The sequence below is a fragment of the Pungitius pungitius genome, chromosome 2, assembly GCF_949316345.1.
Source record: "Pungitius pungitius chromosome 2, fPunPun2.1, whole genome shotgun sequence".
NCBI classification, from domain to species: domain Eukaryota; kingdom Metazoa; phylum Chordata; class Actinopteri; order Perciformes; family Gasterosteidae; genus Pungitius; species Pungitius pungitius.
In genome coordinates, this window is record NC_084901.1 from 8,011,666 (window position 1) to 8,298,743 (window position 287,078).

At 43.8% G+C, this 287,078-nt stretch overlaps 13 protein-coding genes and 1 long non-coding RNA gene across 21 annotated transcripts; 7 read left to right on the top strand and 7 right to left on the bottom strand.

The window, feature by feature from the left end:
* The first annotated feature begins 5,615 nt into the window (after nt 1-5,615).
* Nucleotides 5,616-11,542, top strand: wnt7ba (wingless-type MMTV integration site family, member 7Ba). 2 transcript variants are annotated; one of them, XM_037461945.2, is made up of 4 exons: nt 5,616-5,941; nt 6,946-7,172; nt 9,761-10,032; nt 10,727-11,542. In XM_037461945.2, the coding sequence occupies exons 1-4, from the start codon at nt 5,655-5,657 to the stop codon at nt 11,204-11,206; spliced, it is 1,266 nt and encodes a 421-aa protein (XP_037317842.2). In that variant the 5' UTR covers nt 5,616-5,654; the 3' UTR covers nt 11,207-11,542. The 2 variants fall into 2 exon arrangements, with proteins under 2 accessions (XP_037317842.2, XP_037317843.2); XM_037461946.2 differs by having other exon boundaries at nt 5,616-5,931.
* Nucleotides 11,543-12,918: 1,376 nt separating this feature from the next.
* On the bottom strand, nt 12,919-20,271 carry atxn10 (ataxin 10). 2 transcript variants are annotated; one of them, XM_037461942.2, is made up of 11 exons: nt 20,107-20,271; nt 19,525-19,716; nt 19,188-19,273; nt 18,990-19,086; nt 18,633-18,797; nt 18,422-18,502; nt 18,034-18,190; nt 17,725-17,863; nt 17,229-17,413; nt 15,929-15,992; nt 12,919-14,746 (listed from the first exon to the last, which is right to left on the bottom strand). In XM_037461942.2, exons 1-11 carry the CDS (start codon nt 20,235-20,237, stop codon nt 14,562-14,564), a joined length of 1,482 nt encoding a protein of 493 aa, XP_037317839.2. In that variant the 5' UTR covers nt 20,238-20,271; the 3' UTR covers nt 12,919-14,561. The 2 variants fall into 2 exon arrangements, with proteins under 2 accessions (XP_037317839.2, XP_037317840.2); XM_037461943.2 differs by having other exon boundaries at nt 12,922-14,746; nt 17,725-17,842.
* Nucleotides 20,272-20,613: 342 nt separating this feature from the next.
* Nucleotides 20,614-61,953, bottom strand: LOC119210233 (fibrillin-2-like). Its single transcript, XM_062558477.1, has 42 exons — nt 61,934-61,953; nt 60,167-60,302; nt 59,858-60,011; nt 58,866-58,974; nt 58,420-58,555; nt 58,096-58,246; nt 57,765-57,824; nt 57,186-57,275; nt 55,207-55,315; nt 54,681-54,816; nt 54,367-54,520; nt 51,856-51,964; nt 50,850-50,985; nt 50,515-50,665; nt 50,075-50,183; nt 49,631-49,766; nt 49,310-49,463; nt 48,683-48,791; nt 48,078-48,213; nt 47,744-47,894; nt 47,453-47,512; nt 47,191-47,280; nt 45,584-45,692; nt 45,024-45,159; nt 44,703-44,856; nt 44,073-44,184; nt 42,148-42,283; nt 41,812-41,962; nt 36,868-36,976; nt 35,231-35,366; nt 34,909-35,062; nt 27,767-27,878; nt 26,989-27,124; nt 26,655-26,805; nt 26,359-26,418; nt 26,104-26,193; nt 25,099-25,221; nt 24,808-24,939; nt 24,605-24,728; nt 22,249-22,385; nt 21,594-21,734; nt 20,614-21,473 (listed from the first exon to the last, which is right to left on the bottom strand). Exons 1-42 carry the CDS (start codon nt 61,951-61,953, stop codon nt 21,334-21,336), a joined length of 5,139 nt encoding a protein of 1,712 aa, XP_062414461.1. The 3' UTR covers nt 20,614-21,333.
* Nucleotides 61,954-62,935: 982 nt separating this feature from the next.
* On the bottom strand, nt 62,936-72,233 carry LOC119211604 (fibulin-1-like). Its single transcript, XM_037462636.2, has 16 exons — nt 72,044-72,233; nt 71,689-71,797; nt 70,718-70,853; nt 70,404-70,557; nt 69,928-70,036; nt 69,556-69,691; nt 69,313-69,463; nt 68,953-69,021; nt 68,686-68,775; nt 67,733-67,876; nt 67,486-67,608; nt 66,990-67,121; nt 66,787-66,910; nt 65,249-65,385; nt 63,583-63,723; nt 62,936-63,475 (listed from the first exon to the last, which is right to left on the bottom strand). The coding sequence occupies exons 1-16, from the start codon at nt 72,096-72,098 to the stop codon at nt 63,336-63,338; spliced, it is 1,950 nt and encodes a 649-aa protein (XP_037318533.2). The 5' UTR covers nt 72,099-72,233; the 3' UTR covers nt 62,936-63,335.
* Nucleotides 72,234-75,620: 3,387 nt separating this feature from the next.
* Nucleotides 75,621-81,248, bottom strand: LOC119211605 (fibulin-1-like). Its single transcript, XM_037462637.2, has 10 exons — nt 81,138-81,248; nt 80,829-80,937; nt 80,042-80,171; nt 79,751-79,892; nt 78,812-78,940; nt 78,334-78,465; nt 78,131-78,254; nt 76,588-76,724; nt 76,126-76,266; nt 75,621-76,007 (listed from the first exon to the last, which is right to left on the bottom strand). The coding sequence occupies exons 1-10, from the start codon at nt 81,187-81,189 to the stop codon at nt 75,868-75,870; spliced, it is 1,236 nt and encodes a 411-aa protein (XP_037318534.2). The 5' UTR covers nt 81,190-81,248; the 3' UTR covers nt 75,621-75,867.
* A 2,048-nt stretch (nt 81,249-83,296) lies between these two features.
* trim24 (tripartite motif containing 24) lies at nt 83,297-94,858 on the bottom strand. Its single transcript, XM_037460532.2, has 19 exons — nt 93,661-94,858; nt 93,189-93,307; nt 92,923-93,070; nt 92,516-92,648; nt 92,255-92,371; nt 91,963-92,077; nt 91,595-91,741; nt 90,511-90,625; nt 89,709-89,854; nt 89,342-89,587; nt 88,761-88,883; nt 88,521-88,665; nt 88,376-88,433; nt 87,897-88,014; nt 87,309-87,625; nt 86,336-86,447; nt 86,070-86,144; nt 85,547-85,708; nt 83,297-85,297 (listed from the first exon to the last, which is right to left on the bottom strand). Exons 1-19 carry the CDS (start codon nt 93,929-93,931, stop codon nt 84,695-84,697), a joined length of 3,270 nt encoding a protein of 1,089 aa, XP_037316429.2. The 5' UTR covers nt 93,932-94,858; the 3' UTR covers nt 83,297-84,694.
* Nucleotides 94,859-94,971: 113 nt separating this feature from the next.
* Nucleotides 94,972-98,118, top strand: LOC119210485 (aldo-keto reductase family 1 member D1-like). Its single transcript, XM_037460542.2, has 9 exons — nt 94,972-95,287; nt 95,420-95,587; nt 95,732-95,848; nt 95,983-96,060; nt 96,479-96,601; nt 96,789-96,898; nt 97,060-97,225; nt 97,336-97,418; nt 97,484-98,118. Exons 1-9 carry the CDS (start codon nt 95,195-95,197, stop codon nt 97,524-97,526), a joined length of 981 nt encoding a protein of 326 aa, XP_037316439.2. The 5' UTR covers nt 94,972-95,194; the 3' UTR covers nt 97,527-98,118.
* Nucleotides 98,119-98,180: 62 nt separating this feature from the next.
* kdm5a (lysine demethylase 5A) lies at nt 98,181-111,991 on the top strand. The gene is made up of 29 exons (XM_037460531.2): nt 98,181-99,517; nt 100,214-100,291; nt 100,612-100,734; nt 100,873-101,043; nt 101,187-101,366; nt 101,643-101,721; nt 101,846-101,937; nt 102,058-102,216; nt 102,475-102,594; nt 102,764-102,922; nt 103,213-103,394; nt 103,578-103,740; nt 103,851-103,970; nt 104,068-104,262; nt 104,420-104,601; nt 104,697-104,821; nt 104,919-105,069; nt 105,171-105,291; nt 105,495-105,671; nt 105,750-105,928; nt 106,032-106,170; nt 106,300-106,479; nt 106,698-107,258; nt 107,372-107,530; nt 107,878-108,006; nt 108,108-108,255; nt 108,434-108,654; nt 108,803-109,279; nt 110,967-111,991. Exons 1-29 carry the CDS (start codon nt 99,371-99,373, stop codon nt 111,336-111,338), a joined length of 5,289 nt encoding a protein of 1,762 aa, XP_037316428.2. The 5' UTR covers nt 98,181-99,370; the 3' UTR covers nt 111,339-111,991.
* A 778-nt stretch (nt 111,992-112,769) lies between these two features.
* Nucleotides 112,770-122,113, top strand: LOC119210484 (sodium- and chloride-dependent GABA transporter 2-like). Its single transcript, XM_037460540.2, has 15 exons — nt 112,770-113,382; nt 113,893-114,084; nt 115,188-115,322; nt 115,520-115,660; nt 115,755-115,842; nt 115,931-116,063; nt 116,245-116,379; nt 118,369-118,472; nt 118,684-118,808; nt 118,902-119,014; nt 119,250-119,387; nt 120,226-120,328; nt 120,448-120,548; nt 120,689-120,859; nt 121,028-122,113. The coding sequence occupies exons 1-15, from the start codon at nt 113,376-113,378 to the stop codon at nt 121,175-121,177; spliced, it is 1,836 nt and encodes a 611-aa protein (XP_037316437.1). The 5' UTR covers nt 112,770-113,375; the 3' UTR covers nt 121,178-122,113.
* Nucleotides 122,114-122,560: 447 nt separating this feature from the next.
* Nucleotides 122,561-139,670, top strand: LOC119210482 (ubiquitin carboxyl-terminal hydrolase 15-like). 6 transcript variants are annotated; one of them, XM_037460533.2, is made up of 22 exons: nt 122,561-122,688; nt 123,603-123,730; nt 124,089-124,219; nt 126,109-126,235; nt 126,567-126,712; nt 127,598-127,659; nt 128,168-128,254; nt 131,157-131,304; nt 131,525-131,698; nt 132,010-132,168; nt 132,949-133,173; nt 133,258-133,341; nt 133,463-133,557; nt 133,828-134,016; nt 134,124-134,236; nt 134,339-134,614; nt 134,860-134,930; nt 135,240-135,355; nt 135,433-135,582; nt 136,109-136,212; nt 136,655-136,743; nt 137,058-139,670. In XM_037460533.2, exons 1-22 carry the CDS (start codon nt 122,600-122,602, stop codon nt 137,397-137,399), a joined length of 3,105 nt encoding a protein of 1,034 aa, XP_037316430.1. In that variant the 5' UTR covers nt 122,561-122,599; the 3' UTR covers nt 137,400-139,670. The 6 variants fall into 6 exon arrangements, with proteins under 6 accessions (XP_037316430.1, XP_037316431.1, XP_037316432.1 ...); XM_037460534.2 differs by having other exon boundaries at nt 131,202-131,304; XM_037460535.2 differs by lacking the exon at nt 128,168-128,254.
* A 3,013-nt stretch (nt 139,671-142,683) lies between these two features.
* On the bottom strand, nt 142,684-158,435 carry LOC119211051 (protein phosphatase 1H-like). The gene is made up of 10 exons (XM_037461680.2): nt 156,748-158,435; nt 152,942-153,131; nt 151,373-151,744; nt 150,374-150,486; nt 150,153-150,237; nt 149,133-149,251; nt 147,464-147,527; nt 146,887-146,994; nt 146,087-146,238; nt 142,684-145,829 (listed from the first exon to the last, which is right to left on the bottom strand). The coding sequence occupies exons 1-10, from the start codon at nt 156,981-156,983 to the stop codon at nt 145,682-145,684; spliced, it is 1,587 nt and encodes a 528-aa protein (XP_037317577.2). The 5' UTR covers nt 156,984-158,435; the 3' UTR covers nt 142,684-145,681.
* A 1,852-nt stretch (nt 158,436-160,287) lies between these two features.
* il17rel (interleukin 17 receptor E-like) lies at nt 160,288-168,600 on the top strand. The gene is made up of 18 exons (XM_037461444.2): nt 160,288-160,767; nt 161,804-161,831; nt 162,015-162,164; nt 163,156-163,262; nt 163,668-163,782; nt 163,992-164,036; nt 164,326-164,465; nt 164,781-164,852; nt 164,949-165,003; nt 165,121-165,284; nt 165,927-165,971; nt 166,366-166,423; nt 166,536-166,681; nt 167,139-167,198; nt 167,297-167,354; nt 167,788-167,919; nt 168,125-168,181; nt 168,261-168,600. The coding sequence occupies exons 1-18, from the start codon at nt 160,654-160,656 to the stop codon at nt 168,377-168,379; spliced, it is 1,665 nt and encodes a 554-aa protein (XP_037317341.2). The 5' UTR covers nt 160,288-160,653; the 3' UTR covers nt 168,380-168,600.
* Nucleotides 168,601-233,214: 64,614 nt separating this feature from the next.
* On the bottom strand, nt 233,215-235,668 carry LOC119211093 (uncharacterized). Its single transcript, XR_005119729.2, has 3 exons — nt 235,263-235,668; nt 235,038-235,173; nt 233,215-234,094 (listed from the first exon to the last, which is right to left on the bottom strand). It is a non-coding gene; the product is annotated as an uncharacterized LOC119211093 (long non-coding RNA).
* Nucleotides 235,669-270,586: 34,918 nt separating this feature from the next.
* On the top strand, nt 270,587-275,105 carry pim3 (Pim-3 proto-oncogene, serine/threonine kinase). The gene is made up of 6 exons (XM_037461950.2): nt 270,587-271,341; nt 271,536-271,645; nt 271,880-271,930; nt 272,051-272,414; nt 273,162-273,338; nt 273,559-275,105. Exons 1-6 carry the CDS (start codon nt 271,254-271,256, stop codon nt 273,759-273,761), a joined length of 993 nt encoding a protein of 330 aa, XP_037317847.2. The 5' UTR covers nt 270,587-271,253; the 3' UTR covers nt 273,762-275,105.
* Nucleotides 275,106-287,078: the final 11,973 nt, after the last annotated feature.

The following is a 287,078-nucleotide window of genomic DNA, read 5'->3' on the forward strand; positions in this document are numbered from 1 at the left end:
CCTAACAGATCAAATCAAGTTGTACTGGATCAAACCGGCTGGAGTGGAGTAATCTTCATTGATCTAAATGAACAAATTCAATTTATTCTACAATTAACAAAATTTCCTTAAATAAAAGAATACTGGTATATGCTTTCTGTCACAAAAAGGGGTTTGAAATCTGCTCCGAGGCGCTTTCGAAGAATTTTTTTTCCTCATTACCAAACATTCTGCAAATACAATACTAAGTCATGTAGTATTTTTCATTAATTTTTGCAGGCATGAGTCTGGGTTATGGGTTATGGGTCTGGGTTAAAGTACTTTGTACTAATGGCCATCTTTGTTATGGGAACAGCATATTGCTCAAAATGGGGCACTTTCTGTTAATAATAAGCACATTATCTACATGTGTTCTTGTGAGTGTGCACACGGAAGAAGATCGGATGGCCTTTGAATATATTTATCAAATACTCAAACATCTGGCTGTCATGTCTCTACGTTTTGATAAACCTTACAAGTGAAGATTATGTCGCAAACATTCATCATATTGCACTAATTCCAAAGCAACAAGTCAATGAAGGAATGAAAGAACGTGTAGAAAAATATCTTTTTGATCTGCAGATAAAACTCACTCAAAGCATAGCGATTCTAACAGAACATTTCCAGTATCTCATGTTTTTTCGACGGTAGGAACCAAGATGGTGGAACTGTCGGGTGGTGGGAAGGACAGGCTGCTGAACAGCCTCCTGTACTTTGAAACACAGGAGTAAGGAGCCCCCTTGAGGATCTCGAAAAATGACTCACCCCACTCCCTGGTGCCCCCTGAAATAACGCGACGCCATAATGCCAAAGGCACCCTCAGGAATAACACTGGATATCTGCACTCAATCTGAAATGAAAGTCAAAGAAGCAAAGCGGATTTTCTGTAGTTTGAACATGACTCACTGAATTTCCGTCCAAATTTAATACTTAATAGAGAGAAAATAGAACTGTGATATTGGAACCTCTAGCATATAGATAATGCAATGCTGCTGTCTGTTGTAATAAAGCGTAGAATAGCTTCGATGCTAATGTCAAAAAAGACAACATGCTGGTGGAAAGGGAATCAAACCAGAGAGGACTGAAGTGAACAAGGACTTTCTCTGGTGCTTTGTCTCCCTCTGCTGTCACAACTCACACAAACAGACAGCGAAAGGCCAAAGGTTTTGCTAAAAGAGGTGGGAAAAAATAGCAAAACAGTTTTTATTGCTATTAATCCCTTTGGGTGATTATTTAATGTGCTGGTACTATATTTATGTTTTGGGGCCAGGGTTGCGCATAGTTAAAAAATCTCCAAATTGAGCACTTCTTAAGACTTCCCTAAAACAACCATGTTTAACTAAAATATCCTAGAGATAAGCAGCCGTTTTGACCTGCTTGTCTGAATGTGCCGTATATCTGTGTCCAAGATCATTCAAACGAAGTCATTTTTACTCTTTGTTCTTCTCTTTTTAGTTGCTCACTTAGTTGAAACCATCTCTGCACTGGAGCCATATTTTCCCCATCTGCAACATGTTTACAACCCCCAAATCTGTATTTCCACACAATAAAAAGATAAGTCCTGTTTATTTAATTTAACGTTTTTTTTAAAAGGAGTCATTTCTGCAGACTTTTATGTCCCTCGTGGCATCGTTCATCCGCTCTCAAAAAGGTTCAAGATGCTTCAAGGACAATAGTTGCTCAAAAGTGGAATTATTGTTCCTCAGCATGGAAACAATTTCCCGCCGTCAGCTTTGTCGGGTCCCATGAATGCTCAAAAGGGTTTGAATTAGATTTTTTGTATACAAAGTATTTGCTTTAAGCGGTGTCATAAATACTGTTAATCACTAGAGTAGTTTTGCTTTTTATCTGTCACACTCCTCACAGTTCAGGGGGGTGATATTCAACCACAGTCATATTTCATGCACATTCCAGCATGCGTTTTAACCCATCGCACATATACGCACCATGTGTTTGTCTTGCGACGTTACAGTCTTCACAATGAGTCTGACATTGCGGTAAAGCTTGAAAGCCACTGGAATGGTATGTAGAATCGTGCTAAAATTGCACTTGTCTGAGCTAAACGGATGAAACCCGTCAGGGCGTCTTGGTGAATCCGAGGCACACTATGTATTAGACCAGAGGCCTTTGATGCATGTCTCCTCCCATCTAGTCCAAAGCTTAATGCTGGTGTTATTCTATATTTTCCTTTTTGTCAACAGTCTCTGTAGCGTCTGGCGCTCAGCCCATATGCCCTTCAGTTTCTATGCATGTCTTCAAAAAAGGGCCACACCCATATCGTACGCTCTTGAAAAAGTAAAGTAACTTCCCAAAACAGGAGTAAACAGTGTGGTGGGTGCTGGCGTTCATAGCACTGACAGCCTTTTACATTGACTTCCATGGGAGGGAAGTCAATGTAAAAGTGTGAATACATAAGCCATAGATTATTGCAATTGAGGAAAATAGGATTTTTTTTGTTGACAATCGCAACTTCTTTTCAGTTATTTATTTGTTTTAGAGGTTATAATGCAGCACATTGCGTGAGGTGTCTCTCTTTAGCAGGCAGGGCCCTGGGAGTGTCTTCAGATGGTCTACGTAGTCATGACAACATTACACATTACTGCATTAGGTATTCCTTTATTTATTCATCTTTGACCACTGAACAATGAATTGACTTCCAGTGACATTAAAAACCTTCTGCTGTTCACGACATGATACCAGTTCTACTGTTTGAGATTTGCTGAGGGGGATTGTGATATACGGTGTTATTGGATTTTGTGTACTTTTGTCCACAGGTTTGTCACTTTGTTCAAGTCTGTTCCACCGTTTTCTTACTTTGCTTTACAAATAAAAAGCGCGATCACGAGGACATTAAAGCATCGTCCAAACAAACTGGTTGTGGACGGGTTTAGGACAGTTTAGTCACTTACATCACAGAGCTGAGCATTTTACAGTTCAAAGTGTCAAAGGAGCCACTTTATGCTTGCAGGAATGCGTGTGGCAGTTATCAGTGGTATCCAGTAATTGTGAATCATGAATGAAGTTTTTCCTGAACTAACTATGCCCCATTTATTCATACGAGGCTAATGTGCATTCTCCAGTAGAGGTAGAAATGGTATGTTTGGACACCCAAAATATCTCATCACTAAGATGTTATTTTTGGCCTTGCACGGAGGGACTAACGTTAGCTTTCCACTTCCAACTGTGTGCGGCTGGGATTGTTATGTCTAACACTCCTGCCTATGAGCCCTGCTATTCGGCAGAAGAATATCACTTTTATCAGATTTTTACTATTACCATCAACAACCCTGTTTCCTCGACAACCGCTCAGGGAGCCGGTTAAGGGTTTCTTGGCTGGAGGACGGGATGGGCTCAAAGGCCCCACAGAGTCATGAGAAACCACTATTATTAATCTGGACCTTTTAGGCCTGCGTCCAGCTCGGGGCTCCCCCGCTCCGTCTCAAGCCCCGCCAATCATCGTCAGGATTCACTCTGACACTCCGACGGCTGTCCCAAAAAGGTAATAAACAACGGCCGCGTTAGCTTTCACAGCCACTTTCATCGCTGGCCTTGCATCTCTTTCAGCAGCAACAGGAAGAACAAAAATGCTTCCTGCGCGGCACCAAACTTCCAAAGTCTCCCATGTTCCTCCTCGCCTCCTGAGCGAAAATATGAAAAGAAACAGATATCCTAGTGGGAGCGCCAGGACGGTGAGTGCACGCCGCTTAAGTGCTATCTTGGCTTTGGATATCGCGGTTTAGGAGGATTATTTGGAAAGAAAGAGAGAGGTAGAGGGAGTGAAAGGGAGAGGCATATGACATATACACACACATTTATACAGAGGGTTCTGCCTCTGCTGACCACGAGACATTATCTGTGAGTTGTCCACTGAAATAGCTGTTGATTGAGTTCCTGTGAAGAGGTTTCAGCGGCCAACATGGGCCCAATTTAAATGGCGAGGCTGCCTCTCGTCCTTGACAGTGCTGCGCATATCTAACTGCAGCTATAGTTACACACAGTTTGAGTGGGCATGACGATCAAGCCAATCTCATAAAAGCCAAAGTATGACAATTTGATCTATTATTTTGCACCACATCACTGCATTTTCTCTCAAAACGCTTGGTCGGCAGCAAGAGAGAATTCTATTGACAAAATGGTTCATTTCCGCAAAGTGCCCTCAATCATTTTCTAAGCCTGGGTCTCACATTTGCTCAGATCGATATCTCTCTGTGGAACAAATTCCATTAATATTATCTCCCTGTGGTTATTTGCTCTGCTTAAAGTAAAGTAAATCTAGGAATGTCTACAATGTTGGTCTTCAAACTGTCAACAACAAGCAAAGATGATATGTACTTTGTCCCCTGTCCACTTTCCCAGACCTATAAAACCCCTCGTGCTTTGAAGGTGCCGCGGAACTGAACCGGATGACCCCGCCCATTGTACTTTAAAAGGAACATCTTTAAAAGGACGGATCCGAATAAATTCCCTTTGTGCTGTCCTTGTTGGCTTTTTCATCTGCTCACACCTCGACACTTCCCTTCAAAGAGCGTGGATTTAACAAGAAAAGTCAAACAAAATATCACGTCTAGATGTCACACAGCGCTTCAACTACAAAGGAAACTTCTCCTCCTTACAATTCAATACAACTCCATAAACTGCAGCTTACTGATGCTCTGCTGTGCACTCTAGCAACAACCACGGGGGAGGGAGGGGGGAGGGAAGGTTGTTTTGGGTGGAGTACACTTCCTTCATGCTGCCACGTGGGGGCGTAGTGTTGGTGATGTGCCAGCAGAACACATGACCTGAAAGGCCACGGAGTCAATGCCTGAAGCATTCCAGCAAACTCAGACTCCAGCAGGACAATACAACACCCCCCCTGCGAAGTGCAAAAAAGAGCACATTATCAAAGCCCAACAATCCACATGCGCGCGCGCACACACACGCACGCACACACACGCACACGCACACACACGCACACACACGCACACACATAATCTGCAATCATTTACGAAAAAGACAAGCAAATCAAAGGATCACATATAGTCACAATATTTCATACATGCTGAAACCCTTTCAGTTTAAACTCTAGTTTTGTTTCTCTGGTTTTCTGGACCACTTTCCAACATCAACATACTAGTTGATAACTTGAATAAACATGAATTGATGTTTATTATAACACACGCCACAGTATCCAGGAGCTAGATATAATAAGATACTGCAAGTCATGTGCGGTTACTTTGGAAAGTGCCATTGTCCCGTTGTTATTCTGAACCACACCTGTATATATAAATTAATTTCCCTTTCATTATTAATTCCACGTGTAAATGAATTTTGAGGGCTACGGGGGGGAAGGTTTCCCGCAACTTTACAGCATCGTGAGATTGGCCAAGAGAGAGAAAGAGAGATGGAGAAAGGGAGACAGACGGGTGGATGGGGGGTAGGAGGTGGGCTACGGGGTGGAGACGCATCCAGGAGAGGCCACTGTCCCACACTCTTCCAAAGTCACAATAGTCTCACTTTTTAGAGACTTCCGGAACCCCCCCCCCACCCCCACGCTTTATCTTCCTTTCCCTCTCTCTCTCTCCAACCCAGTCCTCTATCGGTCCAGGTGGCAGAGCGCACTTCGGCCGTGGGATGCAGCCCCTCATCTCCAGCACATGGACAGCGGAGCGTGGAGCTGCCGCAGCGCGCCACTGCTCCACGCGGTGAAGACAGCACGTCTCCAACAGCGAAAAGAAGAGGCGACGCACGCGCGTTTCACTTTTGGACTGAGAATTGAAACGGACATACTTCTACCCAGCACCCTTTCTCTCATTTCCACACCGCAAGAGAGCAGAGCCAGCTGGGTTCAATGCGCCACCATGCTCATCATCTCGTCCCGCAGTGCGCTGCTGTCCGTCTACTACCCGCAGATCTTCCTCATCCTCACCAGCGGTAGCTACCTGTAGGTTTCTTATCCACGCACTTTGTCGACCTTAAACACACGTTGGTTTGCCGGCGGGTAGTAGTGCCTTACGCGCAAATTTAACACTTACGCACGGGGGGGGGGGGGGGGGGGGGGGGGGGTGTTATCGCACCAGGAGGTTGTTGCAGGTGTTTAATTAAAATGTATTTGTGAAGCGGCTACATGTTGTTCTGCTATTGCACATTTAAAAAAAAACATTGGTAGGAAAGGAATTGACTCGTTTAATTTTTTTCCGTTAATTCCGTCATGGAGTCCCACGCTACCACATCCCCCTATAGAACAGTTACGTCATTTTACTTCAGATATTTTCTCACAAAAAAAAACTCTTTATTAAGAGTCAACGAAGTATTAGCTGCACGAAGCCAATGTTTAATCCACCTGATTCTTTGGTGTAAGCTGATGAGATAACCTGCTCTTGTGGATTCCCACATTGCACCAGGGCAACTCTGTCGTTGAAGCACCTCGTCAGACAAGAGAGCGTAATTGGAAAGCAGCATGTGGGAAAGAGACGTATTGCTCTGCCTGTAGGCGCCGGCGATGGAAGGAGATCTTTGTGAAGGCATTAAAATACGCAGGCCCTCACAGAGAGAATGATCGCTGCACCATACATTCAGAACAAGGGCAGGCCTAGAAACTTCAAATAGCTGTGGTGGCTCATGTTTTCTGTTACCCAGAGAGAACGAGAGGCAGACAGAAATGAACTGGATCCGGACTCCAAATTAACTCTAGTTCTCTTTCATGTCTCTATGAAGGTCCATTAGGTCGTGCATGATGCAGTTCTGCTCTCATCTTCTGATTTGGTCTTCATGATTTGTAGACAGGCAGCTGTAATGAAAACTTTAGCTCGTTGGAAACAAATCCCGGGTCCTTTTCAACGAGGGGCCTAGAACTCAAACGATATGCCGCATATGTGTTCACGTACGTTTTCTGCTATCGACTCTCCGTTTGCTTTCTCACTAATCCCCGGCTTCTCTCCGGCCCAGCACGCTGTCCTCCGTGGTAGCTCTAGGTGCCAACATCATCTGCAATAAGATACCGGGACTGGCCCCGCGCCAGAGGGCCCTCTGTCAGAGCCGCCCCGACGCCATCATCATCATCGGCGAAGGGGCTCAGCTGGGCATCGACGAGTGTCAGTACCAGTTCCGCTACGGCCGGTGGAACTGCTCGGCCCTGGGGCAGAGGACCGTCTTCGGACAAGAGCTGAGAGTAGGTCAGTCTATTTGAAAGTCTTATATATGTATTATAATATATGGCTCCAAAGGCATTTCTGGGACAAAAGTGTACGCTTTAGGCCCTTCTGAGTCGTTATTGGAGCTTTGGATGGATTAACAACAAGAAATGGAGGAAGAGGGATTGAAAACAAATGTCCTCGGCTGGAAAAACTCCAGAGAGAGCCAAAAGGTTCAAGGTCGGCGCCGGGGACGAAAGCGTTTGTAGACGTGAACGTCGAAGGGTGTGGATTAGCCAAACCAAGCGGCCTCTTTTGTTTCCCTTCACTGGACAGAAACGCCCGTGCTACGTGTGCGGATCAGCGAGGCTCATCAACGCGTCTTCCCCCCCCCCTCGTATTGCCCTTGAACCTCCTGTACACGTTGTCCGTAGCGCGAGAGCTTTCTACGGCGTCGCTCAACTAATTAAACTAGACCTCGACCAAAAGCATTTCTCTTTGGAATACCGCACGCAGCGAAACCACAACAGATTCTCTACCTCTTCCAAACAGAAAAAAAAAAATCCCTAGAAAATCTGTAGCTTGGGTTTGGGACACATATTGCCACAGCGGGGTCAATTCGTGAATGGAATGTGAAGACCTTCTGTGCCATCTCCTGAACGCATTCACACGTCAAACCTACCCAATCCACAACCACACAAGTCCACACGCCGTACTGCTCCGAGTCCACATTCTTCCCAGTTTTGTTTCTCACAGAAGCCTGTTTGCTCCTAATGTGAACCTCTTATATAAATTGTATTTCAGTCAGAGATGTTTTGTTGCGGTCGCGCTGTGGGTTTGGATCCATGTTTAATCTAGCAGCCCTGGGAGCAATCACTTTCTTCTACACGGGACAAAGGCAGACGGACGTCTGGATCCCTCTATTTCTTTGTCAGAGGAAACGTCTCTTTTCACTTGTGGTGCGTAGACGAGCTCAAAGAGACGTTTGGACCCGGCTTGGGCCCTCGTGTGCTCTCCTCGCAAACACTTGAACCGGACCAGTGATTTCTTTGACGACTAAATCCTGCTACATCTGTTAACCCCCCCCCCCCCCCACAGAAAACAGTCAGATGTCCTTTCATCTTTGTGGATTCTCAGCAGGATTATTTCTCTCTTTGCCATCTCCGTGTCCCATTCTAGCTATTTCCATAAAACAGAAGATGCATGCCAGAGCTGTACCAGCCCCCCCCCCCCCCCCCCCCCCACCGACCGTTGTGTCACTGACATACCATCCCCCATTTGATTGACCTGGCGGGCCTGTGGACTCATTAAGCATTGAGAAAGCGCAGAGAGATTCATGCTAACCACTAATTGAAGTCAGCTCCAGCAGCTGGATGGCAACAATGGAGCCCGGCATGCACTGCCGTACAATCAAAACAAATCACAGCGCAAGGAGATGGCTGTTTGGCCATCGCATGCGCCGGATACCTTGAGAAATGCTCGCCATACAATACATCTGAACGGGTTGCGGATTAAGCCTGATGAGAGACGACTTGAGGGTTTGTTGTGAGTTATGGACCGGGGGGGACCACAGGCCCAAATGGTTCTGTCAGGTTGGAGGGGAGCCATTGGAATCGCCCCTACCAGAGACGCCATGCATTAATGCTCTGGGCTGTTGGGAAGAACGGAGGGCCAGCATTACCCTGATTGGAGAGGGAGGATATCCTGTAACAGACCGTTGTGCCAGAAAATTAATTTTTCCCTTCCATGCAATACACATGAATGTGTTTATAGTTCAAATGGTGACACGCAAAAGTTGGGAAATAGCTGGGCACATCTTATTGAAGCCCGACCACAGATTATTTCAACATGCAACACGGCGGTATCATTTGTCATAATAGTGCCGACCGCCTAAGACAGAAACATAGAACAACACTTAAGCCGTGTGGGAACCATTATTGATGAATAACAATAAGACACAGCAAGGCTGCGAGTGGCGATCCGGAGAAAAAGCTCCTCTAGTCAGCCAGTAGATGTCACTTGTGTTGTCTCCACTGTGCGGATTAGTGTTCTGATACAGTGAAATCAGCCCTCCGTTGAATGACAAATAAGTTCATCGCACAAGTGTAAAGAGCTTTAAAAAAACCCCATTAAAGACCATTTGAAAATAAAGCCGGAATGTCCCTTTATGGAGAGGTTTAGAGGGTAGAGGGGGGGGGGGGATCTTTAGTGTGACAATACGTGCGACAATGTTGCTCAAGAAAGGATCGGAATGGCCTCCATGAAATCGAGACCCAAATACCTTTGTTTTGTTTTGAAACTGCACAATCGGCATCTCTCTATACCTCCCACTGGCTTTGTTGCAGGGTGATTGAGTGAAGGATTTAGGATTTAAGCCTTCAGCAACTTTGTTCAAGTGACCCCGATGACCTCATCAGCGGTGTTCTTTTAATTTAACACATTCTTTGTAATGAGTCAAGGTCAAAAAAAGCCTAAATCTTCCTGCCGGTGCCACAGCAGCGTGATGGGCTGGAAATTATCGTCCGTTCAAAACCACAAAGAAGTACACAAAAAGCCCACTCTAAGTACTTGAAGAGAGTATGATATCACTCCTTTCCATATTCACTCAGATTTTGCACGTTTCTCTTTAGGCAGCAGGGAGGCGGCGTTCACCTACGCCATCACCGCCGCCGGAGTGGCCCACGCGGTGACCACAGCTTGCAGCCAAGGCAACCTCAGCCAGTGCGGCTGCGACCGCGAGAAGCAGGGCTACCACGACCAGGAGGAGGGCTGGAAGTGGGGCGGCTGCTCGGCCGACGTCAAGTACGGCGTGGAGTTCTCGCGCCGCTTCGTGGACGCCCGCGAGATGAAGAAAAACTCCCGGCGGCTGATGAACCTGCACAACAACCAGGCGGGGCGAAAGGTAGCGCCATTTGCCCAGTTAAATCTTTGTGATATGCCAAACACCTTATACCTATACGCTTAAAGGATTGTGTATTTATGCAAACTACAATACTTACCATAATGGAGTTGAGTCACCGCCTTGCTGTCCATATAGGATATTATCTTATGTCTCTCTCTCTCTCTCTCTCTCTCGCTTCCGCACGCTAAAGCGGCCAAGGTCAGAGGACAAATGTTCCCACAATGTGACCAGCGCTCTGGACAAACATTTACTAATGGCCCAATAATCACACGTCCTATCATGAAAATGTGATGGTTATCGTTTTCCCAATAAGATCGAGCTCGGTCACAGGGGCAAACAGTCATCTGTCAATTTTGTCAGCTAAAATATTTGCATGGTTATTATAATGTTAATCTGGCTCAAACCACAATGTAATTCTATACCTGTATGGTCACACAGCAGCTCGGGTCACTTTCCTCGTGCTGTCACGCCATCATGTGGTCTGAAGAAAGGTAGAGTTAAAAATAGAGACTGCAGTCTTGGTTCATTCTTTTCGACACAAAGTTGGCATACTGGTCGGAGTGCTGAAAGCCGATGGCTGTTTTCAAAGCCGAGGTCCGGACGTGTGTAAAATGACCATTCATGTACTAACCGCACAGAACATACTTTCCGCTCACAACCATCTCCTTAAATTCACATGGACCTAATTCTCCAGATCCTGGAGGAGGGGATGAAGCTGGAGTGCAAGTGTCACGGCGTGTCCGGATCCTGCACCACCAAGACCTGCTGGGTCACCCTGCCCAAGTTCAGAGAGATCGGCCACCTGCTGATGGAACGCTACAGCGGAGCCGTCCAGGTGGAGCCCGTGCGCGCCTCGCGCCTCCGCCAGCCCTCCTTCCTACGAGTCAAGGAGGCCCGGGGCTACCAGAAGCCCGCGGACCGGGACCTGGTGTACCTGGAGCGCTCGCCCAACTACTGCGAGGAGGACGCGGCCACGGGGAGCACGGGGACGCGGGGCAGGCGGTGCAACGGCACCTCCACCCACACGGACGGGTGCAGCCTGATGTGCTGTGGGCGCGGCCACGACACGCACCACTACACGCGCGTCTGGCAGTGCCACTGCAAGTTCCACTGGTGCTGTTTCGTCAAGTGCAGCACCTGCAGCGAGAGGTCAGAGGTCCTCACCTGCAAGTAGGGGATGGGGGGGGGAGGCTGGTGAAAATGGACAACGGTTGAAGATAAGAGGGTTCGGGGTATTTATTCAACAATTTGCACATTTTTACATCCCTTTTTTTTGGATTTCTTTTAAAAAAAAAAAAAAAAAAAAAAAAAAAAGACAGACTTGACGATGAGAGAGTATCAACAAAAACCAAAACTGTGAGATGATGCAAACAGGTTGCGTTGAGAGGATTTTCTCTTTTTGCATCCAAGCAAAAATCTCTGGAAGACAACGTCTCACAAAGATGAGGGAGAAAAAAAAACAAAGACTATTAATGGATCTTGAGAAGACGTTTTACCCCAATTGGAAAAGGCCGGTACAGCAAAGCGCGGCAGGCGGCCGCCACGAGGGCCGAGAAGTTGAAAGCGGGCAGAGGAATACTTTTAATTGTACGCTCACACTGTATTCTGTTGGAACACTGAAAATAAAAAGACATTATTTATGCAAACCGTAGCCTTAAAGGATGGATCAACATACTCCATTGCTTTCTAACATTCCACATCTTTCATGATCTTAAATAGCCACTGACACATTTCAAGCTGGGAGTCGCCGAATTTGCTCCGATGTGGATTTGTGCGTTTTACAGCCACTACGCACCCGAAATCGCTGCCATTTCCTTTCTGTTCATCGACCAGTTGTCTGCGCCGGATCTTGCTTTTGATTATTATTATTTTTTCTTTTGCACTCACACACTTCTTTTTTCCTGGATCATCGGTTAGTTGAGCGCTTTGCCGACACCCCTCTCATGGACAATCGCCCTCTCTCAGCAAACAGACCCTTCGTTACCACCAGAGCCGCAGAGGCAGACGGTCCGTCTTAAGCATTTAACTTTGAGCGGTTTGAACGGCACTTTCCATCCTGACCCTGCGCATTGTTGTGTTTTTCGGAGGCCTCTAGACTCCAGACGGGGAAAAGCACGCAAGCCTTGATGGAACTCGGCAGAGGGGCAATCAGGGCCCAGATACATCCGACATTCCCATCAGCGACAGAGACGTGGCATTCCTCTGCTCACACAAGGCCTTCCAGCGCGGTTTAGGTCGGCCTGGTGGATCTCATGTGACACAACCACACGGAAGGATCAAAGGCCTCAAAGCTATTTTTGGACGTCTCGCTTAACGTATGCAGAAATGTTTATTTAGGCTTTATGTAACTTACTAAACAATTTGAAGAGTTTATTTTTATATGAGGAACGTGGCACTTTAATTCATTTATAGATGGAGCGGAAAGTCACTATTTACAATTGTTTTCAAATGTCATGATTGTATTCAGATTTAAGGGGTGTAACTTATTTGGGTTTTACATTTTTGCTAAACTGTAAATATGTGTTTAACCACGATTAATCTTGACAATCCTTCACAATTCAGTGTAGGTCCCAGAAGCTTCATCAAGTGTTGGAAGGTCAAGGACAGTCTGTGGAAACCACTGCTCACTATTTGAGTAGATGCATAGAACTGTGATTAGATAATACATGGGAAGCATTACTAGTTATGCATCTTTAGAGCTAATCGTTACGACTAGTCTGTATCGCTTACAAACATTTGTATTTTCTCTTTTTTACCAATAAAATTGAAGCATCCTGTAATCGGCTCTTAAGTTTCACGTCTGGCCTTTGTTGGCCTTCTTTAAATTATTACGAAAAAAAATCTGTTTGTCAAACACACACAATATTTTATTAAGCATTATACAATCATTGTTTGACCAAAGCATCGATAATACTTAACACCCCGACAAAGCGTTTTTTGTTTTGTCAAAGCACATATCCAACCAGAAGGCACCATTACAATACAGTAGAGGCCTGCGGTATAAAACGCTGATATGGGAAACAAGAACTTCTGGCCTCGACTGACGTGAGCTCATGTGTTGGGAGGCGAGCGGGCGGCCCTGCCACCTCATTCAGGCCGGCTGACTCGCACAGCCTCCTTCCTGTGGGGCTGAAAGGCATTGCAGCCGGCCAGTCGAGCGCAAGTAACCGCTGTTTTGTTAGCCGTCTGAAATCCCGGGGACCGGAATCGCATAAGCTCTCCTTACTATGCCGGCGGATTGAGGGGGGGACAGTCCAGCCGATTGTTTCAATACATTTTGTCATAAAAAAAAAAAATCAGAGGCAGAGCAAACAGGGTGGAGCAGGGCGTGAGCGGGCCAGCAAAGCGCGCCATTGTTGAGGTGTCAGGACCGTTCAGCTTATCCAGCAACGGGAGGCGCAGCGAGCGATGTCATTCACTGACCCCCTCAATGATCTCGCTTGTTGTCCACTGAGCCCCGGACCGCTCCATCACGTCAAAAGAAGAAGAACGCAAACAAACGCGGCTACAGGGAGTACAGTAATCACTAAGTCTTTGCCAAAGTCGAATACAGCTTGCTCAGGGTGAGAGGATGAGCCCTTATCTCTGGTTCAACTAGTATATTTCAATAGCATGGAAATAAGAGATTATGAATAAAACAAGTAATAAGATGAAATTAACTGGACTATCAGTATGAAAACCATTCGTTCTATAGCTTCAATACAAGGCGAGAAAGTGACATGCTGTATACTGATTGCTTTTAAATGCAAAACATGCATAGCATCAGTTATTAGTTTATGTATTGCATTTTTCACTCAAGACATTAGACTATAATATGAATGTCACGCCTGTTCAAATAAATAGTTGTAAACCTTTGGAAGTCACTGTGGCAACGAAACCACTATTTAAGTAGCTAAGGCAGTGAGGGGGTTGATTACATCATGTTTTGGTCATCTTCGGTTCTTGGGGTCCCTGCAGAAGTCACTCTGGGCCTGGGATTAAACCCCTACCCCTGCTGGTAACATCAGTGTCTGGGACAAGTGAAAAGTCTGGACACTGTGAGGCTCTTTGTCTTTGGATTAAACCACAAAGCATGAGCCCGGCCAAAAGGAGCCAGCGTGTGCTCGCCTCTCCCAATCTCTTCATTTCCCAGACTCGGCTCAAGACAAAACCACAGCTCCTGAGGTCTTGACCTCTGCTTTCACACCAGGGGGACCCCAGGGGTCTTTTTCTGTATTAAGAATACCTCACACCCCATCTTGCAAAAGAGTGGAAGCGTTACTAAAAAAAATGTAGGGTAAGTAATTTATGCATACTTCTCTGATGAGAAGAGTTGTTCTTAATCTGCCCGCAGGGTTACTGTCAGTTATTCTGGACAGGAATGTTGTTCCTGAGAGGTAAACCACTCGCAGAGGTTCAAGTATTAGGTAATATTAGGCTAGTAGCAAAACAAGAGTACAGTACTGTATTCTTTCATAAACAAATACTACACATGAAAACCTGCTCGTGGGTGGAGAGCCTTCTCTCGCCTGGCCGCTCCTCGGAGGCCTTCAAGAGTCTTTTCTGACAGTTTTGAGCAGCAGGCTTCCATCTCGCTCCTCCACTAGGAAACCCAACTCCCTGAGTGCGGAGTAGTCGGCGGTGCCCCGCCTTTCCAGCCTGGCGATCTGCTCCTGGTTCTGCGTGTTGTGTTCCAGGAGGTTCCTGATGGCAAAGATGGCCCACTGGCTGATGACTAAGAGGACCAGTGGTTAAGGAAGCCAACGTCTCACAGGATCAATAGTTTGTTCCGGCACTTTCTTCAGCACAAGCTTTCTGTTCATTTAGAAACGCGCTAACATAGCGGAGGTTCACAACACATGAACTTGTTGCTATGTCTCAATTTAGGTAATTGAATATGAGAAAAAAAATTGGACCTGACCTTTTTAATATACAAAATAAAATAGTTAATAATAGACAAGCGCATGTGGAAACAAACGTTTTTAATGTCTAACTCTTTGACTCTTGAGTGCCTGGTATTTGCTTCAGATTGCCAAGTACGCAGACAGCCCAACAAATTAAAGAGTTAAGCAGACAAGTTAAGTTTTGTGATACAAAACATTCTCAGCTCACCCCTCTCAAGTTTCCTGCATAAATCTATAAACATTGTTTTTCTTGAGTCTTTCAATGAACAGAAAGAAACGCAGACCTCTACATATAAAAAGCTGCACAATGTGCGTGTATATGTGGAAAAAGGGGCACAGGGACAAAAAGATGAGCTCAAATTATTGCCCTGATTAAATGACAATCCGACCCGAAGCCTCAGCTTTACCAACTAGTAGCAGGATGTCCAGCAAGAGCTGGAGATGACGACTCAGTAAAACAGAGTTTGCTTTGTTCTTAAGGAGTGTTGTGAAAAAGGGCAATTAAAGCACATATACACACACACACTGCCTCCCTTTTAGCGTGGACCTTCAACTTGCAGTACAAGTGAATCAGAGTCCATGTTAGTGATGCAGTTGTATTGTTGAAACTCACCTCCCTGGTCAATGCAAACGGGGACAAGCTAAACTTTGAAAACACATCAAAATGCAATCTAATTCAAAAGCCAAAATGAGGTCTTAATAGTAACCATAGAACCACCGACTTAACTTCCTGATCAGTGACACTTGTATAGTTGCACCTCTAAACAAATGGTTGCTTTCATAAGCAGCCCAACAGCGCGCGCACACACGCACACACGCACACACCTTGTTTGGTTGAAACTCATCCGCCTGCAAGCATGCACATTCTTGAAGTGCCAGAAAAAGCCAGATTAGGGAGAAAAAAAAACAACCTTCTAGACATACATATAAACAGTGTTTGAAATATACTGCACGAACACAAACACAGATGGCTCACTATTTGCAGAGCATCAACTCTTTAACACAAAGGATACATGGGTTGTTGCTGTCTATGTTGCAGTTGTCCAGGATGAGGGGAATGCCTTCCAGTTCTCGGACCTGAAGAAAAAATATTTAATTTAAAATGTTTAAATGAATGTGCTTATGATTTGCTGACCCTGTGGGCAAACTATAAAAACCTGTAATTCAATCTATGAAAAACAAAATGTGGGATTTCACAGTTCACCATGGCACTGCCAAATGAATCAGTAATCTAAATAATATTTATGGCACCAGTAGGTGTCATCCTCCATACTTACTGGATGGAGCTCCACAACAACATAAAGTGCTGCGTTTCAGAAATGCAATTTTCACAGTCGCTTACCAATTGCCAGCACGCAGGTTGGATTTTCCCACTTTGCAGATTTATGGTCTGATGCCGCTTACGTGACGTCCAAACCCATACAGAGATGAATAACAAGCGACTGGGCCCTGACTTTTGTCCGGTACACTCCGTAAAACGCTTTGCATGCATCTTAAATTACAACCTCTCCCAAAGGTGAACAGAATGACATTTGGTTTACTGGAAAAGATCTTACTGAAAACAGATATGGGGTGATTTCAGACCACTGACAGACCACAGATCAGCATCCATAAATAATTTGGAGAGGCCAACTGGGGGTGGCCATCCCACAAGCATTCCTCTAATCTGTTTCTATTAAGTAGAACCTAGTTTGTAATGTGCCACAGATCGAGGCCAACTCCTCCCCACCCGCTTTATTATTTGTCCGTGCTTTATTTTAATAGTGAGATGATGACAGATGGCGATGGAGGGACACTGATAACATCACCAAAGCGAGGAAGGAAATGTTTCTTATTTCAGTTCAAAAATCAAGTAGTTGTGTTGAAGGAACTCGTAAGCCTGCAGCCATCAGCCTGCAGTAAGACTACGGGGGGAGGAGGGGGATGCATACACCTCACTCATTCTGACCTATGATCCCATTGGGTTAGGACTTTAGAAAAAGATTTTAGAAAAATAGAATCCTAGGAATCTCATTTCAGGCACTCAATATGTCATTTTCAGAAGGAAGATATCCTTACTGGATATGACATTCATTTCAGTATGGTATATTGTACATCAAGAAACTGGGCTTTCCAACACCAGCCGCTTTGCAACAAGTGAAAGGTCTGTGAGATGCATGTTTGTATACCAAAGAACAACTGAAAACCTTGTAAAAACTTCAGTGCATTTTTTATACAGGCCGTTTAACATTAAGTACAATGCCCAAATATCCATATGTCCCCATATCCAAACACACTCAACCAACTATTTACAGCCATCTACCGATATCAAACCTTGTTCTGGTTGTCGGTGTTGCTGTAACAGAGGTTTCCTATCAGCCTGATGAGATGGGCCTTGAAGCTGATGACAGGAGATTGGGCGGTAGGGTTGTCATCGCCACTTAAGGAGGAGAAGTTCTGGGCAGCACTAAAAATGTTCTTACTGGCCCTCCCTATAACATGTACTTGCCGCAGGAGCTCTGCAGAGAAAATATAAAAAGTCAAAGGCGAGCGATGACAAAATTGTTGCAAATCACGATTCAATGAAATTTATAAATTTGAAAGACAGGATGTTGAAGTAATAAATAACGTTTTTATTTGCTGTTTTTTTAGTGCTCGGCAGCATTTGGCTAGGTTGTGCGTTGTGTGGTTTAAGTGGAGGATTTGATGAGGGATCTGGATCTTTCACTAGTGTAAGGAGTGTCTACGTTGTACAGACATATTTACTCAATGTTTACAAAAATGGATTCACGGTTCAGCTCAGGTTGTGTGAATATAGGTTTTCATTTACCAACAATAGTCACTAGAAGGTCAGGATGGTCTTGGAGAAACATGAACTGCCTGTGATCCGAGGTCATCTCACACAGCACGTCCAGCAGACTAATCACGGTCAGGGCTTCATGCAGGACCTGCAGGGGATTGCAAACAAGCTGTTGGTCACATGGGGAAAGGAAATTGGATGGCAGATTTAGTTAGGGTGGGGACTTTTCTGTTTAAAATCTAAAACTAAATAAAGCTCTCTGAACACTACACATGTTTCACGCACTTGGTGAGGCATTTCTTTTCGTTTGGATGCCTCGGTCAGGTTCATTATCCGTACCTCATCACTGGACGCAGAACCAGTGGCGAGTGTCAGCACAGCCCCACAACCTTTCTGGAAGGAGGTGGCCAGGAAGCGAGCCACATTGGGAGGTATGCCACACTCCTCTGAGGCCTCCTCTTGGAGCTGGGCAGAGAGCAGCTCCAACAGAGTAACTCTGAAACACAGATGTATCAATCTATATGAAGCACCGATTTAACTTTCGGTATTAGATATTAGCATTTTAAATGAGTAGTAAGTAGTATTAGTTTTCATCAACTTAGTAGTATCAAAATTGTATTATATTAAAGGTTTCATGAGGCTGTGTTTATTATTAGATTAGTTTCTGTGTGATAAGGGAGGTTTATAGGGAAATGTATTGCCAGTCACAATGTCAAGCAAAGTATACCTTTCATGGTGTGACATGCCAGAGTACATGCTCTCCACCAGGGTTGAAGATTTGAGGAAATGCTGGGTCGCAATGAGAACCCTGTAAATGAATTAATCAATAAAATCTTTACCAACAAGCAGCAAAGTAAATAGTTGGTAATTTTTGACATAACACAAACACTTTGGCCACAAAACTAACAATTGCACTACCAACACCAACAGACACTCACGTCCAGTCCAGATCAGGTTGGGTCCTACAGAGCTCCATCACCCTGAGTGCCAGCTGGATGTTCTGAGGCTCAGAAAGTTCTTCCACCTTGGCTTCATCCAGACACGTGTGGAGTACCATAGAGGCGTAGTGTACTGCCTTGTCATCATCAACACTGAGCAGCTGCCTATTCGAATTGACTCAATGTGAGAACAACAAAAAAATTCCCGCTATTTCCTATTTATGTAATGATATTAAGAATGAGACAGATATGTGGATATGTATCAAGTCAAGGCCAGATATGAACCATATAGATATGAAATTCTATGTGACGGTGTGGTTTAGTGTGGTTAAAACTACTGGGGCGAACATAACATACAGGAGAAGATTCGGAAAGCTCCGCTGCCAAATGTCATCTTTACATGTTTGGTTTCCAACCGACATGTTACCGAGGAACTGGATTCCAATACGAAGAGCTGGGCCATGGAAACAAATTGTGTTTTGGTTAAGTACAGTATTAAAAAGGATTGCCGAATAAATATTTGTTTATATTAAAATAACTGTTCTTTAGACTCACATTCAAATATGCCATCTCTGCTCTCCACACGTGTGGTCTGAAGGAAGCTCAGGAGTTTAATGGTTACGTTGATGAAACCAAGCTCCCTGGAGGAAAAGGACTATTATAATCAGTATGTGCTTGCTGTATATTTAGGTTTGTACCTACAGGTTTATTTAATTGTGAAAGATACAGATGAACACATATAGTATGATGCAATCTGATAACTTAGAACACGTACAAATCTGCATTATACAAAGTATAATTATGGTTGAGACTGAAGAGGTGTTGATTCATCAATGCAGTTTGTGATGTCCCTTTATTTGACCCATACTTTGCAAGGTACTAATCCCTCTACCTGAGCAGACTCTGGTTGCGAGTACTCTGTACACAGGCGTTCCTCTGAGCCCTGAAGCACTCAGCGGTCAACTGCAGCTGCAGGCCGACAGACTGCAGATCCACATCCTCACAGCTGACAGCCAGAAGGTCATCACACAGTCGGGACAAGACCTTCAGCAGGCTGGAGAACGTCTCCTCGCCCACAGCATCTCTGGGTGCAGAAGGTTGACCAACAAAGAGGGAGCGACAGTTGCTTTATTGTAGTGGTACCTGGTCTGCAGACGTCGTCACAGGCCTGTGTTACAATAACATTAGCTGTCGCTGGTTGCAATGTGTAAATGTCAAGCCGGCATAAGTAATTAGTTACACATGTGCTTTATCGTAGAAAAAAATCGGAATAAAAATCTGTTTTTGCGATGTAAAGTGCTTCCAAGTACCCTTTAAACGAATCGATTGTATATTATTAATGAACCGCCGCCTGAGGACAGGCCTGAGTAATTGTAGCACTACTACTTTATTAACATCACGTCAGGCTAGCTTAGCCGGTAAGCTAAACCCCTGCACCTTCTGTCAAAAAGGCAGAAAATAACTTTGTCCAAACCTGTATTCTTTGTCACGTAGCACAGCCGTGAATTTTTTTAAAACTTGCAAGTGGTCTGTGCAGTGTTCTTCCGTCAAAAGACCAGCGATAGAGGCTGAGATGTCCAAGTTGCTGTCGGCGGAGGCTGCCATGTTTCCCCGTCTGCCTTACGTTAATTCATTTGGGCGACACTTCCGGGATAGATTTCTACCCGCTATTGGTTGAATACCGAGAAAGGGGCGGAGTCAGAGCATGTGCTGCTGTTTTCACACACAAGCAGCCTGGAGCCATGCATTTCATTTGTCTGCGTCAAAACAAATAATAAATACATTAAAATCTCTCTCAGTATTGGAGTTATAGTAATGTATTTAAAATAAAAGACGTGACGGTCGCTTTTGCTTCCTCCATAGATCTATAACTTCTAATTCATGATAATACCAGAAGAATAAGGTATCCTCTGACTTCTTTTGTAGGCTTTCATTGACCTTGTCAACTTTAATTTTCTTGACAGGAAATTATTTGTGTGGATATAAAAACAGTACACATTCATGTAAAGGCATCCTGCAAAGGTTTATGAATACTAACTAATAGCCTTGTTATAAGTTGAAGACTGTCAGATAGATGATAACAATCGATTTGGCTGGTGACATTTATCCTCAACCATCACAGAAGCTTTTTAGGTCTCTCTGGAAAAAAAGGAATTTATATTATGGTCTATTCCATGTATGTATCCCCCATAATTCTTTACAGGCTCTCAGCTGCTCCTGCTGCACCCACATATGAAATCCATTCAAATAGAGCAAATATTGATGGTCAGAGGATCAATTCATTGAGCCAGACACGTTTTGAGACAATGCAGCAAAACAACTGTACAAGCCTTTGGGGAATTCCATGTAAAGCAGCAATTTATTTTTAATAGTAAGTATTCCAAGATGCAAACATTCCCAGTATTACCTGGTTGAGGCAAAGTCTTTGGGATTTTATGGTTGATGGGACACAATCAATCCTCAATCAATGTAGATAACATGTCCATAGATGAAGCCTTTTATTATCAACTGAAGCATCTCAAATCTGGTCTCTCATTGAAGATGATATTGATCAAAAATGGTTACACAGGCCAGCCAGTGGTCATAATTAAAAAAGTCTGAATTCAAGTCAAACTGGTACAGTAAATTCATGTTAGTTGGCATCAAATGGAGTGAAAGAAATGTTGTGTATAACTAATGTAGTATCTCTCAATTGCTTACTTCAAAAGCAGAACTCAGAGATGAAGAAATGGATGATGACAATGTTGCGATAAGAAACAACCCCTGACTTGACATAGGTCAAAGACACCTGGAACACAACGTTTTTGGGACCACGGAGAGGTTTCACCTGACGAACCACACCTGAGGAATAAAAATGACAGGGGAAATACATTTGAGGAGACTTAGGAGCAAATGCAATATTTCTATATATAACTTGATAAGGCTTTCAAAAAAGATTGACTGCCTAGTCTTTAAACTTACCAACAAACATGCCCTCGTAGGAACGCTTTATCACATCAAAAGAGGATTGGTCGTCTGAAACCAGGATGTTAAAAAAAACATCTGTGCCACCAGGTAGATGAGCATAGTTAGCCACTGCAGTAGTCTGCAAGAAAGTTATTTCTGTTGGAAGAATTGGTTTAAAGTTTGTATTAGTCTGGTTGTAGTGAACCACAGAGTGCATTTGGTCCTGTAAATACAACTACACTGAAATAATCAAAAAATTGTTCTCTGGGTTGAAACAACTCATTTTGTGTGGTGGCAGGTTATGGAAAAAATATGTCTAGGCCCAAAAATGTGATCCAAATAAACAAATATTTTATGTAAAAAACTATTTGGGATCATGGTGGACTTTAAAAGAACTGGGAAGGTCTCAATGTGGTAGCTCATTCCAGAAACAGCTAACTAACTAATAATGTTAAATCTGCCAGATGCTCACATTTATGCTCAAGGTACCTTTTACTCAATTACTGTAACTAATTAAAAGTTCTTCTACAATAAGGACTTTGGGAATCCACCAAATCATTTGATACAGGGTGGTACGACATTTTTATGCACCACAGCCCATCATGTGCAGTTTAAACCAATCAAGATTGCACACATACCAAGACTATGCTGCACGTCCACCTTGTCTTACCTTTTGGTTCACTCATTACTCGGACAGTTGGCAAGGAGACGGAGATGTAGCTGATAAAGTTGATGGAATAGTAATAGCAGCCAACATCCTGAGGGTGGGAGACCTTAAAACAATTCCAACTGGCCGAAGAAAATTTTCTGGATATGAAAAGGATAAACAGGAGTTATTATAAGTTGGTTGGATGGAAATATTGCAAAAATGGGGTGGAAATAGAGATTTATTACATAGTGGCAAGGTTAGATAAAAACAAAAGGAAAAAGTGTGTGTTTGTCACTATTGTAACCTTCACAGGAGCGATACAGTATTTATATCAAAACGTCCACCACAGATCCACAGTTGAGTTGAGCAAGAAGAACCTGGCCACACCTGAATAGCTACCATTGACCTCAATGGGTAAACAACAAAAGGGTGCATTTGCAATAGGCCAAACGCTGATTCCTCAACCTATTACCAAATTTTTGGTTCTCCTCAATCCGTCCAATACGAACTCAAACATGGAGAAGGGAGCAAAGCCGTGTAATTAGCAGCAAGCAGATGTAGTCAAAGTGGTTCGCCCAAAGCCACAGAGATGATTGTGTGGGATTCTTTTCATATAAAAATTCATGGGAGGGTATGTAAGACCGAGTGTCATTTGATGTGATCGATGACCTTTCACTCAAGAGCATGGTGGATAAAAATCACAGAATCAGCAGCAGAAAAAGAATGATTGCATATCCAACGACTTACGACTGCATAAAATAGATACACATACTTTTATTATTACCTACAGCATTGACCTAATCCTATACATTACATTGTCAACTTACCACTTAGAAAGTGTGTTGTATATTATTCAAAGATTTGAGAAATCTACTTCATATATCCGTTTTCAATCAGCGCAAAGCCTTAAGCCCCCCGAACCACCAGGAGGACATTTGAATAGTGAAAATACCGTCTGGCTGTATTTATCCATCTGACCAACACAACTACTGGCCCTTTGGTATCGTTTACAGCAAATCAACTAACCACCCAATAGCAACACTAAAATCACTATCCATTATGTGAGCTGTAATGCTGCTCCACCACTAATTGAGCCCCCATGCTGGCTAAGCCCCAGGTGACCATGAATAAATGCCACGCTTATTTTTCCTTCTATTCGCTGAGGAGAGGCCTGTTTGATCCTATGGTGAGGCCGCTTGGAATAGATGATAGAAAAACATTAGAAATTACCGCAGCGGAGGAAGAGCCGGGTGGTAGTGGCAGAAGCTATTGCCAGTGTGAGTTTGCACATTAATATTTTAATTCCAAACACATGAAGGGAAGCTGCGGCACAGAAGCAAGGTAGAGGAGACTCCATGATGCACACGAACCTTCCTTTCAGTAGAGAGATCCTCAAAAGCTAATGAGCCCCATCTAGTGGTCCAATGTCCTAACATTCTACTGTTACATCAAATGCTAGAATAATTAAAGATATTGAGTGTTTTGAAGAAATTCATCCCAAAAGTTTTTGGTTGAGCCCCCTTATGATGATATAGAAACATTGAAGGGTCTCTGCACCCCCACCCCAAATGGGTGGTACCTTCTTTATTTTGAATAATTGCACTACTATATGTAAACTCTGTAAAATAGTTTCTCTTTCTAAAAATAAGTACATTTTTCCTCACTTTTCCACTTTCCACTGAAAATAGAATAGCAATCAGTCTAATATTGTTCCTAAAGAAGCTGCGCCCACATATAGTTCTAATGCTCCCCACTGAACCACCACTTTAAAGAAATTATTTTAGGCCTCTTGAGGAAAATTCATCAAAACCTACAGTACACTCTCAGATAGTTGATGAGTGAGTTTTCAAATATTTTAAATGTTCTTGAGGGCTGGATGGGCTGATGGTGTGTGACAAATACAGCAACCGTGGCCAGATACAGATGTGCTGTCCTGTAGCAAAAAAGCCTCATCTCCAAACTCAGAAAGAAGTCTTGCGACTGAGATTATAACAATAAGAAGGTCCCATCCAGAAAACCTCAGCGGGAGGGAGCGAGCTAATGTCGTAGAAGGTGAGAGTCAGTGGGAGCAAGAGACATGGCGAAGAGTCGCGAGATACTCTTTAACAAAGGCTGAGAGGGAAAAATCATCAGATAGAGGGCACAGACAACTGCAAAGATGGGTATGAAACGAGGGAATAAGTGGCAGTAAGCGACGGAAGCAAAACTGCTGCAAATGTCAATGTTGCCCAAATTTGCATGAAAGGACATGTGTGCAAAATAAGGACGGAATCTTAATACTAAACTATAGAGGAATAAGAGGCATCAAGCTCATCTGGGTACAATCAGCTGTTTAATTCTAACAGCTTGTCATTAACAATCAGCCATCAGCACTCACCCCTGCCCTGCTAGCTGGAAGTATTGAGGACATGCCAAGGACAGACATCGAAACCCTCCCAGGATGTTGAAGCAGCTTCCAGGGAGAGAACAGGTATGTGTCCCTGCTGCACATTCATCAATGTCTAAAAACACAGGGGAGATGTCAGTCATTTACTATTCAGTTCATTTCATGTCAATGGTACTCAAGGTTCCTCTCCTGACCTTGGCATGTGCGTCCATTCTGTGCCAGCATGTAGCCTGTGGATGGGCAGGTACAACGGAAACTTCCTGGGACGTTGGAGCAACTGTAGGAACACTGATGACCTCCAGCAGGCCAAGCACACTCATCAATATCTGAGAGCAACAGACAGTAAAAGATAAGTGGATTGTCTAAAAGTAAGAACTGACTTCCACTTTCTTTGTCAGTTCTTTCTCTTCTACTCACATTCATTAACCTAAATTAAAAAAGCCAAAAGAATATTGGCAAATCATTGTGATGAGTTTGTACTGCACCTTCGCACTGTCTGGTTAAACTGTTAAACATGAAGCCAATTCTGCATTCACAGCGGTACGTGCCCACCAGGTTGACACAGCCATGGTTGCCGCATACATTCCCTGTACGACACTCATCCACATCTGTAAACACAAAGGGTGTAAGATTTCTAAAAAAATGTAAGTTAGAGTGAATTATATTGATGCAGCAAATACAGTACAATACTTTAAACACAGGAAATGATTGATTGTGACAGTATGTACCTTCGCCTTGTCCACAGGATAATGTTTTCATCAGACAAATGTAGGAACCCACCATGTTGACACAAGTCTGTTCAGGCAGACATACATACTGGTATCGGCCACACACTCACACTACGCTAACCAATACACATGCCAAGGCTATTTTACTTAGACACAGATGTGGTGTGTAGGCTCGGCCTCCTAGTGACACCGCAATATGCCCTAGCATTGACCTTAATAGTATTTTCGGCGGTTATATTTGAATGAGAAGTTTTCTGTGATTACTTTGTGCATGTGAAGTGGGATAACAGCTCTTGTACATGGTCTATTCTCAAAATGTAACATTCTAATGTGTGATTGTACTTTGACTATGGATATATTGATTGAACATCAATTATGAAACTCAACAATGCTCAGGGTGTCCATTTAGTGGCATTTGGCCAGTGGTGCTGCACAGCTGCTGAAGTTCCCATGCTAACATAATCACAATGATATTGCCAACATGCTCCCTTCAAGAAAGTATGATGTACACCATGTCCACCATGTGAGTTTAGCATGTTAGCTAACATTTACAGTTGGTTAAGGGATTAGTTTTCCAGGTATTTTGTACTAAACTTAATTCTCAACCTAAAGCACCAAAAGAAAAAATGAAGGCTCCATATTCCATTCTGAAACGGGAATATGATTGAAGAATTTCACAATAATCCACCCAACAGTTTTCTAGATATTTGAGTCCGGGCCGACCAACAGTCTGGTACACCGACATTGCCGCCCATTACTCACCTTGACAATTCACTCCATCGCTTTGCAGTTCATAACCAGCAAGACACGCACAGGCACCGTTCCCTTTACACAACTGGGAGCAGTTTAAGTCTAAAAGCAGCAGAGACACACGGGAAGGAGACATTAATGTATACAGTGTGAATCAGAGGAATCATTTCACTGGGTAAGGTAACACCAACAAGAGGCTGGTGTCTAAACCTATTAAAGCATTTCTTAAAACCATAGAGATCACATAATGAAACAAAGGTGACAAACCTTTACAGGAGTCCACTTTATCACGAGACAAGGTGAAATTAAGGCTTCCTGTCACTGGTGCTGTGGAAAAAATGCCTCAATAAAATGAAATTCCCTGAATAGCAAGCATAGGGTGAATCACATACAGCACCTCATCACATTGGAACTCCAAAAAGCTACTTTGGTTAGGGTTATTTGAAAATGGCAGGGAATGCTGATTGTTTTGAGTTTCACAGACAGACAGACGTTATTCTGCCTAAATAAGACATAGTGGAGCCAATCAAGACACAACAGATTGAAAGTACAACATTGTTTACCATTTGTAGTCGGTTTGATTACTGCTGTGTATTTCTCACAGCAGGCTTTAGCTGTGTCCAAACACTGTCTCCCAGGTAACAAACCCTGGAAATCACAGTTGGAATTCTGGCTTGCTGTCATCAGGCCGAGCAAACAGCAGTCACAGCACATCTGAACAGGAGACAGGGAGGGTGAGACAGCAGAAGAGATGCAGCTGAAAGTGAAGGAATCATATCTCTAATGTTATAATGTCAGAAACACAATAGCTGTTGATTTATTTGTTGTCTTGCTTTCTTGTGTAATAAATAAGTGAGGTGTGAAGGCTGTGAACATTGACATTTGGGAAAAACTAACCTTAGATATTTGGAATTCCCAGTGCTCTGGTTTGGACGAGAGTCCTTGACAGGTCCCTTTCCCCTTCGCCAGCTCAATACCATTTTTGCAGAACCATTCTCCAACTACTGCTGAACAGCACTGCTCCCTGGTGATACTGTAAGTAAACAGCAGACATTTAGCAGCTTATCTCATATTTAATAACCTTTTGATGAATATTTTCTCCTGATCGAAAAGCCTCCTTAAATTAGTAAGATATCGTTTTATACATGCATATTTACTTGCACGATTTCTCAAAGGGCAAAAAGTCTCTCTCCCCTTGCTGGTCTTTTGCAAATGTTCTGCCACTGTCCTCCAAGTGTTGCTCTCAATCATAAACCCCAGCCTGCATATTCCTACAATTCGACGAGGTGTTGAATTAGTATGAGGCAATCCTCTTCTGTAGCCGAATGGATGAAACACACAGCTGGAAACGCCAGCTTACAGGCACACATTTGCCAGGAGGAAATTGCACACACTTATTTAAATAGTACAATATGATATATTTTGTACACAGGTTTTTACAGTGGGTGAAATAAGTATTGAATACGTCTCCATTTTTCTCAGTAAATATATTTCCAAAGGAGCTATTGACATGGAAATTTCACCAGATGTTGGTAACAAGTAATACTTACATACAAAGAAACCAAAAGAAGTTCAGAACTAAAGTTATGTGTAATAATGTGAAATGACACAGGGATCTTGGGTCCCTAGGTGGCATTCTAAGACCCTGTTCTTTCTTTAATCAGATGGTGGTTACCTGCAACTGTCTGAGGAGGAGAAGAAGGAGGAGAGGGTTGTACAGTGTTGTCCTGAATAGGCCCGATCCCTTCCATCCTGACAGCAACTCTGTACAGCCCGGAGCTCAATCTCTGTGGAGTAAACACACAGCAGAGACATGATGTTCAATGGATACTAATAAAATTGGCGGTACCACTTTTGAATAAGGTACCCTTATCACTAAAGAAGAGAACTTGTTGAATATCCTTGGGAAATGTTGGAGAAAACTATAGTATGTAAAGCGTGTATAAAATCAATTATGGCCGACTGGAAACTTGATGAATCACCTCAGATCATCACTCGATAGTTACTCTAGTGGAAATCTCTTGGAAATTTATGTTTTTAATGTTTTTAATTCTGGAGATAGGAGACATCACATCTGAGCAAAGGCGTAACCATGGTTTAGACTTTGGGGGGGGGGGGGGGGGGGTCCAAATGAATATCATTCCTCATAAAAAATGTTAAGGGGGTATTGGGCTGGTATGGGCAGGTGTGGTGTAACAGTGATCCAGCATGTTCTCCTCTCTGGTTGGGCATTTAATAAACTGTTTGTACTTAGGAAGTTCATGGCTGAGGTTTCCTTTGATAAAGTTCCCAAGGACAATAACCAAGGAGTTACGCGTTGGTCCGCTTCACACGCCGTATCTGTTCGGCGAGTGTCCGCTGGGCCTCCAGCACTTTTCCCGGTGGCGGCGGCATGTAAACACCGACCAGGATGAATGAAGCGAACTCACAGGGGGGAGTAAAAAGGTTTACAATTAATGATAAAGGATTCCATATCAGGAGACCAGTGTTGTTAGATCACTGTTACGTCGTTGCACCAGCTGGTGTTGGAGTAGAAGAAGTTTCCTCCACCCTTCGTCTTGCCGGAGAGCTCGGTGTCGCGGCCCGCTCTGAGCAACTGGAATCCTGCCAGCTGGAGCGTGGAGTCCGGTATCGATCCACAGAGCCAGGTTTCCGTGAAGCACAACACGGACGAGGACGAAGAAAAGTTTGTTGCTCACTGAGCGCACGTTGGAGAGAAAGATGCTCGGGGGGGGGGAGGGAGGGGACACGACCCCCGCAAAGAATGCGTGGTAAATCACAATTTGGTCCACCAAGTTTTTCATAAACTTCTTTGAAAAATGTTTTTATTTTCTATTTAGAAATACTGCAGTTATAGATCTCAGGAATCAAATGAATAGTCATGAGCTTCCAAAAAGCCTTCATTAGGTCATTGGGTAGATACTTACATTTTCCCTTTATTGTATGCCAGTCCCTTTTCTACAAAAGAAAACAATATATCATTATATTTTAGATTGGGACAGAGAAGCTCACAACTTATTTACAAATCAGTAGCAGTGAGCTCGACAGATAAAATATGACTTATTCAGCTAAACGGAGTCATTCTCGATTCTTTTGATAGACTGCAACGTGGATCCATTTAAATAAAGCTATAAAAACAACTGCAAATCCAGACGATGGTTGGATCGATTCACGGCGTGTGAACTGGTTGATGTTCGCGTGTCTCCAAACGCTGGCTTCCGTCGCCAGAAAACGGAGCATCCAGCAAGCGTAAAATAGTCGTCACGGTCCGTATCGCTGCTCAAGAACCACCGCGGCCACAGTGACCGAGTGAATGACGTCATCGTAACAGTTTAATAACCGCAGTACGTTGCCCGTGTCTGTTGGGGGTTGACGTTGGTCACGTGATGAGTGACATCATTGTTTTGAATTGCTCTGATCACTCATTCCGAGTTAACACGTCACCTGTCACGTGTGCTCACGCGTTTTTGGTTGCTTAGTAACGTTAATTCTTGCTTTGAAGTTGGTCACGAGATGGGCAGGTGACGTCAGTTTGTTGTTGAGAATATCCCAGAGTCGTCGTGGCTTTTGGTCTTACATACAGAACTGCAATTCACACACATTGCGAGTGGAATTAACTGTGAAATTGAACCAGGCATAGAGATAAAATGGATATTCTGACACAATACAACATCAGTGAAGAGGAAGTCCAAGAGCTAATTTCCGAAGCTTTTGAAAGGGCGATTAATGGTATTAATGAACTGAACCAGAAAATTGCAGCGTGGACGGAAGAAAAAGCCTCAAGACCAGAGGACGACACCTTGCCCACCGTTGAAGAAAATATTAAGATATATTTGCGGCATTACTACAACCGACGGATAATGTTTGCAGAGGGAGGTGCCGGACTGGACAATGACCAAGATCCAATAGACGATCTGCCATCCGACCAGCCCAGCACTTCATGTCCACAAGAATCAAGGGATGACTCCATAATGAAGTTACCTTTTCATTCTGTTCAACCTCGGGGGAGAAAATCTCGAGGAAAACAAATTCTTCCCCCAATCGTCGGTCTGCAGTCAGATGCTGATCTGGTGCAAGACTTTAGATGCACGGTGGAAGTAAGCCAATCACAATTGAACACAGAGGTGAAACTCAGGATTATGGATTATATTACAAAGAAGGTCAATATGTATCCAAAAGAACACGGGAAGAGCTCAGTTGACCAAAGCGTCCATCCATTCGCGCCAGCAAGTCTATTCGAAGCCCCCACATGTATTTCCAGCCCAGTCAGGAATATATCTCCTTCCTCAACCCTGAGTCCCTGGCGGGTAGCAACAGAAGCCGGGGTACCTCAGCCCGAATTGGACGCAGAGGTGAAACTCAGGATTCTGGATTATATTGCAAGGAAGGTTGATGAGTACACAAAAGTATATGTGGAGAGCTCAGTTGACGAAAGCGTCCCTTCATTCGAGTCCGTCCCAGAAAAGGAATATAAGAAGATATCTTCTTTCTCGAGACCCTGCAGGGTGGCAAAGCAGGCCGGGCTAACTCAGGCCGAAGTGAACGTAGACGTGAAACTCAGGATTCTGGATTTTATTTCAAAGACTGTTGATGAGTATTCAAAAGTATATGTGAAGAGCTCAGTTGACCAAAGCGTCCCTCCGAGGGGCAGGTCCACTCTGCACGAGACACCAGCACAGAGGAAAACAGTTAGGAATATAGCTCTTTCCTCAACCCCGAGACCGTGCTGGGTGGCAAAGGAGGCCGGGGAAACTCGGCCCGAAACAAAGCCACAGGAACAATCTCCTTCCTCCACCGAGAAGCTCTTCATGGTGAAGAAAAAGGTCAAGGTCACTCTGCCCAAGAAAACACCACGAGATAAGAAACAATCTCCTTCCTCCACTGAGAAGCTCTTCATGGTGAAGAAAAAGGTCGAAGTCACTTTGCCTGAAACACTGCCACGGGTGAAAAATGTTAAGAAACCTTCAATTCTAAAAAGGATCTGGAGATGCTTAACTTGTACAAGTAAATAAGTTAACATTTTTATTTTATTTTTTCTATATTTGTCTCGTATTATTGAGACAATGTATATATGAGACAAACAAATATATACAACATATACATATATATATATATATATATATATATATATATATATATATATATACATACATATATATAAATATCATACATAAACACATATATATATATATATATATATATATATATACACACAAAAAACATACATAAAGACCCACGCCCCCGGCCCCAAGACCCACGCCCCCAGCTCCACGACCCCAAACCCGGCCCCAAGACCCACGCCCCCAGCTCCACGACCCCAAACCCGGCCCCAAGACCCACGCCCCCAGCTCCACGACCCCAAACCCGGCCCCAAGACCCACGCCCCCGGCCCCAAGACCCATGCCCCCGGCTCCAAGACCCTCGTTCCCAGTCCCAATCGTGACCCCTCCCTCCCGCCCTCTTGGGACCGCCTGGAAGTCGGTCCTTGAAGGGGGGGCTGGGGTCAGGGGTTGGGCCGGAGCCGCAGAGGACGGCGCCCCTCGCCACGACGCCGGAGACGACGCAACATACATAAACACATATATATATATATACAAATAATATACATAAACACACATATATATATATATATGTGTATATATATATGTATGTATATATGTCAGAACGCGGGGTGCAAGGGCAAGGAGGGAGGACTCAGACGCGGAGTATGCAAAAATAAAAGGACTTTAATAGTAAAAAAAACTCTAAATCAAAATCACTCCATCCAAAAAAGACAGGAAGGAGGCAAAAAAAACCCCGACAAAGTACAAACAAGTGGCTCCAAGACCCACGACCCCGAACCCGGCTCCAAGACCCACGACCCCGAACCCGGCTCCAAGACCCGCGTTCCCAGTCCCGATCGTGACCTCTCCCTCCCGCCCTCTTGGGACCGCCTGGAAGTCGGTCCTTGAAGGGGGGGTGGGGTCAGGGGTTGGGCCGGAGCCGCAGAGGACGGCGCCCCTCGCCACGACGCCGGAGACGACGCAACATACATAAACACACAAATAATATACATAAACACATATATATATATACAAATAATATACATAAACACATATATATATGTGTATACAAATAATATACATAAACACATACATATATACATATATATATATGTATATATGTCAGAACGCGGGGTGCAAGGGCAAAGAGGGAGGACTCAGACGCGGAGTATGAAAAAATAAAAGGACTTTAATAGTAAAAAAAACTCTAAATCAAAATCACTCCATCCAAAAAAGACAGGAAGGAGGCAAAAAAAAAAACGACAAAGTACAAACAAGCGGCTCCAAGACCCACGGTCTAAATATAGCCTGAAACACTGCCACGGGTGAAAAATGTTAAGAAACCTTCAATTCTAAAAAGGATCTGGAGATGCTTAACTTGTACAAGTAAATAAGTTAACATTTTTATTTTATTTTTTCTATATTTGTCTCGTATTATTGAGACAATGTATATATGAGACAAACAAATATATACAACATATACATATATATATATATATATATATATATATATATATATATATATACATACATATATATAAATATCATACATAAACACATATATATATATATATATATATATATATATACACACAAAAAACATACATAAAGACCCACGCCCCCGGCCCCAAGACCCACGCCCCCAGCTCCACGACCCCAAACCCGGCCCCAAGACCCACGCCCCCAGCTCCACGACCCCAAACCCGGCCCCAAGACCCACGCCCCCAGCTCCACGACCCCAAACCCGGCCCCAAGACCCACGCCCCCGGCCCCAAGACCCATGCCCCCGGCTCCAAGACCCTCGTTCCCAGTCCCAATCGTGACCCCTCCCTCCCGCCCTCTTGGGACCGCCTGGAAGTCGGTCCTTGAAGGGGGGGCTGGGGTCAGGGGTTGGGCCGGAGCCGCAGAGGACGGCGCCCCTCGCCACGACGCCGGAGACGACGCAACATACATAAACACATATATATATATATACAAATAATATACATAAACACACATATATATATATATATGTGTATATATATATGTATGTATATATGTCAGAACGCGGGGTGCAAGGGCAAGGAGGGAGGACTCAGACGCGGAGTATGCAAAAATAAAAGGACTTTAATAGTAAAAAAAACTCTAAATCAAAATCACTCCATCCAAAAAAGACAGGAAGGAGGCAAAAAAAACCCCGACAAAGTACAAACAAGTGGCTCCAAGACCCACGACCCCGAACCCGGCTCCAAGACCCACGACCCCGAACCCGGCTCCAAGACCCGCGTTCCCAGTCCCGATCGTGACCTCTCCCTCCCGCCCTCTTGGGACCGCCTGGAAGTCGGTCCTTGAAGGGGGGGTGGGGTCAGGGGTTGGGCCGGAGCCGCAGAGGACGGCGCCCCTCGCCACGACGCCGGAGACGACGCAACATACATAAACACACAAATAATATACATAAACACATATATATATATACAAATAATATACATAAACACATATATATATGTGTATACAAATAATATACATAAACACATACATATATACATATATATATATGTATATATGTCAGAACGCGGGGTGCAAGGGCAAAGAGGGAGGACTCAGACGCGGAGTATGAAAAAATAAAAGGACTTTAATAGTAAAAAAAACTCTAAATCAAAATCACTCCATCCAAAAAAGACAGGAAGGAGGCAAAAAAAAAAACGACAAAGTACAAACAAGCGGCTCCAAGACCCACGACCCCGCATGTATCTCCAGCCCGAATATATCTCTTTCCTCAACCCCGAGACCGTGCTGGGTGGCATTACACCATGTGTCTACCACTAAAAAACAAGACTGTCAATATTTGAATAATTTCTGTCGTAGGAATTGAACGTACTGTACATCTTTAAGTTGTTCTTTCTGTACACACCTACTCCTCCACTGTTCACCCTTAAGTGTGATGTGCCGATGTGATGGTTTTGGGACAGGATGCTGCATGTTTACAGACTGTAAAGCTCCTTCAGGCTAATTTTTCATTTTGGGTTGAACAAAATAAAATGAATTGAATTGAATTAACTTGTTGACTAGAGGCATCTGCAACTGAGGGGTGTTCTGCGCATTCTGAGTCATTGAAGTGATGATGAGGGAGACGGAGCTGATTTCAGGTATACGATCCAGATTCAAGTGACTCAGAGCAAGATCTTGTTACAGAATCTCCTTGTTAAGGGCTGTTGACAATGATGATTGACAACTGTCAACAGCTGATTGTGTGTAACTTGTACTTTTCCAGCGAGCAATTTTGCCATTGAAAAGACGTTTAAAAGACATCTATGGCCTAACGTTGAAAATTGGTTTAAAAGTAAAAGTTGTTTCAACGTCTATTCGTAGACGTTGAAAAGACGTCTACGTTTAGACCCGTCTTCAACGGGATTTTTAATATCGGTGGTAAACGCACAAATGTGGACGTGATTTCTTTTTACACCTTGATCACGTTGATATGCGGTCTAAATATAGACATCTTTTCAACGTCTACGAATAGACGTTGAAACAACTTTCACTTTTAAACCATTTTACAACGTATTTTCAACGTCGGGCATAGACGTTGATTCAACGTCTTTTCAACCAAAAAATGTTCACTGGGATAGTTGATAAGACAAGTCAATCGTGGCAACAAATCTGCAAGTAATATATGAAATTGGATAAGTACATACTGGTTGTTTGGAGTGTCACAGTCATCCAGTTGTCATTCTGTCTAGATTAAACATAGTGAAGCTAATCAAGACAGTAAAAGCAAAACATGGTTTGTATACCCTACCATTTTGCGTTGGTTTGTTTTCTTCTTTTGAACGTTTTTCACAGCAGGCTCTGGCTGTGAACAAACACGTTTCCAGCAGCAACAAACCCTGGAAGTTGCAGCTGGAACTTCTGCTCGCTGTCATCAGGCCGAGCATACAGCAGTCACAGCACGTCTGAACAGAGATAGGGAGGATGAAACAGGAAGCGATGCCACCAAAAAAGAAGGAAGTCCTACCTACAATGTGATATCGTCAGAAACACTAGTTCAGTGGTTTTCTTGTTTGTAAATACAAGAATGAATTGCAATAGATTGAAGATATGGACATTAAAGAGAAGATAACCTTAGAGATTTGGATTTCCCAGGGTTTTCCTTGGAAGAACGGTGTCTCACAGGCCCCTTGCCACTCGGCCATCTTGATGCCTTTGTCACAGAGTCCGTCTCTTGCTGCTGCTGAGCAGCACTGCTCCTTGGTGATGCTGTAAGTACACGGCAGACATGCAGCTCAATCAGAAGAGAAACTGCAGACATTGTAAGTAACTGGCTGTAACTTAAAATAATTTGTAATAGTCAGCAACAACCTTAATTCTTTCAAATTAACATTGTGTCTCATGAGGTCAAGTTGGGGTTTTGTCTTGCATCCATGTTTTGTCTTGTCATTTCCTGCTTTAATTTGAAAGATTAACCTTCCTCTCATTTCAGGTCACTTTCCTGATGTGTCAGCAGTCTTCCCTGATTCCTGATTGTGTCCACCTGTTTCCCATTGCCCTCATGTGTCTTATAGTCTGCGTCTCCCTTTGTCTTGTGCCCGAGTGTTTCAATCTTTTGTTCACAATGAATAATTTCACCGATTCCTTTTACTTCTTTACGAGTGATTTTCTGTTAGTAAGTTTTCATAGATTAGTCTAGAGTTTTCAAGCCATTTTCCTTGGACAGTAAATTTCTGTTTTTCTTACAACTTGTCTTGAGTTTTACATAGCATTTTTAGTTTTCCTCCTAAGGGAGTGATTTTGAGTTTATAGTTTATAGGTACTCCACTGTGAAGAGTGATTTTCTGTTTAAAGATTTCTTTCTGATTTTGTTAATCTTTATAGATTATATAGAATTTTCAAAGCTGCTTATTTTGTCACTCAGTGTGAGAGATCCTATTAAAGACGGCTTAACACGTTCATCCTTCTGCAGCTGAGTCCTCTTTAAAGTCCAGGTCTGACACATTGTTAAATATCTTTAACCCAGGCTGGAATATTGCAACGCACTCTATTCTGACATTAGCCAGCGGAACATTCACAGACTATAAATGATACAGAATGCTACTGCCAGGCTTTAAACCCTTACAAAGAGAAGTGACCACATCACACCAGTCCATGCTGCTCGGCACTGGCTTCCTGTGAGCTTTAGAATTCATTTTAAGATTTTAATGCTTGTTGCTCTGAACAATGTCACTCCTGCCTGAACAATGAACTCTTGAGCCTGAGTTCTGCCTGAGATCTTCAGACGGGGCCTTGTTAACTGTCCCAAGCTCTAAATTGGTCACTAAAAGTGACCGGGCTTTTGCAGTCAGGGCCCCTTAACTGTGGATCTCCCTAACCTGCAAACTGAGACAGGGAAATTCAGTGTCTTCTTTTAAATCTCTTCTAAAGACTCACTTCTACCAGCTGGCTTATTTATATATTCAATGTATTTTATCATATTTATTATAAACTGCTAGATTGTATTTTGTAAAACATGTATGCGTATTGTTCTTTGTAACTTGGTTTTGAAAGGTGAAATAAAAGTTATTATTATATTGCAGGGACACTGGAGCACTTTTAACAGAGCTCCGTATATTACATTACAGGTCATATAGCTGATGCTTTTATCCAAAGCGACTTACATTGCATTATAACCCATGCATTACATTTTTAACTGGGAAGCATTTAGGGGTAGGGTCCTCAGGGACCCTTTACCCTTTACCTCATTGTGAAATCAGGTGTTTCTTACTTGCATGTGTTGGAAGATGAGATGGGCAGGGTGGCTGTACAGTGTTGTCCTGCAAGGGCCAGATCCCTTCCATCCTGACAGCACCTCTGTACAGTAGAAAGCTCGATCTCTTTGGATTAAATACAAAGAAGAGGTAAGATGGTTAGATAATGGGGCTGCCCCCACGTGCTAGTGACTGTATAAGATTTAACTCATTTGGGCTTACACTTTTGGATAGAAGGACAGTATTGGACAAAATGACCAAGCATCTCAAAGGAGGATTATATATGTCCCCAACATGGATACTGTATTAAAGCTGTTCAAAGTTGTTCAAACCCCTAATAAATGCTCAAATTTAATTTTATTGACAGAATTTAGCAGTGCATTTTAAATGGTCGATTCAGAACTCTCTATGAAGAAAAGTGCCATCACACTGACTTTAAGATGTTTACCTCTTTGATAGTCTCCCAAGTAGCCAAAATTACTTGGCCCGGATCCGGCTTGAGCTCGCACGCCGGAAAATACACGTGGAGCCGAGTCCGTTTGCAGACTCAGCTGAGACTCGTTATGAATGACGCCACCGAATCGTGCCGAATACACTGAACAAAATCCGGCGTACGACACTGCCATCATCGGGCCATAATCCAAGAAAAACTGGGCCTGCATCGGCAAGAGCCTGGGGCTACAAAAAAAACACAATGGCCCGGGTCCGGTTGCCGACTCAGCTGAGACTCGGTTTGAATGGCGCCACAGAATCGGGTTGAATATATTCTTCATGACACAAAAACACACTTCTTTTACTTCAAGCCAGTCGAGATCACATTGTTTGGCGTTCATTTTTATGTCAAGAAAAGATATTGTGTGAAAACCATAAGCCAAAAAAAGGAAGGTTGGCTACATATCGTTTTTATTTTCTGCAAAAACAAACATTCTTTTTCAACCACAAAGAAACAAATGCCAAATAAGATGAAATAACATAATATATTCTATATTCTATATTATAATAATATAATATATGTTATATATTATTAAAATAAGACAGACCAAAATGTTACAGTGAATTTGTAGAAGGCTCACTGTTAAAAGGGTCAAATTATATTAAATTAAAATAATTCAAACTCGTACTGCCAAACAAGACCACTGGTAAGCAACCTGTGACTCCGGCCAAAATCCAGAGGTTGCAGCCTGGTAGAAACAGAGACAAGAAAGAGTTGTGAGGTCTCACTATTTACAAAACGAAAATGGTAAATCTATCAATAGTATTACAAACCTTTCTCACTCCTTATGCCAACTACTGTCTGCTAGGTGGTACTCTCCAGACTGTCTACAGCGCGGGGTAGCTAGCTTAGCATTGCAACTAGTTTAGCCTCAGTGCGTAATGTGGTCCGTTTGCCTCTGATCCCGCTCTGTTTGACACGTGGAGGGATTCCTCTGAACAATTCTCGACTGTATGTCGCACCTCTGTTTGTTTTCCTTCCAATGCAAAAAGCTCTCTCCCTCTTCGGCAGTTTAGCGGCCGTTTTGTTTCCGGGGTCATTGTTTACTTCAGTCCTACAAATAAATACGAAATACTCACCAAAATGGTGGACATTGGTTGGAGAAAGAAAAGAAAGTGCGAGTACGAGGTCTGTTCCTATTTATACAAGACCCAAGTGGTGGCTATTTCTTTTTAAAACATTCACGAAGCCAGTTTACAATACTTTTTTATTGTGTTCGTTTACATTAGAACTACACCTTTGAGGGATGTTATTACAAATATTTAATGTAATAAAATAAACCTCATTCAAATGGAGATGGGCTTTGAGTTGTGCAGCGACAACACGTTGCAGTTTCTTTGACAAGAAGGCAAGATTGAGACGGGCCACAGGCAGGCGGATTTTAAATGAACACGGCTGCCTCAACCGGTCTCAACCGGAATTGGCCCAATTCTACAATGCCAGATTCGGTACAGGTTCGGCAGCTGTCAATGGGCCAGAACCGGTTTCAGTGCTGGTTGCCGATAAACCCAGCTGCCATGTCTCAGCTTAAATAGGGCAGTTTCTATGAAGCCAGATTGGGCCCAGATTCTGCAGCCATCAACGAGCCGGAGCCTGTTTCAGTGCTGGTTGCCAATAAACACGTCTGCCATGACTCAACCAGTTTAGGCCCGTTGCTATAATGCCAGATTCAGCCCAGGTCTGGAAGCCATCAACGGGCCAGAACCTGTTTTAGTGCTGGTTGGTGATAAAACTGATGGGCAAAATAGAGCCATGTCTGTAACAGCTACTGGGCCATATCGGCCATACCATATCTGGGCCAGATATAATGGTAAAAATAGGCCAAAGCTGGTTCACATCTGGCCGCATCGAGCCGGGAAAACACAGCTGAGCTAGCCGACACTCCGCTGGCTACCTGGGCTGGCACAGTTCATATAAATTATTGGGGGAATCAGCAGCTTAATGGCAGTGGTGGTTGGTGTGTGTGTGTGTGTGTGTGTGTGTGTGTGTGTGTGTGTGTGTGTGTGTCTTTAGTTTCTGACAACGGCAGGCCACTGATCGCATAGGGATCATCTGTCAGTCTGCTTCAATAGCTGGAGAGACTTTTGACTGAGTTTATTTGTGCACACAGGATCACAGAGTACATAGTTTTCCTCTGTTTTCCTTGTTACCTGAATTAAAACGTTTCTTAACAAACTACAACAAACTCCCATATCTACCTAACATTTATCAACACTATACAACTGATTATTTAAAAAAGTAGGTAATATATACTCAGAGGTGGAAAGAGTAACAAAATGTTGTGCTCAAGTAAAAGTAAAAAGTAGCTCATTAAAAGTCTACTCAGAGTAAAAGTTACTGAGTTACTTTTTTAACAGCTGGTTGGTGTGCAGGATTCTAGTGTAGTTTAAAAAAGACAAGGGAAAATAAATCTCAATCTAGTTGTTTTTAATTGAATGAAGACCTTTACAAATTAAAGTGTAATAGCAAAAATAATAAAATAAAAATAAAAGAGATAGCTGATTTTAGTGCAGATCATCCAATAAAACATTTTAAACATTACTACAACCACTAAATATGGCATGAACTGTGGATTCAGTAAAGCAGGGGTGTCAAACTCATTTCAGGTTTGGGCCAGATCGAACGCAGGCCACTGACGATCGGCACGAACGGCTGATGGGGGGGGGGGCGCACTGACGGGGGGGCGCTGACGTCGGGACGTATGCACTCCAGTGGCGGACCGTTTACTCTGCGATCTCCTTAAACTGTCTCTGCTCTGCTCACTGAAGCAAAAAAATACGTGGACAACAAATATCAGAGCCAAGAGCAGCGAGTGTAGTCACCTACTGCTGCTAACACATCCCGTCAGACCAGGATTATTTATTTAAATCCGTTAATGAACTTTTCTCCTCTTGTTACCCTGGTACGTACTTCCGGTTTAGCGGCTACGCTTCGTATTTTCATTCGATTTCAGCTGGGTTTGCATCTGTTTTGTCCGTCTCCATCACTCTTGTTTAGCACGTTCGTTCTCCCGCTCATTACTTAATCAGTGCAGTAACCATTACTTAATCAGGGAAGGAGAAAATGTAACTTTTTGTTATTGCAGAGTACAGGTACTGAGACAACGAAATGCACTATTCTCAGCATTCAACCCATCCCACTCAGTGAAACCTTCTTTCACTTCGTTGGCGAGCAGCTGGTCGACTGATTCTGGTTCTTTCAAGGCTGACTGAAGATTTTTGCATTTGAAATGGGTGGACGGTTGAGTAGCGAGTACCGGGTGGTCCATCGAAAAGGAACTGCACAAGATGTACGCCAGCATCCAAGTGCCATGAGCCTTGCCTACGGCTTGCCTTACGTTGCTGCCTCGTTGCATCCTTGACAGCATTGTATCCTTGACATTGTTAGGTTGCCTTTGTCTGACGTTGATTTTACATTATGTAAATACTGAAAATGAACGTTAGCTGTGAACTTGTAGCCATGAATGGTGCGACTGGGAGGCGTAAAGCTCCGGCATCCCACTCCTGGAAGTTACACCGGACTGGTGGAGGGTGGTGAGGTGGGCTAGCATTATGTGCTGCGTTGTTTGCAGTTGGGGTAGCTTGGATGGGGTGGTGGGGGGGGGGGGGGGGGGGCTGGCATCTCTGTGCCGTGAGCCTTGGCTACGGCTTGCGTTACTAAGTTGAGATAAGCTGAGAGCTGACATACCGGTGCTTCTAGCTCCAACTCTTGGCCATAAATGGTGTGACTGGGAGGCGTGAAGGTCCGGCATCTCGGTGCCAGAGGTTACGCCGAGCAGTTGGGGTGGCTTGGAGAGGGGGTGGGGGGTGCGGCGTCTCGGTGCAGTGAGCCGTGAGTTACTGAGTTACGTTCCTGGGATATGTTGCTGAGTTGTCATGCTATCCCGGTGCTTCTAGGTCCAACTCTTGGCCACGGATAGTGCAACTACGAGGCATGAAGGCGTGGCATCCCGGTGCCGAGGGTTACGCCGAGCCGTAGCGTGGTGCTGAAGCTTCCGGTTAACGTTACGTGTTGTGAGCCCAGAATAGCTGGGGGAGGTTGGCTTACTCTACTCGGTTGCTTCTCTGGTGTGAAAAGTGGACAATGCGATGGCATCTCGGTGCCAAAAGTTAGATGTCGTAACGTAGGTAAGGTGGTTTAAAGTAACGTGCTAACTTTCGACCGTGTGGTACCTGACCTCAGTCATGTTTTGAATGTGTACTGGAGATCAAGAAGAGTGGGTTGAGCTGTATTTATGGGAATACCGAAAGAGGCGTACTGGAGGCGTGGTCCTGCTCCCAAAATTGGCTTAAACTAAAAGACTACTTGGGTTAGGGTTACTTTTGCTTTAAATCACCTACTATGTGCAAAAGGCAGAGAATGCTGATAGTTTTGAGTGTCACAGACAGACAGACGTCATTCTGTCTAAATAAGACCAAATGGAGCAAATCAAGACACCAAAGAGCAAAACATTGTTTACATCTCTTACCATTTGAAGTAGGTTTGATTTCTGTTGTGTTTCTTCCACAGCAGGCTTTAGCTGTGTCCAAACACTGTCTCCCAGGTAACAAACCCTGGAAATCACAGCTGGAATTCTGGCTTGCTGTCATCAGGCCGAGCAAACAGCAGTCACAGCACATCTGAACAGGAGACAGGGAGGGTGAGACAGCAGAAGAGATGCAGCTGAAAGTGAAGGAATCATATCTCTAATGTTATAATGTCAGAAACACTATAGCTGTTGATTTATTTGTTGTCTTGCTTGTGTGAAGTTTGTTGTCAAGTGATGTGTGAAGGCTGTGAACATTGACATTTGGGAAGAGATAACCTTAGATTTTTGGAATTCCCAGTGCTCTGGCTTAGATGACAGCCCATGACAGGTCCCTTTCTTCTTGGCCAGCTCAATGCCATTGTTGCAGAACCATTCTCCAACTACTGCTGAACAGCACTGCTCCTTGGTGATACTGTAAGTAGAGAGCAGACATTTAGCTCTCCAGAAGACTCACACTTCAGAATTCTCTCTCTTGGTGAGACAGCACTGAGATCTGATTGGTTAAGCCAGAGACACCACAGCTCCCAGCCACCTGCTGTGGACTGGGAGCTCCACCTCTGCAAACATCCTTTTCAAACTGACTTTAGGGGGCATGCTTCTGTGTCTGGGTCTACAACTGTGTCTGCGTCTTGTGTGGACGGACTATTCATGGTTCCAAAAGGCTTGCATGTTGCATGTTGCAAAGCAATTCACCGCCAGAACAGTAGGTGGAACATTGTTTTTTGTTGAAGACGACCTAAAGAGTGACGTCTTTGTGTGCGGAAGCCGTTTGTTTATTTATTTATCAAATACTTTTTTGCCCCCTGCATCGCCACTGCTGCTTTTGATCGCCATTTTTTCGCGGACATATTTGTCCCATATGGTCTTCTACAACTTCGTACACCCCTCAACCAGCAAAACGACGTTTGGGGAGATCTGCCTCCATGAATTGGACGCCATCTGCACGTCCTTATAGTCCGCTAATGACGGGTTGTATCAGTGGTCATATTTACGGATTTTCTCCGACAAAAACTCTTCAAACTGATTCAATCTCTCGTTAATATTCTTTGTTTTAATAATGTTGGAATTATGCTATGAAACAGGAAATGTGAGACTCCGGAAAAGATGTAGTTAGCAGACCAATCACAGCCTTGCGGGCCGCGGGAGCTTGCATAGCTTTTGATTCAAGTCTAGGAAAATTGGTTGACAAACTTAAACACGAAAAGGCACGCAAGGTGCACGCAAGGGGCTCTTGCATCTGTGTGATTGCCTTTCAAAGAAGCATGAACTAGGCTTAAGGATGAAATGACAGAGCCTCTTCAAATCCCTTTCCGGACTGGCCTCAGGGTTAAGGATTCAGGCCTCTCCAACCCAAACAATTTTCTAGCTGCTCCAGTGAAGTCTGGCTACCCCAGCCCTCACTTCCGGCCTAAGCAGCTCACCAAGAATGAAAACATCTTTTACCCCCTTGGATAAAACTTGCGTGTTACAAGAGCACAGTCCTCAAAATCCCCAATCAATCCCAGCTACAAAGGACTGAGTGGACACAGAGTTAAACAAGACTCCCAAAGACACTGTGAACGCTATCAACGCACAGTAAGGCCAACTCTGGGCAGAAGTTTGATTGGCATGTTTTTGTTATTTGTGTTTGATGTTCCCTGTAGCGAGAGAGTTTGTATGTCTATGAATTGCGTGACGTGATGAAGTTAACCGCTATCGTGCATCACTGTTCCGCATAAAACCTGTTTTGCTTTAAGTTTTTCCTTCTTTCTTTTGAAATTTTAAAATTTACTAACCAATACACCTGCCCCTCAGCACATATAGAGTTATCTACAGAGGTCCAACTATGTGAGGAACACACATGGTGTACAAACACAGCCTGCTAGCAACATGGCTTAATAAATCGTTTCATACTTAAAGGAGCAGTTTTCTGTGATTTCTTTTTCCATATGTGTAGTGTAATGCTAGCTGGCTAGCCAGTGTACAAACTCAAACTTTCAATTCATTGCTCTTAATGAGTAAATATCAATTATGAGACTTGAATTATAGTTTGGTTATTAGTCCCGTTTTAGGGTGGTGCCTCATTATTTATTTATTTTGTGAATTATCTTAGTGATTATTACTAATTCTATTGATGTCAAGGATTTCATTTCACACTAGCTATTAACCAACACATGCCGTGCCCAACAAGATGGTGCCAAGTGTAAGACCATTACAGTTACCTGCAACTGTATGAGGAGGAGAAGATGGAGTAGAGGGGTGTACAGTGTTGTCCTGAATAGGCCTGATCCCTTCCATCCTGACAGCAACTCTGTACAGCCCGGAGCTCAACCTCTGTGGAGTAAACACACAGCAGAGGCATGATGGATAAACAGAATGGCTGCCCGCAAGTTCAATGGATACTAATAAAATCTGCTGTACCCTCTTTGAATAAGGTACCCTTAGACAGAACTGGTTACTAAAGAAGAGAACTTTAGATGTTGGAGAAAACTAGTGTATGTAAAGTGTGTTTAAAAACGCTTGGGTCTCTGGAGGGAACGACTGGAAACCTGATGAATCAGCTCAGATGATGTTTTTTATTTTCTATTTTTTTAATACCGAAGTTATAGATCTCGCAAACCAAATTAATAGTCATGAGCTCCCAACGAGCCTTCATGAAGTCTATAGTTGATAAGAAAAGTAAATCATTTGACTTTGGTCGAGATACTGTGCAGCCTATTTTTTAAAAATAAATAGAGAAGTATACTGGTTGTTTTTATTGTCACAGTCATACAGTATTCATTCTCTATGAATAAAGAATAGTGAAGCTAAGCAAGACAGGAAAGACTGACAGCAAAACACTGTATTCGTACCATTTTCAGTTGGTTTGTTTTCTTCTTTTGAACGTTTTTCACAGCAGGCTCTGGCTGTGAACAAACACGTTTCCAGCAGCAACAAACCCTGGAAGTTGCAGCTGGAACTTCTGCTCGCTGTCATCAGGCCGAGCATACAGCAGTCACAGCACGTCTGAACAGAGATAGAGAGGATGAAACAGGAAGAGATGCCACCAAAAAAGAAGGAGTCCTACCTACAATGTGATATCGTCAGAAACACTAGTTCAGTGGTTTTCTTGTTTGTAAATACAAGAATGAATTGCAATAGATTGAAGATATGGACATTAAAGAGAAGATAACCTTAGAGATTTGGATTTCCCAGGGTTTTCCTTGGAAGAACGGCGTCTCACAGGCCCCTTGCCACTCGGCCATCTTGATGCCTTTGTCACAGAGTCCGTCTCTTGCTGCTGCTGAGCAGCACTGCTCCTTGGTGATGCTGTAAGTACACGGCAGAGATGCAGCTCAATCAGAAGAAAAACTGCAGACTTTGTGTTTAACTGGCTGTAACTTAAATCAGTTACATAGCAACCTATTCTTAATTATTTCATAATAACATTGTTAAATATCTCCTGAATAAGCAAAAAGTCTCTCTCTCCCAAACGTTCCTCTGGTTTTCCCCAAAATTTGCTGACTACACCACAAACAGTGTGTAAATGGTGGAGGAGAGGAGGACAATGGAGAAATGATCCTCCATATTAAATAACCCAGACACACTCCTCCAGCTCCGTAATTTGCTTCACACAAACTGAACTGCTTGTTCCAAATGCACATAATCTCACCCCCCCCCCGCCCCCCAGTCAAGGCCAGGCAACATGCCTTTACGGTTTGTCCCCTGTTTTGTAAAATCAGGTGTTTCTTACTTGCAGGTGTTGGAAGATGAGATGGGAGGGGTGGCTGTACAGTGTTGTCCTGTAAGGGCCAGATCCCTTCCATCCCGACAGCACCTCTGTACAGGAGAAAGCTCAATCTCTGAGAATTAAATACAAAGAAGAGGCAAGATGGATGAATAGCGTGGCTGCCCCCATATGCTAGTGACTGAATAAAATTTGACTTAATTGGGCTCACACTCTCAGATAAAAGGGCAGTAACAAACAATATTACCAAGCAGTATCTCACAGGAGGATTCAAAATGTCCTCTTCGATAGTCTGTCGCTGTTAATATAATTTACTGAGGGAATCCGTGGCTTAACAGCAGTAGTGGATTGTTTGTGTGTGTCTCTAGTTTCTGACAACGGCAGCACTGATCACATCAGGATCATCTGTCAGTCTACTTCCACAGCAAAAGAGACTACAACAACCCAAGGAAGAAAGTTCAGCAAAGTGACGGCTGCACCTGATGGATGTGCGCTTTACGCTGGTATATCCAGCAGAACTATGCTTCATATGGAGAGGAGAAAGATTAAGGTTTGAGGATCATCGAGAGGCAATGGACTTTCTTGAGAAAGAGGAGGCATCGAAGCGGAATGAACTACAAGTTTATACCTGAACTCAGGCACCGAATGCCAGCAACAGCTGCAGGATTTGAGTCGCTGTTTATATATGATATAAACTTTTTATCTAATTTTTCTACAACTCTAAGGTGAAGCGTTTAACAGTGAGTAGATGAAGTCAAGCCCTCTAGCGGTTTAGGGCATCTCGTCCTTGGGTTTGCGACTACAGGATACCTGTATCTTGGCTCCTTGCTCTGGTTTATGTTTTTCTTCACCTCCCAAACTTAGTAATTATCACAACATGCAATATAAGAGTGCAGGAGTAGTATTGTGAGTTAGAGAAACAGCCTTTGAAAAAGCTAGAACGTACAACGCTGCAAGGAGAGAATAGCTCTCTAATGGGTCTGGAGGGGAGGGGGAGGTGGGGGTGGGGGGTCTGATGGTGACCTCTTCAGTGTGCCTCATGGTCCGTTTTTAGTGGGGAAACTCTTCTGTGTGAGAACAGGAGTGGGGCGAGAGTAGGGTCTTGTTTTGGGTGTATTGTATGTTTTGAAAATTCAACTGGGTGGCACCTTTTAGTAAAGAAAGTAAAACCACACGGTTAAAAAATAGCAAGTGGTCTAAGAATAATGGCATGGAATGTAAATTGGCTACATAATCCTACAAAAGGAAAAAATGTCTGCTATACCTGAAATCCAAACAAGCTGACGTGGCTTTCATACAAGAGACCCACTTGATTAACTCTGAGAAGGCCTAATTAAAAAGAAATTGTTTCGGGCAAGTATACTCGAGTTACTATTATTTTCTCTTGTTTTTTTGTTTTACTATTCTGTCCTTATTTTGTTTATATGTTCAAGTGGGTGTGAATTTATGTCTACGTATGGGCATGTGTGTATATGTGTATGTATAGTGATGATACTGGATGGTTGATTTTCAATGCATATCTGAAAATCCATTAAAAAAAAATGTTGATCACAAAAAATAATTACTAATATAAAGTATGCTAATATAACTACACTTTTATTTACATTACTCACCTTGACAATTCACTCCATCGCTTTGCAGTTCATAACCAGCAAGGCACGCACAGGTACCATTCCCTTTACACAACTGGGAGCAGTTTAAGTCTAAAAGCAGCAGAGACACACGGGAAGGAGACATTAATGTATACAGTGTGAGTCCTACATCAGAGGAATCATTTCACTGGCTGATGCAACGCCAACAAGAGGCTGGTGTCTAAACCTATTAAAGCATTTCTTAAAACCATAGAGATCACATAATGAAACAAAGGTGACAAACCTCTACAGGAGTCCACTTTATCAGGAGACAAGGTGAAATTAAGGCTTCCTGTCACTGGTGCTGTGGAGAAAATGCTTCAATAAAATGAAATTCCCTGAATAGCAAGCATAGGGTAAAACACTTCAGCACCTCATTACACATTGGAACACAAAAAAGCTAGTTTGCTTAAGATTACTTTTGCTTTAAATACCCCACCGCGTGCAAATGGCAGAGAATGCTCAACGTTTCGGGTTTCACAGACAGACAGAAGTCACTCTGTCTAAAAAGCACAACATTGTTTACATCTCTTACCATTTGTAGTCGGTTTGATTACTGCTGTGTATTTTTCACAGCAGGCTTTAGCTGTGTCCAAACACTGTCTCCCAGGTAACAAACCCTGGAAATCACAGCTGGAATTCTGGCTTGCTGTCATCAGGCCGAGCAAACAGCAGTCACAGCACATCTGAACAGGAGACAGGGAGGGTGAGACAGCAGAAAGGATGCAGCTGAAAGTGAAGTTAACTGATTGCTGATGTGATATTGTCAGAAACGCTGTAGCTGTTGATTTATTTGTTGTCTTGCTTTTTTTTGGAGTAAATGAGTGACGTCTGAAGGCTGCCAACAGAAACATTCAGGATGAGATAACCTTAGCTATTTGGGTTTCCCAGGGCTCTCCTTTGGGTAAGAGTCCATGACAGGTGCCTTTCTCCTTGGCCAGCTCAGTGCCGTTTTTGCAGAACCATTCTCCAACTGCTGCTGAACAGCACTGCTCTCTGGTGATACTGTAAGTAAAGAGCAGACATTTAGCAGCATGTCATCTCAGCTTGCACCAGACGTGACCCTGCATCACCAAAGAAACCTCCAACCAAGTCCTGCTCATCATAGGATTGCAGCAACTTTATTGATCACCACTGCCAGTGTGGCCTCCAAGGGGAAAAAGCCTTATCCGATCATGAATAATCCCACGGCAGGATGGAGATAAAGCCCCGAAGACTAAATATTTTTAATACTTTTTTATCTTTAAAAACCTTTTAATAAATAGTTTCTCCTCGTTGAAAAGCTCATAATAAGAGGAAGATACAGTCCAACTGTCAACTGAATGATTTCATACCTGCATGTCTACTTGCAACATTACATACCATTCATAGCTACTTTAGGTATTTAAAACTGGTGCATTCCCTCTGTACTGCAACATATTTGGTCCCTAGGTGGCATTCTAAGACCCTGTTCTTTGTTTAACCAGATGGTTACCTGCAACTGTATGAGGAGGAGAAGGAGGAGAGGGTTGAACAGCGTTGTCCTATATAGGCCCGATCCCTTCCATCCTGACAGCAACTCTGTACAGCCCGGAGCTCAACCTCTGTGGAGTAAACACACAGCAGAGGCATGATGGATAAACAGAATGGCTGCCCGCAAGTTCAATGGATACTAATAAAATCTGCTGTACCCTCTTTGAATAAGGTACCCTTAGACAGAACTGGTTACTAAAGAAGAGAACTTTAGATGTTGGAGAAAACTAGTGTATGTAAAGTGTGTTTAAAAACGCTTGGGTCTCTGGAGGGAACGACTGGAAACCTGATGAATCAGCTCAGATGATGTTTTTTATTTTCTATTTTTTTAATACCGAAGTTATAGATCTCGCAAACCAAATTAATAGTCATGAGCTCCCAACGAGCCTTCATGAAGTCTATAGTTGATAAGAAAAGTAAATCATTTGACTTTGGTCGAGATACTGTGCAGCCTATTTTTTAAAAATAAATAGATAAGTATACTGGTTGTTTTTATTGTCACAGTCATACAGTATTCATTCTCTATGAATAAAGAATAGTGAAGCTAAGCAAGACAGGAAAGACTGACAGCAAAACACTGTATTCGTACCATTTTCAGTTGGTTTGTTTTCTTCTTTTGAACGTTTTTCACAGCAGGCTCTGGCTGTGAACAAACACGTTTCCAGCAGCAACAAACCCTGGAAGTTGCAGCTGGAACTTCTGCTCGCTGTCATCAGGCCGAGCATACAGCAGTCACAGCACGTCTGAACAGAGATAGAGAGGATGAAACAGGAAGAGATGCCACCAAAAAAGAAGGAGTCCTACCTACAATGTGATATCGTCAGAAACACTAGTTCAGTGGTTTTCTTGTTTGTAAATACAAGAATGAATTGCAATAGATTGAAGATATGGACATTAAAGAGAAGATAACCTTAGAGATTTGGATTTCCCAGGGTTTTCCTTGGAAGAACGGCGTCTCACAGGCCCCTTGCCACTCGGCCATCTTGATGCCTTTGTCACAGAGTCCGTCTCTTGCTGCTGCTGAGCAGCACTGCTCCTTGGTGATGCTGTAAGTACACGGCAGACATTCAGCTCAATAAGAAGAGAAACTGCAGACTTTGTGTTTATCTGGCTGTAACTTAAAATAGTTACATAGCAACCTATTCTTAATTCTTTCATAATAACATGTTAAATATCTCCTGAATAAGCAAAATGTCTCCATTTCCTAAACGTTCCTCTGCAATATTTTCCCAAACAATCTCTGGCTCTACCACAAACAGTGTGTAAATGCAGATAATCTCATTCCCCCCAGTCAAGGCCAGGCAACATGCCTTTACTGTTTGTCCCCTGATTTGTGAAATCAGGTAATTCTTACTTGCAGGTGTTGGAAGATGAGATGGGTGGGGTGGCTGTACAGTGTTGTCCTGCAAGGGCCAGATCCCTTCCATCCCGACAGCACCTCTGTACAGGAGAAAGCTCAATCTCTGAGGATTAAATACAACGAAGAAGCGAGATGGATGAATAGCATGGCTGGCCCCACATGCTAGTGACTGAATAAGATTTAACTTAATCTGGCTCACACTCTCAGATAAAAAAACTTCAGCACCTCATCACACATTGGAACTCCAAAAAGCTATTTTGGTTAAGGTTACTTTTGTTTTAAATGTCTTATTGTATGCAAATGGAAGAGAATGCTGATCGTTTTGAGTTTCACAGATAGAAGTCATTCTGTCTAGATAACAGAATCATAACAGACATAATGGAGCCAATCAAGACACCAAAGACTGAAAGCACAACATTGTTTACATCTCTTACCATTTGTAGTCGGTTTGATTACTGCTGTGTATTTCTCACAGCAGGCTTTAGCTGTGTCCAAACACTGTCTCCCAGGTAACAAACCCTGGAAATCACAGCTGGAATTCTGGCTTGCTGTCATCAGGCCGAGCAAACAGCAGTCACAGCACATCTGAACAGGAGACAGGGAGGGTGAGACAGCAGAAAGGATGCAGCTGAAAGTGAAGTTAATCGTATTGCTGATGTGATATTGTCAGAAACACTGTAGCTGTTGATTTATTTGTTGTCTTGCTTTCTTTTGGAGTAAATGAATGAGGTCTGAAGGCTGCCAACATAAACATTCAAGAAGAGATAACCTTAGCTATTTGGGTTTCCCAGGGCTCTCCTTTGGGTAAGAGTCCATGACAGGTGCCTTTCTCCTTGGCCAGCTCAGTGCCGTTTTTGCAGAACCATTCTCCAACTGCTGCTGAACAGCACTGCTCCTTAGTGATACTGTACGTAGAGAGCAGACATTTAGCTCTCCAGAAATGAAACTGCATCCCCTGCTTAGTGAGGACTCAGATGAATAAGGAACATGTGTCATTACATGTTGTAGCCAGATGGATGAAACATAGTTGACATTGATAGCTTACAAGACACACACATTTGAAAAATCAACATTTTACACACTCATTTAAAGAGTCCAATCAGTTTTTGATTTTGATAAAAGAACACAAAGAAATTGCATTTCTTGTTGGTCTTATTCTGTACATTACATGTCATTTAACTGATACTTTAATCCAAAGCAACTTAATGTCACGGTTTGGGTCCATGTCTTGTTTTATTTTTTAGTGTCATGTCTCTCGTGTCCCTGGGGTAACTTTACTTCCTGTACTTGTCCTGTCTTCCCCCGGTGATTGTTTGCTGTGTCGATGATTGTTCCTACCTGTGTCCAATCATCTTTACCTCCCCTGTGTATTTAAGCCATGTCAATCTCTTGTCCCTTGTCGCGTCATTACATGTTGTTGGTGTCTGAATGCCCGAGCGTCGTGTCTTTGGCTTTTTCCCTTGACGGTTTTCTGATTTCTTGGATTTTTGATTCATTAAAAAGTTACTTTTCACCTCGAACTCTGCATCTGAGTCCTGCCTCTGTCTGCACCCGCCAGCCCTGACACTTACATTGCATTTTAACCCATGGCTTACATTTTGCCTGGGGAGCAATTAGGGGTTATGTGTCTTGCTCTGGTACACTTCGACATAATACATGACGCAGGCCAGGAATCTAAACGGCAAGCTTATGGATCCCAGCGCACCACGCTACTCCATGCGCCACTGTTGCCCTTTCTTAAGTTCTTTTTCTTTGTGCAACCAGATGTCGGTTACCTGCAAGTGAAGGACGAGGAGAAGAAGGATAGGGTTGTACAGTGTTGTCCTAAAAGGGCCCGATCTCTCCCATCCTTACAGCACCTTTGTGTGACACGAAGCTCAACCTCTGAGGATTAAAACAACAGCAGAGGGATGATGGGTGAAGAACATGGCTGAAACCAAGTACCATTGGGTGAATAAGATTAACTTCAGTCAGGCTCACACTCTCAGATAGACAGACAGTATTAGACAACATTACCAATTAGCATCTTGGTAAAGATATATATACTAACTAAACAGAGTAGTCTACTAAAGTTTTTAAAAGCCACCAGTAAAGACTCAAATTCTGCATTTATATATAAAAATGTAGCAGTATGACTTCCATGTGCATGCAGAACCCTTTATAAAGTCCACAGAGCAAAGGCACTTTCAGATCTGATCTCTCCGATCATCTAAATGTCTAAATTATTCTAAATTACCGGGAGGATTGGCTGCTAAACGTCAGCAATGGATGATGTGTGTTTGTGTATGTGTCTCCTCTGCTAAAGCTTTCCTTGAAGAAGGGGAACATCTCTGGCAGAGTGGAGGAGGAGAGGAGAATAAGGCCTCAAATTTGAGGTGTTTTTTTCATGTATGAGTCATAGAATGCAAAACTCAGTCAGTCTATTATCTAACATTGGGGGAAAAACGGGGTACAACCATTCCCTCTCACATTCACACACTTGTAACGATGTGGTTTCATGTCCTGTTTTATTTTGTAGTTTCCTCTTGTGTCTCTGGGTTAACTTCAGTAGCCTTGTGTTTTTTTGTGATTGTCTGCTTTGTCCCTAAATGTTTCCTAATGTGTCCAACCACCTGCACCTGCCCAATGTATTTAAACCATGTCTGTCCCTTTTCTCTTTGTCTATTTGTTAGTCATTTTTGGTAAGTCTTTTGTCTGTTGTGTTGTCCTGGTCCCTGTTTGCCCCAAAGCATTTGGTTATTTCTAGGGCTATGAACATAAATTATTTAATCTATGCATTTAATGTGGCCAAGATTAATGCAACACAATATTTTCACATGGATAACGGACGTTTGTTCACTTCCGCTATGCTAAGCTCGTTGCTATGCTAAGCTAGCTGCAAGGCTACTTCCATCTCAAAATCGAACCCTAGGCGGCACACAGCCGTAAATTCTCTGCAGAGGACCACCACTGTGTCCCTAAAAGACCTTGGTTTGAAAAAGTTCTGGCTAAATGTGGGGAGATTGTTGGGACTTCAAACACAGCCGTTAAATTATGGAGAGTTCAGAGCAAATTGCACCAGGACAGCAGGAAGAGTCGCTAGATGAACATTCTGCCTTCCATGATGATCAAATGTGTGTAGTTTTGTGACTAAAATACATGCTTTCTAAAGTGATTACTCATTCATTTTAAGATTTAATCTTTATAAGAAAAACAAAAATTCATTAAAAACAACATTGATACAACAACATTAATTGCCATTAATCGAGATTAATACATTTTCAAATGTGAGCTTAATTAGTTCATTTTTAGAATGTAATTAACATTTTTAATTTTAATCACTTAATGTTTTGTTTTATAAAGTCTGTGCTTGAGTCTCTCTTGTCTCCTGTTCCTCGACACCTACGGGAAATTCCGACTCACCAATTGACCTAAACCCCAGAGCATGTGTTTGGACAGTGGGAGGAGGACGGCTACCCGGAAAGAATCAACTAGACACAGGGAGAAGATGCAAACTCCACACAGAAGGGAAACAGGGTGGGATCAAACCCCCAGGACCTTTTTGCGGTGAGGCAACAGTGTTAACCACCATGTCACCCACAATGAAAAAATATCAAACAATTTTATGATATTAAAAACAATTTAACAGTCTTTCTGCATCTCTGTTAGGGCTCTGTTCCATAACTGACATATGAAGAACATTTGTCCAGTTTACGGGGTTGATGTCTCTTATCAACTGTTAAGCTGCCTGGATTGATGTAACAAACTCCTTCTGAGAATTGTCTCATTTTACCGGAATAAATCCCACAGTGTCATGATTTGGCTCACAGGGCTAATACAATCAGAGCTAACCCTTTCAAATAAAGTACTCTTAGACAGGGCCGGTCACCAAAGGAGAAAACTCCAAGTGTTGGAGAGAACTACTGCATGAGTGAAAATGTCTAGGAAAGCTTTGGGAGCACCAGAAAGACCGACTGGAAACCTGATGACTGTCACACAGGTAAACATCCCTTGGGAATTTATGTTTGAATTTGTTTTTAATTCAGGGGGTACAACGAATGGCATCTCAGTATCCACACGGCCTGTTTTTTGGTTAAGGTCATTTCAGTCCACCAGGTTTCTTCAATGTTTATTATTTCTATTGAGCAATACTGCAGTTATAAATGTTGGCATTCAAATAAAGAGCCATGAGCTCCCAAATTTAACAGAAGAACCTTCATAAAATCTGACAGGTAAATCCTTTAAAGCATAGTTAAGATAATCAAGACACTAAAGACTGAAAGAAGAACACAGTTTGTATACCCTACCATTTTCAGTTGGTATATTTTCTGCTGTTGAACTTTTTTCACAGCAGGCTCTGGCTGTGTACAAACATGTTTCCAGCAGCAACAAACCCTGAAAGTTGCAGCTGGAACTTTGGCTCGCTGTCATCAGGCCAAGGATACAGCAGTCACAGCACGTCTGAACAGGAGATAGGGAGGATGAAACAGGAAGAGATGCAGCCAAAACAGAAGGAATCCTATCTCTAATGTGATATCGTCAGAAACACTAGTTCATTAATTGTCTTGTTTATGCGTACAAGAATGAAGGTTGAAGATATGGACATTAAAGAGAAGATAACCTTAGAGATTTGGATTTCCCAGGGTTTTCCTTGGAAGAACGGAGTCTCACAGGCCCCTTGCCACTCGGCCATCTTGATGCCTTTGTCACAGAGTCCGTCTCTTGCTGCTGCTGAGCAGCACTGCTCCTTGGTGATGCTGTAAGTACACGGCAGAGATGCAGCTCAATCAGAAGAGAAACTGCAGACTGTAAGTAAAAGTAATTCTTAACTCTTTTACAATAACATTGTTATTTTTCTTATAAATAAAACCTACCCTGTTCCTTAAAAGATGGCTGGCTACACCACAAACAGTGTGTAAAAGGTGGAAGAGAGGAGGACACTGAAGAAATTATTGTGCATATTAAATAACCCGGACCACCTTTACAGTAGAGCACTTTCACCAGACACACTCCTCCAGCTCTGTATACAGCTTCACATAAACTGATTTGCTTGTTCCAAATGCACATAATCTCATCCCCCCCAGTCAAGGCCAGGCAACATGCCTTTACTGTTTGTCTCCTGTTTTTTGAAATCAGGTGTTTCTTACTTGCAGGTGTTGGAAGATGAGATGGGCAGGGTGGCTGTACAGTGTTGTCCTGCAAGGGCCAGATCCCTTCCATCCCGACAGCACCTCTGTACAGTAGAAAGCTCAATCTCTGAGGATTAAATACAACGAAGAGACAAGATGGATGAATAATGTGGCTGCCCCAACGTGCTAGTGACTGAATAAGATTTAATTCAATTGGGTTCACTCTCTGTCAGATAAAAGGGCAGTAACAGACAATATTACCAAGCAGTATCTCACAGGAGGATTCAATGTGTCCCCACTATGGATACTGTATTAAAGGTGTTAAAAGTTGTTCAAACTATTCATAAACTCTCAAAATCTGCATTTCACTGACAGAATTTAGCAGTTTTAAATTGTCTATCTGTATAAAGGAAAGAGCTTTCAAATGTGCTATTACAAGTTACTGGGGGAATCATTCTCCTAATGGCAGTAGTGGATGCTATGTGTCTTTAGTTTCCAAGAGGACTAAATATTTACAGAGGAATTGCAATGTCTCAATTCACCAACAGGAGCGAGGAAATGACAAATATTTGGAATGTACTCTGTTTTTAACCATCGGTGAAACTCAGCAAGAGAGAAAGCACTGAGGTCTAATTGGACAAGGCCAATGGATACCCCGAGGGTCACTGTGCTCTGGCCTAAGATCATGAAAACCAGTGCTAAACATTCCTGTCACGTTTTATTTTGCATATTTCCAGGTGCTGGCTGTGTTAAATTATGTGAAGTAACTACCGTGTAATTGTGTTTTAATCTGTTGTTATTACAAATATGGATTCATATATAGGGTGAACGCTGCAGCTGCTGCTAGTGTGGAGTGAATGGACAGCAACATTAAAGCAACAAAGGGGAAATGCTGTCCCCTCAATGCTAATGTAACCCTGGTTGGATAAGGATTCAAAATTGGATATGAAGATTATATCTGATGCATAGCTTCAGTGTTAAAACTGATAAAATAATAGCTTGCAGCAACATATGGAAAAAAAGAACTCAACTAGTTCATTTTTTAGAACTGTGAACTTAGTTCAAATATTTTGAAGTTTGAACTATGAACTGAACTAGTTCATTTTAAAATGTGTGAACTGAACTTTGAACTAGTTAATGTAGAAAGCGAACTTTCCCAACACTGATAAACAAGGCAATTAGAGGTCTTCTGTGGCTTTGAGGCTCCGTCTATTTCACACACTCAAACTCTCTCTCACACACAGATTGTCTCTTTCTTTCCACGTGAATGTTTGTGGCTGTTTAGAGATCAGATTTGTCATTGTACACTAATTGTTGTAAATTTCACCTGATCAGTATTTTTGGAAAGTAATACATTTGTGTTACGTTTTAAAGAGCAGTTTTCTGTGATTACTTTGTGCAGGTGTAGTGGTATAACAGCTGTTATACATTATCTGTAGTCAAACTTAAAACCTTTACCTGTTGCCTATTGCTTATTGCGGAATGTAATATGACTGTGGACATATTGAGTAAACATCAATCATGAGACTTAATATATGGTTTGGTTTTTGGTACATGATCCGAGGCTGGTGCTTGGTTATTATTATTACTTGTGAGGGATCTTGTTGACATTAATAATTATGTTGATATTAATAATTTAGTTTCTTACAAGCTAATAACCAAACACGCTCCTTGCCTTGCAAAACAAGACATATTGGAAGGCAAGATGTCCACCATGTGAGTTTAGAATGTTAGCAGGTTAACAAGTACAGTGGGTAAAGGGAACTGTTTTAGTTTTGCAGGTTTGTCAAAGTACTGAACCAATATTATTCCTACCGGCACTAAATGAAAAATAAAGTGATAACGTTCCATCCTTAATGTAAAATTTCACAAAAAAACACCAAAATGTTATTTTGATATTTCAATCAAGGGTGTCAAACAGTACACTGACATTGCCATCCATAACAACTTGTTAAGAAGTATGCTATTACAACTACACTTTTATTTCTATTACTCACCTTGACAATTCACTCCATCGCTTTGCAGTTCATAACCAGCAAGACACGCACAGGTACCATTCCCTTTACACAACTGGGAGCAGTTTAAGTCTAAAAGCAGCAGAGACACACGGGAAGGAGACATTAATGTATACGGTGTGAGTCCTACATCAGAGGAATCATTTCACTGGCTGATGCAACGCCAACAAGAGGCTGGTGTCTAAAACGAACATCAATTATGAGACCCAATATATTGTTTGGTTATTGGTCCTTGGTCTCAGGGTGATGCCCCGTTATTAGTATTACTTATGCACAATCTTGACATTAATAAATCTGTTGATATTATTAATTTAGTCTCATACAAGTTAATAACCAAACACGGTCCCTGCCATCTAAAACAAGACGTATTGGAAAGCAAAGCGTATGCTAATGTTGCTCCTTGCTAACATTCCTTTTAGAAGGTAAGTTGTTTACCATGTTAACCATGTGAGCTCATGTTATATTTAAGCATGCTAACATTCAAAGTGGGTAAAGGGAACTTTATTATTTTTGCAAGAACCTTTTAACCTTTTTTATAAAAAAAAAATGAAGGTGACAAACCTCTACAGAGGTCGACGTTATCCTCAAACAAGATGAAATTAAGGCTTTCTGTCACTGGTGCTGTGGAGAAAATGTCTCATTACAATGAAATCCCCTGCATAGCAAGCATGGGGTAAAACACTTCAGCACCTCATCACACATTGCAACTCCAAAAAGCTACTTAGGTTAGGGTTACTTTTGCTTTAAATGTCTTATTGTGTGCAAATGGCAGAGAATGCTGATCATTTTGAGTTTCACAGACACAGACAGAAGTTATTCTGTCTAAATAAGACATAGTGGAGCCAATAAAGACACCAAAGACTGAAAGCACAACATTGTTTACATCTCTTACCATTTGTAGTCGGTTTGATTACTGCTGTGTATTTTTCACAGCAGGCTTTAGCTGTGTCCAAACACTGTCTCCCAAGTAACAAACCCTCAAAATCACAGATGGAATTCTGGCTTGCTGTCATCAGGCCGAGCAAACAGCAGTCACAGCACATCTGAACAGGAGACAGGGAGGGTGAGACAGCAGAAGAGATGCAGCTGAAAAGGAAGGGATCTTATCACCAAAGTGTTTATGCCAAAGACACTGTTGATTTATTACTCTGCGCACAAGAAAGAAGAGACATAAGAAGAGACACAAGAATGATTTAGACATTCAGGAAGAGATAACCTTAGACATTTGGGTTTCCCAGTGTTCTGCTTTGGAAAAAAGTCTCTGACAGGTTCCTTTCTCCTTCGCCATCTTAATGCCATTGTTGCAGAACCATTCTCCAACTGCTGCTGAACAGCACTGCCCCTTGGTGATACTGTAAGTAGAGAGCAGACATTTAGCTCTCCAGAAGAGAAACTGCGTCCCCTGCTTAGTGAGGACTCAGCTGAATAAAGAGCATGTGGCAAAACACTTTTTGTAGCCAGATGGATGAAACATACAGTTGAAATTGCTAGTTTACAAGACACACACATTTGAAATATGACAATGTCACGCTCATTTAAAGAGTCCACTTTTTTTTTGATGGAAGAACACAAAGACTTCTGGATTCCTTCTGTACTGCCCAACATTGATCACTGGTTCTTATTCTTAAGTCCCCTTTCTTAGTGCAACCAGACGTCGGTTACCTGCAAGTGTAGGATGGTGAGAAGAAGGATAGGGTTGTACAGTATTGTCCTAAAAGGGCCCGATCTCTCCCATCCTCACAGCACCTTTGTGTGACACGAAGCTCAACCTCTGAGGATTAAAACAACAGCAGAGGGATGATGGGTGAAGAACATGGCTGAAACCAAGTACCATTGAGTGAATCAGATTAACTTCAGTCAGGCTCACCACTCTCAGATAGAGAGACAGTATTAGACAACATTACCAATTAGTATCTCACAAATATATATATATATATATATATATACAACTAAATTGAATAGTGTATTAAAGTTGTTAAAACCTCTAACAAAGACTCAAATTCTGCATTTAGATATGTTAGGAATTTAAGCAGAAGACCGCACGCCTATTATTATTATTATAATAGAATTATTGTAATAAGTATATATTCCTTATTAACTTGTGTTCCTTATAAACCTCCAGGACCTCCTGGACTTCTTCTGCGATATGAGTCAACATCTCTTGGGAATTTCTTTATGTTGTCATTTTTTTTTTATTCAAGGGTATGGCGTATCACATCTTAGTGTCCAAACGTTCTGTTTTTAGGTTAATGAAATTTAAGTCCACCAGTTTTCATAATTTTTATTGCAATACTGTAGTTATAAATGTCGGCATTCAAATAAAAAGTCATGAGCGCCCAAATCTAGAACCTTCATGAAATCTGTAGCTGATAAAATAGGTAAATCTTTTGATTTTGGTCTGGATCCTCTGCATCCTATTTTTTAGAAATGAATGAATGGTCAAAATGAGATTTTTCATCCTACTGATGCACAGATTGTTTCAATTCATGTCTTATATTTTTTCTTCTGGTATTAAGGTATCACTTATGAAAAGAACGATTATACTGGTTGTTTTCATCGTCACAACCATCCAGCAGCCAACTTTGTCTAGATAAAACATTGAAGCTAATTAAATCACTTGAGACCAAAAGCAAAACATAGTTTGTGAATATTACCATTTTCAGTCGGTTTGTTTGCTGCTGTTGAACTTTTATCACAGCAGGCTTTGGCTGTTTGCAAACACGTTTCCAGCAGCAACAAACCCTGGAAGTTGCAGCTGGAACCCTGGCTCGCTGTTATAAGGCCGAGTGCACAGCAGTCACAGCACATCTGAAAAGGTCAAAACAGGGAGGGGGAAACAGGAAAAGATGCAGCCGATTGTTAAATTGTCAGAAACACTAGTTCAGTAGTAGTAGTAGTCTTGTTTGTAAATACAAGAATAAATGGCAATAGATTGAAGAAATTTGCATTAAAGAGAAGATAACCTTAGAGATTTGGATTTCCCAAGGTTTTCCTTGGAAGAACGGCGTCTCACAGGCCCCTTGCCACACGGCCATCTTGATGCCTTTGTCACAGAGTCCGTCTCTTGCTGCTGCTGAGCAGCACTGCTCCTTGGTGATGCTGTAAGTACACGGCAGACATTCAGCTCAATCAGAAGAGAAACTGGAACAAGAACGGATGGAGGAGATCATTTTTTTGCTGAGTATATTGCTTTACACAAACTGCTTTATCCAACAGCACATTATCTAGTCCCCTCGGTCAAGTCCAGGTAAAATGCCTTTCCTGCTTGACTGCATGTACACGATGTTCAAAATGACGATAAAAGATACATCTAAGAAAACAACACTAATACATTTCCAAATTATTTAGTGGCAATCTTTTGGCTCACAGAGGAAATTGCAAACACTTATTTAAGTCCAATGTTATCTTTGGTCCCGGGGTTGCATTCTTAAATCCCCTTCTTTGTGAAATCAGGTGTTTCTTACTTGCAGGTGTTGGAAGATGAGATGGGTGGGGTGGCTATACAGTGTTGTCCTGCAAGGGCCAGATGCCTTCCATCCTGACAGCACCTCTGTACAGGAGAAAGCTCAATCTCTGAGGATTAAATACACAGAACACGCAAGATGGATAAATAATGTGGCTGCCCCCACATGCCAGTGACTGAATAAAATGTAATTCAAATGGGCTTACACTCTTGGATCGAATGACAGTATTGAACAATATTACTAAGCAGTATCTCACAGGAGGATTCAATATGTCCCCAACATGGATACAGTATTAAAGGCGTTTAAAAAAAATCCACATTTCAATGACATAATTTAGCGGTGAGTTTATAGAGTCACATTCTATGATAGACAGACAGTATTCTTTGATATAACCAAGCAGTATCTCACAAATTCAGCAATCCCAGAATTTAGCAGTGCGACTTACCTTGGCCATTCAGAACTCTGCATAGGGAAAACAAAAGTATTGTCCACCGTGGCATTACACTGACTTTTAGATGCTTTCTAAACTATTCTAAATTAGCGAGATGATAAGCAGCTGAACATCAGCAGTGGACGTTGTGTGTTATAATGTCTCTTCAAGAAGGAGAACTGTTTAGTCAAAGCAACAGAAGGAGGCCTTGGAGACATGTGGGGATGAGATAGTAGTGCGGTGAGGGCGGAGCTGCCGTTGGTACATCCCATGGGTCCGGGTTTTCCTGCACCCTGCGAGGAGAGAGGAAACGAAGATGTTTGATGAGAAAAGGGATGTCCCTTATTCAGTGTCCGGTTGTGGAGCCATGTCAGTCTGGAGAGACTAAGGCTAAATTTTCGTATGCAAAAGTGGTCATGCTGCAGAAGGGCAAAGAAACACATTAAAGAACATTAGGTAACCATCATGTCTCCAAATTATCTGTGAGTGCTAACCGTAATATCTAAAGAATTCTTGTCCTGAAACCAAGGCTATTTTTTGATAAAACATTGTTGAGATTATGACCTTCCATTTACATCAACAAGACACGTTTCTTCTTATCTCATATCAACTGTTTTTGCTTCTCTGTCCTTACCAACGTGTTGGAATTTTTCACTAGGAGCCAGCTAAGCGACAAAAGCTACAAGACACAACACAATGTCCAAAGGCTTGATGGGCCAAGCCACCCCAGTTAACTAAACCCCACTAGCAGGGATTTATTAGCCTCTTGTGTCACATTATAACCTAGGGACAGTTACAGACCCCATACAGCCCCTGACCCCGATTGTCCCCCTCACCTGAACTCCACCTGGTCCATGTACTGCTTTTGAACATCAACGTACCAACACACATTTATAACAAACACCAAACGGCAGCTCGTCTGACCACACCCGCCAAAAGTTATTAGTGAAAGGTTACTTTAATGCCTTTAATGTCATACTTTAGAGGCTGACTAACATCTTACTATGGTTGAGATGTTAGAGAAGATTATCTTCCCGATCCTCTCAACTCACAGCCAGAAGTTCATCACACAGTTGGGACAAGACCTTCAGCCGGGTGCAGAAGGTTGACCAACAAAAAGAGAGAGACATTTAGTGTAGAGGTACCCAAGTGGGGGGAGTGTATTGTGAAAGCTGCCTGTGTTGTGCCATTATCATAAATAGTTAGCTTTATTCTTCTCAAATTCAGTCAAACATATAAGGCCTTCAGTCATTCTGCAGCTCCAAAGCACAAACAGAAAGTGTCCTCTTTATTTCACGGTTGAGGGAGTCCTCCCTTCTTACAAGTGTTCCTCGTGCCCTCCTTCTCGGGGAATCGGAGGTTGACCAGCTGGATGTGCTGTGAGGCGTTCTGGGGGCTGTAGTGTGTGGACCGGAGGCCGTTTTGGCGTGGGACAGCGGATCCTGTGTGGGAATGTAGCAGCCTTCTACCACTTGTCGCCTTGTGATGCCCGAGTATGTTTTAGTTTGTGCTAAAGTTTATGTAATCCCCTTTTCTTGGATTCAGAGTTTTGTTATTTTTTTATTTCAGCACAGGAATTCATGACTATGAATTTAACAAATAACAGGTTAGTAAGAATATAAAAACAGTAAACTTTTCTATCAAGGCACCCGGCATAAAGGGTTTATGAATACTAACTAATAGTTTTAATATAAGTTTAAATCAATTTGGCTGGTGATATTTATCCTCAAGCATCACAGAAGCTTTATAGGTCTTTCTGGCAAAAAATAAATTCATTTTATGGTCTGTTCCATGTATGTATCCACCATTACTCTAAGATGAAGTGTTTGAGAATTTTATTTTGGCATTTGGGCAGAGCACATTACATATATTAGTGTGAACATATTCTTAGACATACCCACAAAATAACATTCAAATATTTCTGACAAAAATTCAGTATAGGCCATTGATGAAGCCTTTTATTATCAACTGAAGCATGTCAAATCTGGTCTCTCATTGTAGATGAAATTGATCCAAAATTCAACGGTTACGCAGGTCCGTCAGTGGTCATAAGGGAAAAATCTAAAAAAAGAAGTCTAAATTCAAGTTAAACTGGTACATTGAATCAGGAGATCAAAGCCCACGGTCAATAATGTTAAATTCCTGCAATGTTGGTTGGTCCGTCCACCATCTACAAGCATTAAACAGACTGAAAATAATTTGGTATATAACTAATGTAGTAACTCTCAATTCCTTAGGTCAGAACCAGAACTCAGAGATGAAGAAATGGATGATGACAATGTTGCGATGAGAAACAACCCCTAACTGGACATAATTCACAGCCACCTGGAACACAAAATCTTTGGGACCACGGAGAGGTTTCAACTGACGAACCACACCTGAGGGATAACAAAGACAGAGGAAATACATTTGTGGAGACTTATGCGCAAATGCAATATTGGTATATACTATTTGATAAGTTTGACTGCCTAGTCTTTAAACTTACCAACAAACATGCCCCCGTAGGAACGCTTTATCACATCAAAAGAGGATTGGTCGTCTGCAACCAGGATGTTAAAGAAAACATCTGTGCCACCAGGTAGATGAGCGTAGTTAGCCACTGAAGCTAATTGCAAGAAAGCTATTTCTGTGGAAAGAATTGGTTTAAAGTTTGTAATAGTGAACCACATTGCATTTAGTCTTTCAAATAATATTTCACTTATATTCATTATATAATTGGACAATTGTGAGTTGAATCAACTTCTTGAATCTTTTGCACTGTGGCAAGTTATGGAAAACCGATATTAATGCCAAACAACTCCTCATAAACATTGAAAATGAATACCGTGAAAGAAACCCCCACCAGTCAGGCTTCAAGGCGGGCTATTCCACACAAACTGCTCTCCTTGCTGTCTCAGAGCAACTCCACGCTGCTAGAGCTGCCTCTCTCACCTCTGTCCTCATCGTTCTGGACCTTTCTGCAGCATTTGACACAGTAAACCACCAGATCCTTATCTCCTCCCTTCAGGAACTTGGTGTCACAGGTTCTGCTCTCTCCCTTCTCTCAACCTACCTTGATTGCTGCGTAACTTGGAGAGGATCTGTGTCGGAACCTGATCCTCTTACTACTAGAGTTCCTCAGGGCTCCGCCCTGGGTCTCCTCCTCTTCTCCATCTACACCAAATCTCTCGGCTCAGTCATTCGCTCACATGGTTTCTCCTACCACAGCTACGCCGATGACACCCAACTAATTCTCTCCTTCCCTCACTCGGACACTCGGATACTCACGTGGCGGCACGGATCTCTGCCTGTCTGACTGACATCTCTCAGTGGATGTCCGCTCACCTCCTGAAGATCAACCCCGACAAGACTGAACTACTTCTCTTTCCCGGAAAAAACTCTCCCACACAGGACCTGACTGTTACCTTCGGGGACTCCGTGTTAACGCCCACTCTGACTGCTAGGAACCTCGGTGTGATACTTGACTCCCAACTCTCCCTGACTGCCAAAATCACAGCGACAACACGATCCTGTAGGTACACGCTCTACGACATCAGGAGAATACGACCCCTTCTCACTCAGAAGGCGGCGCAGGTACTGATTCAGGCTCTTGTCATCTCCCGCCTTGACTACTGTAACTCTCTGCTGGCGGGTCTGCATGCTACCGCCATTCAACCTCTGCAGCTCATCTAGAATGCAGCAGCTTGACTGGTCTTCAACCTTCCGAAATTCTCCCAGACCACACCACTTCTCTGTTCTCTTCACTGGTTACAAGTGGCTGCCCGCATCCAGTTCAAAACATTGGTTCTCACATACCATGCTGTGAATGGATCGGGTCCACTCTACATCCAGGACATTGTCATACCCTACATCCCGACCCGCACAGTCGGCTCTGCATCTGCCAAGCTGCTTGTTCCTCCCTCTCTGAGAGAAAAGCACTCTGCGAGATTGCGACTCTTCGCTGCCCTGGCTCCCAGGTGGTGGAATGAGCTCTCTGATGACATCAGGACTGCAGAGAGCCTTTACATCTTCTGCCGAAAACTCAAGACACATCTCTTTAGACTATACTTTGACTAAAACACTCAACCACACATCAACTAAATAATTGTGATTCAGAATACTACAACATACTTACCATATAGATCACCAACAGACACCCCATAATGTCTTACCTTTTGGTTCACTGATCACTTGGAGGGTTGGCACGGAGAGGGAGATGTAGCGGATTAAGTCAATGGAATAGTGATAGCAGCCAAGATCCAGAGGGTGACAGACCTTAAAACAATTCCAACTGGCTGAAGTATCTTTTCTGGATGTAAAAAGGATAAACAGAAGTTATTATAAGTCGGCTGGATGGAAAGATGGCAAAAATGGTGTGGAAATGGAAATGTATTACATATTTGCAAAGTATAGGTGGAATAAAAACAAAAGGAGTATTTGACACTATTGTAACCTTCACAGGAGAGAAACTGTATTTATAACAAAACGTCCACCACAGATCCACAGTCGAGTTGAGCAAGAAGAACCTGGCCACACCTGAATAGCTACCATTGACCTCCATGGGTAAACAACAAAAGGGTGCATTTGCAATAGGCCAAACGCTGATTCCTCAACCTGTTCTCGAGTCTTTGGCTCTCCTCTACCCTTCCAATATGAACTCAAACATGGAGAAGGGAGCAAAGCCATGTAATTTAGCAGTAAGCAGGTGAGTCAAAGTGGTTCGCCCAAAGCCACAGAGATGATTGTGTGGGATTCTTCTCATTAAGGAAATAAAGGATTATAAAATATCATGGGTGGGTACGTAGGACCAAATGTCATTTGATGTGATCAATAGCATTTCACGAGCATGGTGGATAAAAATCCCAAAACTTTGACATAATCAGCAGCAGAATCAGCACAACCACACACCCTAACGATGTCTAAAATGGATACAGATACTGTAATTATTACAGTAGTGTCAAAATACTGTATATCTGCTCAGTGTTGAAACAAACATTATTTAGCTGATGCTTTTATCAAAAGCAACTTATGTGGATTTTTAACACATTTTAGCCCAGGGAGCGATTCAGGGTTAGGTGTATTGCTCAGGGACACTTTGACATGGGTAAGCCAGGGTTTGAACCAACAAACCTGGGGTTCCTGGAGCACCCTCACCAATCCATGCGCCAAATTACATAGAGTTAAGCCTGATACCAAGAAGTTTGACACTGTACAGTTACATTTCAATCCTATCAAAGTGTTAATTTAACTCTACTAAGTGTTGCAAATGAATCTGATCTTGACACTGGATAATGACTACAGCTCTTTTGTACAATTGACTCTGTTAGAGTTTAATCTTTTTGCAGTGTGATTTTAACTCTGCACTTCAACACTTTTGCTTAACACTGGAAAATTAACTCTAAGGATTTTGGTGTGTATAGACTCCAGACCCCCCCATAACCCTGTATGGAGAATGGCGTCTTTGAACATCAAGAGAAATCTACTGAAAACTTTTAGATGGTCAGTTTTCCAATATTTTAATGTTCTTTGGGGCTGGATGGACTGATGGTGTATGACAAACACAGCAGCCTTGGCCAGATACAGATGTGCTGTCCTGAAGCTGACCAGCCTCATCTCCAAATGACTCCAAGGTCTTGCAACATGCTCAGCTATGGAATATCAACCCTTTATTCTAACAGCTTGTCATTAACAAGCAGCCATCAGCACTCACCCCTGCCCTGCTAGCTGGAAGTATTGAGGACATGCCATGGACAGACATCGAAATCCTCCCAGGATGTTGAAGCAGCTTCCAGGGAGAGAACAGGTGTGTGTCCCTGCTGCACATTCATCAATGTCTAAAAACACAGGGGAGATGTCAGTCATTTACTATTCAGTTCATTTCATGTCAATGGTACTCAAGGTTCCTCTCCTGACCTTGGCATGTGCGCCCATTCTGTGCCAGCGTGTAGCCTGTGGATGGACAGGTACAGTAGAAATTTCCTGGGACGTTGGAGCAATTGTAGGAACACTGATGACCTCCAGCAGGCCAAGCACACTCATCAATGTCTGAAAGCAAAAGACAGTAAAAAGTAGTTAAAAATACTCTGGTGTTTTTACGTAACAAGTGATCACATCTGCGTCAGTAGCACTGGAGGAGCCACAGACTTTTGCAAGGGTTGGCTTCCAAGTCTGCAGTTTCTTCACAGGTCTTCCATCATGGACCCCTCTGCATTTTCACATATGTGTATGCAAAATTGTTCATGATAATGCCTGCACACCGTGATGGCTCAAAAACACAAGGGATTGTTTACGAATCTAAAAGTTGAAATTACTTCCATTGCCATTTTTTTCTCTTTTACTCACATTAATTTACCTAAGTTAAAAAACAAAAAGAATTTTAGCAAATAATTGTGATGAATTTGTACTGCACCTTCGCACTGTCTGGTTAAACTGTTAAACATGAAGCCAATTCTGCATTCACAGCGGTACGTGCCCACCAAGTTAACACAGCCATGGTTGCCGCATACATTCCCTGTACGACACTCATCCACATCTGTAAACACAAAGGGTGTAAGATTTCTAAAAAAATGTAAGTTAGAGTGACTTATGTATATTGATGCAGCAAATACCGTACAATACTTTAAAGACAGGAAATGATTGATTGTGACAGTATGTACCTTCACAAGACGTGCCATCCGGATTTAGATGGTAGCCTTGTCCACAGGATAATGTCTTCTTCAGACAAATGTAGGAACCCACCATGTTGACACAAGTCTGTCCAGGCAGACATGTACTGGTATCAGCCACACACTCATTCAAATCTAATGAGGAAACACATTAAGCAAAGCGAGCTTCACATTTACCCGGGGATTATTTTTACTTGTGTGTGACACTACACTACACAAATACACATGCCAAGGCTTAACTTTACTTGGACAGACATGATGTAAAGACATGGCCTCCTAGTGACACCTCCGCCAATTTGCGTGGTTTTGCACGAGGTTCTATTATTATTATTGTAGTATTCTTAAATTTCAACTCTTTTTCTCACACACACACACACACACACTTTTCTCCCCAAATGAATGTTTGTTGTTCGAGAATAGGTTTGTGGTTGTATACAAATTGTTGTTAATTTCAAATAGTATTTACTTGATTATTATTATTGGTCGGTAATAAATTCTTGTTATATTAGAAACAGCAGTTTACAGTGCATATGCTATTGTTTGCATTTAAATATGCTCATAATGATATTGCCAACATGCTTTATTTTTTCATACACGGTGGACATATTCACCATGTCAGCCATGTGAGTTTAGCATATTAACATCTAAAGTAGGTGAACTTAGTTGTTTTGTTTAGTAGTTTGCAGGTATTTTTTTAACCCTAACCCTAACCTAACCCTAAGTGCTAAACTAAGTTGATTCTTAGCAAAAACTACTGGCACTAAATGAAAAATTAAGGGATCACCTTCTATCCTAAAGGGGGCAATGAATGAGGGATTTCACGACAATCCATCTAGTTATTTAGATAGTTTACTCTGGTACACCGACATTGCCATTCATAACAACAAGAAGGGCTTTTTTAAGAAATATGCCATTTCAACTACACTTTTATTTACATTACTCACCTTCACAATTCACTCCATCGCTTTGCAGTTCATAACCAGCAAGGCACGCACAGGCACCGTTCCCTTTACACAACTGGGAGCAGTTTAAGTCTAAAAGCAGCAGAGACACACAGGAAGAAGGAGACATTAATGTATACAGTGTGGGGTCTACATCAGAGGAATCATTTCACTGGCTGATGCAAGGCAACGCCAACAAGAGGCTGGTGTCTAAAGCTCCTAAAACTCTTATAACAATGGAGATTACATTATGAAATGATGGTGACAAACCTCTACAGGGGTCTAACCCCTCCTGAGACTCGGTGGTACTGCTGACCTGAGGGCTTTCTGTCACTAGTGCTGTGGAAAAGAAAAGTCTCGTTGAAATGAAATTCCCTGGGTAGCAAGCCTAGGGTAAAACACTTCAGCACCGCATCACACAATGGAACCACAAAAGGCTCTTTGGCCTTCCCATTGACTTGCTCTAATTGCTTTGGCTTTCAATTCACATCAGTAAGAGACTTTTGCTTTGAATGTCTTATTGTGTGCAAATGGCAGAGAATGCTGATTGTTTTGAGACAGACAGAAATAATTATGTCTAGATAAGACATAGTGGAGCCAATCAAGACACTAAAGATTTGCATTTCTTACCATTTGTAGTCAGTTTGATTACTGTTGTGTTTTTTCCACAGCAGGCTTTAGCTGTGTCCAAACACTGTCTCCCAGGTAACAAACCCTGGAAATCACAGCTGGAATTCTGGCTTGCTGTCATCAGGCCGAGCAAACAGCAGTCACAGCACATCTGAACAGGAGACAGGGAGGGTGAGACAGCAGAAAGGATGCAATCAGCAAACAATCGGCATTTGAAGGTTGAATATATTAACAAAAGATAACCTTAGACATTTCGGTCTCCCAGTGCTCTCCCTGAAACAAGAGTCTCTGACAGGTCCCTTTCCCCTTGGCTAGTGCAATGCCATTGTTGCAGAACCATTCTCCAACAGCTGCTGAACAGCACTGCCCCTTGGTGATACTGTAAGTAAACTGCTGACATTTAGTCTACCACAAGAGAAACTGTATCCTTCTACTTTACAGGACACACACATTTGACAGATAAAGATTTCACATGCTCATTTGAAGAGTCCAATTTGTTTTAGGTTTTGATGGATGAACACAAAAAAACTGGTGCATTTCCTGTGTACTTCCCAATTTTTTGTCCATGGGTGGTATTCTAAGACCCGGTTCTTTTTTTAAACAGATGTCTGTTACCTGCAAGTGTAGGATGGTGAGACGAAGGATAGCATTGTACAGTCTTGTCCTAAAAGGGCCCGATCCCTTCCACGTTGACAGCACCTCTGTACATAAAGATGCTCAATCTCTGTGGAGTAATTACAAAGCAGAGGCATGATGGATACAAATCTGTGGTACCCCTTTTGAAAAAGGTACCCTTAGACAGGGCTGGTCAATAAAAAAGAACTTCAGATGTTGGAGAAAACTACTGTATTCGAAGCGTGTATAAAAGCGTTTCGGTCTCCAGAGGGACCAACTTGTAATGTCACACAAGTTTAAATCTCTTGGAAATGAATGTTAAATAAATGTTTTTAATTCTGGGGATGCGACGTATCACACCTGAGCTTCCATCCGATCTGCCGGTGGTTAATCACATTTCTGTCCACCAATTTCTGTCTCATCAAATTTCATTGGATAAGGTTTTCATTTCTAAAAACGTGATTCATGTATCTTACCATTTTCAGTTGGTTCAAATTGTGCTGTTGAACTTCTTTCACAGCAGGCTTTGGCTGTTTGCAAACACGTTTCCAGCAGCAACAAACCCTGGAAATCGCAGTTGGAACCTTGGCTCGCTGTCATCAGGCCGAGCATACAGCAGTCACAGCACGTCTGAACAGGAGATATGAAACAAGACGAGATGCCACCAAAACTAACAAACCTTATCTCTAATGTGACACCGTCAGGAACGTTTATTAGTTGTCTTGTTTGTACGTACAATAATGAATGGACATTTGAAGGTTGAAAATATTGAGATTAAAGAGAAGATAACCTTAGAGATTTGGATTTCCCAGGGTTTTCCTTGGAAGAACGGAGTCTCACAGGCCCCTTGCCACTTGGCCATCTTGATGCCTTTGTCACAGAGTCCGTCTCTTGCTGCTGCTGAGCAGCACTGCTCCTTGGTGATGCTGTAAGTACACGGCAGACATTCAGCTCAATCAGAAGAGAAACTGCAGACTAAGTAACTGGCAGTAACTTAAAATATTAAAAAAGCAACTTTTTCTTATTTCCATATAATAAGAATGTTACATTATTTGAAGGGCAAAAAGTCTCTCTCCTTATACTTTTACTATGAAAACGTTCCCTCCACTGACCTCCATGTTGTCAACCAACGTTGGTTAACGTATGGAGAAGGCCTGGTAAGAACGCTGTCTACACCATTGGCATGAAACTGGACAATGTGGAAAAGGTGGTGGAGAGGTGGACACTGAAGAAAAAGTGTTCCATATTACATAACCAGGACCAGGGTGGTCCTGGTTATGTAACTGTCCCTTCACATACTGCAGGGACAGTTGAGCGCTTTTTCCAACACTCATCCTGCTCTGCTGGAACACAGATGGATGGAGGAGATCACAAGTTTTCACACAAACTAAACTGCTTGTTCCAATTGCACATTTTCTCGTCTCCCTAGTCAAGGCCAGGTAACATGCCTTTACTGTTTGTGTGCATGCAAACAATATTCAGAGTAAAACAGAAAGTTACATCCAAGAACAACATGCAGGATGAATTGCCAATACATACTGTGTTAATCCTTTCCTTTGGTTTACAGGACCCACACATATCCCACAGGAAAATTACCAACATGTAATTCACGTATTGTAGTCCAATACATTTAGTTTGTCCCTCCAGGATGACAAACAAATTTTTGAAAATATTCATGCATTCCCACTGTGACTGTGCCCAGTCTATGTTCCCTGGGTTGCATTCTGAGACCCCTTTTTTCTGAAATCAGGTGTTTCTTACTTGCAGGTGTTGGAAGATGAGATGGGCGGGGTGGCTGTACAGTGTTGTCCTGCAAGGGCCAGATCCCTTCCATCCTGACAGCACCTCTCTACAGTAGAAAGCTCGATCTCTGAGGATTAAATACACAGAACAGGCAAGATGGATAAATAATGTGGCTTCCCCCAACCCCACGTGCTAGTGAATGAATGAGCCGTTTCTTAAATTGGGCTCACACTCTCAGATAGACAGATAGTATTGGTTAATGTTACCAATGCAGTGTCTTACATACGGATACAGTATGCCCCCTAATATACACACTCTATTAAAAGGTGTTCAAATTGTTCAAACCTTAGATAAAGACAGTAGTGCGTCTTACCTTGTCCATTCAGAACTATGCATAAGGAAAACAAAAGTATTGTCCACCTTGCCATCACACTGACTTTTAGATGTTTCCTTCTGCGATCGTCTCAACTTTTCGTCTCTGTTATTCTAAACTACCGAGATGATAAGCAGCAGCTGAACATCAGCAGTAGACGGTGTGTGTGAAAATGTCTCTTCAAGGAGGATAACTTCTCGGTCAGAGAAGCAGGAAAAGACTCGGGCCTCGACAAGTGGGGATGAGATATCAGTGCCGTGAGGGCGGACCTGTTGTTGGTACATCCCAAATATCTAAGGCCCAATCCCATGCGTCCAGATTTCCCTGCACCATGCGAGGAGAGATGATACGAAGATGTATTTTTTAAGAGAAATAAGACGTCCTTTCCTCAGCCACATCTGGATCATTGGTCAGTCTGCTTCAACAGCTGGAAAGACTTTAAGGCTTTATTGTGTATGCAAAAGTGGTCATGCTGCAGAAGGACAGCATAAGAGAACACAATGGTGTCAAAGCGTGATGATTAGGTGACAAGCATGTCTCTAGATTATCTAAGTGTCATGGCTCGGCTGTGACTCTGGTCTTCTTGTTCTTGTTTATTTGTTGAAACCTGCCAGTGACGTATTTTCCCTGTGACCGGGACTCCCGAGTCGAAATCGTAGCCCAGCAAACCAGCACTTACGCCGCCTCACCTCCATACTTGCGTTTACCTCCACAAGTTTCCAATTACAACCCATTCCTTTACCGACTCTGCCATCTCAGTGTCAGCGCTTGGGTTCTGTTCAACCTATACCCTAACACTGAGAGTGCAACCAGTGAGGTCTAAACCAAGGCTACATTTTTGAGATTGCAAGACACTTCTATCTGATATCAACTGTTTTTGCTGTTCTGTCCTTACCAACATGTTCTGATTTGTCACTTGGAGCCAGCTAAGCGACAAAAGCTCCCACGCCATGGGATGTACAAGTTGTTTCACATTAAAAAGCAAACAATTTCTACTACAAAAGTTGTGTGTCTCTGAACAGACTACCTTCTCTGCACAAAGGGCGGAAAGCCTTCCTCAATGCTAAAGCGTACATACAACTACTCTGATCCAGGCCCTAATTAGGGACTAATTAGCCTCAAGTGACGCATTATAGCATAGGGACAGTTAGAGGGCGCCCCAATAAGCTTCCTGCCTTGATTCTCTGTCCACCAAACATAACCAACTGGTTGCGATGGTGAAGCCCCTTCCTGATCCAGACTCAGATCCAAAACCACGTCCATTTTGAGGAACTTTCCATTTGTTTGCCCCAAAACACCCTGAACAACAACTTAAAACTCCACCGTACATGAGACGAGTATGCTACCGAACAGGGGACCCACCAAGCCCATTTTCCTCCAAATCCCCAAACTTAGGAGGGAAACAAAATTATGGCATTTTGACCATTTCAATCAGTAGAGACTTTTGAACTTTTAACAATTATTTTAATAAACAAGCGTATTTAAAGTGCAAACTTGTTGGGGCTTGGACTCCATCCTGCTGTAGGATAGACCAGGGGCCGGGAGGCCGAGATGAGAGGAGGCATATGGCGAATCAGTTGCTCCAAACCTCAGATTTTCCTGGTGATTGGAGGTGAAAGGGGTGAAGGAGGGTTGACTGGTTCTTGCTGAAATGAGTACTAACCGTAAAAGATAGGAAAAACGTTTTTAACCTTAGACAGTGCAGACGCAATTGGTTTGTGGAAACGGGGAGCAAAGAGGCCCCCATGGCCATAGCTCTCCAGTCTTCCCAACTGAATTTACGCCTGAGCTTCATTTAGAAAGCGTTCCTTGGTTTACACCTCTAAAGGGTCAGAATTCAGTCTGTTTGGTCATCCCAGCCACACCAAACACAATTTTCACTAGCTAAGCTTTCTTATAGTGATCTGCCCACATGTTGCCTGGATGTTGTACCAGACACTAGCCTCTGTGAACCATATGAACTTTTTAAACTAAAAGGACTGTTTAAACAACTATTTTGTTCACCTTTTTTTTCATGATATGTTTTTAACAAATATAGGAATAATTAGATATGCCTTCTTATAATACGGGTAGATGAAATCCAGCATTCTGATTGGTTGAGAGTGAGTCACGGGGCGTGCATTCAGCGATAATGTACAGTTTCTGTTCACATTGACCAGAGCGATCCATATCACTCCGCACTCAAAGTAACAGGTTAGATTTTGCACGACCTTTAAAAAAAACGGAAAATTCCACAAATGATTGTTTTCAGGCAATGCAAGCCTTCACAACCGGACAATTAAGATGGACGTGTCAGAACGCAGGTGCGAGGGCAAGGAGGGAGGACTCAGACGCGGAGTACGGAAAAAATAAAAGGACTTTAATAGTCAAAAACTCAAAATCTAAATCACTCCAACCAAAAAAGGACCAGAAGGAGGCGAAAACAAAACAGATAAAAAAAAAAAACAGGGACCTTGACTTGAAAACACAAACAGACTTAGTTGACATGACACAGAACGTCGAAATGTAATGACGCCACCCAAGACAAGAGACTCACAGGGCTTAAATACACAAGGGAGGTGCAGGTGATTGGACACAGGTGGAAACGATCAGGCACGGCAGACAATTACAAGGGAAGACAGGACAAGGCAGGAAGTGAAGTTACCCAGGGACACAAGAGACATTGAACTACAAAATAAAACAAGACAAGACCCCAAACCGTGACAGGACGTCATGAACGATGTGAATGAATGAGATGGCGTGGGACCCAATGCTGTTCATGTCAGCGGCCAACAACGCCACCTAGGTAAGAGCCAAGAGCCCTAGGAACTCAAATAACTAACTAAAACCAGGTTCTTTCTATTTGGGGGAGAGCAGTGACACAATGACCCAAGAGGAGACAGGGGAGGGAAATACTAATAAAAAGTTATTTATTTTAATTCAATGATTAAAATATATATAAAAAGCTAAAATAGTCCATCCAGGTTCATTACCGCAGCTGTTGTTGTTGTTGTTGCCACTTCTGCTGCTGCTGCTGCCAACTCCAGCTCCAGCTCCAGTGTCAGATTGAGAAAATGGTTGCAGCAAAACCACTGTACAAGGCTTTAAGAATTCCCTGATTTATTATTAAGGATTTACCTCAGCATGGTTGTCCCCTGTGTTTTCACAGCTCAGATTCAGTACAACAGTTGTGAATAGAAAATCAAAGAGGGTTGATATTAGATAGTGACAGCGATTCACCCTTAAATAATGGGTTAGCTTTAAGATTCATTATTTGAAGATCCAATTTTTCCAAGTGGTATATTTCATTAAAAATGTATTCTTCCAAGTTGAATAACTGTAAAATGCCCTCACAAACTGGAAGAAGAACGGTATGATAGGAAATAAAACCATACCAGAGTTTAATTACAGGAAAAAAAGACATGTCATTTGTTGTCAGTGTGGAAGACGTTGATTATACAAAGTAACTGGATGGTTGGTTTTAATCAATATGATTAACAGCACTAATGTTAATACAGGAGTATTATTCACATATATTACCATAGTCTGATGGTGCACAATCAATGTTGATAGAAATTCCATTGTCCAAGTCTTTTATTATCAATTGAAGCATTTTACATGTGGTCTTTCAATGTAGATGAAATTGATCTATTAAACAGTTACACATAATAACAACTAAGTCTGAATTCAAGTCAAATTCGTACAGTGGTTAAGGAGATAAAAACACCTGATCCTTTTATAACTACGAATTTCTGTCATCTTTGTTGGTTGGTCCACCGTCAACAACCATCAAATGAACTCACGAAAATGTGGTATATAAATATAGTATCTCTTAATGGCTTTCCTCAGAACAAGAACTCAGAGAGGAAGATGTGAATGATGACAATGTTGCGGTAGGAAACAACCCCTAACTTGACGTAATTCATTGCCACCTGCAACACAAGATCCCTGGGACCACGGAGAGGTTTCACCTGACGAACCACACCTGAGGGATGACAAAGACAGGAAATACATTTGAGGAGACTTATGAGCAAATGCAATATTGGTATATACTATTTGATAAGGCTTTCAAAAGAGTTTGACTGCCTAGTCTTTAAACTTACCAACAAACATGCCCTCGTAGGGACGCTTTATCACATCAAAAGAGGATTGGTCGTCTGCAACCAGGATGTTGAAGGCCACATCGGTTGCACCAGGTAGATGAGCATAGTTAGCTGCCGCAGTAGACTGCAAGAAAACGATTTCTGTTGGAAGAATTGTTTGAAGATTAGTCTGATGGTAGTGAACCACAGAGTGCATTTGGTTCTTCAAATAACCTTGCATTGTATTTATGATTCATTTGAACAGTCGTTTTTTGTGAGATGAAATAAGGAAATTGAATCTGCTGTACTATGTTAAAGAAAATATGATACAAATAAACACTGAAAATGAATACATTTTATGTAAAGATTCATGGTGGATTTCTGTAAAATCAGGAAATTATGTTTCCAAACTATTACTTGACTGTTACTGTTATTCCGTAACGCATAGACACATACTAAGACCATGCGTCCACCTGGTTTTACCTTTTGGGTTACTGATTTCTAGAACGGTTTCCAAAGAGAGGGAGATGTAGCGGATTAAGTCAATGGGATAGCTGTTGCAGCGGACGTCGTATGGATGACAGGTCTTTTGACAACTCCAACTGGCTGAAGTATCTTTTCTGGATATGAAAAGAATAAACAGAAGGTGAAAATAGGGAGAAAATGGATATGTATTACATGTGTGTCAAGGCTAGATAAGTAAAAACAAAAGGACAAGTGTGTGTTTGACACTATTGTAACCTTCACAGGAAGGAAATATGGGATTTTAAAAACCATAGCAGTGTACGTAAAACCAAATGTGATTTGATGTGATCAATAACATCACACTCAAGGGTGGATAGATATCTGAAAGAATCATCAGCAGAATAAGCATAATTACATATCCTAACGATTGCACAGAATAGTTACATATACTTTAAATCACTATCCATTATGGGAGCTGTAATGCTGCTCCACCACCAATTGAGCTCCCATTAGAAATTACCAGAGCGGAGGAAGCGCAGAGTAGTGGCAGAAACTATTGCCAGTGTGTATTTAGCATTCATGTATTTATTTGAACACATAGGAGTTACACATGAAGAGAAGGTAGAAGAGACTTCCATGATGCACACAAACCATCCTTTCGGTATTGGATACATCTCAAAAGCTAATGAGCCTCGTCTAGTGGTCCAATGTCGTTTTGTATACCGCTGCATTAAAAGCTATAATTAATAACTAATGAAAGATATTTAGAGTTTGAAACAGCAGAAAAGGGCAATGTTTTAAAGAAATGCATCCTCAAGACAACCTAGCATATTACAAATGTAAATCAATTAATAACTTCATCTTATTGCTTTGGTATACAATAGTTCAATTCAGTCCATTTTAGGGGTGAATTTGTTGATTATTTGTTGAAAGGAGGTAAATAAAAAGCTGGAGCTCTAAAAATGGATGGAAGTAAACTCCTATTTACTTATCAACATACAGTATTTACTATATGACTTAAAACACTTTCACTTAAAACATTCCCTTAACATCCAATATGACATATTCTACAAGGGAAATGTTGTTGGGGGCTGGATGGGCTGATGGTGTGTGACAAACACAGCAACCTTGGCCAGCTACAGATGTGCTGTCCTGTAGGAAAAAAAGCCTCATCCCCAAATTCAATAAGAAGTCTTACGAGTGAGATTATAACTATAAGAGTGAAACATCACAAAACATCAGCATGGACAGGAGTGTTGGTTGAAAAGCTGATGTAGCAGGAGATGCTCAGTGGGGGCAAGAGACACAACAGAGGATCCCAAAGTGACCTTACTAACTCGCCAACGGCTGAGTGAGAAAAAAAGAGTATGTAACTGTAAACTGCGGCAGATGTCAACAGCAGCCCAACCCTGCATGACGGGAAATATGTGCAAAATAAGAAGGACTAATACTAATACTTAATACTAAACTACTGAGAAATAAGAGGCATCATGCTCATCTGGGTACAATCAGCTGTTTAATTCTAACAGCTTGTCATTAACAATCAGCCATCAGCACTCACCCCTGCCCTGCTAGCTGGAAGTATTGAGGACATGCCAAGGACAGACATCGAAACCCTCCCAGGATGTTGAAGCAGCTTCCAGGGAGAGAACAGGTGTGTGTCCCTGCTGCACATTCATCAATGTCTAAAAACACAGGGGAGATGTCAGTCATTTACTATTCAGTTCATTTCATGTCAATGGTACTCAAGGTTCCTCTCCTGACCTTGGCATGTGCGTCCATTCTGTGCCAGCGTGTAGCCTGTGGATGGGCAGGTACAGCGGAAACTTCCTGGGACGTTGGAGCAATTGTAGGAACACTGATGACCTCGATTAAGCCAGGCACACTCATCAATGTCTGACAGCAGCAGAGGGAAAAATGTAGTTAGAAACACATGTGATCATAGGCGTGTCGGTGGCAATGGAGGAGCCACAGACTTTCTGTAAGGGTTGGCTTCACACTCATTGACATCTGTCAAGACCTGAAAAATATCTCACAAAAGGAATCAAAGAAAAGCGAGCATACAATACAATGAGAGTTACATGAAGCTCATGTTCATCCACAACATGATGAAAAGGGATCGCACACTCGTGACTGGGTCGCCCGGGATAAGGCCTGCACTCATTGATATCCTAAAAACACGGGACGGACAAGATCTCTGCACATGATACTGTAAAGTATAATAAAATCACAGTAGTGTTACCTTGGCAAATGTTGTCGTTCAGTTCAAACCCAATGGCACAATCTTTCTGACAGATGAAGGAACCCACTGTGTTAATGCAAACTTGGTCAGACTTGCAGGTGTGAACCCCGGACAGGCACTCGTCAACATCTGAGGAGAGAAACCTCCGATCAAAAGTAAGAAAAGTAGTTCATCCGTACAGTAAAGCATTGTGTGGGATCAGATGGGATCTGGCAGAAGAATCTCGTATTTGTATAATCTCTGCATTTGACATCTTATATATTAGGATTCTAATAACTTTGCCTAACCATGATACCGTAGTAACTAGTGTGTTTGATACAAATTTAGGATTCCCCAATAAATGTCAAAGGCACTAGCCAGTCATAAAAACATTTAATGCATGATATCGGCTGCACAGTATACCAAAAAAAACACAATATCCCAATGCATCCAATCTCATTTTGCAGTGTGTCAGCCAGTATGCTTTGAGGGTCAAAAATCAAGGTCTAAATGCTTACTGCATGAAACATATATACTTTCCAAGAGCAGCAGTTGTGTGCACTACAACTAGACTCCTAACTCCTAACCACCGAATTTTGGTCGTGGTCGTAGATCGTGGTGCTGTTGACCTGAGGGCTTTCTTTCACTTGTGCTATGGAAAGTAAGGCCTCATTAAAATGAAATTCCCTGAATAGAAATTATAGAGAAAATTGCAGCACCTCATCACAGATTGGGACTCCAAAAAGCTCTTTGGTCTTCCCATCGACTTGCTCGTATTGCTTTGGCCTTCAATGCACATCAGCAAGTCACTTTTGCTTCAAATCTCTAACTGTGTACAAACGGCAAAGATTGCTGACTGTTTTGAGCGTCACACACCAAGTCGTTCTGCTATAGATAAGAGAGAGTGGAGTGAATGAAGACACCAAAGACCGAAAGAACAGCATTGTTTACACCTCCTACCATTCGGAGTCCGCTCGGTTACTGTTGAGTTTTTCACACAGCAGCCAATAGCTGTGTCCAAACACATGTCCTCCACAAATAAACCACGGAATCCGCATCTCGGTGCTTGGCTCAGGCCGAACTTACAGCAGTCACAGCATAACTGAAGAGGGGACAGGGGAGGTGATACAAGAGATGCAGCGGATGAAAGAACAAGAAACACTAAAGCGGTTGATTCATTAGTTGCATCAGCATTGCACGATTGCAGAGACGTGTGAAAGTTGAAGATATTGCCATTAAAGAGGAGAGAACCTTAGACAGTGAGCCTTGCGCAGGTCCCAATGAGAGTGCGTTGCAGTTCCCCCCCTTCTCGGCCGTCTCGATGCCATTCTTACAGATTTGGTATGTTAGTGCTCCTGAGCAGCACTTCTCCTTGACGAAACTGTGAATGAACGGCAGACGTAAATAAAAAATAAACTGATAAACGGCACACTTTGTAAGACCTTAAAATACATTGTAACAATCAGCAGCCTCTTTGAAACAGAATAGAACATCTTTCATAATAGAAATGTTACATTATTCCTAAATGGTCAATAATCCTCTCTGCCCCTGCCTTTCCCTCCACTAACCACCAAGTGCTCTTCTACGTTATCAATCAAGCCTCCATGTTCTGAAAGATAAATGATTTCGTGTTAAAAATGCTCCAGTGTGCAGCCATCTAGAATAATGCGGCTGAATTTCCTCATGGTCAAACAATAAAGTCAAAGTTTTTGTTGAGTATACAGCTTCACACAAACTGAGCGGCTTCCTCCAAGAGCACATTATCTCGTCCCCCCCAGCCAAGCCCAGAATCGTGACTTTACAGTAAGCGATGGAATTAAAAAAAGATATATACTGACAACATTATGTTCCTTCTTTGGCTTAAAGGAATACACGCCCTTCCCCCAGAAAACAAAGAATCCAATGTAACATATTTTGAACCCCACAGAAAGTTTTTGATGAACACAGAAAAGTCATGCATCCCCTCTGTAGTGCCCCGTCTTTTGTCCCCGTGTTGCATTCTGAGACCCCCTCCTTAGTGAAATAAGGTGCTGCTTACCCGCACACGTCAGAAGAAGAGACGCGATGGTCAAGTGTACAGTTTGGCCTTGAAAGGGCCAACACCCTTCCAGCCTTACAGCAATCCATTAAACTTTCATAATTCAGCGCTGAGGATAAAATACACAGCAGAGTTATGATGGATAAATAACATGGCTGCCCCGCAAGTGCCAGTGAGCGAATCCGATTTCAGATCAGACTACACACACATACACAGACACACACAATGCAGCATCTCTCATGAGGATACAGGGCCCAAACATGCATACGGTATTGAAGGTGTTCAAAAGGTTCTGTAAGTGCGTCTTACCTTGTGCATTCACAGCGCTGCAAACAAACAAAAGCATCATCCACCGTGCCATCACACTGACTTTCAGATGAAGATCATATAAACATCAACAAAATTCGAAATGAACGAGATGATGAGCAGCTAAACGTCAGCAGTGGACGCTCTGTGTGTGTCCCCTGTGTGAAAATGTCTCTTCAAGGAGGAGAGCTTCTCAGTCAGAGCAGCAGGAGGAGACTCAGGCCTCAACTTGTGGGGGTGAGATATCAGTGCGGTGAGGGCGGACCTGTCGTTGGAACATCCAAAATCTCCAAGGGTGCGTCCAGGTTTCCCTGCACCCTTCGAGGAGAGAGGAAACAAGGACATATGATTGTAGGGAAATGGTACGTCCTTTCCTCGGTTTCTGACGACAACGGGCCGCTGATCACACCTGGATCAACAGCTGGAAGGACTTGTCTGCACACAAGATCATCATTGTACTACAGCTGTAGTCCATACCAGAGTACAGGGTTTTCTATGTGGCCTGTCACCTGTTAACAAACTGCATTGTGTATCTGTATACACTTCTGTATCCTACTAACATTGTCTTATCTATTAATTACTTATGACTATTAATTACTTAAGATTCATTAAGTTCAAAAGGCTGAAGGGAGAAGATTTCTATGACATAAGAATTATCATGTCCACTTCTTTTTTCATTCTGTCACCTTGTGGACCTTCAGGGTAATCTTGCGACCAGTGTTTTACAACATCAGCTTCTTTCATGTCTCTTTATTATCTGCTATCAGTAAAGCCGGAAGAACTATTGTCCTGATTAAAACCAACAAGGCTACTTTATGACAAAAGATTGTTGACATTAGGCCTTCCATTTACATCAGAAAGACACTTTTGCATAGAACTCATCGCCCTGTCCTTGAAAACATGTTTGATTTTCACATGACCAGCTAAGCAACAAAAGCTAAACAATACAACACGAGGTGTCCCTAATTCAACAATTGTGTACAGAAGAGTAAAAGTACAGAAAAAGCCAATTTAACTTGCCTCTCAAGGGCGTCCAGAATAAAATCATTAAAAATACTACTAAAGAGCAGCTGCAGTGTGTAAAAAAACTCAAAGAGAAAAAAGAGAGTGATTTAGAAAGTGGCTTAGATCTTTTGCTTTATTGAATTGTAGGTTCGACAGGGAGGGCAACGAACAAATTTATCTATTTCTGGAATACTTTTTGCGATGCAACAATTTTCCAACAAAAAACAATTTGATAGTTTAAGTCTCCAGACAAAATGTTACAAAACAAAGATGAATTTAAGAATCAAATGGAAAGAACAGAACACTCATCCTGACCAGTAGGTCATCATAAACCACCTAGCGGCCTTGCTGAAGATAGAGGGTTACTATAACAAAACAATAATCAGTAACAAATATTTTCTTTTCATTTTTTTGCCCATTTTTCATTATTTGAGAATCGCACCACTGTTTGAGAATGTCAGCTTTTCTTAAGGGTGCAGCATCATTACATAAATAATAAAATACAAATCACAGAATAAAGACAGTGGTAATGACTTTGTTTGCAGCGTTCATTTACACCTCCTGGATATCCTTATTAAATTATTAAAGTGTTGGACAGATGTAATGATACTGATGTTGAAGTTGAAGGCTTTATGTGAGTTCTAGAAAGGGTCAGATAACTTACATCTATTTGCTTTGTGGGTCTAATTGCACACTTCCAGCTAAACCAACAAAGCTTTGGATAAATCTTACATGTAAAAGTAATCATGCTGCAGAAGGGCAAAGACACGATTTGGAGAACATACACTGTCGTCAGAGTGCGATAATTAGGTGATAATCATGTAAAGAGTACAAAACAATAATGTTTGAAGAATAATTGTCCTGATAAAAAACAACAAAACGGCTACTCATGATAAACCTAGTCACACTACTTGGCGTTGGGTTTAACTCTTACGTACTGTGGCACATGGGCTGGAGATGGTGTGACGGGAACCACAAGATTGGCAGATAGAACCCTGGCTTCCCCATGTCAAAGTGTCCCTGAGCAAGACACCTCACCCCTAACTGCTCCCTAGGCTAAAATGTAAAAAAGCATCAGCTAAATGACATGTAATGTCTTTAACACTGAGCAGATTTGTTAAGTTTGTTAACGATTTACCCCCATCAGGTTGGGCCCTGTGTTTTTCCCTGACCAGGCTCGTGTTCATGGAACCAGTTTGAGATTATATCAGCTTGAGATAAATATGAGAATAAATCTGATCTCAAACGTGATTGCGAAAACACAAATATACCACAAAAGAATGTCACACACTCATTTAAACATTTTGAACTCCTATGAAGGTTTTTGATACAGAAAAAGTCAGGCATTCCCTCTGTTGTGCACCGTCTTTCGTCCCCGGGTCGCATAAGTCATTTGGTTACAGTTACGGGATGTAAAATTACCAGGTAAGTTATGAAGATAAAAAGCTGAATGGATATTATAACAAAACAATTATCACGTAGTATATTTTAGAGGTTTTCTTTCCTTTTTTCATTCTGTTAGTCAGCTCGTGCCCCATCAGATCACCGTTAGCGAACGTCAGCTTCATTCCGGGGGGCAGGGTTCTTAATACGGATAATGTATCTCACAGAATAAAATATAAATGACAGCCAATGGGAGCTAAGAACAAACATAATTATATTCAATCCTGTTTATTACAAATATTGCAAATACAGGTAATAACATTGTTTGCAGAGTTAATTTACACCTCATGTGTATCCTTAATAAATAAAGTGTTATGTGTTAATGTTGAACAGACAGAGTCAGTGATGAAACAGCTACACCAACAAAGCTGGGGAGAAATCTTACATGTAAAAGTAATCATGCTGCAGAAGGACAAAGACAATGTGCACATTTCAAACTGTTTTCAGTTTCTGGATAGTTATATTATTTTATAGAGTCCTAACAGTAAATTATGAAGAATTATTGTGTAAAAACACAACAAGAATGCTTTAGGATAAAACAGATTGGAAAGGAAAAAAAAGTGTTTTAAAATAACCAGCCAGCTTAATTAAAAAAGAAAACGCAATTTTTTTTACAGATAGCTGTACTTCAATACAAACCCATCAAAATAAAAAATAAAATACTATGGTAATAAAACATAATTTGTTCATGAGCCCAGTAGCTATTGTAGGAGAGTCTATAAACACAAAAATGGAGGCATTCATATTTACATCAAGACATCTTGCATGCAACTAAAATCCTTTTTCTCTTTCCATATTTTTATGTTCTTCCAAATGATCTCATGATTAACAAATAACCTTTTGGGGCTTTTCAGTTATGTCATTGCAGAAAATACCAAAAGTGAAATTCAAACCACCGTTGAGTGGGAAAAAAGATAATTTACTCCCTCCATTGTGCATCTACTGCATGACTGCCACTAAAGAAGTCTATTTAGCATAGCAAAAACCTTTTTTCATATTGCAAATATAACATAACGCACTAAAAAACAAACACCGGTCCCCACTGGGGCCACTTCTGTGGAAGACTGAAATCATCCATCTGGTCTACAGTGTCTCTCCCTGCTGGAATCCCTCTATCCCTCCTGCTCCTCCTCCTCCTCCTTGTTGGCTTCGTCTGCGGGAGCCGACTTCTCCCGGCCTTCAGGCCGATGCACGTCCGTGTCCGTGGGGAGCTGCGGCTCCTCCTCTTTTGGGGATTTGGGAGATTCCTCCTCTTTTGTCTCGGCCTCAACAGCCAGGGAGCATTCCGTCTCCTCGGCAGGAATCTCCTCGTCCTCCTTTGCCTCCTCTGCAGGAGGTGGATCCACCGCAGCAGATGGCACCGCCACCACCTCCTCCTCCTCCTCATCCTCCGTCCCCTTTTTGCTTGCGTCGCTCACCTTCTCCTCCGTCTCTGACCTTGCTTCCTCGGCGAGTGCCGTTCCTTCTTCCAGAGGAGGCAGGTCTTCTTCCACAGGCGGAATTCCCTTATCTGCCGGACTTTGTGGTTTGTCGTCTTTTACGGGGGCCGCGCCCTCCGCCACCATCTCTTCCTCTTCATCTATCTCCTCTTCCAGGGGAGGAATCATCTGTTCTTCCCTCCCTCCGGCGAACATCGTATCGGGGAAGACTAGTTTCAACTGCTCCTCGAAGTAGTCCTCCAAGTACAAGCCTGCACTCCCCACCTCCGAGGTCGCCTGAACGGTGAGAGTACAAACAGAAGTGGAAACGAATGAGTACATACTACTTATCTTCAATGGTATTTAATGAAGCACCTGCAAATTATTAAAAGTCACAGTGAGATCACAAAATTATCCCTTCCAATCATAGCTTATGACCCACAAGAACGTCCCTGGTAATTCAGATTTTGGCATTAGACATTATGATTCTGCAAACATTTAGCAGATAACCGATTACTCCCATGTTTCCTGTAAAGTGATGTTCACCTTGTAGTACTTTGCACAGTTGAAAAATATGAGCCGGATGTCTGCAACGCACTCCTCCGGGCCGCTGTAACCTTCCCCTTCTGCTGACTTTGACTCCAGCTTCTTCTTCACAATTGACAAATCCATCGGGGTCTTGATCAGCTCTTTGTACCGTCTCGTCTCCTACAATAAAGACGAGATGAAAGTGAAATCTACATTCAGACACATTCCTTATCCTAAAAAAACCCAACAACTCAATTTCACAAAGAAATGGGACTCTGGAAACATTTAACCCTTTCAATAACGATTTCAAAAGATGAAAAGGAAAACGATTACATTATCATTATCCATTTTACATTTACGTCACTATTGTTGAAATCATATCAAAAAGAGTACACATTAACTCTTGTTAACAATTTTCTTAATTTGGTAAAATGACATCCATTAATGTTTTCCCTCTCAAATAGTGAGAAGTGTTTACTTTTTCCATACATCCGAACCCAAAAGTAGGTCCCAGTACAGAATTTGTGCCAAAATGACTTACTGATGGAGCAGCGGGCTGCTGGAAGTCGGTGCTGAAGTCATTGCAGAACAGACGGAGCAGCAGCCTCTCGCACTTCTGCATATTAGAAAAAGAGGAAGCATTAGATCAAACATGGAAGTGATCATGTTGTTTTAAGAAGATTTTCTCCCCTGCAGAGGTTGAAAGTGGAATTTGAAAGTGGAGGAAGACTACAAAAGCAGCAGAACAACATGGCTCGAGCAATGAAAGTATATCAATGGTGAGGAACTAGAGCTGAGGGAGCACACCCTTCTTCCGTGAGGAGGGAACCCCTCAGAGACGGGGTCGTCCTTGCTGTCGCAGACGTACTCCATCTCGGGAGAGGCGAGGTCTCGGCAGAGCGAACAGAACCATTCCCCGCTGGAGAGACAATGGGACAAAAGCCTTTTCTGTTAATAACTAGCATCATAAAACCTGGAGTCACAAACCTTCAATGTCACAAACTAATATTGCAGATTTAAAAAAACATTTTTCAATAGGGCCCAAACAAAATTTGTTTTTGTTTTTATTCAAAGCTGACATTTAAGTTCTTAGAAAGACGCTGAATGTTTTGTGAGGTCGTCACTGAAAGAATACACTGCCAATAGAATACCTTGTGCAAGTCTCCCTTTCAGTGGAGCATCTATGAATCCAACCGGAATATTTTGACACAATGCGCTGTGAATTTTGGAAATTACTTTCTTCCCTCAATATTTTTTGACTTTTGGACTAAACAATAGTTTTTAGAAATGTTTGGATCAAACAAGTTGACAACAATCCTAGGCCACAAACACAGGAAAAATTCAAATATAATATCTTTATTTGCAACTTTACAGAAATACCTGGCTTTAACAGAACACGACAACAACAAAGATTGTGTTAAGATCAAATGCCAGCCTTAGACATTATGGCCATATAATAATTACGGATAACTAGTAGCACCGCAGCATCTCTGATTTTCCTGTAGTTTAAAGTATAAGCTAATTATATAATTCCAGCATTCATTGTAGAGATTATAGTGATGGTAGTCTTCTGGGTTCATTCTCCCTTTGCCTTGAACTTTTTGGATCCTGACCTTAAATGTGAACTATTTGTCTTCATTGTTCAGAATGTGCCGTTACTTTTTTATCGAAGAAGAAGTGTGTCCGCTAATCAGTTAGCTATTCAGTTATTTTGTATCAAATACAACGATCATCCTATAATTTACGCAACCATAGCACTCAGAGAAAAGCTGTCCCTCACCTGGGGGACTCATTCAGTGCGGGAATGTGGCAGGCCAGGTGGAAGACTTTGGGACACTTATCGCAACAGAGCAGCTCGCCCCCGTTCTGACAGACCGCGCACCAGTCCTCGTTGGGATCCTCCTCCGGCACCGGCATCTTCTCCGACTCGGGCTGTGCCGCGGGCTGCCCACGTGGCTCTTGGACTGCGCCGCTCGACTCCGCTCCGGACTCCGCCTCGGGCGCCGTGGCCGGAGTGGGGGCCTTTGGCTGCTGGCGAGGCTTCGACTGGGCGCCGGTGCTGCTGTCCGGCAGGCTGGAGCCAACACTGGACTGCACCTGCAGGCCAATCAAAGTGTAGGACACATGCAGTGAAGATACGACTTGCACGCTGAAAAAAGTGTTCGCCAGCAGCCTGCGTGCGGGGACCCAAACTAAAAAGTACTAAAATAAAAGTACTAAAAGTTTCCGCTTGTTTTGACATGACCCCTGCCGTTATAAAGTTTTTAATAGAATCCTTGCTTCATAATTTAATGACTCGGACTGTAGTACAGTCAGCTTTCGGTTTTTCAATTCTAGACATTCTGGACTAATGCAGTAATTGTCTCACAAATCGAACATCATCCTCGTCCTCTGGTTCGTCCTTGATGACAATGACGGGCCCAGGGGACGACCTTCTTCGCCGCTTGGCCGACGGAGGCTCGGAGCTCTGCCTCCAGGAAGTCGTCCTTTAACAGAGCGAGCGGGCGAGAGGAGAGAAGTGAGAATTGCTCCCATGATTTAGTCAAAACAAAAGACGCACCGGCCTTTGCTTACAAGAATTGGTTTGGCCGGTCAGAGAATGTTCATAAATTGTTCTCTGAATCGCTTGAATGCCATGTGGTACATATTAGAAGGCTTAGTGAAAACATACAAGTGATGACAGAGGGATGAACTGTACATATAGGTTGTAAATTGTAAATACATGTCCAGTGAAACTGCAAACTAGAACAAGAAGTGGTGTACAGCTGAAGGTGGATTACATTTTAATTTTGAGAAGATCGGGAGGAAATGTGATGAGAATGACAGATGTTTACGATCTTTTCTTACCCTGTGGCCCTGTCTGAGGAAGATGGTTTGGCCATTGGCGAGTTTTGCCTTGCTTGAACTTGAGAACAGAGGAAAACACATTTCTTGAGGGATATTTTTCACACAGGATTAGGTCTTTAGGGGCAGTAGTTAAATCACAGCTGACCTGCCGTGTTAAATGCACTGGTTTTATCCGTAGTTGCGGAAGCGAGATTTGGAGCAAAGCTGGGTTTGGGAATAGAGATGGTGATGGATGGCACGGATCCCCCAGCCTCACTCCTCTTCAGGAAGGAGGACTCCGTTAGGCCCCGCTTTAAGGAACAAAAACAGGTTGTTATTACGGCTTTGGAAAAGCGTAAATAGTCTTTTTTTCCTTGGACCAGGCTCTCTCCATTCCTTTACCTACCTGTTGTAGTGACATCTGTGCAGCTGCTCCTGCAGAAAGAGGCTGTGGGTAGCGGGATGTACCCTGCAACACATCCATTGGTTTGGGAGGGAAGCTGGAGCTATGGATCAGATCTCTCAAAGACTGAGGGCAAAAAATAATTTTAAGAGTTGAAGGGAATAGTGTAAAGGTTGGAATAGTGTAAAAGTTTATAGAGTTCATTTTAAAGGCCATGCTTAATTGAAGATTGTAACAGTAGAGGCTAAAATACTGGAAAGACACACACATTAACAGCAATCCGGATGCACTCCAGATGGTTCAGCCCCATTGCAAATTTGGTTTATTGGCAACATTTACAAACTTCCAGTCTTTTTCAAGATTAACAAACTGGATTCAGCCCCGTTATGAGGCAAAAGATAAAAGTTGTATCAAACCTGTTTTGGCAACGTTCACAACCATGAAACGCATGTGATTACAAAACATCAAGTCAACACCAGTGTGGGTGCTTTGTGCTTTACGCATCCCTCCTGCCATTCTAAACGCGGACCGTTCACCACAGAACCACGTGACACACAATACAGGTGTTTGGCATTGTGGCCTACCTGAGCAGGTGGGAATCCTGTGTTGTGAAGCATGGACGACGTGGGGCTTCTCGGGTTGGCGTAGGAGCTTCCGTATCTGCGTCCCGGCTGTCCCAAGGTTGGAGGGCCTTGAGACGGGGAGGACCCACCATGGCTGGGTCTGGTTGGGGGTGGATGCCCCGGGTGCCCTGGGACCCGGGCATTTTGGTACCAGGACCAGTGGTTCGGGGGGGGTTGTCTGGTAGGCTGCTGGGCAAGCTTATCCACCTTGTACAGAGGGAGTAACATTCAAGTCAATTCTATTCAGTGGAGTAGATTAAGAAATTAAGACATAATTATTAGTATGCGACAGTGGCGAGTGTTTGACTAAAACAAGTATAATATATACATGCATCTGCAGCTGAGCCAATGTGCTCTGTCGCACTATCTGCTGAGCTGAAGCGGAAAGTCCTCCAGTGGGCGCTTCTGCTCTGGGACCTGCCGGGTGGTTGGTGATGGGGGTCCGGCTCTGGCCCCTTTCTACAACCAAAGAACCTGGAGAAGACAAAGCAAACACTCAAAAAGAAGATAGACCGCATATGAGATCATGAACCCATGTTGTTTTTGTCCTTTTGTCTCAGCTCGGCGAGTCCAGAACGTCAAAGTGCCAATGGGCAAGAGGCCCAAGTTCAAACTTGTGGACGACATTCAAGTGGACATTAGGGTGAAATTTAAAGAATTTCCCCCCAAAAAGTGATTAAAACCGAGAAAGGAGAATGAATTAACTCATTCAGAGATTTGGGTGTGCTCATGCTAGAAGTGGCTACAGTCCCAAGATGCTGCGACGGGGATAAGGGACAAGCTACAGAGGTCTTTAAACTTCTATAAACTCTATAACCCCAGAAAATCTTCAGTTTTTCAAATTGAAGGTTTTCAGCGCCAACCAACAAATCACTGAGCCTCTCGTGAACTCAATTCTGAAGTCACTATGAAGCTTTTTTTTTTCACACTGAGCGGCAATAATTATGAAGTATGAATATATAAATGAACAGAACACCTGTGCCGTTAGTCATTATTTCCTCACTAGACGTTTTTTTTCCCCGACACATTACGCCTTCTATAAATCAGTGTAAAGCGTGTTAATTATAGAAATAGTTTCCCATCAACCATTGGTGGTGCTTGGCTCCTAATAAAGTAAGTGAAAGTCTTACCGAGGTCTACATTGGTGGCCCAGAAGCCAGAGCGACACTGAAAGCGAACAGAACTCTGAGGGACGATGGAGGGATTACAGCTTGCTCTCATCAGGTAATGAATCTGGAAAAGTATCTGGAAGACCAAAAAAAACATTTAAAGGTTATAAACAAGGTTGGAGATTTGTCAAATTACAGTTGAAAAATGTATATATGTATCAATTGATATTTTTTTTACTGCAACAGAAAATGCATGAAACAATGACGCCGCAACTCTTTTAGGACTCGTTGCACTAAGGATGGGCGGTATGGCTGAAAAAAATATTTTCACCTGTGTTTTGTATGATTCTAGCAGTATCACCGTAGACGACAGTATTTTTTCCCAAGATGAACACATTCATTGACGCCGAAAAGAACCACCAACTCATTGGCTTGTTGTGGCTGCTAGTGTTGCCACCAGAGACAATACCAGCGGCTTGACAAACTTTGCAATAAATTGTTTTCCGATCAAACCCAAAACACCACAAAGCTCCTCTCTTGGGCATACGTTGTGTATCTTGTGCCTCTCTGGTCCCTCATCGTTCCTTCTGTATTGCTCTTATCCGTTTTCATGTAGACAGTTTCTTCTTGTTGTGCTAGCGGGCGAGCTGTACCCAGCATGCAGCTTGGCGGTGTAATTTCATCATTAATTCTCCAAATGATTGAATATTATTGTGTCACAAACTGTTCAATTCATCCTGTTGTGTGTTATTAATTGTTGTTGTAAAGTTATAACCATGAATCTTAACAAGTAAGACAAGAAGCTCCAACCGCTGCGGCCTCGGCGATGAGAGGTGGGAGTCGATTTTGCTGCCTGCCAATGAGCGACAGTCGTTACGGCCATTGCATTGTATGAAAAATTTGATACCAGAAATAGTGCAATGCCCAGCCATAGTGTCGACGTTACAGTTTAAAACTATTTGATGCATTATTATACGTGTTTGTATTATATCTCTTATGAGACAGGATTATCGGGTTAGACCTGGCTTCTTTTCCCAAAAAGGTGACACGCGAGTCCAACGGGATAAAGTAAGTCAAATGGCTGTGTGATGTTAAAGTCAGTCACCAGTCTCTTGCAGTACAGCAGGGCCGTCCCGCTGTGGCTGGCTGTGGCCCATTTAGTGAAGCTGATGACGTGGTCGAGGTGCCTGCTCAGGGAGTTGACGTCATCTTGCTGCTTTTTCAAACCCAGCTCGTGGTCTTTAGTCAGAGCCTAAGAGCAAATGGTGGCATTTGATCAACATCTCCAATTACAAATTTGCCTTAAAGGGCTTTACAGTATGTACACATGCAACATCCCGTCCCGAAACCCCCACATCGGCAAAGGAAAAACTCCCCCAAAAATGAAAACCCCTTCGGTGGTGAGAAAAAAAAAATGGAAGAAACCAGAAAATAAAATGTCATAACGGCCTTTCAAATTACATTGAATTATACCTCAAGCTGGTTAACCAGAATCTTTCCCTTCCTGTTGATTTCCATGATCAAGTTACAGATGGACTTTTTTATTTCATTGGTGACGGCCTTCCGGTTTTCCTCGACATGCTGGAGTCTGTGAGTCACATTAATCAAGCATCAATTTCAATATGCACGATAGTGAAAGTGTTTTGGTAATATTATAGCTTGTAACTATTCCATGTCAAAATAATAATGCAAACAACTGTGCTTATATCTGAAGAAGAAAGAAACCAGCCTCTGCTTAAGTTCCTGCTGTAGAAGAGAACTTTACCCAGAGCTGATACAGCTGGACACGTCCTCGATGGCCTTTCTTTTCTCTTGCAACTGCTGTGTCATGTTCTCCAGATGCTGCTTGTGGTTCCGGTATGCATCATCCAAAAACTGGTAGCTGGCCAAAAACAATATGTGCGTTAATCATTGGCACAATTTATTTATTTTTTACTGTTCTTATATCGCCAATCATCATTCATATATGACGCTATAACTTGTTTGGATACTTTGAGGGTTTTCTAAAAATGTAAAATCAGCTTACTTGTGATCCTTGTGCTTAAGCAGCTGACAGTCCCGACATGTGAGCCGGTCACACGTCTCACAAAACAGCTTCAGGGGCTCCTGCTTGTGGATGTCACAAAACACAGGCTTCTGTGTGGACACACCTAATGCTTCTGGGATACGTACATGGAGGGGGAGGATTGGGGAGTAGAACATAGAGAAATATAAAGTCACCTTTTGGGAAATTAAATGTTCACTCAGTTTTTGAAAATAACTACAATTACATCTTGCCAGAAACGTTTGCCGACATCAACAAAAGGCACCTTGTTGCAACCTTAAACGTCTGAATGTACCATGCATCATCACTGAAGTATAAAATGCCATATTTAAAATGTAATAGATTCATCTAATTACAGACGGAGGGTTCTGGCGGGTACCACAAACTACCTGGAGACATCTCCTCCTTCTGGCGTATGGTGTGATCCCTGGTGAACTTGACCCTTTGGTGCGCCTCAATACACGTCACACACAGAAACTCCACACACTCCACGCAGTAACCCGTCGCCTCTGTGTTGTCTTCGCAGCTGATGCACAACTATGGAAGACAAAAGTGAAGAGCCAATGAGAGGAAGATGTGAAGAATCATCAATCTAGTCTCCAGAGAAGGGTGTAAAAGAAGAAAACGGGTTCGGGACGAATGTCTGAGGGCCGACCTGGCTGCTTTTCTCCATGGTGCTGCTCGGGACTTCAGCGGAGTCCTTCACGAAGAAATTATCCAACATGTCCATCTCCCAGCATTCCTGCCTGCATACTGGACATCGCACGGCGCCCACTGGAGCAGGAGAGACAAAATCCACGATATAAAAAGGAGACAGCGCAAGTCACGATCGACATGAGACCAGGACTTTACAATAATTAAATACATGCACAGAGATGGGTTATAGAAAAGTAAGGAAGTGGTTATTTGGAGACCGGGGGTGGCACGATAACTTTGTTATTTAAATACATGCACAGAGATGGGTTATAGAAAAGTAAAGATGTGGTTATTTGTAGCCTGGGGGTGGCATAATAACTTTACGTGAATTAAACACATGCACAGAGATAAGTAATAGAAACGTAAGGATGTAGTTATTTGGAGACTGGGGGTGGCCTGAGGAGTTCAGTTATGACGTGGGCGTTTCTCACATGATTTGCTGTCCACTTGACCCTGGGAGTCCCGCCTCGGGTCGGCACTTCTAAAGGGGACAGGGAGACACCTCTTGCAGAAGGAGTGAAGACACGGCAGGAGTTTGGGCTCTCTGTTGTGGAAGCTCAACTTGCAGATGGGACAGGTGTCCATGAGCCCGAAGGCGCCTTGCGGTTTCAGCCTGTCGTCCTCTGCTGGCAAACTTTCCGCCTCGTTTTCGACAATGATGACAATGTCGTCGTTGTCAACATTTTCAATACTTTCATCCATTTTGTTTTTTCCTGCAGCTTCTCAACGCTTTCCTGTCCGCCGATCAATACAGCGTTACGATAGGAAACAAAGGGTAGCCTCTTCCTGATTTAACACGCCAGACAGCGAATATACATTTTAACATTACGCATCGCGGCCCTGAAAACAGACATTTCATCCTAGAAAGAGGTTTATTACACGTTGCGGTAACAGATTAAGTCAAAGTGCAACAAAAGCTAAATTAGCAACGTAGCTTTTTTTAACAGTACGTTATAAACATAAGCTATTAAGAATGAAGTCCTTCGTTAAAGGCGTTTCCGACTTAAACACAACGCAGAAAACCGCGCATAGTAGCTTCTGACTTAAATGTACACTACAAACATCGAATTTTGAAGCTCTTATGTCCAAAGGAAAAGCGACAATCTGCACACTCTTTGCAGGAGGCAAACACACAAACCACATATTACCCAGGAAGCACTACGGTACTGTGCAGCTACAGTGCCCGGTTGGGTCCAAACTACATCCCATGGAAACGCAACTTGAAAAATTTGATTTTCTTGCAATGGTCCTCAATGTGTAAAAGATTAAGCTCCATATTAATTTGATATAGTTATCATTTAACCTCGTTTTGCATGTTGCATGCGTTCAGTTTATTTCTTGTTTTTGCGGTGTGAATAAGTTGTCATTTAGCGTGGGAGGATCCTTTGGGTAGGATGTGTTGTGCATTATTTGCAAATAGCTTTAATAACTTCTCTATATTTTAAACGTTACAATGCATCTATCTAATATTTACAAGTTGCATTGATTCGGGACGCAGCCTGAAGGTGGTTAGCGTGACCAGGGCAACAAGTGGTCTTAGCCCATATTAGCCATATCAGTTATTGTTTTACTAATAGAACGCTGATAACTAACAATACTGGCACTCTTAAAGACCGCATTGAATTGGCATACATTGGCGAATTATGAAGAAAAAAAAAGTCACATATGTGGCAAAACAAACGAACTGTCGAGGCACCACTCCCGCAAAGTCGATGCAGCTGTTGCAGAATCGTGACAGGTGCCGCGGGTCGAGGCAGTTGCACCTGCAACCGGAAGTGCCTCAGCGGGTTGCCACCATATCGTTGCCACTGCCACGATTTGCGCTTGCTCCTCTTGGGTCAAAGTGCATAAAGATAGGTCTAACATAATGCGAGACATTGGGCCTCTTTAACATTTAAAGAACGCACACAATACAAATAGTGGTTGGGGTAAGGTTTGGCTTAAACGACCCACACTTTGAAGAGCATGGACTTGACAGTTGAGAATCTCTCCATTTCTCTGAGTGACGGAAACCGCATACCATTAATTGGGCTGGGAACATATGGGGATCCACGCAAGGTAATCCACACTATTTCACCAGATTGTTTGTAGGAAATTAATTAATAACTTGCATGTAAGTCACATAGTTTTTAATTTAATGTAAATTATATAAGATATAATACACTCATGAGAATTTTGTCTTTTTGATAGACTCCTAAAGGAACTACTTATCAATCAGTCAAATTGGCAATTGAAAAAGGCTACAGACACTTTGATGGGGCTTTGGTCTATTACAATGAGCACGAGGTGGGACAAGCAATACGGGACACGATTGCAGATGGGACTGTGAAGAGAGAGGACATCTTCTACTGCGGGAAGGTTTGCAGTTTGCTGTTTGAAAAGTGTTTCCAAGTGCATTGGCTTGACCACTGAACTTTTGCCAAAAACAGATGGCACGGCTGCAAATTACTTGCTGTACTTTTGCAACAACTAATGCATTTTCCGTCTGCATTGGTTATGCAGCTGTGGAACACATTCCATCCCCCAGAATTGGTTCGACCTGCTTTAGAGAAAACTTTAAAGACATTACAGCTGGATTATGTCGACCTGTACATTATAGAAATGCCCACAGCCTTCAAGGTATGCATGCATTAAATGTCACAATGCAAAAAGATTCCTATTCAATTGTGAACAGTTTTACAATTTTTTTTTTCTTTCTTGATAACAATCTCACTCATTTCCACTGACTGAACATCTTTTTTTATTTTCTAAAGCCAGGAGATACATTTTACCCCAAAGATGACAAAGGGAACTGCATTTATCACAAAACAGATCTCTGTGCAACATGGGAGGTGAGACTTGTAAATAATCTACAGAGAACACTGACTATAGTTTAATGAATAAATATGGCCAGCATTCCTGGAAGATACGCTACTGGTATCGATTGCTAAAAAGTATAACGAGAACACAGCCCAGATGGCGTTGAGGTTCAATGTTCAGTGAGGACTACCGGTCACCCCAAAGAGCTTCAACCCTTCTCGCATTGAGGAAAACACTCAGGTTTGTTTGCATTGCATCAGTTTTGACATCCCACGTGCTGGTTAGAGCCTGCTACCCAAACGACATTAACAAGACTATCAGATCCTGACCTCCCCAGTTCAATGACACATAAAGACATTAGAAATGTGCAGCAGGTCATTCTCGTGTGTTTTCTACCTATTTCTGTTCAAAGTCTGACTGTGCGTGTTTGTTTTAATACAATGTGGACAGGCTTTGGAGGCCTGCAAAGAGGCTGGGCTGGTAAAGTCTCTTGGAGTATCCAACTTCAACAGGAGACAACTGGAGTTGATCCTGAACAAACCTGGGCTGAAACACAAGCCTGTGTCAAACCAGGTAGAAAGACAGGAAAATACAACACTGCGATATGGAGATATAGCATATAAACACATTCAGCATTGGATTATAAAAAGAAAAGAAAGCTCAGACCAACGATTCTTAATAAATATGAAACGTTAGCGGTGTCAAAACAACTTCCTTGGCTCATACACACACTGACTAAAATCATTTGTTCTTTATACAGGTTGAATGCAATCCCTATTTCACTCAGCCAAAGTTGCTTGACTACTGCAAGCAGAAAGATATTGTCATTGTGGGATACAGCCCTCTGGGGACATCTAGAGATGCATCATGGTATGGGAGACAAAGGCACTTACCACACTCAGTTAATGTGTAACCTATAAAGACTAGTGTATTCTAGGAAAAAACTGGCATGACCATGCACTTAAAGTATAGAATTAAAGAAATAGTTATCTCCGATGTCTTCATAAAATGAATGAACTCAATTTTAACAGGGTAAACCTCAAATGCCCCCCATTGCTGGAAGATGACCTACTGGTATCCATTGCTAAAAAGTACAACAAGAACACAGCCCAGGTGGCGTTGAGGTTCAATGTTCAGCGAGGAGTAGTGGTCATCCCAAAGAGCTTCAACCCTTCTCGCATTGAGGAAAACATTCAGGTTTGTTTGCATTGCATCAGTTTTGACATCCCACGTGCTGGGTAGAGCCTGCTACCGATCTTGTAGAAAAACAGAAAATATATGAAATGCGTTGTTTTTAAATGCTACAGATATTCGACTTTTCTCTCTCTGATGCCGAGATGAAGGCAGTTGAGGGCTTGAACAAGAATATTCGTTTTGTGGAGCTTCTCATGTGAGTATATACACTGAGTTCTGTTCCAAATAAATACATATTAATTATTTTCATTGACTCAACAGGTGGTCCGATCACCCAGAGTATCCATTCCACGATGACTACTAGTTCCCAAAGATGCCAAGACTTCATTTAAATTAGTTGAAAAGCAAACTGTGTTTGTTAGCTTTTTACATGCTCTTACATGTTGCACTGTTTTTACGTGGAAAAAATAACAGTACACCTTTTATGGTGCATTTAATTCACTTTATTGATATCATAATGGTCTGTATTATCACTTCAAATCCTTTGTGAATGATTTAAGACAAATGGTAAACAGAAACTTGATTATTTCCCTTGAGACGGATATAGAGTATAGCTCCTGCTGATTGTAAGCTGTTCTAGAAAGTGCATTCTCTCATTGTTTTATCTTTCTACATCTATGTATGAATGCAAAATTTTACAATCTTTAGTGCGAATTAATGCCATATAAATAATGCTGCCATCAGGTACCGTAGGAAATGTTCATGTTATGCAAATATGTACAATTGGCTGTCAAAATATTTTTAAGGGTATACAGTTGCTCAACATCTGGCATGCAAATAGTAGTATGTAAGCTTGTAACAACTAATGTAATGACATGTAATCCTAATAATAGAGCAAATTGTAGCACTTAAATTGTACTTATAATGTCACTTATCTATAACATGTTTGATGAAAATTGTACTTTCTTGTTACTTGTTCTTCTGAGTTTGTATCTCTACGGTGGAAATGCACTTATTGTAAGTCGTTTTTGGATAAAAGCGTCAGCTAAATGACATGTAATGTAATGTAACCTGCGAACTCGGAAGTAGTATATCGTTTCCGAGTGTTGTTGAATGCACCATAACAGCTATCCAACCTTGCTAGTTGTAGCTAGCACGTTGGCTAATGCGGATACAGTACCCATAGACGACGTTATATTCTCGGAAAGGGACAACCGGCAGACCAAACAAAGGGATTGTAGCCTTCTTTCTATGCGATTCCGATTAACTTGCCCAAGTAATGGCGGACTGTCCTCCTCAACTGACTTTCTCAGCTAAAGCCGATGTTAGCTGCGCAATGAGCAGCAGCAGCTAAGCGATTAGCCGAGCAAATTACCTGTATGCTATTTTTTTTCATTGCCTCAGATGCTTCAATGAATGAGGGCTGTCGCACGGACTGAAGGCGTCAGTAAACAATGTACGCGGACTACTAGCCTCCTCCTTGTTGTGGTCCAGCTCGGCTGGTTTTAAGCAATAGGATCATTAGAGAAGTAGAATATTCCAGACTATAGATTATTACCACAAGAGCGACGGTGAGTTCCGTTTGCTAATGGACATTAGCCGCTAGCCAACTAATCCAACCGTGAATAACTTGGTTGGAAATGCATCATAGCGAAGAAATCCTGCGTTACCCAGGTACATAATTAGACTTAGCAATAGCAATCCTAGCTTGCGCTACGAGATTACGTAGCCATCATTGCAACGACAGAGCCGGGGATCTTTTGTTTCCAAACTTGTTTAGTGATCGCCCCTTACTCGAGTCCTCGCCGTACAGGGGATTTTTGCGTCACGTTACCTGCCCTTTGCGGGAATGGTGGCGTTTGGGACTAACGCTACCCTCGGTCCCAGGTAGGGGAGTGGTGGTGAAGACTCACTGGCCTGGCTCGTCCCGGGCCTGTGTTTACGGATGACGACAAGACATGGATCATTAGCAGCTCTGTTGTTGTGCTGATTTATTCACCTTCAAAACAGATTGCGAATCGCGACTCGGATGCCATGCCATTAAAGTGAAGAGCTATCCGAGATATTTGAAGAATCATGATGGACACGGAGGAAGTTCCCCAGGACGAGAATTATTGGAAATGATCATGGACTGTTGAGCTCAACTGGCTGCATTTTTTAAAATCAAAAAACATTTTTTTAAGTGTGTTTCACTGGCACCGAATCGACATGTCCTCCTTTGCTGAGTTCGTCCCCCCTCCAGAATGCCCGGTTTTTGAGCCGAGTTGGGAGGATTTCTCAGATCCTTTAGGATACATCAACAAGATCCGACCCATTGCAGAGAAAACGGGCATCTGCAAGATCCGACCCCCCGAGGTATTAAACTCTTCTCTCATTTTAACACCTTTTCAATGAAAAGTGAACCGAAGTGTTCGGTGCCCGTTGAAGCCAGTGCGCACACTGAGGAGCTTTAACGCGGCCTGCGTGAATTTCTGCGATAGGCGACGACGTCGATTGCTCCCAGCACTCCCATTAGAGGTCAAATAATGCTTCATTGATTCTTATTCCACGGCACACGTTTTGAACTTCGCTGAGCTTTTGCTCTGCATTTAATATGCAGAAAAGTTTTAGGCAGGCGAAGTGTATTTTAAAAGTTTCGGCAGACGATTGGCTTTGGTTTCTGTTGTCTTCGTTGCTAGCTCAGTTCCAGCGCAGTGATTTGTCACGTTAGCTGCGAAGATGCGACATCGAGCTAATCCTGTCAGAATATAAACCAATATTTATGTTATGGAGACTAGCAAGCAATTAATACAGTACATTTGCATGTTCCAGCACCTTTTCTTTAAGTGTTGAGGTGTCACTGTGGCCACTTAAGCTCCTTTAACCTCTTTCAGAATAAACAGAATAACTGAAAACAAAAGCCTGAATTTCTCATTTTGATTGTGTAATGACTAGTGAGAACTTATTAGGCCGCACTCATGTTCTTTCTCTCGAGAATGTCCGACTTGTTCCATGTGGCCGTGTTGCTGCTCTCGTTTCCTCATTGATTCGTGTTGATTTCTCGTCCATCAGGACTGGCAGCCTCCCTTTGCCTGTGATGTACGCAACTTCCACTTCACGCCTCGGGTGCAGAGGCTGAATGAGCTTGAGGTAAGTTTGCTAAGAAGCTGGAACGCGACAGCAACAATACTCAAGTGACGCTGCTTTCTTTCTGAATAACATTCAGAGTGATGTGTATTTGGTATTATTTAAGCTGCGATCCATTTTGATTGAAACACTTGGGAGGAACCAAGACACTCTGCTTCCAAGAGTTTGTGAACACACGCCACAGATTCCTTTTAGTCGAACTATGCAGACTCCACCCACGATGTCTTCTGTGTTACACCTGTCGATGCTATTCACGTGTCGTTATTTGCCAGAGGGGTCTCCTGTGCATTCAGAGTCCTCTGTCCTCTCTCCCGCCTGTGCAGGCCCTCACTCGGGTTAAGCTCAACTTTCTGGATCAAATCGCTAAGTTCTGGGAGCTGCAGGGATCCAAGACTCGATTTCCTCACGTGGAGAGAAAAGTGCTGGACCTCTATCAGCTCAGCAAGGTCATTTTAGATCAATTTCTTCTTTTTTTTGTTTTTGTTGTATACGAATAATACGAATATACTTTTGCACTTTGCTGTTACGTGTTTTTTCTGTCTTTAACGCTAGTAAAAAATGCTCATATCATACGTGTGTTACAGATCGTGTCCTCAGAGGGTGGTTTTGAGACCGCATGTAAAGAGAAGAGGTGGTCCAAGGTGGCCAGCAGGATGGGCTTCCCCGCTGGGAAAGGCACCGGCTCACTGCTGCGCTCCCACTATGAGAGGATCCTTTATCCATATGAACTCTTCCAGTCTGGGGCCACGCTGACTGTGAGTGCTGCTCATTAAACAGAAGCCGTGTGGGGCACTTTTCATTTTTATTGTACTGGTCATATTCTTTTATGGCACAGTGTTGTTGTTCTTCATTTTCAAAAACCCAACTGCTCTTCACTTGTCTTTTTTCCTCCAACCAGGGCATCCAGCGGCTATACGACGAAGGCGACGATGAAGATGAGGTGGATGAGGGAGTCGGCGAGGAGGCGGATGATGAAGAGGAGCAGGATGAGGAGGAGGAAAAAGATGGCGAGGGTGATACCATGCAGACTAAAGAGCAACTTCTGCCTGAGAGACGCTCCAGGCGCCTCAAGTCTGAGGTAAAAGGGGGAAATCAATATTTGTATTTTTTATGTATAATGTATATATATATATATATACACAATGTGTGTGTGTACCAAATTGATCTCAAAAGTATAACAAACACATTTGCTGAAAATAAGTCCCGGTAGTTTACAAAGAATGCTATTTATTTAACACTTAGTCCTTTTGATTTGTCTCGAGTGTGCAGGCGCGCTGCCCAGGGAGCGTTTAACGTTTGGCCTGTTAGCGGGATGGCTTTGTTTCCCTGATGTGCTGATCTTGTGTTTCTCTAGAGGGAAAACAAAGAGCCAAAAGGCCTCAAGATCTTTGGAACAAGTCCCAAGATGGTTGGCATGGAGATCGTATCGGCTGGTAGGCGTCACTTCTGGTTGACCTGTATTTTTATTTTATTTTTTACACACGGCACTGAGTGCAAAGTCAGCAGCCTCCCGGCAAGCGCTCCTGTCCTCACGCCGCCGCTTTTCCCTTTCTGTAGACGATGGATTCAACAAGAAGCAGCGGCACCTCAAAGCCCAGGCCTTTGCCATCAAAATGAGGCCGCGCAAGGAGACCCTCGAGGTCAACTTTGTGAGTGCCAGTTCATTCCGTGCTGGCGGTCGATGTCCATTCATTCATTCATCTGTGAGGAACTCTGGTCGTGACCCCCTTTGTGTATTCTGTGGCATTCCCCCCCCCCCCCTTCCTTAGATCGACCTGTACCTCTGCCTGGTGTGTGGACGGGGCGACGAGGAGGACCGGCTCCTGCTTTGTGACGGCTGTGATGACAGCTACCACACCTTTTGCCTCATCCCGCCTCTGCAGGACGTCCCCAAAGGGGACTGGCGCTGCCCTAAGTGTGTCGCCGAGGTGAGCTGTGAACGCTGTCTGGCCCATTAAAATCCCTCAGGAAAGATGAAATAAATTAATTGATCGTTTTTCAGAGTGCAGCACATGTGAAAATCCTGTTTACAATCAATCCTTCAATGTGTTGCCTGTATGGAAGATTATATTCGTCTAACAAATGATAACAGTTGTAATTTATGTCCTCTTTTCCCTTACATATTCAATCCTCGTATGCATAATGAAAACCATGTCATTTCTATTACAATTAATCTTCCTCCGTAGGAGTGCAGTAAACCCAGGGAGGCGTTTGGCTTTGAGCAGGCAGTGAGGGAATACAGTCTGCAGAGCTTCGGAGAAATGGCGGACCACTTCAAGTCGGACTACTTCAACATGCCTGTTCACGTATGTAAAATCCACCCGGCGAGCTTGAGTGTGTGCACGCGGTTACGTTGGTGTTCTTCCATCATCTGGCTGTCACACATTCCTCTACTGATAGGAGGTGAAGCGTGTTGATCACTGCCGGCTTTTCCCTGTTGAGAGAAGACGCCTCATTTCCGCCTTGTGCTTCCAGATGGTCCCCACGGAGCTGGTGGAGAAAGAGTTCTGGCGCCTGGTCAGCAGCATCGAGGAGGATGTCATTGTGGAGTACGGAGCTGACATCAGCTCCAAGGAAGTGGGAAGCGGCTTTCCTGTGCGGGACGGGAAAAGAAGGCTGCTGGGAGATGAGGAGGTGAGCAGGTTGATACTTTATGTGTCCGTAAAGTATTTGTTTGGGTTTCTAAGAACTTGTTGTATTTACTTTTAGAGTTAACTGGTTCATATCACGTTGTCCACCACATTGTTTACTTGGGTACTTGAGATGGGGATTGCCCTGGATGCTTAAGGCATTACCCGGGTCCTTTTATCCATCAGACCTCCATTTCAGGGATCCCCTCAAAGCTTTTTTTTTTTTTCTTTTAACTTAATGGTGGTGAATTATCCCTGCAGTTAAAGAAAGCAAATTGTTTCTTCTCCCATTAGGAGTATGCCAACTCAGGCTGGAACCTGAATAACATGCCAGTGCTGGAGCAGTCGGTGCTCACCCACATCAATGTGGACATCTCTGGTATGAAGGTGCCCTGGCTCTATGTGGGCATGTGTTTCTCCTCATTCTGCTGGCACATCGAGGATCACTGGAGTTACTCCATCAACTTCCTGCACTGGTGAGACAATTCTGACCCGCTTATGGTTGGCTACAAGTACACCCCAAAACAAAAGAATACTGCGGCCATTTGAAAAAGTAAAACTTGTGTATTATTGACTGCCTTTGAAAATAAAATGAATGTGTCTCTCTGGAATCAGCTAAATACATTTATTGTGAATGCATTCCTTGTTTCCTCCCCTAGGGGTGAACCAAAGACTTGGTACGGAGTGCCGGCCTCTGCAGCAGAAAAGCTGGAGGCCGTCATGAAAAAGTTGGCCCCCGAGCTGTTTGACTCCCAGCCTGACCTCCTCCATCAACTGGTCACCATCATGAATCCCAATGTCCTCATGGAGCACGGAGTCCCCGTATGTAGTCTGAGGCGGGATGGTTTTGTGTAGACTGGATCCCATTTAGATATGATTGTGTGGATCAAATTGGTTGTTAGGGAGTCACGTGTGCATGTATCCTCCCTCAGGTGTACAGGACCAATCAGTGCGCAGGGGAGTTTGTGGTCACCTTTCCCAGGGCCTATCACAGCGGCTTCAACCAGGGCTACAACTTCGCAGAGGCCGTGAACTTCTGCACCGCTGACTGGGTGAGGAAAAGGCCACAACGTCATTACTGCATTGGCATTTCTTTCTGCTTTTTTGACGATTGTGTGCGCTCATCTTTCACACGTTCCCCTTTGTCAGTTACCCATGGGTCGTCAGTGCGTGGCCCATTACCGACGCCTCCACCGCTACTGCGTCTTTTCCCACGAGGAGCTGCTGTGCAAGATGGCCGCCGATCCAGAGAGTCTAGACGTCGAGCTGGCTGCCGCAGTCGTCAAGGAAATGGGAGAAATGATGGAAGAGGAGACAAAACTCAGACAGGCTGTCCAGGAAAAAGTAAACTTCTCGGCCAATCACCCAGAACCTTTACATGCACAAATTAAAGGGAGGGAGGAGACAGTCACCTGCTTGAAATGTAGTTTAACGTAAGGGCTGAACATAGTTATTGTGACCGCACGTTTTGAAATGACGTCATCCTCCTCCTCCTCTGCAGGGCGTACTGTCGTCGGAGCAGGAGGTTTTTGAACTGTTGCCTGACGATGAGCGCCAGTGTCACAAGTGCAAGACGACCTGCTTCCTGTCTGCACTGACCTGTTCCTGCAGCCCCGACCGACTGGTCTGTCTCAGCCACGCAGCAGACCTCTGTGACTGCCCACTCGGCAACAAGTGTCTTCGGTAAGAGACCTGACGTGTCCGGGCAGTAATGGCCTCCACGTGGACCTGACCCACATTCATAACCGTATCCGCATATCCGCGTGATTTTATTTCAGGTATCGCTATGATCTGGAGGAGTTTCCGTCTATGCTGCATGGAGTCAAGACCCGGGCGCAGTCTTACGACACCTGGGCAAAGAGGGTCACGGAGGCCTTGGCTGCCGATCAGAAAAACAAAAAAGGTTTCACAAACTACAACGAGATATGCACACATCTCTCTGTGCCATTGCGTGACAATATTTTTCTTCCCTCTATTTTTTTTTTTTTTTTGTCTCATAGATCTCATTGAACTCAAAGTTTTGCTAGAGGACGCGGAGGATAGGAAGTATCCTGAGAAAGCTTTGTTCCGACAGCTGAGGGTGATGGTCAAAGAGGCGGAGACGTGCTCCTCTGTGGCTCAGCTGCTGCTCAGCCGCAAGCAACGGCACAGGTCAGTGGACGCAGACACACAAGGCCTCAAGCAACTTAACGACAACCCTGCAAATCAATGCTGTATCTGCTCGCGTTCAAACTAAAACCCTCTGTCTGCAGCGCCCGTCTACGTTCCGATATCAGCCGTAACCGTACCAAGCTGACAGTGGATGAGCTCAAGGCCTTCGTGGACCAGCTCTACAGGCTCCCCTGCATCATCAGCCAGGCCAGACAAGTCAAAGTGAGTACCTTCAGCATGTGTGCAGGCTTTGGCACTTGGGCACCAATGAAACACAGTTTACACCTTGATCCAGTTCCTTTTTATTCTTTTCCCTATCACACCCCCCCCCCTAACATCCATAAACACTGAATACTATTGAATTACTGCCAAAACGTCTACCATCTTCTACTTCACTCACAATGTGTCACATCTCGTGTCTCCAGGAGTTACTGGAGAATGTGGAGGACTTCCACGAGCGAGCCCAGGTGGCCCTCTCGGACGAGATGCCGGATTCCTCCAAGCTGCAGGCGCTGTTGGACCTGGGCAGTGGCCTGGACGTGGAGCTTCCCGAGCTGCCGCGACTCAAGCAGGAGCTCCAGCAGGCCCGCTGGCTTGACGAGGTGGGCATCGTGCGGTCTGGCCTGCTTGGCGTTGATTGCGTCCTCGCGTAACACTGTGCTGTCCTCGCCGCGTCCCAGGTGCGCGTCACCCTCGCCGAGCCGCACCGCGTCACCCTGGAGCTGATGAAGAGGCTGATAGACTCTGGGGTGGGCCTGGCCCCCCACCACGCCGTGGAGAAGGCCATGGCCGAGCTGCAGGAGATCCTCACCGTCTCGGAGAGGTGGGAGGATAAGGCCCGCGCCTGCCTGCAGGCCAGGTGAGGTTTCACGCATGCGAGAGCACGCAACGGACATGATTGTGAAGACTCCAGGAGGGAGGTTGGCACTCTCCTAATGGATCCCTTCCTCCAATAACCCTAGGCCTCGACACAGTATGGCGACCTTGGAGAGCATCGTGCTAGAAGCTAGGAACATTCCAGCATACCTACCTAATATCTTGGCCCTCCGAGAGGCCCTACTGAAGGCCAAGGACTGGACATCTAAGGTGGAAGCCATTCAGGTACGGGCTATTTAGATGTCATTCTAATCCGTACCTAAATCAATGTCTCCCTTTTAGGATCTTTGATAGTGTCAACTCACTGCATCGGCTCAAAATGTCTCTTCCTCCTCCCCATCCACTCTGATCTAGAGCGGCAGCAGCTATGCTTACCTGGAGCAGCTGGAGAGCCTGCTGGCCAGGGGTCGCTCCATCCCCGTCCGGCTGGACCCACTGGTCCAGGTGGAGTCTCAGGTGGCTTCGGCTCGAGCCTGGAGGGAGAGGACCGGTCGCACCTTCCTCAAGAAGAACTCCACGTACACACTGCTCCAGGTGGGCTACCGGGGGGCGCGGGGGAGCCTCAGATGTATATTGTATACTGCATACTTTTTTGGGTTACTTAAAGGTGAATAAATGCAGTGGGAGGGATGTTAAGTCACAAGATGACAAATTTCTTTGTACCATTAATGTTTTTCGAGTGCACTTTAGCTACTGGAAGCCAAAAAATCCTATGCCTATTTAGTTTCTGTTGTCCACGCCTCATCTCTTAGGTCCTCAGCCCTCGCGTGGACATTGGCATTTACGGCAACAGCAAGAGCAAGAGGAAACGCGTCAAGGAGCTCATGGAGAAGGAGCGGGTGGGCTTTGACCCCGACGCCCTGAGCGATCTGGAGGAGAGTCTCGAAGATGTGCGAGACCCTTCCACCGTCGTGTCTGCCTTCAAATCCAAAGAGCAAAAGGAAGTGGAGGCCATCCACTCCCTTCGCGCCACCAACTTAGCCAAGATGGCCATGGCCGACCGCATCGAAGAGGTCAAGTTCTGCCTGTGTCGAAAGACGGCCAGTGGCTTCATGCTGCAGTGCGATCTCTGCAAGGACTGGTTCCACGGAGCGTGCGTGCCTCTGCCCAAGACAGGAACTCAGAAGAAGGCTGGCGTGGGCTGGCAGAGCAATAGCAAAGACTCCAAATTCCTGTGTCCGCTGTGTCAGCGGTCCAGGAGGCCGAGGTTAGAGACCATCTTGTCGCTGTTGGTCTCGCTGCAGAAGCTGCCGTTGCGTCTTCCAGAAGGAGAAGCCCTACAGTGTTTGACGGAGAGGGCGATGAGCTGGCAGGTACGGAACCATTTTTCTCTGTAATGCTCTACGTTGATCACTTACATTTTGGTGTTGTCTCTCAATCACTATCCCGCACGGTCGTCCTCTCACTGCTCTCACTGTCCCACCAGGACCGAGCGCGTCAATCTCTGGCCACGGAGGAGCTGTCCTCGGCCCTGGCGAAGCTGTCTGTGTTGAGCCAGCGCATGGTGGAGCAGGCGGCGAGGGAGAAAACCGAGAAGATCATCAACGCCGAGCTGCAGAAGGCTGCCGCCAACCCGGACCTGCAGGTATCACCATCGATGATTTTACATTGTTCTTATGTATGTGAGACAATCTTGTGTCACTTGTGTCAAGTGTGGATCGCAATTATTGTGGTTTCGTCTGGGGCTCTGTATGTAAGAATGGAATTCACCAGAAGAGGGCACTAATGTGAAAACGCCAGAAGAGTTCTCTCGTGTGAATAAATTCATAAATGCAGGGAATTACAGACGCCAGGTGGTTTGAACCATTGAAGTTGGGTAAATCCTAAACGAACTACACTGAACACAGACCCTAAACCGGCCCGACATTCGCATTTTATGTCTATGTGTCATCATATACAACAAAACATGTGGTGTGTGTACTTCGTCCTCAGGGCCACATTCAGACCTTCCAGCAGTCCGGCTTCAGCAGAGCCGCATCACCTCGCCAATCCGTGGACTATGATGACGAGGAGACCGACTCAGACGAGGACATCAGGGAGACGTACGGTTATGACATAAAGGTATGTGTGGCAAGCGTCGTTGTTCAATCCGCCTGTGAGCAGCAGTTTTTTTTCTTTTTCTTTTCCTAAATACTCCCTGTTGCCTGTTGTTTTTGCTGCAGGACCCGGGCGAAGTGAAGCCCTACCTGTTCTGTGATGAGGAGATTCCTGTGAAGTCTGAGGAGGTGGTCAGTCACATGTGGCCAGTCGCCACGCCCTCCTTCTGCGCCGAACACGCCTACTCCTCTGCCTCCAAGTCCTGTGTGCAAAGTGAGGCCCCTTTAACTGACTGGGATTACTTCTATATGATCCCCTTGCAACAAAAATCAGCTTATGTAACAAATCCTTAACAACCCTCCTCTGGGACATTCCAGTTTTGTATGGTGACTGGGGATTAGTGGCAAATGCCGGCTGTGATCACGTCACACTCTCAATATTGACATTTCAGACATGAGCACGCCCAGGAAGCAGCCCAGGAAGACCCCTCTGGTGCCTCGCAGCCTGGAGCCGCCGGTGCTTGAGCTTTCCCCGCAGGCTAAGGCCCAGCTGGAGGAGCTGATGATGCTGGGAGATCTGCTGGAGGTGTCCCTGGATGAGACCCAGCACATCTGGAGGATCCTGCAGGCCACTCACCCCCCCTCTGAGGAGAGATTCCTGCAGGTCATGGAGGTAGGGAGATCATCCGTTACGCAACCCGTTGCTGCACCTGGCCTCCAGGGCAAATGCCCTTCAGTGACTAAAAATTGGCTTTTAGTTTAAATCAGCTAAACAATTAGAATTGACGATTTCATTGTCTTCATTGTTCCTTTTTCTACAGCCTGATGAGTCCCTGATGGAGAAGCCTCTGAAGCTCAAGCTTAAAGACTCCGAGAAGAAGAGGAAGCGGAAGCTCGAGAGGGCCGAGCAGCACCACATGCTGATGGCCGCCGCCGTCGCCGCCGGCGGAGCGTCTGCGATGGGCGAGATGAGGCCGGCCAAGTCCAAAGAGCTGAAAAGGGTCGGCCTGGAGCTGGGCCTCGGGGGCAAACCCAAGAAGAAGAAGCTCAAGCTCAACCTCGACAAGAACCGGGAGATGAAGCAGCTGGCCAAACGGCTGGTCAAGGAGGAGAAGGAGCGGAAGAGAAAGGAGAAGGCCGCGTCCAAGGCAGAGGCCATCAGGGAAGGGCTGGAGAAGAGGAAGGAGAAGAAGATCCTCGACATCCCCTCCAAGTACGATTGGTCCGGGGCCGAGGACTCCAATGACGAGAACGCCGTGTGCGCATCCAAGACCTGCCAGAGGCCCTGTAAAGATAAGGTGAGCGCACTTCAGTGCTTTCCAAAATTAGTCTTCCCAAACGTTGACATTTTGTGATCGGGAGGTCTCAGCGTGCGAGATTGTGTTGTCGGGACGTGGCAGCAAAGGAGTAATCGTAGATGAGTGATTGCTGCAGTTTAGCAATTAACAGAGGTCAAAGGGGACACTGTGACCGTGCACCGTACTAAAACTCTGTATTTTTTTTTAAATCATGTTTAGGATATTCAATCTGGGAACATCTGTGTGATGATTGTCACAATATACAATATTCTACCCAGGTCAGAAAAGGAGTGAAAAAATTGCTATCACAGTTTTTCAAAGCCTGAGCTGATATCTCTAGATGTCATTTTTACGTCATTTTGTTTACAAAAATCAAGTCAATAGACCTTTACACTTGGCAACTGTGGACCAGACATTCTCAATATGAGCCGGTGCACAGGGCGGGACTTTCCCCCCCGGTCGGGTATCAAAACGGCCATAATAGTTTGAGGTGTCTCACCTCTGGGCTATCGAAATGCAATCTTCAAATTTAGTACAATCATACACAAGTGCAGTCAAGTGCAGGCCGAATGAAATCAGGACTTGACGTCTTGTTTAAATGTAGCTACTCTGGCACTCTGCAGTGCACTCGGACGGCGACGATCAGGTCGTTCTTGACTGCAGAAGCATCACCGCCACACCGAGGCGGTACGTTCTGGTTGACCTCTTCCATCCCCGGGTGTTGGCGAGCCCACGAAACGCCCAATTGTCTGATAACGGCCCTGGAACACTTTAAAGAGAGTTACACATAACGTATTAACAGGACACACGCATGTGGTCCATCTCGGAAACGGACCGATCCTCTGCACCGAGTTAACCAGTGGCCAGCCTCTGACACCTGTGCGTCTAACAGGGCAGAGGGGTCGGGGGGCTCATGGCTCAGGGGGCGGAGTAGAGCTGATGAAATTAATATTATCGACTGCACCAAAAGGTAATTTCTCAATCAAAGAGAGTGTGACTCTTAGTATTTCGTTGCGGTGCACTCATGGGGACAGTGTGTTTGCTTTCAATATTGTAGGATGCAGGTTCATACCTTGTTCTTTTATTGAACAAAACTAAATAGCCATATGTTATTTATGTTATGTCATTCTTCTGTGCTCACTGTATCGTACACGCCAGAGTTCCAACCCGATCAACAGCATGCGCACACACACACACACACACACACACACACACACACACACACACATGCAGGCACACACGTGTGGGCACACACATGAGCACACACAAGTGGATGCAGACAGGTGAGCACACTCCCATCAGCGGGTCTGTGTCCGCCCCCTCCAACTCCTCTACTACATCCCCGTCCAAAGTTGTAAAAGTAGGGGAAACATTGGGATCTATAGGGATTATATGTGTGTTTATACATATAAAATGTATATGTATTGTTTTTTACTCTGCAGTATATTGTCTTCCAGATCAACATGTTCAGACCATCAGTTTGTTGCCAGTCATGTTTCAGCTCTGTTCTCCAGTACATTAGATCAATAAAAACAATGACTGACAAAGCTCTGACACATGCTGTTAAACATTACTCAACAAACCACAGCCGCGGGTTTGTTTTCTTCCATCCTCTTGTGTGCTTGTTGTTTGGCATCTTTACCTCACGTGTCTGCATTTGCCCCCCCCCCCCCCTTCCTTCTCCCAGGTGGATTGGGTTCAGTGCGACGGCGGCTGCGACGAATGGTTCCATCAGGTGTGCGTGGGCGTGTCGTGCGAAATGGCCGAGAACGAGGACTACATCTGCGTGGACTGCTCTGGCAAGGCGGCTGGGGGGATGACCATGGAGGACGACGAGGAGGACGACGAGGAAGAAGAGGAGGACGAGGAGGTGGTGGTGGTGGCGGCGGCGGCGGGCGAGGAGGAGAGCGCCGTTGTGCTGTCCACGTCCATGTGCGGCGTGCCGAGTCTGCCGCCGCCCGCTGCGTGGTCTCATGTGGCCTCCGCCTCTCATCTCATCCCAGTAGCTTCACATCATCAACATCACCATCATCATCAGGAGCCTCAGCAGGGCAGTTAGCGCTTAAAGAAGAACGGGGAAAAAACAGCGTCGGACTGTTTGGATACTGTACCTCGCACAATGAGCATAACACAAAACCTAGTACCCAGGCTAGTGTTTCGGCCGCTCAACCTTTTTACAAGCGAGTAAAGGAAGGAGGAGGGACGGGCCGCCTCGATTTATAGAGCACAAGAAAGAAGAGGAAGAAGAGAACGCTTGTGGTTCAAACTTGCGGTCCGTCTAAGATGTGTTGATTAGTACGCACACAAGACTTAGTTCTCCCCCCCCCCCTGAACAAAAGACAGTTTCAGGTCTACAAACATCCACCAGCTACTTCCTGGTCCTCCCCTGGACAAGAACGTGTCATTGGTACACTTCCTTCCATTCAAACACCCACTTACTCCAGCAGTTGTATTCAGTGCAAGCGGGCCAATAAACAAATGTGTCCCCAGTAGTGTTTTACTGGACGTCCTAAACCGCTCCCCTCCGCCCTGTGTGTGGCCCTTCAGTCAGTAACCTCTCAATGTGTAGGACTCCAGTCTAGGAAAAACACAAATGGTTGTAATGTAGTGGAATTATTTATAATGTACATACTTTTAAGCAATTAAACAAATGGATTGTGGCTTTTTGGTTTTGTTTTCTCACCTTTAATAAACTATTCCTAGTCAAATGATTGATAATTGTGATGTTTTTTTCTTTGTGTTATGTAATGGTTTATGATTTAGGTTGTTTTTCATAGAAATGTCGTCCCAGACGGAAAAAGAAATACAACGAGAAACATCCAGCAAAGCAAAAGTGCAATTGAAATAGTGCAATGTTACGGATTTATATTACAAAATATGAGACAAGCAGGCAGGAAACAAATATATAATTTTGTGTCATCAGCTGGGATGTGAGGTTGATTAGTGGGTCAAGTTCTGAGGGCTCAACTGTGATTTTATTGAGATGTTGATTTAACTTTCGTTAACCTCAATCAGGCGAGATGTGGCAGAAGAATGGCTTCATAAATGTTTATTTATTTTCATGATACATTTATTTTCTCCTATGCCATAAGCAATGTAAACTGCATTATGTAAGAAAGAGAATTTTTAGACTATCTTTCTTGCTCCTTCTGCAAAAGGGGGTGGGAAGTTGTCATCGGTTTATTTTCAGAAACGATTTATTTTCAGACAAATTTTGCAAACTTGCATTTGGGCATAAAAAGCACCAATTCACCAATGTAAGCAATACACGTGAATATGTAAATGTGCAGTGGAAAGCAGTCGGGTAGTGCTGGCTGCTGTCATTTCCAACTCCGCCGAGTCAAATCCGGTGCGAACTGACCCAAGCTGCTTTTTCCCCTCGAGTCGCTCACCTCTGCATCTGTGCTGAGAGGGAAAGTTAGAAATATGCGATCACAAGGGCCTGCTAGTAGTAAACCGAGTAAACCTGTAGTAAAAGGCTGTAGTTTGGTGTCTCAATGGCCACAAAAGGCTTCTGTTATCATTCCTTTATTTCCACTTTTCCACTTTAGTTGATGTGATTTGTTTTCACTGTTTATTGCTCCCCTTATGCCGTCATCCATGCTGTTGTGTACATGCAGCAGCAGGTAATGCCCATCTATGTTTTTGCCAGACTTAAACATGGGCTCCTTCCTTGAAATGCTTTGGTTCATAATTGATTGAGTCATAACTCAACTGGGAAAACCTTGACCTCACACATCAATCTGGGAAGCATTGTATTGAAAGACAGAGCGTTCCAGTGTCATCCCATTATCTATGTGGAAATGCACTTATTGTATGTCGCTTTGGATAAAAGCGCCAGCTAAATGACATGTAATGTAATGTAATCCCATGGCGCACCTTATTTAAAGCAAGGAGTCATGTACTTTGCTCTGAAAGGGGCCGACGAGGGCAAAGGGAGACCGGAAGAGGCTCGCCTCAGTTTAGCATTACAAATCCCCGCCCCTCACTCCAGTCCGGTTTAAATTCCTACAAGTGGAGCGTTCACTGATAAACCTCCAGAGACGGCTTCAGCCTTGAGACTAGAGCTACACACAGGGGATCAAGTGGCACTGCGATGAAAGGTGAGCTATGAATGTTGTGCATTTTGCAAATAGACTATTGTGAGATATTTAGAAAGATTCAAGTTACATTTGTTTGTTAACTTAATTACTGCGTTTTTTTTCTATTTAAGGAATGGATAACAAAAGCATTGCAATAAAGATCTTAAAATAAAAATGACAGTGTGCAAGCTCCTTTTTTTTAATGACATGCTTCACATCTATACAATTGCACACAGAATTTACATATGTAAAACAACGTGTCTATAATGTTTAGACCTGCACCTACACCACTTTTTTTGTGTTGTCCTTGTTTTGTATCTTATATATTTTTCTTGTTTCTTTGTAAAAAAAATAAATGTATGTGAAGAGCAAAGAAAAAAAACATTCAGATTCATGTATGCAAAAGGATGGGCGAAAAAGCTTACTCTGATTCTGATTGCTTAACAATAACTGAGTAAAGGAAAAACAATTGACACCAACCAGCCTACATAACCGGCTGCAACGGTCCTTGTCGCTCTGTCTGCTCCGTAGGTGACGCCGCCAAAGCGTGTGCCCCAAATGGCGTAAGCCAAGCCACGGAGCAGAGGTCCCCTTCAGAGGAGAAGATGGAGGAGCGGGGCCAGTGGGGCAACAAGCTCGAGTTCATTTTGTCCGTTGCCGGCTCCATCATCGGCCTGGGCAACATGTGGCGCTTCCCTTACCTCTGCTACAAGAATGGAGGAGGTGAGTGGATGGAGGAAGGAGCTCATGCATGTCCCGAACTATAATGTTTATAAATCAATGGCAGCAATGACAGAAGGAGGGTTTAACTAAAACAGAAAACACCAAGTTGTACGAATGGTGCATCCATACCAGACTCATGCTTAATATTGCACGAATCCAACATGCAGCTCTTTTTAAAATACACTGAATGAATGGATGACTCATGAGAAATTGCACGCAAACAAATATGTAGGGAACGACAGAATACCTAAGGACCGGTTTCAAAATCTAACTGCAGACTCGATACGTATTTAAGTTCTCGCAGTGAACCAAGGCAGACGTCAGACCTCGTTGGGCATGCTTGTGTAGGTGCTTCATTGCACGCACCACTTCTTCCCTCCATGGGGTGGCGAGGTCAAGGTTCAAGACTGATCGGGTCAGGCAGCTGTTGTTGCTCCTTGCTCACAGCAGCTGTCCCTGCAGAAAAGCGGAAATTTGAGCACTCTGAACACACGACGGGACGTCGGCGCAAAATCCCAATTAAAGAAATTTCAAATCTTCTCTTCATGCCCCATTGCTTCACCTCATGCTGATTTGTGGTCTTATTAAGAGCTATATGGCAGCTTCATGTTGTCCGGGCCCTTAATCCTTCAACTCTGGTATGTTAAATACCACATTATCGAGGCTGAAGCCTCTGGGGTTTATATATGATATATGTTTTCTTAGTTTTGTTCAAACCCGGTTAACCTGATCAAGATGTTCTAAACATGATTTGTTGCCAACAGCCCGAAGCATTTCAAATCTGGGAACAGGAGAAAAAAAACGTCGTAGGCCATATGTAATTAGCAATAGCAAATCCAAGAATGGAAGACAGGGGTTCGCCGATTGGCATTCGTCTGATGGATACACTGCACACAGGGGCTTCGTGTATACAGTATCAGTTCACTTTCTCACTTAATTGTATGAAAAACTGTGTGTCCAAACTTTTGACTGGTACTGCTAAACAAGCTGACTGTGACTTCTGGAGCTGCAGTCTGTAATTTGGGTCCGAATTGGTTCCAGTACATGAAGGCCAGGGGTTATGGTAACCCTGAATCAATGGCTCTATGTCAACTCATTTCAAGGTGCATTCCTCATCCCCTACCTGATCTTCCTGTTCACCTGCGGCGTACCCGTCTTCTTCTTGGAGGTGGCGCTGGGCCAGTACACCAGCCAGGGAGGCATTACCTGCTGGAGGAAAATCAGTCCGTTGTTTGAAGGTAGGTAGGACCCACAGCCACTTTGGGATCCTGGGTACGCATGTACATTTGGCAAATGTTATAATGCAATAATGTTAGTGCCTGAAAGATTGAATTCTGAAATGGAGGAAGAATGTTTTCAAGTTTTCAATATCTTTGGATTTTAATTCATAGATTATAAATTACTCTGTAATTCTCTTGTATTAATTACTCTGCAGGTCTTGGCTATGGCACCCAAGTGATTGTGGCTTTGTTGAACTTCTACTACATCATTGTTCTGGCCTGGGGCATTTTCTACCTGTCCTATTCCTTCTCCTGGGACCTGGCCTGGTCGTCCTGCAACAACACCTGGAACACAGGTAGCAAAAGCCCTTTTATATGCAAAAAGGAATTCTTTAATGTTTTTGATACATTAAAGAATTAAGACCTTTTGCTCTTCAACCAACCCCTCAGAAAACTGCGTTGGGTTACAGAGAAGAAACACCTCCATCGAACAGACGATTAACCCAAATGCCACCTCTCCCGTCATCGAGTTCTGGGAGTGAGTTTTCAGAGCGCCTCACCTCCTATTACTGTTGTGGAAAGGGCAGTGATGCATCATCTCAGTGTTTCTTTCCTTGTGCTTGCAGGAGAAGAGTGCTGAGGATTTCCCCGGGCCTTGACCAGATGGGCTCACTGAACTGGGACCTGGTCCTGTGCCTGTTCATCGCATGGGTCATGTGCTACTTCTGCATCTGGAAGGGGGTAAAATCCACAGGGAAGGTGGGTGACCTGGTGACCCTTTTTATTGATGCATTTTGTTTTACCAGACAAATTACATCTGGTATTTATTTTTTCTATTTGGCATGTCTCTTGCCCCTTGCCCCGCCCTCCATCCCAGATGGATAGATGTTCCTTTATTTGTTTGGATCGTTCTCAACACTGTTTATGCGTGTCTATATAGGTGGTCTACTTCACCGCGACCTTCCCCTATCTGATGCTGATTGTGCTGCTGATCAGAGGACTCACCCTGCCTGGTGCTGCCATCGGCATCCAGTTCTACCTTTATCCAGACTTGGGACGCCTGGCTGACCCACAGGTACCACGGTGTCACTGAAACAGCTTACAAACTAAAGCCTAAATGCAGACGCACATTCATCCCTATAATAAAATGCCACAAAGTCCCCATGAAGGCCTTTAGAAGATCCATCTATCCCTGTGGGCGAAGGCGCCACCAGGTGCAGAGATCCCATGGTTCTCTGCTAGGGAGCCTAGTTTCTGCTGGGGTACATCTGCTCTCCATGAAAGAGGCAGGCGCGGCAGGGCTTGAATGCAGGGTCAGGACTCCACTAGGTGTGTCAACACAAGCTCGACCCGGACTGAGGCCCAGTCACCTTAACAGGCTGAAGTGGCTCTGCAGAGCCCTCAAAACATTTGATGTGTCCTTTATTGTTTGATTGGGTTGTCTTATTCCCTTTTAGCCGCATGCTAGTTTGCAACAAGACGGCTTTATGTTGCTAGTTCGCAACAAAACAAGCAATAAGAGACATGTGAGAGTTTACTATTGTGCAACTGCATTAGTCAATGATTGTGAGTGCGTTTTGTGACCGTCCATTATACACTGCATGTGATGCTACACCCCGGATTTCACAATCAGCAGGATCAGGAAAACTTTTTTCAGAGAATGCCATGGGAGGCTTTGAATGAATTCTTCTGTTACTTTGCTAGACTTTATGTCACCCAGGGATCTCCCGTTGTTGTGGGCTTGGATTGTTATTCCGATTGTTATTATATCCATGGCATCCTGAATGGCTTCTCTTATGATATTCAACTGGCCCGCGTTATGTTGTTCTCTGACTCTAGACAGGACTACTTCATTTATTCTCATTTATCCCTGTAGATGAGCTATCGTACCTGTTGGTGGCGCCCCTCCATGCTGAACCTCGCAGGTTCCTGTAGTTGGCTGGCCCCACTTGTCGTCGCACGTCTCCCTCTGATGTTGGGTCGTCCATCATTTTTTATGTAGTTTTTACGACTACATAGTTGTATTTATTTTCATCTTCTTGGAGCTCGGACACTCCTCCCTCCATTATTGTCCCCCCCCCCCCCCCTTCCTCGTATGTGGGCATTGAAAGAATTTCGATTGGGGAGAGTCATTGTTTCGGCTGGGGGTTGGTGGAGCTGGGACTGTATTTCTAGGGAGGAGGTCCGCTTGTCCTTGTGTGGTCACCTGATTATCTTCATCATCTCTTCCTTCAGCTTCCTGCTCGCCTCTCAGGTGCTTGATCGTTTCATCCGTATTGTAACCGATCTAACCGGTAAATTTTATTTAAGAAAAATTGAATACAAAAATGCAAAAAGGAATTAAATGGTAATAAAAAAGCAGGTACAATCCAATGTGCAGGGAGCACTCTGAACTCAAAAGCATATGCGTGATTACACACACACACACATATTTATACACTTTCAGCAGAGCAAGAATATTTAGGTGTGTGTGTAATTTCCCCACAATCTCCCCACAGTTTTCTGGGAGCTGTACAATAACATGCATAAGAACATTGTTTTGTGTCATTGGGGTTCTTTAACCTCTTGATACAAGTGCGAGGTGAAGTGTAAGAGCCCTGTTGCGTACGAGCGTACGACACCTCTGGGTTACAAAAAGTTCATGATAAAGGTGTAAGCGCCCTGTTAGAGGAAAATAAGCGCAGAAGTGGTTTCTTCTTTATGCCTATGTCTATTTTTAGCAGTAGCTTTTCAGCACACACACTTTTCTTTCTATGGCTCTGGGCCTCTATACTCTAGCATTTCTTAATATTAAAGTATATTTCGCATATACGTCAGCACACAGTCTCGGCACAGTATTCAACACAGTATTCACTCAGTACTTAGCCATGGGGGGTGAGAGATTTTACACTTGGTGGGGTACTGACCCCACAACAAATGCCAACGCCCCGCAGCTGAATTCTTTTAGACCCATAGAAAACATAGGTTTGTACATCCACCAAAGTTATGTATGCGTGCCCCCACGGGACCTAGCGTGACTTTAGTTTCAGCGGTTAATTTGTTTTGATTTTGTCTTTCTGGTAAGGTGTGGATGGATGCTGGCACACAGATCTTCTTCTCATACGCCATCTGTTTGGGGTCGCTGACTGCTCTGGGAAGCTACAACAAATACAATAATAACTGTTACAGGTGGGTAAATAATGTACATGCATACATGCTCAAATGAAGAAGAGTTCCTTCTTACAGGAGGTCCTGTATAAAAAACAGATCAACTCCAGGATTATTTGTGATTGATGTGATCAGCTGTTTTGATCTGAGGCTTCACGATGGTGGAAAACATTGCTGAAATGAATCCCCTACGCTGTTTCATCACAATGCAAAATGTGCTTGTCTGTCACAGAGATTGCATGGCGTTGTGCTTTCTGAACAGTGGCACCAGTTTTGTTGCCGGCTTTGCAATCTTCTCCATCCTGGGTTTCATGTCCTACGAACAGAATGTTCCCATCTCAGAAGTGGCAGAATCTGGTGAGGCTTTTCGTCCCGTGCGTTCATTGCTGAGAGGAAAAGAAGAAGAAAAAAGGGAGTGGAAAAATAGTCTGTTTATAAATCCTCCTGCAGGTCCTGGCCTGGCTTTCATAGCTTACCCCCGCGCTGTGAGCATGATGCCCTTCTCTCCTCTGTGGGCTGCCCTCTTCTTCATCATGATTGTCTTTCTGGGGCTCGACAGTCAGGTGCGTCTAGTTATTACCATCCTTGTCATTGTAGACGGCAGAGATCCTGTGTGAATCCTTTTAACATAATAATCATTTTTATAGAATTGATTTTATCATACTATTCTTGCATCTATATTCAACACACTTAATATATCCCACCTCTCTGTATTTTAATCACTCTTTACACTGGGTATTATACATGTTATACAAGATGACATGATGTGTCAAAAGATCTAAATACATCTTTCATCAGTTTGTGTGTGTTGAGAGCCTCGTGACGGCGATAGTCGACATGTACCCGACTATCTTCAGACGTAAAAACCGACGGGAGCTCTTCCTGCTGGGTGTGGTCTTCGTCTCCTTCTTTGTGGGCCTCGTCATGCTGATGGAGGTAGGGTGGTCACACACACACACACACAGATGCATGCACACAGGCAAACTTCTGCAAAAACAGAGACATTTATTTACTTATATATAGTCATGGTCATTGAGAAAAGGTAACAATATTTGTAACCTAAATGTTAAATTTTACATTTAGATAAAAAATCTCCTTTGAAAATAGTTTTGCACACACAACAATGAAGCTATGGGGTGGTGTTGCTGTGCCTGATGGTTGTTTAGCGGTAAACCAGCACATGATGCCCCTTTTTCTGCTGAAAGAAGCTCTTACAGTTCAACCTAGTTGACATGGTTTCACCTCTGCACAGCTGGAAACATGAATGCTCTGCAGAGGTGTCAACAGGTCATCCTTTTGTAAGTACAAGCAAGTCAGAGGTTTTGTGCAACGAGTCACAGGTAAGTCTCAAAAATGTCTGAAGGGTCCAGATTTGTGCTTCAGGGTTTTAAATCTCTTTCGCAAACTTGTGTGTCATTCAATATCAACAATAGAATATTCATCTGGAGGCTGATATACATGTTATATGACCAGTTAGTTAATTGTGCAATCAGGAGTGAACTCTTAAAGTTTGCCAAGAAAAAAACACCTCCAAGAAAAAATAATAATAAATACAGTGCTGAAAATAATAATAATAATAATAATAAGTCCAGGATCTTAATAGAATAACGACACATGTAGTTATATTGTGATTCCAGTTATTATATATCTGGCTTTAGGTAGATTTGTTAATATAAAGGTCATTAATTAAACTTCCATTCTAGTATTAGTGTTATTTCAAAAACGTTTTCCAGCTTTAACCTTGACTCTGTGCTTCATATCTCTCTCATTGTAGGGGGGCATGTATGTTTTCCAGCTCTTTGACTACTATGCAGCCAGCGGCATGTGTCTTCTCTTCATGTCAATCTTTGAAACCGTCTGCATTGCATGGGTCTATGGTAAGATGTCCTCAAACATAAAAGTCCTGTTTTCGTGAAATTTGAAAAATGTGTTTTTTCCAGTGTGCATGCTGTGAGATCCTGATCCTGATTACTGCTTCTTCACTGTGTCTTTTCAGGTGCAGATCGCTTTTATGATAACATTGAGGACATGATTGGCTACCGTCCAGGATGTTACTTCAAGTATTGCTGGTTGTTCTTCACACCAGCCACGTGCATTGTGAGTATCTGTAAATTCATTAATTAGTATCAAGGTTGACAGCAACTGCGGCCTCCTCTCCTTCTTCTCCTCACACAGAAATAAACAATAAGTCAATTGAGTCTTCATCACTAGTAATGCAAGTCTAATTGTCTCTCCAGGGTACCTTTGCCTTCTCTCTCATCAAATACACCCCTCTAAAGTACAACAACGAGTATGTGTACCCTTGGTGGGGTTATGCGATTGGCTGGCTGCTCGCTCTTTCCTCCATGGTCTGCATTCCACTTTGGATGGTGTACAAGATCATCACCACCGAAGGGAAGTTCACAGAGGTAACATTTGAACCCTTTTTTATGTTGTTCAGTTAGCTGGCAGCTGTTACCAGATTATGTCACCTCATACTTCCTAATCATTCAAGACGTGTGCAGTTCTTTTCAAATTAAAGGATTGAGATTTCTTGTCCAAAAAAAGGCTCAACCTCTGGTTGTATGTTTTTACAGCGCATCCAGCTGCTCATCACACCATCGGACACTTTACCCAAAACCAAGAGGGAGCAGGAGAAGTTACTGGTCATCTTTGCTGCGGATGGAGAAGCTACCTTGACTAGAAACTGCTACTATCCTGTATCAGATACGGACTCCAACTTATGAGGCCCCAGTGGAGATGTGTATGGGAAAGACATTTGGGTTCTGGTTCCATCTTTGACTTGCTGCACCCTCGCCTCCATCCTAAATATTACTGCAGGGAAAGATCACCATTAATTGTTGAATCATCGAGTTTAAATTATAATAGGTATGGATGACTCAGGAGATAATAGTAAATATTAGATAGTAGGCATACAATGTGCTGGGTTTGGCAGTGCCTGTACATTTCAGGGATGCCAATGTGGTTAAATGAAAAGGATAAAGAACAATACGTCAATAAGTAATTTGTTTGAGTTTTAAAGGGACATGGGCATTTTCTGTGAGGGACAAAACTTTACTCAATCTGAAATATATGAGTACATCGGCGTATATTGTTCAACTGCATTTTAAGGAAGATTCAAATTTTGGGATTCAAGCTAAGCTTTGTTGATGAAAATGTTAGAATTCTTTATGGAGGTTGATGGTCACAAGTGTCAGTAGCAGAAACAGAAACCCAAGTTCCACAAAAGGTTTGTGCTATAAGGATAAAATTTGATGGAACAGATTAACCATTTGTTACCGCGACATGTAAGATACTTTTTCAAGTGTTCTTGTATATCTGACATTGCTTCATGGCTATTTAGCCATATTTGTATCATATATTGTATTATCATAGCTGATTAGGGAAAGTTTCCCATTTGTATTTACAATAATTAAAAAATAATCCTGCGTTTGACATGAATAGGCGTTGTAATGAAAGGATGTCAGTGAAAAGTATACTGTATACTAATACTGTAGCACTGCAGTAGCTGTAGGACTAATATGATACATAGAAAATAATTTCATATTTTGTACTGTAACAGAATATGACTGTAAAAATGTGAATCTTGTAAGTATGTTTTTAGATAAACACGTGTTTTCGTAATTGATATAAAGTGCTGCATTAAAGTCTGATAAAAAAGAGTCCCCAAACTTTATGAAAGTACATATCCCATACTTCTACTGATATGACTCCCAGACTGCTGTTAGGAAAATGTGGAAACCATGCATTTTACCAAAAAAAATGCAAAGCCTAATTGTTATTCAGGTAAACCAGCGAAAGGACAACTATGGTGAAAAGTTAAAAAAAAAGAAGAAAAAAAAAGATCCTTTTAAAAGTATTTTGCACCATTGAACTCCCACAGCAAATTACAGTACAACATGTCTAATCATTTAATGACCCTGACTAGATAAATATGTGTGTGGTCATTGAACACGTGTTTTTAGCTATCGTGAAGCTACAATGATGGAGCAGTTTTTGAGCATTTTCTCGAATAACTTTACCACCGGGTGTCATGCGTCGGCCGTACTGTCGACGGGCTGATTGGCTGAAACTGTAGCGTCACGCTCTACGTAGCGCGGTGACGCCCCGCACTTTCCCACCATGCAGCGGGTGATGTCTGAGGAAAGATGGCGGAAGGAGGAGCGGCGGATCTGGATACCCAGAGAGGAGAGGTCTCGGCGCTGCTGAAAACACAGCTAAGAAAAGGAGACACTTGGTAAGACATGAGCTGAAACCTATTTCGAAGATACCCCGTGGACGTCGGCTGGCTTTGCCAACGCTGTCAACGCCATGGAGGATAAGAAAGCTGAGGTGGCGGCCGTGTTGACAGTTAGCTTCCATTTAGCTAACGGGAGCCTGTCAGCTTCATGTGTGTCGGCTTGGCATGCTAACGCTGCTTGGGCTAACACCAGACCGCCAATGAACAGCGATAGTCTACCACATATCATTTTACGTTAAATGCCGTATTCTGGTCGTTATATTCCCTACGGCCATGAGACAAAATCTCAATGAGACTGCATTAAATGAATCTATAATCTTATTAAGAGCCTACGACGTAATTGCCTCGCCCACCGAAGCACTAAGTTAAGTGGTTTGCCAGTCAGTGGGTTAGTCAGCCGACTTTGGCAGGGTGGAGTTAGGTAAAAGCCACCTGTCAAAATCCCAGCCAGCTGGCAGAGCTCAAGTTGGCTGTTGTCCACCTATCAATATGTGTTATCTCAGCCTCGTAAAGTTATATTTGCTGAGAACACCGAGAGGAAGATATCCTTTACGCTGCTGAAATATTTCTATTATCACCATTTAAAAGAAGAAACACAAAAAGATGGTTTATACTTCAAAGTGTGTTACGTGACCCTTTAACAACGTTAGATTACATTACATTTCATTTGGCTGACGCTTTCATCCAAAGTGACTGCATTTCAACCATGAGGATGTAATCTCCGAAGAACAATAATCAAGAAAGTGCAATTTCATCAAATAAGCCAATTTACAACTTGTTATAGTTAAGAGCCATAATAAGTACAATTTAAGTGCTACGATTTGTTAGTGTTTTTAACAATGTTCACCAGCTGTTTGATCTTATTATGTTCTAGCAGAGCTGAAATCATAATACTGCCTTCCCTCTTGTAGGTACCTGGTGGACAGTCGCTGGTTCAAACAGTGGAAGAAATATGTGGGTTTTGACAGTTGGGACAAATACCAGATGGGTGACCAGAATGTCTACCCGGGACCAGTTGATAACTCTGGTCTTCTCGGAGGTAAGACGGACGATACTAAACCTGCCTTAATTTACAATGTGTAATATACTGTGTAGATACTGCGTGGTACACTATGTGTTGACGGTTAGTATAGCTTTATCATTCTGGAAATGGTCACAAAGACTTCAGAGGAAAAAGGAACAAAAACAACATTGTTGACAGACTTCCATAGGGTAGCCTTTTAATGGGGTTCATAGAAAGCTCTCCAGCATACCTTTCTTCTTTGTGTGTTTTGTGTTGTTTGAGACAGCCACTGCAGGGCCTATTTTCTAAGTGCTGCCCTCCCAATGTGCTTTTCCTACCCCTGTCTGCTAGCTTGTTTCTCATCCTTTCCCCCTTATCCCACCCTTACCTCTAGATGGGGATGGGCTGGCCATCAAGGAGCACCTCATCGATGAGCTTGACTACATCCTGGTCCCCACAAAGGGCTGGAATAAGCTTGTCAGCTGGTATGCGTTGACAGAGAATCAAGAGCCAATTGCACGGAAGGTAAGCACTCAGTCATTAGCATATGGCTATGAATAGATTTTTGGGTTGGAGGATGTTCCTGATGGCTGCGTTGAGAATACAACCAGTGAGGAAATACAACGCCAGCGATGGCGGCTCTCTGTAATGTGGTTTAATGGTTGTTGATAGCTATTGCTACGGTTGACATAATTTTAAGAAACTTTTTTTTTTTAAACTTTTAAAATAGAGACATGACATAGCGTGGTAAAAGACAGCCCAATGATACTGGACACGATACATCGTTAACAATGAATTAGCAAAAGAGAGTCCTGGAACAATTTGTAAGGAATACAATTCTTCAAGCTTCTGTGACCAAAATAAATGTTGTATTTATTGGTTAGGCTTAGGGTGATTGACCAATTAGATATTCAAAGAAAGATTAGATATTCAAAGAAAGATTAGATGTTCAAAGAAACACCGCACAGGATATGAATATTTACCTGGCAGGAAACCATATCCGTGTTGTCATTCTTTCATGAGCTGCAGTTTAATATTTTAGGTATAACTAAAGGTTTAATTACGGTAGAGGGAGAAAAAAAACGTCCAAATGTCAGTTTGTCCATTTGTGTCGGAGGATTAGAGGAATACGTCATGATGGAGCCTACAACTTAGAAGAACCTACAGTATCAAATCCCCAATTCAAATCTCACTAGTCATGGCATCATGACTGCTAGAAGAGGTTCCTCTCCCCCCTTCTCCCCTCCCCCCATTGACCCTCCCATTTAGCCATGTATGCCGTGGGACGTATCAGGTGGCTTCTATTTTCAGGGCAACGTTCTGGATGACTGAAAAGCTACATGGAGCGATCTGCGAGACACAACATGCAACAGGTTCATTATTAGTTTTCCTCTTCTTTTGAACTCCTTGTTCCTTTTTTGGGGGGTTCCCCTCTTGTGGCAAAAGACAACACAAGCGTTGAAATGGATTTAGGAGGATTGTAGTCACAGGTTTGGCGCTACTTTTTCTTCGGTTGTCCTCCGCTGGTGTGACATGCCCAGTCCGGCGGAGTGTTCCTGCGTGTCCTTGTTTTTTGAAGTGGAGAAATGCCGGCTGAGGTCACTCTTGAGTGTGGCAGTGTGAACGCTTCTGAGAGAAGTGTATGAGGCATAAGCAGTCAGGGAGGAGGAGGAGGAGGGGCGGTGGGTGGGGTAAATTGTCTGACTCCGATCTGACGAAATCTGTCAGAGTTTGGCGACGACTCTGGCTTTTGTGAGTTTAAAAACACCTGGGTGTTTTGTTGAGGGGCAGGATGGGCCCACCGGGGGAGTGGGACATGGACATGGATAGGGTGGGAGTGGGGGGGAACCTGAGCCGAGCATGTGTGCATGACTATTGCTGTTCTCTGGGACATTTGTGAAGTTAGTACTGCGTGCACATATATATGTGTGTGTGTGTGTGTGTGTCTGTTGTAGGGTTCTCAGCAGTGAAATAAATAGGCTGGACCCCTCAGCTGTTTCCACGAGGGGCTCCTAATTTTGGCACTCTAACACGGTGCCTATCAGATGAGTGACAACCAGGCCAATAGACTGTAGTTTGTCAACCATCAGAAGAATCAGAAGTTATTAGGGTGATAGTTGGAAGATAAGCATGGACATAACAATAGCAAAATTACAAATTCCTTTAAAAATAATGACCAACTAATGGCTATTGTTGCAGAAGGCTGTTTTTCATCTGATATAGTGTCAAGATTCATGTTTTGCTTGACATGCAAACAATTAAAAAATAATTCTGATGCGTTCTTTTTTGTGTAGTAAGAACATGAAACATGTCTATGTAGGTATTGAGTTCTGCATGTGCAGAAGGTATTGTGGTAATCCTGGTTTCATTCAGATGATGTTGACCGTAATCATTTTATTTTCTTCTTTCTCAAGGTGGTAGAACAGGGTATGTTTGTGAAGCACTGTAAGGTCGAGGTGTACCTGACGGAGCTGAAGCTCTGTGAAGACGGCAACATGGACAATGTGATCACAAGGCGCTTCAGTAAAGCCGACACAATAGGTAGGCCTGAGTCATTCCGGAAGAGCAATCCATTCATACTCCTGGGGAGTGTCCCATTTCATGTTTTGACCTGGGATTTCCACTGTTTACATTTCCCCCTGTGTTTGATTATGGCAGCTTTTCAAACCTTGATTACACTTAAATTATTGTGTTTTGACTGAACTGAAATGTGGATGAAGAAAGATCTTACTTGCAATGACTTATTTATTTTATCATATTTATTTTATTATAGTAATACATTGAAAGTTCCTCTTGTAACTAAAAAATAGCGAAGTTAGAGTAATTTCTCTTTTGGTTCTTTTTAAAAGAAATGATTCACATTTTTCTGCAGACGTGATAGAAAAGGAGATGAGGAAACTATTCACGATCCCTGATGAGAGGGAAACCCGGCTGTGGAACCGGTACATGAGCAACACCTTTGAGCCTCTTAACAAACCAGACAGCACCATTCAAGATGCTGGCCTCTACCAAGGACAGGTAGGGATGATTTTTAATTTGTATAGTTTCGAAAAGCTTTGCGGATACATTCATAGGAAGTGAGCCAAAGGAAAAAATAATCAAAGTTGATAACTCAACTTAGAGCTGTCCAAATACCGGCTGCTATGTAGAAGGCTGTCAGTTCTGAGCTCAGTGAAATACACTCCCGTGTCATTTACCTTTTTTTAGATGGCCTATCCTTGTTTGTGCTTTCTGCCAGTCCGCCCTTTTTATGTGGTGCCATGACAAGTTTCCTCTTTGATGTTCTATTGACATTTGAGTCTCTTTCAGCGGTGCACTTGTCTGTTTTTCTTTTCATTGCTGCTCCCACCATCCAGCCAGTTCCTCACCTGAAAAACGCCAACATTGCTTATGTTGGCGTTTTTCACGTATGTGAGACACAAAGAAACCTGAGGAAATTAAGATCCATGGTGCAAAGCAGAATTAGATTCTTATGAAAAAAAAATGTATTTGATTATTTAAATCCCCGTCTCGACTTTACTTTGAAAGGCTCTGGAGTTAAGTTAACACAATGTGGTAAGAGCAGCCTGTAATATAAAAAAAAGCCAGGAACAGATGTCACCACATGAAAGAGTGAATAAGATCCATCCAGCTCCCGGTCTTGTTGGTTCTGCTACTAGCTTTGAGGAAGTCACTGCAGGATAATCTCAGTGCGTCATGATGATCGTTTTGTGTGATGTGTGTTTTACCTTTTTGTATCCATATCTGAGTAATCCATTTAATTGTAAAACAAATAAGATAAATAGCCTTTTCTTATACTTTTTTAGAGTAAAACGTCACAGTATAGGATTGAAGTACGAAAGCGTTTGGTGTCTTTTAAACTAAGCAGATGGAGCCCTGCTCTCCCCCTGCTGTCTCCCACAGGTTCTCGTTATAGAGCAGAAGAGTGAAGATGGCACATGGCCCCGAGGCTCCACGGCACCCAAGTGAGTGAAAAGCACGTCACCTGGCTCCTGTTTTTCTGTTGACTAAAGGAAACTGCAACCTGTGCGAATAGGATGCAATCACTGCTACCAATCCACCGATAGATAAAACATACGAGGCGTATTATTAAGTTGTTGGAGACTGTTTACGTTGGTCGTGGTCAGTTAGGAGGGGAAGGAAAGTGGTGTAATGTGACATAGCAACAAAATGTGTGGTTTTGGAAGTGGTCGAAAACAACTTTCAGTTGCTGCCTCGTTGGAAATTGCTAAATGTAATTGTTCCCTTTTTAAAGATTTATGGCACCATAGCACTGTATCATCCCGAGCGCTTTCCTGCCTATGACGTCTCAGTCTACCAATTTTGTCTGACTTTTTGTTGCTCACATATCCCTTTTTTATTTGTTCTAATTCATCTCTATTTCATTTTATTGACACTCTCACACCTTTCAAAAACAGCTCCTTATTTCATTTTTTCTACTCTAACTCATGATCTATTCTTTATCTTTTGAAGGTCATCTGGTGCTTCCAATATCTCTGCTTTGCCAAAGATCTCGCCTTCATCCCTCACAAACCATAACAGCAGCTTCAACAGCAGGAAGTAAGGCCTGGCAGTGGGTTGAATAGCTCTTGGTTGTGTTTTGGGGACCACAGACAGAGATGGAGAGTTGCTCAGCCAAGACCTTCACCTTCATCCCAAAATATCCCAGAAAAATTGTCTTCCCATAAAAATTCCTCTGGAAATTCTTACGGAAATGAAATATCTTTCATAAGTTTGATCTAATTGGAATTTTTCTCCATCTCCGTTTTGGCTCAATCTGCATCTATCCCCTCAAACTTTGTCTTGCACAGGTCTCTCTCTGCCTGTTCTTTGTGTCCTAAAGCCATCTTGTGATGATGCAGCTTCAGCTGTAAAAGCTGAAGGCGGGCAGGCAGGCAGGCAGGGAGAGGAGGGGGCGGGGCTTACACTGGATTGATCTTTTTTTTTCTCTGACTTTCTTGCCAGCGACAGCCGTGTTCTCTATATACCACGTTTCTGGGTGCCTCACTCAGTATTTAATCCTGTTGCTTGATTGTTGGCATCTGTTTTTCTACCTGACTGATCGATAGCTGTGATTATGGTGAATACGTTAACTATTTGGTCCATTAATACAGGTGAAACTCGAAAAATTGAATATTGTGCAAAAGCTCTATTAGAAACTATTAGTTTCACCTTTAGTAATGAGCTTTTGCACAATATTAAAATTTTTCGAGTCTCACCTGTATATATGATATGTAAAACCTCTTCCTCCTAAACCAAAACGGATGCTTTTGATATTTCTTCGACTGTTTCCGATGTCCACATTCTCATTTTTTTAACCCACATTAGGATTAATCATGCTGTTATTAATCATTCATAAAGTAAATTATGCACCTCAAGTATAAGCCTATTTAGTATAAGCCTATTTTATAATTTCTAAAAAAGGCCACACATATATCAATCAGTTCAGTCTAGACTTCTTGCTGTGCCAATGCTCACTTTCTGATAGTCAGTATCTGTTTCCTGAAAATGTCTCCCCAGTTTCCGGTAGCCTAGATGCAGGGTTGTTTGCTTCAGCGCTGGGAACCAGAGGCTCCGTTCGCAATCTGCTAAAGCGCACTGCTCCACTATGGGTGGCATCTTTCCCTGCAGAGGCGGTGACTTGGGAAAATGGGATCTTCTCTCCCAGCAGCCCTCCTGTCCCTGATTCACTGTGGTGCCAGAGCCATTTGCACTGAATTATGCATGGGGCCACTTTTTTTTTCTCCCTTCTCTCACTGTCTTATATGAAGCACTCCCGCATTACGTAACACTTGTCTTTTTGATTTTGTGGTTTTGACTTAGTCTGTTTGGCTTCAGTAGCGATGCTCTGTAACAATAGTAAGTTTCATCGTCTTACGGTGTCCCCTGACTGGGAAAGGCAGCCCCCCCCGCCCCCCACTCACTCCTTGTGTCTCTTTACCACTCGCTCCCATCAGCTCATTGCGATGCACATGTTCTGCAGTCCTATGTGACCTTCAGAATATATTTCATCCACTCCCCTCATCGCCTGCCTTCACTTGTACGCTGGCTCCTGTGATGGAAGCAGATCTGACTGCTGAGTTTTTCCTCATCTTGTATATGTACGCCCTCCCTTTTTAACAGGTTTGCATACAGACCGCAACGCCATATGAAAGAGGTAGTGTGTGTTTGAGGGATTATAGTAACGTCACAGGGTATAATTTCATTGGGGGGGGGGTTACAAGAGCACAAGTTGTGTGTCAGTGTGTCGAGATGAGTGTAAGAACGGGGTGATAAATGGCTGTGTGCGCATATGTGCGTCGTAGCTGCCGGCCTTTGAATACTGCAGCCTCAGCTAGATGCAGTGAATTGACTGCTCCTCCCCCCCGTCCCCCCCCGTCCCCTCCATCCTTGTGCTGTCCTCCCCTCCCCCTATTCTCTCTCTCTCTCTCTCTCTCTCTCTCTCTCTCTCTCTCTCTCTCTCCCCGTGTGCACCTCTAGCTTCGGTAGCAGTAGTCTTGAGCATCCTTGCTCCTGCTGATGCTGCTATAAATATCTGCTTGTAGCCGTAGAGTGGCAGAGAGAACAGGCAGGCCAGAGGGAGGTGTGGAAGACCAGAGGACGGGACGGGACAGGACAGGGGAAGAGATCTAAGTGGATAAGGAGATAACGGTCAGGCTCAAAAAAGAGGAGAGGAGCTCCATAGTTAGCTCTAAGAAAGAGGAAGATTGTGTGTTAATGCTTCCCGCGGCTCGATTATTGGCCTGGCCCGAAGTGAAACGTGGGCCTAAACGCGGTTCGGAGCGACTTGTGACCGCTACCGGAGCGGCAGAGTTGAGCCGAGTTGACATTAGGACCCACTAGTGGAGACCGGAGCCTTGCGACGCGGCCCTCTAAACACAGGCCGTTAGCACACGTCGGACCACGACCCCAACAGTACACGTCCGGGCTGCTGGTCGGCAAGTTTTGCGCGGACATGCGGGCCGGCATGGGCCGGGGTGGGGCTGAGATGTCATGCTCCTCTGTTGCTGGTGGTGCCTGAGGCCAGAGGCGGTGGAGCTGGAGAGCAGGAGGGTGGACCACCGCGTGCTGAACTGCGAGGCCAGTGCCTCCACCGCCATCAGAGCCGTGTCCCTCGACCAGTGGGAGCCTGAAACAACCAACACGGCCTTGCAGCCGTCCCAGAGGTCTGCTGATTGCTGCGGGACTAGCTTTAGCACTGTCGAGGACGTTTTTTGATGGGGGTTCATAGGTCTGGATTGAACTGTTTTTTTTGTCCAGGTGGAAACTTAAGCTGCATATTTGGATTGTGTTGTTTTGTTTAAACAGCTTTATCCGATTTAGCGTAACTTACATGTAGCATCATCACATACGTCTTTACAGTAGGATGTCCGTGACCTTTTTGTTGCTGAGAGTAGTTTTACAAACCCCACTAGGCTCTACGTAACACGCCTGTTGGGGATTTTGTGTGTTTGTTGCACAGTGTGAAGAATTCAAGCTATAGTCTACCATCCTACCACCCCTACAGCAACAGCTATGACTACTCCGACCAGAGCAGGCAGAGTGAGCGCTCGGGCCTTTGTGGACTCTCCAACCTGGGCAACACCTGCTTCATGAACTCTGCTGTGCAGGTAACGTCAATGCCTTCAGGGAACTCTGGAAAGTTATTTAAATCCTTTAAAAGTTTGTTCTTGAGGTCTAAAAAAGAACCAAGTTGGTGGTGGCGGCTTAACTTCAGCTTGTCACCAGGATGTAAAGAAGCAGAGTCACTACATTGTGGTTCGGAATTCAGGTCTTGTTAACATTAGTAAATGCTCCACTGATTGTCCTCTCCTTCCTCCCGCCCCCCAGTGTTTAAGCAATATCCCTCCTCTGACGGAGTACTTCCTCAAAGACAAGTTCACGGACGAGCTGAACAAGGACAACCCGCTGGGCATGAAGGGGGAGATCGCCAAAGCCTACGCCGATCTGATCAAGCAGCTGTGGTCGGGAAAATTCAGCTACGTCACCCCAAGGCCTTTCAAGGTGAAAAAAAAACAACACAATTGTACAATTCTCTCAGCAGTTTGGTATGACGGGGTCTTGGTAGTTCACCGTTGAAGGTGAATAACAAAATAATACGTTGTGTCACCAAGTGACGCAAGTGTTGAGTAGGTTAGAGCAGTGGTGTCAAAACCGAATGACTTTGATACAATAACTTAACATAAATATCAGGATACCAATAGTTACGGTACGACACCAGAATCCAATCCAATGCCTCGCATGCCTCCCCGGCGATGCTTCGCTGTAAAGTATGCCTTTTTGTCATTGTCTCTCCTGTGTCTTCCTTGCTCCAGACCCAGGTGGGACGCTTTGCCCCACAGTTTTCGGGCTACCAACAGCAGGACTCTCACGAGCTGCTCGCCTTTCTCTTGGACGGCCTTCACGAAGACTTGAACCGCATCAGGCAGAAGCCCTACATCCAGCTAAAGGACGCTAACGGCAGGCCGGACAAGGTGAGCTCATAATGGCACCGCTGACGACTCAAACTGTCTCCTCATCCCAAACTATGTGTAGCTGGAGAACGCCCTTCAGAATGAGCATGGTGTGTTGTTCCAACTGGGCGGCCACGTTTCTGAGATTGCAGTGAGACGAGGTGGCAATAAAACATCTTTGATGTGACGAGCCTCGGACATTCAGCGTCGATCTTTACGGCTTCTTCATTTCCCCCTCCAACTTTGCGGCTTTCCTAAACTTTCCAAACCCTCTTGCCAATTTTTCTTTTTGTCAATAGCGACCAGCGACAAATCTAGCAACCTTCCTTGGTGTTATTGGAGCTATTTCTGGTTTTGCAACACCACGTATCGTTCTGCAGTTACAGTCCTCGGCGAATCAGTCTCACAGGAGCCTTGCTAGCTGCAGTCAGCAGAGAGGAGACCCCTTATGACAGAGGTCACAAACTGGAGGACCGCGATCCGGACCCAGAAGCCGTCCCATCTGGACCGGGACCTAAAGCTAAAACAGACCGTTGTTTTTTTAAAACCTGATCCCGGCGTAAAAGATCTTTTTGAATGCAGATGTTGATACACGTCTCTAGTCAATCACACTAAATAGTTACATTATGATCTTCCGTACCGTAGCTTCTCGAAATGTTCTCTGACTGGACCATTTGGAACATTTTAGTTGAATACCTCTGCCTTATGAGTTTGCAGGTATGTTCATTATGATTTTTATTTTCACAACCTAAAATGGGCTGACTTTTATATTGCTGGTCTATGTTTCGCTGCTCATCTCAGGTGGTGGCGGAGGAGGCATGGGAGAACCACGTCAAGAGAAATGACTCCATCATTGTGGACATCTTCCACGGCCTTTTCAAGTCCACCCTGGTGTGTCCTGTGTGCTCCAAAGTCTCTGTGACCTTTGATCCTTTCTGCTACTTGACCCTGCCCCTGCCCATGAAGAAGGAGCGGACCTTGGAGGTGTACCTGGTCAGACTGGACCCTCTAGCGAAACCCACACAGGTACAACACGCACATTGGCCGGCCCGGAAAGCGCCCGAGCGGCGCAGAACTGTTACGATTTCCTGTGATGTGTTTCCGCTTCAGTACAAGCTGACCGTGCCGAAGGTGGGTTACATCTCCGACCTGTGTACGTCCCTCTCCAACCTGTCTGAAGTGTCTGCTGAGAAGGTATACACATCACAGTCCACTCTGCTCTGGGCAGCTTCAGCAGCTAGTGTGGGAAAACTTTTGAGATATGTCAAATATATAGCCTGCTATACCTTCTGACTGCCTCGCACTAATTCCCCAGATGATTGTAACTGACATCTACAACCACCGCTTCCATCGGATCTTTGCCACCAATGAGAACCTCAGCAGCATCATGGAGAGAGACGATATCTATGTGTGAGTGTGAAACTTGTCAGTCGGAAATTACATCTAAATTCAGTCTAAATTTAAGTTCCTGTCCCGTTTACATACATACAGACTGCTTAATTCATAGTTCATAATTTCATAACTCTAGCTCTTTTGCGACTTCTGAGATGTGAAGCACATAATTGCTAGCGGATGGCTACTCTTAAAAACGCTTAATTTGCAGAGTACATAAACATGCAGGGCTTTTTATTTCCGTTGTGCATTCACGACCCACAAAACGTTCCGCCCTTGTCCGTGCAGATTTGAGTTGGCAGTGAACAGGGTGGAGGACACGGACCACGTGGTGATCCCGGTGCACCTGAGGGAGAAGTACAAGCAGTCCGGCTACAACCACACCAGCACGCCGCTGTTCGGACAGCCCTTCCTGCTTGCCGTTCCCAGAACCCTCAGCGAAGACAAGCTGTACAACATGCTGCTCCTGCGCCTCTGGTGCGTTTGATCGTCCCTCTTGTGTTTTGGTCATATGGTCACGATTGGTGAATTGCTTCTTCACTTTGATGGCATCACAAACCTTCTTTTTTTGTGCGTATACGCAGCCGCTTTGTGCGATCTCCAGTCGAGGAGGATGAAGAGGCTTGTCAAGAGACGTCCAAGCTACACGCTGTCAACGGCAACGGCACCAATGGGCTGCTGGAGGAGGGGTCGCCAAGTGAGTCCACAGCCGCCCCCCCCCCCTACACTCAAGACGCGTTCCAGTCACATTACCGGTAACACTTCCGTCCTTTTTAACATCTCTTGCGTCCTCCCTCAGGCGAGATGGAAACCGACGAGCAGGACGAGGAGTCCAGCCAGGATCAGGAGCTGCCCTCCGAGAACGACAACAGTCAGTCGGAGGACTCCGTGGACAACGAGCTGGAGAACGGCGTGGTCGGCCCGCAGAACTCCACCAAAGGCCCGCAGACTGCGGGGCACAGCCGCAAGAGACTTTTTACATTCCAGTTCAATAACATGGGGAAAACAGACTTCTCCCTCATCAAGGAGGACACCAGGCAGATCCGCTTCGACGAGGGACACCTCCGACTGAGCGGTAGGAACAGAGGCCATATGAAACCCAGCATGACATCCCTCAAATTTCAAATAATTAAATCGATTCGGACTCGTCCTCTAGTACCCAATCATTGCATTATCTAGTGTCATTTGAACTAGGCATTAGGTGGTGGGTATTTTATTTTACTGCACAGAAAAGTAAGATGAATGGGGTTGTACAGGAATTGTGTAGAAAAATAATAATAGGAGATCTGAATTAATCATCTCTGTTCTGTCTTTCGACAGACCGCTCTTATCTGTCCTTGGACTGGGAACCAGAGATGAAGAAGAAGTATTTTGACGAGACTGTCGTCGAGGTAAAGCCAATATCAGGAGTCATTCTCTGTTGCAGATATTCAACTTTTCCTGTTTAGATGATGAGCAGTTTGCGACTAATATGAACATATCCCTCTTAGAATTTAAATAAGATTACTTTATTTAGTACAGTATTTTGTTTTTGTACATGCAACCAACTTGCTTCTTAAAAAGTGCAAAGTCAGTATATCTTCCATTAGTACATATTTAAACTTGTTTTAAAGCATTATGTTTGCACAAAAGCCACAAGCACGGTCCATGTTGTTTAGTGAGACCACTGGTATTAATAGCTCATTTGTGTGTGGGAGCAGGACTTTGACAAGCATGAGAGCATGGAGTACAAGCCTCAGAAAAAGGCTTTCTTCAAGCTGAAGGACTGCATTGAACTTTTCACCACAAAGGAGAAACTGGGAGCCGAGGACCCATGGTGAGAAACGCCGCATGTTCACAAGCTTGAGCACCGCGACACGTTGGCTCAACTGCATTGTGGGTCCTGTCCTGTAGGTACTGCCCAAGCTGTAAGCAGCACCAGCAGGCCACCAAGAAGCTGGACCTGTGGTCCCTGCCGCCGGTGCTGGCGGTCCATCTGAAACGCTTCTCTTACAGTCGATACATGAGGGATAAACTGGACTCCCTTGTGGATTTTCCACTAAGGTACTCCCTCTTAACGGCACGCACGCACACTCAGCGAATGCAATAAATCCCTGCAGCAGAACACTTCACTTTACTTCATCCACATTATATGGATGAATTCATAGAGCGCGGATAAAGTAATAATGAATATGTTTTTATATAATTTGTGTTTATAACATATCACAAATTCCATCTCTCAATCACATCTCGTATTTACTTTATTGATCCATTAAGGCTGTTTTGGGAATGTATAAACCGTGAGAAAACAGTCTCACACACACATACAAGTATAAGAGCCACACAGCACATTTACAAGAGACAAAAGCATTTCATGTTTTCATATTTTTTCATTATTTGGAATTGCGATACCGTATAACAAACTACGAATACTGGTTGAGTTAAATTTGAACATAATGTAAATGAATAAAGACCGATTTTGATGCTGTGGCATGTAACTTTAAATGTACTGTAGTAGCTTGCAACATAACGTAGAACACTTATTTTTACTGGAGCGCTTATTTCCAACCTTGTGATGTGCTCTCTGCAGAGACCTGGACATGTCAGAGTTCCTCATCAACCCCAACGCCGGGCCCTGCCGCTATGACCTCATCGCGGTGTCCAACCACTACGGCGGGATGGGTGGAGGCCACTGTAAGATGCACCACGCATGTCACTGAGCGACGTCCCACAGCTGTGTGTTCCTGCATGCACCGACACTCTTAATCAACAGACGCCGTGCTCTAATATATTATTCATTGCATGCCTTGAACCCGGTGATTTCCCCCTGCACAGCAAGCTTCATGCAGACACCAGTCATAACCTTGTTTCCCTCTGCAGCTCACTAAGAGTTTTAAAGACTTGGTGACCTGAATTCTGTTGACGTTGCATATGCCGACATGTCAGGAAACGGCAGCATTACGGTTCTCAGTTTTTTGGAATAATTCATGCAAGAGCTCGAAGTACACTTTACACTTGTTACACTAACCAAAGTGTGTGTGTTTTATTTTAATCCAAACGGTGTGAGCACAGCATGGTGCCAATGTCGGGAGTACGGTGATGCTAAATCACCTTCTTTTCATCCCTCTCCGCTCAGACACGGCTTACGCCAGGAACAAAGACGACGAGAAGTGGTACAACTTTGACGACAGCAGCGTGTCTCCCGCCAACGAAGATCAGATCGTGGTGAGAGTTCTCATTGGCAGCAGCGACACTCACTTTATTTTTTTGTCAAAGGCCGGATGGCTCACGTAAGCACGGTGATGCTCTGCTTATATATTTACTAATCGGGATTATTTAATAAATGTAATATTAATGACTAGTCTGTACACTCATGGAGGAAAATGGTAACTCAAGTTTGTTTAACTGTCCTCAAAAGACAAAGCATTCATCTCTTTAACCACTCGGAATTTAGGTTGTGTTCTTCGAGTAGGTTTGAAATTATTTAGCAGTGAGTCTCTGTAGCCGGCTAATGTAGGTCATCGTTGTCTTTCCCTCAGTCCAAAGCCGGATACGTGCTCTTCTACCAGCGCCAGGACACGGTGAAAGGCACCGGCTACTTTGCCCTCGACCGCGAGGAAGAGGACGAGGGGGAGGGAGAAGGGGAAGATGATGAGGAGAAAGATGGCGAGGAGAGGACGGAGAGAAAAACCCCATCGTTCACTAAAGGTGCCTCTTCCAGCGCCGCCGCATCGGCCGGTGCTCAGAGCGACGAGGAGGACCTGAACGAGAACCGGCGCAGGATGAACGACAACGAGCAGGCAGATGAGCAGGAGGAAGAAGAAGAAGAGGAAGAAGAGGAGGAGGCCCCCATTCGAGATGTCACCATGAAAGCCAACTGAGGGCTACCGAGGACATGGATAAAAGGAAAGCGAGAGAGACAAGAATCTTTCCATCCACAGCCATAAGGACACAGCATGGCAGCGGGCGCCATCAGTCCCCACCCAGCAGCTCGACAGGCTGAGTCGCTGTAGGAGGGGGGGGGGGGGGGGGGGGCCGAGGGTACGCAACTCTTAAGGAATCAGAGCCCTCCTGTGTCTGTGTGTGTGTGTGTGTGTGTGTGTGTGTGTGTGTGTGTCCATTCGTTTAGTGACTCTTTTCAGAGAGCAGGTGAGCAAATACTAAAGGATAATGCGGGATGGATTTAGACCCCCCCCCCCCCCCACTTTGGCTTTTTGTGTTCCTTGTGTTTTTTTTTTTTTAATATATTTTCGCGAGCAATGCATTATTGGAATATCATTTTTATTATCTTATCATTTATAACTTGTAAATATTTTAAACACTGAATTATATCGGGTTCTCATGATGCGCTGAAACATTTTGAACTTGCACAACCATCCAGCGTCAGGTTTAGGAAGCTGCCTTCAGTGAGATGTGTGTACAGAACCTTTGCTCATAGCTGGTTTTATAAAGTGTCAAACAGCCAAACTGTCTTTGTGCTGCTGCTGCTGCGATCATGCATTTTTAGATGGATTATTTGTGTTTCGGCATGATCTTTAGTGATTTATAGGCCCTGCTTCTGCTGCCTCTCTGGTCTCTGCTGTCGCATCATTTATACTTCTTGAAATTTGCAAGGAAAAGGGATTTGAAGGTCATCCAGCTAACTTTGCATAGAATAATCCTGTTCTAATTGGCAAACATGGATCAGTAATAAACCTAACATCATTTGCAGGGATTGCAACAAATACAAAAGATGTGTTTGAAAGTTAGCTGGCCGACTCTTCAGTTCTACGCCACAAATCACCTGATCAACTATTCCTCTTAAGTTATTCATAGGCGGTGTTTAGGGCTCTACTCACTCCCCCCCCCCCCCCCCCCCCCTCGTTCTCTCTCTGCTCTTCTTATTTCGAGGCACTGTGAGATTTGGAACGTCTGTGATTTCGCTGACATCGGATGGATCATTTCTTGTCTGGGATCACCTCGGCCTTAACTCTTGATCTCAGCCCGGTCGCCTTTTTCTTTGCACATAACCCATCCCCACCCTCTCTCTCTCTCACCTTCTCCCCCTCTCGCACGCCCATACCTGCACCAACACGTGTGCACGAATGTCCGTCTCATTTTTCTGCTCGGTCCATCGGCAGCCATGTCATCTCACCACGAGAAGGCCAGAATGTATGCTTGATAGTATGAACACAGACTGGACGTTTGTGGTTGTTTTTTTTTCTTTTTCCCCTTCCATGGCTCCCTGCCTTAATTCTAGTTGAATGCGATGGTATAAGGTTGTTTGCCTTTTGGGTATTTAGCTCAATGAATTCATGGGTTCTGCTAAGTTTGTCTCTTTCCGGAAGGGGAATAAGGGGAGGAGAAATACTTACTTGTGGTCCGGAGCTTTTACAAACTTGCTGGATGGAGGGAGTGAGGGAAGTGGACAAAAAAAAAATGTGAGTCTGCCCTAAAAGGCCGATCAGCTTTTGGGATCGTGAGGCAGTGAACATATTTAGTCGCGGACTGCAGCAAGATATTCCTCAGTCACTCAACTATTCTCCATGGAGGATTGTTGTGTCTTTATTTTATTTTTTTATGTTCTACCCGTTCTTCCATTGTAAACTGCATCAGTGTACCTGTTGCCTCCAAATATGACCTGTGTACCATGCCTTCATTAGCATATCTGTGCTTCACTGCCTCAGCGCTGCCTTGCCTTTTGGGCAGCCTACCTTCCACTCCATCCCGACTGAGCGAGATGTGATTGCTACTATAGGCTTATACAATATTGTACATAAGAGTTCACTCTGTGAGTGCACATTTGATAAAGTTTATTTATTTAATATGTAAGTGTTTAATAATAGACCGGCAATATATTTAAAACCATGGCAAGACCTGACATCTCGTGCTTTGGGGGGGGGGGGGGGGGGGTGGGGTGTGTGACACACTGGTTTGCCAGGTCTTGCCTGCGCTCTTGTCAGGGAGGGAATATTTTTCAACAAAAAAAAAAAGAAAAGAAAAAAGGGATGATTCTGTTTTGGGACTCTTTTTGTGAAAATAATCCAGACATCCTTGCATGATGACATGACGAGGGAGTTCCAGGGTTGGCTGCACTTGATTTCACTGGGGTTTACATTTGAAATGTGCATGTGTATTTTTACACAATCTTCAATAAAGTTGTGTAAAGCTTCGTTTGGCTACGGGTTTCATCTCTGTGCTCTGCAGGGCGTTGTACTGTGTACTCTTCATGACTACAATCAAAGGTACACGTGTTAACTTTAAGGATAATTTCATTCTTGCAGTAGCTCCACCGTGAATGCTGATCTGTGCGGAGGAACGCTAGGTGTCTCAAAGTCGCAAGGCTGCATCCTTGTAGCCTCCAGCCTTCAGCAGCCTTTGCGGTAGACCTGGGCTGGTCCTTCAACAACCGCATGGGCTGAACCAAAAGATCTCTGGCCTACGGGGGGACTTCCTGCTTGCGTCAACGGCATAACCTCCGCTTCTCCCGTTACCTAGCAACCCCCTGAGCTTAACAATAAGAGCCTTAAAACCCGAAAAACGTCTTATTTAATTTAGGAAGATACGCTTCTCCGGAGCATGACATATTTCAGGCTGAGAGAATAACATTTTCCGGTTATTTTAAATTCAAATTAAATAATGTAATGTATAATAAAGTATTTATAATTACTTTGAGCTAAAAATGATATTGCAATCGTAAGGCAGAGGTGATTCCATCAATGTTTTCAATAAAAACGACATCGGCAAACCCATTAATTAATACAAGCTATTTAAAACTGTAAAATATTACAGAATATGTCCATGCTACAGTAGCTTAATGTCAATACACACACATCGTTCTCTCATCTGGAGGCTGCATGCTCCATAAAACACAAATAAATGTAAAGTTAGTTTATAAACACACCACAAAAAAAAGGAAGCTCAGTATTTTTGTTACTGACGGCGGATGCGTGACGTGAGCGCATTTTATTCTAGCATCTTATGTGTATTTAAAGAGAGGCAAGTCGCCACCGAGTCGCAGCGGAAGTGACGTGTGTGGTTGACGAATGCGTCCTTAAGGATGCAGCTCTATGATGCAGCCTAGCGACTTTGAGACGCGGCTGTGTTCTGACTGGTTCTCTGCCCGCTCGAATCTGGGAGGTTCCTCAGAGCAGCGGCTCGTCCTCATAACCAATCGGGAGGAGGAGGAGGCGGGGGAGAAGGGCCGGACAGTACATCACTCGCGAGGAGAAACCCGAAACCAACCAGAGACTAAATGATGATATCTTAAATATACCTTCTAGCTATTTCAATTGAACCTTAATATATGAACAGGTGAAAATATATTGTTATTCCTTTTTATGACAAAAAACAGTGCAGCTTACCAAAATAAAGTGGAGGGTTATTACTGACTGCCGGGCATCGATCACTTGATGGGATCCGCTTCATCATATGAACATGAATGCATTTTTATTAGCTGCTAGTAGCTGATGACGCACTCGTGCAGTTTCCTCTCCTCTGTTTAGGAAAAGCCGTCAGAGTGAGATCTCTGCTTTTTATCCGATCTCTGTACTTGCCTACACCCGACCTGACGTTCCCCGCGAATTTTATCCACGCCGCCCCGCCGGATCCACACGTTTCCCCCTCACCTACCCAGAATGCGGCAAAATCTCGTGACAAACCGGCGTGGATTCGACCACGCGCTGGCGTGTTTCGGAGCCTACCGCTTTTTGACCGCGGGACAACTTTTCGTCAGGACGCAGAGGCAGAAACGGACAACCGATTCTAAAACGGCGTGATGGCGTCCACGCTGCACGCCGAAGCACGGGAGACATTGTGGCATTTTTCGGGGCAGTTTCTCGCATCCGAAACAATCCGGGTAATATGATGATATGCGTTTACTGTGACTTTCTTGGTACCGTGTCTCGCGTGGTTCATAATGCATTGTTGCTCCTTCAATACCTAAAACATGTAATTTATTATAGCGTTACGTCAAATTGCCAGACATTGTAATACGTCGATTGTCATCTGTTCATGCGTGATTTATACAATTGGTGTCTGCGGTACTGTTGCGTATAACCGTGGCCGATCGTGAACGGGTTTCTTCGCTTGGCTTCATTCACGTCAAATGCTACATCTTTACACGTCAACGCCATTATGTACACAGGGCGATCTCTTGTGTGTGTTTTTTTCCTTTTGCAATTTGACAAACTAAGGCGGGTCGCATGCGCTGCTCAAGAAATCCACGGAGAGCACCGCCGTCCTCCCGTGTGCCATTTCCACCGAGGTCATCTGAGGCGAAAGGTAGAGGCGGTGTCCCCCCCCCCTCCCTTTCCTCTCATTTTTTTCCTTCTCTGGGTGGGGTTTTTTGCCTCGCTTTATGGCCACGTTTTCTTTGCGCGCACGCCATTTCCACCCCTCGTGCGCTTTTACGCACAGCTACCCAGACTGAACCGGGATTCCGATGGAGCGAAGAGGACAAAAGGAAGCGGGGGAAAAAAAACCCCGCCTGAGAGCACCGACGGGGCCAACGCGCTGGCTGAGGTAGTAGTTTGTGCTGTTGGTCGGGTTGTCACGTTGCCCCGCTTTTGGAGATGACTGCGCAATCTACTGCCTTGCCGGCGCTGGGCGACTTACGACGCAGGAGCCAACGCGGATGACCGAGGATCAGTTGGGGGAACAAATATGCTGCGAATTGAACCCGTGGGAGTTCCTAAATATTTCTCGTGCCCTTGTGTTTCTTCTCTTTTACTGTTTTGTTGATGAGCCGAAATCAGGACGAGTCAACAGGAAATTAAAAAGCATTTTGTTTCGTCTTTTGGAATTTAGAGAATTACCTTTTGCATGTCAATTCTGCAATTCACTACAACAGTTTTGGCTCCTTGTTCAAAGTGAAAGAATGGCACAAAAAGCGTGTTATTCGGCATGTAAATCCCTCAATTTGTGTTGTATTACTATTATGTAACAGATTATAGTTAAAACATTGACATCGTCCCCGCTTCTCTCACCAATCTCCGTTGAAAATGCCAGAGGAGGTCGTCTCCAAACTTAGTCTTAACGGGTAAACAAAAATATATAATTATATAATAATAGCAGTTAAAACTAATCCCACTGCCATAATGGGGACTTTTATCCGTTTCTCATGTCTCTTGTGATTAATGACTATGCATTAGGATTTGGAATCAAGGCTTGTACCGGGTTAACCTCACTGAGAATTGCGACAGTATTGATTTGTCCTTCAAGAACGATTTTAAGTTTCACTGTGTATCTCCACTAATGAATCCCTCTGTGCACTCAGTCTTTTAGAGGCCTGGCCGTTTCTTTTCGGTTGCTTTCCCACAATGAGAAACCAGGGAAGAAAAACAACAGTAATATTGATTTGCTCTTCTGCACGTCTCAGGAGTGATTGCATATCAAGGTTACCTGATATCAAATTCTTCCTTTTTTAAATAAAGCAAACAACACTTATTTTACATTTATCTGTAACATTTATTTTATTTTTTTTCATTTCTGTAAAAGAAACACTGAAGGTAAACATTACTTTTTTTTACACAAAGAAACATTAAAAATATTTCTTTGGGACTTCATAAGTTATTGTCTTGTTTTACAAAATGTACATTTCACATTCACATATGGGGAGGTTGAGGCTAGCACAACGGTCACTTTGTTAGTTCTCCAATGGGCATCAAACTTCCTCTTTGCTACGAAACCCCCCCCCCCCCCCCCACGCCCGACTCTTCTCATGTTCCCGTTACCAACGTCTTAGTCTAAAAAGGTAGGAAAACCCCACAATGGCAGTAACTACTTTACAATACAGCCGGTTCAAAAAAGGGACTGTCGAGCCAAAAGGGACAAAGTAAACTTTCCAGGACATCCTCTCATGTATTTACAAATGTTGTGGAACTACTTAACCGACCTTTAGAAAATCCCTTTTAAACAGCTTTCCCACTTGACCCACATATGATAATTGAACCTGAGTTGATGTGCAGCAGGTGGGTGGCACAATAGGATGAAGGAAAGGAAAAACAATTAAAAAGAAATCATGTATTCATTCTTTGACATTCATCGAAGAGAACAAGGCTTGATGATAGGTATGAGGATTAAACATTCAACACATATTCTTATGCCCCATTTGCAAGTCTAAATATGTTTACAGTTGAAAAAAAATGCCCACATCCGGAACGCATGCCGAGACAAAGCTTCGTGGCGGCAGGAAAGAGTGCAAATAAACAAAGTAAAAAAAAAAAATGGCTTCAAATTGCTTAAACGATGAAACTACAGATGCAAATAATGACATATTACAGGAGGAAAAGTACACCACACAAATGGAAATTGCTGCTGGGAGGGATGTCAGTAATTATCAGCAGCAAAATAGAATCTAACAAGATAAATAGCCCCTGCTACACAATGGCACACATCATGTGACAAAAAAAGATATTTTGGGAAATGCATTTCCCCATAAAAGCTAAGAGGTGTGTCCCAAAATGTCAACTCATTCCTTGGCGTCCCATGAGACATGAGAATTGATCGTTTTTCCTGAAGTTAACAGCTTGTCCTTCCTCCAGACTGCCTGCACCGCATCTGAACCCAGTGTTGAATGCCAGATCATAATGTAGGAAAAAAATAAATACGGACCAGCAGAACTCGTTGTGTTTGCTTTTCCCCCCTTAGTTCCAGCCAACATGATGTTAACAAAAAAATGAGTTTCTGCTTTCGGGCAGTTTGTGTTTTAGTACCCTAGCAATCCCGCCCCTCACAATGGATCGTACCCGTAGCTCTTATGCTGAATGCCTGGGATTCTAACAACTCTGAAGGAACATCGATCGTAGAAACATATGCGAGGTCTATGCACATATACAAACAAATAACATTATCACTAGCGCTTTGATACGTCGCAGAAATACAAATCCAGTCCGTACAAAATCACCACATCCAAACTTCTGTTTTGGCTGAACCCGTCCCCCTTAAAGACAAATGGAAAAGCACGTGAGAGCTGCAGGAGATGTTAATGCGAAGCAAACAAAATCAATTTCTTGCTGTGTTCTTGCTGCTTTTGTTTGGATTGACTTTGATTGTATTTCGTGATTATTCATTTGATTAAATCCTCCCTGCTGCAGAGAATTATTGCCCCTTTATAGTTCACATATAATGGATGCTTGGTCAATGGTGTGGGCCAGTCTCAAGTGTCAGCAACTTGATGTAAAAGTCATCTCATCTAATGTTTTGTCTTGTGAAGTTATCCCATAACAGTTTTTACCTTTATTTCGCTTTTTTTTAAACTTGGGCCAGAGCTAAGTTAGCTCCCTCTTTGTTAAGATGACCCAACGTTCTGAGAGTGGTTTCAAACATGTTGTCCAGAAAAGCATGCGTTTTAACCCTAAATGCTGAAACATGAATGTTTTCTCATTTTTCAATTTCAAGACTCCATATCCGATGAAATGACTTAACACGATGGTGAACATCCTTTTCTGTGCAGGCGTTAAATGACGCCAATTTTACAAGTGATACTTGATTGGTACACGCCTCCCACTCGGATTTGACTTGCTACTGTGAGGTGGTCAACTTCAGGTCCGCATCTCTTTCTGTCACCCCCCCCCAAACAAAAAAAAAAACGGTCTCAGGCTTCCTGTGCTCGCGCCGGATAAAAGCCACAAAAACGTTCCGCTCAGGTCGATCCGTCATGTGATCTGCAAAGCTACCTGGAAGCGGTTCCCGTCACCTCCGTCCGTGCTCACGAGACAAAAGGGTCTACTTTCATTTATGATGGAGGCGACTGTACAGTGAAGGAGAAGAGCGGAGGAGTAAAGAGAGACACGTAAAGCACTGCGAAGAGGAGGAGGAGGAAGAAGGGGAGAAAGGGAAGAGGGATGTTTTCTTCATTGTCATTCTTGACATTCATCTATCACAGATTTCACATCGCTGCAGAAGTTCACTCGCTGTTCCATCAAATTTGGATTTGTGCCCCAAATACACAATATTTGTCCTGCTTTTCCAACCTTAGTGAATAGACCAACAAAGAGGAGCTCACCATAGCGACCTCTGAACTCCTGCAGAGACATGAAACACAGAAAAACCTAAACATCCAGACATCAGGGTATCGTCATTCTGAGGGAGAACGTGTGCAAACGGCCACCAGGAAACTTCCACGGGGGATTCTCAGTCCACATCGACCCAGTCGGGTTCGGGGGCCTCTCCCTCGGGCTCCTCAGGGCTGACGGTTGCCGTACATCAGCGGTATGATGAAGGCAGTGATGTCGTCTCCGGAGCCCAGGCGCTCGTTGGTGATCCGCCAGCCTCGCTCTCGGAGCACGCCACGTGCTCGCATCACCAGGTCTTGCGCTGCCATGGTGTACCTGTATTTTCAGGATGAGATGACATAGGTTTCCCCGATTAGTTGCACCTGTGTACCATAACCATCCCTACTTTTTGAATAAAGTCTTTGTGCTCTTCTGCCAGTGAATGGATACTAAGCCAAAAGGATTTTTTGTAGTTTCTCGTGGTCTTACTTCCCGGTACCTGCCAGCCAGACCACCTGCTTTTGGATCTTTCTAATCTTTTTAATTCCACCGCGACCTCCCTGCTTTTGGGTTCAGTTGTAATAAATAAATACCTGCGCAGGTCGTCAGGGTCACAGTTGGCCAGGAATGAGGTGACGGTTTCGGCGACTTCCTGGTTGGAAAGGACGTCCCAGAGGCCGTCGGTGCCCATCACCAGAACATCGTCGGCCCCGTGCTCGTACTCCATCAGGTTGTACACCTTCACCTGTGGGCCAAAACGTAAGGTGTTCAATGGCTGTCAGCTTTGAAATGAGAACAACGTCGATTGATTCCGTCAGGTTGGACCGCAAGATCAAGTACACTCAGCGAAAGGAGCTCACATGTCCCAGCCATACCGACCTAGTACCCCCCCCACCCTCCCGCTAATCAACACAACGCGTTTTTTTTTTTAAACTTAATCAATCCGGGCCAGTTTTTCATTCACCGAGTGCATCTGGAGAAACGACTGCGGACTGCGGAGGGATGAAAGAGGAAAAAAGACAGAGTTCTGGGAGGAGTTTAGTCGTCCGTGTGAACCTGATATGAACCCGTGTATGAATGAGTGAATTAAAGATCGAGCAGAGATGGGTTTGGACTAATAACTGGATGGAAGCTTTATAGAAAAATATAACCCGGAACTGAAACCGAGCGAGGGGAGAAACGCTGCATTATTAATTATGAGTCCCATCTCAAAGAAAGAAAAGAACGTGTTCATCCATTGAACTAGAACATAGTGACATTTACAGGTACATTGTTTAGCTGTAATAAGGTTTCCATTAATATCACTGCATCATGGAACCCAAAATTCCATTTATTTTTCAGTTTACCTTTGAGCAGACTATAATAACGCTAACTTTGTGTCAGCGGATCTTACCTCAGGGCAACAGGAAAGGAACGGCTTGATGTAGATGTTGGAGTCATGAACTTTGAGGTCATGGTCACCAAGCCCTCGGGTCACCCCGATGGTTGCCAAGACCCGTGCCTGTAAAACAGGGTTCAGTCCTTCATCATAACGTTTCCACACACATGGTCATTTCGGTCAGAAGATCCACACAGACAGGGATGAACATTCGAAGCGTTTCGCGCAACTCATCCGAGGGATTGCTTTCACTTTAAGGCCTCCTTCCTCTTCGCTCTCATCCCCTGTGGCCCCAGTGGGGATTGGCTTTGCTTCTCCCGAGTGGTGTGTGTCTGTCTGACAGTCTGTGTGTGTGTGTTAGATGTAGCTACTGGAGTGAAACAGATGGACTGTCTCCTCTCTGTTCTATTGAGGTTGTACATTGACACACACACACACACACACACACACACACACACAGTGTGGTGCGCGCACATCACAGACTGGGTGCTGGCAGGCATGCAGTGTGTGTTTGTGTGTTAGGTTGACAGTGTTAGAGTTCTGAATCCCACAGTAGATGTACAGAAGTTGGAGTAGACACACACACACTTACCTTTTTTCCTTCCCCATATATTAGGGGGAACTTGAGATCTTCATCCCCAATGGTCTTGTATGCCCTGTGTTTGAGGGTGGAATAGAAAAGCAGAACCAGAGAGAATGAATCTTTTCTTCCTCCCTGTATGCTGGAGTGAGGGAGACGAGCAGCAGCCTCTCCCTCAGGTGCCTCGTTATCCCTCCACATGAAACTAACTACAGTGTGACTTCTGCTTTGTAGCTCAGATGTCTTGCATCTTTCAAATCGGCACTGGGATATCTTGACATTTAAACCCTAGTATAAGACAAGCTTCCCTACACTTAAAAAAAAAAGGTGGTCAGTTTTGCATGAAGCAAATATAGATTTCCTTATTATTTGCAAATTTCTTCTTAGCTGGGAAACTTAGCCACTGCTATCACGGGGATCTTAGACTAGCCCAGAGTGAAACTGCACAGAAACGAGTGCACTAAGTGGAGGCAGAAGACTGAAAGAGGTGACGCCGAAGTGCTTGAACTTGCTGGTTTGGTGTCGCCAGCTCAGCAGAGAACACCAACCACCTCAAAGGGCTTAACGTCGGACCAGGATCGGCTGCGTCTCTCTCGGCCCATTTGTCCGTCTTCAAAAATCGAGACGTGTCCTTTTTCCCGCCCACATATGCAAGCATCAGTCTGGGCTCTTTGCGTTGTGTTGTTAAATCCCATCTCGTCCAACTGAACGCGTCTGATTGGACAGAGGATTGCAAACCGCTCTGACTGATCCTACCCCCGATGCACAGGGGCATCTCGCAAGCTTAGCCAAAATTATAAATTGACCTCATTCTCCAGCTGCCTTGGTTTGTGACCGTGGCTGATTTTGAAAATGTTGTGGCCTTAGAGCCACCTGGGCCCCGTGTGGCCTACGCAGAAAAGCTTGTGAAGAAGAAGAAGAAGACGTCTTCGAGGGGGGGAAACGCCTTTGTTGTGGCGTTCGTGTCTTTTGTTCTCACACCCACGCATCCCATTGCATGGGTCTTTCCCTCCCTGCACTGCTGCCTTCGCGGATCCCTCACGTCTGGTTGTTTGACTCAGCGTGACTTGCTTTTTTTGGGTCTCTGGACTTTTTGGTCCCCCCCCCCCCCCGTTTTTTAGATCCAGTATGCGACGATGCCCGGTCCGTGCGAGACATAAACAAGATACAAATAAACCAAACCCTCCAAACTACTTCCTTCCATGGACGTGAAGGGGGAACATAAACAGTGGTCCACGCCGCGGCACATCCTGGCTGGCACATTTCCCCTCCCGGGGGGGGGAAGGGGGAACTAGTGGTGGAATATCCATCACAGTACCCACAGTACTACGTGCGGCTCGATGCGCCCGTGAGTGCTGTATCACGATGTCATATCAAGTTTAGCTGCTCCCTCATTAGCTCCCTGCCGGTCTCTTCAGCTCCGGTTGGATGGAGAGCGAGAAGCTCAGGTCGAGATTGCGGCACTAGCAGCGAATGGGGTTTTCTTCTGGATTACTTGGTAAGGGTAAGTGCAGCCCGGAGATGTCTGCCCTGCCGCAACATCAGCAGCTTTGTGATTTGAGATCACAGTGAGGCGGGCGATTCTTCTCAAAGCGCACGTTTCGCACGGTCTGCCGCCTCAACGCGCTTTGTCTGCTCAGTGAATACAGAGGCCTGGACCGGTAATGAGTAAATGACTTACCATCCATTCATGGTGAAATCTCTGTAGAGCATCCTCTTTCCCACCTCCTTCCTCTGAACCCTCCGGGGGAATTCTAGATGAGTGAACTCATTCCCCAACAGGTGAGGCTGCATGAAACCCTGGAGGACAAAGCGATGGTCTTCAAGTCAGTCAAGCAATGAATGTCATCTTTTATCAATTTGCATTTTTTTTTTTGTCACTTGGAGGCTGGTAATACGATGTTAAAGAGTTTAACATTTCTTATGATGTACTGTGCACCTCTTCATTTGTTTTTAAATGCCTCAAATTTGGTTATTGGAGGGGGATGTTTTACTCTTTACGCATAAATAAACCTTGCATTTCACTCTGGTGAACAAATCAGATAATGGAGACACTGTCAATGCAGACCTACTGCAATTATTTTGTCATTTACTTTACATTCATGCTTATTGATAATAATATTAGCCATGCCATTCTAATGGATTTCACTCTTTCATATTTAATACTGTACGCCAATATCTGTGCAGGCAATATTAGCAGTAATAACGTGTTTGTTAGTGGGCTTTCCATTGCTTCCTGCTAAAGAGGGAACAAGAGAGTGCATCCAAACGTCATCATTGAAATGTACTCGTGAAATCAAAAGGATGAAAAGGTCATTTAGGGCCAACTAGTGTAAGCTGTGCATTGGTTTGATCTTCCCTGTTGCACATATCTCTCGGACCTGGATGAGCATCAGCTGCCCTCGCTGATGAGTGTTGCTTGTTTAAGTGAAAGCAAGATTTAAGCAGAATGGAGCGCTGCAGTGCCGGCTCCATTTTTAATGATTAAATCTACTCTCTCTTTGGCTCTAGCTCAATAGATTTTAATGTTTAGTTCAAGGGACTAAAACGATTCATGATATATACTATATATATATGGAAAATATCCTTTTACATTTAGCATTTCATCTGAAGTATATCACACACAGATGAAAGACGACCGACCGTAGGTGTCCGACAGGGTTAAAAAACGCTAATAATAAATGAATAAACGTTTTCTCACCAGGAACTGGAGCCGTTGGCGTTCCGATTCGGGTGTGAACTCTGTCGACACGGGGATGATCTCATTGTTCCTTATTACGATCGCCCTGTAGACACAGAAAAGAAGTACAGGTAATGTACAGGCAACCTTGCAGTGTCTCTGCTGCAAAGCTCAAATGAATTTTTGGGAGAAATTGGCAAAGTGTTGTTTTTCTTCAGTGGACAGAAGAGCAGCGTACACACCTGCTGTCACCTGCGTTCCCGATGTATAGTTTTCCGAGCAGGTAAACCACTGTGAGCGCCGTACATCCTCCTGTGATGTGAAACACTTGCTTCTCCCTCTCAATCTGGGCATCCTGAGAAGGGGAGACGGTTGTCAATCTTTAATTCCCTTTAGGAGCACAATCCGAAATGAAAAAATAAAGAACCTCCCGCAAGTTTAAAGAATCCACAATGTGTGAAGCCCACAGGGGAAGGGGAAGCTTTAAATGCAGAGTCTCTACCTTTGTCTATTTTATAACATGCATAAATGCGACTGGAAATGCAGAGAGATGGAGAAAAATACCTTGGAACAGACACTGGGCAAGATAAAAAACTTTTTTAGAAAGCCTGGATGTGTGGGCACCCGGCGCCATCTAGTGGTAATACCGCATCCTAACACAGACATGTCGCCACCAAGCGATTTAAAAGGAACAGTGAATGAAAAGAAGAAAATAACAAAGAAACGCACAACTGAACATAAAAGAAGCCCTTAATAAAAGACGTAGTTGTTCCTTCAGTCGTTTTTTCAGTAGGAATTCAACACATTCAGTGAGATGCTGCGCTTGAACTGCAGAAATCCGCAGTGCGTACGTGTGCGTTTAGCTCGGAGCGATCACTTGACAAGCTCTCTGAGGCCAGGTGTCTAAATGAACATTAAACTGTAAATATAGAAACTAAAAAAGCAATGTGTGCTCCTTTCAAGCCACAAATCAGAAAATCTATGTGTGTGTATGTGTACAACATGCACGTCATACTATGACAGCAAAGACATTTGGCTCCCTCAGTAGCTACATTTCCATATCTGCTTAGTGTTAAAGCAAACCAATACTGACTGCATGCACATGTCAGCTGGTACTGCGAAAAAACACAGTTTGACAAGTCACGCACTAACATTTTCATTAGTGTGGAAAAAACACCATCTAACAGGTAGAAAGGCGTAGGTTGTAATAATAATAATAATAATAATAAATGAACGCCCACCATCTCTTTAAAGGCGTTCTCAATGGCTCCGATCACCAGACTCTCGTGCTGGATCTTCTTCTCCGAGAAGAAGCGGGCCGGAGGCGGGGTGTTGCACGGGGAAGTGGGCGCGCCGGCCGCCCCGCGCAGAGAAGCCGCCCGCGTGAGGCCTCGGTGGGGGCCCGCGGGGTTCGCCTGCAGGTAGGGGTTGCTGTCGGGCTCCTCCCCCAGGACGGTCGGGGGCGGGCAGGCTAGGTTTCGTACGATCTCGATGACTGCCTGCAGCTGACAGGCGATGTGGTGCTGAAGCAGGCGGGAGGCGACGACGGCGGCGCCGGAGCCGGCGTGGCCGTCGAACAAGGCCCAGTAGTGGAACACCAGCCCCTCGCTGTCCTGCAGACAAAACACAGGCATCCGGCTCACATCCAGCGGGAGGTTGGACGGGCACACAGGTGACGGAGCAGATGAACAGTCGAATTGGATGCGATCGCATTCAAGATTTGATACGACCGATGAAAGGGTGGTCATTGTTTTAAGCTCAAAGATGCATATATTTGTGCCCACTAATCATTTCAATAAAGTGACTTTACACACAGTGTGCCGAGGAAGTCATCACAGACTGTGCATTAGTTGAGCCCACTACTTATGTATTTAAATCATCTGAAATGTGGGTTCTCACTGGAAAATCGGTGCAACTCAGGCGGGGTCAGCACAAGAGGTGCGTGGTGATGCAACAAGCACTTCAAAAATGCACGCTGTCAGTCCTTGACAAATAATGTGCTGATGGATGAATGAGTGTGGATGTTGAAAACTACAGATCTTGTACACAGCGTGACATGTGTACGCTACAGTGGTTTGTAGAAATAAAAAAAATGGATATGTGAGAAAGGAAAAAAAAACAAACAGCTCAATGAGCAATGCTGCCATGTAGGGACTTGTGGTAGGTGTGAGTCATCTCCAGGGCCGCAGACAGGAGTAAACATTGTGACTCATCCTGTCCAATAGGGTTGGCCAGCTGCAGCGGTCTAACCACCTCATCTCTGCATTTCTCCCCGTAGGCAGGAATTGAAAACGGGCTCCCCCTCGCGCCTCTGTCATGGCTGTGCCGTCACACACTCTGCTTGGTACTACCTCACCTCGAATACACATCATCTGTCAAACAAAGTTACATTTCCTTCTTCTGCGTGACATGTGAACAAAAAAGTTTATTTGCTTACTTATTCATACATCTTGTACAGCGCTGTTAGTTTAGCCAGTATTTTTTTAACAATTAAAGTATTTGTTCAAAAGAAAGTGTGAGAGAATGTTAATATCATAGAGTTTTAGATGTCTCATATTTTATTTTGGAAGTGATAAATGACCAATTGATTGACCCGTGGACCCCAGAATTATAAAAATGATGCTTTGTGCCACAACTAAACACACAAACTTCTTAAAGTGAAGTGTTCACCACTGAGCAGCGCCACTGGTTAGGTCACTGCCCCCCCCCCCATCCCCCTTCCCCACCTTAAAGTCATCTGTGAGCAAAACAGTTTTTGAGTGTACCATGGCCACGGCCCATATGCCAACGCTATTTGTGCCTGTGCTCACCTCTCCCAGCTTGCTTTGCTCCACCCGGAGCCCCAGGCCCTCTCCGTTGGGGAGGGAGTTGCGCTTCATGGTCGTCGGGGTCTTGCTGGGCGTGGAGGGGGGGCAGTAGCTCATCGGCCTCCTTCTCGTTACGACCACCTCGCAGCACGCCTGGTCCTCGTTCAGCGCACTCTTTCCGGCATTAATCACCCTGAAACAAACGGCGCGATTTGAACAGGTTCACTCGTATTTCATTTTCTTTCTTTCTTTCTTTTTTTTTTTAACAGATCCATTTTCTGCTGCAAGCCACAGATGCTCTGACCGCTGTGGTCCGGGGAAACAAGCGGCCCGAATGAAAGCAGGCATCAGATGCTCTTTGTCGGATGAAACGGTACTGCTGCCTTTCATGGTTATCGTGGCCCAATGGAGGATTGCAGCAATTAGTCCGAGGCCGCAGCCCGCCGCCGGCTTTGTGTGTCTCGTGTTCCTGATGAAGATCAAACGGGAGCGCTTGTTTGTGGTACCACCAGCAGAGTGTCCTGATGCATCACGACAGCTGCTTCTGGGAGAATTACAAGTCTTTGTTTGTGTGTGTGTGTGACTACACATGCTTCAAAGCTTTGCGTTTGTGTGTGTGTGTTGCAGATTATTCATCTTTCTATGGACCTCAACTAACCAGGCAGACCACAGCGACAAAACCCACAGTAATGTCTGAGGACGTGGCGACACAATAACTGTGTGGTTTGCATTGAAGTGCTTATTGAATGCTTATTGTCTGCTTATTTATTTGTGTTGCGGTCTAAAACAGTACAAAACACTGAATCTGTTACACTCAGATCCATTATTTGGATCATTTTGTGTTCACTGCTAATATGGCTGTGGAGGTTCTGGCATTACTTACTGCTCTTGTTTAAATAGCTGTGACATTTAAATAAATAACACAATCCAGTTAGTGCTTGCAACAATAACTGAGTAAATCCATATATGTATCTACATTCATTTTTGGGGCGGTTGGAATGAACACCTAAATTGCAGCATGCAGCACTTAATGACTATTAGCAAATGGCCACCAATGAATGGAGAGGAAATACAGACCGTGGAGTCAGCTCTGGTGAGGCTGGCAAGTCAGACAGGCGTCTCTGGAGGGTGTTGTGAATGTGTGTGCGCGTTGAGAAATTGGCGATGCCTATTTATAGACACCGACTTTGAATGTTTTCTGCTAATAGGAGGCATCAAAGTGTGGTTCGTTTCCTCACGCCTCAGATAGAAAGGGAAGGATAGTGACAGCGAAAACAAGCACAGATATATTTAGCACAACGGGATCTTTCCCGGATGCCTTACTATGGGTCTGGGTTTTAGATTTGTCTTTATTGACATTGTTTCACGGTGTTCTACACACTGGCTTTGCGAACACCCGTCTACGCAAATTAGGCATTTTTCAATTTGAGAGTGAGACAGAGGGAGAGAAAGCTTTTTCCGCTGCAGATTATGTTTTGATTTAATGGATACCAAATCAATAAAAGCTTTTGTATTTTGGATCTGGTTCAAGTGAAGCCATTTGCATTAGTGGAAATTCAATAGCCACAGAGCCCTTTGTGAAAATGTGTGTCAAATTGCATATTTGGATGAAACTGGCACTGCTTTGGTTACCCAGTGTCAGTCACCACGTGTGCATCGTGTCTCGAGGACTGGTCCTCACCATGACTGGTCCTCGTCATGACTGGTCCTCACTAGGCTCTGCCTTCAAACACAACATGCTCCGGCTGCACCCCAGTGAAAGGCCTTGGAGTTCCAACGGTCATAAAACACCGATGCATCGAGCACTTTGGAGCTCATGATGCACAGGAAGTCTGCTTCATCGAATCTGCCGTCAGCGATCCCAGTGATGGGATGACCTGTGTGTGTGTGTGTGTGTGTGTGTGTGCGTGTGTGCGTGCGTGTGTTTGATGTCTTGCTGGTTTAAAAAAAACATGTTCATATGAACTTTTGAACCCTAAAAGTCTAAATAACAGTCAACATGCTTCAAGAGTGGAATGTGTTCAATGGGTCCAATCAATAATTTGATTGTTCTGTGTTAGTCTATTTCAGGGCTTTAAGGGCTGTGTGCGTGCAAGAATGGTTTTCTTCTTAATTTCTCTGCTAATCAAGTCTCATTCGGAACAATTAACTCTCCTTCCATTAGACACTAAATGTAATTTCCCCCTCCATTGTCAGACATCTGATGGTGTCTTTGTTTCTCTACCCACTGCATCTGATTCTGGGCCAAAAAATGGCCTCAAGGATGAGATAATTATTTGGTGAAGCACAATGGTTCACATAGCTTTGCCTCCGTTCAACTCAGAACATCAAGCGAACAAAAACAGCAAAAGAGCTACGAGTAAAATGGATAAAACTGTCCTTCAGAAAGTCTCACTCGAGGGTTTTTGTTCAGGATGGAACACCCATCTGAATATTAGAGATAAGAAAATACAACAGCAAAATGGGAGCGTTTGAAAGGAAAGTAAGAATGGTTTTGTTTCGTTGACTGTGAGGAACATCACTACAAATATACATTTTTAAACACGGCCCTTTTGTTTTGTTTTGGTTTTTTTTTTTTTGCTGTTTTGGTTGTGTCCAGAAAGCGTACAGCGACCACGAGTTCTAGGAGAGGTGAGGAGCCCAAACTGTGTTCTGTAATGACGACACAGAAGGCTTTGGTTACAGATGAACTCATTACCGAACACCGGTCCCAAAGAGACACTCGCGTCCTCTCAGAGTATCGGTGTCTGTGGGGGTGCGTTAAAGCAAGGGAGATGGGGACCAGACACTTCCAGTATTGTTGTAATGCAATCCAGTGGGAGAAAGGAGGTATTTAAAATAATACTTGTCTGTGAGGGACAAAAACTCACAAGATGCAGAATGGGGACAAAATTGGAAAGAGAGCTGCTGCTAATTCAACTCTAGGAATAATTACGGCTGAGTCACACTCTGTTCTAATCTTCTACTCTTTTCGTGATGCTTTCAATCGTTCCTTGGTAAACACTCAAGATTCTGAGTATCTGGCTGTGAAACATTAACCACAGTCATTGCTGGTATCAGGGTGGAGAGGACTCATCCATTGTGATGCATTAACTGTGGTGGGAACAGCTTATCAAGGGCTGCAGATTGAATTTTGTTGAAACCTCACACATGCTTCAGACATTTGTTCCGTCCTATGACCACATCTCGCCTGCATTTATACCTGCTCATTTGTCACGAACCCAATAAAGGGCCTTTTATGACGGCCATTGGTGGACAGCTAGGGATGGAATTTGTCCAATCGCACTGTACCATTTGCAGCGCTTATCGTTAAGTCAACAGAGGTACCAATGAACATCCAGTTTACAGTAAAAAAAGAGCAGATATCAGCGCATATGTCATCATATCATCATATATCAGTCTCCACCCTCATACTGATATTTCCATTGTTCCAAAAAGTCTGTTAAGACGAGGCCCAATACAAAATGTGCAGGTGCATCTCTTTGAACTGGTAGCCTACTGGCAAGCAATCTCAGACCCACACCCTACCGCTGGCCACAAATAGAGCACCGCGTAGGCACAGAGAGCCAGATGCTGCTGGTACAGATGTGGACGCAGCATCCTCATCTCTGGATGAGTGCCGCCTAACCGTGTGTGCAAGCACGCCAATTTCAAAAGACGTGCAGAGCTCGGAGGGCAAAGGGATGCATTTCACAACAAAGCCGGATGCGGGTCACACAACAGGTGCGGGTCTGCATCCATCCCAAGCGAGCACCTCGGCCTCCGAAAGACCCGACATCACTGCCAGCTCCCCCGGAAGGTTTACTTACTCTGCGTATCCGGTGGCCCACGGCAACCTGCGCGTTTCCTTCAGGATGAGGATGGGCCGAGCTGCGTGGTCCGCGGAACACTCGATCTCATCCGGCGACAAGCCCAGGAAGTCGGGTCTCATGTAGGGGAATTTCAGCGGCAGCTCGGAGCCAGCGCTGCCCCCTCCGCCGGAGCCGCCCCCGGCCATCATGCCGCCCATGAAGCCGGCCACTGCAGACTTGACCCGGCTGAGCATGTTGGTGGCGCGTCGCGGCGGGGCGTCCGTCGGGCAGTGCGAGGCACCGCGGATCCCTTTCCCCGGATTCCCCCCCAGCGCGTTCGCGGTGGTCGACGGCAAGCTCGATGGAGGAGAAGAGCCGGAGGAGAAGGAGGAGGAGGAGGAGGAGGAGGAGGCGGAGGAAGGAGGAGGAGGAGGAAGAGGCCCTCAGATGGTTAGAGCTTCATGCATTCAGAGCGGAGACGGCAGCCGGAGGAGAGGATGATGAAAACGCCTCTGGTGCAGAAGGTCCGGCGCTGCACACCCACAGAGAGTCATTGATAACAGCTCGGCTGTCGTCAACGCGGAAATACGTTGAGGATTAACAGGTCATGTGATGCAACCATGGGCGCACACTGCAAAAAATGTTAATTCCACGTTTAGGCTCCACCTTTATATGAAGCCCCCTAACCTATAGATTATTTCATTTTTTAAATGAATAAAATAGGATATCATTATATAAATAAGTGTGATGTATTTGATAGAGTATAAAATAAACAACTGCGTGTAATAAATATGTTTTTTGTGTGCCCATTCCTGCTGAGTCTAATCGTTAAAATCGAGTGATGAGTCACTCTTAAAATGGCTCTGATTCGTAAACAGTACAGGTTTGGCTATAACTTTTCACAGGAAACAAATGGAGGATGTTCTATCAATGATTTCTATGAATGAATACATTCTTTACTCAGATCAAATGAGACTCTAACGCCGGGCAGGCTACAGATGAGTTGGGCGGACTGGTATCTTTTACAGTGCAGGGGGAGCAGCTTACAGTGGCTGGCAGCAGGTTAAAGATAAATCAGCCCTGTGGTCATTACACGGGCTGTAGAATCCCTTCCCTGCTACCGTGTATCGTCCTACTTTAAACGTGTTTCAGTGGAACCCTTCATACGTGGTGCTTGCATCATGTCGGGAAGAGTTTTGATGATCATAAGGAAAAGCGGTTTTGCCTCATTTAATAACCTTTTTTTAAATTCCCATCTGTTAGGTCAACGCTTCCTGCAGCTCTTCAGTATTTCACCATCAATCAGTTGATTAGATCACCAGGTTGAGGTGTGAAAGGTTACACTGTGTGATTACTTTGTCACATGGCAATGCTTTGTCATTCAACAGATAATGTAAGATGCTGGAGCAGCATTTGTGCTTAAGTGCATCATAGGTCAACAAGAATTTAATCAACTCAAAGGACTTTAGACATAATCAAGCAGCCGGGGGAGGAGATGTTTGTATTAGTGATTACTTCAATTAGTAATATTATGGTTTGTTTTGAGGGGTTTTGAAAAGATGGATCCTTGTACCATTTTATAATTTGTCCCAAGCCTAATAGTTCATAAAAAAGGCAAGTGGTTTATTTACTAGAGAAAAAATATAAATGGACAGAATTAATTTCCTCATATGAACATTCTCCAGCATAAATTGCTCTTTTGTTAACTTGGAACTATGTACATTTTGACCACTTATATTTGGGAAATCATAAAACAATTCTATTAAGTAAAAAATCATTAACTTTTAAAACCGTAAACATTCAGTTTTCCATAAAAACTGCAGACCTGGTGACTTGTGAACATATGCAATTTTTCTAAAAATACTTAAAACGTCATCTGTGATGGTTCACTGTCTAAAAAACCTGGGACTTTGTGTGTAATGCACACAAAGTCCCAGCAGATAGAGCCATTACACAAAGTCAGAACAGGTCTGACCCACTGATCAGCCCTTGATAATCGCAGGGTTCATGATGGATCTCCTTTTTTCTTTCAACAGGAACCACTTCAAAACAATATTATAGTGCTCTTCTGTGAAAGGGTTAGAATAATAAATACTCCAATAAAAAGGTCTTATGTCAATAGCTCTGTCATCTATCTTCACTCCAGGTCTTGATCATATTAATAATCTTACTCTTCAAACTCTTTCAACAAGAAAGCGCAAAAATATCACATGTATAAAGGCCTTTTAGACAGCCACAGACAGTATTTGACAATCATAACATAGCTGGATAATGAGCAGTACACGGTACCCTAGAAATGAAAGGATCTTGCATTTACTTTGTGGAAAGATAAACATTTTTTTGAGGCCCGGGGACCTCAAGAATCCCTTTAGTTTTGTTTTGGCTGGACTTGCTTGATGGTAATCGGCTCACTTGTCATAAACTCTTTCACGGCCTTGCTTTGATGTTATTGCACAATACTGCGGTTCAAAGAAGTGCAGCGTTTACCTGTAAAAGGCAAATTAAGCTATTGCGCATCCAGTGGCGATGCGATGTTGACACATGCAGCAAATACATTTATCTCTTTCTACGTCTGTTTTCTCACAAAGATAAGGAGGATTTTTTCTTTTTTCTTCCTTGTGTCTTACCTAGCAAAATTATAGTAGGAAGTGCAAATGCTGCTTAGTGCTGCTGCTGCAGAGTAAATTAATTGGTGGTCTACAGTATAATGATGCAACGAACATTTTCTGCATTTTACAGGCACTGATCACTGATTTATAATACCTAAAAAAACTTTTTTATTCATAGTCAAACTCTGTCAAATTCCTGTTTTGTTTGTGTTCACTGTCACGGCGTCGGTTCGGGCCCAACTCAGATGCTTCTTTTCAGCAATTTTTTTCTCCAAAAACCCACAATGCACCGCTTTCTTGGTACCAACCAGCAGACACTCACAGCTGATAACTCTCCATCTAATATAGTGGAGCCTTGATGTGCTAGTAAATATTGGACGTGGCCAGATGGCAAGGAACAACAAAGATGTTAGGGAGGATAATCATTTAACAAGTAAATGTTAAATGTCATATTGAATTAAAAGATGATGTCAACGTTATTGTCGACCTGCATGTTCCAGAGTATCCCGTAAAAAGGGGAATGTTCTTTTTTGCGTGACTAATAAAGTCCTTTCCTGATGCTTTCAACTGTGCAGTGTGTTTTCCATGCTCGGGCATGCAGAAGCAAAAGGAAGAGGAAGTTTTCTTTTAAGCTGTATTACATTTGGGGAGCCACTATTATGAACTTTTAACTACCCAACTATTTTCTCCTTTTAATTCTGAATCCCAAAACAAGCCATTTTGTTTTATAAAAGGTTGAATGGTATAAATACAACATATTGTTGACGAATCTCAAACTCAAACTTAAACCAGATGATTGCCGTGTTCACAGTGAATAGAAATCATTTTCTTGACATCTAGCTTTTCAGTAAAAGCTGATACTGATTTTCTGGTGGAATAGTTTGTGGAGTGTGTGTGTGTGGCAGGGGCGGGGATTATGTATTTCCACTTACATTAACTGCAATGGGCTAGCAATAAAATAAAATATTTCTGTGAGTGCCGTGAGTTCCGTTTATAAACACAAAATAAAGGAGGTACAGGGTTGTGCAGTCCTTATATGACACTAACCCTGAAACATTAAAGAGAGAAATGTGTGCTTGTGCTCCCTGAGGCCACACCCCCTCTTTCCGTCATTACAGCAGTGTGAGTGTGTCTCACTCTGTGTGCTTGGCTCCGGTACACTCATATATATATATATATATACAGGAGCGTCACCTCGCCATCCAGCTACCTGTCACGTTAGGCCGAGACTCACCTGACCCTGGCCCGCGGAAGGAGGCAAGATACCAGATAACGGGACCCAGAGAAGTGTGTGTCTCATAGCAGGCTTGTGAAAATGTTCCTGTGGGTCGCCCTGCTGATGTCTCACTGTTGTTCGGGTCTGGATGGAGCTGCAGCCGACCAAACGGGATTGGAGCGGATAGAGGAATGTGGTACCAGGTGTTCTCAGGTAAAACTGCATGCTTTTGAGCCTCTGAGCGACACAGAGACAAAGAAAAACATATCTGTACTATTTTTACCTCAGATTACTTCTGCTGACGGTGCGGCTATTAACACAGCTGCTGCTTTTTTCTGCTGTGTCAACCACAATCTACAAAACGTCAAGTCAATCCTGAGGTTAATTGTGGATTTCCCGGAAGACTGCATTTGTCATCACTTACTTTGTGACTCACCTACTGACTCCCTGAAAAATGTTTGTTAGGACAGCCTTATAGAATGCATATTCTACTGCATGCACGCATGTGGCGTTCCCTGCTATAGTTCTAAACTTTTACTCTAGAAGGCTAAGAAAAACTAAAACAGCTGCGAATATAGTTGCGTTGTATAACACTCTTGAACCTTTTCATGCTTACTTCTCTCTCAGTGAACTAAGAAGACCTGTTTTAGCAGCAACCAATGCCACAAATATCCCAACGCGTTCTTCCTGATGTGATTTTATTGAAATTCTTTTCACAAGAGGCTGAATAGCGCCAGGTCTAAAACCAGATCGGTACCTCCTAAAAATAGTTTGAGAACAATGGAGGATTCTTCAGGTAGCGTCAAATATAGCGCTACCTGCATAGTCACTCGCCACTGCGAGTGTCACATGTTTCCTGGATGATAAACAAACTGTCCCTGTACATTTTTGAAATTCAGTCAAGGAAAACTGTGCTGAATGACATAGGTATCACTGCAAGAATGTTGTGTGCAATCTAACTACAGTGGACATTTGCACAGACTTGTTATTACTTCAAAATGATAGTAGGCAAAAAAATGGAGTCATTGATTAATAGTTTGCTTTACTCTTTGTATTTGCCTGCGTGTTGGAGCGTATCAAACTGCAGAAAAAACATGTCGGGTTTTCTATGAAGGAGGAAATGAAGATGTACTTGAGCGGTGCTACCTTTGATTTAGTTATTTCAACCACCTATTAAAAAAGGATTAATATAAAACGGTTACTTGGTATTTCACTTACTCTTTTTCTCCTTCCTTCCGCCTTCCCCTAGGGCCTCCAGTGCAAGACCAAGCCCAACAGTGAGTGTCGAAACACATCGGCTTTTTGTCACAAATGCATGCACACAGAATTTGATTCTACACAACAGAAAAGCACCTAATATTTTGAATTGCATTCTTAAGCGGTGACATCAGACCATTTCTGGGCGGGCAAGGATGCCTCAGTATGTGTCACGGAGATGACGTTTAGTTCATTTCCCGTAGATTGGTTTCCTCCTCCGTGTCAAAACCCAGCTGAAGGTGTGAACCGCTCCTCTGTGTTCCACAACGTCGACCTCTCCACCGTCATGCGCTGTGAGGGGAGGCAGAAGTGCTCTCTGCACCTCAGAGTCAAGACCGCAATCAAACTTACTGGTATGATTTCAATCCACACAAACATTTACGATATTCTTTTTTTGATCTGGAATGCCAATTCGGCAGCAGCTGTGTTAACCTTAACCACCTACTTTACCTTTATGCAAGTACCCGGCTACTCAGTATTACCTTGAAATACGACAATCCCATTGGATTCCTGAAATCATATCATTAGTAATAAGTTCCTTTTAAATTATACTTTGATTGGAATAAACAAAGGAAAGTTGCCTCCTGGTAACTTCTAAGCTATGCAATGTCCCGTTTGTAGGATTTTGGTGTATCTATTTGCACATAATATTCATTGTTTCATAATCATGGCAAACTAAGAATTGCAGTGTTCTTTTGTTGTCTTGAACCCCCTTACATTCATATTGTGGCCTGTTCACAAAGGCCACCTTGTTGCACTGCTATGTTTCTGCAGTGGCGCGAAACAAAGCTCTCTCTCTCTTTAAGAGAGCCCTTCCCATCTTTACATTACCTGAAGGTCAACCCCGTTCTCTGATGCGCTTGGCAAAGTAGGAGTCAGCAGACGGGTATTCGGCCCCTTACACGCTACAACCTGTCTGCTAGTGGTGGTTAGAGGTGGTTATTGTAGACGACCCATTTCGGAGGGTTGAGGGTGGTGAAGATTGGTCGTGGAGGAAGACTCATTTATAAAACCACTGGGCCAATTGATGTTTTGTGTTCCCGATTTTCGCAAGTAGATTGTGGGTCAAAACTCACATGCAGGCATGCATAGTTATACACATCTGCAGCACACTAAAATAGTAAACGGTTTTCCTCAATGGCAGGCTGAAAGGGGGAAATCCCTGCAATCTAGATTGAGTCTTAAGTCCACTGAGCCAGTCGAACGTGATAAAATACTTTTCTTCCTGTATGGTGTGTAAAACAACGCCAACTCATGCTGAACACCATGAATGATTTTTAATGGTTAACTGTGTGTGCTCGATCCCTAATAGGCCTTCTGAGTTCAGGATGTTTTTCTCCCCAGAGTCCATCCATGGTTTGTCCGTCTGCACCGTCACCGCGGGGATGATGGCCAACTGCCAAATGTTCAGCTTCAGAAGAGGGTCGAGACACCGACTCTCTGGGCTAAAGGTACTGTTTGAGCTTATTTGGACATTCCATTATAATTAGTGTGGTACGAAAGTAAGCCTTCTGTTTTTGTAATTGTAAATGACATCACCAAAACAGCGTTGTCATGAAAAAAGTTAAAGTTTCAGTACTACCATTAACATAAACAATTTGTGTGCATACATTTGTGGTATAAATACAAAATAGTCTGAAGACACATCAGACGTGACTTAGATTGATTTATTTTAAAATGTGATGTATTTATTTTACATCTTATCTAAGCTTCAAACCCTCAACATACGGACTGAAACCGTTGCTAGGTTTCCAAATAACATAACCAACTTTGTTTAGTGTGTGTCCAAACAAGTACCATACATTTTGGAACTGTGCCAGACTAGCAGCTGTGTTGTTCCTCACATTGTCCCAAAGGTCGAAGTTGAGAATGATTGCACTGACATTTCTCCACGGCAACGTGTGCAAGTAACAGTGGAAACAGTGCCGAGCTACTGCGACGTAACCTGGACAGGAACATACGAAGCTCCAGGTGAGGGTTTGTATTTTTATAGAAACACGCACAAGTATTTCCTTTTATTTTATTGGAACTAGTGACATTTGGGGGGCGGACATACATCTATTTCAAGATAAAGGTTAATGATTAATAAAAAGAAACAACTGTAGTATTAAGTATACGTTGCAGATCTTTTCATCGTTATGCCAATGACTTTATGCCAACATTCTTCTATTCCTTCACAGATTGCCTCAGTGAAGATTTGCGCAGGCATGTCCCAGAATGCATCAGTGAGTACATGCTAGGCATTAGATCATTATTTCTAAAGCACACAGCTATAAACCAGTGATCTTTGACCTTTTGCCTGAAAAAACTTCTGCTCCGAGATTGTTTCACTTAAAAGACAAAGTAAGGTTGTCCTTACTTCACAGATCTTTTTCTTTTGAAATGGCCTTTCGGATTGATCTTGTAGGCCCTCAGGTGCTAATCCAACATCACTAGAAACCTACTTTAGGCCCCCACATGTGTCCATAGCCGAGGAGAAAATATCGGACTAACATTGACCTCTGTTGACTCCAGCTGGGCGGCTATCATATGATGTCAACCCAAAGAGGAAGGAGCTGAAAGTCAGTGCGTCGGACACGTTGGAGGATCACGACTACCACCTCCGTCTGTGCCACAAGGATTTCATCTGCGCTGGCACAGGGGCCTATAAACTGGTTGGTACTTTAAACCGAAGCCTCTTCTTACACATAAGCACTGGCACGATCTCTCCAAATTATTTTTTGGGTATTGCCGTGCCCTCTGACACACAATGTTTCTCATGCCTACTAGTGCATGTGGACTCAGTTTACATCTAATCACTCACTAACTTAGTTCCTTGAATTCTCTGCAAAAAGCAGAATGCCAAATAATTCCATGCTGTTCTCTGATCCATATCAGCCATTCAAGCAAAAACTGTATTGGTCACATGCCACCCTCTTTGGAACTGTCACATCATGCTTGTATTCGATGGTGCTATGTTTACCTTTCAGATAAAGAAGGGGGAACGTGTCAAGAGTGCCATTCTTCCGTACTCCCGACCTTTGCCCTGCCTCTGCATCGAGGTAACAGTTCAGCCAAAAATCCCGTTAAGCATTTGTGATCTTTTAGTAATAACTTCTAGAAAGAGGGATGAATGTTTGCTTATAAATTCCTCGTAGGGGTGGTCGGCTGTGATGGATGCCTCGAGAGTTCAGATCTGCCCGTTTGAACACCGTGAGTCACTTGATTGATTTGACCTACGGAGCGATTGCAGCAATCCAAGCGTGGGGTTTAGTGTCTCAGAGTTGATTTAATACTCGATGAATAGTCTGAGATCGTATCTGCCCGCAGGCCTCGAAGAGCTGTGGTCTGGAATTAACTTTGATCCCATCGAAGAGACGCTGTCATGGGAGCCCATCTGCCCCGTGACTGCCACGGTTGGCTTGTGTCAGAAAAGGGCCGACGGCGCCTGTGTGGATCTGCTTCACGGCTCACAGAATGTTAGCAGGAAAAAGGTACAAGTCTCTGACATGTGAATGCCCGGGTTGTGGTGAATGCCCGGGTTGGTTTGAATGCCCGGGTTGGTTTGAATGCCCAGGTTGGTTTGAATGCCCGGGTTGGTTTGAATGCCCGGGTTTGTGTGAATGCCCGGGTTAGTTTGAATGCCTGGGTTAGTTTGAATGCCCGGGTTGGTTTGAATGCCCGGGTTTGTGTGAATGCCCGGGTTAGTTTGAATGCCCGGGTTGGTTTGAATGCCCGGGTTTGTGTGAATGCCCGGGTTAGTTTGAATGCCTGGGTTGGTGTGAATGCCCGGGTTGGTGTGAATGCCCGGGTTGGTGCTACCTCGCGAGGTTTGTCGCTTCTTGTTCTGGTCACGTATGGATTGAAGTTGCTTGTTCACGCTATAAATGAAGTAGTTGTCAATGAGCACACTCATAGTTTACGCGGTAGGAAGCAGTTATGACAACACCAGATTTCACATGTGAATAACAAATAAAAGTAAACTGTGTAAGTTTTGCACTTGACTTGAACAATGACTTGCACTTTTACGACCATTGGGCGACGTGCATCAGCAACAGAGAGTTCCCTTCTCAGGGACAAAAAACCAACCGTTGTGTATTTAATTATTAACTATTTCCTGAATCTTTGCTTCACAGATTACATTTACTAAAGTGGATCCACACCCCCAGCTGTGCATGAAGGTATTAATGTCTTTCTCCCTTGGACCTCAGTCCCAGTTGTTGTTATGAATAAACAATATGTGTGATCAGACGCCTCTCTGTGGGATGTATGCTAGTAGACTAGCAGCTCCTCTGCTACACCTTCAGCGTGGGCTGTACCACTCAGGTACAGCCCACGCTGAAGGATCTAGCTTTACTGTACAACAAGAACCACAACAAAATGAGCTCAGCTCAGCAGTGAGGGTTTCCTGGTAATCTAACCACAAAACAGAAGCATTGCTGCTATTTTAATCAGTGGTTAAACAGTTCACTGGAACTACAGTTTTTTTGGGGGGTGTGGGATGTGTGGTGTGTAAGCATTATGTTCCTGTTAGATGAGGACTTCTATTGAATAACACTGTACGATGTTATTCAGTTCACTGTAGGCCATCAGTCCTGGACCAGGTGCCCCTTTGCCGACGCCAGATTCCAAGGTATATTTTTGAACAGTTTAAGTGCGAACATTTTCAATAAATCATTAAGATTATGTGGCATTGTAGCATTGGTCTGTTCATTGACGGCTGCATAATCAACTGTTTTTCCCAGCATGGGAGGTGGTTGTGTCGGGACAACAGGGTCAGGAAGCCGTAAAGGTGTTGTCCCAGGTCCCTGCAACGTTTTCTGTGGGGCTGTGTGTGGCGCCTGAAGGCTTGACTTCGTGCCAGATCACCCACACGTACACCCTGCACGTGGTAGGTGTCAATTTGAACATGATCTCATTTTCATACTTTTCAAACCACCCCTTCCGTGACTTGTCCATCTCCCCCATGAAGTAGCTGTTACAACATGCTCGCAAAGATAGCACGGCACCTGATCTTTTACTGCTGGAAGAAACATGTTTTATTTTGCAGCTTTAAGACACAGATTGTAATCAGAGCAAAACGAAGTAATGACTTCCTCGATCAAAGAGAATCTACCACATGAATCAGCAGCATGACATGTGTCAAAAAGTGTTGCCATGGAAGCCGCTTAGTGTGTGTTTGGGGTGTTTGATCAATCAAGCATTTCTTCTGTGCATGAATGCTGAACATGGATTTGACTGAAACCACCAATAGAGCCATGAGAAGCCAAATAGAAACAATGAAGACTTCCATAAAACCTACAACTCTTCTAAGGAATTCTTCTGGTGTGTTTTTTTGTCTTTGTCAGGAGGAACATAATCCTGTTGGCTTAAACCTGAAAGGGGAGCCATGCAACTCTTGTTTCCAGGTTAGTTTGCGTAGTTGATAGATACTTTGAGGTAATATATGTAAAATATTCTCCCTCACGCTTTGACAGACTTTGATTCACAATGTGCATTTGGACAGGTGGAGAGGCTCGACGTGACGTTTGCTGCCACAGTCACTCACTGTCTTGAGCAATGCAGTAAGTACAGTAATAAGTTGCCATGTTGTCTGTTCCAACCCTTTTTTTCTCACATCCCACATACCATGGCTTGACGGATTAATAGACCAGATGTTTACAATGACGCAATCTTTGATAGAATAATAACAAACTTACAAGCCTCTCAAGTTTCACCTAAGTGGTTTCTTGGCATCGATTTGAGGAATAAAAACATTATCTCACTAAAGTTGTCTACTCCACTTAGGTTTTGTGCCCTTTGATGGATGAAACTGTTTTTAATGCACTTATAATATTTACGCGTAGTTAAGGGCTTAACGCATTGAGTCACTGCAAAGAAAAAAAGGTGTGCTCGTTGTGTCATCTTTCAAATACATGAGAAACACAGTTAATGGTTTCATTATGACCATAGGTGCCATGTGTGTCATCATTTTCACATTGGGAATTATCTTCACAGATCAAACAGAGGCCCGTGGACCTGTCATTACCAGTCGAGTGCCTTGGGATTCAAGTTGGGTCATTTTACCCCTTGCAGTCATCCTCTTTGGTGTCATCATTTTCACTCTGGCGCTCCACGTACTTTTAACCGGTAAGCAGAAAAGGACTAGCAAGTGCAGACCTGCAGTATTCCACACTCTTGTTAAAAGCTTAATTTCTGCAGGCCGCTCACAAAAGGTGCTTGTATCAGTGCAGTGCAGCATGTGCCACCCATTTGAATGAAATACCAGCGCAATTTGTCATTGTGTTGGATTTCCTCATCCTGCTCATCTCATTAAACCTGTTTTCTATTTCAGTTTATCAAAAGCGGAAACAAAACATGACTGGAGGATGTGTCTCTGAAAAGAGAACAGGTGAAGTTCTGATGAGAATTATTACAAAACAATATGCATTTTCAACCTGAAAGCTAAACCTGAGGTTGTGTTTTTACAGATCCTGATTCTTACTGTGCAGTCATTTTATTAAAACCTCAACCTCCTGTACATGGAGGGTTCCTCATCCCAGATTCTCCACAGTGTGGGAACACTGAGGAGGCCAACTTAATCTCTTAATGACTAAAGAACCAAAGAGCTTTTTTCAAAGGCATTACTTGTAATGTGCAGTGTAAAGACCAAATTAGGTCTAGTAAAAGGTTTGCAGAGATATTACAAATGCTCAGTTAGACAGACCATTTTTGACTGATTTGTGTACTTGTTATAGTTAACAGCTGTTGTTATTCTGTCAATGTTGTCTGTTTGGGTCAAAGTTAATGTGTATATTACTTTTACTTTGAATAATCCATTCATCTCGCAACCAAATGGTTTGTTGTGAGAGGTATTTAAATCTATATTTTCATTAAAAAAATTGTAAATATCAAACTGCTGATCTATTACAAAACATAATCAATCACTTAACGTCAATGTCAAACATGGTACCGCCAACAGTAGTGATTTTCCCTTTGAGACACTTACCAAACTACCAAACCGGTTCCATTCCTGTGTTGTGTTGTGTTTCATGTTGTTTTACTTCGTTAGAAACAAGTGACAAACCAAGCCTCACAAGCCAAGCATTTCTTTTTGCATACTTGTTCGTGGGTTTTTCTGAGTCTCTTTATGGGTTATGACTTTATGAGTGCCACTTCCGTAATCATTTGCATTTTGCACATGGACATCATTTTGCTGCCATGGTGTTAATAAACCCCATGAACTAAAACCAAGATGAAAACAACAGAAGTATATGTAGAACCAAAAAAATATGGAACTTATACACTCACCGGCCACTTTATTAGGTACCCCATGCTAGTAACGGGTTGGAACCCCTTTTGCCTTCAGAACTGCCTCAATTCTTCGTGGCATAGATTCAACAAGGTGCTGGAAGCATTCCTCAGGGAGTTTGGTCCATATTGACATGATGGCATCACACAGTTGCCGCAGATTTGTCGGCCGCACATCCATGATGCGAATCTCTCGTTCCACCACATCCCAAAGATGCTCTATTGGATTGAGATCTGGTGATTGTGGAGGCCATTTGAGTACAGCGAACTCATTGTCATGTTCAAGAAACCAGTCTGAGATGATTCCAGCTTTATGACATGGCGCTTTATCCTGCTGAAAGTAGCCATCAGAAGTTGGGTACATTGTGGTCATAAAGGGATGGACATGGTCAGCAACAATACTCAGGTAGGCTGTGGCGTTGCAACGATGCTCAATTGGTACCAAGGGGCCCAAAGAGTGCTAAGAAAATATTCCCCACACCATGACACCACCACCACCAGCCTGAACCGTTGATACAAGGCAGGATGGATCCATGCTTTCATGTTGTAGACGCCAAATTCTGACCCTACCATCCGAATGTCGCAGCAGAAATCGAGACTCATCAGACCAGGCAACGTTTTTCCAATCTTCTATTGTCCAATTTCGATGAGCTTGTGCAAATTGTAGCCTCAGTTTCCTGTTCTTAGCTGAAAGGAGTGGCACCCGGTGTGGTCTTCTGCTGCTGTAGCCCATCTGCCTCAAAGTTTGACGTACTGTGCGTTCAGAGATGCTCTTATGCCCACCTTGGTTGTAACGGGTGGTTATTTGAGTCACTGTTGCCCTTCTATCAGCTCGAACCAGTCTGGCCATTCTCCTCTGACCTCTGGCATCAACAAGGCATTTCCGCCCACAGAACTGCCGCTCACTGGATGTTTTTTCTTTTTCGGACCATTCTCTGTAAACCCTAGAGATGGTTGTGCGTGAAAATCCCAGTAGATTAGCAGTTTCTGAAATACTCAGACCAGCCCTTCTGGCACCAACAATCATGCCACGTTCAAAGTCACTCAAATCACCTTTCTTCCCCATACTGATGCTCGGCTTGAACTGCAGGAGATTGTCTTGACAATGTCTACATGCCTAAATGCACTGAGTTGCCGCCATGTGATTGGCTGCTTAGAAATTAAGTGTTAACGAGCAGTTGGACAGGTGTACCTAATAAAGTGGCCGGTGAGTGTAAGTTATTATCAATGTATTAAATGACTGGGGCCAGTGAAAGGCTTGACTCACTCTGAAGATCTGATATATAATCATTACTCAATTCTGTTACATCATTTTCCAACAACCGTGTCTAGTTTTAGTGTCTTCAATTTTACAGCTTTGGTTGACTCTGATGGCTTCCAGCTGTAACTTATATCTGCCAAAAACTAATCTAATAAATGAACTGTACACAGCTTGTCCAGCACCAAACAGCAAACACACTTTGGTGAACATAGTGTAATGTTTAGCAGCCAGACAGACAGACTGGGAGGAATCCAAAAGACGAGACCAAAAACACAGCGAAGAACACAGCGAACATTGGAAATACAGTCATCAGGTGCCCCTTTTTTTGTCCCTATTGATTCCATTCCCCTGCTGTAGCTTGATTTCCCTGTTGGAGGGACTTGTTTTACGACAACACAATCCTCCTGCGTACAGGAAGGATATGCGATTGGTTGAGATAGGTAGATGAATTTGCCGAGAACCGGACACGACGGCACACCGTACCAGTAAGAGAACAGAGGCCTCTATTTACAGACATTTACTTAATTAAAATTAAACAATCCACCAACGAGGAACTTGACAGACATTTCCTTGTTTGGTTTTGAATTCAAAGTAAACGTGCTTATGAAGGTAAGTCACAATAAGTAACAAAAATAATGTGTTCTGTGAAGTTCCGCACCCCTCAGAGGCTGAAAACACTACACCAGAATCTGTGTTTATCTTTTATTATGCTTCCTCATAGCAGAGAGGAATTCAATGAGTAATAAAATGTGTCTCTTAAGGCTCTTAAGGTGTGTCATCATTTCTCAAAACTGTGTCATGGTGGGGAAACCCTTTAATTTTAAGGTCAGCTGATAATTATTATCAGTATTTTTTTTTTTTACAGCAGATAGTTGAATGTTATAAAAAGAAGTACTGGTAGCTTACTTAGCGAGTTCACCCAATTTCTTCACTCATGTGTAATATCACTTTCAGCTTTTAACCTCCCTATACCAAAAAATGTAAGTTTCAAATTCATTATTCATTTAGTTATTCATTCAACTGAGTATGAGTTTGTGTGAAAAGCAACTATTACGCAGAAAAAAACAAGGACGAGGTCGCAGAAAGAAGGAAAGTAACTGACACAAGAAAAAAACAAAGAAAGCAGGAAGCAGGAAAGAAAAACTGGAAATGAAGCCACACCTGAACTGAACAGGACACAAAACAATTTTGGAAAGGAACATGTAGAACGTGCTAGGACTCAACCGGACAAAAGAATATTATAATGAAAAACACATTACAAAAGCGTTTTTGCAGCGACACAGGATTGTGTGTTCTTGGGAGACAGACTGTGGTTGTTCCCTTCAGGTGACTCACCTGCGTGAGATTTGGGGATGGAGCTCTGAACCGATAAGTATCGTCATACTGAGACCTGATTGGAGCGGTTAACTCATCTGCTTGCCACATCAGGTAGCATAAAAACACAATCACTTGGTTGACTTTCAACAATGGCCTGAAACCAAAAAAAAGCACAGTGCAGGCCAGGTGTACAAGGTAATGTTTGTAACTACATATAAGAAAAATGCCCCTTTATAGTACATTTTGAAAAGGTAAATAATATTATCTACACACTCATTTTGAAAACATGTTTCATCAAAATACAAACCCTTTTGCACAACAAATGTTTATATTATATACTAATATCTTAAATTAAAAGTTCTGATCACTAAACTACACAATATCTAAGTTTATAGTTATCCTAACTGTAATAACGGTAATTCTATGATCATTTCATTCACACTGAAAAAAAGGTTAAATAGTGCCACCTTCAGGTGGGTTTTCCCCAGAGGAAAACGTTTTATTTTAAATGAATGATTTAGACGTGCAGATTTGAATGCTGTACGCAACAAGCTCCGAGGTTAGGTTCAACCAAAGATGATGCTTCAGGTTAAAGAGAACCCCTCATAGCCAAAAGCTCCTCCCATGTTAGGCAGCTCACAGGTGTAACTAATAAAACTAAAACTACGGCTTGGATACATTGAGATTAGAGTCCAGCCAGTGTGACAGGGAATGAGGAGGCAAGATAAAGCAAAGCTTCCAAGAAGTAGGCAGTTTCTTTAAAAAAACAAACACTATCTTGTGTGCATCCAAGATGTTTGTTCGTAGGCAGAAACTGCTTTCCTGCCAACTTGTCGAAGTCATTACTGCTCCTCTTCATCACTATTCAAATAGTGACTGGAACGGTTTCCAAATTACCATTTTCCTAAATGAAGACACACACATTTATCTAGACTTGCTGCACTATTGATTGAGAATGGCAGTCCCTGAAAGCTGGATCTATAGGTTTCGATGAACACTTTTCCACAGCTAAAAGCCCAGAGAGTTCAGCTGTGATTAGAACTTATTTAATATTAATTTGACTTTTACACTAGTGTTTTGTATTTAAAAGAGCGTCTAGCTGCAGAGCTCCAGGCTCCGGTTCAACCTCCTCTGCAACACCCTTTTTCTATAATCCACGTAGAGCCTTTTGAAATACTTTGTGCACCGCTCGGTTTAATATACTAAACTATACGTATTGTCATATTTCCAAAAATATGTATTTTCATTTCAAAATAACATCTGGTTCACCCGTGCCATGTTGTCCCGTCACCAACCAGCTTGGAGCCTTCCCCCTTTGTCTGGGCCAAAGTGCTCCTTCACTCTCGTTTCCATCTCTTTTACATTATGTGATGTTCGGTCTGATTGGGAAACGGCTGACCTGCTTTGACTATCTTGTATTGGGGTTCTGTGCTGCCTTGTTACGCCCTTGTGGGCATCACAGTTTAGTGGCTTTTGAAAAAAAGGTGCTTTCTGGCCAGATGAAACACTTGTAAGTTCAAATACATTTTACTTTTTTACTTTTTTTTTAACACAATGCACAGCATATGGATGTGTCTGATCAGTAAATATGTTATGTCCGTGCTTTGGACGCTTTGCTGCAGGAAGTTTGCTTGGACTATTTATTCTGTGAAAAACCAATAGGTGACATAATAGTCATGTACTTCCTGTGAGTTGTGTTGCTGCACAATCTTCACTGAGCTCCACCCATCAGTCCCTACGTGTCGTTCTACAGTAGCCACAAGATGGAGTTGTGCACCAAGACTTGAAATAGACACACACACACAAACACACCATGGATGGATTGTATCTGTTCATGGTACCAAGAAATGAGAGCCTCTCGCTAATGACTAATGAGAAGTTTAGAACGATGAAGACAAAATGTAACATGCCACATATCAGTGGCTGCGGTAGAATTCAGTAATTTGTGTTGAAATTCTGTAGTAAACCTTTAACTGATACCAAATGACTTTCTCCGTGTTTTGTCAGGTTTTACTTCAATCTGTCTTTGGATAACTATTAGGACGAGTTTTCGTTTTTACGTCTAAGGAAGGAACATGTGAAACAACAATAAGCGGAAGAAAGTGAGAATTTCAGTCACATCAGACACAATAATCATTACTAAACTCTGTTATCTGATGGAATTATCTGAACATGAGGTCATGCTGTCAAAGAATGGCTTGTAATCCACAGGGAGGTGCCCGTTCGGGGGGCCTGCAGCTGTTTTTTGGAGGGCTTCTCCCTCATAACAAGTGACTAAAGTACAATAAACACAGGCCCTTTTCAGGCCAGCTTTGGAACATACGATGATGCTTTAGGCCTTCAGGTAAAACGCCGCCATGCTGCCGTCTTTCTCTCCTGGCACCTCCCCATCGCTGTCTCTGAGCCCATGCTTCTGGGAAGCCAGAGACAACAGACAGGGATGAGCTAATCTTTGTTGTGTGTGATTCCAGACATTCCGATGGGGTGTTGCTCCCAAGCGGGAAAATCAACACAGTGCCCACCCCGGGGCTTTGCGCTAAACAAACAAACACGCGCGGCGTTCAGAGGAGAAGAGAGTGGAAAGCTGATAGAAGTATGCATGGAAAAGACAGACCTACACCCGGAAAGAAATACACAGAGAAAGACAGCCGTGAAACTAAGAACGAGGTGAAAGGTAACGAGGGCGGCGTGAGGGGAGGTTTGTTGAAAATGATGGCACGTGTGTCATCGCACAAATGCTTGCTCTGCATTAAGGAACCTTTTACTCCCTCGTGGGATGTTTTGAAATAACATTAAGTGAAGAGCGCAGATGGATGGGAGATAAATGCCACGGTAAAGCCCCTCCTGTAGATGACAGACAGGCAGGCAAGGAGCTTCTAGAGAATATGACGAGCTCGTCGGAGGACCGACAGGGGAGTGGGGGTGGGGGGTCGGGGTGGGGAGTGGGGGGGGGTTTGAATGAAGGTACGGTGCCCGTCGGTACGTCCTGTTCATGAGAATAGGAAAAGCACTTTTCGGAACACAGAGGCCTCTTTGTTCCTTTTGTGAGTCATTCTAGAAAGAGCACAGCTGTAAACGGTCGAGATCAGTCCATTAGCCCCCGAGGTGCCGGAGCTCCAGTGTTGACTTCGTATCCGGAAAGAAACGGCAGGCTTGAGTCATCAATAAGCAGAACAGTCAGATGAGTGTGTACAGTAAGTGTGTTGGGGTGTGCACGTGTAATGGGAGGCAGAGGGGAGGAGTGCAGGTTTTAGGGGGGGATAACGGGGCAATGATCTCATCCCTCTCCGGGCTGGAGAACGAGGCCTTTTCCATGGGCTCCTATCTCTGTCGCCCCTCCGCTGGCTCTCTAACCTCTCTGGCTATCCCCAAAATACAAACCTTTTTAAATACTGCTTTTTTTTAATTGGCAGTCGCCTCGCTCATATTCGACTTTTGCCTCAAACTGTCGGTGGTCGCTTCATGAATGCAAGGTCACTGGTGGCGCTGCAGATAAAGGCTGAAAGAGAAGCCCCGAGCCAGTGACAGCAGTGGGGTCACTGGTCTTTGTCGTCTACATTGACCAGTGACCTGTCGTGACCCCGGCACACGCCAGGCCTGCTCCCACCTCTAGGGTTGTGTTTGTTGCCTAAGTACCCAAAGGTGGAAGGCAATCTGTGACCCTTGACATTTCCGTCGTAGAGGTCACGCCACGTAGAGGTTCGCCAGCTGCGGTGATTCCAGCCTGCAGCCTGGATGTGAGTGACAGTACGGTATCATAAAGACAACAAAGCAGCAGGGACACAACGAGTTCACTCAGCACAAACATTGTTGCAGAAAGAGAGAGGTCAAAGTAGGGATTTCCAAAGCCAAGACATTCATTCACACAATTCAACAGTTTGTGAAATACGCTCTCACTTGCTGGTATGAAGCTTGGTTGGTAATAATATTCTCATGTAACCCTTTCAGGCGATGACTCTAAAATGATCAAGAATGACAATAAAGAAAATAGCAATAAGGAAATTCTCATTACTTCCACTGTACTATGGTGACATTCAAAGTATAAAAGACCCACTGTGTCTTTTAAAAACTTAAACAATTGGTAAGCAGAACTGCAAAGACTTTTGTTTACAGTCCCATTCAAAAGTTTGGACACAATTTATCATTCAATCACAAAGTCTGTCCAAGCTTTTGACTGGTACTGTGTTTACTTAGGTGAACTAATCATTTTGAACGGCATCCTCTGTCTTTTCCATTGTGAAAGCTCAACAGAATCTCACGGCTGAGATTGGAATAACATGGAAACACAATTATGTGTGTGTGTGTGGGTGGGTGGAGGAAAGGGTCGGTGTAAAGTGGCCGTGGGTGGATGAGAACCAGGCCTCTTCCTGCAGTTCCATAAGCTCCCCACTTGTTGGGCTTTGTTTGATCTTTGTGTGTCTGTGACACAGGAAACTGGCATGGCTTCAGAAGATCTGACCAACAGTCATATTCTATACAAGACATCAGGGCCCCATCAAAGACAGGTAAAGTTGTGTGTTTGTGACGAGGGAGGGGAATCTGCAACGAATATTTGACGAAGACAAATACAAAAAAAGGGGAGAGGAAGAGATGCAGTTAATTACAGAGGGGAGAAAAATTTTGATTCAAAAGAAAAATAACAGAGATTTCTGTAAAAAAGAAACAAAATAGGGAGAGGGTAAGTTTGTTGGAACAAGTCACACACACACTGTTTAATTTTGTCATAAGAAACTACCAAACATCACACGTTCCATGGAGGAATGAAGTGGTGGTAATCACATATGGCTCAGACACATGCCATGTATGTGAGGCTGGCTGCTGAACCACTGAGGATCACACTGATATTCTGCTACCCTGGAAATCCAAGGCGCTGCCAGAGATGCACTGAAACCTCCATATGGGATATTTCTACAGCCATCCCAAATAATGTGGACGTTTGCTGCAGTTTTTATTTGTGGATACAAGGATTTGAAAATATATTTTATGAAACTATACATATACTTAATTATTGTCAAGTTTGAGTTGACGAATAAAAAGATTTAACTCTGTGGTAGTTTCCCAAAATATTGCAGTGAAGTATGTTTTCCACTTTAATGTACTCAAATGTAAGGCATCATGAACATGTTCATCCTTTGTGTATAATGCAAAAAAAGAACACTGGCTAAAGTGTTATTACAAACCCAGAAATCCATATTGGCATAAAACATGAGTTTTGAATTATCTTGAAGACAATACATCTGATAACTGCTCTCAATTCAGATTGGATATACAATGCATTTGTTTGTTCTCTTTGTTCTAAGCACCCCCCGCTTATTTAAAAGAACAGATTGCCTTCTTCAGGATTATCTGACATTTTGCCCACATTAACAGCTCAGTTGAAGCTGATACTAGACTCCAACCGTCTGATTAAGTGATTAAAATTCCCTCTTTGAAATGGCATGTGCAGAGATCTCCTAACAGCAAGTACAGACAGGAGCAATGGTTGCATCAACCAATAACTCTTTCAATTCACCTATCAACAACTCAGTATTACATTAGACAGAATGAAAATATTAACCCCTCTAAGATTACTCCTAAAAGGTTAATTTTAGCATCTGAATCTGCAGATCCATTATAGGTAAAACCTGTGACTCAGCTTCGGTTCCAGTCCTCACAGTATACAAAGATGTACAATACTGTGCTGGCAGAGGACAAAGGCAGCCAACGCATACCACAGCCGTTGCAGCAGTGGTGGAATGCCAGACAAACTCGTTGAAAAATAATCAAAAGTCAGAACCACAGCATTGTTTAACTTGAGGGATGGAAGTTGCGTACCTGCACAGCAACGCCTTTCATCATCACGGCATGTCCATGTGGCTGGACTTCATCCCAGCCTGTGTTCCCTCACTTATCGGGGCCCTCTGGGATTTCATTTCCGCTGTAATCAAGATGTTTGGATCCCCCCCATCTCACACAAAACCTTTAATATTATTGACACCCAAGGGGCCAGATTCGACCCTGCTGGCCATTTCCAATTTAGACCTTACATCCCAGAGGGACGCATCTCGCACAATTCATTGTGACGTCTCCGTTTGGGACTCCTGTGATAGTTCTGCCTGCATTTGGACAATTGTGTGCGACAGCTGAGTCTACTGGGGAAGCCCTCGATGTGGACGTTAGAGGGGCCCCTGAATGTGAATGCCCGGTAATTACACTACAATACTCAGGGTGGCACGGGCCCTTCCCATTAATGTCAGAGCACTGACGGACGGTTGTTAATCGCCTACTGGAGCCGAGGTCACACAACAGCCCCTTCAGCTGAGTGATGCTGAGGGGGCATTTTCAGGAAAGCTGATCATGTTATACAGCAGCTGGGCCTGTCTACCTTCTCACTGTGCCATGGTCGATTAGCCGATTGACAACTCAATCCCTCGCCCGATATTGTGTATGTTGTTCTATCGTGATGTCCATGTAAGGAGAACATTTGCAACTCACTGACAACAATAATGAAAATATACAGATTTTTACTGGAGTAAGGTATGTTCATCATCTTGGCATGTTAGTTTACAACAGTCATTATCACTAAACACTAAACACGCAGGACATCTAAGTCATCATTTCTGCAGGTGAGGAGCACATCCAAGAGTTATTTCAGCATGTCTACTACAACCAACAGTGACTAGCGTGGGTATCTTGATAAAAAAACCTGGTAAATTAATCCATATATCATGGCAAGTCACTATTAAAGGTATTATATTGATCATATGCACTCTGTTCTTTTCTATTTCATACATATTTCAGCATTTTCAAACCAACCGCAGTGACAACTACATGTCAATAATAGATGAATTGCTACTCTGTAGTGGAACATGCATGCGTGCACACACTTATATGCACTGTCACACTGCTGGGTAGCTTATTTCAAGAGGCTATCCGCAATTAATTCATCAATCACCAGTCATGACAGGCTGTCGCCTTCTGCCAGTGAAACAAGACACAAAGAGCCAGACACTTGTTACAAGTCTCACACTCATGTCTCTTTACCTCAACCTCCCTTTGTCCCGCCCGCCCGCTTTCTTTCTCTCACTCACCATTTTTCCTTTCTTTCCACCCACTCTCTCATTCCTCCCGCTGTGTATTTTTGTGGTGGCAGTGACTTTTCCAGCCTTCAATTCACTGAATGACCTGATTCAAAAGAACTACAATCTGTTTTTGCTCCAGAAGCTGCACAGTTATACACAGACGAGATGTGTAGGGAGCATTGGCAGTGTTTTATGCAGTTGTGTCTTTCTCTGTATGAATGTGCTCTGTGTGTGTGTTTTGTTTGTGATGACCGCACAGGCACGCGTGCATCATCAGTGCTTGTTAAGTGCGTACGGGTAATGAAGTGGCGAATTACTTGAGGGCGGCAGCGACACACACACACGCACACACACGCACATGCACACACACACACACACACACACACACACACACACACACACGCACACACACACATGCTCGCATAACATAGGAAACAATCCCCAGAGGACCTTAAAAAAGCCGGGAGAGGTGGATGTGCCGTGAGGAGAGGAGGGTGGAGGACCCGTGTTTGGGGGCAGGGGTCAGGACTCAGAGCAGATGGCAGACATTGCTGCTGCCCCTCCCCCTCTTACTCCACCTCTATCTCTCCTCCCCCTCCTCTTCCTCCCCCACGGCGGCTCAGCGGGTAATGGAGTTGGGGCAATTAGTAAGCACCCCCCCCCCCCCCCAAGTGTGTGCGTGTGTGTGTCTCATGGAGGACCACTCCATCAAGTACCACCACCCCCCGCCCCCCTGTAGGGGTGCTAATGTGCGCACAGACTTGCTCCGCCTCCTGTGTTCACAGCTTCATTAGTGATGCCAGAGACAGGTGCACAGAGGTTCGTCACCTGCCAATCAATCATTTCCACTTTTGAATGCATTTTTGATACTCAACACAACTGCAGTATGTAAAGCATGCAAGTGGAGCCGGAGTATAAAGTGGTGGTTGCATGCAAAAAAGACACACACACTTTCCAATAACAGTGGTCAAACAGGAGCCCAGATGGAGAGCTTCAACCAAGCAGCCGTCAAAGTTTAGGTTTTTTCTGGAGCAGTCAGTGGCAGAAACAGTCTTGCCATCCTTCCCTGACTTTTTTCATTTTAATTTCTTTCCCGCTTCGCCAACCTGCCTCCTCTCTCCTCTACTCCCAGTCGCCCGGCTTGTCATTTGGAGCCTATGATTAGAATAATAAGACTAATTAAATCCATATCGCAGAGGCTCACACACGCACCCACAGCTGTGTGTGTGGGTGCGTGTGTGTTGCGCGCCCACTTGTCTGCTACTGTTGCCGACCGTTCAAACCAGGCTCCACAAATGACAGTGGGTTACTGTGGAAAGCCCTTTCGAACATAAACAAACCATTATAAATGCTCAGCTGTTTGACAGAGTTCTGTGGCCTTCACAAACAGGCAGCGCGTATAGACTTTCCATTTAAGGCAGCGTCCAAGAGCGGGAGACTCTCAAAAGAGCCAAGAAGGGGAACAGTGACACTGTGTATAAATAGAGAGAGAGAGAGAGAGCTATGAAAACTAGGAATGAGAATAGTAATATTGAAACAGAAAGTGCGACAGTGAACAGAATAATAGCAAAGCATAAGCGCAGGAAAGAAAAGTGCCACAGAGAAAAAAAGAGATGCTGGAAAGTGCTCTCTGACATGGAACTAGACTTTCCTATTTTGCCTTCTATGAGAAACCGGTTGTCCAAAAATGTGAGAAGTTCACCAAATTGGTGCATGGACTTAATATTGTCATGTTGCGACTTTTTCCTTTTTCATAAATCATCCGAATACTTCTTTCAGCACCTCAGAAGGGGAGACAGACGGACGGACGGGGAGCCCTGAGCTCACACAGGAGCCTTTCTGTGGAAAGAGACGAGCTCACCTTTCCCTCTTACTGCGTCTTGTTCCCTGTTCGAGAGAGTTTACTTTTTTCCATTAATGATGGGGGCAACGCAGGGGATCCCCTACCTGATACACATAGAGACACACACACACACACACACAAACACACACACAGGCACATGCACACAGACACACACAGTAGAGTTCTGTCAGTGTTGCAGACTGTCTGTCTCCTTGTCGATCCAGCGGTGACTGTAACTAGGTGTAATGGCCAGCCTGTGGTTAGAAACTCTATGGGCCTATTCACAAGCCCCCCCCTCCCCCTCCACCACCCCCTCCACCACCCCCAACCCCACCCACCCACCTTCTACATACAGACACAGACACAGACACACACACACACAAACACGTACCACACGTTCACCTTGGGAAAATAGGGATGCCCTTTAGTCCTTTTGATGGAAAAAGAAATATGTTTCAATTAGCAGCTCAGTCCAAATACACCACTGTAAACATTTGTGTGTGTGTGCGTGTGTGGAATAACTCAACTCCAGTCCACATTGGCTTGGGGCCAAAAGCATTTCCATACAAAACCAAGTGGCGCTGGCCCCACAATCATATATTAAAGTTATTTGGGGTATATTGCACTCTGTTGCACACATACACAACACTATTCTGTACATTGCCAGCAACTTAAAATATGTTAAGGATTAGTTTTTTCCCATTGCAGGTAAACCGTACAGAGACACAAATCATTTCTTTGTTTTGTCATGGTGTGTGGGAGGACCTGCTGTATATGTATCTGTCTTTAGTTTCATTCATTAAATATAATACTTAATGCACACTGCACACTGATGCTTGTGTTAATGAAGGAAAAAGTATTAGCTCTGAGCGACAATATTATACTCATTTTTGGCAAATTGTTCGATTTATGTGCTTTTTGAAAAGGTCTTTTTTCTGAACATTTAGTAGAATTTTCCATAAAAGCTCATAACAAACTACTTATCGTAATACGGCATAGACATGAAAATTAAAGCTATATTTCACTATTTCACCTTTTTTATCCAACACAGCAGATAATTTGTCCTTTTCACTATAGCAGACAACATTTCAATGTCAGTTCCTCAACCAATCCTCTGCTGTGTTCTTCAGCTTCTTATCGATGGGTCACTTGAGGATAAACGCAAGTGATTGCTTCCTACTGTATATTCAGCCTTCCTCCCCCATAACCCCCATAACCCCCTCCTCCTTACTGCGTCTCCAAAGGCGGCTCCCTCCTAACCCATGCAGAGAGACCGAGTCATTTACAACCGCCTCAAGTTCCATTCTAAGTGGATTTAAATGGATACAAGGGAAAGTCAAGTAATGAAGTTATTAAAAGGTTTCCTTAGGTCACCCCGCCTACAACTGTTTTGCAGCTCACCTTGCATCATGTCAACTGGATTTGAAGAGATTCGATCAAGTCTGCATGTGGATTTTCTCCAGTGCCCAAGGGGTGAGATGAGAGGAATGTGGATGAGTAATCTTACAACGGCGGCTGAAATTAAACCTCTTTTTTCCTCCCGAAAGGCTAAAGCGAGTCCTGATTTGTATGGAAACCCGCTGCGGGGGAAGGTTGTCCTGTCCAGAGACGCTCAGCGTGTGTGAGTGGTTCAAATAGGAAGTGTTCTGCAGAGGAGTTCTGGGTGACCCAAAGAGGTCATTTGGATGTATCTCACAATGGGAGCTACGTGGTTATTAATTCAATTTCATTAGCTTCATTTGTGACTCATGTGGATGTTGTGCGTCCACACACGTCCACACATGTGCACACACGTGCAGAAATGCACCACACTAACCCACAGGCTCTTTTGAATTCAAAGCAGCTTCATGGAGGAATCTTTGATTCCAATCAGCAATAGAATAATAATAATAATAGAGAGAACACAAGGTCCTTTACAGCCACCGAGAGAACGACACTCAAGTGTGATGAAGACTACAAGCCCGTGGTGACAGTACATTTTTGGGCTTCAGCAACAAGAGAAATACAACCAGATTAGTAGTTTCAGAAATTGCCACTCAATGATAGGAGAGAATACTCACATGCAGCAGAAGGAATCACACGCAGGTTTGATAGGAGCAAAAGGGGAAATGCAGTGGCGTTGTTACAGGGCCTTAATCCCAAAGAAGCACAGAGACAGGTCAGCAAAATATAAGACTAATGGCTCTATAGCAACTTGTAAATCGGTTTATTTGATGAAATTGCATTTGTTTCTTGCTTATCTGAGTTTATATCCCTATTTGAAATGCACTTATTGTAAGATACTTTGGATAAAAGTGTCAGGTAAATGACATGTAATGTGATGTAATATAATATAATAAAACCGCCTACTGACAGTAAATCTTAGTGTCTTTTTAATTTTGTATCATTGTTGTGTAACCTTTACTAAAATGTCAAACCTAACCACGTAACCATGTCTTTTCTGTGCCTAAAATGTGCCTTAAATCTTAACCATAAAGGGATTGGATCAGAAAGCTGTTGTCTCTGCAAAGATGTGTGCGAAATGTCTGTTAGTGAGCTAATGTTTGTGTGTGTGTGTGTGTGCACCTCAGCTTCTATAAGGCAAATCTCAGATTGTGCTTCAGCAAACTGCATGATATTTTTGGTGGCCAGTTGCCGTTACATGCCGAAGGACCTATTGTGGTCGCAGTAAAACAAAAACACTCTTTGTTGCTCATATCATTTTGCTTAAATTCACCCTTGACCTTAGAAACGGTAGTCAAATAGTTGATAAAATCATCTCCCGGCACAGTGAGAAATAAAGTGAAACAAACCTTGTAATGACATGGTTTTGTCACCTTTTGTTGCTTTAGATCATGCAGTGAACCAAGAAGTTCTTACATAATATGTGTATTTATTATGTATATGTTCTCAACATATAAAAAACAAAAGAACAAAAGAACCTTTGTATATTATGTAGCATGGATCAACAGCTCTCGTCTCCAAACACATTTGCCGTCAAAAATTCGATAAAGTGATGGCATCAACTGGGGTTTTCAATGTGCTCGCATTCAAGAATCACCAAGTCCACCAATGCACACAAGCCCTCAACAACTAGGAGATGGACACCACAAGTGTTCATAGATGTTCAGGGTTTCCCTCCACCTTTCCCTAATGCAACAAAGGGAGCCATCTGTAGCCTTTGTCTTAGTTGGGGGATTAGCCGAAGCCAATCCAACCCTCTCAGGACTGATCTGCGGTTGCGCTCATAATCCTATTAGCAGTGGGTGATTTCTTCAGATGCAACCAGGGGTTTGGAAGGAAGATAAACTGAAGCTTTTGGACAAAGAGCCACATGAGAGTTTATTAAGAAATGTTTTGCTTTTGTGGAAATCCGACAAATGATCTCGCAGTACAAAGAAAATAGGAAAGTAGTGGGAGTAAATATTTTACTAAAATTTGTGAGTCCAGAAAAAATTATTTTGGGCCTTAAACACGACAGGAAATACGGCGTAAAGGCTCACCGCTAGGCTTGCTATCATAAAGAAACAAAATAGTAACTGATCAAATGGTTCATCTAAATTTGCATTATGCTTTAGGATTGTTCTATCTTTCCTTAATGAAAAAAGATATGACCTAGAATATTGGATCTTTCTTACAAAAGGGGAATTTTAGGGAAGTTTTTCCTCATTACTAGCCCTTTAGTAAAATCTCCCTTTTGGTGTAATGCTGGGTTATGAAAGCAAATAAAACTTTCCCCGAACTCCTCAAATAATTGTGGTTAAGGTCAAAATTGATGTCGCGGAATCATTTGGAAATGGAGACTCTCCACAACGTTTTGCCGCATGATCGGGGTGAAAGAGGTCGTTCTCCGAGACAACAACGGCAGCGAAACCTCCGCAAGAGGCCGACTTTTGACAGCTGCGAGCGAAGGAGTGTGTTTGTGAGAGAGGAGCGAAGAGGACTCGTGTTCGAGCGCACGGGCAGCGCGCGCACGTGCACTCACAGCTGGTATTGTTTTGATCTGACCTTGGCGTCATCTGATGCTTCTCGAGTGCACATGTCACATGCTGCTCGGCCTGCACACGCAAACACACACACACACACGCATGCATGCACACACACACACACACACACACACACACACACACACACACACACACACACACACACACACACACACACACACACACACACACATATACACATACTGGCATAGACAGACCCGCTGGAGCTTGAGCTGCTGACAGCAAGCAGGGAGGAAAACGGACGGAGATCAGAAGATCATAATAGTAGATTTGATAACAAATAGTTCCAGCTGAAGGCAGGATGGCTGTTCTGGGAACAGGCTGGTATGATCCTCCTGAAGAAATATTTACCACACAGTAGGATGAGAGCCAGCGTGCGCACACACATACACACACACACACACACACACACACACACACGCATTCTCGAAAGCTTTGAGTGATCATCACAGCATATTTTCACTTCTAAGTGGAAAAATAACATTTGAGGGGCTGGTGAGAGTGTGTAGTCTCACACTCAGCGTGTGTGTTCCCTTTTCTCTTCTCCTGTCGGTCCCCCTTAAATAACAAGTCAGTCATTACAAGCGGTACAATGCAGACCGCCTGTGTGGTTGAAACATTTACAACTCCGTTTTTCTTATTCTTTTGGAGTCTATTCTATATTTTAGAGAGTTTAGAGTTTTGACACTTTGGAAATGCGCTTATTCACACTCCTGCTGGGATTTAGACGAGAAAATCTCTGCCACTCTAAGTACTGTATGTCTATTGAAAACAGAGGCTTTCATTGTTTTACTGATGAGTGTGTTTGCTACTGTGAGTATAGTTTCACCTGAGTTTGAACATGCCATTTGTGCGATTGTGTTATTGCCTTGTTGTCCCATGTTATGCACCAACCGCCATGTCAAATTCCTTGTATGTCTAACATATTTCGGTAATAAATGTTCCTGATTCTGGATTCTGATTGCTGTTTCATAGAATATGCCCTCAACACGTGGGGGAAGGGCAGGTTTGGCTTCGTCTCTACGCCAGTACCAGTCAAGAGAAGAGCAAAAAGCATTTATCATTTATCATAAGCGTTAAAGAATTTCTTCCAACTCTAATGCCAGAAACAGATCAGCAGTGGTAATACTACAGCATCAGGTCCTGCTTCAGTTCCATTCCAAATACAATTGTCACACAAATATTTTCCCTCTTTTAAAACAGCCCTTGCTTTCTCTGTGGATCTCTCTCTGCACACAAAGTGCCAAGAACAATTTAGGAAAATACTTTTTAAATAATCAAAACTGGAGGTGGGAGAGCTACTGGGAGCCATCTGAGGCCAGTGTGGTGGAGTGTGCAACTTGGCACCGGCGCCAACTCTGTCTCAGCAAGCGGAGCGGCCAGGCAGCCGGAGGGCGGGGAACCCTCCAAATGAGGTGCACACACATGCACATTGAAATCAGGACACATACTGGGGTTTCCATCACAATGCATGCGATTATCTTGTCTGCACATGAGCAATATCTGCACACAGACCGGTATACGCACTGTAAAACAAGAATGCAAGGACGTAGACATTGTAAGAAAAATAAGGTCAGTGAGCGAATACAACGAGGCCTGACTCAAAGTGTAAAATGCTTTATGTGACCAGACACTGCATTTCTGTCTGCTTCAGAGCTAAAGCATGTTCATGTGTCCAACATACAGCACACTCGAGGCTTCCACAACTTTCCATACAGTATGGTGGGAATACGTATGCTTTATGGTGCACTTAGGCTGTTTCTACTTGGTCAAATTGTGCAATTTGTTTGCCTGCCTCTGACCCCCCTTCCTGGGTGAGATCTGGTGTACATCTCATCTGGATGTGGGGATGAAGGCTTTTCAGTACTAATGATGAAAGCAGCCAAGAAGTCGGCCATGTCGCTGGTTTATAATCTCTGTTGAGCGATCAACACCAACAGTGCTGATCAAACATGCACTGTTGTTTTTCTTGAGTAGTTTAAATGAGCTGATAACATGACAACACTTTAGTGGACCGAAGCGTTTTTACCAATACACGACCCAGCAAATGTATTTGAAGCATTTTAAGTTGTATACTAATGTGATAATCATTGGATACCAAATGTATCTTATCTGGAATATACCTCCTGTGTTAATAAAATTCTTTTAATTGTAATGGTAATTCATGCTAATAAGGGTAATTTCTTTTGCTGTTTTACAATTTGTATCATTTACAAATTCCCCCCCCCCAAAAAATGTATATATGTTACATTTTCCTTACGAAATTAGAATGGCAATTTTTGAATGAAGCCCAATGCTGTCTTTCATTTAAGAGGCCAGGTGTCTGCATTTGTTTTGCTCAAGAAGAAGGTACAATGAGTCATTTCAAATAAGTTTTACAATGCCTCATTTAAATAACCATTCTTTAACTCAATCAACTGATGTTGTTGGTTTCATGCGGAGTGGGAAGTAACATAGAGGGTTACATTGTTTGCATGGCGCAGCATGCACAGCTTCATCAAGTCGCCGCGTTGCAGTGTGAATCGGCTCTGCATATGTTTCTGCCGATGTATGGACGGGCGGACAGATGGGCGGGCCGCCATTTGGGGGGAATGACAGAATCACAAATAAGCCATCACACGCGCTCCCACGGAGAGCGTTTGATTGACGGATGGATGTCTAGAGAGGCTCTTTGTATCCGGTGCGCTCTGCTGCAGCTGCCACTTCTAAGCTACTTTATATAAACGGGAAATATGCTAAGAGAAGCATGCATTCACATGTATTTGTTCACTGACTCATTTACACACACATGCATAAATGCACACACAAGTGTGTCCATGCATAATGTAGTAGCCTAGGAATGCCAATACATTTTGAAATTTCACAATTTAGAAATTTCAAAGCGCAAATCATCTCCAAGTTTTTGCTTGTCTGTTTTCTATTCGCTCGCACACAGTTTTTCTTTTTGACAGTAAGGAGGAGGACACAGCCACCATGGTATCGCTGCATGTAATTAGTTACGAACCTCGTCTTTGGATTGGCTGGATGTTATCTCTGTTGGGTGTTATGCATTCCCAGAACTATGGAAAACCATTTCCAAACACACACACAAAAAAAAGGAAAGGAAAGAAAGCAAATGTTTGAGTTGCGCGTGCGCCTGGACCTGATTTGTGCTCACGGATTTTCACATTGATTTGCCTTCATAGTAGCCCCTCTGTGTTTACACTTCATCTTATCAATACATTCATGATATCCTCCCCCCCGGTACCTTACAAGAACACACACACACACACACCTATACACACACAAACATGTCACCGCGGATCAACCACATAAACCTCATCTGCCTTCGGATAACCGATATACACACATGATTGATCGCATCCTTAACCATCAGGTAAGGTCACTGTGAGTGTGTGTGTGTGTGTGTGGGGCCCTCCCCCCCACCATTAACACACACAAACATAAACTCACAAACTGACCTTTGACCGAGGTGTAATAAGGTCCTCTGAGCAGAGCAGTAATGGACCTTAAAGGCCACTGAACGCTTACATTCTCATCCTGCGAGTTTACCAAGAGGCAAAAATGAGGGAGAGAGGGAGAGACAAGGAAAGTGATAAATGGAAAAGAGGGATGGAAGGCTAGTTTGGTTGACCTTTAACCTGGTAGAAGATCGACTGAATGCAGTCATGCCTGGCTTTAAACCCCCGTATCCTCTCAGCTCCATGTTAATTCAGGATAAGTTGAAGCGGATATTGGTTATGCTTGCAAAATATAGTCCAGGTACAATTTATTTACTCTGTATCAATGCCCATGTCGAGACCAACCTTGCAATCCACTGTTGAGGTATTTTAATAAAACTGCCATTACAAATGAACCCTGCATTGAGTAAGATCTTCTTATGATAGTTATAATTTAAATCTTCTCAGATGCATATACAGTATAAGGGCTTTAAAGTAATCTGTAGCTCTGTGCTTGTGCCACATCAAGATGACCCGAGATTGGGAGTTGATGCAATTTTATGGTCACTGACCATGTGTGTGCGTGTGTGAGTGCGGGAGTCCAGGGCAGGCAATAAAGTTGTCAAGCAGAGTTAAAATCATCGACAACATCACAGAAAGAGCATTATTGAAAAACTCTTAATATTTATTCAAACATGTAATTAAATAGAGGTTTGTAACATGACATATGAAGTGTTGTACCAGTGGTTAGACGTGTAATGACTCAGCCTCTTTTCACACAGTTTGGCTGGATTCAAATGGTCAAAAGAAAAATCACCCCCTAACGTCTATTCCTAACCACTATTCCTTGACCTCTGAGGAAAACGTCACGGGGTCAAGGAAAGACGGTTAGGATAATTCATGAGGAGTTAGGAAAACACAACAGCGCTGTTAAGGAATCCGACTCCGCTTTCACGAAGCTACGTATTTCTGCTGTTAGTGACGTCCGTCCGTTGGACGCCTTCATCCGTGTGTTGTTACATTGCTGAGTCATGCAGAGGACATAAACAACCAGGTTCAAAGCATTACTTTATTATTGACAAGGCTGCAACATAAATGAGTTATGCTAATGTTTACTTACATGATCTTTGTTTCTCCGTCATGATCATTATTTCTAGTGAACGGCCAAATTATACTATTTTGATATTCCCTTTTGTAAAAGATGGTCCAGTGGACCCTATGCTAAAGCTAAAGAATCTGAACAGCTCTTATCATGGCGGCCCTTTCCTCTACTTCAGGTCTTTTTAGGAACCTTCCTCAGCAAATTTGACCATTGAAATCCAGCCTTTGTGATGTGATCTCAACGGGCGTTCACCTACCAATTGCTTAGCTCTGTTGTTTTAAACCTTTTTGTCGGCTACACCCTCAATAAAATTGGAGGCTTATAGGTTTATGACTTAAGAGGGAACCAGCAAAAATTAAGCCGGAAACTAATTTGCACTTGTTTTTTATGCTTTTATAATATTCTAAAGACCAGTGGTCATGTTAAACTGCTGTAATTTAATTTGAAATTGTCTACAGACCAAAGTGTGTAATTTTCGTATGGATCCCTAAAAGTAATTGATGAGCATTTTGGATAATGCACTTTCTTGCCAAAAGTAATATTAGAAGATTGCTATTTGGCCCGAGTGTCCAGAGTAAAACCTTTTTTGTTAACTAAAACAAATGGAATACCACATATATATCATTAAGCTCGGGTATGGCCTAAAATGTTAAACCTTCATACGCCTTTGACTGGATATTTTAGTGCAGGTCATCTTTTTTGGTAAAAAAATAACTGTTTCGCAAAATAAACTAACAGCAAATCTAAGCAGATGGCACCCGGCTCCCCATATGTGGCATCTGATGTATGGCCTTCTCTCCAACGTGACAGGCCACTGGTTGAGCATCATCCGCTGCCAGCAAGTGACAGACTGCGGCTGGTCTGCTTGGCGGGAGGAAGATCAGAGATGGACATTCATAACTCACTGCCTGCCAGCCGCTCCGCAGGAGTCGTCTGCTGTAATGAGCCTCACACACACACACACACACACACACACACACACACACACACACACACACACACACACACACACACACACACACACACGTTGGAGAGGAGCAGATCCACGTGCACTCGTGGACGGCCACTTGCATGTGCTTGGTGGCATGTCGTTTGATACATGTAATTACACGTGGAGGCCAAATGCTTCACGGGCACATTTAACAGCGTGAAGGAAAAACACACACAAACAAACACACATGTAAATACACACACTCCACAGGGGCTCCCTGGTGTAATGTGATTTTGTACACTCTTCTGTCACGCTATACTGTGGCTAAAGCAGTGTTCAGATTACTCATGGCTCATAGGGAGGAATCGTAGCCGTAACTGAAATGACTTAGATTTTAGACATGGAATATTAAGATGGCCTTATATGGACATCTAGCCTGGATCATTTCATTGAGCTAATGGACCCAAACACCTCAAGGAGCAGTACCAGAGTCTTCTGCTGATATTCGATCTCGGCACATGGAGGGAAAAGTCTAGTCTAGATAATATTAATAGGTGTTTTTTATTGCTTATACCTTCCATCACAAGATAACACCACAACATACATTATGTTTGTGTACCATAGCTTAAGCCTCTATTCCTACACACATTCAGTTCTCAAAAGAGCCTGAATTATTTCATCGTAAAGCTATATTCAGTGGCACTTAAACCTTATGACGGGCGAATCCAGTTGAATGTGTGTCTTTTATCTTCATGTCATTTCCAGAATTCCAGCCCTCTTTCATTTATACGAGATACATAATATTATCACAGTAAGCATCACGTTCACATTCAGTGAAGCAAAGACATCCCATGCTTTTTCTTCCACTAGTTGGAGTGTTTTTTTTTTCTTTCATGCATCCATTGCCTAACAAGCCAGACCCATTCAAGAGCAATAGTCATTTGAACTGACAGCCTAGGATAAGGAAATAAGTCGGCACGGAGGGGTTTGTCTGAGGGGGATGAAAAAGAGATGGAGTGATGGATGGGAAAAGAGAGCGAGAGAGAAGAGGAATCACGAAAACAACACCAGTGATGTGTCACCAATGTGCCCTGGCTGTGGCAGCCCAGTGCAGATAACTGTTTGATATGTGTCTTTTCTATTAGTACCTTGGATTGTAGCAGTATCGATCAAAAGCAATAAACAGGAATGGGAGAGGTTTTTATTTGAATGCAAACTAGTGCTTGATTTATTATTAATTCATTATTATTATTATGTCTTATACATTTTGATTAATGGAATAATTGTTTTGGCTATAGACGTCGACAAACCAGGAAATGATCAAGGCTATAGCTCGGATATTTATTTTGCACCTTCCTCTTTGAATTAGGTTTATAGTCCTTTAAAACTACCTTAACGATGCATGAAATCTAGAGTGAACCAGAAGTCAGTTGCACAGATTTGTAGATCAAATCAACAAAAAGATGATGTTTCTTTGGATCGGGGTGGACACAATATGCACACACAGAATCTCATCCGCCCGGCAGGGAGACACAGAGGTCAAATGAGGGGATGAGAGAGAATGGCATCGATGAAAGGGATGGATACTCACATGCAGAATATGATCAAATGTCTAAGAGCGTGCAAAGAAGAAAGCTACACGAACAAAGCGGCATGTATTGCCTTAAATATATATCTAAATAGTGCTAATTGCAAGATAGATTACATTACATTACGATGACGCTTTTATCCAAAGCGACTTACAATAAGTGCATTTCAATAATAGGGATAAACCCTACAACTACAGGACGGAAGTTGCTTTAATATGAGACGTATTTAATTTCATACATTTCTTTGAAACACAGCAGCAGGCATCATATACAAGCAGGCACATGCAGCACAAAATGTACAGACGGTTTATGAGTGTGTGTGTGTGTGCGCGTGTGTGTGTGTGTGAGAGAGAGAGAGAGAGACTAAAACACTGAGGAGATTTGAGGAGAAGGAAACAGACTGGCAGGGGAGAAAAAAAAGAGCGGCAGAGAAAGATATGGATGTGGAAGGCGGGAGGGAGGGATGTGAGAGAGGGAAAGGAGAGAGACACCACTGCTGCAGTGTGAACTCTTTGTCCCTGAGCCGCATCTCAAACGTACACACACACACACACACACATGCACTGAAATAGATGTAGCACGCAGATGGAATGTCATATCAATGCCAAGCAACGAGTGTGGCGGCAGACGCTCAGACAGACTAAGCACATGACCCCAGTTCATACACAATGTTACACACGTCTAAGTTCCTTTTGGCTCATCAGTAATCAGTCACCTGAGCCATTCCTCTAATCTGCATGTTGGTGTGTACGCTACATTACAGACATTTTTCTCAAAACACGTCAAATGACCAATCACAAGGAAGAATCCGCGCTCACACCCAAGCGCATCGACACCAGCGGTATGGAGGGTGCCTCGGGCTCCACTGCCAGATTCTCAAGCTGCACACGTAGCTTCAAACACTGCCTCGGGTTATCTGACACACAAACGGAGGTGTACGTGAGCAGACGGATGCAGCATCCGATGGCGCGTTAGAATCATTGGGGTGGGGTTGTCTGAGGACGGCAGCGCGCAGAGAGGGAAGCGCACAGTTCTATGCCCCTCATTTTCCCGTACAACAAAAGATTCTGCTTATTCCAATTTGATGAAATATTTGAGGGATTGATGAGTCAGCTAGAATGATTAGCATCTTGATCATCTATTTATCGCAAAATAGGACCGAAAGCTGCACCTCTACAAAGGTGAGAGTGCCTTTTTCCCAGGTAACTGATGTTTTTTAGACCAACTCATAGATTGAGATAATCGAGAGACGATGCATGGTCAGTTGCAGCCGATTGCACTCATTGCACGCCTTAGTAAATCACACACGGGTCTGTCATTCTTTCAATCCTGAGCCGGCACCACTGTGAACGAGATTACATCAAATAGACTTTAGGGCTTGGTGCTCAATCAATATGGATGATTCATTTCATCAACCTTGAAGAAAGTAGTTCCTTCTCTTCTCCCTTCCTGCATCCAGGTGTGTTAACAGTGTGTATAATGTGAGTGCATCTGAGTGCGAGTGCGTGTGTGGGCGTTGGTCTGCAGATGTACCTGTGTGTATTTGTGTGTGTGGCCAGTGAGGGCAGAAGACGTGGATGTGAATCGATGGCGGGAACCGACTTGCAACCATTTTTCCTCTTTTTCCTCCACCCCATCGCCCATCCATTCCTACCTGTTCCCTTCTCTTCCCTTATCCATCCTCACTGTTTCTTCTCTCTCCCTCCTCTCTATTCTTCAATTCCTCCCCTGGTCTTCCCCTCTTCCTCCTCCTCTCTACTCCCCCTCCCTTCTTGTCTTCCCCCACGTCTCCCTCCGTCTGACGCGACCCGCTCAGACGTCGATGAATAATTCAGACTGTGTTGCACTGCAGGTTTTCCCCCTCTCCGCCCCTGCATGCACGTCCCCACTCTGCATCATCCGTCTTTTTTTGTCAAACACGGTGATAAACATTTTTTATGGTGGATTGTCTGATTTTGGATTTGGAATAATTGATTAAAGGCACGAGAGCACACATTTCAGCGTGTCGTGTGTTTAAAAAAAAAAAGCAAGAAAAATGAGAAGCAAAGCACAGAAGGTGGGATCCCCTTAGTGTTTAGTATTCTGCAGCTCTTTTCTGGGTGTGTGTTGTCTCCTCAACCCCAGCGCAGCCCTCCATCCGCATCGCCTTTCTCACCCGCCACCTCACTACTGCTTTCTGATCCAAATATATGAGGAGGAGGAGGAGGAGGATGAGCGGGAAGGACGAGGGAGAGGAGGAGGAGGAGGAGGAGGTGGAGAAGTGTGTGAGAGTTGGAAGAAGTGACTCACTGAGTGGGGGACCGGAGGGGAGCAACGTGATGATCACCCGGCAACCGGGAAAACGGGAACACTGCATGGCTGACCTTTTCCGAGAAATGTTGCAGGTGGCATGTAACTGAGGATCCGTAACAGCGCACTCAAAACAAACGTCAGCTGCTCTACAGGAAGAGTGACGCTGCATGTCTACTGTGAATGCAAGCTCCAACAAAATAGTCATTCCTGGAAGACGGGTCACTCACGCAAGAGATTCATCAAATCAATACTACATCAAGGATTCAATTACTATCTTTGATTGATTGAAGATACGAAATGACCTTCACTTTAAACATGAATTGCAGAGGCTGTCCACAATAAATTATGGATGGGCTGGTTGGTCCTGATGTTTTAGACATGCTGTGTGTTTGTCAGATGAGTTATAGCAGCTCGTCATGTGTGTGTTGTTCAAAGGGACAAGGCACTGAAAAGTAGTGCGATTCACATGGAGGGATGTGAATTTTAATATATATGGCTTTAAGTGTATTTCAAGTGTATTTTTAAATTAAAAAAAATAAAGATGGATGCCACATTGGAGATGTGGAGATTGGAGGTACCGATGAAGAAAAAAAAGACAAAGAGAAATGATCAAAACCAAAGCGCAAGGTACAAGAGGAGAGGGTTAAGGAGGAAAAGGGGATATTTACTCCCGACTACTCTCCTGAAGTATCAGTTGCCATGGTGACCAGGCCCGATCATCTGAGCACTCCAGGTTTGGAAGCAGCGGGAGGAGCTGGATGGTGGGGGAGTGAGCCCCGTGAGCCAATCGTGGCTCCTTGCTGGACTATGACACATTTCCCACATGCAGAGCCCCGTTGCTAACAAGGTTACACAACGTTCTCCCAAAAAAACACAGAATCCCTCCGCTGTTAAGAACAAGGCAGCTGCTGGATGATGACTCAGATTATTTTTGTGTGAAATGTGTGTCGCAGGAAAGCAATGAACAGATGCAGAAGTATAGATATGAGTTATGTTTCTCCACTGTCAATCGTCCCAGGCTTTGTGTCCCAAATGCTATTTCCTTTGATCTTTGGGACAACTGGACATCATTCAATTTGAGCACTTGGTCTATTTTTTGCATATGTGTGATATCTTTAAACTTCCCTTGAAACTCAAATTATGGACAAATAAACTTATTTGCTACTTGGCGAATTCTTCAATTAAAGATAAAACCTACAACAATTAGTTTTATGCCAAACTCGCTCACTGCCAGAAATTGAATACATGTATATAAATTATAACTGTAAAACTTTTAAGTAAGTTATCTTTTTTCAGACACTGTTGTGATTTTCCAGACCAGACTTGAACTGTAAGACCCAACAGTGGACGTGTTTGTTCAGACTGAGGAGCACGTGTGTTACCCTAAACTACAGACAAAAGCCCTCTTACCCCCACATTTCCCACATGCATATCTTAATCTTCATTTCGAGTTCACATCTACGTCACACGTGTGTTATAAATGTGAACAGTCGAGCAGAAAATTAGATAAGCAGCAATGTGGAACGGATCATGAAGGCCTGCAGCCTCTGAGAAAACACTGGTGTCTCTGTTGTGTTGTGCGTTTGTCCTATCAGCTTTGTGTATGTGCCGGTGCCTACAGGGGTCGTCACATGATTGAGAATAAGGATGACACCTGACCCCGTGCCTGACTCGGGTAATGACATCATACATGGTGAGCTGCAATGTAAATGATATCCAACATCTCAAAAGAACATGGTATGTTGTATATCGTGGATTTATGGTTCATCAACCAATTTTTTTTTTTGTTGAGCGTGGGTATTTGACATGACTAATGTCGTGTATTTTTAGTAATAGGTTTGCTAAATGTATACTAATCCAATCAAGCTAACATTTGCTTATCTGTTTTAGGGAATGGGCTTCTTGGATACAGTCATTACAATCGTTTTTTAAATCCAGCCCAATGGCCAATGGTCTGTTCATACATAGATGATTCTACTGTTGCACATTAATGAAATATTTCATATTTTTTATCAAAGTTAGATATTTTGATGAATGAATCTGAATGCAGCACAATTCTACCCGAAGAGTAAAAGATGGGACGTCTGACATAAATAGACATTTCAGATGTCATTTGAAATACTTCTTCTGTTTAATTATTTTGCATTTTGCCCAAAAGGACAGTTTCTCTGGTGTATTGCTTTTTCTTCTCTTCATAAGCCACATTTTCTCGGAGCCGTGGCTTTTTCAAAAATTAGAATGCACACACGCACACAGAAAATCTTGACCTTTGACCGGCCGGAGTCATCTTAGAGGGACGGGGTAGACAGTTATACATTCACACACGGTCCAATCTTCTATCCTCCCTGGGTGCAATGTGGCAAGTAAAAGTAAATCCTCATTGTCTGTCCACCAGTTATTCAGAGAAAGACTAATCCATTAAACACGGGAGTTCATCAAACGGTCGACAGATTATCCCACTGCATTCTGGGACACACACAGCCATGCACACACACACACACACTCACACAATCATTGTTGGCCATATTTCTAATGAGGAGGCAGCAGCAAAATAATGCAGCCTTTCTATGACTATGATGATGAACTGCAATTAGCAAAATTAGCGCATTATTGTAAGTAGTGGAATGTTACTAAGAACATCAACTTAAGTACTGTACAATTTTAAGGTTCTATTTCTGTCCATTTTATGCTCTTTTGTTCTCACACTAATATTTCGGAGGGAAGTATTACATTCTCCTTGTTTACCAATCTGACCAGCCGCATTTACTAGTTACTTTTCAGATCAAAATTTTTGATAAAACAAGATTGAACATTAAAGATTGAACATGTCCAGGAAGGAAGGACACATATAATCCACAGTGACCATTTTGCTCTAAACAAGTACTTTTTATTTTTGACACTTGGACCATTGGGCCATTTGTTTGTTTTTATAGTATTTTTTCTGCAGCACCTTTACTTGTAAAAGAGTGTGTTTACATTCTGGTATCGGTACTTGATCTGAGTACCTCAACTAGTAGTACGTTGGATGAGCATCTAATATTGTTCCTCTGAGGCTCGAAGCTGCAGCTCTCTCTTTTAGCCACTAGAGGCTCCATAGAGTGTCTGCAGAAGCCCCTAGGAGGGGCGCGGCTCTGCACCGATTCAGGTCAATGAGTTCCATGTGGTGAGGGGAACTGTCAGGCTTGTACACACACACACACACACACACACACACACATAAAGGTAGTAAAAATCAGCATGACTCCACATTCAATCGTCTTTTTATTAGCTCGTCAGCTTAGCAGTGTGCTACCTACCTGGGCAAAGGATGTTCTGTGACCTACTGCTTGTATGAATCTGTATGTTTCACAGTGTTGAGGATATAAAATACGAAAAGTGATGCTGCTTTACCTGACAAGACCCCAAACCAGCAAGAGTAGAAAACACTATGTGTGTGTGTGTGTGTAATAGGCTAAAAATAACCAATTCAGCCGCATTGTATGTGCATGCATGTATACATCTGTGTGTCATTGTGTATTTGGGGGGTAGGGTTTGATGCACACGGTGTGGCGTTGTGCGGCACTTGGGGGGATTGGGTTACATGTTGAAATGTGCCAGGCGGAGATCTGTGAGCTGCAGGCTGAGCCAAGCTGGATAGTGCTGCTACAGTAATGCCGTGACTGCAACACACACACACACACACACACACACACCGAGTGGGGGAAACGAGGTCGGCTTGGCACTCTGTCAATTTTAGCTTTCCCGCTTGCTCTCGCCAACCGCTGCATAGGATACTACACTACACACACAGAGGGGTTCTGCTCTACTGCACCATTTTAGCAGGCTGGGGGCGTCCAGTTCACATCCACAGACTTACACACACCCACACACACTGCAATCCATAAGAGTCCATACTACATATCAGGGGACATACCTGTATTAATCATTTACTGAAAAGAAGGTATTTTTGTAGGTGAATTTAAATGCAGCTGAGCATTCCAATGAATCGAATTTGTTGATAACTTATGAGCTCTATCTGTTAATAGTTGTGATTCCCCAGGCATTTAAATTATTGTACTCATGTGTTTTTTGTTTTTTAATGGTAACGCCTCTATCCAGACAGTTCTAGCACAAAAAAGCAGCAACAAATGTATTGTGCCTCTTGAAATCGTTTGTTCAAATGTCAATATGGGCCTCGATGAAGCTTCTGATATTTACAACAATAGTGCTTTTTTTCATCTGCAAACGCCCTCTGCCTGCAGATTCGCATGAGTGACATTCAGGTGTACTCTTTGTGTGTGTGTGTGTGTGTGTGTGTGTGTGTGTGTATGTGTGTGCGTGTGCTTTGCAGCTGCCCTCCTATGCTTCCACTCTCACATTTACCTTGAAAGACATTTCTACACCGTTTCCTCCCTCCCTTCCCTTCCCTTCCCTTCCCTTCCCTTCTCCCACATCCCTGCATGAGGAAAAAAAATGCAAGATTCAGTTTGGATATAATCCCTTTAGGGTACTCCAATGTATTTTAAAGGACATTGGGCCTTACACAAGCTAAGCTGCTTCATATTAATAACAAAGTTGATCCTCGTAGTTTCACGTGTCAGTAGTGGGCGCGTGTGTGCATATCAATGGCTATATACAGTGTATATATATATATATATATATATATATATATAGGCTAACTGGGCTAACAAACTGGGATTAGGCAACTATTTTGATGTGGTGCAAGGAATTGCAAACCTGTGAAATCTCTTAGCTTTGCTTAATGCACAAATGTAAGGTTTTCAGGCACCAAGCAGACAAAACAAAGGTGACATCCTTTTTCACACGAGCATTGTAGATGAAGAAGCAAAATACTTGAGTAAAGGTCTCTACTTACAGGAGACCACTGGGAGCTGGTAGAAATAGAAGTAGATACTGGAGGCAAGATTTAGACTCATAGAAAATGGAACTAGTCATTTATGGGAAACAAGACCAAGGAGGAAGAGGGTGAGACGGCAGGAGGAACAAGCAGGCCTATTGTCAGCAGGGCGGAGGGATAATGTTACTTTTTGTGAACTGTACACTAAGCTGACACTTTGTGATGAATTTGCCAAAAGTGGCTGGTAAACACTTTTTGTTCTCATTTTCAAAGGTCCCATCGAGTTCACCGCTCATTGCCCATCGCTGTAAGTCGAGCTCAACTTGTTAGATTGTATACGACACGCTGGTTGCTGTTTGAGTGACAGCTATGCCCTCTGCAATTCAGACGCCGCGGCTCAGCCCGCCTTTGATAGTAGACGCAAAATACGGCACCACAACAAGGAGGAGACATGTGGAAGTCTGTCAGCTGTCCCCTGACGACCTATTAAACGCTGACATTTAACTGTTTCCCTTCTGGCTTGGTTTCAGTGCACTAAAAACATGCACATGTGTGTGTGTGTGTGTCTTTTTGTGCTGCTGCTTGTGTTTGTTGAGTGGCGCTCTTGACATTATGTCTACAAAAAATAATTTCCAAATGCGTTGAAACCGTAGATTTGGTATTAGCGCTTTTTGCACACACTCTCACACACACAGAGACTCACACACCACAACCAACCGTGAAAGAAATGTCAAAAAACGTTGGAGGTTTCAATACAGACATCGGCCCGCGAACTCCAAAGCGGCCGCTGCCTTTTCTCCTGAGTTATGGTGCGATCCTGCGCCCTGTAATTTACCTTCTGCATGAGCGCTACGGCCGCTTGCCCGGCATTCCTTCGCTTGCCTACTGCAGCACATGAAAGCTTCGGCCACAGCTGTTCTAGATGGGGCTAAATGAGTCCCAGATGGTAAAGTGTCTTGTGTGTATGTGCGCGTCTGAGTTTCTTACCACATGAGAAGGTGCTTTTACTGTACAAGTGGCCTGAGTTACATCCCCCAGGGTAATGTGGGGACATGAGGGTGTAGCCTGCTGTATGCCAATGCACGTTGGCCGTCGGGTTGCTCACGCTTGCACCCCGAGACAGCAACAGAAATTCAAAGAAAGATTTCCACCACCGCTCTGCATATATATATATATATATATATATATATATATATATATATATATATATATATATATATATTAGTGCTGTCAAACGATTAATACATTTAATCGCATTAATGTCATAGTTACCTCAAAATGAATCACAATGAATCACTATTTTTCTCTATTCTAAATGTCCCTTCATTTTTTTGGCCATCATTTTTCCTTCATTTTAATGCTCTTATCAACATGGGAAAGTGGATTGGCTTGTTTTATGCAAATGTTTTATTTTACTGAAAAAACAACATTGCCAAACAGGGCGGTACAAAATAAAATTTTAAAGTGCACACTTTAGGTAAACCAGGACTCAGCCTTTAGTGCAGTTAAACCATGGCTTAATGTTTTCTTTTTTTCAAGTTTGCTGTGAACAAAGCAGTCAGGCCTCTTATTTCAGAAACAATGAACCGTAACAGTTAGGCTACCAATAAAAGGTAAGCCTACTACTTCTTTGCTTTCAGCCAGCTACTCAGACAGACAAGCGTGACATTTTCAGACAGTCATCCACCCCCCCGCCCCCAAGAAAACGTTAATCTTGCAATAACATTTTTTACATCGTTAATAATGCGTTTAACTGACAGCACTAATATATATATATATATATGCTATGTCATGGAAGGTTGATACTCGAAGGCTATTGATTATTCATTTAGTAAAAAATCCATCCCGTTGTTTAAAGCATTCCTGTCAAACTATCCGGGATATTCCTCAGAAGGATGGGATTATCCTGCTGGTCGGGGATGAACAACACACTAAACTGTATGAATTAATGCGTCTGATTTATCCATGCATCATTATATCCATGCAACTGTTCATCTGTTATCGCAACACTAACAGTGTTGTCGTCTATCAGACGATCTTTAGCAGGCTGAATGAGCTACTGTATGTCAAACAAGCCCTGAAAATAAACCTTAGGCTTATGGGAAGCAGAAAGTAAACTGATCTTTTGCACAAGGCAAAAAATTAATTGTCTTTTGGGTACTTTTTGTCTTTTAGTCTGTAAAATGTTTCTTTTTTTTTTTTACAATGTTGAAATGATAAGTTAAAGTTGTAGTGAATCTGGACAGAAAGAAATAAGTAGCTGGTAACGATGAGGATTCACAATATGCAACATTCAAACTCCTTCTCAAAGCTGAGTTTTAAAATGAATTTCCCAGACGCTTTTCTCCTCAGTGACTCCATATCTCGGAGCCCTTTACCTCACATGAGCTCTTTATTTATAACCTGTTAGATGCTAGGCTTTCACTTAAATGGGCCCAGAGCTGCTGAGCAGGACTACCAATGTATTATGGAGGCCAAAGGCTGCATGTGTGCTATGAAGGGAGGGCGGAAAATCACAGGGATTACAACATATTATCCGTTGAGTTAAACAAGAAGGTGAAAGTTCAAACCTTGGAATCAGACAGCCGGGTCCTGTCTGACTAAAGGGGATGACAGTCAATGTTTCTTTTGACTTTTGAGCCTCCAACACTCTCAACGTTATCTGATGCTGATAAAGATCCTGTCAGTTGATTGATCTCAAACTGTTTTTTTTTTTGTTTGTTGATGTTGCATGAAGGCCGTGAGTCCAACTCTCCATGTTTGGGCACTGCCTTAACCCTCTGTTTCTACCTTTACCATCCTCAAACAAACATTTTAAAGTCTTGACAGAATGTGTTTTGGATTGTCTTATATACACGTTTTAAGTCATAACAAAAGTAAGGTCATTGAAATTGTCAAGAAGGGTAACTTTAATTTTAAACTATAAATCCCTTGGTCTTTAAATGTTCTTTTATTCTATAGAAACTGTGTTGCACCAGCATTTAAATCTCCCTCCCATTTACATTTCTTCTTTATTGGATTGAACTTCAATTGACCTCAGAGGTTCAACTAACGCTTTGACCTTCAATTCAGATTCCAGCCCATACGGCACATACAGGGTAAATAAGAGCTCTCGCACCATCTTTTAGCATAAAGTTGACGAGAACCCTAAAACATTCTCAATCTTCATGCGGCCCACTCTCACTTCTAAAGTACCGTGACAAAACTGTCCTCCGCTTTGCTCCAATGAGACCTGCCGGCAAGAAAGACGCCACTCATTCAGGGCAGCGCCGTAGCGAGACAGTCAGGCGCCACGTTAGCGGCTTCTGCGTCTAGACCCAGCCGACAAGCCTCCTTTTCTCCTGTCAGTAAAACATGGTGTGAAAAGTAAAGTGCAACTTTATATTGCGCTCACACGGTGATGTCACCTTGGCAGCGGCGACCCTTATTTGCATTTTGTTCTCGGCTGACAGCATCTTTTTAAAACCCTTTCCAAATAACGTCGAGCAAAGATTGTGGTTGTTTTTTTTCTCATGTTTTTTTTTTTTTTCTTCTCTTCCGTCCTTTCACTTTTATCTGCACTTGTTACCCCACAGCGCACACTCTTTCTCACACACACAAACACTGCACAGCTTAGAGAAAGAGGCCTCTGTTTTCTGCAGACAAAAGCTCCTCTTTCTCCAGAATGGGAGCTCCAGCTTCCGGTTGAAGCTCACTGTGTCAGAGGCGAGAGGAAGGGCAGTCGACGGGCCAAGAATACCAAATGTATTGAAGAGTGAGTGTGTGTGTGTAAATTCACATCCCCTCATTTATGTGTTTTGATCCTGAGTGCTATGTGTGTGAACTTGAATATGGGCGCCTCAGTTTGAAGCCATTAATTCAATTATATTTCTTTCTCCCAGCTTTTTTTCTGCTGCTTTCCCTTCCAGTTTGTGTGTGTGTGTGTGTGTGTGTGTGTGTGAATGAACGGGTGTGTGTTGTGTTGTCAGGGTGGTCCGCCGGCTGGGTGAGGGCACTGAGTTTGTATCAGCCTGGTGTGAACCGGTTAGCCGTCCCCCTGCAGACATACTAAGACTGATTGGTCGCCAGGGAGCGATGGGAGCGAGCTCAGTTCTCACCGTTGAGTGCGGAGATACAAACACCAGGGACTCTGTCCCTTTCTTTCTCTTTTGTCTTCCTCACTAATTCATCCACATTTTTCATTTCCTGCCTGCTTCCGTTGTTTCTTTTTGTCGTTTACTATTAACCAACTCTCTTCCTTGCTCCTCTCTGCTTATCCATCCTCTATTTGTATAACTTCCAAATCTCCTTTGGTCTCTATTTATACTGTTCAATGTGTCTCCTTTCTCTTTCCTGTCTAAGTACTATTAAGTGTAACGTACACGCGAGATGGAGATAAACACAGCTGTTGTTACTTTAACTAAGATTTCGACTGGAGAAAAGGAATCAATAATGGTGGATATGAACCAAAGTGTGCGGCTCTGTGTGTCTGCATGTGTGAACAGTGCAGAGATTTGAGGAGTGTGATTGAACGTTTAGCTGCGGTTGCGCGACATTTGCGGCTCTCAACTGCAGCATCGGTAGTAATGATGGGGGGTGCAAACACAGTGGTCCTTTTGATGTGCTTCCTGCAAGTGTTTACGCAAGGAGAATGAAGCCTAAGTTCCTCTGAGAAATGACACCAGTGGCACAACGTAATGGTCACGATTATTGCAGTACGATGCCGACACAGAACTATACGTAAAATGAGAAGGCTTCACCAAATGAGAGCCACGTTCTATTAATATTGAATCTGTTACATGCAAGACTTTGCTTTTTTTGTCATATGTTCCTCAAGGTTCAGTTGTGGTCCACCGTTATTTTCTCTTATGTGGACAGAACCTGCCACGTTAACTTTTATTATCAATTTTGCCTCAAAAATATTTTAAATCATTTGGAATTCTTGAGACATTTTCTACTGCAGAGTATTTACACAAATTAATATAATTATCTCAGGTAAGAGAAAGGTTCGGATAGCGTGAAGATTCTGATTGAGAGAACAAATCCTCTTCCCAGATAACTGAGAAGAAGACATAGTATGAAAAAAAGAGGAGAAACATTTTAAAATTTGGGCCCCAGCCCGGTAGTTGAGAATAGCTGGCGTGTAGTGTAGTGTCAGCATAAATTAGAGGGCTCCCATTTCATTTTTTTATTAGTGTTAAGCAAATAAAAAAGCTTGGCTTGCTTAGAGCTTTGAGAGGTTGTAGCAAAAAAAAAAAAGAATCAGGTACCCGTCATTCATTAGTAAACCAAAAAGCCTGTTGAATTGAGTGGAGCAGTGGCTACCACCCACCGCCACTTACGCATACATGATGTATGCATGTAAACTCAAGGCAAAAAAAGCTTTAGTTGTAGTTACCCTCCAATACTGTGGACACGGGCATTTTCAGTGATTCATTTACAACCTTTTTTTCAAATTGCTAGCAAAGATTTATACTTTTTTGTCCTGTGTAGTAAATTGTTATCTACAGCGTCCGTCCTTGCACATAATCCTGGCTCCCTCACACAGAATTAAATGGGTTTGGGGAATTGTTCAGTATATTAGTTAGAAGCTGGTTATCAACTTTGACGTCATTCATTTATTTTTTTTCTTCTTTTAAATAGCGGCTTATGAGGAGGCTGTGATTATGACACAATGGTGTGTAAAGACATTTTAAAGGGGAGTTTCTCTGTCAAAAAATGATGGTGTTAATATAATGGATTATATGAAATGGACAGAGTGGAACCAAATGTACACACACGTAGGTTCACATTGTGAGCAAATATTACTGCATGTGATGTGCACACTGTAAGCATGTTGACACTTGGTCATATAGCAGGTACATAAAAACTCTTCAAGTGCACCAGTACTTTAAGGGATGGTGACAAAAGCTTTTCATTTCTGTCGGCAGCTCGCTATGAATCAAGAACGAAGGCTCCGGAGTGGTCATCTCTGGACAAATACAACCAAGTAAGCCCAATTGATCGCTCCAATTCTACAACATAAAATGTTTTTTTTTTTTTTAGAATTCTTATATTTTATTGTTTATTATTATTTATTGGTTTATTTAACATGGGACACTGCACATTAATAGCAAAACTTTTCTGTGAATGCACCAGAGATGTCCAAGAGGCCATAGGCATAGTTCCAAGAGGCAGATGTTACAAAATAGACCTAAAAACAGGAGAAGCAAATAAAAGTGATGCAATATGGGTGCACAAAATAATGAGAAAAGTGATAATATATATTTCATTAGTTGAAACAGGATTAATACAGTTGTGAACAGTTAATAATCTGGCAGGTCTAGATGAAATAAGGAAGAGAAATTTGAAAGAATGAATCAAAACCTAATAGTTTTGGCACGATAATAAGACACACAACATTTAGTACTGCATCTTTAATCATTTAAAGATATACATGTTGTGAAAATATCAATATAACCACCGGCTATCAGAGTTATACAGACATTTAAGTAGTTAAACGTATGAATGTAAGTAACTAAATCAAACTTGTGTTCTTGTGTGTAGAACCATGTCTCTAAATTGTTTATGTTTAAATGAACAAAACACCCTGCATTGAAAATGCACAAAGTCTAGAAAGAGCTCGTTTAACTGATATTCTTTAAGTTGGTACACTGTGAAGTAGTTTTGACTGTTGGCTACATTGAGCTACAGTACACTGTCAAGTATTAACAAGACGTGCAACACAGAGGCTCTCAAAGTTATTACACACAAAGGACACAAAATGAGGGATGATCATGTTTGTGTTGCATGAAAGTGTATTGCGCAACTGTTTTGTCTGCAGTGGCATGTGTGTAGAAAATGGGCGTCATGCATGTGTGACGGGGGCTGTTTGTGAATATCCAGCGTGCATTGCTCACACCGGTTGTTAGCACACGCTAGTGACGTGTGTTTGCCGGTTTATTGGCTCATACTTTGTGGACGCCCGCTGTAGTAACTCCACCCTTTCATCCTGAGTCCTGAGAGGAGAGATGTACAGTTCTTACCGTCCTCCCGCCAGGTCTGTAATTACAGTCCCACTCTTAAATGCATGTTCTATATCTCACCCATTGACCCCTCCCTGCTATTTGCTTCTCCTCATGCGTTAGTGTAAGCTATGGTAAACTAGTGTAATCTCTTTAATGCACAGACACTCCCATACATGCCGCTGTTAGGGACAGCCATGCCTCGGATCGTCTGATTCAAACACAGCATCGTGCAAATACTTTACTTTCTTTTAGAAGAAATGAGAATTACATCCGATTTACATGTGAACAAAACATTTTCCTCGACAGCTGACTCGTGTAGATTTTAAAAAATCGCTACCTTCTACTCAGGTAAACGGGTAAATATTCTTGCTTTGCTTTTATGGTTCTATGTGTATTGTTTAATTTCAGCCTTTCATGGAACACGCCCACTATACGTCTTTCACCCGCATTCCAAAGCTTTGATGCCTTTTGCTCGCGGTTCATATTTCAGTTCCAACACTCTCTGTGCAGCTGTAACTCTCTGCCTTTCACACAAACACACTGCGTGGTTTTCCAATGCACGCTGCCTGTGATGTGCATGGTTCGGGGAGCAAATCCTGTGTAGTCAGCGAGGAAGAGGAGAGGCGGTGCGTTAGGGCGAGGCTAATTTGTTTGTGATTGGCATTGATTATAGTCAGCCCCAGGAGAGCTGAGAACACACAGGGATTCACCAACAGTCACCAACCTCCTCACTGTCCTCAAGATATTCATTGGAATGCTGACCCATCACCGGTGATGTTTTTAGGGTTTGCAAACTCAAATATTGTGTCTGACCTCATTGGCATGTGCAGTGTATTGAAAGTCAATCTGCAATTTTCTGTCGTAGTTTTAAGTAGTGTTTACTCTTAAAAGGTACTGAAGGAGCGTGTGACAGGACATGGTTAGGCAAGGTTTGAGTCAAATAAATGACTTTGCTGTGGTCCCGGCAAATATAAAAACGAGCACAGCAGAGCACATCGTGTGCACTGGGCGGTTCTGCTTTGGTTCAATTACAGGTTGGACTTCACATTCAGGCGGAGGGGCAAACCGAGAAATTTCTTCATGTATAAATGAAATTATGCATTTAGCCCGCACGTCCTATTAAAAGTATTTTCCTTCCATGAGGTTGATACTAAACTAAACACCACTAAAGTGGTCACTTTAATTACTACCACATCTCTTGAAAAGTCTGCAACTTATGCTTAACTCCGCATCCCAGGAGGCAGACAGTAGGTGCTGGACAAAGTGTCTCTTGTGTATTTGCTGCTAACATAATCCCACAGTCTAAACCTACAGTTTAACCCCAAGCTTAAAGTTCTCCACTGACAATATCAACAAATATTTTTGTTGACTGACTGGGAGGTCTTGTTGGCAGCCTGAACGAAGACTGATTCAAATGTTTGAATGAAGAAAAAAAAATTGAATCAAGTGTATGCAGTTTCATACCACGCCTGTGACTACACACATTTACTGACGATAAAGAAGATCTCAGATTTCCACAAAAACATTTACATTTCCAACAACAGGAAGCTCTAGTGTAAATTCAGCCGGAAAGACAATGCTCTTGTAGCTGGGGCTTGTAGTTCATCATGCATGCTCTAATTGTTTGGGCCTGTCAATTATGATATCAGCTGGTATTTTCTGTCCAATAGCAAAGCAACGCAATTACATCATTATCCGTGTAGAGACTTTGCCGTCACATATCGTCTGTTAATGATTGACAATTCTATTTTCTTTGTTTAGCTTGTCTCTCATGATGAAATTACGTTCACATCTTTCTTGTGTTTTGGCTCTTGATCAAAGATTGAGGAAAGGCTGAGTGGAGGGTTAGAATATAGATCAGTCCTTTAATCGTAACACAGTATACTGTAACCTAAACAACACAGCAACATCATCCTCATAAAGGTGTCACTGCTGGTCAAAGGATAAAAGTCTCCATCACCATTGGTCTCACAACATGATCAACATTCACGAGGAAGGTCAAATCGCTGTTGCTGCAGGTGCTGAACCACAACAGTCAGGGAGCAAATCACGCAGTCAACACAAGACTCCTGTTTTCTCAGCCCGTGGACTCCTGCTAACATTAAGACATCTAACGACAGTCTGTTTCATTCAATGAATCTGTTTTACTAACGCTTTTTAATTGTTTAGAAACATTGTCGCATTTTGTATTGCACAGCGACTGGAGAGGAGCAGTTCTCCTTTCCCACCAACTGGAGAGCAAAAAGCAAACTGTTGCAAAACCTTGATGGGATCCTGCATCACTCTCCTTGTCGCCTGTAGCAAGCGTTTGTGCAGGTGGTGACAGCAAATGGCAACGGATTGCAATTGGATTAAACTCATCACGATTTTGCGAGGTAACACTCCAATTTTATCACCATTCGATTTTAAAAAAACGGCAGTCTATTTACACATTGTTTCTCCTTCCACACCTACTTACGTGTGTTTGTGTTTGCACTGCAGTGCTCCACCTGCACGGCATGTTGAGGCAAGACAAGTAAACGCTGATGCAAACAGATCGTCCTATAGCCTGAGCCATGGAAACTATTGTCACTGCACTGATGCAACTTCCAGTGTTGACTTGGCTCTCATGATGCCATCATTATGGCTCTTTCACACAAACACACACACACACACACACACACACACACACACACACCATCCATCCATACTTCCAAAGATCCTTGACGGAACAAGTGAAGCGGAGGTCCTTTAATGTTATGGTCCCTATCGCTCTTGTTGATCTGTTTGATGTGACAGCCACAATAATGCCCTTGCCTCCAAGCTTCCTGTGTGTGTCTGTGAGTGTGTGTGTCTTTTTTTCCTAAATATTCCTGTTTGAAAAGTGCAAAAGTAATGTGCACAAAGCCCAAGAGACAAGTTGGGTGTTCCCCACGCACACACACACACACACACACACATACACAAAAGCACATCCACCCTGTCAATGCATTCATTGCAGACATCGCATTTAGCTTGATTCCCACTGGACCTCTTCCATTAGCGGGTTGTAAGGGGCCCCTTTGCCTCCTCTCTCGTTCAGAAGCCTGCCATTTTATAGGATTCAGAAGGGAGACATAGATTACACTAAAGCAATACAAAATATTGAACCGAATAAAACCAAAGTGAAAAATGTTGGCGACATGGGGACGACATGGGAAAGGGGACAGATCACTTTGTGCGCGCAGTGCGCTGCATGCACAAGTGTTTGAAACCCTTTCCTTGGTGTACAGACCTCCCCTTCCTCTTTCACTTTTCATCTCCAGGGATACAGGCGGCGAGACAACAAACGAAAGGGCCGTCAAAGTGGAGGAGGAAGAATAAAATCACGCAATTAATTAAACCAATTTGATGCTTCTAACGAGAGCGTCTAGCGAGGGGTATAACTGACCCTGCGCTAATTGTTGCTACCGGTTCATTAAATGGTTTTACACGGCGCCATGAGACGGCAGGGAGCTTTCATGGGGGCGCTAATAAACAGAATTCATTACAGGAACAAAGGAAAAGTAGTAATTAGCCACATTCATTACTCTAACAGAGTGTAGAATGATAATTTATTCAGATGGTGAATTACAAACAGTAAGACACCAGTGTGCTTTTGTGAGAATATGTTTGGTTTTGCTTTACAATTCAAATATGTTTTTCTTTATGTATTTTCTTTTGTAGATGTATTTCTCATTAAGCTGTATTACATTTTTTAAACTATTATTATTTTCTTGTCTGGAATGATTAGTAATTCTTGCAATCATGAACGTGCACATTAAACACTGCATTCTCACCACCCTGTGCCATTTAAACACGATAAAAAGAACCCTCTTCTGGTCATAATCATAGCTGTTTTTCCTTAGAACACCCGAGGGTTACATCTACTTAAGATCACTCAGAATTTCCTGTGAAAATCTGCAACAATTTATGGGGAGAGTTTTCCCACCCTACTGCTATATGCATAAATCAACATTCCACCTGAAGGCATGTCTGTGATGTAAGTGGAAAAGGCTGGGAACCGTCAGGTTATAAGCTGCTCATTACTGCTTTTCTAGTTAATATGTGACAGATTTATGTTACGTTTTTAAACCAATAACATTCCAATGTACTGCTCTTTTGTAAATCAACAAACAGGCCATACTCTGTAAAATGATAAAGAAGAAATTGGTATTTTCCAAGCACGCACATTTACTTTGTACATAATCTCCATTTCAGCGCAGCAACATTTCAATAGTAATCCCTGCACCGATGTGCTCATTGCTACAAGCCACTGAGGAGCTTATAGCCTTCACAGACCAATATGAACCCACAACGTAATTTAATATTATGCTGATAAACATGTGGCACACTAACCTGTAATCTGTGTAATCATAAGCATGGGGAAAGAAAAAAACTATTCGCTAGGCATCCTGCTGATGATGCCCACAGCCCTTGGGGTGACAACATCTGCTGGCAAGAGTGTGACAATGGGAGAAAGGTGCGCATTAGACGCACATAGGAGCTGATGTTGGCCATGCCAGCGCGGGTGGAAACATCTGTGTGAGAGTGAAGCACACACACACACACACACACACACTCACACAAGCGTGTGGAGATGAAGCCACATGGTTCCAAGCCCATTAAGCTGCTCATTCACAGGCAATCACAGATGGTGCTGCTCCAAACCCCACCCTGGAAAGGGCTTTAGAGACCTTCCCGCACTCCCCTACAGCGTCCACGTCCGACCCTTCCACACACCCTCTCCGCTCCAGAGGCCCGCCGTGATATGTATAGGGAGTACATGTGTGTGGGTGTGTGTGTGTGTTGGGGTGTGCATGTATGTAGAAATAAATTCATACCAACACATACAAACAGGTGAGAGGTTAAAGGTTTTCTTGTGTGGTTGTGTGTGAATGAAAGAGCTGCGCAGTCCAGTCCTGTTTGCATTGTCAAATGTCACGGTTGTTTCCGAACAGAATAAAATCTGCATTAGAGGTAAAAGTTATTCATTGAATGAATTGAATTGAAATACAGGCCTAGTGCCACAATCCCAAGACGTCAACCTCAACACGTCTCCTAATTCAGTCGCTGGAGGCAACCTGTGACAGACAGGAGGGAGAAGGAAAGACCCGTTGGGGGTCTCCTCAAAAAGGGGAAAATGGGTCTGTGCATCTTAACTTAGATGATTCCCCAGCCAAACAGCTGGCCCCTCGCACGGCTGGCGGACCCTGCTAGATTGGACATATGCTCTCATTTGTGTCAGTGTCCGCTCCATAAAGTTGATGCATCACTTGAGGGAGAGAACGGGGTTTTTCGGTGTGAATGAGCCTCTGCGCTGTGTGTGTTGGATTGTGCACATCTAAGGGGTTGCCGTGCGAGGAGGTGTTGGTAGTGGTGGTGGGGTGCGATGGGTGTGAGGTTGGCGCGTGCGCCCGGCGACAGATGTTTCACACTTGTGCTATAGATCCCTCGTTTTGTCAGCCTGTCAGTCAGAAATGAGACGTCTCTATTAAATGCGTTTGATGAGACAATGAGGGGCTGATGTGCAGCCGCCCGCTCTATCAGAAATGAAATTCCTCATCTTATCCGCTTGAGAGCCGAGCTGTCTACCCTCCCTCATTGCATTGGTCCATATATATCTTGAAAGACCCTCATCTTGCAACCTTTCTCCTCTTCTCCCCTTTCTATTTTTCAATAATTGCCGTATTGCTTTTCATCTCTATCTTCCTCTTGCTGGCATACACACTGCCTTACCCCTTTCTTGCCTGACTTCTCTTTCTACCTTTGCTTTATCTCTTTTCTTTTTCTTAATCAATATGTCTCTCCGTCTGTGTCTCCCCACCTCTCTGTCTCTGTGACAGCTTCTTTCTTTCTGTCTCCCTGGATCTGCTTTGTGTGGCCTATAGGAGAGCAATATCAGCCTTCTGTCTCTCTCTGTGATGTGTGTCCCCAGGGCAAGCAGCTGTGATGGGGGTGCTAATGCACTATTGATCCCTGTCACCTCTCAGAATATACCTCCTGATATACCTGCTGATGCATACATGGGTACCGTCTTACACACACACACACACTCACACACACACATACACCATGGACCTCATGGGATCATAAGCTCCCAACTGCACACCAGACGAATACCGGTTTAGGCATAAAGGGTTATAACAAAATGAAGGTTAACGTTGGGTAGAAAAAACTCACACACACAAACACACCCATCTTACTCAGGAGAAGAATGGTCCATACTTGTGACGTCCGATTGGCATGTTATGATACCAATAGCAGGAGATTATTTGCTTTGTACGTTATTTGCCACACACTCAGACACACAGTGACAATATGCAACCTCAAAGGGCAAGAGTCTGTCTGCTGCACTTTATCTTTTGATTGCATTTAAATGAGAACAGCTTTGAGAGAAAGAATCTTTAGCACAAAAATCATTTGGAGAATGAGGGCAAAGGTTTTGCATTATTCACACACTATACATATAACATAACCATCTCAATTCCTTACATTAAAATGACCTAATAATCAGTATGAAAATCAAAATAAATCAGGTACACATAATACGACCTGTAGGCCCATCAGAAGGTCCTCTAAAGTATGGAGCCAAATCCAGGCCAAACCTTTTGATTATTCGAAAAAAGTTTTACATAAATTAAAATAAGTGGGAAAAAAGTTTTTGGTTTGAATATAGTTTTCATTCTATAATTCTTAAAATTTTAAAAATATATTTTTTTTCTTCACTAATATACTGTATACTCTTGATATTTGCGGCATTATATTTTTTGGTCACAGATTTTATATTTTCAGATTCAAATCTTATATTTTCTAGTTTCAAATATTTTTTTCACTTACTGATCGTTTTTTAAATGATCGTGTAATCATGAGTGACATCTTAAAAATAGGAAACTGAATATAATTTGATGTTAACATGTATGACGTATCTGAGATTTATTCCCTTCAGTCGTCATTGAGTGGAAGATGGGAGGAATAATCCATTATCTTTCCACTGTATGTTGAGGACAACACCAATAGATTGGGACTAGGTTTGTGTAGTGCATTCATTTCTCAACATGCTCCCACGCAGGATGAATGTTATAAGAGACCCGAATGTGAGGGCTCTGAACTGATTGATAATCTACCACATGGAGAGAGACGCCATGCATGAAGAAATATGAACTCGTTCTCTGACAGCCCAGGATTTAAACCTGCTTCTAGTTGTTTTCATGGTTAATGATTACTTTTCTGTGTGACAAAGCACATCTCATATCAGACACGCTTTAGCAAACCATTGGACATAGAAGAGAGAGATTGTATCCCCTCACTTGGTTGTTTTATTATTTATTATTTTTCTGATTGATGTATAAAATGAAGAAAATCTGAAAGTTGCCGGTCCCAATTTTCCATAAACCACAAATTGATGTTTTCAAATTGCTTGTTTTGTTCTGCCCACCTGCCAAAAACATAAATATATGAAACTAACAACTTGCACGTTTGCATTACATATTACTTTAACAGTAATTTATTCAATAATTATTGGTCACCACTAAAAAGGTTGGCTAATAAAACTCTCTAAATTTACAGTAGATTTTCTGTTTATTGAATTATCCGCTTAATGTCCGGCAATACATCCACTTCATGTTATCATATTTCACCAAATAGTTTTTCAATTTGGCGAGTTACTCTGATTTGCATTTACAAATGTAAATGTAATGCGTATAATGCGCCTCTGGTCATGTCCTGTGTGTGTAAATGGAGCATGCATCTTTTCTGTCCCGGTTGCTCTGCTTACTCATCATCTGCAGAGATCAGCATACAGTCTGGGCATCCCTCATTCTCTGTGAATTAATGGTTGCAGGGAGTGCAGCAATGGAGCCTTGGGATCAATACGTCAGACCAATAGAAGATGCTGAGACAGAAACACTCCCCCCGCGCCTGTTTTTGAAAAGTGAATCTTTTTTTTTTGTATGGTTTTGTTTCTGTGGATTTATGCGTGCTAGGATTTTAGCATCGGTTGCCACACTCTGTTGGCAAAGGCCTCGGCTTCTCTTAATGCCCACTTTCCCTCGTCAGCGTCTTACAGACACAGACAGAAAATCATTACCTCTCTGTTTTTCTGCCTCCTTCTTCTCCTCCCCTTCTATTCCTTCTATTCTATCTCTCCAAAGTGCTGCAGTGGCGGTATGAGGGATTAATTAGTAAACATTGCTAAGTGAAAAATCACAGTTTGGCTACAATGATTGATGGAGAAGGTGGTGTTGCTCATTAATGGACTTTGAAGAAGATGCTGCAACTGGATACGGGGAATCTTTCTTCTTCTGCAACAACTTAACACAAAACGAATCTACAAATAACCTTTTTTGGTAAAATCCCAAAATGTATTCATTTTACAGCTACATAATCTAAATCAAGATTAATTTTTTTTTTTGTTTCAGGTAAATTATACACTAATTAAAACATAGTTAATTAAAAAGTTCTATGGCTTCTCTGTCAATAAATATCCCCTAAATGTTACACACTGTTTGTTTGTCTGTTTGTCTGTCTTTTGAGTAAGCCACATTAAATATGTCAGCAAGTGAATGCATCACCAATTGAATGCACTTGACTGCAAATGCCAGTAAGTGAATGCATCACTGATTAAGTGGTTCAGTCCACATGTCAGTCAGTAAATGCATCACGGACATTCAAAGCTGATTCTGACTCTTTTTAGTTCAGCCTTTTGCTGGTTCAAGCTGTTATTTTCTGCTTCATTAATCTTGCACTGCACACACCCAAGTGAAATTAATCTTATAAAACTAATAAACAATCCATTTTTTTTAATTCATAAAGCTATGTCAAATATTTATTTAAATTACACAAAATAAATTATTTTCAGAGTTGTTGTTTTTCTGAGTGACTAGATTCTGTGTCAAATAATCAATCTAAATTATTGTATACTTCATACACTTGAAGACAAAATTGTCAGTGTTTGTACTGTGGCGACACACCCCCAATATTGGTGTTCTCATAAAACCCTGGAAAAACTGTAGATATGACTCATGCAGGATCAAGAGGCCCAGTGTGTATTTTTACACTATCCTTGTGCACACACACACAATTCAAACTTTGTTTGCATACCTCTTTTCTCTGTTGCTTCCTACCTATCAGGGTGCAATGGAAATCTCTACTGACCACATGCGGGAGATGTTTACTCTGCATCCTTGTTTACTACCCGGGTCCTATGCGATGGACAAACACTATGGAAGTAGGATGTGGAAAACGCACGCATGCACTTCAATAATTGCACTTGTCAATGCACACACGCACACATGCACAAGTCCCGCTGCATCCCAGCTGTGCGTTTAGGTTCCAGCTAAATGGAGCCTGACTGTATAGCTACAAAAACATGGGTGGAAGTGTGGCCAATTATCCACAAACATGGAAACACATGCAAACAAACCTTTTTTTGGTTCACTGAGTACATTGATGTTACAGAGCCAAGCTGGTATCAAGGGGATGTTTTTGGACAAATAGTTCACTCACTCAAATTAAAAACTAGAGCCCTCAAATGACACTACACTAGACTGCTAACCTATTTTACCCGAAATAGTGTAGCAGCAACAATTAAAATGACTGGGTTTTATGGCTTGTCATTTCATGAGGAATTCGCCGAGTTTTATCGCACACGCAATACTCTGCAGTAAATTAAACGTGGCGAGAAGTGGGGTTTATTTCTATTGTGACCTTGAATAAAAATAATGTGACACCTTGCCGAGGGAGAAAATCCATACTAACGGATATCACAAGACTTAATGTGATTTGTGGGATATGCTCTTGAAAGAATGTGTGTATATGTGATTGTTTTTGTTTCTGCCTGCTGTTTATTGGCACGTTTGCCGGTAATTGATGTTTTGCCAGTGTGACCGTGTGCTTCTGTTTAAGTACCGTTTATGACCTAAAACTGTCACGGAACGTCCGACAACGCCTCCTCCTGGTTTCACCAGATCCCTCTCTCCAGAGTACTAGGACTGCATCTCCCATCATCCACCTCTGCTCTCGTTATCCCCCCTATCATTATCAGTGTCACCTGTGCGTCATTTACTCCCCTTATTTAGACTCCCCCATCCAGTGCTCAGTGTGAAGTCTTGTCACACCCAGGCCTAGTTTCGAGCGTACCTCCCGTTTGGAGTTTTTGTTGTGCAAGTCCTGTGTAAATAAAGTTCTGCTAATGGATCCGACTTCCCCTGCCTCTTCGTCACAGAAGACTTCACCAAAGCAGGATCCAGCAGATTTCAACCGACTGGTCACCGAGGTAACTTCGCAAGCCTCTGAGCTGGCCGCTCATCGGCAACAGCTGGTGAGATTAACCGCACTCACTGAGGAACTGGTGAGATCTGTTCGGACCCTCTCCCCGCCAAACACGGCTGAGGGTCAAGCTCAGAGTCCAGCTGCACCGCCCCCTGCTCCACCTGCCGTGAGTAACGACCATCTCCAGCCCAAATTATCCCTCCCCGAGAAGTTTGATGGCTCACCCTCTGCCTGTAAGGGATTTTTGTTGCAGTGCAGCCTATATTTTGACCAACAGAGCCGGTCCTACTCCACTGACGGGAGCCGCGTCTCATTCATCTGTTCCCTACTCACGGGCCGGGCCCTGGAGTGGGCCACTGCCCTGTGGTATGGAGGTCAGCTCTCTTTTCCCTCCTATGATGAGTTTTTAACCCAGTTCAGAGAGGTATTCGAGCATACTGCGGCAGGGAGGGACCCTGGAGAGTTACTGCTCACGCTACGCCAGGGAGGTTCTACGGCAGCGGACTACACACTCTCCTTTCGGACCCTGGCAGCCCAAACCGGATGGGGGGAGGAACCCCTAAAACTCCTGTATCGCAAGGGCCTCAACCCGGATCTTCAGGGAGAGCTGGCGTGCCGCGACGACGGTAAAACCTTGAGCCAAATAATGGAGCTCGCTATCCGCCTCGACAACCTGATTCGCTCACGACGCACACCACCCGGACCTCGTCTTCCCGAGTGGGTCCCACCCAGCGCTGAGCCAGAACCCATGCAAATCGGTTTCAGCCGCCTCTCGACAGCCGAGCGGGAGAGGAGACGCCGCAATCATCTCTGCATGTACTGTGGCGAGGGGGGACATCTGAGGGCGACCTGTCCAGTCAACCCAACTCTCAGGAATTCTGCTGCGGTGAGTCCTAATCGCTCCTCTAAATTATTCTCTGTGAACAGCTCCTTGAGGCTTAAGGGACAGACAGTTAACGTAAGAGCCCTGATTGATTCCGGAGCGGCTGGAAATTTTATTGATATTGCCTTTGCCAGAGCTCATCATGTTTCTCTCCTCGCATGTGAGGCTGGGGTGACCGTGGAGGCGCTGGATGGGCATCCCCTGGGGTCTGGAGAGGTGCAGTACATCACACAATCCCTCACGCTCAGCTTCGGGACCCAGCACACAGAAACAATTCAATTCTTCACGATCAACTCACCCCAACACCCCATAATCCTAGGATTTCCGTGGCTGGAGAGACACAACCCCCAGATTTCCTGGTCCGACAGGAGAATCACTCGGTGGTCCCCCCTCTGTCAGTTTAACTGCAAAACCACCCTCCTGGGACCTGACTCAGTCAGAGCGGCACTCCAGGGGGTGGATTTCCAAGAGATTCCGGTGGAGTATCACGACCTAGCTCTGGTCTTCAGCGAGAGGGAAGCCTCACACCTGCCCCCTCACCGTGCAGGCGATTGTGCTATTGAGCTCTTACCCGGGGCAGCACCACCGCGTGGTCGAGTCTATCCACTGTCCCAATCGGAGACGGCGGCCATGGAGGCGTACATTGAGGAGCAGCTGGCTAAGGGGTACATCACGCCTTCTACGTCGCCCGCTTCGGCCGGGTTCTTTTTTGTTAAAAAGAAAGATGGGGGCCTTCGCCCCTGCATAGACTATCGTGGCCTTAATGAAGTCACTGTAAAGTATCGTTATCCCCTTCCATTAGTCCCAGCCGCACTCGAAATGCTCCGCACGGCCCGATACTTTACCAAACTGGATCTAAGGAACGCGTACAACCTTATTCGCATACGGAGGGGTGACGAGTGGAAGACGGCCTTCTCAACTACCTCCGGTCACTACCAATATCGGGTAATGCCTTTCGGCCTCTCAAACAGTCCTTCGGTTTTTCAGGCTTTTGTAAATGACATCTTCCGAGATATGCTGAACCAGAGAGTTATTGTTTACATTGATGACATATTAATCTATTCTGACTCTCTCGAAGCCCATATCCAAGATGTCCGGGCCGTTCTCCAGCGCCTGATCGACAACCACCTCTACGCCAAATTGTCGAAGTGCGAGTTCCATCAGACACGGATCGCCTTTCTGGGATATCTCATCAGTGCGGATGGAGTTTTGATGGATGACAGCAAGGTCCGAGCGGTAGTAGACTGGCCCCAACCCTCTTCGGTAAAGGAACTGCAACGCTTTCTGGGTTTTGCTAATTTCTACCGCAGATTTATCCGCAACTTCAGTGTCATTTCAGCCCCTCTCACATCCCTCCTTAGGGGAGGAGGGAAACACTTCAAGTGGTCCTCTGAGTGCACTTCGGCCTTCGCGCAACTTAAGGAGAGATTCACTTCTGCCCCCATTCTCCACCATCCGGATCCGGAGAGGGAGTTTATCGTAGAGGTAGACGCCTCCAGCTCTGGAGTGGGGGCTGTCCTGTCCCAACGTCATGGTAATCCTGCTAAGATGTTCCCCTGCGCATTCCACTCACGCAAGCTCAACGCAGCGGAGCGCAACTATGATGTGGGAGATCGCGAACTGTTAGCCATGAAAGCCGCATTTGAGGAGTGGAGGCACTGGCTGGAGGGAGCACGTCAGCCGTTCACGGTTCTCACGGATCACCGGAACCTTGAGTATATCAGGTCGGCCCAACGTCTGAATGCTCGGCAGGCTCGCTGGTCCCTGTTCTTTTCTAGATTTGCCTTCAAGATAACCTACAGGCCGGGTTCACAGAACGGTAAAGCTGACGCCCTGTCCCGACAATTCGACGGCCCCAGTGAGGCACCCAAACCAGAACCCATTATACCCACTACTTTGATTGTTGCTCCAGTTCAGTGGGACATCATCTCTGAGATCAGGGCTGCCCAACCTAATAACCCTGCTCCGCCTGAATGTCCCGCCGACCGCCTCTTTGTTCCGCCCAAGCTCCGCCACCGTGTACTTCAATGGGTGCACTGCACTCCTAGCGCGGGTCACCCTGGGATTGCGGCCACTAGACAGTTAGTTGCTAATCGTTTTTGGTGGGCATCACTTCAGTCAGATATCATTAAATTCATTCATCGATGCACCACCTGCAGTACGGTTAAAACCTCCCACCTTAAACCTGCCGGATTGTTACAGCCCTTGCCGGTCCCTCAGCGCCCCTGGTCTCACATTGCGGTGGACTTTGTGACGGGGCTGCCTTCATCCCAGGGATTCACCGCCATCCTTTCTGTGGTAGATCGATTCTCGAAGTCCTGTCGTTTCATTCCCCTGGCTGGTTTGCCCACGGCGCTGCAGACAGCAGAGGCTCTCTTAAATCATGTGTTCCGCCTTTTTGGCCTGCCCGAGGACATTGTCTCGGACCGCGGGTCCCAATTCACCTCACGCGTCTGGAGGGAATTATGCTCCAAGCTCAACATCAATGTCAGTTTGACATCCGGATACCATCCTCAGGCCAACGGGCAAGTCGAGCGTTTGAACCAGGAATTAATTCGATTTCTGCGAACCTACTGCCACCAGAACCAGCGGGACTGGAGTCGCTACCTGGCCTGGGCAGAGTATGCCCAGAACTCCTTGTTGAAACCTGCTACCGGACTAACGCCTTTCCAATGTGTTCTAGGGTTCCAGCCTCCACTCTTCCCGTGGGCGGGCGAGCCATCCGACCTCCCAGCAGTAGATGCATGGCTCAGGCGCAGCGGGGCCACCTGGGATGCTGCGCACGCTCGCTTGCAGCGTGCCATCCGCCGTTATCAGCAGCAGGCGGATCGAAGGAGGCGTGGGGGACCTAGGTACCGGCCCGGCCAGTGGGCGTGGCTGTCGGCACGAGATCTGCGCCTCAAGCTCCCAAGCAAGAAGCTATCTCCTCGGTTCATCGGGCCATTTAAAATTCTAAGACAGATTACCCCGGTTTCTTTTCGGTTGGCCCTCCCTGCTGATTACAAGATCTCACCCACTTTCCATGTCTCCCTACTCAGACCCGCTGTCGCCCCCAGGAGAGAGAGGAGCCAGGAGGAGGTCGCTCCAGTGCAGGCCCCCCCCATTGAGGGGGAAGACGCGGAGGTTTGCCGGGTGCGAGAGGTCCTGAACTCCAGGCGTCGCGGCGGGGCGCTGCAATACCTAATCGACTGGGAGGGGTACGGCCCCGAGGAACGTTCCTGGGTCACGGTTCGAGACATCCTGGACCCCACATTGACTGCTGCGTTTCATCGGGATCACCCAGATCGCCCTGCCCCGAGACCACGAGGTCGACCCCGCCGTCGGCAAGGTCCTCGCTTCCGGAGCCGCTCGCAGGGGGGGGGCTCTGTCACGGAACGTCCGACAACGCCTCCTCCTGGTTTCACCAGATCCCTCTCTCCAGAGTACTAGGACTGCATCTCCCATCATCCACCTCTGCTCTCGTTATCCCCCCTATCATTATCAGTGTCACCTGTGCGTCATTTACTCCCCTTATTTAGACTCCCCCATCCAGTGCTCAGTGTGAAGTCTTGTCACACCCAGGCCTAGTTTCGAGCGTACCTCCCGTTTGGAGTTTTTGTTGTGCAAGTCCTGTGTAAATAAAGTTCTGCTAATGGATCCGACTTCCCCTGCCTCTTCGTCACAAAAACATACATTTCTCCCTGCTTGTGTGACTACGCGTGGGTGGGTTGAGTTGACTCCGTGTTTGCTCTGGTGTTTCCGACCTGTGGGTGATTGAGACCAGGCCATGGTGACACCACTGTGATGTCCCAGTCAGGAGCTCCTGCCCTCCCCTGTGTCACCCGCTGTTGATGTTAGGGTGACCCTCAGCACGCCTCCTACGGCCCGCCCATGGCATCTCTTCTCCTATTCACCCTTTGCACCTTTTCTCTCTTCTCTGCTTCCTTCAACAACTTTGCAAATCCCTTTCCCTCCTACTTTCTCTTCACCCTCCTATCTACCTGTTCCCACAGTCTACACTGAGGAAGACTCTAGTACAGGCCTCTGATGAACTTTAACCCCTCCTCCCCTTCATCTCCAACCATCGGCAAACACAGGAGGAATAAAAGACAAACAGAACTGGATTGACAGTAGGCCAGAGGCAGACAAATATTTTTTGCCGTTGATGTTTATTCAGGCTCTGGCTCAGGCTTCGCAATGTAGTGACCTCATCAGACTCACACACACACACACACACACACATAAGCAGCTAATTATCTTTTAAAAAATGGGACAACAGAGAATTTCACGCCATCTGTTTTGTGTAAACATACAGTATATCTCATTATATTTAATACGTTGCATGACTACGCTTGAGTAACAAATACACATGCATGAAAACACACACACACACACACACACACATACACACACAGCTTTTTCCACTATCACACGGGTTCAGGGCAGTCACTGGTCATTGTTATGAAGACGCAGTGGTGAACTCAGTCCACCAGAAAAACAATTGGCGCAGACTTCCTGCTGGCGTCCTAGTGGGGCGAGGCCCCTAAACACCACTACTTTCTCCCTTGTTTTTACTCACACACACACACACACACACACACACACACACACACACACACACACACACATACATAGACAGTGCAGAGTGACAAGCCCCAGTCTCTTCCCGCCATCCTGTTTTCTAGCCTGAGTTTATTTTGGTCATGTGCCCTATCCGTACTGTACAGGAAGGGGTAGCCTCTTTGTGTTTGAGTGTGAGCGTGTGTGTGTGTGTGTGTAGGGGATAGGGAAATTCAGGAGAAAATTCCTCTGTCCGTAATAATATCAACAGGTCTATATATGGGACGGGTTCTGCACGGGGCTCAGTGTAAACACACACGCACACAGACACACACACACACAACAACTCGGTGTCCAGGACCACTTTCCCTTCTACTTCTAGTGTTATTTAAGTTGACTTAAGATGAAAAAAGAAATCACTGAAACACCAAAAAATTTCAAGCATCTGTGGCCTGCAATTGGCCAATTTCTTTCAACAAAAAGTCATTATTAGCCAACATCTCACTCTGTGCATGAATAAATACTACTAAAACAATGCTTGTTCATCAGCCAGAGGGCTGTTCCTGTGTTTGCAGAGGGTGGAATTAAATTGACACACAAAAAAGAAGAATACACACCAAATAATACAAAATCAGTTCTACTTCCTTGTTTCTGTTTAAAGCAAGAGAAAAAACAGAGTTAGCTTAGCAAAAAGAGTGTGCATAGGAGGAGCGAGCTATTATATAACATAAGTTCAGTAACTAATCAACACATCTCATCTGCTAAATCTATAAAGAAACAACAAATATATAAGACCACAAACTTTGATTTGATGCAAGGTTACCTTTATATGCGGAGAGGTCACCTCAGGGCTTTATTTTCATTATTAAAAGAATAGTGCAAGATCTTGATAAATATGCCAATTCAATGTCTTGCAGAGAGTCAAAGATCAGTACCACTCTCGTTTAGGTTAGAAGTTATTTCCAACTATCTCAGACTATTGGTTTTATGTAAATGTGCATGTTTGAAACTGAATCAGACAAACTTTTATTTAGATGGACAAAAAAGCAGTAAAATTAAGAACCTTAAGAGAAGAACCAGCTGCTCCTGGTCACAACCATTCAGGTGTGATGTTCAATCGAACTCGGCTTCTGCATGGTTGGGCAGTCAGTGGTGTGCTTACCTCACACCGTGCTCTATTTCCTGTTTACCCCAGAGCCAATGTCAGCATGTTGGCTTATATATGTTTGGATACAGCAGAACTCGTCCATGTTTGTACTTGTGCATATCAATCACATAAATGACCTTCAGCAGAAAGAAGAGCGCATAGTACTGTATTCACAAAAATTGTGTGAATTAGTAAATAACATTCATAAGAATGCAATTTTGAAGTTATTTTTAAGATGTGTGTTTTGAAGATGTCTAATGGTTATACAATTATTATTTATTTGGTTATACAATTATTTGCATAGCCCACCCTCCACACCCTAACTTGAGTATTTATCACAAAACAGTTTCCACCTCACATCCATTATCCTCCCACAACCGTGCAGATCACAAATAGATGATTCAGCCTTCCAGAGAGGAAATGACGTGGAGTACACTACAGTTTTAACATTGGAAGTGTATTCCATGCCAATGTAACAATGACAATATGACTAGTTCACCTGTACAATTCCAATAGTAAGATTACTTTTCATTTCATAAAATAAATGGACATCAACTCGCCATAGGGTTACCCCTTCAATGTTAATATCCGACATACCACCTGTGAGTGTGTTTAACTGCTTATTAGAGTGTACATCTCCATGTCATTATATTGCATGAGGCGGTTGTTGGGGTGCATAATACCATTGGACATTCTAGCTCACTCAGCATTGTTTTCATGAAGAGAAAGGGTTAGGAGGCCACTGAGGTCAGCTGAGAGTTCAAAACACAAACACACACGCCAAACCCTCGCATACATTCGCTCCCTTACAACTTGTTTTTTTCTTTCTGTCAAATGTTCACCTTGTGATGCATTTTCACATCCTGTTTTTCTCCGTCTTGACGGTTTTGTAACTCCTAGTTAAAAAATACACAAGGTACTGTATGTGAGCGCACACAAGCACACACAGGAACCCAGGAACACTGTGTCAAGGAAGCACGCCGCACTAATAAAGCAAACATTTCCTGGTGGAGTCTCATAGACTTTCCCCGATTACGCAACCAAAACTAAAGATGAAAATAACAATTAGCACTTTTCATCAGGTTCAAAGGCTGCACTCGGAGAGGCGTCCTACTGATGGTTATCAATTCAATGAAGTTATCCGACATGTTTCACCTACTTTTGTTGCCATATTCTCCACTTATCTTTTAGGCTTTAGTGTCACATTCCTTCTCAAACTGAGTCTTATGCAACTTTTCAAGTTTAAAGTAAAGGCGGAATATGACGTGACCTCACAGTCTGTGTAGAGAAAGTTAAATCAGTCATACTGGACCCATCGTTTGGGGACTGAAACTATTCTTTGAAAACATTCATGCAAATATATAATACCTTGAGCATTGTAGTGGGGTGTTCCCCGTGAATATCGTGACTTTGCTCGGTATGCAGTAATAATTCATGATACTAAAATCTTTTTCTTTCAATTTGTGACGATTGTCAGTGCTGACATCACAAATATTTCTCCAGTGAAGTCAGTGGGCAGGAAAAGCTCATTGTCCCTGCAGAACATCAACATATACCATTCTTTCTCTGCCTTTATTTATTTTTCTTCTTTTCACTAACACTAATTTGATTTAAATATTGGATTCTTAAGGAAGGGGAGAGCTAGGGAGGCTAAAAAGTAGTTGTGAGGGATCGGGACTGAGACTGAATGAAAATACTTCTTTCTAGGTTTAGTGTCTTTAATGGCAAAAACTCTACTTTACAAATCAAATCAAAGGTAGCACTGGCTCAAGCGGACCTGGCAACACAAAACAGGAACACCAAAAAAAAAGACGTTAAAGGGAAAACATTTTCAGAATTCTTAAAGGTTCAATCATAGGCCTATTATAAAACAATGCAATCGGGTATTACAGCAAAATTGCAACTGATAATGACTGACACCATGCTGACAGGAATAGTAATTGAATAAGAATGAGAAGCATGAGATTGCGATACACATGCACTTTTGCACTTCAAGGCCATTTTAAAGTATGCTAAGTCTACAGCTGACATGCATCAATCCACACACCCCTCACTTGGGCATACCTACCTTTTTAGTCCATTAACACATGCAGAAATGCTTTATGTGGTTGACGCAAGGCCGCTGCTCCTGATGAAAAGCCTGAATTTTAGAATTAACCAGTTTCACAATAACAAAGACATGGTACATTGAGCTCTCTTGTAAAGAAACTTTGTGTTGAATGAATGCTCTGCATCAAAAATAGCACCTTCTTTTGTTGGAATGTCCTTGTGCGAGGCTTTCTGACGACATACACCCGAAGTCTCTGTAGCTCAGAGCGTAATACTTCAAAATGTTCTGTAGATGTCGAACAAGAAGACAACTAATAAAAAGTAACTGACCAACTTTGGGTTTAGATGATGTTTACTCAATATTAGAGTATTATCTTATTGATTTGTCCAAAGCCTCAGTCAAAGTGGACGTAACCTGCAAACATTCTTGGCAAAGGGGTGGCAGCTGACTGGAATCCACTTCTTGTGTAACTGTTGGCTTTCCACTATTGACATGTTCTGGGAGGAGGCCGCTTTTTCAACGCGGGGTAAAACTTTGGGCTAAAGGTGGGAGGTTAGTAGTGTGAACCGGTAATACAGGAAAACTGGAATGACATTTTGTCATCTTGATACTGTGCTTTGCCATCCTGGTTGGTTACAGTGAGGTCACACACAAACACATTGTCCTTTTTATCATTCGCGATTTGTGTATGTATGATTTAGAAAATAAATTCAATGTTCAAGGTTCAATGATTGGCACAATACATTTCATATGCTGCACATTGCAAAGATATAATGCTATGCCAGGCACACACCTCTGCTGCTGGTGTTGGTTAGCATCGGATCACTGGCTCAGGCACAGTGTAAGTCCCACGGGGTCGCTATGGCAACTGGGGCCAAAATAAAGCAACCACCGAGACAGCGGCGGGAGCAGCAGCCCTCAGCTGGCATGCACGAGTGTACGCAAACACACAGCCCCATGTGGCCCTGGCACCTAGGAACGGACACAAGATGAGCTCTATCAGAAGGAGAAAGTGAAAGAGAGAGAAACGGAGACGCAGCGGCGCAGGACGGGAGGAGTGTGTCCTGGAATGACCTGTGCTCGGTGCTCCAATGAGGACTTGTTTAGCAGCCGCTCTCACTGGCAGGAACCCAGAGCTTCTTTTAGTCTCTCCTTCGCTCGCACGCACGCACACACACACACACACACACACACACACACACACACACACACACACACACACACACACACACACACACACATTCACTGCCCATGTCCGGCTGGCATTCACCGGCTTGACTCAATGTACTCCCAGGGGCGGGCTCACTCAGTACATTACTTGAGTTTGTGTGTGTGTGTGTGCCGTCGTCCATGCCAAAGGGCAGACAGGCCGGCTGTTCACTACGACGCAGTGTGAACACTGCAGCCTCTCCTCTTCCTCCTCCTCCTCCTCCTCCTCCTCCTTCTCCTCCCCTGAGCCTTCGCTAGTATGTTCCAGGAGCTCAGAAAGAGGCTCTGCAGGACCAAGCTGCCACCTCAAACGACTGCAGAAATGACCAGACCTCCACGGTGGGCTGAGGCCAAATCCTGGACCGCAACAGAAGGCCTGCATGACGAAAGCTGTGGGTCTACGCAGAGAGAGCTAAATATTACCACTCTGGTCAAGCTGGTCTATCTTTGCCATGCATCGTAGCTACGCATGTTACAGGTTACTGTAGTTTGTACATTTTGGTTATATATTGTGTTGTAATGAGAACATTTACAATCCTTTTGCAGATGACACCGCACGGTGCCACGGTCCATGCCAGCGAGTCTGCGAGACAGTTCATAGAAAGCAGACTAAACATATCAGTCCACATATAAACAGTACATTCGTCATTGTATATACGCTCATCGTAACGTAAACATTACCACAGCTGTTTCGGGGGATGGTGAGAGTCCAGCAGTGCTTTGAAGCGGCATACCGCGAGTCAGTCGCAATGAGTCATTTTACATTTACACTTCAAGCAGACGTCGGGATTCAGAGGGGCCGAGCCGAGGGAGCCGAAGAACCCCTCGCTGTTTCCAAATATGCGGGTGTATCGCGTCGGCAGCTAGCATCTGTGTTCTATAGGGCTCAGGAATCACACATCGACTATAGATAAGCAGCGAGATCCCAACATGCCGAGCCGGGGCAGCTGCCTCTGGGTTTTTATACATCCAAGCGCAGAGGAATACAGTGTGTTGTAGGTTTACCGATCTAATCATTTTTAGATGTGAGACCAAGGAAACGAAAGCATTGGTGAACCATTACGTTAATGAAAGTAGGATTTTTGGTGTTTTTCATATGTTAAAAAGCAGCATAACACTGTCCCTAATATATATATATAACACTTGAGTGACATCATAGTTTGACTTATAACAAGCTGCAGACATATTGTCATGTGATCCAGTGGTATAGCCCTTGGAGGGCTTCCTCGCTCTTGATATTACGTCTGCTGCAGTAAGGATTTAGTGATGCTGCGGACGGCTTTACATAGGAGTTATTTGGATTCACACATCAGTGAACAGGTGAACTAACCAAAATCACAGGAGCAACAAACAATCATTTGCATAATGCGGCATCTTTAGAAGGTGAGAATTCCGTGAGATCCTGTCATCACGCCTGCCTGTCACTTGAAACCAGTGAAATAGTAGATCACACTCCATCGAGCATGAGACGCTGATGGTTTGAAACAGACTTTTAATGCATCCAACCCCGCCCCCCCCCCCCTCCCGCCCCCCTCTCCTTCACAGCCACACTCTCACACACTGACACACACCCACACAAACACACAGACACACACACACACAGGCAAATCAAGTGGCAAGTCCCCAGAGCTGTCGCGTTCAGCTTTTCAGTCCTGATCTCTGAGCCTTGACACACAACACACACCCCATGCTTTCTAGGAAAAAGTGCTCTACCGTTGGTTAGTGTTATGAATATTCATGTCCATTTTTCAGAGGTGGCGGGGTGGGCGAGCTGCGGTTTGTCTGTGCGTGTGTGTGTGTGTGTGTGAGTTGGGGCGTGCCCGTATCTTTTGGCTCAATGTCTCCTCGCAACACTGCCCTTTCCTAACGATCAAAGCAACCTTGAAATGATCTTTGGATCACGCCTTTCACGTGTCCACAGGGCTGGCAAAAATGCTCCCTCCCTTCTTTTTTCACACAACAATAAACACACACACACACAGAGGCTATCCCTCAAGGTGTTGGGTAACTTGATGACTCCGCTAAGCAATCGGTCCAAGCTTCCCATTTCCACCTTTGACAATAAACACACACATACTGCTGCCAAGAACACAGCAAAGTTTAACCCTTTGATAAACGGCCAGTGCTGATAGCACTGCACACATCGCAGCACGAGCACAATTCTCTCGCCATGTCTTGTGTTGTGTCAACGCTTCACATCCCCACCCTGCATAAAAAAAGTCCTTTCATTAACAGCACTAATTACACAACCTCATGTTGCAGGTTGATGCGTTCCAGTGTTAACACATGAATGAATCCCCTGTGGTGTACCGGCCTTCTGCACCTACTGTGGTCACTTTAAGATCGCATTAGATCTTTTTACTAGATCCTTATTGACCCGTTGAGCGCGCTTTTCTCACCCGCCACACATAAAGATATGTTCGCTGGTAGGCAAAAGAGCCCCCTGATCCCGATAAATATTTAATTGTCTTTGTCCACGAGTTGTCGGAGTGTAAATGGGTTTGAATGTGCGTGATCAGGCACAATTTCCCATGGGCTGAGTGGAGCGCCAATAAACATTTTAGCGGTTGCCAATCCACTCCCAACTGTACTGGCCAGCCGTTCCAGTCACACCAGGAGGGGGGGGGGATTGATGAGCCTGTAGCCTGCTGAGACTGGCAGGGAGCTGGGTCAATTTCCCTCTAATGGCCTCTCATACAGTACCCTTAATGATGAATGATGATGCACAGTGGCACAGGGAAAATAAACTGCAGGGAGGAAGTCTGTGATGAATGTGATTTAAGCGCAGAAAAAAAGGCGCATTGGCTATCGATTGGATGATTCTTGCTTTTTTTTTTTAACAAAGCTACTCAAAGTGATCCGTGTCAATTGCGGCGCTGTAAATTACGGGGAAAACAGCTGACAACGAAGCTTGACCTTTGACCTTTCGCCCCCATCTGAGCTCTGCACTGGCACCATTATAGCCGCTGGTCCTCTGGTCATGAAGAATCTGTGCCGGGCTGGGTTCTATTGGAGCGCAAGGGAACGACACGCGTTATGGGGCTATCGCGTCAAGCCAGGCAGAAGGAGAACCATTCCAGGTGGTCACGGGCCAAGAAATCCATTTCTGCGATTGGAGTATAAGTAGGCTGTGTGGGAGTAGATTGTGTGTGTTGGTGTAGCATGATGCGTTTGACACGTATCTTTGACCTTGTGTACACGTGTGTATTGAGGAGTATTTAATGCGTTGTGTTGTTTTGTGACTCACATATGTCTGTAGATGACCCGCCTGTCAGGTCAAAGTGATAACTGCCACACTTAAGAATGCAGTCAAACAATGCCGACTGACTCGAGTGGTCAGCGGTTATGTGTCACTTGCAGCTGTGGCTATTTTAGCGCAGCAAAGGTTGAGGACGCGTTGAGGCGGTTTGAGCGGTTGCCAATCCCATTGAGGCCATGTGAAATGTTTTTCTACTTCCCCATTTGCGTCTTCACATCCACATACTGTATGTGCACAGTTGGACTGGTGGGGGGCTGAGAATATGCCTGCCAGTTTAAATAAAGAAAAAATAACAACTTCAAGGGGTAAAGAAGACAATCCTTCTGTTCTTATTTGAACTGCCCTTGAGCAAGATCATTAACAACTTTAATATTTGCAATCCTCTTCTCTTACTCGTCCACACCATACACCACGAGCTCTATCGGGAAATTTGCTCATTTGCGTCATCTTACCTTCTTAAATAAGGGTATAGTCATAACACACAGTAAATTACCATCATCATGTTGCATTAACAGACCCTGTCATTACTGCCATGGTTCACTGTGCATGCACTTTGGTAATTATGCCATCAATAAAACCCTCACTGTCTCAGCAAATAACACGAAAGACAATTGTGTTATGTTCAAAAACATGGCAAACAGCCTTAAGGTTTCATTTTCTCCCTTAGTTTGGGATGTATGGTTTGATAAAGGCTGGCAATAGATTCATATGACTGTAGTGACTAGTTGTTGAGCCGTAAAATGAATCTCGCCAGGTTCAAAGGCCAGTCGCCCCCTCATTCTTTTTCGGCTTTCCTCAAGGCTTCAACACAAGCACAAGGGCTACCTCAAGCTCATTGAAAATAACTGCCTCCACACAAGCCTTAAAAATAGAAAACTGGTTTGGCAGACTCGCTGCAGCTCCAGCTGGACTCCCAGAACTGCTAGATGAAATGAAAGGATGCAAAAAGGCATTCAAATGAACGATGGTATCTGAGATGAAAATGGAAATTGAGTGATAGGATGAGCATTCAAATCTTGATGAATTGCTGTCCGCTTTCTTGCTAAGAGGCAGAGTAAATGAAATAGCCCAAGCTGTTCCATGCAGTTTTGCAAGTTTAACAGCCACAGAGTAAATGCTTTGGAAATGACCACTGGAAAGATAAAGGAACTGCTGTATCCAACACAACCGGAAAATGCAACAACTGCTGCTTGTTGTAGTTTCATGGCAGAAACTTTAGTTCAACTCCGAGAAACTGACTCTGCAACAACCAAATATGCAACTAACACCAACATAATCCACCTTATTTGCTTGTCATAACTCAATGAAACACTTAAAGTGTTGCACATTTCAAACCTTATATAAAATTCCAAGAAAAGATGTAGATAATCTTCCAAAAGCAGGGCTTAATTAGTCAAGGCTAACAATGGTCTGCCATTGCGAAATTTTGTGTTTGTGAAGTACTTCAGTGAAAAATTAAGAAGGAATTGGCCAGGGCTGCAACTTTCCAACCGAAAGCCCGCTGCTGTGATTGACCTATATAAGAATAACATTTGTATGGAAAATCAATGTCAGCGGGTTTGAGCAGCAGGTTGTTGGCAACAATCACATGCTTCTTTTTCAGCCTGCGTTTGTTACAACTGAACCTCATTTCAGCTCAATTCAAAGTGTTAGCAAAGGCACGGTGAAGCAGGGACACTCACCTCTTTAGGCCCGGAGCATAATATTGCAAAATGACTTGAGGTCGGGGACGGTTGAGTATGAATTCAGCATGGGATTATTTTAATCCTCTCGCTAAACTAATGAGATTTTATTTAGCAGAGAAGGACGATTTGATTTGAGGAAATGCTACACAGTGAATTTGTAGGGATTTCTATACCAAGTTACTTGAAGAGGTCACCGTTAGCATTCAAGCTGTCTCAATAAATGAACACGCACATTTTGTATTATTAATTGTGTTTTTTTCAGTTAATCACGAACTTGGGATGCTCTTTTACTATTCTGTGACAAAGACAAAGCCAAGACATTTTGATTTATTTTCGCTTCATGGGATGTTCCCCCAATATTTTGAATTGTGCAAAAATAGATAGGCTTTTCACACAAACGTAATTGACTTGAGTGTGAGGTCACGTTGAACAATGGCCAACCCGGACTAACCATGACTGTTGGATGGAACAAACTGTACCAGGCCCTAGGCATCACAGTAAGTTCATTTTGTTTTTGTGCAAAAGACGTTTCGAACCAACTTTATGCAGCAGTTTAACTGGTCAATCTGTTAAATCTGGTTTAAACCAAATTCAAACTCTCTATTTGAAATGAAATACAACAATAAACTGCATTAATTCCTTGGGTTTAACTTCCATCAACTAGTACCTAGCTAAGTAGCACAAAGCTACCAGTATCAGCTTGATTTTGTTTTCAAAGACTTGTCACTCATTTCAAGGCTAATCTTTATCCTTGACATGCAGAGACTGATAAGAGCTGCTAGTCCGCTGACGCTCTCTATAGCTTTACTGTGAAATCTCACAAGCTCCCCTTTTTCTTCGGATGGATTTCAATGCAAGCTTTAGCCCTGGTGCTTTCTACTTTTTGGGGGTTATATAGATAGCAAAATTGAAGCTGTCAGAGGGGACAATGTCTTAGTTTGGACCACTGGACTGTGAGACCTTTTAGAAAGGTCAGTGGTTGGGGTGAGGTGGCTAAAGATAAAACACACACACACACACACACACACACACAGAGCATGTATGTACACATTTGCAACGGAAATGCTGAGTCACAATCGGAGAGAGCAAAGGTAAAGGATATGTGGCCGTTGTTTTTGTAGTCACATGCCCCTGAGGACTGCACACAGACACACTGCAGTCGCCGCTGTCTTCCTAACACACCGCGTGTAAAGGGTTAACTGCATCCGGGGTCACTGTTCCCACTCATACGTCTCGAGCTGTTGTGTTGTGACACCTCTAAACCTGAACACTAAGCTCGGTGCAATCCAGCGTGTCACATAAGATGGTACAACCTGTACTCCTCCAAGTACTCATTCCGAACCACACTGCTAATCACTTCTGAGCCACACCAGAGGCTTTAAGATTACAGAAGCAGACTTGTGGCTGAACAAGATGGTGATGACGATGAACCCTCGGGCGCTACTGTGGGTGATGATGGTTTGTGTGGATTGATCTTTTTCCAGCTCTTTTGCCAATTCCTGATTCATGTCTTTGGCCCCTTCCTCTTCCATGATGTGACAAACGATTGTGTCATGTTACATGAATTCAGATTGCTTCAAAACACTGACCCAAACGCTGAATAAAACAAAAGCTTTTAAAAGGACCCAATTTTGAACAGTGAATGAACGTCCCAGTAAACAAAAACCTTCCTGAGGACATGACTTTATAAATTACACGGATGGCTACTTTTGGCGCCAGGGGATCAAGCCTGAAGGAGATGCTAAATAGTTCATTTTAGTTAACCTACTAACAGATTGAAGTAACATTATAATAATTCCCAATTAAACTGCTTATCATGAACATAACTGCAAGGACCAAAGCTTCACGTGGAGTTTGATTCACGTGATTTTCTTCATGTGAATCACAAAGGCTGCCAGTGGGGATTCCCTCAAGGGGAAGTGCCTTAAATTGAGTAATGAGACAGCATCCCAGTGTCGGGTCACACATCAGCTGTTTAGCATTAAATGTAATCAAGTTATGATGAAAAAATGAGAATGAGAAATGTGAACCACAGCAATTTACAGTTAAACAGCTAAAATTAAACCAGCAATAGACTGTTTAGATTATAGGACGTTCAGATGAGTTAGTGAGTCAAGTTAGTGGATCAACAACCTACAGCCGACAGCTAGTTAGCATTAATTAGTTTGAAGACTGGAAGCAGCCAATAATAAAGCAATATCAAAGTATGAAACTGAGTATTTTGTTCCCATTGAGTTCATCTCAGTCTGTCTTGATGTGGTCTTCGTGCAGTGCATTGTGGGATTGGGTTTGCTGTGTACACAGTGTTCTCGCCTGTGTCCACGTCAAATAGGTGTGATATTTACACTCTCAAGGTGTGTACCATCTTAACTGGGTGCTCCCTGCTTTGCTTAACAATGGCTTATGCCATTTGTTGTGTAACCCGAGCACACACGCAACAGTGGGAGTGTTCGCGTTTGTGTGTGTGTGTGTGTGTGTGTGTGTGTGTGTGCGTTGTAAGCTCAATCACATGATAATGTTGTGCTAGTACAGGGCCTGCATACTTGCATTCTTATCATAGTTAGAATTCAACCAAACCATTATCACAGAAAACTGTTGTTTGTGCAAAAAAAGCACGTTACTTGAAAGAAAGTGTTTCTCTACAAGTGTGTTTCAAGGATAAATGAACGGCAGGAACAAAGATATTTCAGGTGCTTACGTCACTAATGGAAAGATGCTGAATTGAAGCAGAAGTATATTTCATCTTCAGCCTCCCTGATCAAGGATTCATGGAAGCAGTTGTTTCTCAGGATTTTTATCCACAACTTAGCAACCATAATTATGTACGGAATTTGTCGCCAATCCATTAAGTACATTTTAAGATATTACAAGGAATGAATGAAAAAGACAGACACTAAAGGAAAGAACAGGGAATCACCAAAGTTAGATCATCTTTTTGACACCACCAATACCGCCAATACTTCAATAGTTGTTAAAAACGTTTTAGTCTGCAGGTCAAACCACCAAAAATTTCCCAGTGTGTTTTCTTTTTTGCACTTAAACGGGTACCGTATTATCATTAGAGCTTACAGGTTCGAAGGTCATCACATTGATTAACAACTCATTAAAATGGGTTTCAGCTCAGGCAACTGTTGTGTCATGAATATCAAGAATGTCTCAATTATCCTACAGCACCCAGATGTTCACGGGTCTGTCACAAGCGTAACTGTCTGTTGGGAAACCCCATGTGTGACCTTCCAGTTTCAGTCCATAAGACCTCCAGGTCCCCCGTGTGACTTCAGCTCACTCTCCCTCGGGTTGGCTCATCCAGAAATACGATCCCTGCACCCTGAAACATTTACAGTATGTGTCAGCGATGTACCGCGTGGATCTACACATAACGTCACTCTGTGAGTCGACAGTGTCAAGATACATAAATGGCTTTGCAGCAAAACTTAGTCATCACTATTAATAGCAGCTGTAGCCTGACACAGTAGCACTTCCATGAATGGCGTGGAAAGCCAGAGTGTGCTTCTGTGCGGGAGCGCATTTGTCTCTGCCCTCAGATTTCATTTGTGCATGTTTGATCACGTGCCTGGCCAAAGCGTGCCCCGTGTTTCTTAGCACGGGTTTGCGTGATCAAAAATGTGTGTGTGTGTGCGCTGTTTTTGGCTTGAGGGGCTTTTGAATAAGCCTCATGATGCACAGCATGGTCATAAGACTCAAGTGCGATGGCAGGATTGGGTGACGGCAGGAGTCTGTGTGTGTGTGTGTGTGTGTGTGTGTGTGTGTTTGTGGGGAGGGGGCTTTGACAGGAGGGGAAGCGTGGCCACAGGTGGTCAAAGGAAAATTAGGTGAAATGGGGGGGGGTGGGGCATGTGGAATTGAAGCAGGGAATGCAGCAAGGCAATATTGTCGAAAAATAACATTCCAATCTAAATTGGAACATATATATACTGTATTTGATCACTGTTTTTCATAAAAATCCATTTTTGAAATATAGGAATGGTATTAGGTCATTATAAAGGGGGAGGTTACTGAAAAGGCCAGGAAGCAGATGATGAAAATGCACTATTTATTTTCTCCCCATGTTCTTTTAAAAATCCAGATGTAAATCTCCTCTTAAAGCTTCTCCACATGATGCCATATTTTAAGAATTGGCGCTCCCTTGTATTATATGTGGGCAACGTCCAGGGTGAAATGTCTGAGGAACCATGTGAGGGGAGGTTCATGTGTAATCTAATACTTCATGTGTTTTCGGCTGGCTGATTTATTGACCATGTGATACTGACGAAGCTGCTCTTTGATGTGTGGAGCAGCTGTGTGGCTCCGTCAGTCTCAGTCTCTGGATCCGTCTTCATGATTCGGTCTCTTCCTCGGTGATCGCCAACCAGGATACTTGTACACCAGAGGGCACTTCTGCAGATACTTGTGTATACATGGAAACACTGTGGAGTCACTCAACCTCGCCAAATGTGATTAACAAATGAGATTAAACATGAACTATTTTTTTTTACCATTTATCATGTTTAGCTGTCAAAAATGATGAATATGGAGTTTAATTATTCATCTACGAGTAATGGATACATGTTTGAAAAATTTTGCTCAAAGTAAGGAATAAGTAGCAGTATTCGTTGTCACAAGGGTTGCTGGTTCAGGCTGAGGGAGGCAGGACTTAAACGCAGAGTTTCCAGGTTTTCAAAAAAGTGCTCTTTAATCCAAAGAAAAGATGTGCTCCAACAACAGGTAGACTAACACTGACGCGACCAGGCACAACAGACTTACAGGGCTTAAATACACTAGGGAGGTGCAGGTGATTGGACACAGGTGGAAACAATCAGGCAATCACAGGACAAGGCAGGAAGTGAAGCTAACCCAGGAACACAAGAGACATGAAACTACAAAATAAAACAGGAAGAAGAACCAAACCATCACATTAGTATTAGTATGACCAACATTAGATAATATTTCTTATACATTTTATTTGTTTACTCTTATCTTTTTTTGCATGTTGTAGCCTTTACAAACAGACTCTTTTTGTTACGTTTAAATTACTAATGTCATTCTATTTTGCACTTTACATTTATCACTGTATTGTTTATATATTAAGTATTTATCTCATTCATTTCTCTGGTAAAGAAATCTTCCAGATTGATATCTTAGATTTATCTTGTACTAAAAGTAATAACTAAACAAAGTATTGCTAATGGAAACTAAATAACAGTATAATGGATGGATAATGCCAAAGTCAGATATTATGTTGCTATTATTATGCGTTGACAATGATTTTTCAGACATTTAACATGTCGGACGTTTTCCAATCATTACGGATTAATGTCATCTCGAAGTGATTTGTCAGAACTAATTGGGTCTTGGTTGGTAAAAATATTTACCAAAAGGTATTTGCCAACCATTGGGGTAATAGTTGTGGTCGTGAAAACAAGCAGTAGAAGCTGACGGGCCGGCCGCCCGTTGTTGTTTTTTCTCTCTGCAGCCCTTTACCTTCTGTGCACCTGTACCAGACAGTAAAGGCCTGGTGGTTGGGGACCTCTCTTCTAGAGCTGGAACAGATACCTGCTCTGGCCTTCAGTGCACTTTAGTACTAAGGCACACTAGAGAACCTGCTGTTGATGCTTACATAGAAAAGAACCTTCCCAGCACCTGTAAGCGATCATGACAAAGAAAAGAGCCCCTTACTCAGTTGGATCAAGCTGTGGCCTCACGACCAGACGTCATTAGACGTTGCATTTAGTTTGAAGAATGTGAGAGACATGTACAAAGGAGATAGAAGGGAAGTCATCAGGCAGCTTTTGTCCCTTTTCCCTTCCAATCTCCTCCTGTGGCACGTGGGTGAGTGTGTGAAGCAGTTTGTACTCCATCCACCGGCACATGCTCACTGTGTACAATGTTGAACACTGTGTTCCAAAGCACTGGATGTACTACTGAGTCTCAGCCTCACAGCTCGGGGGGGGGAGAGAGAGAGGAGATGTGAAGGGAAAATAAAGACGTGGTAAGATGTGAGAAGAAGGGAGGGAGGAAACTCTCTATGTGGCTGAAGAGACGTGAGAGCAAGAAAAATTGAGAGCGAGAAAGAGAGAGAGAGAGAAATGGTGGGCTGAAGGGGGGGTGGGGGGTGGGGGGGGGTTGGAGTCGGAGCTGACAGGGTAGCGTGACATTTTCCTGTGAGCACAAATTGTTCTGAAAAATCAACAGAGAGGCAAGAGAGAGAGGAGGCAGGGTGACACTGCAGCACCAATTGCAGAAATGTCTCATTTTGAAACATACATGCACTCAAGGCCTGCGCAGACTGCGTGTGCCGTGGGACCAAATTGAACCATATCAAGTGTCTCTTAATAGGCTCACGAGCGCGGTCATATGTCGCAATGGCACACAGCATGTATGTCGATTCCACATTGCACTAAAACCATCATATGTGCTGGATTTGTGCAGACACACACGCGATTAAGACATCCCCATCTGTCGGAGGGTTAATCCGTTTTCATTCAGCGTGCTCTGTGTGGCAGCGTAGGGAGGCTGTTATCCAATTTCAACTGGTTTACTAACCTCTTTCTCGGCCACGCCGCACTGCTCATCCTCTCCACTCCTCCCCGCCGCTCCCCGCGCTTCCACTGAGGCTTTTTAAGGACACGGCGCACCCTTTGCCTCCTCCTGTCGCCGCTCATCCTCCCTCCTCTTCCTCCCCCCGGCTTTCTCTCCTCCTCTCCCTCTCATCTCTGTACCAGTCATATGCCATTAGCTCCTCGTCCGTCTCCTCTGTCCCCCCCCCTCTTTCCTTTTGTGTCTGCAGCATTGTGATGCCAAGCCCCCGTCTGCATAGCCAACATACCAAAATGTAACATCTGGGCTCCAGAAAGAAAGGAGAGGCGAGGGCCAATCCCCCTTCCTCGTGAATATTTCACCAGCAGTCAGGGGTGTCATTGTAAATGACAGAAAATAGGCCTTTGATCACTGGCAAGGTGGCCGCGTGGATTCACACAGCACGCGAGTGGTCGGGCACACAGGATTCACACAGGCACCCACATGTTCCATCATAAATCGGATCTTCCTTTCAAGGAGGTGTATATTTAGCCATGACTGGGGCTTGTTGGCAGCAACTGGTATTTGGCATCTTCATGCCAGAAGAACTTGCGAGAGGGGTCTCACAGGAAGCTGTTTGATAGAAAAAAGGGGATTTGAAAGGAAGTGTTTACGCTATAAATAGAAACAGTAAAAATAAACCCTGTTAAACGGGATACTTTAGTGAGAATGATCAAAAATCATGCTGCCTTCACCATCATTCTTAAAGTAAATGGACACATTTAGTATCGGCTGTGCCAGTCAGAGGCTAAATGCTAAAGGATTTGTACATCAAGCCATATTCCTAAATTACAGCTCTACTGAGTATTGTGTCCTTAGCGGTAAGCAGAACCCAAATTGTACCTGGAAGTTGACTTTGCTCATTATGTTTGCATGTATTCAAGCTTTGTACTCTCAACATTTGAGCTGATCTGTTTTTTGGTGCACTTCTTCATAGTTTGTGCAGAGGACTCGACTGGAAGTGTTCTGTGTCCATTAAGCTTTGTAGGCTCTCGATTTTGAGCGGCAGAAAAAAAAAGGAAGAGCAGAAAAAAAAAAGAGAAAAAATCCCGGGAAACCAAGGGAGACAAAAAGGAGCAGGCGGAGAAACAGGTGAGAGGACAAATGGATAGGAATGGTGGAGGTGTGCTGTGCTGAAGAACCTGCGAGGTGTAATGTATGCCCCAGAGAACCATTTATACCACACAAACACACATGGCAGCATGTTATCAATATTGTTTTTTGCAGTGGTAGCTCTCATGGGCGTGCGCACCAATTACTCAGCCTGGAGCAGCAGATACGTGGTCGCCACAGCAGAGAAAAAGCTGCACGGCTCACAGCCCTATTGATCACAACCTGCCTGCCTTTGCATGTACAGTGTGTGTGTGTGCGCGCCCTGCATGTTTTCTATTTTCCCATTTCCACCCCGCTTTGTGCGCGCTTTGAGGCCAAAGGATGCTCAAACACACAACGGGGCTCACGTGAAAGCGGGCAAAACATGCTGTCGATGAAATTGGTTTGATTCATCTTGGATGTGACGGAGGCTGCCGGGCGCTTCCACGATTGGAAATGTTCAAACGCAGAAGAAAAAAAACAAACAAAAGGGGGTGTGGTTGAAAGTAGACGTGAGTGACGTTAGGTGAAGATTTAAGCAAGCGGGTCTTCTCCTTCTTGTCAGATTTCTTTTTGCTTTGCGTGAAAGGAGATGGGAGATGTCAGCCTTCTGTCACAATAGCAACAACGCACAGTGAGCGTGGAACTCAGCGTCTTTTGTTTGGTTTCCCACGGCAGCTTTGTGCAGTAACTTGGAGAGGACCGGCGCGTAGGAAAGACGGATAAAACAGCCAGCTAGTCATTAGCCGATGGCTGCTGTAACTCTAAATCCGCTAATTGTTGTTTTCACCATTGTGAGTCGGAGCAGAGTTCGTGGAGGGCACAGAGTTTAACTTTAGAGAGAAACGGTTTCCCTCTTCTTCCGGTCCTTAAACTGAGCTAGGCTAACCAATGTTTGAAAAAGAGTCAAACTAGTCGATAAATAAACTGAAGGACATAAACAGGCATAATCCCGTGTGAAAGGGGACGACCTCTGACAGCAGCGTCACACGAACGGGGTCAATCATGGAATGAAGGAGCATGCAATATGCACAGCGCTGTGGTATTAAACAGGCCTGACCTCTTTGGCATATGATTGGCAGTCTGCTACCGTTTCACTGCCACTTGCTTATTGAAGTCTATTTTGGATGAGAACATCACCCCAGGTGCCTAAATACACCGTCAGCGATGCCCTTTTGTTCAAAACATTTCTGTTTATATCACAGGATACCTCGATTTGAATACAAACAAAGACCAAATTCAGTAACCACAGATTGGCGTCACTCACAACTTTGGACTTAATACGTTTACAATGAGAGTGTTAATGCAGATACACGTAACACACCATATGATTTTTGAACATAATCTCCAACGAGAATGAAAAAAGGGATTATTCAAACATCCTTGCTGAACGTAAGGAGGAGCAAATGTTCAGACTGTTAAGCAACCAGGAACATCTTTTCCGTAATATTCCTTTCCCTCATGTTGATGTTTGCAATGTCTGCACTTCATATTGTAGACTGCATGTCATTCGATAGGTAGTGATCCTCGATGAGCGCCACCTCTGACGCTAACGATGATTAAAATGGAGTGTGTTGAGGTACACTCACGTGATTGACAGAACAATGTCACTCAGGTTGTGCGCGTGTGTGTGTGTGCGTGTGCGCCTGTGACAGCATTTGCGCGCACGTACAGCAATGACTGTCTCCTTATATGTGTGCATTTGTTGTAATTGCGTTAACAAAGACATACCACGCATCCGTTAATGGATTGCGTGGAGATGTGTGCATCAATACGTGTCTGTGCTGGTGTGTTAATGAGTTCAGATGGCTTGCCTTCTCCTACCATCAGTTTCTCCCTCTCTCTCTCTCTCTCTCCCTCCCTCCCTCTCCCTCTCTCTCTCTCTCTCCCTCTCGGTCCGCATCAAACTCTGTGTGACGGGTTTGTCAGCTCGTCAAGTCCACTCTACACACACGCCCATCAAGCCCTGTCCAAGCAAATAAGCAATTAATCATTAGCATCCACAAGCAGCCGACCTAGGAGAGGCAAAGAAGATGGGGGGGGGAGGAGCAAAGGGTTTGGGTTCAAATATGACCCCACCCTCTTCACACACACACACACACACACACACACACACACACACACACACACACACACACACACACACACACACACACACACATATGCACAGTTCCCTGGTGAATTGTGTAGAGGAATATAACAAGGGGATTATCTTCTTAATAAGTCAGAGGATGAATTATGGAAATGAGCATGTAACGGTAAAAAAAAAAATAACAGCATCTATTGACTAACAAAAGACACTATTGTCCTAATTAGGTTTTCTCTTTACTCACAGTAATGGTGATTAGATAATTAGCCTGAGAGTGAATTAAAAGAGAGAGAGTACCCTAGTGCGTGCGTGTGCTTGTGTGTGCGTGTGTGTGTGTGTAAACAACACAAATTAGCTAATATTTACTTTGAAAGCAGATCCATTCAGGTTTAGCTCACTGGGAGAAATGAGGGTAGGAAGGGATTCCTTTACACACAATGAATATGATAAGGTTCTCTCAGTCTGACATGTCTACATACATTTTCCACCTTGTCCTCTGAATATTAGGTGAATAAGTACAAATAGGTTGCATTTTCCAATATGTTTTTGAGGCATTTCTGACTTAGCATTGGACGTAAACATTTTGTTTCATTGTAGGAAGCAGTGTGACCTTTAAATGAAGCCGTGGACAGCGGACAGTAACGTGTGTAATATTCCTCTGTTGGTAAACGGACAGATTGATAACAGAGTGTTAACATATGCAGAATTGTCTTTAGATCAAGCTGCCATGTTTGCCTCCCCTCAGCCAAGGCGCTTTGTTTAAATGGCGTTAATGGACAGCACGTTTTAACTGGACCCAACCAATAACGCAACAGGCTGCGTGTAATCTTACATACTCCACCCTTTTAGTTTAGAAGCACATATTGAACACCTCTGCCAAAAAAACACAACAATTCTCTAAATTTTCACGACCAGCCGTTATCTCCAATGTCACTTTATGGCTCGCATTGTTTCCTCCGTCTGTTTGCTTTGTGTCAGAGAGAGAAGGCAGCTCCAGTGATACCGACTGCCCTTCCTGTGTTGCAACAGGTCAAGAGGAGTTTATTGTCCTTGATTGTCCTTTCAGCCAATCTTCTGTCATTGGCCAAGGTGCCCAGGTCAAGCCTCTGACACTGACAGATTTAGTCACATAGCCAATTATAAGCCAGGTGTACAGTATATATATGTTATCCTGCTGGGGATTTGATTGTAGAGAACAGGAAAAAGATGTAGCTGTTGTGACTGGTGATGCTGGATTTTGACTGTTGGTTGTGGTTGTGAAAAAATGCAAAATATGCTTTTAACCCCATTCCTGCTTCAAAATGAAAAGAATCCACTGACTTTAGTTTACCTTGAAACATAAAGGTTTCATTAAAATGCCCCAAACATAATATATTTAATTCCATTGCATCTTTGCAGTTCACAACGAAGAAGAATCCCCTGCCTTATAAGACAAACCCACTCACACATAAGCCCCCCTTTATGACCCCCGACCATCCCACCCCACCCCCACCCCGACACACATGAATAAACACATGAACTCGGTGACCGCACCAACTGCACCTTCATTGTGAGAACTTGGAGGAAGAAACAACGTGAGAAAAGACTGCAGAAAACAGATAGATCATGACAGGAAGCAAATAGCAACAGAGAGGTGGGGGGAAGGGGGGGTGTTCTCGATAAAGGGAGGCAGTGGACTAACAGACTGTGTCTCCTCTCCCAAGGGTCCACTGGAGATTTCACAGCTGGAAGGCTTTGTGGCCATGCCAGCTCTATCTATCTCTCTCTGTGCAACCCCTCCATTGCTCCAATCACTCAGGTCAGCAGCATCACACACGTGTGTGTGTGTGTGTGTGTGTGTGTGTGTGTGTCCATTCCCTCTGCATTTTACAGCCCGGCAGCAACTGAGGTGATCTATGCGCTCCATTTGTGCAGCACAACACACATGTCACCTCAGCCAAATGGCGGGTTGCCTCCCGAAGATACAAACAGATGATTGGTGGCTCTATCTGCAGTCGAAAAAGTAACACCGCTCCAAGCCTTTAATGCGGGGACGTGTGCCACGTCGCCACTGGCTGCTGCAGACACACACATACACACGGTGGCATGCTAAGAATGAAGGTCTGACAGACAGACAGACAGACGGACGCTTGTTGATATCAGATGCATGGCGATGAAGCCAGGAGATGCGGCGTGGCATTTTGAACCTGACATAGCGCACAATCATTGAATTCCAACCAGTCCAACGGGGAGCTCTTAGGAACAATATGCAATAAAGATAAGGCGCTTCCTGTGCGCTGTTGCAACCTTTGCCGCTCTCTTTCATTGGCAAGGAAACGGCAGGCATAACGACCCAATTGGTGTTGGGTGTTAAATTTGATAAAAAAGTGTTTTAGATAATACGGCCCAAAGCGTTACGTCTCATCAGCCGAGCACTCTTTTTAGCCGTGTAGTTCCCTCAGCAAGTGCTTTTGTCATTACTGATGACTAATGCTAAAAACTACAACGATAAGAGGTATAAATTCATCTACAGTTTTTTTTTAGTCATCACTGACAAGGTAAAATCAGTTCAGTCAAGGTCAACCGGCAGTTCATTTGCTATCTGTACAAGCCCAATGAAGATAATCATGTGGTTGGGCAATGAAGTCCCACAAGGTAATTTCTAAATTGCTGTCATGTGAAAGATCACAATGTTGACATTTATGTGTCACCGTTCCCTGTACAAAGTGTACAAAATACACTGAGCTGTTAGCTGAATGCCGTTGAAAGTCATATATTAGAAAGTTATGCTTTTGTTTTCACTGGAGCCTTGACGCATCTGCGTAGACAGTCTTTAATGTGTTTACACTGTAAATCTGCATCTGCACATCTACGAAGTCACTAAATCATGGGACAATAAGTGAAATGTAAAAGGAGTAAAAGGACTTCAAAAAGATCATATTTAAATATATTTTGTACAAAGGTTATCAACAATTGGAAGTTAGTTCACTTTAAACGTTTTAATTCAATTTTTATTTTTCATTTGATTTGGCTGCAGACCCTTCGCTCCTACCAAAATTCTTCAATTTCTTTTTTCTCCGCCTCCACTCTGTCTGCTTTTTCTTCTACTCCCCCGAGCAGAGAGGACAGCTGCTTATCCCTGATAAACGCTTGGCATTTGACGGCGAGAGACAGGAGCGAAGAGGAGGGGGGGGGAGGGATGGGCGCGGCACATCGGTCAAGACAGCGAGAAGTGAAAAAAGGCAGCAGGGATTAAAGAGAGTTTTTTTTTTTTTACTGTGGTCACTGAAGGAGACGAGAGGAGGGGGTAGGGGGGGGGGGGGGGGATGAAGTCTAATCCTGACCTAGATTCCAAGATGCCCAGACATAATAGGCAGGGCTTTACCCCACGTGAACCCACTCGCCCACCACCCTCCACCTCAGCCAAAACAATAACAGAGAGAAGAGGAGCTTCACGAGGAGGGGGCCCGGTTCCACGCCGCCACCTCAGCCCCCCCCCCCCCCAGTGTGCTGCGCTAACTCCCAGCAGCTGGATGCAACGTTGACGCTCGAACCACTAGAGATTCCTGGAAAGGGAACTTGGGGAATGTCGGGGCAATGTTTGGATAAACTTCTCCTGGGGTCTTTTGAAGTGTCTGCGATTTTATTGAGCTCTGACTTGTTTCGTTTTGCTGGGAGTCTCCCAAGTGGAGTGACCACGAGTTAACATTTTAAGGGTTTGTGTATTCTCACATTTTTCATTTCAATGCAATGAGAAACTTGTGAGAAGGGCCGGTCTCTGCTGGTTGCTGAATGACGAGCTATTGCATCCTTTGTTTGTTTAGGGCAGCTGTTGTGGGCTACTTTTTCAGCAGCCCAGAACTCCTAAATACGGATGTGATGTGTTCAAATGGTTCACTTACATCTGTTAAGCTTTCTGTTCGTGTCACTTCATGGAGGTCAACGGAAGAGTGATCACACTCGAGAGGATTCCAGTCGCAGAAGAAGGCCATGCTGTTCTAAAAAACTGAAACGGTTTTATCACAAATTGGGTTTTTTGTGTCGCAAAATCACTTTGCCATTCAACAATGGCGTCTTTGTTTTCACCTTCCAAAAATGTGTGGAATTTTCTGCTGGGTTTCACAGTCCAGCATTACTACACCACAGCAGTTTAGTAAAATGTTACTTTGATCAACAGACATGCTGCGACAGAAATGCTGCAGAAATCAGTTGTATCTTTGCATCACGTCTGCAGCATCTATCTTTCTCTCTGTTGTTTGTCTGTCTTTTCCTCCCGCATAGTAAACTGGAGCCTATCATGTACCCGCCGCCCTGGTTGGGAAGGCAGACCCCAGACATTCATTGCGATATGAGATGTGGGAGAGGTCGTGTGACGTGATGCTACTGTGAGAGTTGTCTCCTGGCTGCCTCATTTGAAACACGCGATATATTTCCCAGTTAGTCTGTAATTTGAGTGACTGTCCAACATTTAAGGAAATGCACTATTCAGAGTAGAAGATCAGCGTCCGCTGTATTTCCTTGCACGCTCTGCGTATTTTAGCTTCCAGAGACTGAGGAATTACCAAAAGAACCAGTGAATTGTGCTCAGAACAGTTATGCAACAGGAGCTTTTGGTTGATGCTCATCCACTTAGCACCTCTCCAAAGCAGGTGCTGCCATGTCAGGTGCACTTGCAGACTTCTCACTTGGGGTTAGTTGGGTTTCAAGAAATAGCCCGACATGCCATCTTGACCTAAAACTGGAGTCTTTAAGGTGAAAACGATTTGCCGAGTCTCTACACCCCTTTTGGCATCTCACTCCGGTGTAAGAAAAAACAGGCTAATTCCCTGAACTAAACTATGTTCACTGGCTGAGTTGCCACGAGTGGATTACAGGAATATTTGAAAAGTTGAGGTCAGTGGGTTGGTTCAGGTTAAACAGAATTTGGTTCTGAGTCAGGGATGCAGAGTTGGTGTGTAATGTAATGTGATGTGATGTGTGTGTGCAGGCGTGGGAGGATTGTGGCTTTGGTGCTCAGAGAGAGCGAGAGAGACGCTCGTCTCGTGCCACCAGTGACCAGTCATTGGGATTCGCAATCTGCAATCATTCCAAATAGATGTTTGCATCCATAATAACCATTTTGCACTCATGCAACGTGACAACTTGCATGTAAATACGATTGTTTGACAATATGGTGGTCTGTTTTTTTGTTTTGTTTTTACTCCTGGCAGCAAAGGGAGGAGGCTAAACAATGAAATGAAGACAGTTTTTACGGAGTTTGACTTTATATTTCTCAAACAATGCCAGCCGTGCACAGGTTGTACTTCATGTCCAGCTGCTGCCACAGGACACAATACAGTCATTACGCAACTGTGAGAAAGCCAAAAAAAAGGAGACGGAAGGAATCTGCCAAGCTCGCTAGTACAGTGAAAACATACAATTACCGGAGCTACATTTATGTTCCCTCCGGGGCCAAGTGATGGTAGGTAGTGCGCTCAAACAGCAGCATCCTCAACAATCCTCCACTCTAACAGCCTGTGGTTCAACTCCAAATCTGGATATCACCTAATAGAATAGAATGCTAAAAATAACACAAAGCGGTGTGGATATAAATAATCCCAGCAACTGATGTGAGGGACACTTCCTCCCTTTGTTCCATGGTGAGAGCAAAGGGAGAAAGGCAAGAATAAAGACACATGCAAAGGAAAAAGGAGGGCAGGAGACGCATTACATAGGGAGGGTAAGAGAGACAAAGTTGGCAGAGAAAAGGAGAGATTGTGAGGCCAAGTTTGGACACTTGATAATGATGTAGCCCTCAACTTCCCTCAAGTACTGGAACAAGTGGCTTGGGGGCCTACGAGGTCAATTACAGGAAACAAAGGTTGGATGACGGTGGTGTATGTTTTGTGTTTGAGTGTGTGCTTATATGTATGAACATTTGTTTTGAAAAATGATTAACTGTGGGCTTCAAACCGCTCATGCTAACCGTGTTTAACACATACACGCACAGTATAGCAAGCAGCAGGCTCCTGCAGACAATTCTATTTTACCACATCAAAGGCTGACAAATCCAACAAAGATGTCAAGCTGACAGTATGATTTCACCTGAGATACGGCTCTGCGACAAATATAGCCACACAAAACACCGACTATGTCTAAAATTAGGTTCGCTGACGCAGAAGTGCAGTCTTTGGAATGACACTTGATAACAATTAGGTCCTGGTTCTAAATCAGGCAACCAATCAAAAGCTCATTTCACGAGGGACTAAAACAAGCTTTAAATTTCTGCAAATCTCCACTGACTTTGATCTATTTGGACCTCTTCGGAGCGGCTGAGGTCCATGACATGGCTTGAGTTGGGGTTAGAGCGGCCTCTCTTATTACAGAGTCAGAGTTTGCAGGGGCGGTTGTTGGCTAAACAGAGTTTGGTGGTGGTACGCATACGAATAATGGATGAGTTGGACCCTCGTTCCCCTTTTCTGAGGTAAAATGGCCACCTAGTAAATGACGGGGCTGGTCAGCGCTGGCGGCCTTGGGGACATACGATACAGGGCTGCAAACGTCACAGCACACAAATGGACATCAAAAGCTCACACACACACACACACACACACACACACACACAGTCATTGGGCAACAATCAGCAACAGGTGCAGCTAGGGGAGAAAATGTGAAATAGAAAACCAGGCCTCTCTTTAACCATAATTTTTAAGAGGCACCGTAATGCTTCCTCACCCCCACCCAAACATTACCTTTAAAACAGGAACTCGGGGGCACCTCGCAGTTAGCATGACGGACAGCCTCCACCAATCCCACCACCACATGAAGAGAAGAGAAAATAACTCCAGTCTTTTCTTCTTTTTTCTATAATTTCCCTCTGAAGGCCAAAATGCTGAAATGTTGCCACCAAAACCAACCGCATGCTCTTTGAACGCATTCAGGGTGATGTGGGGTCAAATGAGGCATACGTGAGCTCCACTGTGGAGCAGCTTATATTCACAGAGACAAAAGTCAAGGTGACATATTGACATATTCTGTCCTTTTCAGCCACAGGTTCATCTTTCTGTAACCTGAATGTTGTATCAGCGTGGTCAGGTGATAGTGAGAAGCTGGGACTTGGGGAAGATGAGAAGGCCAGTTGTGATCGAGCACTTGGAATGACGCACAGATTGACACACATCCAGCATAACTTGAGCCTGTCGCTATGTAGAAACGCTCAGATCCCCCAGACCCCCCCTGACCCTCTCCTGTGACCCAAGGTAAAAAAACAGGGGCTGTGACTAAAGCTGCCTTTGAATGCTCCCTGAAGAAAGTTCAACATAGAAACAAGTCTTGCTACTAAAAACGATTGAAGAATTCTTAGTTTAAGTATAATTTGCTTCGCTGCCGAGACTGAAGACGAGAAGATTGATGCCAGTATTTGGAAGACAATTTGGCAAAAGGTGAAATAAAGGCCTTTGCATTAGCTGTTGCTGGCATAATCCAACATAATCTCACACTGAATTGTTGGTTTTCAGGTGGCATTATGTGTAATGTAGACATTTTTTACAAGGTAGAACATTTCATGGAGTCAAGAGTCACAAAATGACAGCATTGCAACACCTGTGGAATCATGACAGGTGACATTATGAAAAACAACATTTAACCAATGCGATGAGTTGCAAGGTCGTCGTGTGTCAACCGCAATCGACATTTCAGTCCGCGTGTACCTGTTCCTGACAACCCATAGCCCGCTCCCGGTGGGCTCAGTGTCAGACTCACCTGTGCCCGGCAGGTCCACAGTGGCACCCTGCCCGCTTTCACCGACGCTAAAAATGTGTCTCTTTATTGACATTTTGGGCCCAGTTTTACTACGGAAAATGAAACGGTTCCGAGAGAAGAAGACAAATTGACGTGTAAGTGGATGGCAGCTATTAAATGGTCCACTGCGCTGACCTTGGAAAGTATTAACGAGTCCCGGGGTAAAACGCTCGGCTGTTACCCTCAGACACCGCGACCCCCAAAAAAAACCCGGACGTTATGTTAATGCTGATGGAGGTTAGGCGGAGTGACGCTGAACCTTACTCGCTCATCCCAGGCATCCAGCGCCTGAGTGATGGATGTTGATTGAAGGTCATTACTTAGCCAGAACCTCCCCCCACCCCCCCACCCCCCGCTGAACTCCTGACCTAACACCGATGGGGGTAAAACCCCCGCCGACGCAAGGTTGAACGGAAGCGGAGTGGAACATTACGGATATGAATCCTCTACATACACATGCACCTATAGACACATATCCACAGGCACGTTTACACACAACAAAGCCACACACTCACACAATGGCCAGAGCACAAAGAGGATTCAATATCATATGCCATAATCGGTCTCTAAGCCCGAGCGCAGGGGGTTCCGGCGATAGATGAGCTTAGAGAGCTTCAATCCTATTCCATCTGATTAAATTTTCAGGCGCTCATAATTTTTGGGACTTAAAACCAGCTAGGGTGAAAGTAAGGTCAACCCTTAGATGACCCGTGCACTATGTTTGCTGTAGACTTTCATGCACTGTGGCAACTTTAAATAAAAGTCACACTGGGTGTCCTCACTGAATTGTTTGCTTGTAGAATTGTCATTCATCAGCATGGAATAATGCCCAACACAACACTGGTCGTGACCACACACACACACACACACACACACACAAACACACACACAGTTTCATTCTCAAACCCCAGCTGCATCGTCCCCTGGGAGACAACAAAAAACTGTAAATTGGATCACAACGTCTCCCTTGCTTCTTCTTTTCTCCCCACTTCCTTCTAAGCTTGCTTCACACAGGACGGCGGGGATCCTTTTGTTTTGCTCTTCTACTCCAACTGCGGACCCCAAAGGAGACACACACTGTGTCTTTTAGGAATACCTACCGTGTATTTAGTCTAAGTCTTTAGTCTGCCACATCTTCCCGAAGGGAGCATCGGGTAATTTCTAACCCATAAAAAGACAAGCTGCCTTCACACAGACAATAACAGACATAAATGCGTTGGCCCCTGCCAGAGACAGTAACAGCAGCTCACTTCTCTCCCTTGAGGCATTCCTTCCCCCTTACCATAAATGGGGAGTGTGTGTGGAGGGGGTTACACTTTCCATTATGCACCACTACAGATTGCTCCTTCTACATGTTTCACTACCTCACAGGATACAACCGAGGCTTGAATTCTGCCTGAATAAATCAACGTTACATCTGCATGAGTACATAACGTCAAGTGAGAGGTATACGGATGTAGATATTCATCAAGGAGGAGAACAGAAGGTCCTGTATTGGTGTCTGATTTTCTCTCTCTCTCTAAAAACAATTATATTGCAGGCTGAGACTCCACCATCAAAAGTTCATGAGCAATATAGAGGGTAATGAATTCATTTAAAAAGACAAAATTAAGATTATTGTATATTAATTATTAGATGACACAGTGATGGGCTAACAGTTGGTATTCAGGATGCAGGGGGGGGGGGCTGCCACAGCAACTTAAACCGTGTCCCACCGGATCCAGACGGACCGGAGGCAGAGATGTGAGTCCAGTCAGCCGTAGAGCACATGAGCTCAGGGACAGTGGTCTAGTTTGGACAATAGGATGTGGGATTTGGTTATGAATAGATCTTGTTTACTAATTTAATGATGTTCAACTGTACCTGACTCCATCAGGCATGGAGAGAAAGAAAGAAGCAATGAGAGATGAGAGAAGGAGGATTTTATTGACAAAAAGGATATTATTTGGCCTGGAGTAGGTGTAGGAGGAGGCTTAAAAATAAACAGATTGTGCAAGAGCGTTCTTCCACTTCCCTCTCTTGCTGTCTAGAACTCTCTGTGTCTCTCTAATTGACTAATCCTAACCTGGAAGGACAAATGCTTGGGAGGGGCGGGGGAGAAAGAAGAGAGAGGAAAGGGAAGGATGTCGGCATGTGAGATACACCGTTTGAGGAAAGCAGAAGCCACCGGGCGGACTGTGAAAAAAAAAGATAAGAAGAAGAAGAAGAAGAAGAAAAAAGACAAAACAAGGACCAGTAAGCAAAAGCAGGGGATACGCCGGATGATTGAGAAAGAAACACAACACGGGCAGAGTTAAGATAGAGCAGTGAACTCATTATGGGCTTATGGTGCGGGGATGAAGGCCAAGCAGCACAGTAGGTCAGACAGGGTTAACTAATCTGAGCCACAGTTCCTCCCCCCGGGACCCGGGCTGCACACTGGGCCCCCGCGCACACGCTGAAGCTGTTAAACCTAACAAGATTCCAGGTGATTTCTCTCCACTTCACTCTTTCCCTCCCGCAAAATACCCCCTCAGTGAGTGATAAGGACTGTGTAGGGCACCGCTGAGTAATCAAAAGGAAGGCACGTGGCCCGCGTCTGTCGCGCTTTAACATCTTTGAAAAATCCAATCAAGTGAGGACTAGCCAGCCACAACCAGTCACTGGTGTGCGTGTGCTATGTGACTGCACACGGTGATCTAACGGCAGGTGAGGGAGGCGTGGTGTGAGGAGCCGACAGCCCCCTTCAGATCCATATCGCGGAATGAATCAGAGCCCGGGTTTCAATCCAGCAAATACTCTTTGAGGAAAGAATGCATCGCAACGTGCAAAGTTTGATGAAAATGCACATTCTTGTTCTTCTGGGTTGGTATCCTTTTCCGCTGAAATGAACTTATTGAAAGTCGCCGTGGCATAAAAGTGTCGGGGACTCTACATGTTTACTACATATTTTTCCCTTGAGTCAAAGATGAGTTTTGTTCAGCTTTGAAGCTTTCTTCCCTAAACCTCTGTTTTAAATTAATGATTGTTCTAAAAAATGACCTCACCCAATAACTCAAGTGTTCCAAATTAAGACTGAAGAGAACAAAACAGGCACATTTACTTTTTGTTCTAAAGTGAACACAAAACAATATAATATGACTTCCCTTTTAAAGATTTAACAGTTTTCCTCTTATTTGACACTTTAGTGAATACATGTCCGTGTAGGGATCTGAATAAAACCTCCCTATGTGGTTATGCCCTTTGGAGGAGAATTAAGTAAACAAACATTCTTCTTTCTGTTAAATCATGTGTTGCACTCCCTCGCCTCCACTTTGTGCATTTCACGTCTATCTCTAGTGTTTTTTCTGACCGTCTTTGTTTCTATTTGGTTTGTTTTCGGGCCTCTTTCCTTAATTCAATCTCTTAGCCTCTTTTTATATCTTTCTTTCCTCATTTTTTCTCCCCCCCCTTGCTGTCTCTCCCCCTCAGTTTTTCCAGACAGTGAGCTGTCTGCTCTTTACATCATGTTGACACTCTTGCTCCGCCTTGCTCTTGCCATAATTGGCTGCCTGGCTTCATCCTCATACACTTCACTAACACACACACACACACACACAGACAAACTTTCGCAAACACACAAGAGAGACAGAACACAGACGGAGAGACCGAAAGGGCAGAGCGGAAAAGTGAGAGAGGCAGAAAGAAAAGATGGTGGCCGGCGTCTGCTGTTGATCTTGGTTGTAGTAATATTTAGTTAGAAACACTAACAGCCGACCGCATGTAAATGTCAGGCAGCCGCGAAACAGATGCACTGGAGCTGAAACGCCGGGCCTGAAAGTCAGAGGGTGGCAGCGGATGCAGAGACGAAAACGCACTCCATCTGCACACAGCCCAAGCCCCACGTTTACTTCTTTGCGTCTTTAAAACTGAAATAAGGCCCAGCCGCTATATTCGCTCTACATAACGATACAACTTGCAAATGAACACTACAGACCTGTAAGTATTTGCAGAGGACTTGCACCATGACAGATTGTTGCACCTTGTCTCCATCCACGCTCAAAAAATTCCCTTTTTGTCATAAATGCTTTTCATTGTTTCTAAATTTAGAGGTAGAATGATCATCACTATAATGTGATGTACAACGAAAAATGGCTTCCAAATGGAAACTTGAATCATCTTATCCAATAAAATGTCACTATTCAAACATGAACTCCTGTTTAACTTGTTTCCATATTGTGCTACTAATCCTAATTTGGAACCATGTCCAAAAGCTTCTTTTTTGTGCTAGCGTTCTTCTGGAGGAGTCCTTGGCCTAAATGTATCTGCCCTGAATACACTAAGGGGCTTTAATGGGACCATAATGTTAGTACAGATATACCTGAGCAGATAAATGGGTCAGAAGGATGAAAGGATGATGGAGCTTCTCAGCAGGATGGAGTCCTGTCGTGAGATGTGTGTCAGGCTCCCATAGCAGGTGGGCAGGTTTAATGTTGAATTGTACATTGAAATCCTCTTTTTTCCTTGAAAATCCACTTGTATCTCTTCTGTGTTTGTTATATATGAATATGTCACAATATTTGCGCAGTTTCAACAGCCAGCTTCATTGTTAGTTGTTATCTTTTATTTCTCTAGAGTGAGTGATAACTCCACAGTGGCTGAAAGGATTTTCAGCTTCAGACATGCCCCAAAAAGTTGTTATTCCGAAGAAAAAAAACATATGCACAGTTGATGAACTGAAACATGAGATTTCATATGAAACGTGTGTAGAATTAAGTAGTAAAATGAATCTATATACATTCTTAGCATGAGTTACTTTGATTTGATCCAGTTCACTTTTACTCAAAATCTTGATTTAAGTTTGATTTAGTTCGATTGGTTCATTTGGGTCAAATACATTTTTGCCTTGATGCCAGCCAAAGAGAGCGTTGTTTGGGTTTTAAGTTCAAGCTGTGGCGCACACACACACGCTTCTTTATTCAACACAATCGCTGCCTCTGACATGCTGGCACGCCGGCAAAGCAGTCGGCCCATCTGTGCTCGGGCCTAGTGGTGGTTCTCATTGGTGGCGTTCCAAACCTCATTCTCAAAGGGGACAGACAGAGACGCGCAGTGTGCCTCGCACTGGATAAATATAACCATGACATTCAGAGGGCCTGTAGTTTTTTCTATGGTCAATTCATTTTGACATGCGCAGGATAATCAGACATCCCAGCAGTGTGTAAACTTACAAAACCAGGTGTTTGTTTCAGGATAGTGGGTTGAGTAAGAGATATGGATTGAGTCAGCTGGATGAAATGCACGTAAAAACACACACACACACACACACACAGAAAGTGCACGTACATGCGCACAAATGTGAAAACGCACTGATTTATGTTCCCACCCTAGAAATCAGGCTCACAGGCCTGGCACAGTGCTCAGAAGTGTCAGGGTACAGGACGTGCGTGCGCGCACCCGTGTGTGTGTGTGTGTGTGTGTGTGCATGTGTGTTTTTTAGCTGACATCGACAATCTGAGCTCACCTGGCGCGAGATGAGAGGGAAGGCCTTGCGTCTGAAATGTTAGTTTGTTCTTACGTTTAAAGAGTAAGAACATTAACCCGAGTTATGTGTGCACGTTGAGCACGTTGCGTACAGATGAAACACATCTGACAGGAGGAGTATCCAACAGTTGCCCAAGGGGGGGGGGGGAAAGGAGATGTGGAGCGGTGGAATGGTTGTACACGCCGTGCTCTTCCTCTCACACACTTAAGTGAGGGAGCAACTGCGTGCTGCAACACATGCTGAATTTGAAATTTGCTGTGTGTAAAAAAAAAAAAATCAGGAAAATGTATTGCCAAAATATGTTAGACATACAAGGAAATTGACATGGCGGTTGTTGCATAACATTGGACAGTAAGACAATGGACAACAAGACATATAACATAAATAAATATACATACAATATAAATACAAATTTACAATGAAATAGAAGGCTATGGGCTAGAGGGATGTAGAATAATAAGAAAAAAATATATATGAAAGATGAAAAATACAAACAGCAAAGGTAAAGTTGCATTCTACATACTGGTTTTACCGTTACGATGTTTTTAACAACGTGAAATGGGCTTGGTGACAATCTACCTCCCCATCAGCTTACTAATTTACAGGAAACACTTTGATTCATAAAACTGCTTGTAAATCAAAAGTACTGATCCCGCTCGTCAGAAAGCCACATTAAAACTTCAATCACAAATGCATTCATCATAACATTGAGTACATCTGGTAACGCTGTCACCAAAAAAGAAGTCAGGCTGCTGCGTTTAAGCGAGTGTGTTGGCCTGAAGGCGGGACACACTGTGCCCGACGGTGTGTTTGAGTAAGTGCTACCGTGAATGAACGTGTAACGCGTGAGGTGAGCGCTCTGTGCCGGATTGAGGCACCTTGCATGAATAATGGAGGCCGATGCAGTCGGAGCTGCGGGTGTAAAAAGCCACGGGGTGTCATGTGATTGAGTGGCTTCACTTGATCTACATTTGACTTGAAAAGGCTTACGGAGTACGCGCTGCGTGTTCAGTGTTCACACTGAAGTCTGGGAGCAACTCCTTCAAACCTCGATTTAAAAATTGTGCAGAATGTAAGCAAAGCTGAAGCATCTTTGGCAATTAACCCCTTGCCGGATCGTTTTTCAGTTAGTAATGCCCTGAATGGCGCTCATCTTCTAATTAAGCCTCGACATTTGTAGCGGTGAGTGTTTGCAAAACGTTTTCACCTGACAATGTCAAAGAATGTGACTTTCTCTATGACCTTATAGGACAGGGGTCTTCAACTAAAATGTGAAGAGGTCCAGTTAGAGAAAATTTCTAGAAGCAACGGTCCAGAAGATCATAATGTGATTAAATAGAGGAATAGAGTTGTATCAGCATTTGCATGTAATCAATACACGACTAACTAATCAAATTAATTCAGTATGATCCTAAAACTCTTTTGATGATATTTATTGTCATGTAACAAAGAACTGAACATGTATGTATGACTGCAAATACAAAATGTTCTCTCAATTAACTAAATAAGTTGGGCTGCATTTAAAAATGTCTGCATGTTCAAATAAAGTGTTTCAATTTAGAAAAAATTAAATACAGGAAGATAAGCTTGAATATCCCCTTTTCTGCTTCACATTTGGACTTGACAGTCTCAGCAAATTCGAAACAATAAGTCTAAACACATTCTAACAATTGAACACCCTCCCACTTCTGGTAAGTGGAAGAATCGAGATCTAGTTTTTCCTGAACGCATCAGGGCCGTTCTCCTCCTCACGTGGAGGAGCTCATTGCGCCTCATGATGACGTTTCAACAGGTTCTGAGCATGTGAGACACTGGTTTAGTACTGCAGTGGGAAGTATGGAGAGAAACGAGTTTGTCCATTGAGGATTAAATGCTCTAATTCCGCTGTCCATTTGTCCCGTTCTCTCGCTTTCTCCGTCACACCTTTTCTCAAATTTTGCGATCTTTCTTTTCTTCCTACAGTCTTTTCATTTGTAATTTGCCGCTAACTCTCTCGTCTGTTTTTAATGTTTTGTAAAATTAAAAATCGAATGTGACGTCTCGTTGGCCTTATATGTGTGTGTGTGTGTGTCTGCGTTTAATTGCACTCTGCCTACTCACCTGCTCCGTCCACCCAGCTGCCTCCAATTGCCTCATCACCCCACCCATGGACAGTTTCCCCCGCTGTAGTTGTCAGACTGCCATTATTCGTCCCCCCGTGTGTCTCTCATGACTAGTCGCTGTATCTCCATTAAGGGCGGTGGCTGCTCCTCTTTTGAATTTCTGCTCGCTCCCCCGTTGTTGCCGTAAAGAACCACCTTTTGTTTAAAGTTAAATCTGGTCTCCAGTGTCAGTCTCTGTGTTTGCGTCCTCACCCAGCCGTGAACCGTGACACCTAAGAAATTGACCGGGGTTTAGGGGTCAGCCGCATGAGCTTGACAGATTCGTGCATTTGAACTCCAGTTTTTTCCCTCAATCTCTACGACCCTCACAACTGTCAGCTGCTCTTCTTCGCAATGATGGAGCTCTGAGTGTCACGATTTGGGTCCTCATCCTGTCTTATTTTGTAGTTTTCTTGTCTCTCGTGTCTCTGGGTGAGCTTCACTTCCTGTCCTGTGATTGCCTGATTGCTTCCACCTGTGTCCAATCACCTGCACCTCCCTTGTGTATTTAAGCCCCGTGTGCCTGTTGTCCCTTGTCGCGTCATTGTCTATTGTCATTCGTCATTGGTGCACGTTCTGTGGTTTTGTGTCTGATTAAAGAGCACTCTGTTCAAGAAATCCTGTGTTTGAGTGCAACCTGCTCCAGCTGCCACCTGACACTGAGTAGCTCATGAGCAGTTATCAAAGAATGGAGCAAACTCAATGATTTCCATTTTTTGTCGATGCTTAATCATAAAACACTATTATGGGTCCACTCCGCAGGTGACTACGTAAGTCATCGTACCCCCCAGTCCCCACTGTGTTTGTTGCCACATCAGAGCATGGAATGTGTCGTATTGACATTCAACAGAGCTGGCTGAGGACAATTGTCAACAGTGGAAGATTCTCGCGAGGGCAAAGACAAGAAATTACTCAGAAACACACGAGGGCGTCGCCTCGATCAAGCTGTCTCGCCATGAATCCCTCGCCAGTAGATATGTGTCCTGTCGGAATGTCCTTGAGGAAGACGTCGAATGTGTTACATGTCTTTCTCCCATTCTGTCTGTATCTCCCTCTCATCGCGTCTCCTGTTTTGTAAATCTTGTGGGCGGATTTTTACTGGTTCCCTACCCTTCCGCCTCATTTCTCACCTCTCTCGGTGTCCCTCTCTTCCGGTACATTCTGTGCTTTGGCACGTGAGCACCATTCCCTTGAGGGTGCAGCAGATAGCAGGGGCATGCCACAGCGGGACATTGTCTTCCTCATGAAACGTTTGAAGGCGCGTGCCGCTGCTCTGTGGTTGTTCACACTTTCGGCGCAGCGGCTAATGATAGCTGTGAAAGGAGGCCATAGGTTAATATTTAAGGGACAGCTTGTGTTTAGTGGCCTATTATGGATGTCCACCGTGTCTCTCTGGATGGAGACGTTACCCCTTCGTCGCAGCTGCTGCCTCTCATACAATCTGTGACTGCATAGTGGCTATGTTATGATTTATTTTATTTTATTTGGGCTTTCCTTTATCTATCAGCTGACATATGTTATGAATAGGTTAGCGGTCTGTATAAAGGCCAATCAGATGAGGCATCGATTCTGAAACTAAGCGTTAACAGACCTACTAATTCTCTTGAGTTTCCCATGAATACAGTCGTAAATCAGGTGTTAGTTAAAATGAGCACATTTCCATTATCCTCTGTGCGGTCTATAAACAAGACACCTGTTGCAAAGAAATGCACGTGAAGCCTCCCCAAAGAACAAAGTGTAATTTGCAGGTTGGCTTCACTAGTCTCTCTAAACACACTCTGATAACAGGGGTTTTTCATTATTTATTTATTTGAAGTACGCTGTCGTCTAAGTAATAACTTTGAATAAGGTACCTGATGAGCTTCAGGGGGAACATTCAGATCTTAACTTTTGACACACTTTGTTATGCTTAGACCACCTTCAAATGCTTGCAAGGTATAATAAATTGGACGGAGAGGACGTGCAGGAAAAGCATATATTTTGTGCAGATATCTTAATTTACAAACAGTACTGAGTATATAATGGACCAGCTGGCACTGCTGTACGCTCCTGGCGTAAACGCTGGTACCCATGCCTATGATGCGCGTGCATGTCAGGAGGTTTTTGAACACTGATGAATAAATGTAGGACCATATAAGCAAACTGTCACACAATTGCATGCTGGTACGCCGGGCCGCTCTGGATTGTCACACCTTCCGGAACGTGAACTCGTGGAAACCCTTTTAGGCGGGGGACCGAGGACTGGGGAGGGAGCCACAAGAGGGTCAGCCAAGGAGAGATAGGCGTGTGTTCAAGTGTATGAGAGAGAGAGGCAGAGGTGTCGCCGCCTTTTGTCACACATGTTCACACCATGGATGGCAGGGGGACCTGTGAGGCTTGCAGTATCAGCCTGATGCAAAATTCCACACATACTTTTTGGTTGAAAACTACATAGGATGTATAATACAAGGTGCATTGAAGTAAAAAAAGCAAATGGAAAATGAAAACAATGCTTTTATCTCAGCGTCTCATTAGTTAAAAAACACAATCAGAAAACACGATGTAGAATCTTGCTTCAGCAGCAAGCTAATTTATACTTACTGACATGTTCTGTGTGTGAGTAGAGATGAAGCTTTTACAGTTTCAAGTGAGAGAAGGTGGCTTATAGGCGAAGTTTGGCGTGTAGGGTAATCTGCGTATTTGCTCCCTACATTCTGTAAAATTATTATTTTTTTAATGGCGTGGCGGCCTTGACGTGAACATTGATGCATACACCGCCTTCAGTTGGTCTGTTTTATGGCACAAAACACCTGCAAATATTACCGCATACCTAAACTGATGTATTTTTTTACGTTTGGTCTTCTCTTTCAGGGGGTTTAAATTTGATTTTCCATCCTCTCCACGGTGGTTCATTGCTCTCCCCCTCGTGCGGTAAGTCTTTTCCATGCTCTTCCCAGTATGGGAGTTGCCCACTGCCGTCCCTATCTGCTAATACATGGACTTTGGATAACAAACCTCACACACCCCCGCACCACACCGTCTCAAACCATGCCTCTAAAATGCCGCAGTTTCAGTTTCACGACAGCATTTGGGAACAATCACTGTCATTATTGCCTGCTCAGGTTAAGCTCCTGATATCCAGAGCCTAAACAGACAGACCCGCAGGCAGGGAACTTCCAGGGTCCCTACCCCCCCCCCATCACACCGCCCATTGGAGCAGGGGGAGGACTGGCCTTTATGAAGCTGAATGGATGAAGAAATCAAAACCTCAACAGGCTCTATTGTGCAAGAGCATCAAAAGAAGCAGTGGCACGGCAGGGGCTTTGATCTTGGGGCAAACGCGGGAGGGGAGAGGGGCTGGTTTGTGGGGGAGAACACCCTGCTCATGAAAAAAGACACAAATACACAGGTGCAAGGACGTACAGTGTAAGCGTGGACATTCTGCGCAAAGAGTATCACACTCATGCATTGTCACACACACAGACGCTCTCTTTGATGCCCACCTGTGTTTGCACCCCAGGCAGAGTCCCACGATAAGTCGGTGTTGCGGTCACAGTTTCACCGAAACATGTCTGCTACCATGTTTGTCAAATTGGACAAATGTAAGTAAGACATTCCAATATGATAAACTATATATTGAATAGGGACCAGGGGTGTCTGGGTATCTGAAAATTTTACAAAACAAAATAAAATGTACATTTCATATAACGATACTTACCGGAAAAGAAAGACAGAAACTCACCAAATGTCACCTAAACACTATTTTGTTCAAATTAACTAAAGCAGGAAAAGCCCTAGGGGCTTTGGCATTTCCCCACCAGTGTGGCTGATGTTCTGACCGGTCAGCAGAACCCAGCTGCAGCTTTTGTCAAATCACTTGGATCAGAAACGATTTTGATTACTTTTCTCCAGGCTCAAACCGTGTTTATGTTTTTTTTTCCATCAGCTGCCTGCACACCCCAGCCTCTCCTGACCTTTTTCAAACTGCCGTACTAATCTTTGGCCAGATGTACACTGTTTATGTTGCTATGTACCATGGACTGCAGTGTTTGACCAGCTATGCAGTGCTCGGTTTTTCGCTGATACTCGAAAGAATCAATAGATGAACATGGAAAAAGTTGCTGATGTGCTTTCCCCCAGTAATTTTCCACACATTCGTAGCAAAGCTGCTTCTCTAAAGATGTCAGCATTCCCTGAACGTGACCAGCGGAGACTTTCAAAGGACCTTTCTGTTAATGATTTTACTCAGAAGAAAGGACCAAATACCTTGAGACAATTGAGACATTTTGAACTACAGTGACTGTGTCACCTCGCTTAGATTGGAGCTCTGTTAAGTAAAGTTCACAGTGTCCTGCTATAATTTACCTGCCCGGGTCACATGTGGCAGAGTTCCCAGTGGAAAAACATCAGAGGGAGAGGTGCACATCCACCGACGAGCTTGCGATCACCTTGGAGCAGCAACCTCAGGAGTGGTCAAACAGTGGAAAGTCACAGCCAATCTTAATCGGGGTTATTTCAGTGTGCTGATTAGAGGTCTAAGGGAGAACGACAACAATGCAAATACCTATTTGTTTGTGAAAACACACTGCTTAGGCCAACTTGTCGCTAAAACCCAGACAAAAAAAATGCTTTTAAAGACACTATGAACATTTTGGGCTAACTATAAACATGATGTTTAACTTCCTTAGGAAGATAGGACCCTGCCCAGTATTATAAGCCTCTCCTTGGCTTACAAAACTCTTGCAGATTATGTTATAACTCACTTTTAAAATGTGGAATAAGAGAACATGAATGTGCAGGTTGTGCACAAAAAGAGCAAAGATTATGGAAATTGCTGATAATCTCCTCTTCAGCAAATATTCCAGTAGCCGTATATCATTAGTCAATGAATGTAGACAGCTCTGGATTTAGAGTAACTTGAGCTAAAGTGAAACATTTTCCGCTCACCCTTGGATTTTAAGAAACACTAAGGGGCTCCATTCTCCTGTTGCGGCTCCATAGCTCCAGAAGGGCTCAAACATCTTCTTTTCTTTTACTTTAAGGATATTAGAAATTGTGCACTGATACAGGACTATTGTTCTTTGCGCATATCAATGTTTTGCGTCTGACATCACCTGTCTCCCTGGTATGAGCAATTGCAAACATTGGCGCCTGGTTATTTAACTATTAGATTAGATCAAACATCTGAAGAATAAAAGGGAAAAAAAATCAATAAAGAAAAGTGCTTAATGCTCTCCGGTATAAAAGCATTAGAAAACCCTCACTTCTCTGACCACCCCTGCTTTTGTAGTATTTGTGAAGGGGCCCTACATAATGTGTACTTTTGATCCAATTAAATGTTCCCGATGCTTCTCCATTACAGCTGCAATTTGTTCATGGAAAAGAAAAATCACCAATTTCTTGTATCCCCATTATTGTTTTTTTCCATAGCTCAAAGGTTAGGAGACCAGACTCAGTGTCTGTGTTGGGGCCTCATGTTCAGTGGGTGGATTGTTTAGGAGGTTCGTGTTGGAAATGGAAAACTGGACACAGCAGTGTGACTATTTACACACCACCATCTCTGTGTTGATGAAGAACAAACACAGCTCGTGAAAGTCAAGGTGTTCTCCGTTGTGGAAAGATTGCGATAACCTTAATCATAGTTTCCCAATCAGCCGAGAGGGACTCGGGGGCCTCTGGAAATACTTGGCCCCACTCATAGTGGTAACACACACCTACTGGATTTGGTGCATTCGTGTGAGTAAGTGTGTGAGCCAGCTCTAGGTGTGTGTATTTTCATGTTTGCATGTGAGTGTGTGTGTGTATGTGTGTGTGTGTGTGTCCCGGGGTCTTGCATAAACAAAGGCAGGGGTCCTGTTGACAAACCAATTAAAGAGTTGGAAGAATAGCAGAGAACACATTGGCCCAGCATGCTTTGTCCATCACTCAAATTGGAGATGGCAGGCGGGGTAAAAACAGTCCCAATGTTCACGAGCTCTCTCGTGTTGCAGGTTTGGTTCACAAATGTTCCAGCAAAAACAGTGCTCAATATCCATATTTGCTGTGCTTTCTTGTATGGAAATACCAAGTACTAATTTGTATGGCTAATGTATTCCGTCCTATTCACTCCAGCCTCAATTCCAGAGAATCCCTTTGATATGGAAAAGCACTTCCTCCTAATGTGGCGACAGACAAACAATGCAAAAATGTTTGCACTTAAACGAGTAATGCTCAAAAGTTTGTTTTAAAAACATTATAACAGTCAATCCATCCCTTCAAAATGTTTCTTTGCTTAAAACTTTGAATTACACCTGATATCATATATGTAATTAAGTTGTGTTCTAAGACAATAAAAAGTTACAATATAGCAGGATAAAGATGTCTACGTTGCACAAACGTTTTAGTCTCCAAACATTGACAATTAAACAGTTTGTTGTAATGAAAAGACCTAAACCTAAAAAAGACACCTAAACCTAATAAGAATTTTGTCCTGAACTGTTTTTCTCTAGGATACCTTTTTCCACATTGGGTTTAAGCATGTGCATTATATTTTCTTTAATGGTAATGTCATGAAATAAAGTGGATACTAAATTCTAAATACTGGAAATTGTTGACATTTTGTTGAACACGAATAGGAAGTTGGGAGTTACTCTTACTGTGCATTAACACTGCAGTGTGTAAGCTTTAACATTATTTCTACCACGGGACATTTTCCTGGAACCCTAAAATCTTTTTTTGAGAAACAATTACTTAGAATGTATTTCCTGGTTTGTCCGAAAGTCATAAGATACGGATGGAAATACCGGGAAGAAGTTTGTGATATCTCTTAGTGGCTGGTTAAAAATTGGCAAAATGAGAGTCAAACTAGCGGAACTAAATGCACTCTGTTCATAGCTCGGTGCTCTCCAGTCGATCCTTATGGGTGAGACTCAAGCAGAGAGAGAACAAAACATAGGTTCCTAGGTGAGGAACGAAGGTGATTAGAAGTGGACTCGAGCACCAAGGAAAAATATAGGAGAGCACGGCAATATATAGAGTGAAGATGTGGAAGATGTGGAGCTAGGCCAGGGGGGGGGCTTCTATTTACAGGTGTTTCTACCCTTTAAAGAGGGGATTCCTTCCTTGCTGTAAAGGAAGAAAATAATTAACACCCTTGCGGTAGCCTTGCCAACACACTGCTTCTCCCTCTGGTCTCAGCTGTAAGCATTCCTGACCATAATTACCTACAGTTCAAGAGCCCTCCATAATTACCCACCATCCATCTGCACTTCCATCTGACAAAGAGACAGGAATGAGGAACAGAGAGGCTTTTACTTGCATATTACGTCTTGCATAACTTTGAAAGGTCACATGTGTTCAACAAAGGGCTTGAACGAATCGCTGCAAGACTCAACATGACATTTTGCTTTTACCATACGTAGTGATCGCTTCACTCTTCCTCTTTGTTTTTGTCCTCCCACTACACACTTCTTTGCATCCTCTACAAAAATGACACTGAATTATTATTGTTTTTTTAACGTGTTCAAAATCAACAGGTATTGTAGATGAGTTTCTTCTTGTGGGATACCAGAATAATGCCATGCTGTGTTCTGGATTATTTAAAACCCAATCAGCGATATTTAACTGCTGCTAACATGAGGATAAATGCACCACTGGTTTAGGCCGACAGTGCCAAGAAGGAAATACAATGATTAATGTGTCTATCTTTGAAAACATGCGGAGTAATTAGTTAACTTGTAATTCATTTACTGGCTCACTTGTATTCGCAGGTTTCATTGGTGTTCAGATAATTCACGTTTGGTAATTACGTCCTTGAACAATGCTGCCAGATTGTCTTTCATCCATCATCCAGAGTGATTTTTATATCAAGACTTTCCAGTTGTGTCAATATCACATGATGATGAAATGACTCGTGCCCTTATTGACAGGCAATAGCTTATTATGTTAAGAAGAAGCGATTGGACACGATGCATGTAATGCATTCAATAAGCAAAGTGTTACCTTCAACCGGCACCGGCTTCGGTTGCGGGAGCTGTGATTACGACGCAAAAAGCCAACCAAACAGGGCAAAGGAAGGGAGTCTTGTGTTTCAAACTGCTGAGCGTGCAACGCCCATTGGCATGCAATTAGTCGGGCCATCGTTAGGAGGCATTTTCTCGCTGGTGCTGAAGCCTCTCGATTAATTCTCATTACCTCCCGATTTGTGTGTGTCTTTGTGTGTGGTTTGGCCCGGTGGAGTGTGACTTTTCAATGCTAAGACCACTGGGCTAATCGGTATCATTACAGGAGCCCTCCAAAAAACAAACGGAATGGTTTATTGACCAGGATCTTCCTCTGTTCCTTTATACTTTGAATATTTATCAGATGCTGTTAGTTTCCTTAGAGGGGAAGATCAACAATATAACGCATCAATGACATAAATGAGATTATCAGTCTTTGTGTTGCATTACAATTTAAATGTAGTTGTAATTGTTTGTTTGAGTAAGAATCTCATTGTCCCTGATGCTGAGATTTTTTTCTTTTAATCTTCATGTTTTAGATCGGAGGTGTAAATGAATGCTTCGAATCAATGAGAAAAATGCCTGTTATTCTATGTTTTTCCTTAGACTTCAAAGGACGAAAAACATTTCCACTTCTCGAAACGCCTTTATTTCTTCTCGCTTTCCTGGCTCACATTACCGTTCGTTGCGCACACAAACACACACATGCCATCTAAAAAGGGAGTCCAAGCCTCCTCCTCCGCTCGAGGAGATAGTGGGGATGAGCTGCCGGTCACTCTCCCATCTCACACCTTGTAATTACCCAGATCGTGTAAACCCAACCTGAGCCAATTTGAGCGTGTTCTTGTCTCCGTTCTCCATGCTCATCGTTTAGTTCATTTCAGTGTGAGCGCTCAGGTGTGAAGGGCTTCAGCGTCGGGAGGGAGGCACGGGGGGGGCACGGGGGGACCTTTTTATTGTGCCGGTGTCGTAGGTGTCGTGGCGAGGGGGATCTGCAGCTGCTTGGCTCGCTATTGTCACTGTGTCATAACACCAGGACCTGTGGATTAGGGCCTCCTGAGGGTTGAATTTCTACACAATGTGTCCAACCGCTGCAGTGACATGTGGCTGTTGGCCACGCGTGAATAACTGAATAACTTATGATGTGATGTCAAGTAAGATGGAAGATCGAAACAATAGCCCCTCGGTTACTGTACGCGCGTATACGGACCGATGCAGATTCCTTTGCACGCGTTTTCTCCAGAACCTGTCTGATGGTAAAATGTGTTTCGGTGCGAGTGTGTGTGTGTGTGTGTGTGTGTGTGTGTGTGTGTGTGTGTGTGTGTGTGTGTGTGTGTGTGTGTGTGTGTGTGTGTGTGTGTGAGGGGGGCACAGACTGCTGACCAGGCAGCCTGTGCCATAGTCCGGCCCTCACAGACACACAGTCAGCACAATGCCTGTCACACCAGCCGGCCAATCAGAGGACTCTGAACGCGGGCCAAAGGTCAAGCAGGAACCAATTGTCGTTCCCTCTGCGGAGGCAAAACTGGTGGCTCAACTGCATAGGGATTTAATGCTAAAGGTTTCTGGTGTCAAGTCTTCATTGTTGACTGATGTATAAAAAGTCAATGAATTTCCCATTTACCTATAAACATGTTGTTAACAATCTGGTTGGTAAAAATGGACAAATGCTCAATTAACTGAATTACAATTTTAAAATTCATCAATTATTATTCTAAATTGTATTGAGTTTGTGTGTGCCTTTCACATAAGCACACACAATTATTATGATTACATTGTCAAATTTAACTGTTATACAATGTCTAGGAATATTTCCAGTGCTGCCAATATTTCCATCAGATGTGAGTCAAACCTCCTCTTCGACCGTATCAAAACATTTGAACTGAAGGTTCAAAAATATCAAGAACATTGCCCTGATGTTGAACCTTTTGACAAAAAAAACCAACATGTTCAGCCGTTTCTTGAACATGCAGACATTTGCGATTGGTTGAATAGAAGGAAAATGACATTTTCCCTGTATTCAGCTCATTAGAGTGAAAAAGGTAACTTCCCTCTTGTATCCTGCCCTCCCGTCCCGTGGTCATGGGCCTCGGGGATTTAAGGCTTTGGTCTCAGTATCCTCTTAAGACAGGGATGGGCAGTTAACTGGATCAAGTCACTGAAGGGAAGTGGAGCACTTAGCTGGAACTTTCATGTATACAGCATGAGGACTTTACATACGGCAGCTCTGCCACTGAGGATTAAAGAGCAACGCAGCTGCTTGGGGGGGAAGATTTCATGTGACTGTTGTGAGCAATAGGATTCAAAAGTGATTATGACTGGTAAATAACAATCTCTTAATAAGGATAAGAGGTAAGCTCTGTTTGGAATGTAAACCATTTATGTCAACTGTTAAATAAACTAAATTGCATCCAAATTGTAACCTAAGTAGACCCCTATTGGAGGAAAAGGCCGTGAAAACTAGCACCTGTTTGTGATTTTTCCGTCAAAACTGTTAATCTTTCCCACCGCAAAATGTCTTACTGCCTCACTTCTGAGTCGGGCAGCTTGCCAGCAGTTTTACATTAAACTCAAAGGCCAACTCAAACCCAAAACCTCAACTTACACAATAAACGCTTGTTTGTTGTTCCAAATTATCAATTGGTTTGTTGTTTTAATGATTTTTCCTACGCCAGCCCTGCAGCCTGTTCTGTCCCCTCCTACGGTATTAATGCATTCTAAAATAAATATCAGTCTCAAAGATGCTTGGTAGAAGAACAGGGTGTGTATGTGTGTGTGTGTGTGTGTGTGTGTGTGTGTGTGTGTGTGTGTGTGTGTGTGTGTGTGTGCATGGATAAGTGTGAATGATTTAATCTTTTTATAGCGTGTAATATGTTTGCGCTGGGAAAAGATATCTCCTTCAGCTTCCGGGCTTGATTGTCAGTCCTAGTGCGAGGGCATCATTGAGCCCACACAAATACTGTATTTATGTTTATTAAAAAGAATGAAGCTTAACAATAGACTTAAAAGGAGCAGGAGCTGAGGAGATCGTAACACACCCAGAAACAGATATATACTTCACAATTACCAATAGTAAAAATGCAATTGAAAAAGGTTGATCTCTTTTTTTTCTCCTTTGACTTCCCGGCTGGGTGTCACATAGAATACACACGCTCCCACACTAGTATGACCCTGGGGTATCACTCCCTCTGAAGCGTTGGAGTACATTTAGAGCCAATAGAAACTCTTGAGTGCTTGTCACGCATCAAGTCATGAATCAGACTCTCCGATTGGGTGCAATGGACCGATATCCAGCTTGGCTCGTTAGCCATCCAGCTAGCTGGTTGAGCATGCAGACATATTTGAGTCAGTCCACATCGTCAAGTGACTGCAGACTCAAACTAGCTCAAATGTGAATGAGATGACGTGAATACAGCAACAAGAGAGCGAGAGCCTGTCATGTGTCATCCGTCGCAAGTTGAATAAGTTGAATAATACGTGCGGTCCGGACAGTAATCCGTCCAGAACTGGCCTTCATGCAGCACACGTGTCTTAATTAAGCTGTCCGTAATGGCCATGGAGACAAAGTTGACCCCCTCGTTCTCATTGTGTAATTCTGACACTCACCAAGATGGCAGTCAGTTTGCAACCTTTTCAGCTCGGTCACTATTATTGAGACATTACAGTTGGGTATTCTATTCAAAAACAAACAACTCTGATAACCTTTTGCAAACCATTGTTAATGTATGAAGCAGTTCCTCTTATATAAGATGATGAAATCAAAAGAGGAAGGTGGGACAAAACTAATAAGCCACAATCGCCTCCTCCCCTTTGGATTGTCATAGGTCAAATATCACCATTTCGTTAAATGCATGTACTCTCATTACGATAATCTGGCTTTTATCAGGTACACAAGTCGAACTGTAAGGCAGTGCACTCTGCCATGGGGAAGCAGCTGCAGTGAACATACCAGCAGAGAACATCATAAATGGATACATATTGAGGAATCCAAACCCAGCACACTGCATGAGAAATTCAGGCCCTCAGATTTGGCAAAGAGCACCGGCTCAACCGAGCTGGATCGATTTCAATCAGAGGCTTACCAAAATGATGTGGCTGACTAGCGTGATGGGGCTAAAAATAAGCTTGGCCGACCCCTGCACCTCTGATGTGGTCACGTATCCTCTGGTGTGTCTGGTTTTATGTGTCCCCAAATGAAACCCATCAAATTACAGATGCAAACGCAGCCGGACCCCTCATCAAAACTATTTCGGCGCGCTGACACAGTTCAGTAAAGCAGTAATTAGAGCAAAAGAAAATGGGAGGCATCCCAGGCACGCGGAGAAAAAACAAAACTTGGGGGAATAAAATGAAGAAAAAGAAGAAGGAAGGAACGGGGGTGGACAGTGACAGCTCATCAGCAGGCCACAAGACATTTTTTCCTTTTTTGTCTCCCTCCCTTCGCTGTTTCCTCTGCAGATCAAAGGTTTGGTGAACATAAATAAAAGGCCCGGTGATGATTTCCCAAGAGAGCTGTGAACAACTGGGCAGCACGCGTTCACATCGGGCCCGCCCCGCTGGGCCAACTGCCTCGCTTGATCCTCAAATGTTTCACACCATCAAGAAACCAATACGGTCTGGAACGCCTCTAGATGTTACTGGTCCTTGATCGGGGCAAAACCTTGTTGAACTATCCATTCATAATACCCCCAGATACTTGGCCGATCCATACTGTGTGTTAGATGCATAACTTAGTGTGTGGGGGGTATGGTTGTCATAAAGGCTGCATAAAGTGCTACGGAGAGGACTTGTGCGTGAAAGAAGAGTGAAGATGAGTACTCTTTTCATCCATCCTTTGTATCTTTTTGCATATCCAGGATCTTGTGACGGCTGGAAGCTGTCCCAGCATGCATCAGGTGAAAAGCAGTAAACACCCCGGACTGGACACAAATCTGTCGCTCCAAATGATACCAGCTGCTACACCTTCGCCCCTATCCGCTCCACATCCATTTGCTCACTTGCATGACAAACGTCCTGCGAATAATTCTAGCGCACTTGTTTTTTATTGGCTCATAGGCCCGGAACAGAAAGTACGGACCTTGTTTCTGCTTTACTGAACGTCCTCCCGAGCTGCGACCGTGACTTGGTGTGAAGTGATACTCTACAAAGAAGTGCAAATGAGGAGAAACCCATTTAGGTTCAGAGCCATGAAAAGACAAAATAGTTCAAGCTGATAACTGAAACCTACAGGGCATTTCCAATTCACCTGAGCAGATTGGTCTGAACTGCGGGAGGAAATGCACGGGAGCTCGAACAAGCTTCACCTTGAAATGTGCTTTTTGAAAGGAATCTGGATTCAAGGTACATTTAAAAAAAAGCAAAGATCTACAGTATTACAAGTCAATTACTATAATCAACTGTATGGGTCAGGGCCACAATGTCTCTAAAAACACACCCATGGCCACAAATTGATGATGACGCAGCAAAAGTGGAAGTTATTCTTCTGCAGGGGGTGACCAGATACGACTGCTGAGGGGTTGAACACTTTTTGAGCATGTTTATTTGATGCTTCATCCAATGAAGCATGGAACTCTTTGTCATTTATGCAAATGTTTTATGTATGTGTGAGTACATTTATGCTTTTAATGAATCTTATTGACTGGTATGAGTGACAAAAATGCACTAGAAACGTGAAGCAGTGTGAACCGTGAATACACAGAATTGCAGGTTAGCTCACAGACATTTATTCTGCAGCCTGCGTATGAGTGAGTGACTCTGTGTGTGTGTGTGTGTGTGTGTGTGTGTGTATGCTGACATTTACATAACTTTGCAGTCTGCAGGACTATGGCAAGATAAGGTTCCCTGGAACTCTCTGATGCTTCTGGTCACCCACACAGGCACATGCACACAAATGCGTAGGTTATCAGAGGTGGAAAGTTTACAAAGAGCCAAGGTCATGTCAGATGTGTAACATTGAGAGTGGAAAGTTTACCTTCTGAAAAAGGACAGCTGGCTTCACAAACCGTGGCCATATCCATCTGTTTAATGTGCCATTTCATTATGTCATGTGCCATGCACAGTGTCCTAATGGGACATCATTTAAATACTATACGTGTGTAATGTAGCCTAATGCAGTCATCCTTGGACAGCCGTCGTTAACTTTAGGCACTAATGGGCATAAGCCTCATTACGTTTTTTTGTTTTACATTGGTCTTTTTAGAGCTTTTAACGCTCGCGGACTCACTGTTTATATTGTTTTCATTTGAAAAAATAGTTATTTGCCTTAGAAACTATTACATTGATTTGTATATCTTATTCTGTTCTACTCATTATGGGGTCCTGTCTCTAAGGGCTGTATTATATTTAATGTAAACAAAAGGTGAAAAATAACACCACTGTGTTCATGTACACACATTAGAACTGCAAATAACATAAAGAGAGCCAATGAGTTGTTTGTTGCAAATTACACAATAAACAGAACCCCCTCCAATCGAAACCTCCCTAATGGTTTCTCACTGCAGAGCTGCGGAAGAAATGGGAAGAGAGAAGCAACTCTGAATTGCCGCTGTGCGCTCAAATCAAATGCTTGCCTCATTATAATAACTTATTCCGGATTGGTCCAAATACGAAACACGGTATTTATATACGACATCCAATTGGTCGTCGTCTCCGAGTGGTAGTGACCACAGCTCATAGATCCCAGACAAGGGATTCTTGGGCGTCTAGTACTATGGGAAAGTAGTGCGCGCATAAAATTATTGTTTGGGTCACACATTCGATGAAAAGTGTGACATTGTTACAATACGAACCCGGCGGTTTCGCGGGGACGTTTATTCAGGAAAATTTGGCAATTTTACGCGGGAATTAAGCGAACGTGTCGCGTTGTATCGGCGGCGGAAGGATACCTTGATCCCAACGCGCGTCAAAATATTGGCTCGGGGAGAGACCGCGCCAAAGCTCAGACAGCGTCCACTCCTCTGGATAACAACACGCAGCGCAGGCCCTTTAATAAGCGCACTTCATTGCTGATACGCACACCACACGCGTCGGAACGTTTGAGTTTGTTTTGTTTTGTTTTTTTAAATCTCTGCAGTGGGGTATTTTTCGCTTGTTGTGCTTGAGTCGAGACTCAAACGTACGGTTTCATGCCGGTTTTTGGGGAGACGCTCTGCGGCTTCGCGGTCGTGAGACGTCTTTAGACGGGTGAGGCGCGGCGGAGGTGGCGCACTGCCGGACTGGATATACACGCACCACTCGCTCGATAAGACGACCCGCGACACCGTCTCAAACCGAGCCCGAGTTTCACGCCTCTTCCGACTCTCCGTTTGGTTCTTCTGGTTTTTCAACGAGTGGACGAAGATCTTCGTCAGCACCGGCTTTTCGGCGTGAATATGTTGTTGTCAAAGTTTGGTTCATTTTCGCACATTTGCAACCCTTCAAGCATGGACCATCTACCAGTGAAAATACAGCTCCAGCCGGGTAAGTCCCGGCTACTCATTCTCATCACTTTGATCACTGAATTGAACGGATCGATCGCGATGTGCCGTATGATCGTATTTTTTACTCTGCTTGGGTCATTTGCGCTAATTACATTCAACGCAGGGTTGCCATTAAAAAACATCACGTTATCCATAACGTTGTTAACCTTTTTTGTTTTCTTGTTTAACTTGCAGTTAAACTGGAAAAGGAGCCTTTCGAAAAGGTCTACCAAGTGGGATCCGTGCTTGGCAGCGGGGGATTCGGAACAGTTTACGCCGGCAGCCGCATCTCTGATGGCGCACCGGTAAGGACTTGCACGGAGACCCGGGGTGTGTGTGTGTGTGTGGGGTGGTGGTGGTGGTGGTGGTGTGGGGTTCATGTTTTGATCTTCCATGTGTGCCCTCGCCATGGGGGGAAAAAAAAGCTGCGAGTCCTTGTCTCGCCAGCGGAGAAATAAAATAATGCGACTTCACCGGGCACCATTCGAAGCTTTCGCGTACACGATTTATTCATTTTTTTGGGATTTGTCTCGTTCCAGGTTGCTGTGAAACATGTGGCCAAGGAGCGGGTGACCGAGTGGGGCACACATGTAAGTAGTCATTCCCCCGCTCTCTGTCTGTGCGTGATGGCGTGGTTTGTTTTGGTCCCCCCCCGCCAACATTCTGCCAAATTGCTCGAATAAAATAAATACCCCCCCCCCCCCCCCCAGAATGCATCCATGGTGCCGCTGGAGATCCTTCTGCTGAAGAAGGTCAGCTCGTCGTTCCGCGGAGTGATCAAGCTGCTGGACTATTACGAGCGCGCGGACGGCTGGCTGATAGTCATGGAGAGGCCGGAGCTCGTCAAGGACCTTTTCGACTTCATCACCGAGAAGGGCGCCCTGGACGAGGACACGGCCCGGGGCTTTTTCTGCCAGGTCGTGGAGGCGGTGCGACACTGCTACAGCTGCGGCGTGGTGCACAGAGACATCAAGGACGAGAACCTGCTCGTGGACCTACGCACCGGAGAGCTCAAGCTCATTGACTTTGGCTCCGGGGCGATTCTCAAGGACACCGTGTACACCGATTTCGACGGTAAGCGGCCCGCCGTTATTAGCGGTTTCCTCGGCGTGACCGATCTCCTTCCGCGCTATTTTCCGACGCGGAGGCGTCTCCACGACGCGGGGGCGCGCAGCGGTCTATTTATTATTCTTTTTTTGGTCTAGGGTTTTCCTCGCGGCTCGTCGTCTGTTCCGGATGTAAATCGAGTCTTATCGGGATGACGCTGTTGTTATGGATTCACGCGAATGACTCACATTTTTATTGATCCTAGTTTGGAGGCTTTTTTTAATTATTTATTCGTCCTGCGCTTTCACGTTTCCGCTTGTTATCGAGTTAGCTTGAGTAGCAGTCATAGTTTGTGGTGGTTATGTCAGTGCCACGTAACATCTGTGTGTTGTGAAACCCGAGCCGTCGGTTCACGTGACGGGCTCACGTCCCCCCCCCCCTTTTTTGGCATCCCAAGTTCCTCCCACCACGAAAGAGGGAGGGAGGGAAAAGGAGGGAGGGAGGGAGGAGACGGAGGCAGGTCACCCAGTTTGTGTTGTGTGGCTGGAAGAAGATGGAACAGATTTGTGCTGTGACTCAGCCATTTTAGACACATTTTATTTATTGAGTCTTCTGTTCCCTTATTTTAAGCACTGGTGCCTTCTAGATTCTGACAATATTCAATCACAAATTATGAAATGGCTCTTTTTTTCACTGGTTCATGCCATGTTACACAACATCACTCATCACTCACCTCTACACTTTTCTCCTTCCTCTCCTTTCTCAATTTTTTAGGTACAAGAGTGTACAGCCCGCCAGAGTGGATCCGCTTCCACAGGTACCACGGCCGCTCTGCGACGGTGTGGTCGCTAGGCGTGCTGCTCTACGACATGGTGTGTGGAGACATCCCCTTTGAGCAAGACGACGAGATCCTCCGAGGGAGGCTGTACTTCAGGAGGAGGGTTTCTGCCGGTAAGTCGACCACAACAAGACGCCTGCGCACGTTGACGCTGATGCCCTCTAGCTCCAGAGGCTGGCACAGCCCCCAAATCCAGCTTCTAGTAGGATGGGGTTATGAATCAAGTTAATGCTTAATAAACCCAATAGAGATTTTAAGATCGGTATACACTGAGCCACATAGAGTACGGTGCAGGGCCTCTGATCCTGACGTTGTTTCTGACTCTTCCTTCAGAGTGCCAGCAGCTGATCAAATGGTGTCTGGCCCTGCGGCCCTCGGACCGGCCCACCCTGGAGCAGATCTGCGATCACCCCTGGATTAGGGCGGCAACGGAGATGCCCAAGTCCCAGGAGGAGCCGGCCGTCAGCGAGATCTGCCTCAGGACCATCGACACAGACTCTTTGTCAAGCACAAGCTCGAGCAAGGAGAGCCTCTGAGGACGGCTCGGGTGGACCGGAAAGACTTTATGGGACTGGGAGGGGTGTCCGATGGCGGGGCCGGACGTGGACTCGAGGCTGGCAGCCTGTAGCCCGACTGGCCACTTTTCACAGCCTGCCACTGGTCACTGCTGGTCCGCCAAGATAAAATGTACTTTACCTTTCCTCTTTTGTAGGGAATTTCTAATTTATTACTATTTGTTCTTCCTTATTTTACCCCATTCCCTCCACCCCACCAACCCCCACTTTCAGTTAATGATACTCGTTTTCTAATCGGGAACATTTTTTTCTGTTTGGGTGGTCTTTTATTTTCCTTGTTTTGTTACTAGGCTCGTATATGCAGGTGGCAAGGCCCTCCTGTTCAGTCATGGCTGCTCTCATAGAGCTTGGAGAAAACCTTTTTTTTAACTTTTTTTATTTAAATGTTTTGATTTTGTAGTGCCTTTTTTCTTTTCTTTTTTTTTGGAACGCTGCTTTTCTCTGGGAGGGAATTTATTTTTGGATGTGCTCATGGCCTGGTGGCTAAGTTGCCTGTGCTGTTATGGAAGGGGGGGGGGGGGGGGGAGCTAGGCTGTGGTTCTTTTTTTTCCTTCTTTTTCCTCCTCCTTTCTCTCCATCACTGTAAGCCAACGAGCCCCGTGCCAAGAGGCTGAGATCGCATTCGATCGGAGAGAAGGAGGTGGGGGCTCTTCCTGACAATGGAATACTTGAAAAACACTCAACTCGACTCTGTCGCTCTCTTTAACGCTGCTCACTCACTCTATAGCCTGAACAGGTGTTTTGGAAACTGGATCCTGTCTTTTCTGAATGTCTACAAAATGTCTACACACGCCCACCTCTCCCACCCACACCTCCTTCCCCCATACACACCCCCCCCCCTCCATCCTGCTTGTTGCAGGGTGTTTGGCCCTCTTGACTTTCCTTTTTTTTGCCTCCTGCCATCTCACCGCTTGACACTACATGGCCTCCTCCCCTGGTCTCCCTCAGGGTTTGGGGTGTGAAATGCACAATCAATGCAAAATTCATGGACACTTTTTTTTTTTTTTTTCAATAAATGTTGTACAGCCTGTTTTCTTTTTCTTTTTGATGTACATTATTTTTCCTCCCCATTTGCATTTAATTTATTTGTAAACATGTAGACATTCCACACACTGTGGCTATTTATTTATTTATTGTCTGTGCTTAAAATCCCCATCTAAATTTTGCATATCCTACTTGGCCTTTGGTTTGCATTCCTATAACTTATTTTTACATTTTTCAACTTTTTTTTTTGTATAGATGTGGAAGATGCACTGAAGCAGTTGTCTATGTAAAGCAGAATAAAACAAGTTTACTTAAATTTGATGAGCATTTGAATGTTATTTAAATACTTTATGAAAAAGTCTTTTGGTAATGTTGAATTGCTTACTATCAGAAATCTTATTGTCGCGGTAAATCTTCATTTCAACAGAACTAAACAACGGGTGTAACGGCTTTCACAGTTCCCACAGCCTCACATTGGAGTCCTTTCAGTTCAGCTGTGTGACTTGTGGCTGTGAAGGATGGATATTGCTATTTTTTTATACAAAAGTTTCAATTAAACTCCCTTTTTATGTACAGAAAAAAAAGTCTGGTGTCTCAATCATTTTGCAAAGGATGTGTTGCCGCTGCCCAAATTTTACTCCACTCTTGATCAAATCAATAACTGAAAGATTTTATCCCTCCATGGGATAAAAACTGTTTGACTGAGATGTCAGATATTGCACTGTACATTGGCCCAATTGTAAATTCTGTCTTCACACACTCTGCCAGTGTTGTTCTTAACCGCATTCCCTTGAGAGCCTAAAAGTCATGTCTGATATAACACCTTCACACTTGCCTATTGAAACAACAACATTGGAGCATGTGACATGACAGAGGAGCCATCAGCTCAATGGCAACCACAGCGCTAATAAGAGGCAGATGTGTCTGGAGGGGAGGACAGGGAGGGATGCTGGCATGACGGAGGAAAAAAAAAAGATCACACACATGCAGCCTTTCAAATATAACAAGTGGCTTTACTATTTCAGGCCTCATGCTTTCCTACCGACAGCACAATAACATACTTCCCTCTGTTACTGGAAGCAGTAAGGCTATGAATAACCGGGTGCTGACATTATGGCGTCTGTGCGTGTGTGTGTGTGCGTGCGTGCGTGTGTGTGTGTGTGTGTGTGCGTGTGTGTGCGTGCGTGCGCGTGCGTGCGTGTGTGTGTGTGTGTGTGTGTGTGTGTGTGTGAGGGGTTTCCATGAAGCAGGAGTGAGTGGGGTGTTTTGTTTTTCTGGGGAGGTGCTGCCCCCTCTGGTGAGTCAGGGCGAGACATTTTGTCAATATGTAAATCTGTAACATAAGAAACCCAAACCACTGAAGTTCTACTGATAGCTCATTCGGACACTTATAAATGATGCCTTACAGACGGCCTCCGGTTGTATCGGCCTGGAGAAAAGGCACGCTTGAGGACGCCAGAAGAACGCTGGTCATTGAACCTTTGAAGGCATACCATCTATGATGAAGACATTGATTTGTTTGGAATGGGGAGTAGACTGAATCAAATATTTAAGAGAAAAGGCTTGTCGTTTCATGCAAAAGTGATGATTTATGGGAATGCCAATTGAAAGCTGAAACAGTGATTTGATAGCAGGGAGTTGATAGTACACTTTTTCATTTTGGTCCGGAAATTTCATAAGCACACCGTTACCTCTTGCCTATCCGTCCAATAAATATGTACTTGGAGGCAACAGCCAGTTAGCTTAGCTTAGCATGAAGACCGGAAACAGCCTGTTTTTTAAAAACAGACCATTTTTTTGTTTGGAAGTAATTAAAACAATCAATTCACTTTCAGTACAGAAATGGGGAAATGCTGTAGCCGCTCTTAATCAAGAAAAACTTAATTTCCACCAAGCAGGCCTGCAACGCCCTGTGATAAAACACAGAGCTATAAAGGATTACTGGTGTCAGAGCCAGTACGTTGACAGCTGTATTTCTATATGCGTCCCTGGGTAATCCTCCATTGTCTTGGTGCCTTCGGGCTATTTAACATGCAAATGACCCACGACTTATCTTCATCAGAATCCCTTCTGCTCAGACTGAAGACTGTAGCGAGGTCTCATTCTGTCTTGCCCGTGAAATCCTCATTAAATGTAGAGGGGCATTTGCCACACTGTTGTTTCTTCAGTTGGAGTGTGATCCCACAGGCTGGCTCATATCATCCATCACCGACACTTAGAACACTTAGTTCGACGCCCTGAAGATCCCGGTAATTTAATAATGATCTACGAAAAGAACAGATATTGTGAGTCAAGGGAATCATTTGTGTCCAAAACATTTCCTTTCAAATTGATCCGAATATGTTAAATATTGAAGGTCCAGTGAGGTAACGTATTAAAAGAAGTAGCAAAAGATGACATTTAAAGAAATAGCTATAACGTCTGCACACTAAAAAGAAAATGTTTCCAACAATCTGCATCCCTAAAACTCCCGTAATTGATGTTGTATTATTAGTTTTTTAATTATAACGAACAAGTTTGTCCCCCATTGAACAATCAAACTTTTCTTTAACCAACATGCGGTCACAGTATAATTAGTAATCACACGGCCTCTCGAAAAAGTAGACCCATGAAACAAGCATCAGCGCTGCTAGACAGTTCTGCTTTGGGCACACGTCAGAGGCGTGGAGACTTGTTGTGTAAAATGTGAAAACAATTGTGTTGGAGTTAGTTGTTTCTTTGTAGCGTTGGGGGGGGGGGTTCTTAGTTAGGACTTGTGCTCGCGTATTTCACTTATGTACATTTTCGACAGGGAGCCCACTCACTCAGCTGAACCTGCATCTCTCCATCCGCGCTGCTCTCTGTTCTCTGACAATCCAAAGGGTCCGGTTCGCCGAGGCTGCCGGGTCGGAGGTGGCAGCTTCGACCGACACAGAGGAAGATGCCAGATGGACTCTGGGGCTCCATGGGCCCACGATGGGCACACATGGGTGGGTGGGTGGGTGTCACCCACGCAGGCAGCGCAGGCGTCAGCGCCAAGAAGAGAGGGAGAAAACATCACCAGTGATACTACACTCCACACAGCTCCCGTATGTCTGTCCAGTGCGTCTCACTCTCTGGACGAGGACATACATGAGTTTGCATAAGGGCCGTTGAATTTGTGCAATGGGCGCCAGTCTGTCAGCTCCTCTCCATCGTTGCACAGACAGAGTAAGTAAGCACATGGAAGGAGTACACGTTTACGTGGACTCACCCGGCCAGTGTGCTGGACCTCGTGTAAACTGCAGGGAACTGGAGCAAAGAAAAGAAGATGTCAGATTTGCGCCCTTTCAGATCAACATTGATCTGGAACTAGACTAAATGAGAGTCAAGGGTACTGATTAGTGCAATGTATTCACGTATTTATTGGTTTAAAAAGTAAAAGGTTTTCAAGGTAAAAAAAAGAAAGGATTATTATGACATAGCTTTTTTCCATTTACTTCTTGAAGTTGTAATTTTTCATGAGTATTTTTCTCCCCAATTTTTTGTTTTCATTTGATGGCTTTGAAACGTTTTTTTTTGTTGTTGTTCTTTTTTCAAAGTGTCCTTCAGCTCAAACACTGTTTATGCCCGTTTGTTATTGTGTGTCGTGGCTTCGCCCTCAGGGTTGCAGGATGTCTGACTGACTCCGCAGGGCCTCCTGTTTTCTGTTACCCTGAGCAGTGCCTCTGCGGGGACTTCCCGCTGGGGCCTGCCTCAGCGTTCATTAAACACCGTGCTGCTGCATGGGGGCGATGGGCGGCGGAGGGGGGGGGAGGAGGGCAGTCTGGTGGGAACCTGCTGCCGTCACCCAGCTCCTTGAAAGGAACTCAGTGTTCTGAATTAGACCGGACACACTGCACACGTAAGGGTAGGGTGCGTTTTAAGATCATGCAAAGGTACACGCAGTCGTACTGGGACACACACACACACACACACACACACACACACACACACACACACACGCGCACAGATAACTAGATAGAAGCAGGACTACAAAGCCTCAATGTCGCCGAGCTCCAGAGCAACAACATCAACAACAAACTCACACCGGCAGGTGTACCCAGGCAACTGCAGCGCCTTAATAGTCCCGGGTCAGAACAATTTGTCCATCATGTCCAATCATCAGTGTGTGGGTGAGGCAGAAAAGTGGTCTGGAGGGCCAAGATGAGACGGGGAAACAACAAGTGCAAGGAAGATTAGAAGAAGGGTGGTATTAGTGGGGATGAAAGAGTGTGAGTGTGTGTGTCTGTGTGTGTGTGTGTGTGTGTGTGTGTGTGTGTGTGTGAAGAGAGGGAGAGCAACAGATAGAGATCAGAATCACAGTCTTCTTAAAAGCTCGGAGGGCGATCAAAGGCGCCATTGACCTCGTGCTCACTTATCTGTTCCTCCTGCATTAGGACAAGAGCATGTTGTGCAAATATTAGTCCAAATAATACATCTCCTACACCACAGCAACATGTTGCTATGGTAAACATATACACAGCCTTTAACTACAGAGACATTCTATGAGTGCATCGTGACTTAATGCTTTTCTAATGACAACAGCAACACAAGTGTCGTTGAACAGTATCTCGATCGTTTTTTTTCTTTTGGAAGATTGAAAAATGAAATCATTCTACGAGCCCTTCCTGCATGTTTTACTGCAAAACTATGAATCCATGTTATAGGGCACTGCCTTGGATCTGCTCTGTGTCTGAGATCCAAGAACTGCATGTTTGCAAGGACTGAAAATCAGTTTTTTATATTTATCACGAATGTTGGAAGGATTATTGTGTTTCCCGCACACTGTGTCATTAAGGAAATTCCTGTTTCACCTTCATAATAAATTGTAATTATTTCGAAGATTCCATAACTCTATCAAACCATAATGAGTTCAGCATACCTAATTTTCAATTTGTCCAATACCTAATGGATACCCGTAAAACTAAAACCCTGTCCAACCTCAGCAGTCCATTGGCTGACATAGAAGGGTCACCAGCTGTTTAGGTTCACCTGGACCGTGAAGCTCTAAAAGCTGGCCGACGAGTTCACTCTGCCCTTCTCTTATTCTTCACATTGCACTGCTTCCTGCCCCTGACCTGGCCGATGGACAAGCTCCGCCGTTCATTCGCTTTCACCTGAGATCATTGAAAGAGCTTGGAAAGCGTTCACCAAGTTCCAGATGTCAAAGCTTCAGGCGGTGGGAGAGAATGCCGGAGTGTAAACATGAAAGTCATTCGAGCTGCAGTTAGCCACTTTTCACACGGTGACATCGATATGTTGTCCTAGATAGAAGACCTGGTGACTCAGTGGTTAACACAGCAAGATGTTTCCAGCCCCTTGGCCCTGTCCGCTCTGCAAAGAGTCTTCAGTTTTCACTGGGTGCTCAGATTTCTATCCTACGACCCAAAGACCTCCAGGCTTAGTGCACAGAGCCCAGCGATGGGTGGCGACCGGACCAGAGCTTTTCCTTTTGGCACAATGCATGGTGGGATAGGCTCCAACCCCCTGGGCCCCTATAATAAACAGGTGAAGAGATGGAATGGCTGGAATGTTTCCATTGCTGAGAGCGCCGCGGGGCTCCCTGTCAGTCAGGTGATCTTGCAGGACCTCGGCTTTCGAGCGTTTGCTTGGCGGAGAGAGCTGCAGATCCATCGCAGGGTGAAAAACGGATGAGTGATTTCACTCCGAGGTGCCTTTTTCGCTCCTTTGTGGATTTCTGGCGTCAGCAGCTGTTGGTTTGCTTTCAGAGGCCCCAAGGTGTTTTCAAAGTTTAGGAGATAATCAAAGGTGCAAAAGCAACATTTACCATTCGATTGGAATTACTCTTACAAAAAATAGATTGTGTTTTAAGGGTTTAAAGCCCCTTGTCGACCGCAATGGTCTGGCCCGCCTGGGTCGAAGTGGACTGAACGTGAAATCTGTTTGAGACCCCTGGTTTAATGGACCTTTTTTTAAACCTTATCTCATTCAACACAGTTGAAATGTTCTCTCGTCATACCGAATTCAGGCGCCTAATGTGTAACCAGTGCTTTACGTACTGCATAGTATAGTATTCATCAGTCGTAAACCCAATACAACGAGGCAAAAGACACCGTAGAGCTGAGAGGAATCACATTACATGTTTTTAGATTTTTCCTGGGGAGCAATTAGGAGTCTTGCTCAGGGACACTTTGACATGGCACATGGGGGGGATCTGAACCAACAACCTTGCGGCTCCCAGCGCATCACACTACTCCATCGCACCACCACAAACAACTAACTGTATAAGGTTCCACTGTGGGTTATCCCATGCACATTACATATAGGTCTTTCAAATGTTCATAACAAAAACATTGATATTAATGTTATAGTAGAAGAAAATCAAACAGACCAACAGGACTTACTGGTATCGCTCCCCACCCCGGGTTACAAAAAGAGAGGACCAGACCCATAATTCAAGTATTTTTGTTATGACGCACAACGCTTGTATACTACAATCAAGCTTAATTTACCACTTACTTTCAAGCTGATGTTTTTTCTAGCCCTGCACAACCTCAAAGCCGAAATTTGGAAGCTTTGACAGGACAAGACAGTCATTTCAAAATCTTTCAAAACAAGACTTATTCTTCCATGACCCAGTTCTGGGCGCAGACTTTCTCCGTCAAGCCAAACGATCAGAAGAACAGCGCACACAAAAAAGGGTGCAATAAAAACAAATCTACTTCCCTTTTATTTCAACTGTGCAAATAGCGCTGCGCGGTAGACGGACACTGTTTATATAAGCAGGCCTTGGATTACAAGCTGTGAGAACTTCAGGACAGTCGCAAAAGCTGGAGCGTCTCCTCGAGGACGATGATTAAAGGGCGCGTGGTTGCCGCAGGTATGTAACAACCCCTCGGGGCCCAGCTCGGCTCCCCTCAGCGCTCCCAGGAATGCTTGGGAGCTGCACGGACAGGAGAGAAAACTACCACTGTGCGGGGAAAAACACGCCGCCCCTGCTCCAGGCTTTGCGCTCAACCACATGCCGAAGGTGCACCATCACGGCTGCACTTTCACCACTCTTCCAGCCTCAGAATGGACGGCTTGGGAGGATGCTGGGAATCAGTGGGAGATCAATGGGGGGCGGGGTTATGGGGCGATGTTTCCCTTTCTGTGAAGTGGACGCACTGAGGGATGAAGTGAAAGCTTTTGATGTGGCCCCGTAGTAACCGAGCACGGACCGAATTTGCCATTTAAAGAGTCATTATGAACCTGTTCAGCTGGTGGGAGCATCCCGTTAACACCGTAGACTGTCAATCACAAGTGGACGTAGTCACCTTGACCCCGATTTGAACATGACACTTTTTTGTTGTTTTAGTTTGGCTATCGGCATCTTGGTTTTTGGGATCAGAATTAACATTTGAAGGTGTAGCTGAGGTTTTTTAGGCAACTTGAGTGGCACATTTCCCCCAAGCTTTTAAAATTGCATGTTTTTTTCTTTACTACCATCAGAACTGCGCTGATCTCGCTTGCCATCAAGACGTTGCCGCAGCCGTTTGTCCCTGCTGCTTTGCTCAAGGTGGCTGTGTTCACTCAAGGTGTGACTCGGCCCCTTTGCGTGTCAACATCACACTCACTTCCTCGTAGTAAATGGAGTAGTTATTCATGGAACAGCTCTGGAACACTGTGACCCACATGTAGTGCCAGTTTACCTGAATCTACTCCTCTCTTGTAGTGGGTCATCTCACCCTCCACACTCTGTCCTCCTTTCTCCCTCTTATTGTTGCATCCTCTACTCTTTTGTGTCCATTGCCCTCCATCCTCCAGCTCTCTATTTCTCTTTTCCTTTCTTTTCTCCTTCTATATACAGCGTCTTCCTGCTCATGTTTCCTCTTGCCTCTTGCGTTTACTTGTGCCTTTCCACTCCTTGTCATCCTCATCCGCATCCACCTGCCTTTTCTCGACTCCTCCACACTCCTCTCCCCCCCTTGTTTACCTGTAGCCCTGTAACCACGGCGATGGCCACGGTTGTCACAGCGATCGCGTTACAACTAGGACAGCCAGTTCCAAGAAAGGTGAAACAAGGGATTCCCAGTATCAAGCCACTATTGTTCCCAAAAGGCTCTTTCCCTCGGTGCTACTGCGCTGCCGTAACAGGACACCAGATACAAACTTGTACATGAGGGGACAAATAGGTACACACATACACACTCACAAGCAAATAAACAAACAGGTACATGCTGTTCACCACACATAATGTGTGAACTCACGCAGCTTCGCATTCAGTACTTGGCACACTACAGTTAAATGGAACGTACAGTACATGCTATTAAATGTCTACCAGGAGCGAGGACTAACAATTGACAAAAATACAATTGACCGAGCTGAACAAAAACCATGCTTAAGAAGCTTTGGAGATTTAGAGAGAGGCCGTGATATCTTAAACTTTTTAGTACCTTTTTGGCTTTATGTCCAGAAAGCCGGATCCTTCGATTCACAAAGTCTAACTCACCATACTAATCCATTCACAACAATCACCGTTTTTCTATTCTTTTTCTGGAGGACAATCTGCAATGGGATAGAGATTCAGCTCTTTTCCCTTGTGTCTTTATTTTTTCCGACTTTTCAAAGCTTCCACAGCATCTTTTGATCAAACATTAAGTACGTAATGTCCCGTGCCACGAAGGATTTCTCCAGACAAATGATTGACTTAGTTGAGAAAAGAAAGTGTGCTGCTGCTCCACAGAGTACGTCCTGTTATTGGACCTGTGTGTTTGTGTGACGGAGTAAAAGGAGAGGTTGTCTTAACAAACGTGCCGCCAAGTGCAAATTCCCACAGGCTCTCCCAGCGACCTGGGGTACCACAGGAAGCACAAGAGCCCGGTAGCCGGCGCTTCAGTTTTATAGGGAGCGAGTGAGCGCAATACAGTACACCACTAGGCCACGTCCAGCGTTACAACACACAACAGCGAGGCCACTGATTACACCCTACAACCTCGGCCATTTCCAAAAGTCATATGGCACGTAAAAGAGATTTAATCCGGAGACATTTTGAAGAACTACGTGGAAATGGTGTGTTTGGCTTGTCATTTGATCAGATTTGAATATCTGATAAAGACGGATGTTCAGGACGGATTCGTATCCTAATACAAGATGAGTTTCAGCAGTGAAAGTAAGAGGATCAACACTCTTTTTCATCTGTTTGGAGGTCGAGTGGGAGCACATAAACTCAAAATAACTTCATCCCAACCACTTTGCTTTTTCTCTGCCAAACAGGAGAGAAAAAAAGAACAAAAACACATAAAAACAGCGTGCCAGCCGAAGCAAGATACTGATGTGGGTGTTCAGGTGGACGGCAAAGGTCCCGCGATACTTTGTTCCAAGCCGAGATGCTGCCAAGGACGTTGACACCAGCAGAGTTTTTATTTTTTTTATTTCTCAGGTGGACGAGGAAGCAAGCAGCCCATTGGCTTAGCGGCTAAGAGGGTGCTACAAGCGAGTGGTGCGACGCCCACGACGGAGGATTCTTTCGGCCCCGCTGGCTTTCACGCTGGATTTCCGACTTCCGAGTCGGGCCTCATGACAGCATCAGTTCACTGAGTTCAGTGGGAGCCCAAAATACAAGTAGAACTAATGCTAAGTGTGCTGGTTATGAATGCCAGTTCTCCTTTCGGACCGTGCGTCGGTTTTGGTTGGTTCATTCTTGCTTGTGTTTGCCTTCTTTTTGTTTGCTCCTGTTTATCGCTGAGGACACGATGATGTCATCAGCACACCCAGTTCGTCAATATGGAAGGTTACGCATATCAAGGATCCCATCTGTCTTTGGGTTTGATCTATTTTTGGAGCCTGCTACATCATTGACACAGAGACCCACGAGTGATTTGTCCAAAAGTGTTTTTTTTCTTTGCCAGCAAATGCTCATTAATATCATTTTAATACTTTATTCACTGCAGTAAAAGATCATAGATTTTTACGGAAAAGCGTCGGTCAATTGCATACCCATTATGTACATATTTGAAGCACTCTATATTTGGGACTTTGTACACTTCACTCCGTCTCTGCGTGGAACCATGCTTCATCAACTTTGAGAAGACTGCCGTGGATACAAGGGAATTAATTATGTGAATGTAAGAGGTCGAAAAACATCAAAGTTTTCACATCTATTTTGGTATTTTCGGGAGAGTAAAACATATTTTTTAATGTTTGCAGGTTTTGCCTCTGTATGCTTACAGTAAAGCACAGACATGAGAGCGGTATTGATTGAGTCATCTGACAAGAAAATAGGAAAGCGTACTTCCCATAACTTGTAATAACGATGGATCATGGCTGAGATACTTTTATTTAGAACAATAAAAACATGATTACAGTTGGGATTGGGATTTTATTTTTGCATGCCACGTTTCACATATTTAGACAGTATACTATGAAACTCTGACAAACCAGCGTTGAGTCCTTCTATTTGCTTTGCAGCCCAGCTATGCATGAGTGACATCATTCCTGGTCAACCGTGGGTGACTTTGGTAAGCAAAGGGCCGGCAGTCGGAGCCTGTGTCACAGGGCGTCCCAGTGACGCCAAAGGGAGGCAAATCCTGCGTGCGTGTGTTGACGCTCTGTTGACGTCAGAGTCCCTATCACATTTTCCCATGTCACCTTCAAGCAAACAAAATTTGCGTTTTCTCCTTTGTCCCTCCTCGACGCGTTCCACACAAACTCTGTTTAAAAAAAAAGCTCCACAGCAGGATGATTCCACATGATGTGACAGCATGGATTGTGCAAGTTACTGAAGCGGAGAGGACAAATGCAAGGCTTGGGTGAAAAAAAGACACAGCTCAGCAAATGTATTACACTGAGTTGGGACTATTAAAAGGCTAGATTATTTCAAAACCTATATATACACGTATCTATGCTGTGAAGTAAGCCAACCCCAGCCTGCCTTGCTACTGGAAAGGCTGCTTAGCCAGCAGGCTTTGGGGGGGTTCAATGGTCGGCCACAGCACCAACGCAGGCCCCAAAAAGCTTCAGGGAAGAATATATCTACTTAGACTGTCCTACATGGCAATGTATTTTTTCTTATCATCTATAGCCTGTTCTGGTTTAATACATGTCTTTGAACATAATGCACTCAAGCATGACTTAAGCCCACTGATATCGCTCAGTGTTTTCCAAAGGGGAGGATTTAAAGGGCATATTAAAGAGGGTATGGAGTTGAATGTGATGAATGTAAAAAGCGTGTTCTTTCTTTCTGGTTGGATGATGTCATGGTGTGACCATACTGTGGCTTTTATTTAGCATATTTCACGCGGCGAGAGGATGAATGGAGGTATCTCATAGGCCAAGGTATGTGTCACAGGTTTTATTGCATTGACTGATGACGGCTTTGTTTTGCACCATCTTGCAAATGATGATCCTGAAATGAGCTGGACACCCCTGCGTTACGCAGACTATCTCTGTTTTATGCAAGTTGGGCATCAGTTGCTGTGCTGTAGAGAATTGACTTTGCAAAACACTAATGTTATTTCACTGTCACTGTGTGGGGGCAGAGCTTTGAGAGAGGGGTATCGGGCTCACGATCAAGCCATCCGCATGGCTGGAGATGCCTCCTTCAACCTGGGTGACCCAACGACCTCTTGGTCAGCCCACCGCTTCCTGCTTTAGTGTAGCACAGACAACAGAAATTTCAAGACTCACTTGGAAAATAAGTACGATTCAGGGGAAAGAAGTGTGCGCACGGACTGAAAACAAGATCTGGGTTCCATACGTATGTTCCTGAATGTGTGCACGCGTCTGCATTTGTTTGTCCGCGTGCTCCGCCTCTCATGATTTGGTGAGTCGCGACCCGAGTGCCGCTCGCGCTCACTAAAATGAGAGTTCTCGTTATCTGACCAGCGAACTGCTCTGCACTGATTAATTATTCAAGACCTGGAAAAAAGGCCAAGGACCGCCATCCCCTCTCTCTCCCCGTGCTGTGCTTTGTTCCCAGGATTTGAAGTGGAGGACGGATGAAAGCCCCCGAGTGCATGTCAGTGTGTCATTCACCGCTCCGGGCCGATAATAAGATCTTCTATGGCTTTTCCCGCTAATCATGCTCTCTGTGTGCTTCCGCGTTGGTGCCGTTCATGAACATAATACGCTGTCAGAGCGGTAGGAGGTGCGCTGTCACGCGCACACTCAAAGGAGCACACGCACAAAGAATTGTTATTTTGGATTAAATCTATTACCACCTAATCCAAAAAAACCCGAATTTAACAATGTAATTACCCAATGACGAAGTTGCATGTGTAGCGGAAGCTTCCTTTACACCGCGACTCGTGGAAGGCACCAAGGTGATAAATCCTTGTCTGGGGATGACCCTAT

Bases quoted from the DNA above. Each gene is read 5' to 3' on its own strand.
- atxn10 (XM_037461942.2), bottom strand. From the start codon at position 20,237: ATGGCAGCCTCCGCCGACAGCAACTTGGACATCTCAGCCTCTATCGCT. The intron at 19,274-19,524 runs GTAGAGGGATTA...CTTTTCCTCCAG, and splicing joins CGCAACCAGAGTCTGCTCAG to GGAGCTTGGTTTCATCAACG. The intron at 18,503-18,632 runs GTGAGTGTCTGT...ATTCATTTACAG, and splicing joins CAACCTGATCTGGACTGGAC to GGTTCTCATTGCGACCCAGC.
- LOC119210482 (XM_037460533.2), top strand. From the start codon at position 122,600: ATGGCGGAAGGAGGAGCGGCGGATCTGGATACCCAGAGAGGAGAGGTC. The intron at 131,699-132,009 runs GTGAAAAAAAAA...TCCTTGCTCCAG, and splicing joins TCACCCCAAGGCCTTTCAAG to ACCCAGGTGGGACGCTTTGC. The intron at 136,744-137,057 runs GTGAGAGTTCTC...TCTTTCCCTCAG, and splicing joins CCAACGAAGATCAGATCGTG to TCCAAAGCCGGATACGTGCT.
- pim3 (XM_037461950.2), top strand. From the start codon at position 271,254: ATGTTGTTGTCAAAGTTTGGTTCATTTTCGCACATTTGCAACCCTTCA. The intron at 271,646-271,879 runs GTAAGGACTTGC...GTCTCGTTCCAG, and splicing joins GCATCTCTGATGGCGCACCG to GTTGCTGTGAAACATGTGGC. The intron at 271,931-272,050 runs GTAAGTAGTCAT...CCCCCCCCCCAG, and splicing joins TGACCGAGTGGGGCACACAT to AATGCATCCATGGTGCCGCT.
- LOC119211605 (XM_037462637.2), bottom strand. From the start codon at position 81,189: ATGGCACGGTGGATGATGCTTTTGTTTGTTTGCAGCGCTGTGAATGCA. The intron at 79,893-80,041 runs GTTCTCTCCTCT...TCCCCTCTTCAG, and splicing joins CGCAAGGCTCACTGTCTAAG to TTATGCTGTGACTGCTGTAA. The intron at 76,267-76,587 runs GTAAAACCAGGT...TTCTTCCAACAG, and splicing joins AGAAATCAGTAACCCAAAAG to AAATCGTTTTCTTGCAGTCT.
- il17rel (XM_037461444.2), top strand. From the start codon at position 160,654: ATGTTCCTGTGGGTCGCCCTGCTGATGTCTCACTGTTGTTCGGGTCTG. The intron at 165,972-166,365 runs GTATTAATGTCT...GATGTTATTCAG, and splicing joins ACCCCCAGCTGTGCATGAAG to TTCACTGTAGGCCATCAGTC. The intron at 166,682-167,138 runs GTAGGTGTCAAT...TGTCTTTGTCAG, and splicing joins ACACGTACACCCTGCACGTG to GAGGAACATAATCCTGTTGG.
- LOC119210485 (XM_037460542.2), top strand. From the start codon at position 95,195: ATGGACTTGACAGTTGAGAATCTCTCCATTTCTCTGAGTGACGGAAAC. The intron at 96,602-96,788 runs GTAGAAAGACAG...TTCTTTATACAG, and splicing joins ACAAGCCTGTGTCAAACCAG to GTTGAATGCAATCCCTATTT. The intron at 96,899-97,059 runs GTATGGGAGACA...CAATTTTAACAG, and splicing joins ACATCTAGAGATGCATCATG to GGTAAACCTCAAATGCCCCC.
- kdm5a (XM_037460531.2), top strand. From the start codon at position 99,371: ATGTCCTCCTTTGCTGAGTTCGTCCCCCCTCCAGAATGCCCGGTTTTT. The intron at 99,518-100,213 runs GTATTAAACTCT...CTCGTCCATCAG, and splicing joins GCAAGATCCGACCCCCCGAG to GACTGGCAGCCTCCCTTTGC. The intron at 101,938-102,057 runs GTGAGTGCCAGT...CCCCTTCCTTAG, and splicing joins AGACCCTCGAGGTCAACTTT to ATCGACCTGTACCTCTGCCT.
- LOC119210484 (XM_037460540.2), top strand. The intron at 115,843-115,930 runs GTGAGTTTTCAG...TTGTGCTTGCAG, and splicing joins CCCGTCATCGAGTTCTGGGA to GAGAAGAGTGCTGAGGATTT. The intron at 118,473-118,683 runs GTGGGTAAATAA...TGTCTGTCACAG, and splicing joins TACAATAATAACTGTTACAG to AGATTGCATGGCGTTGTGCT.
- wnt7ba (XM_037461945.2), top strand. From the start codon at position 5,655: ATGGACAGCGGAGCGTGGAGCTGCCGCAGCGCGCCACTGCTCCACGCG. The intron at 5,942-6,945 runs GTAGGTTTCTTA...TCTCCGGCCCAG, and splicing joins CTCACCAGCGGTAGCTACCT to CACGCTGTCCTCCGTGGTAG. The intron at 7,173-9,760 runs GTCAGTCTATTT...GTTTCTCTTTAG, and splicing joins CGGACAAGAGCTGAGAGTAG to GCAGCAGGGAGGCGGCGTTC.
- trim24 (XM_037460532.2), bottom strand. From the start codon at position 93,931: ATGGATGAAAGTATTGAAAATGTTGACAACGACGACATTGTCATCATT. The intron at 85,709-86,069 runs GTAAGTCATTTT...TCTTTATTGTAG, and splicing joins AGCAGCCCGCTGCTCCATCA to GAGACGAGACGGTACAAAGA. The intron at 85,298-85,546 runs GTGAACATCACT...CTCACCGTTCAG, and splicing joins ACTGTGCAAAGTACTACAAG to GCGACCTCGGAGGTGGGGAG.
- LOC119211604 (XM_037462636.2), bottom strand. From the start codon at position 72,098: ATGGCAAGGTGGACAATACTTTTGTTTTCCTTATGCATAGTTCTGAAT. The intron at 70,854-71,688 runs GTAAGAAACACC...GTGTACTTACAG, and splicing joins TCATCTTCCAACACCTGCAA to CATCACCAAGGAGCAGTGCT. The intron at 63,476-63,582 runs GTAAGTTTAAAG...GTTATCCCTCAG, and splicing joins CTACGGGGGCATGTTTGTTG to GTGTGGTTCGTCAGTTGAAA.
- LOC119211051 (XM_037461680.2), bottom strand. From the start codon at position 156,983: ATGCTCAGCCGGGTCAAGTCTGCAGTGGCCGGCTTCATGGGCGGCATG. The intron at 151,745-152,941 runs GTGAGCACAGGC...TTTTGTCTGCAG, and splicing joins AGCAAAGCAAGCTGGGAGAG to GACAGCGAGGGGCTGGTGTT. The intron at 146,239-146,886 runs GTAAGATCCGCT...TTTGGCCCACAG, and splicing joins TCCTTTCCTGTTGCCCTGAG to GTGAAGGTGTACAACCTGAT.
- LOC119210233 (XM_062558477.1), bottom strand. From the start codon at position 61,953: ATGGACCAGGTGGAGTTCAG. The intron at 58,975-59,857 runs GTAATATTCACA...TTTAATCCTCAG, and splicing joins AAACAAACCGACTGAAAATG to AGGTTGAGCTTCGTGTCACA. The intron at 49,464-49,630 runs GTTATCTTCTCT...ATCTCTGTTCAG, and splicing joins GGGAAATCCAAATCTCTAAG to ACGTGCTGTGACTGCTGTAT.